Source organism: Phalangium opilio, unplaced genomic scaffold (assembly GCF_054372755.1).
Source record: "Phalangium opilio isolate 3A_F unplaced genomic scaffold, DU_Popi_V2 ptg000046l_1, whole genome shotgun sequence".
NCBI lineage: Eukaryota > Metazoa > Arthropoda > Arachnida > Opiliones > Phalangiidae > Phalangium > Phalangium opilio.
Genome location: NW_028324169.1, coordinates 763,997 through 1,044,913, shown reverse-complemented (window position 1 = coordinate 1,044,913; position 280,917 = coordinate 763,997). Strand labels below are relative to the sequence as shown.

At 42.1% G+C, this 280,917-nt stretch overlaps 3 protein-coding genes and 101 non-coding genes across 104 annotated transcripts; 2 read left to right on the top strand and 102 right to left on the bottom strand.

Moving 5' to 3' along the window:
- Positions 1–25,898: 25,898 nt before the first annotated feature.
- LOC149674290 (uncharacterized protein F54H12.2-like) lies at positions 25,899–27,215 on the bottom strand. The gene has a single exon (XM_089838636.1). The coding sequence runs from the start codon at positions 27,213–27,215 to the stop codon at positions 25,899–25,901; it is 1,317 nt and encodes a 438-aa protein (XP_089694762.1).
- Positions 27,216–47,752: 20,537 nt separating this feature from the next.
- TRNAL-CAA (transfer RNA leucine (anticodon CAA)) lies at positions 47,753–47,874 on the bottom strand. The gene is made up of 2 exons: positions 47,837–47,874; positions 47,753–47,798 (listed from the first exon to the last, which is right to left on the bottom strand). It is a non-coding gene; the product is annotated as a tRNA-Leu (tRNA).
- An 821-nt stretch (positions 47,875–48,695) lies between these two features.
- On the bottom strand, positions 48,696–48,817 carry TRNAL-CAA (transfer RNA leucine (anticodon CAA)). Its single transcript has 2 exons — positions 48,780–48,817; positions 48,696–48,741 (listed from the first exon to the last, which is right to left on the bottom strand). It is a non-coding gene; the product is annotated as a tRNA-Leu (tRNA).
- A 443-nt stretch (positions 48,818–49,260) lies between these two features.
- Positions 49,261–49,382, bottom strand: TRNAL-CAA (transfer RNA leucine (anticodon CAA)). Its single transcript has 2 exons — positions 49,345–49,382; positions 49,261–49,306 (listed from the first exon to the last, which is right to left on the bottom strand). It is a non-coding gene; the product is annotated as a tRNA-Leu (tRNA).
- Positions 49,383–60,760: 11,378 nt separating this feature from the next.
- Positions 60,761–60,882, bottom strand: TRNAL-CAA (transfer RNA leucine (anticodon CAA)). The gene is made up of 2 exons: positions 60,845–60,882; positions 60,761–60,806 (listed from the first exon to the last, which is right to left on the bottom strand). It is a non-coding gene; the product is annotated as a tRNA-Leu (tRNA).
- Positions 60,883–62,080: 1,198 nt separating this feature from the next.
- Positions 62,081–62,202, bottom strand: TRNAL-CAA (transfer RNA leucine (anticodon CAA)). The gene is made up of 2 exons: positions 62,165–62,202; positions 62,081–62,126 (listed from the first exon to the last, which is right to left on the bottom strand). It is a non-coding gene; the product is annotated as a tRNA-Leu (tRNA).
- A 254-nt stretch (positions 62,203–62,456) lies between these two features.
- Positions 62,457–62,578, bottom strand: TRNAL-CAA (transfer RNA leucine (anticodon CAA)). Its single transcript has 2 exons — positions 62,541–62,578; positions 62,457–62,502 (listed from the first exon to the last, which is right to left on the bottom strand). It is a non-coding gene; the product is annotated as a tRNA-Leu (tRNA).
- Positions 62,579–63,964: 1,386 nt separating this feature from the next.
- Positions 63,965–64,086, bottom strand: TRNAL-CAA (transfer RNA leucine (anticodon CAA)). Its single transcript has 2 exons — positions 64,049–64,086; positions 63,965–64,010 (listed from the first exon to the last, which is right to left on the bottom strand). It is a non-coding gene; the product is annotated as a tRNA-Leu (tRNA).
- Positions 64,087–65,284: 1,198 nt separating this feature from the next.
- TRNAL-CAA (transfer RNA leucine (anticodon CAA)) lies at positions 65,285–65,406 on the bottom strand. The gene is made up of 2 exons: positions 65,369–65,406; positions 65,285–65,330 (listed from the first exon to the last, which is right to left on the bottom strand). It is a non-coding gene; the product is annotated as a tRNA-Leu (tRNA).
- A 254-nt stretch (positions 65,407–65,660) lies between these two features.
- Positions 65,661–65,782, bottom strand: TRNAL-CAA (transfer RNA leucine (anticodon CAA)). Its single transcript has 2 exons — positions 65,745–65,782; positions 65,661–65,706 (listed from the first exon to the last, which is right to left on the bottom strand). It is a non-coding gene; the product is annotated as a tRNA-Leu (tRNA).
- A 444-nt stretch (positions 65,783–66,226) lies between these two features.
- On the bottom strand, positions 66,227–66,348 carry TRNAL-CAA (transfer RNA leucine (anticodon CAA)). The gene is made up of 2 exons: positions 66,311–66,348; positions 66,227–66,272 (listed from the first exon to the last, which is right to left on the bottom strand). It is a non-coding gene; the product is annotated as a tRNA-Leu (tRNA).
- Positions 66,349–68,865: 2,517 nt separating this feature from the next.
- TRNAL-CAA (transfer RNA leucine (anticodon CAA)) lies at positions 68,866–68,987 on the bottom strand. Its single transcript has 2 exons — positions 68,950–68,987; positions 68,866–68,911 (listed from the first exon to the last, which is right to left on the bottom strand). It is a non-coding gene; the product is annotated as a tRNA-Leu (tRNA).
- Positions 68,988–69,620: 633 nt separating this feature from the next.
- On the bottom strand, positions 69,621–69,742 carry TRNAL-CAA (transfer RNA leucine (anticodon CAA)). Its single transcript has 2 exons — positions 69,705–69,742; positions 69,621–69,666 (listed from the first exon to the last, which is right to left on the bottom strand). It is a non-coding gene; the product is annotated as a tRNA-Leu (tRNA).
- A 2,141-nt stretch (positions 69,743–71,883) lies between these two features.
- TRNAL-CAA (transfer RNA leucine (anticodon CAA)) lies at positions 71,884–72,005 on the bottom strand. Its single transcript has 2 exons — positions 71,968–72,005; positions 71,884–71,929 (listed from the first exon to the last, which is right to left on the bottom strand). It is a non-coding gene; the product is annotated as a tRNA-Leu (tRNA).
- Positions 72,006–72,449: 444 nt separating this feature from the next.
- On the bottom strand, positions 72,450–72,571 carry TRNAL-CAA (transfer RNA leucine (anticodon CAA)). Its single transcript has 2 exons — positions 72,534–72,571; positions 72,450–72,495 (listed from the first exon to the last, which is right to left on the bottom strand). It is a non-coding gene; the product is annotated as a tRNA-Leu (tRNA).
- A 2,140-nt stretch (positions 72,572–74,711) lies between these two features.
- Positions 74,712–74,833, bottom strand: TRNAL-CAA (transfer RNA leucine (anticodon CAA)). Its single transcript has 2 exons — positions 74,796–74,833; positions 74,712–74,757 (listed from the first exon to the last, which is right to left on the bottom strand). It is a non-coding gene; the product is annotated as a tRNA-Leu (tRNA).
- A 1,385-nt stretch (positions 74,834–76,218) lies between these two features.
- TRNAL-CAA (transfer RNA leucine (anticodon CAA)) lies at positions 76,219–76,340 on the bottom strand. Its single transcript has 2 exons — positions 76,303–76,340; positions 76,219–76,264 (listed from the first exon to the last, which is right to left on the bottom strand). It is a non-coding gene; the product is annotated as a tRNA-Leu (tRNA).
- Positions 76,341–78,670: 2,330 nt separating this feature from the next.
- TRNAL-CAA (transfer RNA leucine (anticodon CAA)) lies at positions 78,671–78,792 on the bottom strand. Its single transcript has 2 exons — positions 78,755–78,792; positions 78,671–78,716 (listed from the first exon to the last, which is right to left on the bottom strand). It is a non-coding gene; the product is annotated as a tRNA-Leu (tRNA).
- Positions 78,793–81,310: 2,518 nt separating this feature from the next.
- TRNAL-CAA (transfer RNA leucine (anticodon CAA)) lies at positions 81,311–81,432 on the bottom strand. Its single transcript has 2 exons — positions 81,395–81,432; positions 81,311–81,356 (listed from the first exon to the last, which is right to left on the bottom strand). It is a non-coding gene; the product is annotated as a tRNA-Leu (tRNA).
- A 1,951-nt stretch (positions 81,433–83,383) lies between these two features.
- Positions 83,384–83,505, bottom strand: TRNAL-CAA (transfer RNA leucine (anticodon CAA)). The gene is made up of 2 exons: positions 83,468–83,505; positions 83,384–83,429 (listed from the first exon to the last, which is right to left on the bottom strand). It is a non-coding gene; the product is annotated as a tRNA-Leu (tRNA).
- A 1,763-nt stretch (positions 83,506–85,268) lies between these two features.
- On the bottom strand, positions 85,269–85,390 carry TRNAL-CAA (transfer RNA leucine (anticodon CAA)). Its single transcript has 2 exons — positions 85,353–85,390; positions 85,269–85,314 (listed from the first exon to the last, which is right to left on the bottom strand). It is a non-coding gene; the product is annotated as a tRNA-Leu (tRNA).
- Positions 85,391–86,023: 633 nt separating this feature from the next.
- On the bottom strand, positions 86,024–86,145 carry TRNAL-CAA (transfer RNA leucine (anticodon CAA)). The gene is made up of 2 exons: positions 86,108–86,145; positions 86,024–86,069 (listed from the first exon to the last, which is right to left on the bottom strand). It is a non-coding gene; the product is annotated as a tRNA-Leu (tRNA).
- A 1,199-nt stretch (positions 86,146–87,344) lies between these two features.
- Positions 87,345–87,466, bottom strand: TRNAL-CAA (transfer RNA leucine (anticodon CAA)). Its single transcript has 2 exons — positions 87,429–87,466; positions 87,345–87,390 (listed from the first exon to the last, which is right to left on the bottom strand). It is a non-coding gene; the product is annotated as a tRNA-Leu (tRNA).
- Positions 87,467–89,608: 2,142 nt separating this feature from the next.
- TRNAL-CAA (transfer RNA leucine (anticodon CAA)) lies at positions 89,609–89,730 on the bottom strand. Its single transcript has 2 exons — positions 89,693–89,730; positions 89,609–89,654 (listed from the first exon to the last, which is right to left on the bottom strand). It is a non-coding gene; the product is annotated as a tRNA-Leu (tRNA).
- A 1,199-nt stretch (positions 89,731–90,929) lies between these two features.
- On the bottom strand, positions 90,930–91,051 carry TRNAL-CAA (transfer RNA leucine (anticodon CAA)). The gene is made up of 2 exons: positions 91,014–91,051; positions 90,930–90,975 (listed from the first exon to the last, which is right to left on the bottom strand). It is a non-coding gene; the product is annotated as a tRNA-Leu (tRNA).
- A 66-nt stretch (positions 91,052–91,117) lies between these two features.
- TRNAL-CAA (transfer RNA leucine (anticodon CAA)) lies at positions 91,118–91,239 on the bottom strand. Its single transcript has 2 exons — positions 91,202–91,239; positions 91,118–91,163 (listed from the first exon to the last, which is right to left on the bottom strand). It is a non-coding gene; the product is annotated as a tRNA-Leu (tRNA).
- Positions 91,240–92,249: 1,010 nt separating this feature from the next.
- TRNAL-CAA (transfer RNA leucine (anticodon CAA)) lies at positions 92,250–92,371 on the bottom strand. The gene is made up of 2 exons: positions 92,334–92,371; positions 92,250–92,295 (listed from the first exon to the last, which is right to left on the bottom strand). It is a non-coding gene; the product is annotated as a tRNA-Leu (tRNA).
- A 1,198-nt stretch (positions 92,372–93,569) lies between these two features.
- Positions 93,570–93,691, bottom strand: TRNAL-CAA (transfer RNA leucine (anticodon CAA)). The gene is made up of 2 exons: positions 93,654–93,691; positions 93,570–93,615 (listed from the first exon to the last, which is right to left on the bottom strand). It is a non-coding gene; the product is annotated as a tRNA-Leu (tRNA).
- A 1,198-nt stretch (positions 93,692–94,889) lies between these two features.
- Positions 94,890–95,011, bottom strand: TRNAL-CAA (transfer RNA leucine (anticodon CAA)). The gene is made up of 2 exons: positions 94,974–95,011; positions 94,890–94,935 (listed from the first exon to the last, which is right to left on the bottom strand). It is a non-coding gene; the product is annotated as a tRNA-Leu (tRNA).
- Positions 95,012–98,474: 3,463 nt separating this feature from the next.
- On the bottom strand, positions 98,475–98,596 carry TRNAL-CAA (transfer RNA leucine (anticodon CAA)). The gene is made up of 2 exons: positions 98,559–98,596; positions 98,475–98,520 (listed from the first exon to the last, which is right to left on the bottom strand). It is a non-coding gene; the product is annotated as a tRNA-Leu (tRNA).
- A 66-nt stretch (positions 98,597–98,662) lies between these two features.
- On the bottom strand, positions 98,663–98,784 carry TRNAL-CAA (transfer RNA leucine (anticodon CAA)). The gene is made up of 2 exons: positions 98,747–98,784; positions 98,663–98,708 (listed from the first exon to the last, which is right to left on the bottom strand). It is a non-coding gene; the product is annotated as a tRNA-Leu (tRNA).
- Positions 98,785–102,997: 4,213 nt separating this feature from the next.
- TRNAM-CAU (transfer RNA methionine (anticodon CAU)) lies at positions 102,998–103,119 on the bottom strand. The gene is made up of 2 exons: positions 103,082–103,119; positions 102,998–103,043 (listed from the first exon to the last, which is right to left on the bottom strand). It is a non-coding gene; the product is annotated as a tRNA-Met (tRNA).
- Positions 103,120–104,882: 1,763 nt separating this feature from the next.
- On the bottom strand, positions 104,883–105,004 carry TRNAM-CAU (transfer RNA methionine (anticodon CAU)). The gene is made up of 2 exons: positions 104,967–105,004; positions 104,883–104,928 (listed from the first exon to the last, which is right to left on the bottom strand). It is a non-coding gene; the product is annotated as a tRNA-Met (tRNA).
- An 822-nt stretch (positions 105,005–105,826) lies between these two features.
- On the bottom strand, positions 105,827–105,948 carry TRNAM-CAU (transfer RNA methionine (anticodon CAU)). The gene is made up of 2 exons: positions 105,911–105,948; positions 105,827–105,872 (listed from the first exon to the last, which is right to left on the bottom strand). It is a non-coding gene; the product is annotated as a tRNA-Met (tRNA).
- Positions 105,949–107,335: 1,387 nt separating this feature from the next.
- On the bottom strand, positions 107,336–107,457 carry TRNAM-CAU (transfer RNA methionine (anticodon CAU)). The gene is made up of 2 exons: positions 107,420–107,457; positions 107,336–107,381 (listed from the first exon to the last, which is right to left on the bottom strand). It is a non-coding gene; the product is annotated as a tRNA-Met (tRNA).
- A 2,331-nt stretch (positions 107,458–109,788) lies between these two features.
- Positions 109,789–109,910, bottom strand: TRNAM-CAU (transfer RNA methionine (anticodon CAU)). Its single transcript has 2 exons — positions 109,873–109,910; positions 109,789–109,834 (listed from the first exon to the last, which is right to left on the bottom strand). It is a non-coding gene; the product is annotated as a tRNA-Met (tRNA).
- Positions 109,911–111,295: 1,385 nt separating this feature from the next.
- On the bottom strand, positions 111,296–111,417 carry TRNAM-CAU (transfer RNA methionine (anticodon CAU)). The gene is made up of 2 exons: positions 111,380–111,417; positions 111,296–111,341 (listed from the first exon to the last, which is right to left on the bottom strand). It is a non-coding gene; the product is annotated as a tRNA-Met (tRNA).
- A 1,387-nt stretch (positions 111,418–112,804) lies between these two features.
- On the bottom strand, positions 112,805–112,926 carry TRNAM-CAU (transfer RNA methionine (anticodon CAU)). Its single transcript has 2 exons — positions 112,889–112,926; positions 112,805–112,850 (listed from the first exon to the last, which is right to left on the bottom strand). It is a non-coding gene; the product is annotated as a tRNA-Met (tRNA).
- Positions 112,927–118,087: 5,161 nt separating this feature from the next.
- TRNAL-CAA (transfer RNA leucine (anticodon CAA)) lies at positions 118,088–118,209 on the bottom strand. Its single transcript has 2 exons — positions 118,172–118,209; positions 118,088–118,133 (listed from the first exon to the last, which is right to left on the bottom strand). It is a non-coding gene; the product is annotated as a tRNA-Leu (tRNA).
- Positions 118,210–119,597: 1,388 nt separating this feature from the next.
- On the bottom strand, positions 119,598–119,711 carry TRNAM-CAU (transfer RNA methionine (anticodon CAU)). Its single transcript has 2 exons — positions 119,674–119,711; positions 119,598–119,643 (listed from the first exon to the last, which is right to left on the bottom strand). It is a non-coding gene; the product is annotated as a tRNA-Met (tRNA).
- Positions 119,712–119,966: 255 nt separating this feature from the next.
- On the bottom strand, positions 119,967–120,088 carry TRNAL-CAA (transfer RNA leucine (anticodon CAA)). Its single transcript has 2 exons — positions 120,051–120,088; positions 119,967–120,012 (listed from the first exon to the last, which is right to left on the bottom strand). It is a non-coding gene; the product is annotated as a tRNA-Leu (tRNA).
- Positions 120,089–120,343: 255 nt separating this feature from the next.
- Positions 120,344–120,465, bottom strand: TRNAL-CAA (transfer RNA leucine (anticodon CAA)). The gene is made up of 2 exons: positions 120,428–120,465; positions 120,344–120,389 (listed from the first exon to the last, which is right to left on the bottom strand). It is a non-coding gene; the product is annotated as a tRNA-Leu (tRNA).
- A 1,009-nt stretch (positions 120,466–121,474) lies between these two features.
- TRNAL-CAA (transfer RNA leucine (anticodon CAA)) lies at positions 121,475–121,596 on the bottom strand. Its single transcript has 2 exons — positions 121,559–121,596; positions 121,475–121,520 (listed from the first exon to the last, which is right to left on the bottom strand). It is a non-coding gene; the product is annotated as a tRNA-Leu (tRNA).
- A 255-nt stretch (positions 121,597–121,851) lies between these two features.
- Positions 121,852–121,973, bottom strand: TRNAL-CAA (transfer RNA leucine (anticodon CAA)). Its single transcript has 2 exons — positions 121,936–121,973; positions 121,852–121,897 (listed from the first exon to the last, which is right to left on the bottom strand). It is a non-coding gene; the product is annotated as a tRNA-Leu (tRNA).
- A 1,380-nt stretch (positions 121,974–123,353) lies between these two features.
- TRNAL-CAA (transfer RNA leucine (anticodon CAA)) lies at positions 123,354–123,475 on the bottom strand. Its single transcript has 2 exons — positions 123,438–123,475; positions 123,354–123,399 (listed from the first exon to the last, which is right to left on the bottom strand). It is a non-coding gene; the product is annotated as a tRNA-Leu (tRNA).
- A 255-nt stretch (positions 123,476–123,730) lies between these two features.
- Positions 123,731–123,852, bottom strand: TRNAL-CAA (transfer RNA leucine (anticodon CAA)). Its single transcript has 2 exons — positions 123,815–123,852; positions 123,731–123,776 (listed from the first exon to the last, which is right to left on the bottom strand). It is a non-coding gene; the product is annotated as a tRNA-Leu (tRNA).
- A 1,749-nt stretch (positions 123,853–125,601) lies between these two features.
- TRNAL-CAA (transfer RNA leucine (anticodon CAA)) lies at positions 125,602–125,723 on the bottom strand. The gene is made up of 2 exons: positions 125,686–125,723; positions 125,602–125,647 (listed from the first exon to the last, which is right to left on the bottom strand). It is a non-coding gene; the product is annotated as a tRNA-Leu (tRNA).
- A 1,182-nt stretch (positions 125,724–126,905) lies between these two features.
- On the bottom strand, positions 126,906–127,027 carry TRNAL-CAA (transfer RNA leucine (anticodon CAA)). Its single transcript has 2 exons — positions 126,990–127,027; positions 126,906–126,951 (listed from the first exon to the last, which is right to left on the bottom strand). It is a non-coding gene; the product is annotated as a tRNA-Leu (tRNA).
- Positions 127,028–127,282: 255 nt separating this feature from the next.
- Positions 127,283–127,404, bottom strand: TRNAL-CAA (transfer RNA leucine (anticodon CAA)). Its single transcript has 2 exons — positions 127,367–127,404; positions 127,283–127,328 (listed from the first exon to the last, which is right to left on the bottom strand). It is a non-coding gene; the product is annotated as a tRNA-Leu (tRNA).
- Positions 127,405–127,659: 255 nt separating this feature from the next.
- On the bottom strand, positions 127,660–127,773 carry TRNAM-CAU (transfer RNA methionine (anticodon CAU)). The gene is made up of 2 exons: positions 127,736–127,773; positions 127,660–127,705 (listed from the first exon to the last, which is right to left on the bottom strand). It is a non-coding gene; the product is annotated as a tRNA-Met (tRNA).
- A 255-nt stretch (positions 127,774–128,028) lies between these two features.
- TRNAL-CAA (transfer RNA leucine (anticodon CAA)) lies at positions 128,029–128,150 on the bottom strand. The gene is made up of 2 exons: positions 128,113–128,150; positions 128,029–128,074 (listed from the first exon to the last, which is right to left on the bottom strand). It is a non-coding gene; the product is annotated as a tRNA-Leu (tRNA).
- A 444-nt stretch (positions 128,151–128,594) lies between these two features.
- On the bottom strand, positions 128,595–128,716 carry TRNAL-CAA (transfer RNA leucine (anticodon CAA)). The gene is made up of 2 exons: positions 128,679–128,716; positions 128,595–128,640 (listed from the first exon to the last, which is right to left on the bottom strand). It is a non-coding gene; the product is annotated as a tRNA-Leu (tRNA).
- A 255-nt stretch (positions 128,717–128,971) lies between these two features.
- Positions 128,972–129,085, bottom strand: TRNAM-CAU (transfer RNA methionine (anticodon CAU)). The gene is made up of 2 exons: positions 129,048–129,085; positions 128,972–129,017 (listed from the first exon to the last, which is right to left on the bottom strand). It is a non-coding gene; the product is annotated as a tRNA-Met (tRNA).
- Positions 129,086–129,717: 632 nt separating this feature from the next.
- TRNAL-CAA (transfer RNA leucine (anticodon CAA)) lies at positions 129,718–129,839 on the bottom strand. Its single transcript has 2 exons — positions 129,802–129,839; positions 129,718–129,763 (listed from the first exon to the last, which is right to left on the bottom strand). It is a non-coding gene; the product is annotated as a tRNA-Leu (tRNA).
- A 632-nt stretch (positions 129,840–130,471) lies between these two features.
- Positions 130,472–130,593, bottom strand: TRNAL-CAA (transfer RNA leucine (anticodon CAA)). The gene is made up of 2 exons: positions 130,556–130,593; positions 130,472–130,517 (listed from the first exon to the last, which is right to left on the bottom strand). It is a non-coding gene; the product is annotated as a tRNA-Leu (tRNA).
- Positions 130,594–131,037: 444 nt separating this feature from the next.
- TRNAL-CAA (transfer RNA leucine (anticodon CAA)) lies at positions 131,038–131,159 on the bottom strand. The gene is made up of 2 exons: positions 131,122–131,159; positions 131,038–131,083 (listed from the first exon to the last, which is right to left on the bottom strand). It is a non-coding gene; the product is annotated as a tRNA-Leu (tRNA).
- Positions 131,160–131,603: 444 nt separating this feature from the next.
- TRNAL-CAA (transfer RNA leucine (anticodon CAA)) lies at positions 131,604–131,725 on the bottom strand. The gene is made up of 2 exons: positions 131,688–131,725; positions 131,604–131,649 (listed from the first exon to the last, which is right to left on the bottom strand). It is a non-coding gene; the product is annotated as a tRNA-Leu (tRNA).
- Positions 131,726–133,488: 1,763 nt separating this feature from the next.
- Positions 133,489–133,610, bottom strand: TRNAL-CAA (transfer RNA leucine (anticodon CAA)). The gene is made up of 2 exons: positions 133,573–133,610; positions 133,489–133,534 (listed from the first exon to the last, which is right to left on the bottom strand). It is a non-coding gene; the product is annotated as a tRNA-Leu (tRNA).
- Positions 133,611–134,054: 444 nt separating this feature from the next.
- TRNAM-CAU (transfer RNA methionine (anticodon CAU)) lies at positions 134,055–134,168 on the bottom strand. The gene is made up of 2 exons: positions 134,131–134,168; positions 134,055–134,100 (listed from the first exon to the last, which is right to left on the bottom strand). It is a non-coding gene; the product is annotated as a tRNA-Met (tRNA).
- Positions 134,169–150,914: 16,746 nt separating this feature from the next.
- On the bottom strand, positions 150,915–151,036 carry TRNAL-CAA (transfer RNA leucine (anticodon CAA)). Its single transcript has 2 exons — positions 150,999–151,036; positions 150,915–150,960 (listed from the first exon to the last, which is right to left on the bottom strand). It is a non-coding gene; the product is annotated as a tRNA-Leu (tRNA).
- A 1,388-nt stretch (positions 151,037–152,424) lies between these two features.
- Positions 152,425–152,546, bottom strand: TRNAL-CAA (transfer RNA leucine (anticodon CAA)). Its single transcript has 2 exons — positions 152,509–152,546; positions 152,425–152,470 (listed from the first exon to the last, which is right to left on the bottom strand). It is a non-coding gene; the product is annotated as a tRNA-Leu (tRNA).
- A 1,388-nt stretch (positions 152,547–153,934) lies between these two features.
- Positions 153,935–154,056, bottom strand: TRNAL-CAA (transfer RNA leucine (anticodon CAA)). The gene is made up of 2 exons: positions 154,019–154,056; positions 153,935–153,980 (listed from the first exon to the last, which is right to left on the bottom strand). It is a non-coding gene; the product is annotated as a tRNA-Leu (tRNA).
- A 5,351-nt stretch (positions 154,057–159,407) lies between these two features.
- On the bottom strand, positions 159,408–159,529 carry TRNAL-CAA (transfer RNA leucine (anticodon CAA)). Its single transcript has 2 exons — positions 159,492–159,529; positions 159,408–159,453 (listed from the first exon to the last, which is right to left on the bottom strand). It is a non-coding gene; the product is annotated as a tRNA-Leu (tRNA).
- A 1,388-nt stretch (positions 159,530–160,917) lies between these two features.
- On the bottom strand, positions 160,918–161,039 carry TRNAL-CAA (transfer RNA leucine (anticodon CAA)). The gene is made up of 2 exons: positions 161,002–161,039; positions 160,918–160,963 (listed from the first exon to the last, which is right to left on the bottom strand). It is a non-coding gene; the product is annotated as a tRNA-Leu (tRNA).
- A 1,388-nt stretch (positions 161,040–162,427) lies between these two features.
- On the bottom strand, positions 162,428–162,549 carry TRNAL-CAA (transfer RNA leucine (anticodon CAA)). The gene is made up of 2 exons: positions 162,512–162,549; positions 162,428–162,473 (listed from the first exon to the last, which is right to left on the bottom strand). It is a non-coding gene; the product is annotated as a tRNA-Leu (tRNA).
- A 1,198-nt stretch (positions 162,550–163,747) lies between these two features.
- Positions 163,748–163,869, bottom strand: TRNAL-CAA (transfer RNA leucine (anticodon CAA)). Its single transcript has 2 exons — positions 163,832–163,869; positions 163,748–163,793 (listed from the first exon to the last, which is right to left on the bottom strand). It is a non-coding gene; the product is annotated as a tRNA-Leu (tRNA).
- Positions 163,870–165,065: 1,196 nt separating this feature from the next.
- On the bottom strand, positions 165,066–165,187 carry TRNAL-CAA (transfer RNA leucine (anticodon CAA)). The gene is made up of 2 exons: positions 165,150–165,187; positions 165,066–165,111 (listed from the first exon to the last, which is right to left on the bottom strand). It is a non-coding gene; the product is annotated as a tRNA-Leu (tRNA).
- A 633-nt stretch (positions 165,188–165,820) lies between these two features.
- On the bottom strand, positions 165,821–165,942 carry TRNAL-CAA (transfer RNA leucine (anticodon CAA)). Its single transcript has 2 exons — positions 165,905–165,942; positions 165,821–165,866 (listed from the first exon to the last, which is right to left on the bottom strand). It is a non-coding gene; the product is annotated as a tRNA-Leu (tRNA).
- A 2,329-nt stretch (positions 165,943–168,271) lies between these two features.
- TRNAL-CAA (transfer RNA leucine (anticodon CAA)) lies at positions 168,272–168,393 on the bottom strand. The gene is made up of 2 exons: positions 168,356–168,393; positions 168,272–168,317 (listed from the first exon to the last, which is right to left on the bottom strand). It is a non-coding gene; the product is annotated as a tRNA-Leu (tRNA).
- A 444-nt stretch (positions 168,394–168,837) lies between these two features.
- TRNAL-CAA (transfer RNA leucine (anticodon CAA)) lies at positions 168,838–168,960 on the bottom strand. Its single transcript has 2 exons — positions 168,923–168,960; positions 168,838–168,883 (listed from the first exon to the last, which is right to left on the bottom strand). It is a non-coding gene; the product is annotated as a tRNA-Leu (tRNA).
- A 66-nt stretch (positions 168,961–169,026) lies between these two features.
- TRNAL-CAA (transfer RNA leucine (anticodon CAA)) lies at positions 169,027–169,149 on the bottom strand. Its single transcript has 2 exons — positions 169,112–169,149; positions 169,027–169,072 (listed from the first exon to the last, which is right to left on the bottom strand). It is a non-coding gene; the product is annotated as a tRNA-Leu (tRNA).
- Positions 169,150–169,780: 631 nt separating this feature from the next.
- TRNAL-CAA (transfer RNA leucine (anticodon CAA)) lies at positions 169,781–169,902 on the bottom strand. The gene is made up of 2 exons: positions 169,865–169,902; positions 169,781–169,826 (listed from the first exon to the last, which is right to left on the bottom strand). It is a non-coding gene; the product is annotated as a tRNA-Leu (tRNA).
- A 1,388-nt stretch (positions 169,903–171,290) lies between these two features.
- On the bottom strand, positions 171,291–171,413 carry TRNAL-CAA (transfer RNA leucine (anticodon CAA)). The gene is made up of 2 exons: positions 171,376–171,413; positions 171,291–171,336 (listed from the first exon to the last, which is right to left on the bottom strand). It is a non-coding gene; the product is annotated as a tRNA-Leu (tRNA).
- A 66-nt stretch (positions 171,414–171,479) lies between these two features.
- TRNAL-CAA (transfer RNA leucine (anticodon CAA)) lies at positions 171,480–171,602 on the bottom strand. The gene is made up of 2 exons: positions 171,565–171,602; positions 171,480–171,525 (listed from the first exon to the last, which is right to left on the bottom strand). It is a non-coding gene; the product is annotated as a tRNA-Leu (tRNA).
- Positions 171,603–172,233: 631 nt separating this feature from the next.
- On the bottom strand, positions 172,234–172,355 carry TRNAL-CAA (transfer RNA leucine (anticodon CAA)). Its single transcript has 2 exons — positions 172,318–172,355; positions 172,234–172,279 (listed from the first exon to the last, which is right to left on the bottom strand). It is a non-coding gene; the product is annotated as a tRNA-Leu (tRNA).
- Positions 172,356–173,365: 1,010 nt separating this feature from the next.
- TRNAL-CAA (transfer RNA leucine (anticodon CAA)) lies at positions 173,366–173,487 on the bottom strand. Its single transcript has 2 exons — positions 173,450–173,487; positions 173,366–173,411 (listed from the first exon to the last, which is right to left on the bottom strand). It is a non-coding gene; the product is annotated as a tRNA-Leu (tRNA).
- Positions 173,488–178,833: 5,346 nt separating this feature from the next.
- On the bottom strand, positions 178,834–178,955 carry TRNAL-CAA (transfer RNA leucine (anticodon CAA)). The gene is made up of 2 exons: positions 178,918–178,955; positions 178,834–178,879 (listed from the first exon to the last, which is right to left on the bottom strand). It is a non-coding gene; the product is annotated as a tRNA-Leu (tRNA).
- A 443-nt stretch (positions 178,956–179,398) lies between these two features.
- Positions 179,399–179,521, bottom strand: TRNAL-CAA (transfer RNA leucine (anticodon CAA)). The gene is made up of 2 exons: positions 179,484–179,521; positions 179,399–179,444 (listed from the first exon to the last, which is right to left on the bottom strand). It is a non-coding gene; the product is annotated as a tRNA-Leu (tRNA).
- Positions 179,522–179,586: 65 nt separating this feature from the next.
- Positions 179,587–179,709, bottom strand: TRNAM-CAU (transfer RNA methionine (anticodon CAU)). The gene is made up of 2 exons: positions 179,672–179,709; positions 179,587–179,632 (listed from the first exon to the last, which is right to left on the bottom strand). It is a non-coding gene; the product is annotated as a tRNA-Met (tRNA).
- Positions 179,710–181,095: 1,386 nt separating this feature from the next.
- TRNAL-CAA (transfer RNA leucine (anticodon CAA)) lies at positions 181,096–181,217 on the bottom strand. The gene is made up of 2 exons: positions 181,180–181,217; positions 181,096–181,141 (listed from the first exon to the last, which is right to left on the bottom strand). It is a non-coding gene; the product is annotated as a tRNA-Leu (tRNA).
- Positions 181,218–181,660: 443 nt separating this feature from the next.
- On the bottom strand, positions 181,661–181,783 carry TRNAL-CAA (transfer RNA leucine (anticodon CAA)). The gene is made up of 2 exons: positions 181,746–181,783; positions 181,661–181,706 (listed from the first exon to the last, which is right to left on the bottom strand). It is a non-coding gene; the product is annotated as a tRNA-Leu (tRNA).
- A 65-nt stretch (positions 181,784–181,848) lies between these two features.
- Positions 181,849–181,971, bottom strand: TRNAM-CAU (transfer RNA methionine (anticodon CAU)). The gene is made up of 2 exons: positions 181,934–181,971; positions 181,849–181,894 (listed from the first exon to the last, which is right to left on the bottom strand). It is a non-coding gene; the product is annotated as a tRNA-Met (tRNA).
- Positions 181,972–182,225: 254 nt separating this feature from the next.
- TRNAL-CAA (transfer RNA leucine (anticodon CAA)) lies at positions 182,226–182,347 on the bottom strand. The gene is made up of 2 exons: positions 182,310–182,347; positions 182,226–182,271 (listed from the first exon to the last, which is right to left on the bottom strand). It is a non-coding gene; the product is annotated as a tRNA-Leu (tRNA).
- Positions 182,348–182,790: 443 nt separating this feature from the next.
- TRNAL-CAA (transfer RNA leucine (anticodon CAA)) lies at positions 182,791–182,913 on the bottom strand. The gene is made up of 2 exons: positions 182,876–182,913; positions 182,791–182,836 (listed from the first exon to the last, which is right to left on the bottom strand). It is a non-coding gene; the product is annotated as a tRNA-Leu (tRNA).
- An 819-nt stretch (positions 182,914–183,732) lies between these two features.
- On the bottom strand, positions 183,733–183,854 carry TRNAL-CAA (transfer RNA leucine (anticodon CAA)). The gene is made up of 2 exons: positions 183,817–183,854; positions 183,733–183,778 (listed from the first exon to the last, which is right to left on the bottom strand). It is a non-coding gene; the product is annotated as a tRNA-Leu (tRNA).
- Positions 183,855–184,109: 255 nt separating this feature from the next.
- TRNAL-AAG (transfer RNA leucine (anticodon AAG)) lies at positions 184,110–184,231 on the bottom strand. Its single transcript has 2 exons — positions 184,194–184,231; positions 184,110–184,145 (listed from the first exon to the last, which is right to left on the bottom strand). It is a non-coding gene; the product is annotated as a tRNA-Leu (tRNA).
- A 66-nt stretch (positions 184,232–184,297) lies between these two features.
- Positions 184,298–184,419, bottom strand: TRNAL-CAA (transfer RNA leucine (anticodon CAA)). Its single transcript has 2 exons — positions 184,382–184,419; positions 184,298–184,343 (listed from the first exon to the last, which is right to left on the bottom strand). It is a non-coding gene; the product is annotated as a tRNA-Leu (tRNA).
- A 26,869-nt stretch (positions 184,420–211,288) lies between these two features.
- Positions 211,289–214,489, top strand: LOC149674203 (uncharacterized). Its single transcript, XM_089838635.1, has one exon. It carries the CDS (start codon positions 211,289–211,291, stop codon positions 214,487–214,489), a length of 3,201 nt encoding a protein of 1,066 aa, XP_089694761.1.
- A 3-nt stretch (positions 214,490–214,492) lies between these two features.
- LOC149674202 (uncharacterized) lies at positions 214,493–216,766 on the top strand. The gene has a single exon (XM_089838634.1). The coding sequence runs from the start codon at positions 214,493–214,495 to the stop codon at positions 216,764–216,766; it is 2,274 nt and encodes a 757-aa protein (XP_089694760.1).
- Positions 216,767–221,805: 5,039 nt separating this feature from the next.
- Positions 221,806–221,928, bottom strand: TRNAL-CAA (transfer RNA leucine (anticodon CAA)). The gene is made up of 2 exons: positions 221,891–221,928; positions 221,806–221,851 (listed from the first exon to the last, which is right to left on the bottom strand). It is a non-coding gene; the product is annotated as a tRNA-Leu (tRNA).
- Positions 221,929–223,314: 1,386 nt separating this feature from the next.
- TRNAM-CAU (transfer RNA methionine (anticodon CAU)) lies at positions 223,315–223,437 on the bottom strand. Its single transcript has 2 exons — positions 223,400–223,437; positions 223,315–223,360 (listed from the first exon to the last, which is right to left on the bottom strand). It is a non-coding gene; the product is annotated as a tRNA-Met (tRNA).
- A 6,286-nt stretch (positions 223,438–229,723) lies between these two features.
- On the bottom strand, positions 229,724–229,846 carry TRNAL-CAA (transfer RNA leucine (anticodon CAA)). Its single transcript has 2 exons — positions 229,809–229,846; positions 229,724–229,770 (listed from the first exon to the last, which is right to left on the bottom strand). It is a non-coding gene; the product is annotated as a tRNA-Leu (tRNA).
- Positions 229,847–230,856: 1,010 nt separating this feature from the next.
- On the bottom strand, positions 230,857–230,979 carry TRNAL-CAA (transfer RNA leucine (anticodon CAA)). Its single transcript has 2 exons — positions 230,942–230,979; positions 230,857–230,902 (listed from the first exon to the last, which is right to left on the bottom strand). It is a non-coding gene; the product is annotated as a tRNA-Leu (tRNA).
- Positions 230,980–231,989: 1,010 nt separating this feature from the next.
- TRNAL-CAA (transfer RNA leucine (anticodon CAA)) lies at positions 231,990–232,112 on the bottom strand. Its single transcript has 2 exons — positions 232,075–232,112; positions 231,990–232,035 (listed from the first exon to the last, which is right to left on the bottom strand). It is a non-coding gene; the product is annotated as a tRNA-Leu (tRNA).
- Positions 232,113–234,065: 1,953 nt separating this feature from the next.
- On the bottom strand, positions 234,066–234,188 carry TRNAL-CAA (transfer RNA leucine (anticodon CAA)). The gene is made up of 2 exons: positions 234,151–234,188; positions 234,066–234,111 (listed from the first exon to the last, which is right to left on the bottom strand). It is a non-coding gene; the product is annotated as a tRNA-Leu (tRNA).
- Positions 234,189–235,010: 822 nt separating this feature from the next.
- Positions 235,011–235,133, bottom strand: TRNAL-CAA (transfer RNA leucine (anticodon CAA)). The gene is made up of 2 exons: positions 235,096–235,133; positions 235,011–235,056 (listed from the first exon to the last, which is right to left on the bottom strand). It is a non-coding gene; the product is annotated as a tRNA-Leu (tRNA).
- A 1,576-nt stretch (positions 235,134–236,709) lies between these two features.
- On the bottom strand, positions 236,710–236,832 carry TRNAL-CAA (transfer RNA leucine (anticodon CAA)). Its single transcript has 2 exons — positions 236,795–236,832; positions 236,710–236,755 (listed from the first exon to the last, which is right to left on the bottom strand). It is a non-coding gene; the product is annotated as a tRNA-Leu (tRNA).
- A 2,143-nt stretch (positions 236,833–238,975) lies between these two features.
- On the bottom strand, positions 238,976–239,097 carry TRNAL-CAA (transfer RNA leucine (anticodon CAA)). The gene is made up of 2 exons: positions 239,060–239,097; positions 238,976–239,021 (listed from the first exon to the last, which is right to left on the bottom strand). It is a non-coding gene; the product is annotated as a tRNA-Leu (tRNA).
- Positions 239,098–240,675: 1,578 nt separating this feature from the next.
- Positions 240,676–240,798, bottom strand: TRNAL-CAA (transfer RNA leucine (anticodon CAA)). Its single transcript has 2 exons — positions 240,761–240,798; positions 240,676–240,721 (listed from the first exon to the last, which is right to left on the bottom strand). It is a non-coding gene; the product is annotated as a tRNA-Leu (tRNA).
- Positions 240,799–241,430: 632 nt separating this feature from the next.
- TRNAL-CAA (transfer RNA leucine (anticodon CAA)) lies at positions 241,431–241,552 on the bottom strand. Its single transcript has 2 exons — positions 241,515–241,552; positions 241,431–241,476 (listed from the first exon to the last, which is right to left on the bottom strand). It is a non-coding gene; the product is annotated as a tRNA-Leu (tRNA).
- Positions 241,553–242,752: 1,200 nt separating this feature from the next.
- On the bottom strand, positions 242,753–242,874 carry TRNAL-CAA (transfer RNA leucine (anticodon CAA)). Its single transcript has 2 exons — positions 242,837–242,874; positions 242,753–242,798 (listed from the first exon to the last, which is right to left on the bottom strand). It is a non-coding gene; the product is annotated as a tRNA-Leu (tRNA).
- A 1,011-nt stretch (positions 242,875–243,885) lies between these two features.
- On the bottom strand, positions 243,886–244,007 carry TRNAL-CAA (transfer RNA leucine (anticodon CAA)). The gene is made up of 2 exons: positions 243,970–244,007; positions 243,886–243,931 (listed from the first exon to the last, which is right to left on the bottom strand). It is a non-coding gene; the product is annotated as a tRNA-Leu (tRNA).
- A 1,956-nt stretch (positions 244,008–245,963) lies between these two features.
- TRNAL-CAA (transfer RNA leucine (anticodon CAA)) lies at positions 245,964–246,085 on the bottom strand. Its single transcript has 2 exons — positions 246,048–246,085; positions 245,964–246,009 (listed from the first exon to the last, which is right to left on the bottom strand). It is a non-coding gene; the product is annotated as a tRNA-Leu (tRNA).
- Positions 246,086–247,474: 1,389 nt separating this feature from the next.
- On the bottom strand, positions 247,475–247,596 carry TRNAL-CAA (transfer RNA leucine (anticodon CAA)). The gene is made up of 2 exons: positions 247,559–247,596; positions 247,475–247,520 (listed from the first exon to the last, which is right to left on the bottom strand). It is a non-coding gene; the product is annotated as a tRNA-Leu (tRNA).
- Positions 247,597–280,917: the final 33,321 nt, after the last annotated feature.

Here is a 280,917-nt window from a genome sequence, read left to right as displayed (position 1 = left end):
TATCCTTGCTAAAATAAACTATTTCTTGCAAATAAAGTCTCAAAGTTTATTCATTTACAAAATAACCAACAAAAGTATATTAAGACTAGTTAATTTTTCAGTCGGTTAATTAGTTCTTTTAGATAATATTAGTTCTCCCAATAACCTAAACACCAACAAGGAGCTATTCGCAACAACTTTACCTGATGAGAGAAAAGCATCTTTGTGTAAAAAACCAAAAATTGTTGGTTAGTTTTTCACATATAATAACTGTACATGTAATACCGTTGGAAGATCGATATAACATGGAACTATATAATAACATGAGGTTTAAACATCGGATTAAAGAAACTGAAAAACTTTTAAAACCAATTTTCGATAGTTTCCTAAATTGCCCGAAATAAAGAAATTTTGATTTCCAATTGGGTCTAAGAATTTAATAATTAAATATTTTTTAGGAAATTTTAGAAAAATTAAGTAATAAGATAATAAGAACCGAAAATGAGAAATTGTACGAAAAACACCCGTCATGGAGAAATTTACAGATAGCGCGGGTCAGACCGATGTTGCGTGAAGGTGTACAGGAGCAACAGGACCCAATTGAGGAAATACCCTTCGTTTTGCGTTTGAACGAGCAACAACGTCAATGGATAAGATCACAACATAGAAGTCAGGGGTTGCCCTTACCACTTGAAGCGGCCTCTACATCCACAACTCCTAACTCTAATAATCATCCTAGTAGCACTTCAAACCTTAACCGTAACCCACCACAATAAAATACACTAAGGTGCAATAAAACATTTATTTTCTGTTTTTCTTTACAATTGAGAAGAGATTGTCATTAAGAATTTGTTTTTCATAGTAGGTGGTGTCAACATCCCACGCAACTTCTTCACGATAATCGCGCGTACAAGCGTATACCGTTGAAAAACCTCCACAAACCAGGTCTTTTGATATATACTCTAAAGACATTCCTAACTGAATGCTCATATGATTAATAACTTCAATCTCGTTGTTAATTGCTTTAAACTTGAAGACTCTATTTTCAATCACTTGGCACAGCTAAATAGTTTGTTCTTTATGTTAAAATCAATTAAAAATAATTTACTTTCTACACCCTGAATATCTAAATAGTGGAATGTGTGCTCTATCCATTTTTAAATAAACAAACTATGAATTCAATTTCAATAGGGAATAACAAAATAGGTTCTAGTACCTTGATTGGAACGTTGGTAATAAATATAAACATACGACAGGAGGAAAATGCCTGAAAAACTAGTTATTTCAAAAGGTATGACAATCTAACAGCTCAAATTAAAGTCGAGTCCTTTCAGATTTCGATGCCGATTTAGCTGGAAAAACAAATCCCTTAAACATTTATATGTTGGGAGAAATTTTGCTACTATTAAACCATTGCAAGTACGACATCTTTACCAAAATAGTCTGGTTTAGTATAGGTAATTGCTTTCAAACCACTACTAACCTATCGGTGATTTATTTTGAATCAGTGATAACTTCGTTATAACTTGGAGGTAGGTTAGGTTTAGACACGTTAGGACGAGTCCTGGCATTTGGTGTTGACCTGTAAACGGGGTAGCCTCGGCCTCCACCTTGGCTTTAGTACCATTCTAACAGAAAATTAGACGTGAATTGCTTTGAATACGCCAGATTTGAAAGGAGAGTATTTACACACGCTTACTTTTCTGTGATTGTATTTTGAAACTAAGTACTGGTATTTGATTCCGTTTGAGCTGTCAAATCTTTGTTCCTTTTGTAAGTATAACTCTACATTCAGAGACTAATTACGCTTTCTACTATTGCGTCTAAGATGAATTTCTTATATATTAATTACGCTTTTACGTGTACCTTTTAATTACCATCCAGCAGAGACCTATCATTAACCCTTGGCAATGTATTAAAGCTATCCATTCTCGTCTCTTATCAATGACGTCACAGCTACAATTGTAGAAGATTTAAGCCTTGGCAATGTACGTTTAAAGTTTTTATCGTCTCTTATCTATGACGTCACAGTTGTAGAAGAGACTGACTTTTAATTACCATTAAAAACAATACCATAATCAAAATAAACTCCTTGAAAAAAGGTTAAAATTTTGAGTCAAACTAAATATTACAATGGATTGCGCAACTTTCAGCCTATCATTAACCCTTGGCCATGTACGTTTAATAAATTCTCGTCTCTTATCAATGACGTCACAAATACAGTTGTAGATTTTCCCGCCAATGACGTCACAGAGACAGTTGTAGACAGGACTGCCAGATTCCCGCGCAATGTTTTCCCGCCAGTGGGGCGCAGCCGCCAGGGGGCGCGCGGGTTTTCCCGCGAGGGGACGCGCCAGGGGGCGCACGCGAGTTTTCCAGGGGGCGCTGTTGGGGGCGTGGCAGAGGGTGACCTTGAAATTCTACACCTACACTCTACACCTACATTCTACACCTACGGAGGTAGGAAGTGTGGCTCTATACTACTCAGGCTTTAGTCATCATATTCAAAATATTATCCCTTTTCACCCAAGTTTTTTCTCCACACGATGTGGCTACGTCGAAAAGCTGATTCAGTCTTGGACGCGCTGACGCGTATCTTTGTTGACAAGTTCTTGATGTGGATTTGAAAGCCATGCTTTGGGTCACTACCATCTCCGTTTCTAGATTCCCAACCCATTTTTCTCTACTTAGTCTTGAAGAAAGCATTTTGATTTCAAAGGGAAATAATTTTAGATGTTTTCGTACTGAAAAGATGTGCAAACAGGGAATTCCTATCATTTTAAATTTAGAACAAGAGCATGTTTTCCCGTCACAGATTGCGTTTGAACTGCTCTTGTACTTCACCAAATAATTCGAACTGTTATCTATTGGTGAGCAACTCGTGTAATTTGACATTCCAATAATCATGTTTTCGACAATTTCTTCAGAAAAATTTGGCACGCAAACGTCCCGAATCACTTCAGCTGCCTCCTGCATGTCAGGATCTTTAAGGATGGGATGGAATTTTTTTTTCATCTTTGCATTAAATTTACTCTGCACTCGAATTAAGTTAATGTAGGAGCAAAGGCTTTTCATTTCTTCATAAAATTGGTCAAGCGAGTTGTTACGTTTTGAAACGGCTGATTTTATTTTTTGGTTCAAAGATTCCAATCTATTGTTGGTTGTGTCTCCCAAATTGAAGTGTTGCCTTCGATAAAACATTACCCATTTCTCCTTAATCACCAACCAATTGTCTTGGAAATATTTTAGAAATTCACGACTCAACTCTTCATCGGACAATAGTGAATCCACATTTCTTTGAAAATCAAGTTCAGTAAAAGAATAGGCCATGTTCTGAACGTACGTTTTAGCCTTCTTCTCGGAAGACTTGCCCATTTTTAGTGAATGGATTTTGGCCTTAATTGCCTTAAGAACATGAAAAAGGCATATTTCAACAGTTACATTTTGGAAAAGTTGTTCAATGACATTGATCTCTGTAAAATCTTTATCAACCATAAAGGTCACAATTTCATCGATGTTGGGATTGTGCTTTATGAACGTAGAGAAAAGTTTCAATATAACTTCTTTGGTTTCCATTTTGACTAGGCTCAAGGCTACTATCTCGCTTAGGTTATTTCCGTCAACCACCATTATTATGTACAAAGGCATACGACAAAAATTCAAACAATACGTAGCGTCACATAAGACATGCTCAGGGTACTTTGCAAAGGATTCCCTCATAACTCCAGTTTGCCAAAAAACAAAAGTTAACTCGAAACTTTTTTCATCATATTCGAACTCGACCACCTAGAATTAATTTAGGACACGCGTTAAAACCATGCGTGTCATCGCAAATAACGTTTCAAAAAGATACTAGATTCAAATAACATTCAAAGGTTAAAGCTCCGCTTATGTGAAAATTTCAATTCCAACACTACATAAGTACACTATATAATTTACTTCTGATCTACATTCGGCAACCAAAACATTTGAAACAAGTACTCTTGATTATATTTGGTTGAAAAAGGGCTTTTAAAATTGAAAATTTGCACGTTCTATAATAGATATTACCGCGAAAATATTCGTACACCGTGAATAAAAGGAGCACATAGTATGCATTGTATATTATTAATTTTAAATACTAGAAATGACTCACTGGGAAGCAAATACTACGCTGCTTATACGGTATCAAATAAATAATAAAGCTTATGAGATCAATCTAGATATAACCACTCTTCGACATTGACCCTCTTTTTTGTAAACAAAATAAAACCATCTGAAGATATTTTGAAAACAATATCAATAAAACAAAAATATTTACCATGTTCGTATCTGCTTCTTTGTCTCTTGCAAGCTTATCCAAAAGCCTTTGAGCAGAGTTTTTTGCGTTATCCTCCTTGCTTTTTGATAATACTTTAGATTTAAAATTGTGTAATGACTTTGGAAAGTCAACTCGTTGTTCTGATGCTATGACTCTGTGTAACAATTTTTTGTTATCCGCTCCGACTTGGACTAGTTCAGCAAAAAAGTCTTTCGATTCTTCATTCATGCGTCGAAAAGCACGGTTTTGAGGATAGTTTGGGTAGAGTGATGGTCCCGTTTCATGATTATGTTTCAAACTTAGTGTTTACGGAATAACTCACAAAAGCTGGGCAGCCGCTCTTGTATGTTGATGATTGGCGTTTTCCCGATGCTTTAGAATCATAAAAACCATAGTTCACGCATGTATATTTCACCTTTGCATACTTGAGCTTCATTGGTAATGGTTTCTTTCGATATGATCTTTGGTTTTCTGATTCAATTGTTGTTGAATGCGGTGCTTTCGATAAGATGGGGGAATTATTAGCGTCACAATAATCACGATGGTTCTTAATGAGGGATTCCCAGTCCTCAAAAAGCATATTCACTTTTAACGTCATTTTAATTTGACAAAAAAGCTCATTCGATTCTCGCTCACTACGTGTTAGGTGGGAAAGCTACACTTTCAATCCGAAACTGAAAGATTCGCGTTGTGAAAAGGAGTCCGGGCTGTAACTGGGAAACCAACTCGAAATTGCGCAGCGGATAAAAACTTTATTGTAGCTGATTCATCTCTATAGAGAGGTTAACTTTACTCGAAATGGCAACTCCGCCTTAATTAGAATATATAAGTCTAAAGTTTTTAGAATGGTTATAACGTTAAATCGTGTTTTATGGATAATTTTAGTTGATCTATGCTTGGAAAACAGTTTGGACCTTCTGGGTTTGATTGCTATTTATGCTTTATTTTGGTAGATGTCGAGGTTTATAAAATCTTGCTCAACCTCTCTACAGCTTTTAAACGGAAAATGTTTCCCACGGTGACTTTTCGAGGTCTAAACCGAGGAGCCAATCACTTCGCGACAGAGTGCTTCATATTTGAAATAACGATAATGTTTTTGTTTTTTTTTTGGCTTTTGACCCTCCCCTCGTTAAAATGTAACAAATATACGCTATTTTTAAGAATTTAGTGGGCGATGGTGGAGCCAATAACAAAATGATGTGTTTTGTAGGAATTAGGTGCGTATTATAATTGCTGAAAACTTCACTATTATTCATGCATTTCTTATGTTTGCACGAACAATCAATTAAATTCAACGAAAGGTACAGTGCAGGCTATTGATGCAATATCGTAACGTGGCCCACGAAAATCTCAAGGCCTGGCTTATGATTATTTTATTACTTTTTCCAAAGTTCAAGTCAACTTGGGGGTGGGGGGACAAACCTCATAAACTTTGAAGAATATTTATTGTTAAATTAAAAATAGATTGATTTTGGAATAAATGGACAATATATTATCGCTATAACAAGGATATCATAATAGCCCCTTCCAAAAAATTTGACTGCCTTGTGCATCTTGTTGTTTAAGTTCTTCGCGCATGCGCACTTGGAGCTAAAAAACGTCATATCTAGGCAGGCTAGGAAATAAGACAGGTTTACAGGTCAAAAACCAGTTTATTAATAGCTTGGACCACTTTTTTTATTCAAAACGTGAGGGTCACTGGTCCCAATGACTAGTTTATTAATTGCTACTTTTTTAAAAATTGATATGGGGACCTCCTTAATTATTTTCATTTTAACATAAATTTCGACTCCAGGAGTCCAGTTGTGTATACAACCCTAAGCCGAGAGATTTTTTAGAGGAGAGAACGACCACAAGTCCTGGGACCAGTAGAAAAATAAATAGGGGAAGGGTCACTGGTCCCGGGACCAGTTTCATATTTAAGACATCAGGGGTCACTGGTCCGGAGGACTAGTTCAGAAATAAACCTTATTTCCAAGCCTGATCTAGGTTGTGAACTAGGCTATGCGGGGAAACTGCTTCCTGTTTGTAGGAAGAACTGAACTGACTCAGACTAAGAACATTTTTTCAAAATTTTTTGGAAGGGTCTATTGCACTAGCAATTATCAAAAGTTATCTATGAACTTTCGGTTCTATTGAAAGTTGATCTCGCTCCCTTCCATTCAAATTTAAATACAAGAGAAAAAATATATAGCTGGCCTATATTATAAAGACTAAAAATTTAAAAAAATAAATGGAGTTTGCTTTATTTTGCTTATAGAAAGGGTTGTTGTCATCGCAAAAAATATGTTAACACATGAGAACCCGGGCAGAAATAGCCATCCATCAATGGGCCACTATTTCTGCCCGGGTTGGAAAGAACACTCGAGCACCCGGGCAGAAATAGCCATCCATAAATGGGCGACTATTTCTGCCCGGGCTGGAAATAACACTTGTTCACCCGGGCAGAAATAGCCATCCATAAATGGGGGACTATTTCTGCCCGGGTTGGAAAGAACACTTGATCACCCGGGCAGAAATAGCCATACATAAATGGGGGACTATTTCTGCCCGGGCAGGAAAGAACACTTGATTACCCGGGCAGAAATAGACGGCCCACTGTGGACCGTCTATTTCTGCCCGGGCTTGAATTAATTTTTGGCTACCCGGGCATAAATAGCCGACTAATGTTTCAGGGCTATTTCTGCCCGGATTTTTACCCGGGCAAAAATAGCCACTCCACTGTGGGCCGTCTATTTCTGCCCGGGTTTCTAAATTTCTGAAACCCGGGCATATATAGCTGTATATAGGTTAATCCTTATTTATGCCCTTGGGCAGAAATAGTGGTCCTTAGTTAAAGTGCTATTTCTGCCCTGAACCCGGGCAGTTTTAGTCTGCTATAAATAGGCGGCTATTTCTGCCCGGGACCCGGGCAGATTTAGTCGACTATAGGCTATTTCTGCCCGGGTCCCGGGCAGAAATAGACACTCCGAATACAAATCCCTGAGAATTCCGAAGTTCAATGTTGAAAGGTTTATTGAAGAGGTTAGGAACAATACAAATCTGTAGGATATTAGAAACAAAGATTGCAAAAGAGAAAGACAATAGATGGGCCGCACTTGGAGCAGTAATCAGTTTATCCGTTAAGCCTTGGTTCCATTATTTGCATGAACTACGCTAGGTGAAAACGCTATAGCGCTGAGCGACAACGTAAAAAACAAATCTGACGTAAAGCTGCAAAGTAGTTTTTTTCGGTCAAGTGAAAACCATGCTTTACCGTCGAATAAGTCGCTACTAAATTTCGGCAACAACGTTTTTGGAATCATTAAAATATTGTAAATTAGAGATAATAACGGTTGTTTTTTATCTATATCCAGATTTTATTTTATACTTGTGTTTTTTATGCATCGCGGTCATTCTTGTAACTTTTTTTATCGCCATGCCTTTAACTATATAACCGGATAACATTCTGATAACGAGAATTTTGTTAATAAAAAGGCATGGCGTTACGCGATTGGTCGGAAGACCTTCTTTAAAATTATACCTTAAAATCTGAACCTAATGATAGCAAGTTCATTGAGTCTGTTGGCACACCTGTGACAGCACAAAGCATGATTGCATGGAAGTGCAATCGTGTTTATATTGAATTCGTAGCATATTCTGCACAATATATCTACGAATTCTTGTTGCAAAGGATGATTTACAGGAGCAATTGGAACGATAGGAACAGGAGCGACCGGAACAGCAACGACAGGAACAGGAAGTGGAGCAACAGGAGCAACCGGAACCAGAGCGGCCGGCGCCGGAGCAGGCGCTACCAGTTGATGTAGTCGGGAGAGAGCTGTGTGTTTAGTAATTGGGAAACATGCATCTTGAGCCTTTCTCAAGGCCTGCAGATCAGTCAATAAATGGGGGGGCAAATGGGTGAGCAATAATCAATTATGGGAAGAGCCAATGAATTGTAGACCGTTTTAATGATAGATACAAAGCTGAAAATTAACTTTACAACGAATTAAGTCGTTTTGGTGATGTTATTGGAATAGGAGTTTTTGACAAGGGGATCAACAAGTATACACTTAAGTCTCTTACATAAATTAAAATGGTATTATCGATAGAATAGTCAAACATGGAATTACGGGGACCTAGATGGATAGTTTTACACTTGGCAATGTTTTATATGCCAAATAAGAACTCAAGTATGTGAACCATGAATATGAGTCTTCAATAAGAGGTCAGACACTCCCTCAAATCTCGTACAGTAGAAGATTTGAAATCTTTAAATCTTTCAAAACTCAAAAAACTTCAATTCCCTGAAAAAAATAGTAGCGTTGGGATACCTTGGTATATATGAAAAGGTTGGAGAAAATTTAGGCTTATTTTTATTATTGGTTTCTGTTGGATCACAAGGAGAAGCGCAATATAGCCTAAAAAATACTACCTTCGACGGCGTTTTTCGTCATTAAATAAAAATTCGGCTGTTTTATACGGCTCTTCGATGAGTCTTTTTTTAGTCCTATCAGAAGTTTTCCAGCTCCACTACATCTGATCCATGATTATGAATTTTCTTCAAAACTAAAACCCCTAGTTCGGCGATTGCTGTCGCACAGCAATGTTGATCCACATTCTCGACCCCACCTGGAACCTCAACTTTTCTCCAACACTTTAAACTTAACTTACCTTTTTCTGGTGAAGATAAACCTCTAATTTTAATGTAGCCAAAGTTTTTAGCCACATACACGTGTGACCCAGCTTTCCTTCCGTCTATAATTTCCATCTAAATGATTTAGATTGTAAATGACACTCTCTGCTCAAGCTACAGTTTCGAAAAGAACGATAAGGTCGAAATGATCTCTTTTCCTCCCTTTACTCCGAATAACGCTAGTAGTCCATGAACCAGGTGCTCAATATCACATTTTCGAGTACCAACTCTAGGGACTTAAAACTAATGTAATTTTCGGAAAGATAGTTGGATAGGGTTTGCAAAACCGTGTGATGAAACTGTCTATCGCCCAGCTATTCAAGATGGCCCCGGTTTCAAGCTGGCGGCTTAAGGAACATTTAAATCGGCTGTATCTGATGAACTACTAATTATATTGCAATGTTTAATATCTCAAATGGAAGAAGTTAAACAGTTCTATAATTTATTTACACTGGTGTTTCATCATAAATTGCGTATTTTTGCAGAAACTTACCAAAAAAGAGATTTTAACCTCCTAAAGATACGATGTTTTGTTTTATTAAAGGAAAACACTACGACCTGGAAACTTTTCAACTTCATATATCATATCTACATTAAATAAGCTGCATTGTAAGCTATTACTTACCTTCCTAAGTTAATTTATGAATAAGTGGAGAAATTATACATACAATCCGCGGTAATATAGTTTTCGTATGATAGTGGTTGTTTAGACCTTTATTAGGATTTTAGTAAATATCATCACAATATCGACCCCAAAAACAACATTCAACTTCTACAACAATATATTTTTATTTTAACTACGGATGGTATATGGTAAATAGAAAATCTTGTTAATTTACATCATTCGTCATCACTGTTACATGAGTCGCTCATATTGTGTTCTCGTTCGATTTCGTCTGCAAGTTTTTCATCTATCATATTTGTGCGGTCTAACAACTTTCAACCGGACGTACATTTGAGGCCATTCATGATGCATGAGCAGACTGTTGGTTTGCGGCTTCGAGAACATTTGCAAACCATTAGGCTTAAAACTATTTCTGGTGCAGGAGCCCCTGCCATCCAAACTATTTCAAGTCCTCCGTCTTTGTCAACTTTCCATTTGTGGTCTGCAGTTTGTTCTGGAATTTGAGGACGTTTTAAAGGCTACGTTTCCAAATACCAGCTTGGCAATTAGTTCGCTTGGTATGCGGTAAGAGAGTATCTGAACAAGGTGGCAACTGACCGGATTCAACATTTCCCTTTTTTGCTAGAAAAATCTGATAACGTAAAGTGTTCACGTCTTTGACCTTCGTATTGTTGGAATAGATTTGGCATGTTAATTCTTGTATTCCTGCTATTGTTTTATTTGTAAGATGCATCCGAGAAAGGAAATGGCACATCTGAGCTTCTTATTCTTTGAAATGATCTTTAGCGCTTTTAGTTTTCCTTGACCAGCCATGAAACCAACGGTATCACAGCCAGTCCACGATTGTAATCCTAATAATAAACTTATTTTCCATGAGCTGAAGCCATTTTACATATGTCAATGATTCTAACTTTGGCCTGAGTTCCTCTACCGACGAAAATATTGCTTTTAATTTCCGTATTAAAAGCCAAGAACAAAATCAGAACGTCTGTATCGTCGGAGAGTCATACTAAGCCTTCGTACTCTTTAGAAGCGTGTTTTGCACGTAAAACTAAGCGAGTATCAGCTTCTTTATGACTAGACTCAAGTTCTCCTATCTCTTCGATGTCTATTTTGGTGAGTTCTATGCATTTCTATAAACAAGTGAAGTACAAAACAACGTCAACTTGTCGATCTCTTCTCTTTTGTTCTTTCCAGCTCTCCGTCAAAAACTGTATAAGGTTGTTTTTGCTTTCAGAACAAGATAAAATGTGCCTCCAATTTTTAATTTTATGGTTTGGCCTAATTTGATTAAAAGAGAGACCTTCAGTACACCTTCTTTTCACTCGTTCTGTTGACTTTATAGACTTAGACTTATAAACGTCAAAAACTACGTCAATTTTTCGACTTCCTATGCCAGCCTTACGAATATGACGAAAAATGTGATCGGAAAGCTCTTCAAAAGTGAGATTTCCTCCGTGCAGCTTCTGAATCAGAGCCATTCCATCGATAAGTGCAGCATTTGGTCTTGGACTATTTTCAGTTGGAGCCACCTTGTTCTCAAGATATTTTCCAAAGGCAGCTTTGTTGGTTTTATTAAGCTGCCATCGGCGTTCGCCAGTGTCCATGGTAAAGGTCCCAAGGGATGGCTGAAAACGTCTTGCATGTCGAGTTTTCGATTTTCCGCAATCAATACCATCTTAGCGAAGAGCCTTTGGTCAGATTTTAGGACGATGTCGTTATTTTTACCTTTCCGAAATGTTTTTTTCATTGAACTGAAAGATTTAATTTTAATCTTCTTAATCGGGTCGTGAAAACCAGTTCCGGTTTCCAAACGAGATTTTGAAAAATTCTGGTAAGCGTGTTCTCCTCTTTGATTAGCCGAAAGAAGGTCATTTGAAACTTCTCTGGACGCTTTTACACCAGTAGAAATGCTTACAATATCGGAGTGAGTATCTCCAAAAGGATTTGTCCAGTTATTTTCCAGAAGATCAACGATTGATGATACGTCAACTTCGTCTCTCTTTATTCGAGTTCTTCCTAAGTCTGGATGACATAGTCCGGGTGACTGAATAGATATTTGTTCTCTTAACTGTCTCAATGCCCCTGCTCTGTGCTCAGCCGTAAAATAAAAACGAGAAACTGTTCCTGGTTTGAGGCTGAAACCTTTGGTACCACCTGTCGTTTGAATGTCTTTATTTACGGTAGTTTGATCAACTGCGATTCTTCCGAACGGGTTATTGTGACGGAATTGAACATAAAATCCGCCATCTACAAAATGTGCGTGCAATTCAGGACAAGTAGTTTTAAGATTGCACATCTGTGCGTAATAGACTGGAAGGTATCGAGAGTAGTTCATGTCCATTGAAAAGCGCAAGGAATTACTTCTCTAATAGCTGATAAGTGTTAATACCAGTCGCTTTCTCTATGGGCACGAAGCAATTTCAACAAGGTACCGACCATATCAACGTACGTCATCCAAAATTTCGACAAATCGCCCGTTTCAAAACGCAAGATATTTAAAAATTCCAGAAATTTGTCCAAAATCGATTTGCACAATTCGTTTTCCAGGATGGTGTCCAATGTTGTTGTGCGAGACGTGTTTGTTTGAAACTCTTCGAATAATTTTGCTGCTTGTGGTAGTTTTATAGAGTCACTGTTGTCTCTAGTTTCAAACCAGACCGTGAAAGATTTTCACGCTATTCTCATCAACGTCAACTTATGGAAGCCTCGGTTGTAGTGTTTGCCTTTCTAATACTTTGTTAATAGAGCCTTCAGCTATAACTCCAAATTCAACAGCTACGTCACGAATGCCCGCATCTGCAAACAATTTTCCAATTACGGACATAAAGAAACAAATTAAGTGAAAGTTTCCCATCAACAGAACTATGTTTCGAAAGAATTCTTCATTCGCCCAAACTTTTTCAGGAGCTTTTGCGTATAACGCTTGATCAAAATCGACAGCAATATTAGGGAGACCCAAAGTATTTTTAATTTGCAAACAACGTCGCAGGATCTCCTGAACAGTAGACATTTCAGTCGCTGGAGCGTTGATTGTAGGCAAATATCCGACATTATCTGCTGAAACCTCTATATCATTTCGAAGCAGGATATTAAAACCTGTCCTTGGACCCTATTCTCTAAAAATCTAAATCATTTGGACTATGATCCAAATCTAAACGTTTGGGTCGGCTCCATTTGGATAGGGCGCTTAAAACCGTATTCTCTAACCCAAATCCAAATCGACACTTTGATCTCCCGCCAAACCTTTATCCAAACCAAATGTACGTCACTTCCTCTTTCATTACTTATATCTTGATTACTTATCTTGATATCTCTTTCAGTAGATAAAAAAAAATGGTATTGGTATTTCAATTAAGCTTTGATATCAACATCGGTTAATTTGTCACTAGACAGTATCTACCTCCAAAATCGAGAGTTAGTAACTTTATAACCATCTACTCATCACAGGCTTTCCGAGGGTCAACTTCTTATATCATTGACATGTGATAATCTGACGAAGGCTCACTATAGCTCAGTCAACTAACTTTTGACAAGGCCTAATACCGTTTTGCTTGACTTGTCGCCGTCAAATTCTTTATTTTCCCCCAACGTCATCTGGAGGTTCATACCCCTTAACCATTTGATTAATACGGGAGAAATTAATGGTTCAAATTTTGATCTAGTTAACATATTTAAATACTGTTTATTTCTTAAATCATAATTCACCCTATCTTCACACTCCAATGTATGTACTTCTACATCCGAGAATCGAACACGCTTCATTCATCTATCAATCAAAAACAGCCCTTACAGGTGCGAAAGCGGGGCGCTTCAATCCAAAAGGATTAACCTCCCACTTACAAAGATTTTTAGTCCTCCATCTTAACCATTTTCTCATCCGCCATCTTCTCTTACCTTCTACTGTGCATCCTCCATCCTCTCCTGCCTTCTACTGTACATCCTCCATTCTACATCCTCCCCTGCCTTCCACCGCGCATCCTCCCATGCTCCCCTGCCTTCCACTGTACATCCTCCATCCATAGATGGTCAGATAGCATTTACCCTAGACATTTGGACATCAACTAACCGCATACCCTTTATGGGTGTTACTGCCCATTGGATTGACAAAACATGGGACGTAAGATCGATTTTGCTAGGCTTTATACACTTTCCTGGAAGACATACGGGTGTAGAAATATGCAATGTTTTCCTAGAGCTTATGAAGGAGCGAAACATTAATCAAGTAAACCAGTTAATTGTTATGTAGCGACTCAAGTTAAAAGAATAAGAACCACTATTTCAGATATTTGCTATTATTATGGATAATGCGTCCAACAATCAAACCATCTCCAAGGAGCTCGCCGAAAGAAGTGCCCTTCTTGAATATCGATTCTCTATGCAATATAGGCTTCGTTGTTTTGCTCATGTGTTAAATGTAGCCGTGAAAGTTATTCTGGACACGTTGAAATCCAACCCGTACATAAATACGTGGACTGACTATCATTTCACAGCTTCTAATTAAGTGTCGATTTCGGTCGGGAATCTCCTTGCTTTTTGTGTCTGATCTATAGTCCAAGCCAGGACGGTAAGTCGTTCACCGCTTGCCTTCATTCTGTTGGAGTAATCGACTCTTATCTACTCGGATTATATTAACTCTGTTACCTAAGAAATACGATGTTAGTTTTTTTTAACCGGTTAATAATATCTTAATACTGTTTTTTAGTAACTGCTATAAATAGCAATGTTATGTTATCATTTAATCAGACTCACTCTCTCACTTGTTTAATAAACAGTTCGTTATTTTATTTGGTCTCTCTCTTCCTTATGGATTATCTCTTTAATATAAGTTAGGTATAAGGCTATGAAAATCTATCAGGTTATGGGCTCAGCCACGTGTAAATACTTATGTTAAGGACAGTCGGGTACCAGTTTGTATAGTAGTATAAGACTTAGTCTTCGGTCAACACGTATACAAGATGGCTTCAAGCGGCTTGAAATCTCTCGTCACGAAGTTGAACAATACTAACTATCAACTATGGAAATTCAAAATGAAGATGGTACTGACCAGAGACAATCTATGGGAAGTCGTCGAGAAAGCGAAACCTACGTCGGAACCTCCTGCTGACTGGGATAAGAGAGACAAGCAAGCCCAAGCTGCTATAGCACTGTCTGTGGAAGACGATCAATTAACTCATATCGTTCACGAGATGACTGCCCATTCCATGTGGGAGACACTCCAGAAGCTACATGAGCAAGCGAACATCACAAGCAAATTATTCCTGCTACGGAAGATGCATCAAATGCGCTTCAAGGACGATGACCAAAGTATGCAAGACCACATAGGGTCCATGTTGGAGATCGTCGAAAAATTACGAGGAATCGGAGAAAAGTTGCATGATACACACGTCGCTGCCATGCTACTCTGCAGTCTACCGGAATCTTACAATGTCTTGGTCACAGCCCTCGAAGTGAGACCGGAAGCAGATCTGACACTAGACTTAGTGAAAGCGAAATTACTGGACGAATTCAATCGACGTCAAGAGACTAGAGCAGCTTCCTCTAGGAATGACACAGCGTTGCACACTTCAAGTCAAATCAAAGGTCGAAGATTCAATAATCAAGGGCGTCGTCCAAGCAGAGGAGTCTGTTATGATTGTAACAAGCAAGGGCACTATATGAAGGACTGCCGAAGCTACAAAGATAAGCTGGATCGAGAACATGCTGCATCCCGAAGTGAGTGAAGTAAAGCAGCGGTAGAAAAGAAAACGAGCGGGGAGTATACAGCCTTCAAGGCTTCGAATGGCTCACAAGCGAACTCATGGTATGTGGATTCAGGGGCCACCAGTCACATGTCCAGCGATCGGAAGAATTTCAAATTCATAACGCCGAAATCGGAGAAGATTCATCTCGCCGACGACTCAATCATAATGGCGGAAGGGATTGGCGATGGAATGATTGACTGCCTCGCTCCAAACGGAGAAGTACATAGTATAGCCGTAAAGAACATCCTTTATGTTCCAAAACTAGGAGGCAGCTTACTTTCTGTACACCGTTTGACACAGACAGGACACTCTGTTATCTTTGAAGGCGACGAATGCAGAATCATGAAAGGTCAAAACGTTGCAGCTTTCGCCAAGATGGATGGATTCCTTTATCGACTTCAAACCAAGCAAATAGCAAAAGTTGCAAGCAACTCGCATACAGCCGATTGCATTCACCTTTGGCATAGACGGCTAGGGCATCGGGATATAGATGCTGTGAAGTCACTTTCATCGAAGAATCTTGCCGATGGTATCAAGCTATCCGAATGTCAGCGGAAGCTTACTTGCGAATGTTGTCTAAAGGGAAAGATGACAGCTAAACCATTCCCAACATCTACATCGAAGACCAAGGAGCCTATGGAACTAATCCATACGGACGTATGCAGGCCAATGCCGACAGTGACACCTGGCGGTAATCGATACATACTAACATTCATCGATGAGTACTCAAGATTTACACAGCTCTATCTGATGAAGACCAAGAACTCCGTTCTAATTGCATTCAAGGATTTCATTGCATCCGTAAGGACCAAATTCGGAAGATACCCGAATGCTCTTCGATCAGACAATGGTGGAGAATATATCAGCCATGAAATTGAAGATTATATCAAGGATCTTGGCATCGAACACCAATTGACCGTACCGTATAATCCACAACAGAATGGAGTTGCGGAACGCAAGAATCGATCTTTGACGGAAATGGCCAAATGCATGCTGTTAGACGCACAACTCGAGAACCGTTACTGGGGTGAAGCAGTCACGACCGCCGCCTATCTTCAAAATCGTCTGCCAACAAGAGCCATTGACGTAACACCTTATGAGCTTTGGAGTGGTTCAAAGCCACGTATTGGACACATCCGTGTATTCGGAAGTAAAGCCTATTCGTACCTTCCCAAGGAGAAACGAGTAGAATTCGGAGACAAAGCTTTTAAAGGAGTCCTGGTCGGATATGGCTTAGCAACGAAAGGCTATCGTATTCTCAATCCTGAGACTGCCAAAGTTCACTTCAGCCGTTCTGTCACTTTCGTCGAAGGAACAAGAGACAACACCTTTGAAGAAGGCATCATATCAGAGCCAGAAGGGGAAAAAGAGACTATTTCAGCTGAATCCTTGATCACGTCACATCCGAAAAAGGAACAATCAGAATCATCATCTGATGGAGAACAAGAATCTGAAGAAATACCATCAGTTCCTATTCTTCCAAGACGATCGGAAAGGGATAATAAGGGCATTCCACCAAAGAGATTGACGTACAAGGCAACGGTTCAATATCCTCGCGAACCAAGCTCATGGGAGGAACTCGCCGACTTAAATCCGAGAGAAAGGAAGAACTGGACAGATGCTGCTAAAGAAGAAATATCATCTTTGCATGAAAAGGGCACCTGGGAGTTAACAGACCTACCACCAAATCGGAAGGCCATTGGTTTGCCGTTGGGTGTTCAAAGCCAAACATGATCAAAATGGCACACTCAGCAAATATAAAGCTTGATTAGTCGCCAAAGGCTATTTTGACGAGACGTTTGCACCTGTCGTGAAGTACGAGACCGTACGACTTCTACTCAGTATCGCCGCAGCCAAGAACTTATTGGTCAAACACTATGACGTCAAAACCGCATTCCTGCATGGAGACATAGTCCAGGACCTGTATATGGAACAGCCTCCGGGTTTCATCCAACCTGGAAATGAAGAGAAGGTCTGCAGACTCAAGCGCAGCCTATACGGATTGAAGCAATCTGCAAGGGCCTGGAACGTCAAAGCCAATCAAATTCTACTTGATGAAGGATTCAATCGTAGCAAAGCCGATCCAGGACTTTACTCGAAATTGGAACAAGACGGTACCTGGACGTATATCCTACTATACGTAGATGATCTGTTGGTGTTGAACGAGAATGAAGCCACCATCAACAATCTGTACGAGAAACTAAATAAGCACTTCGAGCTAAAGGACCTAGGAAACGCCTCGTATTACCTCGGTATCCAGATTGAGCGAGGAATTGACGGAAGTTTTACAATCCATCAAGGAACCAAAATAGCTTTCATGCTCGAAGACTTCGGCATGCAAGATGCGAAGATATCCAAAACTCCTATGGATCCCTCTTATCCAAAATTGTCTGGAGACGAAGATATCCTACCTAACAACAACCGGTATCGAGAAGCAATTGGAATACTTCTACACATCGCTACCGTTTCACGACCAGACATTGCAGTTAGCATCAGCTACATATGCCGACGAGTCTCAAAGCCGAGAGAAAGAGATTGGACGGCCGTCAGACAAGTAATGCGTTATCTCAAGGGAACAAAAGATGCCCGACTTCATTTCCCAGCTTTGAAGGAAACACCAGAACTTGTCGGCTACGTCGATGCAGATTGGGCCGGTGATCATCAAGACCGGAAATCAACGAGCGGATACCTATTCCAATTCGAACAGGGAACGATCAGAAGCCGAATACGTCGCAGCCACTCATGCCGCCCAAGAAGTCATTTGGCTACGACAGCTTCTCGAAGATGTTGGATTCCCGGCTACCACGCCAACCTGCTTATTTGGGGACAATCAAGGATGCATCAAGATGAGTCTTTCCGAACGGATCAGCGCTAGGACGAAACACATTGACGTCCGATATCACTTCCTCAAGGATATGAGAGAAAAACAACATCATCGATATCAACTATTGTCCAACCGAGGAAATGACCGCCGACATGTTAACCAAGCCTTTAACAAAACAAAAACTAAAGCACTTAATGTCCAAAACCGGATTATCCGATAATCGTCGAGAAGGGGTGTTGGAGAAATCGACTCTTATCTACTCGGATTATATTTGGTCTCTCTCTTCCTTATGGATTATCTCTTTAATATAAGTTAGGTATAAGGCTATGAAAATCTATCACATTCAGTATCGGTGCTTGAAGGGCCCTGTTATTTATTATGGTTCGGGGTCAGTAGGCCGTGGACCTTATCATGGTTCGGTGTCACCGTGTCAGTAGGCCTTGGACCTAATCATGGTTTGGTGTCACCGTGTCAGTAGGCCTTGGACCTTATCATGGTTTGGTGTCACCGTGTCAGTAGGCCTTGGACCTTATCATGGTTCGGTGTCGCCGTATCAGCAGGCCTTGGACCTTATCATGGTTCGGTGTCACCGTATCAGTAGGCCTTGGACCTTATCATGGTTTGGTGTCACCGTGAGTAGTTAACCACCTAAAATATGGAGTGGAAATTAGGTCATTTAATTGGGTCGCCAGCCTTCTAACGCGCTAGACTCGCGCGTGTATACTCGCGTGAGTCTAGCGCGGGGGAACACTGGTTTTTTATCCGGGGGGGTTTCTCTGAGTTCGTTTATTTATCGAGAGTGGGGGTCGCCAATTGATTAGGTCTTTGATAATTGGTTAAGGGCGTGAACTTCTTTAGTCGTGACGTAATCGCCAGATAGAGTTTGTCTGATAAGAGAGTACTCTCTTTATCTCGGTTATTCGCCTTTAAGAGAGCAGTGACTTCTAATGGATATCTTCTTACACACTATGCGTTATATAGTGACGTATCAACGATTCAAAGGGCGCGAGGATTTCCAATATATGCACTATGTATACAATATGTTTCGAACACCAAGTATCTGAAAGTGGTAAAATCGCTCGTGTTACTAAGAAATGCACGATATATGAAGATAAACCTCCTGAACATCAAGATATCGAGTACCAGAATCAGGTGGGAATTTTGAAGCGATTAATATTTGATAATAGTGACATTATTTTGGAGGATTTACATGACGGTTTTTTATTTACCCGATTGGGTCACGGTATAAATCAAACAAGAGTTAAAGCCCCGGAAACGGATTCACCGGCGCCATTGTGTTTAGAAGAAAAAGCCGAATTTTACGGAAATGACTTTATAAAATGTTTACGGGAAGAATTGAGGAAATTAGGGACTCTCGATAGTATCTACGAGGAATATTCATCCTTTTTATATCCCGGTAGTCGTTAATGTAATCTTCTCTATAAACGCCAATTGATTAGGGCTTTGTTAATTGTTTAGGGGTTTTTAGGACGTGTCTGTACTTGTCTTTAGTCGTGACGTAATCGCCAGACTTATATAAGAGAGTGTTCGCTTATGTAACGTATGTTAACTTATTATTATCTGTTATCATCTCGAATTTCACTCGAGACAATTTTCTTTACGTCTACATGTTATCCGTCATTGCGCTAGAAAGATATTACTATCAGAAAATTGACGAAACAAGATGTCGCGAATACGTTTAATGGTATTGACAGCGCTGTTTTGAAGAGAATCCCTATTTTTCATATATAAAATAACGTAAATATAGGCCTTTGTCGGCGATAGGACAAGTTAGTTATAAAATTGTCGATAACTAATTTTATCCCTAAGCTTTACAACGAGTTGGATAAAAAATTAAGAGAAACAGATATCAAATAAGGTTTAGAAAATGAAAGATGAAATTCAATATTATTGTATCTATACAGTCTTAATGACGCAAATAAAGGCGTTCATCGGCGATAGGACAAGTTAGTTATAAATTGTCGATAACATAATTTAGCCCTATGGTTATAAATGAACGAGTAACTGGATAAAATAAAGAGATATGGTTGAAGACTTGGAAAAATAAAAGATGAAATTTAATATCACTGTATATGTATAGATATAATGATGAAAAAATAAAGGCGTTCATCGGCGATGGGAAAATTTTATAAATTGTTTATAACTAAGTTTAATCTTGACCCAAGGTTTCACTCGAACTAGTTGGATAAAACAAAAAGAGAAGCAGATATGGTTGAAGGTTTAAAAATAAAAGATATACGAATGAAAATTAATAAATCCATACCACAGTAACGATAATAAGTAATATGACTCCGTTTAAGTGTAACGAGCTATTCACAGCCCTTACATTAAAGAATATATCTCTTTAACTTAAAGCTAGAAAAGACAACACCCATTTAGTATAACAGATCAGACTTAAAGGACGAGATTCATTCGTACCGAAAAAATACTTTACTAACAACTATAGAAGATGCGTTCTAACAGTTAATCACATACAGGCTCCGCTCCAACATGGTGCTATTTAAATATCTTAACAATGGATTCATTTTTACGGTTCGAGCCTCGTAACCAGAAAAGGTTCCATTGAGGAGAAGGAAAAAGCCTGGGTTTTATTATTGGTTAGTAACGCCCACGCTTTCTCTTTCTCCCATACGGTTCTATAATCATCTCTTCGAAAACGGTTTTATCGGGGAAGATATTAATCGTAATAGTGTTCCAAGATCTAAATAGAAGGTGAGTTCTAACGGTTAAAATATATAAAAGCGCGGTATTAACGGATGAAATTCATTCGTGTCGAAATAACGATACTATCAACTAGTTTTTAAGATTGGTGAGTACTAAATATTTATCATTGGATCATTAAATTTCTGGGAAAATTGGTATTCATTTGCTTTCGGAAAGAAATATAGATTTGAAGTTTTTTCCCGCTGAAAATGTCGGACACTTCATCGTCGGACACTTCAGGGTCAGACGATGAGGTTAAACCAGTCGATTTAGCTACTAAATTTCGACCAGAGCTATATTATACGATAGATAAAACATCAAACAGTGTATCTAGGAAGTATAGATGCGTTACAACCGAATATAACGTTAAATTCCGCAACTTAGAAGAACTTAAATTAATAAATATTCACGATCAACTTTCCCAAATTTTGAATTCTCTCATAACTCATGTTACGCGAAATGTTGAAGAATATAGTTTAATAAGATTCGCCCTGAGCTCTGACGCTTTAGAGAACCCTATCAATTTAAGATTCATGGCTATAAATGAATTAACTTCTGATCGGTTACTAGCTAGTATTGAAAAGGTGGCGCAGTCTAAGCGTAATCTTATACTTGAGGGTACCCTAAAAATTGATGTTATTCTTCTAAAATGTAAAGTTCCAATGGCAGGTACCTTCCTTATCTAGTTTTTGCGCTTATCTGTTAAAGATATTTAAGCCATCACGACCCGTCCGCTACCACAAATGAAAAAACGGACCACTAAACATCGGGTCACGTTTTCCCACCTTGTTAAAGTGAGAGTGATACCGTACGAAGATCGAGTCAACTACGAGTTCATAGACGATATTAGAGAACGTTTTAAAAATGGAGAACGGGTTAGATTATCGCCTCCGCTTAGAAACACCGATGACCATTTTACTGGCTGGCCCAAGCAGCTCGGGGAAAACAACGTGGGTAATAAATTTACTCAAATATAAAGACATTATCATGGACAAAACTCCTGATAGAATAGTCTATTGCTATAGTGTTTATCAGGACATTTTTGATGAACTGAAACTCTTTTTACCTATTGAATTCCACGAAGGACTAATTCCTAATGATCCTGATTTTTTTTATAAGAGAATAAATAATCTTTTAATCCTAGACGATCTAGCTAACACCTGTACCAAACAGGAGTTTATAAGTAATCTTTTTTGTGTCGGGAGTCATCATTTATCTTTAAGCATCGTTCTGCTGTCTCAAAATGTTTTTAACCCAGGTAAATATTCTAGAAATATATCATTGAACTGTTCTTATATCGTTATGTTTAAAAATCCTAGGGATAATAACCAGGTTCGCTATTTAAGTCGTCAGCTTTTTCCTACAGACACCAAACGCCTAACAGAAGCGTACGAAGAGTGTACCGAAAAAGCGTATTCTTATATCTTAATAGATCTAAAACAAAGTACCGATAATAGTTTAAGACTTAGGTCCAATATATTCCCTAATGAAGGACCGATGGTAATCTACTTTAGAAAATAATAATCCATAAAATATAAATCTCAATTTATTTAACCTCATTTCGAGACATGCCTTTACCCGTGTCGGTTAGGAATCAATTACCCTTTTTAAATCTCTTGCGTAAAAGCGGTGTGAAACAAAGAAAACTTTTAATATCAAAGTGTGCGCGACCCCAATTGGATTGTATAAGCGGTATTTGTTATAATTTGAAAAACGGCGGTATTCCATTGAATCGTCATAAAAAGAAAAGACTTCAACGTTACAAAAACGTTATAAGGTATTTATCCAAGAGAGGTTTAAGCGACAAAAAGAAGCGACAGGTGTTAATTAAACAGGTAGGAGGATTCTGGCCGGCGTTGCTTTCAATGTTAATACCAACAATAGCTTCGGTCTTTACTAGATAATGAAAAAGTGCGTTTTAGTACCAGCGGCTTTACTGACGGACAATCAAATGGAAGTTAACAGTTTAGACAACGCCATTAAAGAGGTACTGAGAAAACGTGGTTCTGCCGAGGAAAAATTGAAGGAGTACCTTTTAACTCTTCAAAAATATTTATCTTTAAAGAGTTTAGCGGAGCCACTAAGCGTTACTATCTTGCCACCTACAACGAATTCGTCTTTTCCAGCACCCGGAGTGTCAAGCAAAATTCAGCCTCTAAGTCCTTCATCCTCGTCTTGGATTCCTCCATCGTGGCCTACCCCTATCCAGAATATACCTATTAATATCTCTACCCCCTCCCAAAATGTCCCTACTAATATCGCTACCCCTTCCCAAAAGAACCCCTTTTAATATCTCCACGAGTCTGACTACCCCACAGCCTATAATGAGTAGTACAGCAATGGGTCAAACACCGGCGATGTCGTTTACTACGCCAGCGTCTCTCTCTCGAACGACCAGTATGCCAATTTTAACACCCATGGGACCCGTGGTACCGAAACAGTCCGGGACGTCTCAAACGCCTAGTATACCAGTTTTAACACCCATGGTACCGAATCAGCCCGTGGCGTCTCAAATTCAACAGGCCTTATCAACGAAGGGCGCTTCTGGTTCAAAGTTCCGGAAACTTAACCCTAACGATGAGACTTTGCCGAAAAAAAGACTCGCGAAAATTCCATCTACGAAGTCAAAACCGTACCCTACACAAGCCAAAATAAAAAAAGATCGCGAAGCTAGCTTGAAAGAGCTTCAAAAGCCCGAATCTAAGATCGAGTGGGTAACTTATAGAAAGGCAAAAAAATAACCTTAATAATGATTATTACATTTTATATAAAAGCATGTATCTGATTATATAAAATCATGTATCTGATTATATATAAAAGCATAATTATTACAATTTATATAAAAAAGAATATATTCGAACAATAAATATTTTATTCTCGCATTCAATACAAATGTATCTGATTATTAAACATTACAACTTTATTTTATTGATTACATTTTTCATATCTATGTCTTAACAAGTGCAGGCAGATATTCCATAAAGATAAGGCGTCGTTAATTTCCGTTTTATTTTCATACATTTTCAGAACTCTATGGAACGAATTTCCCAGACATCTTTGAATAAGAAAGAATATACAATGAGGTCCGCAACAAAGGGAGAACATATCTTGAATTAATTTATCGTTATAGATCCATCTGGACGCGTATTTGGCCAGGTTAATTTTATACGTATCCGGGCTCTGCCCGTAACTGCAGAAAAAATTACCTTCGCCATTTTCAAGCCCAGGATCCTCGGCTCTCTCCGTGTTCAGAACAAAACCAAATTTCTTCTTTCTAGTTTTACTGGGAAGCATGTCTCTAGGAAAAGTACCTAGATAGTGGGGTTTTGTTCTCTGGTCGCATGATAATATTTGATTTATTTGTAACGTATTCATATCACTTTAGATAGTTCGTATTCGTAAGACGTTCCTTTAATTATTTCGTTATTTTCGTCTTTAACAACGTATACTGGAGGATTACGGTACAAAACCTTATCAATAATAAAGATCTCTTTTGTAAAGTAGCCTTTATATCCCTTTGAAAAGGTTTTTTCAAATTTACTCAACCTAACTATATCACCTTCTTTTAGCTTTGGTTTTGTCCCAGGTTTAATGGTACCGAAAAGACGGTACCACACCTTATGCTCATTTTGTAGGTTAACATTGACTGGCGCGATACCTGTTGAGCGGTGTATCGAGTGATTGTAAGCCTTAACTATTTTTGGTAACGCACCCAGATAGCTAAGAGTATCCGCGCTAGTCATGAATTTGTGTATTTTCTCTTGAACCGTTCTGTTAAATCTCTCGCAGATCACAATTTTTTTATTCCCGTAAGCAACGTAGTGATGAATACCTTTCTCTTTAAAATATTGCTGAACTGGTTTAGCTAAAAATTCAGAGCCAGCGTCCGTATTCGTGGGTACAACATCTTTATGTATTATTTTGAAAGCTCTTATAACTTCCGCGGAAGTCTTGTTTTTAATAGGTATAACGTAGGCGTATTTACTCAAAACATCTATATTACTTAACAAATATTTCATACCCTTGACACTGGATCATTTAGGACATTAGCTTCGGTAGTGGTGGTTCTCTGGCGAATATCTCCTGGTCCCTTGGCACCGTTTATCGAGCAATTTCGATATTAAATTCATTTTGCTCTTCTCCGAGGTAACGCATTCCAACGATTTCAAATCCTCTCGGAATATTTTCAGACGCCTTAGAGTAATCCATGACCCAATACACGCGAGATAAGAGTGATATATATTTTTTCGGTAACATTACCCGTACATTAGTTCAGTTTTTAGACCGACAAAATTTCCAAGAATATCGTTAAATAAAATAGAGACGTCGTCTTCGTAATCTCCGTATTCCTCGACAAAGGATTCTAGAATTCTTTCGTAGTTAAGCAACGGAATAGCTCTAATTAGGTTTTTCTCCACTCTCTCACTCCAATTAGTATCCGTGGGTAAACAAGTGACATCGTGGGCGATTTCGTTATGACAGCTGATATTTTCGCACGAGTCAGTCAAATTAAATAAAATATTGGTTAAACTGTCCAAGATAATTTTCTTCATTATTTCTCTGGCCTCTTCTTTCCGCTTAAACTCGATACCAATAACGTTTTTCAAGTTCTTTAACCTTAACCAACTGTCTTTATTTAATGAAAATCCTTTCGATGTTGAGAATAGAATATTATATCTATTATTCGATCCTCTAATATATTGACGAATGTCAACTATTTTTCCTCTTTGACATACGAAGCATTCCAGTTTAACTCTCTGAGTACCGTCAACTAACCAGGTCAGAAATCGTTCCGTTATTCCGTTAAAGAAAACGTCAATATCCGCTACGAAAGTCCATATACTATTCCAAATACAACTGTCGAAAGACGCTTCGGTTTTAGTATCGAGTCGTTTGACATTGAAGACGGGAAGAATTCCGCTTCCAACGTAAATGTTCTGCTTCTCCGATAGGTAGTGTACTTGATTCATCTCTAACCGGTTATGAGAGAATGCTTCTTAAATCAGAGGTTATATAGAGCCTTTTTACTCGGGATTAAATAACACCGAGCGATCCCTAGTTATCATGATAGAATTTTCAAATTCGGAATAAATTATGCACGTGACATTGTGTGGCAATTTGTCTTTAAATTTCATATTGATACGTAGATTTCCTTGTCGGGGCAAAGAAAGATGACTAGCCCCCGCATTTTCATCCGGGCTTAAATCTAGGCGATACAAAGCGTAACCTTTTTTGGACTCTTCGTACGTGATAAAATTTCCATTGTTTTTTCTGTATGTGTTTAGAGAGGTGAACAACGACATGTACTCTCGAGTGTATAGATTGTTTTCGTAATCAGGCGTAAAGGCTTCCGAAGGATAGGTATCAGTACCGACGTTAACGGATAGGTAATTAAGATCAAAAGTTTCAAAATTAAAGGGGTTTAAAGAATGATTACCATTAAATGCCGAGGTTCGAACTAGGCCCATGATTACTCTTTGAGGTATTTTACCTAAGAAGACGTTTTCTCGATTAACGTCGTTCATTCCAGTTGGAATTGAAAAGGTTTTCACGACTGTTTGATTCAAAGGATAGATGGCGCTGGTTTTCTCTAATACTGTAGCGTGGGCTAACATTATTTCGGGATTTATTTTTAGTCTTTTAACGTATAGTGAGGCATTATCGATAACCACTTTATATTTCTTATCAGCGGCTTCTTTCGATATTACGCAAAACTCTGGTTCGGATCGAATAAGTCTAAATCTAACGTCTACATTATTCAATAGGAAACGATTTAAGCGACAAATATCAACGTGTAACGGGGCGTATAAATGAATCGTACTCGATACCTTGGCTCTCTCGCCTCTTCTTAATATCCCATTGGTAGTTAGATTATTATTGGCTGCCACCCAGGCGTATTCGGGATCGATCGGATTATCCTTATAATATAACCCGAGATTTAGTTGGCTTTCTTTAGCATCTATACCGTAATTTAATAAATTCTCGAGATAAGCCATATAAGGGGCTCCTTGGTTAGGGGACTGAACGCTCGTGTTTCCTAAAAAGACGTCTATTAGGGAAAAGAGAGCGGCGTGTAAAAGATTAACCGGAGCTACTTTTTTTTCAGCCGCTGGTACGGTGGTGCCGTCCGAATGGAGCACCCTGACCTTTAGCCTTAATCTAGTTTTAGAAAGGTCGATATAATGTTCGCTCGTGCCAGGGACAAAAAATTCCAAAGGTCCACTATCCGTTACGGAGCTTAAAGGTTGATAACTTTCGTTGCTACTAGTTATAATGTTAGCGTTCAAAGGGGGTGTCGCGAATAGGTCTAATTCCCCCATCATGCCTTCGAATTGGGCCATCTTGTTTTACGATAAAAAATCGGCCTTTGATCTACTTTTCTTCTTTCGTATCTTCTGACGTTTCCGTCGAATACCAGACCCGTACTGAGAATTAGCCAGACTATCACCCGCTTTATGAATTAAATTTGAGCCCGCTATTTTTAGATTCCTTTTGAACGCTCTCTTGGGTTCTTCTCCAGCGCTCAAATCTTGAATAAACCTTCCACCAAGTCCTAAAGCTTCTTTACCCACGCTCTTAGCTATCGGTTTCGCTAGAGGAGTTAACATTCTCATCAAAGCTCTAAAAATGCCTCCTAAACCAAATCTTTGTTGCACTAATACACCTGGTGGAGATCCAAGGAACTGTTCCTGATAATAGGACACGTACCTATTAGGTCGAGACATGTCGTCTAAAGTGAATTTTGATAATGATGCGATCCGATATAAAGGATATAGGAGCGTCGGCTTCGTCTCTAATATCATTTTTGATAGTTTCAATTTCGTTGGATCTTATAGGATAATAGTCTATAGTATCGTACGTGATAATTTTCTCCGACGTATCGTTTTTAGTGCGAATGACGCGTAGAAGAGGTTTGAAACCAGAGCCAATAAACTGGGGGTATATCAGATCAGTGTAAACGTATAAATATTGACTGACTAAATCCGGTTTGAAGTTGGCATTTGCAGACCCTAATAGACGATTAGTTTGGTCACCGAATCCTAACATAGAACCTAATTTGTTACGAACGCCTCTAAAAAGCACGGTGCATTCCTTATCAGTCATTATTCGAACGGTACCGTTATCGTTTAACGAGAAATTAAACCGAGATTGATGAGCTTCGGGTATCGCTCTATTCATAGCTTCCAATAGGGCGTCGACACTCAAGGGTCCCTCAGGGATCTTTACCGTTACCATACGATTTTGAAGTTTTAAAGTTTTTTTCAATTATATCTCGATATAATTATTGGTGCAGTTTATCGTAATATTTCTAGCTTGTTGAGACAATGGAATGGGGCAAATGTATTCTCCAGTAATGTACTCGTCCGTTTCGAATCCTAAAACCTGAGCCAGAGGGCCAGGAGCTAGCCTGGCCTGGTGACCGGCATCGACTGATAATTTAACTCTCTTGATAGGAGGCCCAGTCGGAACTGACATATCTATAACCTGTATTTTCACGGGAAAATTCTGTTTTTCAAGCTGAACGGTTAAGTCACGCACCAGTTTATTCTGCATTGAAAAAAATACGGCGTTTCCATTTTTATATTTCGAACCTTCGTACTTTTGCGGTATTAACTCTACTCTTCTAACGTCCCAGCCATCATTCGTTAAATATTGTTCAGGTACCTGTATTTCGAAAGAGTTACAGGTATTGTCTATTACGGTTGAAATTTTCGGTGTTAATATTTGCGATAAACCAATTTCCCATTCGTTTGAAAGAATAATTGGTTTACCTAATTTCACCGTGAAAGACGATTGTGAATTATCGGGATATTCATCAGTTTTATCACTTAACAGAGTAACGAAAAAAGAATTGACCGACATAATTGATATTTTATTTAAAAATGAATGAGGATTTACACGTTTTTCAATTTTATTTAGAAATAAAAGGTTGAACTCGAAGTGATGGTTAGAGCGGGGTTCGATCTCGCGACCTATTGATTGGCGAACAAACGCGCTAACCACTACACCGAGAGCAACCTTAAGCGCTTCCTACGTTATAGAGAAGATTACATTAACATATACTTGGAAATAAAACGGGTAGATGTTCATGATAAAAACAATCGGGAGTAACGAATTTACTCATTTGTTCCTGTATGTATTTTATAAAGTCATTTCCGTAAAATTCGGCTTTTTCTTCTAAACACAATGGCGCCGGTGAATCCGTTTCCGGGGCTTTAACTCTTGTTTGATTTATACCGTGACCCAATCGGGTAAATAACAGTCCGTCATCTAATTCCTCCAAAATAATGGTACTCCTAGGTAATATGAATAGTTTCAGTCTGATTTTAGTACTCGATATCTTTTACTTGAGGCTCTCTATCTTTAAACATAGGGCATTTCTTCGTAACACGAGCGATTTTTCCACTTTCAGATACTTGGTGTTCGAAACATATTGTATACATAGCGCATTGATCTAAAAGATACGCGACCATATATTGGAAATCGTCGCGCCCTTTGAATCGTTGATACGTCACTATATAGCGCATTCTGTAAGATTCCCCTCGGAAGTCACTGCTCTCTTCAAGGCGTTCGTCGAATAACCGAGATAAAGAAAGAGAGCACTCTCTTATCAGACAAAACTCTGTCTGGTGATTACGTCACGACTAAAGACAAGTACAGACACGTCCTAAAAAACCCATTAACAATGACCTAACCAATTGGCGACCCCCACTATCGAGCAAAAAACGAATTTAGAGAAACCCACCCCGTACATTAATGACTACCTGGAAATAAAAAGGATAATTGTTCCTCGTAGTTACTATCGAGAACCCCTAATTTCCTCATTTCTTCCCGTAAATATTTTACAAAGTCATTTCCGTAAAATTCGGCTTTTTCTTCTAAACACAATGGCACCGGTGAATCCGTTTCCGGGGCTCTAACTCTTGTTTGATTTATACCGTGACCCAATCGGGTAAATAAAAGTCCGCCATGTAAGTCCTCCAAAATAATGGTACTATTGTCAAATATTATTCGTTTCAAAATTTCTGTCTGATTCTGGTACTTGATACCTTGATGTTCAGGAGGTTTATCTTCATATATCGTGCATTTCTTAGTAACACGAGCGATTTTTTCCACTTTCAGATACTCGGTGTTCGAAACATATTGTATACATAGTGCATTGATCTAAAAGATACGCGACCATATATTGGAAATCCTCGCGCCCTTTGAATCGTTGATACGTCACTATATAACGCATACTGTGTAAGAAGATCTGCATTAGAAGTCACTGCTCTCTTCAAGGCGAATAACCGAGATGAAGAAAGCACTCTTTTATCAGACAAAACTCTGTCTGGCGATTACGTCACGACTAAAGAAGTTCACGCCCTTAACCCTTTAACCAATTAACAAAGACCTAATCAATTGGCGACCCCCACTATCGACCAATAAAAGAAGTCAGAGAAACCCACCCGGATAAAAAACCGGTTTTCCCCCGCGCTAGACTCACGCGTGAATTCTCGCGCGAGCCTAGCGCGCTAGAAGGCTTGCGGCATACTTAAATGACCTTATTAACACTCCATATTTCGGTGGGTTTACTACTCACCAAACAGCGGACTTTGCTCGTGCCCGGCATTTAGTAATGCCCTGATGACCTTCGTGTATCTTCTCGAGAATATCCCTCCGAAGGGCATCCGGTACCAGAATCCTTGGGCCTTTCATGAGTAAGCCCTGTTGAATTGTTATTTCATCGCGGAACGGAAGATATTTTCGAAGAGTTTGGTGAACATCGCTTGGTATAGGCCAACCGACTTGAGTATATTGTTGAAGTTTCTTGCAGGTCTCATCTTCCTGTTGTGCAACCCATATCTCTGACAAGCGGACGTCTGATACTAGTATGCTTGAGATGACTAGTTGCACATGAGCAGTTACTTCGTCTTCAAGCTCAGTGGCTCCTACATCTGGTAACGGGCGTCGAGATAAGGTGTCTGCAATTATTAGCTGTTTTCCGGGAACGTAGCTGACTTCATAAACATATCGCATCAGACGGATTCGAAGGCGTTGCAAACGAGGGGATAAGTCGTCAAGTGGCTTTGTTTGCATAATGGCAACCAAAGGTTTATGATCGGTCTCTATGTCTACTTTTACCCCGACGATGTAGTCCTTGAATCTCTCACATGCCCACACCATGGCTAGCGCTTCCTTCTCAATTTGTGCGTATCTTTGTTCAGCCGGACTTAATGTCTTTGATCCATACGCCACTACCCTGAGAGAGCCGTCGGGCTGCTGTTGACGTAGTACGGCGCCAATGCCGAACGATGATGCATCAGCAGAAAGGATGGATCTGTTCTTAGGATCAAATGGAGACAATACCGGTTTCGACGAGAGGATTCGTTGAAGTTTGGTAAAAGCGTCTTGCTGAACGTCAGACCACAGCCACTGATTTTTGATGCTCAGCAACGCATTTAGCGTTTGCGCAATCTCCGCCATGTGTGGAATAAATTTTCCTAGGTAATTAGCCATCCCAAGAAATCTTCGTAGTTGCGTTGCGTCTTCCGGTGGCTTCATTCGTGTGATGGCTTTTATTTTGTCGTCATCCGGCTTAATTCCCTCTCCATCAATCGTGTGACCCAAAAACTTGACTCTTGTGACAGAAAATTCGCATTTTTCGAGATTGAGTGTCACACCCGCCTTTTCCAAATTACGTAACGTATGTCTCAGGCGAGCGTCGTGGTCATCTTGATCCGTTCCATATACTAGTATGTCATCTTGGAGGTTCACATTTCCAGAAACCCCTTCGAGTGCATGGCTGATTTGACGCTGGAAGTGTTCTGATGCTGAACTAAGGCCAAATGGTAGTCGATTGAAATAAAAACGTCCAAATGGTGTGATAAAAGTTGTAAGTGGTGCTGATTTCTTATCCAATGGGATTTGCCAATACCCACTGTTCGCGTCCAACTTTGAAAAAATCTTGGCTTCCGCCAGCTGCCCCAAGACGTGATCCACTGCTGGCATTTGATAACGTTCCCGACGGATATATTTGTTCAGATGGGTGAAGTCGACGCAGATAAGTAAACTGGGTGTTTTTGCTTCCTCGTGCATAGATGTTTCGTTAGCACTCGTCTCTGCATCTTTACGGAACCCTTTCGGTTGATTCTTCAGTACTATAACCATTGGAGCACACCAATCTGTGGGTTCTTCGATTAATGATATCACGCCACGTGCGACCATTCTGTCTAATTCTGCCTTGGTTTCTGTTAAGAGAGCTAACGGAACTCTTCTTGGAGTGGTCAACGCAAAAGGCTTGGCAATAGGATCAAATCGAATTGTATAGGGAGTTTTCATCTTGCCCAGGCGCCCGAACAGATCTGGAAACTCTTCAAGTGGATTGATTAAGGTGCCCGGTTTAATTTCTTCAATCATTTTTACTAGTGATAAGTCTTCACTGTCGGATAAGCCCAATAACGGTATTTTAAGGTTTTGAATGACATAAAGATAGGAGTTTGTCACGACGTTCTTGTATCGTAGCTTGGCCGTGATTCGCCCCGTAGTGTTTAATCGAATTTTCCCTGGACCATACAATAATTTGTCTGACGTGAGCAATTGGTGGTTCTTCAGCGTAGACTCATACAGTTCCATGGGAATCGCGCTAACCTCAGCACCAGTGTCGACTTTGAATTCAATTAACCTCCCGTTGATTTATACTGGGACCATCCATTTTACCTTCCGTTCGCTTGCCACTGGCATGAGGTAAATTTCTTCCATAGGAATATAATTCCGGAGAGAAGCGTCCTGAACCATCTTCTGGCCCTTGATCCTAGTTGCGTTCATTGCCGTGATGGATCCCACATAGAAAGAATCGGCCTCGACCTCATGGATTTGTGATGGACGACGGCATACCTTGGAATAATGGCCGATATCGTTGCAATTGTACCATTTGGCACCCCTGGCAAGGCATTTGTCTCTTGGATGGTTGTCCTCGTCTCCGCACCGATGGCAACATAATGTGAGGTCGTTTGAAAACCTCCTGTTTGGTTTTCTGGACTGTGAGGTATTCTTGAAACGTGATCGTTGGGTTTGCGGTGTAAATTTTCTACGATCGCGACTTCTCAGTTGGTAAACTTGACTGGTTTCAGTGGCTAACGCACCATTCAACTCCAGCTGCTCTCTTCGTCTGTCTTCTGAGCTTCGAACTCTCTGGATGGCTTGCTCCAGCGATAGATTTTCGTCATCTTGTAACCTCTCTGACAATGCATTGTTAGAAATGCCCACCACAATACGATCACGGATTAATTCATCCTTAAGAGCGCCGTAGTTACAATGTTCTGCCATGGCATATACGGATGTGATGAACTCGTCAGCGGTCTCGCCCTCCTTTTGAAAGCGAGTGTTGAATTTGGCCCTCTCATAAATGGTATTCCGACGAATAATGAAATGACCTTCAAACTTGTTAAGGACCAGTTGAAAGGCGGTCTGAGCCTCGACAGCCAGACTGAAGGAACTGAATATGTCATCTGCTTTATCGCCCATGAGGTAGATGAGTGCGTTGACCTGTTCTTCGTCATCTTTCGCGCTGAGGCCCGACGCTTTCCGAAAGCGCTCAAAGTGCCGTTTCCAGGAAGGCAAATCATTCGGACAAGCAAAAGTTAAATGGCTCCGGAGGAGTAACTTGAAAAGCCACCGTCGAAACGACTGGATACGCTGGTAGAGCCATAAAGGTTTTAATTAACTGGGTTTAACACGACTCGGAATAGAGGACTCGCGACTGTGAGAAACACGTCCACGACGCGGGCAAAACAACACTAAGCCTCGGTCGATCGTAACGCGAAACGCGAACGCAGGGCGCGGGAAAAACGAAACGTATTTATAAACCGGTCGAACAAACTTCTGACACCATGTTGTGTTATCGACTTCTTAATAACACGACTAATTAAAACATAACAATAATTATATCGACTTTATTCAGTGCTCGTCGTATTAACATATTTACAGGTTAAGGAATGACTAACTCTCTTGTTAGTTCGTACTCTTATTATATAGGCCTGCCTGAGGTACATAGTTCAGTTCTATCATATAAATCAGTTCAGTTCAGTTTCTACATTATACAACAATCTCTTCCAGTTATTTTCATAAAATATATCGTGTCAGAAGTAGAATTCGAAACCACTCTCTCAAACGTGGACCAAAATACACAGGTTGACATCGTGAACCAATGAAACTAAGAACCCTTGAGTCTGTCGCCTTAGACCGCTCGGTCATCCTGACGTGGTTTAGTGTAATTTGGACGTTTTAAAATTACATCTCATCCAGTTATTTTCATAAAACATATCGTGTCAGAAGTGGGATTCGAACCCACGCCCTCATACGAGGCCCAGAATACACAGATTGAAATCGTTAACCAATGAAACTAAGAACCCTTGAGTCTGTCGCCTTAGACCGCTCGGTCATCCTGACGTGATTTTGTGTAATTTGGACGTTTTAAAATTACATCTCTTCCAGTTATTTTCATAAAACATATCGTGTCAGAAGTGGGATTCGAACCCACGCCCTCATACGAGGCCCAGAATACACAGATTGACATCGTGAACCAATGAAACTAAGAACCTTTGAATCTGTAGCCATAGACAGCTCGGCAATCCTGACATGGTTTTGTGTAATTTGGACGTTTTAAAATTACATCTCTTCAAGTTATTTTCATAAAACATATCGTGTCAGAAGTGGGATTCGAACCCACGCCCTCATTCGAGGCCCAGAACACACAGATTGACATCGTGAACCAATGAAACTAAGAACCCTTGAGTCTGTCGCCTTAGACCGCTCGGTCATCCTGACGTGGTTTAGTGTAATTTGGACGTTTTAAAATTACATCTCTTCCAGTTATTTTCATAAACCATATCGTGTCAGAAGTGGGATTCGAACCAACGCCCTCATACGAGGACCAGAATTCACAGATTAACATCGTGAACGAAGGAAGCTAAGCCCCTTGAGTCTGGCGCCTTAGACAGCTCGGCCATCCTGACGTAATTTTGTGTAATTTGGACGTTTTAAAATTACATCTCTTCCAGTTATTTTCATAAAACATATCGTGTCAGAAGTGGAATTCGAACCCACGCCCTCATACGAGGACCAGAATTCACAGATTCACATCGTGAACGAAGGAAGCTAAGCCCCTTGAGTCTGTCGCCTTAGACCGCTCGGTCATCCTGACGTGATTTTGTGTAATTTGGACGTTTTAAAATTACATCTCTTCCAGTTATTTTCATAAAACATATCGTGTCAGAAGTGGGATTCGAACCCACGCCCTCATACGAGGCCCAGAATACACAGATTGACATCGTGAACCAATGAAACTAAGAACCCTTGAATCTGTAGCCTTAGACAGCTCGGCAATCCTGACATGGTTTTGTGTAATTTGGACGTTTTAAAATTACATCTCTTCCAGTTATTTTCATAAAACATATCGTGTCAGAAGTGGGATTCGAATCCACGCCCTCATACGAGGCCCAGAATAACACAGATTCACATCGTGAACGAAGGAAGCTAAGCCCCTTGAGCCTGGCGCCTTAGACCGCTCGGCCATCCTCACGTGATTTTGTGTAATTTGGACGTTTCAAAATTACATCTCTTCCAGTTATTTTCATAAAACATATCGTGTCAGAAGTGGGATTCGAACCCACGCCCTCATACGAGGCCCAGAATACACAGATTGACATCGTAAACCAATGAAGCTAAGAACCCTTGAATCTGTAGCCTTAGACCGCTCGGCAATCCTGACATGGTTTTGTGTAATTTGGACGTTTTAAAATTACATCTCTTCAAGTTATTTTCATAAAACATATCGTGTCAGAAGTGGGATTCGAACCCACGCCCTCATTCGAGGCCCAGAACACACAGATTGACATCGTGAACCAATGAAACTAAGAACCCTTGAGTCTGTCGCCTTAGACCGCTCGGTCATCCTGACGTGGTTTAGTGTAATTTGGACGTTTTAAAATTACATCTCTTCCAGTTATTTTCATAAAACATATCGTGTCAGAAGTGGGATTCGAACCAACGCCCTCATACGAGGACCAGAATTCACAGATTAACATCGTGAACGAAGGAAGCTAAGCCCCTTGAGTCTGGCGCCTTAGACAGCTCGGCCATCCTGACGTAATTTTGTGTAATTTGGACGTTTTAAAATTACATCTCTTCCAGTTATTTTCATAAAACATATCGTGTCAGAAGTGGAATTCGAACCCACGCCCTCATACGAGGACCAGAATTCACAGATTCACATCGTGAACGAAGGAAGCTAAGCCCCTTGAGTCTGGCGCCTTAGACAGCTCGGCCATCCTGACGTGATTTTGTGTAATTTGGACGTTTTAAAATTACATCTCTTCCAGTTATTTATAAAAACATATCGTGTCAGAAGTGGGATTCGAACCCACGCCCTCATACGAGGCCCAAAATAACACAGATTCACATCGTGAACGAAGGAAGCTAAGACCCTTGAGCCTGGCGCCTTAGACCGCTCGGCCATCCTGACGTGATTTTGTGTAATTTGGAGTTTTAAAATTACATCTCTTCCAGTTATTTTCATAAAACATATCGTGTCAGAAGTGGAATTCGAACCCACGCCCTCATACGAGGACCAGAATTCACAGATTCACATTGTGAACGAAGGAAGCTAAGCCCCTTGAGTCTGGCGCCTTAGACAGCTCGGCCATCCTGACGTGATTTTGTGTAATTTGGACGTTTTAAAATTACATCTCTTCCAGTTATTTTCATAAAACATATCGTGTCAGAAGTGGGATTCGAACTCACGCCCTCATACGAGGACCAGAATTCACAGATTCACATCGTGAACGAAGGAAGCTAAGCCCCTTGAGTCTGGCGCCTTAGACCGCTCGGTCATCCTGACGTGGTTTAGTGTAATTTGGACGTTTTAAAATTACATCTCTCCCAGTTATTTTTATAAAACATATCGTGTCAGAAGTGGGATTCGAACCCGCGCCCTCATACGCGGACCAGAATACACAGATTGAAATCGTTAACCAATGAAACTAAGAACCCTTGAGTCTGTCGCCTTAGACCGCTCGGTCATCCTGACGTGATTTTGTGTAATTTGGACGTTTTAAAATTACATCTCTTCCAGTTATTTTCATAAAACATATAGTGTCAGAAGTGGGATTCGAACCCGCGCCCTCATACGAGGCCCAGAATACACAGATTGACATCGTGAACCAATGAAACTAAGAACCCTTGAATCTGTAGCCTTAGACAGCTCGGCAATCCTGACATGGTTTTGTGTAATTTGGACGTTTTAAAATTACATCTCTTCCAGTTATTTTCATAAAACATATCGTGTCAGAAGTGGGATTCGAATCCACGCCCTCATACGAGGCCCAGAATAACACAGATTCACATCGTGAACGAAGGAAGCTAAGCCCCTTGAGCCTGGCGCCTTAGACCGCTCGGCCATCCTCACGTGATTTTGTGTAATTTGGACGTTTCAAAATTACATCTCTTCCAGTTATTTTCATAAAACATATCGTGTCAGAAGTGGGATTCGAACCCACGCCCTCATACGAGGCCCAGAATACACAGATTGACATCGTAAACCAATGAAGCTAAGAACCCTTGAATCTGTAGCCTTAGACCGCTCGGCAATCCTGACATGGTTTTGTGTAATTTGGACGTTTTAAAATTACATCTCTTCAAGTTATTTTCATAAAACATATCGTGTCAGAAGTGGGATTCGAACCCACGCCCTCATTCGAGGCCCAGAACACACAGATTGACATCGTGAACCAATGAAACTAAGAACCCTTGAATCTGGCGCCTTAGACCGCTCGGTCATCCTGACGTGGTTTAGTGTAATTTGGACGTTTTAAAATTACATCTCTCCCAGTTATTTTTATAAAACATTTCGTGTCAGAAGTGGGATTCGAACCCGCGCCCTCATACGCGGACCAGAATACACAGATTGAAATCGTTAACCAATGAAACTAAGAACCCTTGAGTCTGTCGCCTTAGACCGCTCGGTCATCCTGACGTGATTTTGTGTAATTTGGACGTTTTAAAATTACATCTCTTCCAGTTATTTTCATAAAACATATAGTGTCAGAAGTGGGATTCGAACCCGCGCCCTCATACGAGGACCAGAATTCACAGATTCACATGGTGAACGAAGGAAGCTAAGCCCTTTGAGTCTGGCGCCTTAGACCGCTCGGCCATCCTGACGTGATGTTGTGTAATTTGGTCGTTTTAAAATTACATCTCTCCCAGTTATTTTCATAAAACATATCGTTTCAGAAGTGGGATTCGAACGCACGCCCTCATACGAGGCCCAGAATACACAGATTGACATCGTGAACCAATGAAACTAAGAACCCTTGAATCTGTAGCCTTAGACCGCTCGGCAATCCTGACATGGTTTTGTGTAATTTGGACGTTTTAAAATTACATCTCTTCCAGTTATTTTCATAAAACATATCGTGTCAGAAGTGGGATTCGAACCCACGCCCTCATTCGAGGCCCAGAACACACAGATTGACATCGTGAACCAATGAAACTAAGAACCCTTGAGTCTGTCGCCTTAGACCGCTCGGTCATCCTGACGTGGTTTAGTGTAATTTGGACGTTTTAAAATTACATCTCTTCCAGTTATTTTCATAAAACATATAGTGTCAGAAGTGGGATTCGAACCCGCGCCCTCATACGAGGACCAGAATTCACAGATTCACATGGTGAACGAAGGAAGCTAAGCCCTTTGAGTCTGGCGCCTTAGACCGCTCGGCCATCCTGACGTGATGTTGTGTAATTTGGTCGTTTTAAAATTACATCTCTCCCAGTTATTTTCATAAAACATATCGTTTTAGAAGTGGGATTCGAACGCACGCCCTCATACGAGGCCCAGAATACACAGATTGACATCGTGAACCAATGAAACTAAGAACCCTTGAATCTGTAGCCTTAGACCGCTCGGCAATCCTGACATGGTTTTGTGTAATTTGGACGTTTTAAAATTACATCTCTTCCAGTTATTTTCATAAAACATATCGTGTCAGAAGTGGGATTCGAACCCACGCCCTCATTCGAGGCCCAGAACACACAGATTGACATCGTGAACCAATGAAACTAAGAACCCTTGAGTCTGTCGCCTTAGACCGCTCGGTCATCCTGACGTGGTTTAGTGTAATTTGGACGTTTTAAAATTACATCTCTTCCAGTTATTTTCATAAAACATATCGTGTCAGAAGTGGGATTCGAGCCAACGCCCTCATACGAGGACCAGAATTCACAGATTAACATCGTGAACGAAGGAAGCTAAGCCCCTTGAGTCTGGCGCCTTAGACAGCTCGGCCATCCTGACGTAATTTTGTGTAATTTGGACGTTTTAAAATTACATCTCTTCCAGTTATTTTCATAAAACATATCGTGTCAGAAGTGGAATTCGAACCCACGCCCTCATACGAGGACCAGAATTCACAGATTGACATCGTGAACGAAGGAAGCTAAGCCCCTTGAGTCTGGCGCCTTAGACAGCTCGGCCATCCTGACGTGATTTTGTGTAATTTGGACGTTTTAAAATTACATCTCTTCCAGTTATTTTCATAAAACATATCGTGTCAGAAGTGGAATTCGAACCCACGCCCTCATACGAGGACCAGAATTCACAGATTCACATTGTGAACGAAGGAAGCTAAGCCCCTTGAGTCTGGCGCCTTAGACAGCTCGGCCATCCTGACGTGATTTTGTGTAATTTGGACGTTTTAAAATTACATCTCTTCCAGTTATTTTCATAAAACATATCGTGTCAGAAGTGGGATTCGAACTCACGCCCTCATACGAGGACCAGAATTCACAGATTCACATCGTGAACGAAGGAAGCTAAGCCCCTTGAGTCTGGCGCCTTAGACCGCTCGGTCATCCTGACGTGGTTTAGTGTAATTTGGACGTTTTAAAATTACATCTCTCCCAGTTATTTTTATAAAACATATCGTGTCAGAAGTGGGATTCGAACCCGCGCCCTCATCCGCGGACCAGAATACACAGATTGAAATCGTTAACCAATGAAACTAAGAACCCTTGAGTCTGTCGCCTTAGACCGCTCGGTCATCCTGACGTGATTTTGTGTAATTTGGACGTTTTAAAATTACATCTTTTCCAGTTATTTTCATAAAACATATAGTGTCAGAAGTGGGATTCGAACCCGCGCCCTCATACGAGGACCAGAATTCACAGATTCACATGGTGAACGAAGGAAGCTAAGCCCTTTGAGTCTGGCGCCTTAGACCGCTCGGCCATCCTGACGTGATGTTGTGTAATTTGGTCGTTTTAAAATTACATCTCTCCCAGTTATTTTCATAAAACATATCGTTTCAGAAGTGGGATTCGAACGCACGCCCTCATACGAGGCCCAGAATACACAGATTGACATCGTGAACCAATGAAACTAAGAACCCTTGAATCTGTAGCCTTAGACCGCTCGGCAATCCTGACATGGTTTTGTGTAATTTGGACGTTTTAAAATTACATCTCTTCCAGTTATTTTCATAAAACATATCGTGTCAGAAGTGGGATTCGAACCCACGCCCTCATTCGAGGCCCAGAACACACAGATTGACATCGTGAACCAATGAAACTAAGAACCCTTGAGTCTGTCGCCTTAGACCGCTCGGTCATCCTGACGTGGTTTAGTGTAATTTGGACGTTTTAAAATTACATCTCTTCCAGTTATTTTCATAAAACATATAGTGTCAGAAGTGGGATTCGAACCCGCGCCCTCATACGAGGACCAGAATTCACAGATTCACATGGTGAACGAAGGAAGCTAAGCCCTTTGAGTCTGGCGCCTTAGACCGCTCGGCCATCCTGACGTGATTTTGTGTAATTTGGACGTTTTAAAATTACATCTCTTCCAGTTATTTTCATAAAACATATCGTGTCAGAAGTGGAATTCGAACCCACGCCCTCATACGAGGACCAGAATTCACAGATTGACATCGTGAACGAAGGAAGCTAAGCCCCTTGAGTCTGGCGCCTTAGACAGCTCGGCCATCCTGACGTGATTTTGTGTAATTTGGACGTTTTAAAATTACATCTCTTCCAGTTATTTTCATAAAACATATCGTGTCAGAAGTGGAATTCGAACCCACGCCCTCATACGAGGACCAGAATTCACAGATTCACATTGTGAACGAAGGAAGCTAAGCCCCTTGAGTCTGGCGCCTTAGACAGCTCGGCCATCCTGACGTGATTTTGTGTAATTTGGACGTTTTAAAATTACATCTCTTCCAGTTATTTTCATAAAACATATCGTGTCAGAAGTGGGATTCGAACTCACGCCCTCATACGAGGACCAGAATTCACAGATTCACATCGTGAACGAAGGAAGCTAAGCCCCTTGAGTCTGGCGCCTTAGACCGCTCGGTCATCCTGACGTGGTTTAGTGTAATTTGGACGTTTTAAAATTACATCTCTCCCAGTTATTTTTATAAAACATATCGTGTCAGAAGTGGGATTCGAACCCGCGCCCTCATCCGCGGACCAGAATACACAGATTGAAATCGTTAACCAATGAAACTAAGAACCCTTGAGTCTGTCGCCTTAGACCGCTCGGTCATCCTGACGTGATTTTGTGTAATTTGGACGTTTTAAAATTACATCTTTTCCAGTTATTTTCATAAAACATATAGTGTCAGAAGTGGGATTCGAACCCGCGCCCTCATACGAGGACCAGAATTCACAGATTCACATGGTGAACGAAGGAAGCTAAGCCCTTTGAGTCTGGCGCCTTAGACCGCTCGGCCATCCTGACGTGATGTTGTGTAATTTGGTCGTTTTAAAATTACATCTCTCCCAGTTATTTTCATAAAACATATCGTTTCAGAAGTGGGATTCGAACGCACGCCCTCATACGAGGCCCAGAATACACAGATTGACATCGTGAACCAATGAAACTAAGAACCCTTGAATATGTAGCCTTAGACCGCTCGGCAATCCTGACATGGTTTTGTGTAATTTGGACGTTTTAAAATTACATCTCTTCCAGTTATTTTCATAAAACATATCGTGTCAGAAGTGGGATTCGAACCCACGCCCTCATTCGAGGCCCAGAACACACAGATTGACATCGTGAACCAATGAAACTAAGAACCCTTGAGTCTGTCGCCTTAGACCGCTCGGTCATCCTGACGTGGTTTAGTGTAATTTGGACGTTTTAAAATTACATCTCTTCCAGTTATTTTCATAAAACATATAGTGTCAGAAGTGGGATTCGAACCCGCGCCCTCATACGAGGACCAGAATTCACAGATTCACATGGTGAACGAAGGAAGCTAAGCCCTTTGAGTCTGGCGCCTTAGACCGCTCGGCCATCCTGACGTGATGTTGTGTAATTTGGTCGTTTTAAAATTACATCTCTCCCAGTTATTTTCATAAAACATATCGTTTTAGAAGTGGGATTCGAACGCACGCCCTCATACGAGGCCCAGAATACACAGATTGACATCGTGAACCAATGAAACTAAGAACCCTTGAATCTGTAGCCTTAGACCGCTCGGCAATCCTGACATGGTTTTGTGTAATTTGGACGTTTTAAAATTACATCTCTTCCAGTTATTTTCATAAAACATATCGTGTCAGAAGTGGGATTCGAACCCACGCCCTCATTCGAGGCCCAGAACACACAGATTGACATCGTGAACCAATGAAACTAAGAACCCTTGAGTCTGTCGCCTTAGACCGCTCGGTCATCCTGACGTGGTTTAGTGTAATTTGGACGTTTTAAAATTACATCTCTTCCAGTTATTTTCATAAAACATATCGTGTCAGAAGTGGGATTCGAGCCAACGCCCTCATACGAGGACCAGAATTCACAGATTAACATCGTGAACGAAGGAAGCTAAGCCCCTTGAGTCTGGCGCCTTAGACAGCTCGGCCATCCTGACGTAATTTTGTGTAATTTGGACGTTTTAAAATTACATCTCTTCCAGTTATTTTCATAAAACATATCGTGTCAGAAGTGGAATTCGAACCCACGCCCTCATACGAGGACCAGAATTCACAGATTGACATCGTGAACGAAGGAAGCTAAGCCCCTTGAGTCTGGCGCCTTAGACAGCTCGGCCATCCTGACGTGATTTTGTGTAATTTGGACGTTTTAAAATTACATCTCTTCCAGTTATTTTCATAAAACATATCGTGTCAGAAGTGGAATTCGAACCCACGCCCTCATACGAGGACCAGAATTCACAGATTCACATTGTGAACGAAGGAAGCTAAGCCCCTTGAGTCTGGCGCCTTAGACAGCTCGGCCATCCTGACGTGATTTTGTGTAATTTGGACGTTTTAAAATTACATCTCTTCCAGTTATTTTCATAAAACATACCGTGTCAGAAGTGGGATTCGAACTCACGCCCTCATACGAGGACCAGAATTCACAGATTCACATCGTGAACGAAGGAAGCTAAGCCCCTTGAGTCTGGCGCCTTAGACCGCTCGGTCATCCTGACGTGGTTTAGTATAATTTGGACGTTTTAAAATTACATCTCTCCCAGTTATTTTTATAAAACATATCGTGTCAGAAGTGGGATTCGAACCCGCGCCCTCATCCGCGGACCAGAATACACAGATTGAAATCGTTAACCAATGAAACTAAGAACCCTTGAGTCTGTCGCCTTAGACCGCTCGGTCATCCTGACGTGATTTTGTGTAATTTGGACGTTTTAAAATTACATCTCTTCCAGTTATTTTCATAAAACATATAGTGTCAGAAGTGGGATTCGAACCCGCGCCCTCATACGAGGACCACAATTCAAATATTCACATCGTGAACGAAGGAAGCTAAGCCCCTTGAGTCTGGCGCCTTAGACCGCTCGGCCATCCTGACGTGATGTTGTGTAATTTGGACGCTTTAAAATTACATCTCTTCCAGTTATTTTCATAAAACATATCGTGTCAGAAGTGGGATTCGAACCCACGCCCTCATTCGAGGGCCAGAATACACAGATTGACATCGTGAACCAATGAAACTAAGAACCCTTGAATCTGTAGCCTTAGACCGCTCGGCAATCCTGACATGGTTTTGTGTAATTTGGACGTTTTAAAATTACATCTCTTCCAGTTATTTTCATATAACATATCGTGTCAGAAGTGGAATTCGAACCCACTCTCTCAAACGAGGACCAGAATACACAGATTCACATCGTGACCCAATGAAACTAAGAACCCTTGAATCTGTAGCTTTAGACAGCTCGGCAATCCTGACATGGTTTTGTGTAATTTGGACGTTTTAAAATTACATCTCTTCCAGTTATTTTCATAAAACATATCGTGTCAGAAGTGGAATTCGAACCCACGCCCTCATACGAGGACCAGAATTCACAGATTCACATTGTGAACGAAGGAAGCTAAGCCCCTTGAGTCTGGCGCCTTAGACAGCTCGGCCATCCTGACGTGATTTTGTGTAATTTGGACGTTTTAAAATTACATCTCTTCCAGTTATTTTCATAAAACATACCGTGTCAGAAGTGGGATTCGAACTCACGCCCTCATACGAGGACCAGAATTCACAGATTCACATCGTGAACGAAGGAAGCTAAGCCCCTTGAGTCTGGCGCCTTAGACCGCTCGGTCATCCTGACGTGGTTTAGTATAATTTGGACGTTTTAAAATTACATCTCTCCCAGTTATTTTTATAAAACATATCGTGTCAGAAGTGGGATTCGAACCCGCGCCCTCATCCGCGGACCAGAATACACAGATTGAAATCGTTAACCAATGAAACTAAGAACCCTTGAGTCTGTCGCCTTAGACCGCTCGGTCATCCTGACGTGATTTTGTGTAATTTGGACGTTTTAAAATTACATCTCTTCCAGTTATTTTCATAAAACATATAGTGTCAGAAGTGGGATTCGAACCCGCGCCCTCATACGAGGACCACAATTCACAGATTCACATGGTGAACGAAGGAAGCTAAGCCCTTTGAGTCTGGCGCCTTAGACCGCTCGGCCATCCTGACGTGATGTTGTGTAATTTGGTCGTTTTAAAATTACATCTCTCCCAGTTATTTTCATAAAACATATCGTTTCAGAAGTGGGATTCGAACGCACGCCCTCATACGAGGCCCAGAATACACAGATTGACATCGTGAACCAATGAAACTAAGAACCCTTGAATCTGTAGCCTTAGACCGCTCGGCAATCCTGACATGGTTTTGTGTAATTTGGACGTTTTAAAATTACATCTCTTCCAGTTATTTTCATAAAACATATCGTGTCAGAAGTGGGATTCGAACCCACGCCCTCATTCGAGGCCCAGAACACACAGATTGACATCGTGAACCAATGAAACTAAGAACCCTTGAGTCTGTCGCCTTAGACCGCTCGGTCATCCTGACGTGGTTTAGTGTAATTTGGACGTTTTAAAATTACATCTCTTCCAGTTATTTTCATAAAACATATAGTGTCAGAAGTGGGATTCGAACCCGCGCCCTCATACGAGGACCAGAATTCACAGATTCACATGGTGAACGAAGGAAGCTAAGCCCTTTGAGTCTGGCGCCTTAGACCGCTCGGCCATCCTGACGTGATGTTGTGTAATTTGGTCGTTTTAAAATTACATCTCTCCCAGTTATTTTCATAAAACATATCGTTTCAGAAGTGGGATTCGAACGCACGCCCTCATACGAGGCCCAGAATACACAGATTGACATCGTGAACCAATGAAACTAAGAACCCTTGAGTCTGTCGCCTTAGACCGCTCGGTCATCCTGACGTGGTTTAGTGTAATTTGGACGTTTTAAAATTACATCTCTTCCAGTTATTTTCATAAAACATATCGTGTCAGAAGTGGGATTCGAACCAACGCCCTCATACGAGGACCAGAATTCACAGATTAACATCGTGAACGAAGGAAGCTAAGCCCCTTGAGTCTGGCGCCTTAGACAGCTCGGCCATCCTGACGTAATTTTGTGTAATTTGGACGTTTTAAAATTACATCTCTTCCAGTTATTTTCATAAAACATATCGTGTCAGAAGTGGAATTCGAACCCACGCCCTCATACGAGGACCAGAATTCACAGATTGACATCGTGAACGAAGGAAGCTAAGCCCCTTGAGTCTGGCGCCTTAGACAGCTCGGCCATCCTGACGTGATTTTGTGTAATTTGGACGTTTTAAAATTACATCTCTTCCAGTTATTTTCATAAAACATATCGTGTCAGAAGTGGAATTCGAACCCACGCCCTCATACGAGGACCAGAATTCACAGATTCACATTGTGAACGAAGGAAGCTAAGCCCCTTGAGTCTGGCGCCTTAGACAGCTCGGCCATCCTGACGTGATTTTGTGTAATTTGGACGTTTTAAAATTACATCTCTTCCAGTTATTTTCATAAAACATATCGTGTCAGAAGTGGGATTCGAACTCACGCCCTCATACGAGGACCAGAAATCACAGATTCACATCGTGAACGAAGGAAGCTAAGCTCCTTGAGTCTGGCGCCTTAGACCGCTCGGTCATCCTGACGTGGTTTAGTGTAATTTGGACGTTTTAAAATTACATCTCTCCCAGTTATTTTTATAAAACATATCGTGTCAGAAGTGGGATTCGAACCCGCGCCCTCATACGCGGACCAGAATACACAGATTGAAATCGTTAACCAATGAAACTAAGAACCCTTGAGTCTGTCGCCTTAGACCGCTCGGTCATCCTGACGTGATTTTGTGTAATTTGGACGTTTTAAAATTACATCTCTTCCAGTTATTTTCATAAAACATATAGTGTCAGAAGTGGGATTCGAACCCGCGCCCTCATACGAGGACCAGAATTCACAGATTCACATGGTGAACGAAGGAAGCTAAGCCCTTTGAGTCTGGCGCCTTAGACCGCTCGGCCATCCTGACGTGATGTTGTGTAATTTGGTCGTTTTAAAATTACATCTCTCCCAGTTATTTTCATAAAACATATCGTTTCAGAAGTGGGATTCGAACGCACGCCCTCATACGAGGCCCAGAATACACAGATTGACATCGTGAACCAATGAAACTAAGAACCCTTGAATCTGTAGCCTTAGACCGCTCGGCAATCCTGACATGGTTTTGTGTAATTTGGACGTTTTAAAATTACATCTCTTCCAGTTATTTTCATAAAACATATAGTGTCAGAAGTAGGATTCGAACCTACGCCCTCATACGAGGCCCAGAACACACAGATTGACATCGTGAACCAATGAAACTAAGAACCCTTGAGTCTGTCGCCTTAGACCGCTCGGCCATCCTGACGCGATTTTGTGTAATTTGGACGTTTTAAATTACATCTCTTCCAGTTATTTTCATAAAACATATCGTGTCAGAAGTGGGATTCGAACCCACGCCCTCATATGAGGCCCAGAATACACAGATTGACATCGTGAACCAATGAAACTAAGAACCCTTGAGTCTGTCGCCTTAGACCGCTCGGTCATCCTGACGTGGTTTAGTGTAATTTGGACGTTTTAAAATTACATCTCTTCCAGTTATTTTCATAAAGCATATCGTGTCAGAAGTGGAATTCGAACCCACGCCCTCATACGAGGACCAGAATTCACAGATTCACATCGTGAACGAAGGAAGCTAAGCCCCTTGAGTCTGGCGCCTTAGACCGCTCGGCCATCCTGACGTGATTTTGTGTAATTTGGACGTTTTAAAATTACATCTCTTCCAGTTATTTTCATAAAACATATCGTGTCAGAAGTGGTATTCGAACCCACGCCCTCATACGAGGACCAGAAATCACAGATTCACATCGTGAACGAAGGAAGCTAAGCCCCTTGAGTCTGGCGCCTTAGACCGCTCGGCCATCCTGACGTGGTTTAGTGTAATTTGGACGTTTTAAAATTACATCTCTTCCAGTTATTTTCATAAAACATATCGTGTCAGAAGTGGGATTCGAACCCACGCCCTCATACGAGGACCAGAATTCACAGATTCACATCGTGAACGAAGGAAGCTAAGCCTCTTGAGTCTGGCGCCTTAGACCGCTCGGCCATCCTGACGTGGTTTAGTGTAATTTGGACGTTTTAAAATTACATCTCTTCCAGTTATTTTCATAAAACATATCGTGTCAGAAGTGGGATTCGAACCCACGCCCTCATACGAGGAACAGAATTCACAGATTCACATCGTGAACGAAGGAAGCTAAGCCCCTTGAGTCTGGCGCCTTAGACCGCTCTGCCATCCTGACGTGATTTTGTGTAATTTGGACGTTTGAAAATTACATCTCTTCCAGTTATTTTCATATAACATATCATGTCAAAAGTGGAATTCGAACCCACGCCCTCATACGAGGCCCAGAATACACAGATTCACATCGTGAACCAATGAAACTAAGAACCCTTGAGTCTGTCGCCTTAGACCGCTCGGTCATCCTGACGTGGTTTAGTGTAATTTGGTCGTTTTAAAATTACATCTCTCCCAGTTATTTTCATAAAACATATCGTTTAAGAAGTGGGATTCGAACGCACGCCCTCATACGAGGCCCAGAATACACAGATTGACATCGTGAACCAATGAAACTAAGAACCCTTGAATCTGTAGCCTTAGACCGCTCGGCAATCCTGACATGGTTTTGTGTGATTTGGACGTTTTAAAATTACATCTCTTCCAGTTATTTTCATAAAACATATAGTGTCAGAAGTGGGATTCGAACCCACGCCCTCATACGAGGCCCAAAACACACAGATTGACAACGTGAACTAATGAAACTAAGAACCCTTGAGTCTGTCGCCTTAGACCGCTCGGCCATCCTGACGTGATGTTGTGTAATTTGGACACTTTAAAATTACATCTCTTCCAGTTATTTTCATAAAACATATCGTGTCAGAAGTGGGATTTGAACCCACGCCCTCATACGAGGACCAGAATTCACAGATTCACATCGTGAACGAACGAAGCTAAGCCCCTTGAGTCTGGCGCCTTAGACCGCTCGGCCATCCTGACGTGGTTTAGTGTAATTTGGACGTTTTAAAATTTTATCTCTCCCAGTTATTTTTATAAAACATATCGTGTCAGAAGCGAGATTCGAACCCGCGCCCTCATACGAGGACCAGAATACACAGATTGAAATCGTTAACCAATGAAACTTAGAACCCTTGAGTCTGTCGCCTTAGACCGCTCGGTCATCCTGACGTGATTTTGTGTAATTTGGACGTTTTAAAATTACATCTCTTCCAGTTATTTTCATAAAACATATAGTGTCAGAAGTGGGATTCGAACCCGCGCCCTCATACGAGGACCAGAATTCACAGATTCACATCGTGAACGAAGGAAGCTAAGCCCCTTGAGTCTGGTGCCTTAAACCGCTCGGCCATCCTGACGTGGTGTAGTGTAATTTGGACGTTTCAAAATTACATCTCTCCCAGTTATTTTTATAAAACATATCGTGTCAGGAGTGGGATTCGAACCCGCGCCCTCATACGAGGACCAGAATTCACAGATTCACATCGTGAACGAAGGAAGCTAAGCCCTTTGAGTCTGGCGCCTTAGACCGCTCGGCCATCCTGACGTGATGTTGTGTAATTTGGACGCTATAAAATTACATCTCTTCCAGTTATTTTCATAAAACATATCGTGTCAGAAGTGGAATTCGAACCCACTCTCTCAAACGAGGACCAGAATACACAGATTCACATCGTGACCCAATGAAACTTAGAACCCTTGAATCTGTAGCCTTAGACAGCTCGGCAATACTGACATGGTTTTGTGTAATTTGGACGTTTCAAAATTACATCTCTTCCAGTTATTTTCATAAAACTTATCGTGTCAGAAGTGGGATTCGAAACCGCGCCCTCATACGAGGCCCAGAATTCACAGATTCACATCGTGAACGAAGGAAGCTAAGCCCCTTGAGTCTGGCGCCCTAGACCGCTCGGCCATCCTGACGTGGTTTAGTGTAATTTGGACGTTTTAAAATTACATCTCTTCCAGTTATTTTCATAAAACATATCGTGTCTGAAGTGGGATTCGAACCCACGCCCTCATACGAGGACCAGAATTCACAGATTCACATCGTGAACGAAGGAAGCTAAGCCCCTTGAGTCTGGCGCCTTAGACCGCTCGGCCTTCCTGACGTGATTTTGTGTAATTTGGACGTTTTAAAATTACATCTCTTCCAGTTATTTTCATAAAACATATCGTGTCTGAAGTGGGATTCGAACCCACGCCCTCATACGAGGACCAGAATACACAGATTGACAACGTGAACCAATGAAACTAAGAACCCTTGAATCTGTAGCCTTAGACCGCTCGGCCATCCTGATGTGGTTTAGTGTAATTTGGACGTTTTAAAATTACATCTCTCCCAGTTATTTTTATAAAACATATCGTGTCAGAAGTGTTATTCGAACCCGCGCCCTCATAAGAGGACCAGAATACACAGATTGAAATCGTTAACCAATGAAACTAAGAACCCTTGAGTCTGCCGCCATAGACCGTTCGGTCATCCTGACGTGATTTTGTGTAATTTGGACGTTTTAAAATTACATCTCTTCCAGTTATTTTCATAAAACATATCGTGTCAGAAGTGGGATTCGAACCCACGCCCTCATACGAGGACCAGAATTCACAGATTCACATCGTGAACGAAGGAAGCTAAGCCCCTTGAGTCTGGCGCCTTAGACCGCTCGGCCATCCTGATGTGGTTTAGTGTAATTTGGACGTTTTAAAATTACATCTCTCCCAGTTATTTTTATAAAACATATCGTGTCAGAAGTGTTATTCGAACCCGCGCCCCCATACGAGGACCAGAATACACAGATTGAAATCGTTAACCAATGAAACTAAGAACCCTTGAGTCTGTCGCCTTAGACAGCTCGGCAATCCTGACATGGTTTTGTGTAATTTGGACGTTTTAAATTACATCTCTTCCAGTTATTTTCATAAAACATATCGTGTCAGAAGTGGGATTCGAAACCGCGCCCTCATACGAGGACCAGAATTCACAGATTCACACCGTGAACGAAGGAAGCTAAGCCCCTTGAGTCTGGCGCCTTAGACCGCTCGGCCATCCTGACGTGATGTTGTGTAACTTGGACGCTTTAAAATTACATCTCTTCCAGTTATTTTCATAAAACATATCGTGTCAGAAGTGGAATTCGAACCCACTCTCTCAAACGAGGACCAGAATACACAGATTGACATCGTGACCCAATGAAACTAAGAACCCTTGAATCTGTAGCCTTAGACAGCTAGGCAATCCTGACATGGTTTTGTGTAATTTGGACGTTTTAAAATTACATCTCTTCCAGTTATTTCATAAAACATATCGTGTCAGAAGTGGGATTCGAACCCACGCCCTCATACGAGGACCAGAATTCACAGATTCACATCGTGAACGAAGGAAGCTAAGCCCCTTGAGTCTGGCGCCCTAGACCGCTCGGCCATCCTGACGTGGTTTAGTGTAATTTGGACGTTTTAAAATTACATCTCTTCCAGTTATTTTCATAAAACATATCGTGTCTGAAGTGGGATTCGAACCCACGCCCTCATACGAGGACCAGAATTCACAGATTCACATCGTGAACGAAGGAAGCTAAGCCCCTTGAGTCTGGCGCCTTAGACCGCTCGGCCTTCCTGACGTGATTTTGTGTAATTTGGACGTTTTAAAATTACATCTCTTCCAGTTATTTTCATAAAACATATCGTGTCTGAAGTGGGATTCGAACCCACGCCCTCATACGAGGACCAGAATACACAGATTGACAACGTGAACCAATGAAACTAAGAACCCTTGAATCTGTAGCCTTAGACCGCTCGGCCATCCTGATGTGGTTTAGTGTAATTTGGACGTTTTAAAATTACATCTCTCCCAGTTATTTTTATAAAACATATCGTGTCAGAAGTGTTATTCGAACCCGCGCCCTCATAAGAGGACCAGAATACACAGATTGAAATCGTTAACCAATGAAACTAAGAACCCTTGAGTCTGTCGCCATAGACCGTTCGGTCATCCTGACGTGATTTTGTGTAATTTGGACGTTTTAAAATTACATCTCTTCCAGTTATTTTCATAAAACATATCGTGTCAGAAGTGGGATTCGAACCCACGCCCTCATACGAGGACCAGAATTCACAGATTCACATCGTGAACGAAGGAAGCTAAGCCCCTTGAGTCTGGCGCCTTAGACCGCTCGGCCATCCTGATGTGGTTTAGTGTAATTTGGACGTTTTAAAATTACATCTCTCCCAGTTATTTTTATAAAACATATCGTGTCAGAAGTGTTATTCGAACCCGCGCCCCCATACGAGGACCAGAATACACAGATTGAAATCGTTAACCAATGAAACTAAGAACCCTTGAGTCTGTCGCCTTAGACAGCTCGGCAATCCTGACATGGTTTTGTGTAATTTGGACGTTTTAAATTACATCTCTTCCAGTTATTTTCATAAAACATATCGTGTCAGAAGTGGGATTCGAAACCGCGCCCTCATACGAGGACCAGAATTCACAGATTCACACCGTGAACGAAGGAAGCTAAGCCCCTTGAGTCTGGCGCCTTAGACCGCTCGGCCATCCTGACGTGATGTTGTGTAACTTGGACGCTTTAAAATTACATCTCTTCCAGTTATTTTCATAAAACATATCGTGTCAGAAGTGGAATTCGAACCCACTCTCTCAAACGAGGACCAGAATACACAGATTCACATCGTGACCCAATGAAACTAAGAACCCTTGAATCTGTAGCCTTAGACAGCTCGGCAATCCTGACATGGTTTTGTGTAATTTGGACGTTTTAAAATTACATCTCTTCCAGTTATTTTCATAAAACATATCGTGTCAGAAGTGGGATTCGAAACCGCGCCCTCATACGAGGACCAGAATTCACAGATTCACACCGTGAACGAAGGAAGCTAAGCCCCTTGAGTCTGGCACCTTAGACCGCTCGGCCATCCTGACGTGATGTTGTGTAATTTGGACGCTTTAAAATTACATCTCTTCCAGTTATTTTCATAAAACATATCGTGTCAGAAGTGGGATTCGAACCCACGCCCTCATTCCAGGACCAGAATACACAGATTGACATCGTGAACCAATGAAACTAAGAACCCTTGAATCTGTAGCCTTAGACCGCTCGGCAATCCTGACATGGTTTTGTGTAATTTGGACGTTTTAAAATTACATCTCTTCCCGTTATTTTCATATAACATATCGTGTCAGAAGTGGAATTCGAACCCACGCCCTCATACGAGGCCCAGAATACACTGATTCACATCGTGAACCAATGAAACTAAGAACATTTGAGTCTGTCGCCTTAGACCGCTCGGTCATCCTGACGTGGTTTAGTGTAATTTGGACGTTTTAAAATTACATCTCTTCCAGTTATTTTCATAAAACATATCGTGTCAGAAGTGGGATTCGAACCCACGCCCTCATACGAGGACCAGAATTCACAGATTCACATCGTGAACGAAGGAAGCTAAGCCCCTTGAGTCTGGCGCCTTAGACCGCTCGGCCATCCTGATGTGGTTTAGTGTAATTTGGACGTTTTAAAATTACATCTCTCCCAGTTATTTTTATAAAACATATCGTGTCAGAAGTGTTATTCGAACCCGCGCCCTCATACGAGGACCAGAATACGCAGATTGAAATCGTTAACCAATGAAACTAAGAACCCTTGAGTCTGTCGCCATAGACCGCTCGATCATCCTGACGTGATTTTGTGTAATTTGGACGTTTTAAAATTACATCTCTTCCAGTTATTTTCATAAAACATATCGTGTCAGAAGTGGGAATCGAACCCACGCCCTCATACGAGGACCAGAATTCACAGATTCACATCGTGAACGAAGGAAGCTAAGCCCCTTGAGTCTGGCGCCTTAGACCGCTCGGCCATCCTGATGTGGTTTAGTGTAATTTGGACGTTTTAAAATTACATCTCTCCCAGTTATTTATATAAAACATATCGTGTCAGAAGTGTTATTCGAACCCGCGCCCTCATACGAGGACCAGAATACACAGATTGAAATCGCTAACCAATGAAACTAAGAACCCTTGAGTCTGTCGCCATAGACCGCTCGGTCATCCTGACGTTATTTTGTGTAATTTGGACGTTTTAAAATTACATCTCTTCCAGTTATTTTCATAAAACATATCGTGTCAGAAGTGGGATTCGAACCCACGCCCTCATACGAGGACCAGAATTCACAGATTCACATCGTGAACGTAGGAAGCTAAGCCCCTTGAGTCTGGCGCCTTAGACCGCTCGGCCTTCCTGACGTGATTTTGTGTAATTTGGACGTTTTAAAATTACATCTCTTCCAGTTATTTTCATAAAACATATCGTGTCAGAAGTGGGATTCGAACCCACGCCCTCATACGAGGACCAGAATACACAGATTGACAACGTGAACCAATGAAAATAAGAACCCTTGAATCTGTAGCCTTAGACCGCTCGGCAATCCTGACATGGTTTTGTGTAATTTGGACGTTTTAAAATTACATCTCTTCCAGTTATTTTCATATAACATATCGTGTCAGGAGTGGAATTCGAACCCACGCCCTCATACGAGGCCCAGAATACACAGATTCACATCGTGAACCAATGAAACTAAGAACCCTTGAGTCTGTCGCCTTAGACCGCTCGGTCATCCTGACGAGGTTAAGTGTAATTTGGACGTTTTAAAATTACATCTCTCCCAGTTATTTTCATAAAACATGTCGTTTAAGAAGTGGGATTCGAACGCACGCCCTCATACGAGGCCCAGAATACACAGATTGGCATCGTGAACCAATGAAACTAAGAACCCTTGAATCTGTAGCCTTAGACCGCTCGGCAATCCTGACATGGTTTTGTGTGATTTGGACGTTTTAAAATTACATCTCTTACAGTTATTTTCATAAAACATATAGTGTCAGAAGTGGGATTCGAACCCACGCCCTCATACGAGGCCCAAAACACACAGATTGACATCGTGAACTAATGAAACTAAGAACCCTTGAGTCTGTCGCCTTAGACCGCTCGGTCATCCTGACGTGGTTTAGTGTAATTTGGACGTTTTAAAATTACATCTCTTCCAGTTATTTTCATAAAACATATCGTGTCAGAAGTGGGATTCGAACCCACGCCCTCATTCGAGGACCAGAATACACAGATTGACATCGTGAACCAATGAAACTAAGAACCCTTGAATCTGTAGCCTTAGACCGCTCGGCAATCCTGACATGGTTTTGTGTAATTTGGACGTTTTAAAATTACATCTCTTCCAGTTATTTTCATATAACATATCGTGTCAGAAGTGGAATTCGAACCCACGCCCTCATACGAGGCCCAGAATGCACTGACTCACATCGTGAACCAATGAAACTAAGAACCCTTGAGTCTGTCGCCTTAGACCGCTCGGTCATCCTGACGTGGTTTAGTGTAATTTGGACGTTTCAAAATTACATCTCTCCCAGTTATTTTTATAAAACATATCGTGTCAGAAGTGGGATTCGAACCCGCGCCCTCATACGAGGACCAGAATTCACAGATTCACATCGTGAACGAAGGAAGCTAAGCCCCTTGAGTCTGGCGCCTTAGACCGCTCGGCCATCCTGACGTGATGTTGTGTAATTTGGACGCTTTAAAATTACATCTCTTCCTGTTATTTTCATAAAACATATCGTGTCAGAAGTGAGATTCGAACCCACGCCCTCATACGAAGACCAGAATTCACAGATTCACATCGTGAACGAAGGAAGCTAAAACCCTTGAGTCTGGCGCCTTAGACAGCTCGGCCATCCTGACGTGATTTTGTGTAATTTGGACGTTTTAAAATTACATCTCTTCCAGTTATTTTCATAAAACATATCGTGTCAGAAGTGGGATTCGAAACCACGCCCTCATACGAGGCCCAGAACACAAAGATTGACATCGTGAACCAATGAAACTAAGAACCCTTGAGTCTGTCGCCTTAGACCGCTCGGTCATCCTGACGTGGTTTAGTGTAATTTGGACGTTTTAAAATTACATCTCTTCCAGTTATTTTCATAAAACATATCGTGTCAGAAGTGGGATTCGAACCCACGCCCTCATTCGAGGACCAGAATACACAGATTGACATCGTGAACCAATGAAACTAAGAACCCTTGAATCTGTAGCCTTAGACCGCTCGGCAATCCTGACATGGTTTTGTGTAATTTGGACGTTTTAAAATTACATCTCTTCCAGTTATTTTCATATAACATATCGTGTCAGAAGTGGAATTCGAACCCACGCCCTCATACGAGGCCCAGAATGCACTGATTCACATCGTGAACCAATGAAACTAAGAACCCTTGAGTCTGTCGCCTTAGACCGCTCGGTCATCCTGACGTGGTTTAGTGTAATTTGGACGTTTCAAAATTACATCTCTCCCAGTTATTTTTATAAAACATATCGTGTCAGAAGTGGGATTCGAACCCGCGCCCTCATACGAGGACCAGAATTCACAGATTCACATCGTGAACGAAGGAAGCTAAGCCCCTTGAGTCTGGCGCCTTAGACCGCTCGGCCATCCTGACGTGATGTTGTGTAATTTGGACGCTTTAAAATTACATCTCTTCCTGTTATTTTCATAAAACATATCGTGTCAGAAGTGAGATTCGAACCCACGCCCTCATACGAAGACCAGAATTCACAGATTCACATCGTGAACGAAGGAAGCTAAAACCCTTGAGTCTGGCGCCTTAGACAGCTCGGCCATCCTGACGTGATTTTGTGTAATTTGGACGTTTTAAAATTACATCTCTTCCAGTTATTTTCATAAAACATATCGTGTCAGAAGTGGGATTCGAAACCACGCCCTCATACGAGGACCATAATTCACAGATTCACATCGTGAACGAAGGAAGCTAAGCCCCTTGAGTCTGGCGCCTTAGACCGCTTGGCCATCCTGACGTGATGTTGCGTAATTTGGACGTTTTAAAATTACATCTCTCCCAGTTATTTTCATAAAACATATCGTTTAAGAAGTGGGATTCGAACGCACGCCCTCATACGAGGCCCAGAATACACAGATTGACATCGTGAACCAATGAAACTAAGAACCCTTGAATCTGTAGCCTTAGACCGCTCGGCAATCCTGACATGGTTTTGTGTAATTTGGACGTTTCAAAATTACATCTCTTCCAGTTATTTTCATAAAACGTATAGTGTCAGAAGTGGGATTCGAACCCACGCCCTCATACGAGGCCCAGAACACACAGATTGACATCGTGAACTAATGAAACTAAGAACCCTTGAGTCTGTCGCCTTAGACCGCTCGGTCATCCTGACGTGGTTTAGTGTAATTTGGACGTTTTAAAATTACATCTCTTCCAGTTATTTTCATAAAACATATCGTGTCAGAAGTGGGATTCTAACCCACGCCCTCATACGAGGACCAGAATTCACAGATTCACATCGTGAACGAAGGAAGCTAAGCCCCTTGAGTCTGGCGCCTTAGACCGCTCGGCCATACTGACGTGGTTTAGTGTAATTTGGACGTTTTAAAATTACATCTCTCCCAGTTATTTTTATAAAACATATCGTGTCAGAAGTGGGATTCGAACCCGCGCCCTCATACGAGGACCAGAATTCACAGATTCACATCGTGAACGAAGGAAGCTAAGCCCCTTGAGTCTGGCGCCTTAGACCGCTCGGCCATCCTGACGTGATGTTGTGTAATTTGGACGCTTTAAAATTACATCTCTTCCAGTTATTTTCATAAAACATATCGTGTCAGAAGTGGAATTCGAACCCACTCTCTCAAACGAGGACCAGAATACACATATTCACATCGTGACCCAATGAAACTAAGAACCCTTGAATCTGTAGCCTTAGACAGCTCGGCAATCCTGACATGGTTTCGTGTAATTTGGACGTTTTAAAATTACATCTCTTCCAGTTATTTTCATAAAATATATCGTAACAGAAGTGGGAATTGAACCCACGCCCTCATACAAGGCCCAGAACACACAGATTGACATCGTGAACCAATGAAACTTAGAACCCTTGAGTCTGTCGCCTTAGACCGCTCGGTCATCCTGACGTGGTTTAGTGTAATTTGAAAGTTTTAAAATTACATCTCCCCCAGTTATTTTTATAAAACATATCGTGTCAGAAGTGGGATTCGAAACCGCGCCCTCATACGAGGCCCAGAATACACAGATTCACATCGTGAACCAATGAAACTAAAAACCTTGAGTCTGTAGCCTTAGACCGCTCGGCAATCCTGACATGGTTTTGTGTAATTTGGACGTTTCAAAATTACATCTCTTCCAGTTATTTTCATAAAACGTATAGTGTCAGAAGTGGGATTCGAACCCACGCCCTCATACGAGGCCCAGAACACACAGATTGACATCGTGAACTAATGAAACTAAGAACCCTTGAGTCTGTCGCCTTAGACCGCTCGGTCATCCTGACGTGGTTTAGTGTAATTTGGACGTTTTAAAATTACATCTCTTCCAGTTATTTTCATAAAACATATCGTGTCAGAAGTGGGATTCTAACCCACGCCCTCATACGAGGACCAGAATTCACAGATTCACATCGTGAACGAAGGAAGCTAAGCCCCTTGAGTCTGGCGCCTTAGACCGCTCGGCCATACTGACGTGGTTTAGTGTAATTTGGACGTTTTAAAATTACATCTCTCCCAGTTATTTTTATAAAACATATCGTGTCAGAAGTGGGATTCGAACCCGCGCCCTCATACGAGGACCAGAATTCACAGATTCACATCGTGAACGAAGGAAGCTAAGCCCCTTGAGTCTGGCGCCTTAGACCGCTCGGCCATCCTGACGTGATGTTGCGTAATTTGGACGTTTTAAAATTACATCTCTTCCAGTTATTTTCATAAAACATATCGTGTCAGAAGTGGGATTCGAACCCACGCCCTCATACGAGGACCAGAATACACAGATTGACAACGTGAACCAATGAAAATAAGAACCCTTGAATCTGTAGCCTTAGACCGCTCGGCAATCCTGACATGGTTTTGTGTAATTTGGACGTTTTAAAATTACATCTCTTCCAGTTATTTTCATATAACATATCGTGTCAGGAGTGGAATTCGAACCCACGCCCTCATACGAGGCCCAGAATACACAGATTCACATCGTGAACCAATGAAACTAAGAACCCTTGAGTCTGTCGCCTTAGACCGCTCGGTCATCCTGACGTGGTTAAGTGTAATTTGGACGTTTTAAAATTACATCTCTCCCAGTTATTTTCATAAAACATATCGTTTAAGAAGTGGGATTCGAACGCACGCCCTCATACGAGGCCCAGAATACACAGATTGACATCGTGAACCAATGAAACTAAGAACCCTTGAATCTGTAGCCTTAGACCGCTCGGCAATCCTGACATGGTTTTGTGTGATTTGGACGTTTTAAAATTACATCTCTTACAGTTATTTTCATAAAACATATAGTGTCAGAAGTGGGATTCGAACCCACGCCCTCATACGAGGCCCAAAACACACAGATTGACATCGTGAACTAATGAAACTAAGAACCCTTGAGTCTGTCGCCTTAGACCGCTCGGTCATCCTGACGTGGTTTAGTGTAATTTGGACGTTTTAAAATTACATCTCTTCCAAATATTTTCATAAAACATATCGTGTCAGAAGTGGGATTCGAACCCACGCCCTCATTCGAGGACCAGAATACACAGATTGACATCGTGAACCAATGAAACTAAGAACCCTTGAATCTGTAACCTTAGACCGCTCGGCAATCCTGACATGGTTTTGTGTAATTTGGACGTTTTAAAATTACATCTCTTCCAGTTATTTTCATATAACATATCGTGTCAGAAGTGGAATTCGAACCCACGCCCTCATACGAGGCCCAGAATGCACTGATTCACATCGTGAACCAATGAAACTAAGAACCCTTGAGTCTGTCGCCTTAGACCGCTCGGTCATCCTGACGTGGTTTAGTGTAATTTGGACGTTTCAAAATTACATCTCTCCCAGTTATTTTTATAAAACATATCGTGTCAGAAGTGGGATTCGAACCCGCGCCCTCATACGAGGATCAGAATTCACAGATTCACATCGTGAACGAAGGAAGCTAAGCCCCTTGAGTCTGGCGCCTTAGACCGCTCGGCCATCCTGACGTGATGTTGTGTAATTTGGACGCTTTAAAATTACATCTCTTCCAGTTATTTTCATAAAACATATCGTGTCAGAAGTGGAATTCGAACCCACTCTCTCAAACGAGGACCAGAATACACAGATTCACATCGTGACCCAATGAAACTAAGAACCCTTGAATCTGTAGCCTTAGACAGCTCGGCAATCCTGACATGGTTTTGTGTAATTTGGACGTTTTAAAATTACATCTCTTCCAGTTATTTTCATAAAACATATCGTGTCAGAAGTGGGATTCGAAACCGCGCCCTCATACGAGGACCAGAATTCACAGATTCACATCGTGAACGATGGAAGGTAAGCCCCTTGAGTCTGGTGCCTTAGACCGCTCGGCCATCCTGACGTGGTTTAGTGTAATTTGGACGTTTCAAAATTACATCTCTCCCAGTTATTTTTATAAAACATATCGTGTCAGAAGTGGGATTCGAACCCGCGCCCTCATACGAGGACCAGAATTCACAGATTCACATCGTGAACGAAGGAAGCTAAGCCCCTTGAGTCTGGCGCCTTAGACCGCTCGGCCATCCTGACGTGATGTTGTGTAATTTGGACGTTTTAAAATTACATCTCTTCCAGTTATTTTCATATAACATATCGTGTCAGAAGTGGAATTCGAACCCACGCCCTCATACGAGGCCCAGAATACACTGATTCACATCGTGAACCAATGAAACTAAGAACCCTTGAGTCTGTCGCCTTAGACCGCTCGGTCATCCTGACGTGGTTTAGTGTAATTTGGACGTTTTAAAATTACATCTCTTCCAGTTATTTTCATAAAACATATCGTGTCAGAAATGGGATTCGAACCCACGCCCTCATACGAGGACCAGAATTCACAGATTCACATCGTGAACGATGGAAGCTAAGCCCCTTGAGTCTGGTGCCTTAGACCGCTCGGCCATCCTGACGTGGTTTAGTGTAATTTGGACGTTTCAAAATTACATCTCTCCCAGTTATTTTTATAAAACATATCGTGTCAGAAGTGGGATTCGAACCCGCGCCCTCATACGAGGACCAGAATTCAAATATTCACATCGTGAACGAAGGAAGCTAAGCCCCTTGAGTCTGGCGCCTTAGACCGCTCGGCCATCCTGACGTGATGTTGTGTAATTTGGACGCTTTAAAATTACATCTCTTCCAGTTATTTTCATAAAACATATCGTGTCAGAAGTGGGATTCGAACCCACGCCCTCATTCGAGGGCCAGAATACACAGATTGACATCGTGAACCAATGAAACTAAGAACCCTTGAATCTGTAGCCTTAGACCGCTCGGCAATCCTGACATGGTTTTGTGTAATTTGGACGTTTTAAAATTACATCTCTTCCAGTTATTTTCATATAACATATCGTGTCAGAAGTGGAATTCGAACCCACTCTCTCAAACGAGGACCAGAATACACAGATTCACATCGTGACCCAATGAAACTAAGAACCCTTGAATCTGTAGCTTTAGACAGCTCGGCAATCCTGACATGGTTTTGTGTAATTTGGACGTTTTAAAATTACATCTCTTCCAGTTATTTTCATAAAACATATCGTGTCAGAAGTGGGATTCGAAACCGCGCCCTCATACGAGGACCAGAATTCACAGATTCACACCGTGAACGAAGGAAGCTAAGCCCCTTGAGTCTGGCGCCTTAGACCGCTCGGCCATCCTGACGTGATGTTGTGTAATTTGGACGCTTTAAAATTACATCTCTTCCAGTTATTTTCATAAAACATATCGTGTCAGAAGTGGGATTCGAACCCACGCCCTCATTCGAGGACCAGAATACACAGATTGACATCGTGAACCAATGAAACTAAGAACCCTTGAATCTGTAGCCTTAGACCGCTCGGCAATCCTGACAAGGTTTTGTGTAATTTGGACGTTTTAAAATTACATCTCTTCCAGTTATTTTCATATAACATATCGTGTCAGAAGTGGAATTCGAACCCACGCCCTCATACGAGGCCCAGAATACACTGATTCACATCGTGAACCAATGAAACTAAGAACCCTTGAGTCTGTCGCCTTAGACCGCTCGGTCATCCTGACGTGGTTTAGTGTAATTTGGACGTTTTAAAATTACATCTCTTCCAGTTATTTTCATAAAACATATCGTGTCAGAAGTGGGATTCGAACCCACGCCCTCATACGAGGACCAGAATTCACAGATTCACATCGTGAACGATGGAAGGTAAGCCCCTTGAGTCTGGTGCCTTAGACCGCTCGGCCATCCTGACGTGGTTTAGTGTAATTTGGACGTTTCAAAATTACATCTCTCCCAGTTATTTTTATAAAACATATCGTGTCAGAAGTGGGATTCGAACCCGCGCCCTCATACGAGGACCAGAATTCACAGATTCACATCGTGAACGAAGGAAGCTAAGCCCCTTGAGTCTGGCGCCTTAGACCGCTCGGCCATCCTGACGTGATGTTGTGTAATTTGGACGCTTTAAAATTACATCTCTTCCAGTTATTTTCATAAAACATATCGTGTCAGAAGTGGGATTCGAACCCACGCCCTCATTCGAGGACCAGAATTCACAGATTCACACCGTGAACGAAGGAAGCTAAGCCCCTTGAGTCTGGCGCCTTAGACCGCTCGGCCATCCTGACGTGATGTTGTGTAATTTGGACGCTTTAAAATTACATCTCTTCCAGTTATTTTCATAAAACATATCGTGTCAGAAGTGGGATTCGAACCCACGCCCTCATTCGAGGACCAGAATACACAGATTGACATCGTGAACCAATGAAACTAAGAACCCTTGAATCTGTAGCCTTAGACCGCTCGGCAATCCTGACAAGGTTTTGTGTAATTTGGACGTTTTAAAATTACATCTCTTCCAGTTATTTTCATAAAACATATCGTGTCAGAAGTGGGATTCGAAACCGCGCCCTCATACGAGGACCAGAATTCACAGATTCACACCGTGAACGAAGGAAGCTAAGCCCCTTGAGTCTGGCGCCTTAGACCGCTCGGCCATCCTGACGTGATGTTGTGTAATTTGGACGCTTTAAAATTACATCTCTTCCAGTTATTTTCATAAAACATATCGTGTCAGAAGTGGGATTCGAACCCACGCCCTCATTCGAGGACCAGAATACACAGATTGACATCGTGAACCAATGAAACTAAGAACCCTTGAATCTGTAGCCTTAGACCGCTCGGCAATCCTGACAAGGTTTTGTGTAATTTGGACGTTTTAAAATTACATCTCTTCCAGTTATTTTCATATAACATATCGTGTCAGAAGTGGAATTCGAACCCACGCCCTCATACGAGGCCCAGAATACACAGATTGACATCGTGACCCAATGAAACTAAGAACCCTTGAATCTGTAGCCTTAGACAGCTCGGCAATCCTGACATGGTTTTGTGTAATTTGGACGTTTTAAAATTACATCTCTTCCAGTTATTTTCATAAAACATATCGTGTCAGAAGTGGGATTCGAAACCGCGCCCTCATACGAGGACCAGAATTCACAGATTCACATCGTGAACGATGGAAGGTAAGCCCCTTGAGTCTGGTGCCTTAGACCGCTCGGCCATCCTGACGTGGTTTAGTGTAATTTGGACGTTTCAAAATTACATCTCTCCCAGTTATTTTTATAAAACATATCGTGTCAGAAGTGGGATTCGAACCCGCGCCCTCATACGAGGACCAGAATTCACAGATTCACATCGTGAACGAAGGAAGCTAAGCCCCTTGAGTCTGGCGCCTTAGACCGCTCGGCCATCCTGACGTGATGTTGTGTAATTTGGACGTTTTAAAATTACATCTCTTCCAGTTATTTTCATATAACATATCGTGTCAGAAGTGGAATTCGAACCCACGCCCTCATACGAGGCCCAGAATACACTGATTCACATCGTGAACCAATGAAACTAAGAACCCTTGAGTCTGTCGCCTTAGACCGCTCGGTCATCCTGACGTGGTTTAGTGTAATTTGGACGTTTTAAAATTACATCTCTTCCAGTTATTTTCATAAAACATATCGTGTCAGAAGTGGGATTCGAACCCACGCCCTCATACGAGGACCAGAATTCACAGATTCACATCGTGAACGATGGAAGCTAAGCCCCTTGAGTCTGGTGCCTTAGACCGCTCGGCCATCCTGACGTGGTTTAGTGTAATTTGGACGTTTCAAAATTACATCTCTCCCAGTTATTTTTATAAAACATATCGTGTCAGAAGTGGGATTCGAACCCGCGCCCTCATACGATGACCAGAATTCAAATATTCACATCGTGAACGAAGGAAGCTAAGCCCCTTGAGTCTGGCGCCTTAGACCGCTCGGTCATCCTGACGTGATGTTGTGTAATTTGGACGCTTTAAAATTACATCTCTTCCAGTTATTTTCATAAAACATATCGTGTCAGAAGTGGGATTCGAACCCACGCCCTCATTCGAGGGCCAGAATACACAGATTGACATCGTGAACCAATGAAACTAAGAACCCTTGAATCTGTAGCCTTAGACCGCTCGGCAATCCTGACATGGTTTTGTGTAATTTGGACGTTTTAAAATTACATCTCTTCCAGTTATTTTCATATAACATATCGTGTCAGAAGTGGAATTCGAACCCACTCTCTCAAACGAGGACCAGAATACACAGATTCACATCGTGACCCAATGAAACTAAGAACCCTTGAATCTGTAGCTTTAGACAGCTCGGCAATCCTGACATGGTTTTGTGTAATTTGGACGTTTTAAAATTACATCTCTTCCAGTTATTTTCATAAAACATATCGTGTCAGAAGTGGGATTCGAAACCGCGCCCTCATACGAGGACCAGAATTCACAGATTCACACCGTGAACGAAGGAAGCTAAGCCCCTTGAGTCTGGCGCCTTAGACCGCTCGGCCATCCTGACGTGATGTTGTGTAATTTGGACGCTTTAAAATTACATCTCTTCCAGTTATTTTCATAAAACATATCGTGTCAGAAGTGGGATTCGAACCCACGCCCTCATTCGAGGACCAGAATACACAGATTGACATCGTGAACCAATGAAACTAAGAACCCTTGAATCTGTAGCCTTAGACCGCTCGGCAATCCTGACAAGGTTTTGTGTAATTTGGACGTTTTAAAATTACATCTCTTCCAGTTATTTTCATATAACATATCGTGTCAGAAGTGGAATTCGAACCCACGCCCTCATACGAGGCCCAGAATACACTGATTCACATCGTGAACCAATGAAACTAAGAACCCTTGAGTCTGTCGCCTTAGACCGCTCGGTCATCCTGACGTGGTTTAGTGTAATTTGGACGTTTTAAAATTACATCTCTTCCAGTTATTTTCATAAAACATATCGTGTCAGAAGTGGGATTCGAACCCACGCCCTCATACGAGGACCAGAATTCACAGATTCACATCGTGAACGATGGAAGGTAAGCCCCTTGAGTCTGGTGCCTTAGACCGCTCGGCCATCCTGACGTGGTTTAGTGTAATTTGGACGTTTCAAAATTACATCTCTCCCAGTTATTTTTATAAAACATATCGTGTCAGAAGTGGGATTCGAACCCGCGCCCTCATACGAGGACCAGAATTCACAGATTCACATCGTGAACGAAGGAAGCTAAGCCCCTTGAGTCTGGCGCCTTAGACCGCTCGGCCATCCTGACGTGATGTTGTGTAATTTGGACGCTTTAAAATTACATCTCTTCCAGTTATTTTCATAAAACATATCGTGTCAGAAGTGGGATTCGAACCCACGCCCTCATTCGAGGACCAGAATTCACAGATTCACACCGTGAACGAAGGAAGCTAAGCCCCTTGAGTCTGGCGCCTTAGACCGCTCGGCCATCCTGACGTGATGTTGTGTAATTTGGACGCTTTAAAATTACATCTCTTCCAGTTATTTTCATAAAACATATCGTGTCAGAAGTGGGATTCGAACCCACGCCCTCATTCGAGGACCAGAATACACAGATTGACATCGTGAACCAATGAAACTAAGAACCCTTGAATCTGTAGCCTTAGACCGCTCGGCAATCCTGACAAGGTTTTGTGTAATTTGGACGTTTTAAAATTACATCTCTTCCAGTTATTTTCATATAACATATCGTGTCAGAAGTGGAATTCGAACCCACGCCCTCATACGAGGCCCAGAATACACTGATTCACATCGTGAACCAATGAAACTAAGAACCCTTGAGTCTGTCGCCTTAGACCGCTCGGTCATCCTGACGTGGTTTAGTGTAATTTGGACGTTTTAAAATTACATCTCTTCCAGTTATTTTCATAAAACATATCGTGTCAGAAGTGGGATTCGAACCCACGCCCTCATACGAGGACCAGAATTCACAGATTCACATCGTGAACGATGGAAGGTAAGCCCCTTGAGTCTGGTGCCTTAGACCGCTCGGCCATCCTGACGTGGTTTAGTGTAATTTGGACGTTTCAAAATTACATCTCTCCCAGTTATTTTTATAAAACATATCGTGTCAGAAGTGGGATTCGAACCCGCGCCCTCATACGAGGACCAGAATTCACAGATTCACATCGTGAACGAAGGAAGCTAAGCCCCTTGAGTCTGGCGCCTTAGACCGCTCGGCCATCCTGACGTGATGTTGTGTAATTTGGACGCTTTAAAATTACATCTCTTCCAGTTATTTTCATAAAACATATCGTGTCAGAAGTGGGATTCGAACCCACGCCCTCATTCGAGGACCAGAATACACAGATTGACATCGTGAACCAATGAATTAAGAACCCTTGAATCTGTAGCCTTAGACCGCTCGGCAATCCTGACATGGTTTTGTGTAATTTGGACGTTTTAAAATTACATCTCTTCCAGTTATTTTCATATAACATATCGTGTCAGAAGTGGAATTCGAACCCACTCTCTCAAACGAGGACCAGAATACACAGATTCACATCGTGACCCAATGAAACTAAGAACCCTTGAATCTGTAGCTTTCGACAGCTCGGCAATCCTGACATGGTTTTGTGTAATTTGGACGTTTTAAAATTACATCTCTTCCAGTTATTTTCATAAAACATATCGTGTCAGAAGTGGGATTCGAAACCGCGCCCTCATACGAGGACCAGAATTCACAGATTCACACCGTGAACGAAGGAAGCTAAGCCCCTTGAGTCTGGCGCCTTAGACCGCTCGGCCATCCTGACGTGATGTTGTGTAATTTGGACGCTTTAAAATTACATCTCTTCCAGTTATTTTCATAAAACATATCGTGTCAGAAGTGGGATTCGAACCCACGCCCTCATTCGAGGACCAGAATACACAGATTGACATCGTGAACCAATGAAACTAAGAACCCTTGAATCTGTAGCCTTAGACCGCTCGGCAATCCTGACATGGTTTTGTGTAATTTGGACGTTTTAAAATTACATCTCTTCCAGTTATTTTCATATAACATATCGTGTCAGAAGTGGAATTCGAACCCACTCTCTCAAACGAGGACCAGAATACACAGATTCACATCGTGACCCAATGAAACTAAGAACCCTTGAATCTGTAGCTTTAGACAGCTCGGCAATCCTGACATGGTTTTGTGTAATTTGGACGTTTTAAAATTACATCTCTTCCAGTTATTTTCATAAAACATATCGTGTCAGAAGTGGGATTCGAAACCGCGCCCTCATACGAGGACCAGAATTCACAGATTCACATCGTGAACGAAGGAAGCTAAGCCCCTTGAGTCTGGCGCCTTAGACCGCTCGGCCATCCTGACGTGATGTTGTGTAATTTGGACGCTTTAAAATTACATCTCTTCCAGTTATTTTCATAAAACATATCGTGTCAGAAGTGGGATTCGAACCCACGCCCTCATTCGAGGACCAGAATACACAGATTGACATCGTGAACCAATGAAACTAAGAACCCTTGAATCTGTAGCCTTAGACCGCTCGGCAATCCTGACATGGTTTTGTGTAATTTGGACGTTTTAAAATTACATCTCTTCCAGTTATTTTCATAAAACATATCGTGTCAGAAGTGGGATTCGAAACCGCGCCCTCATACGAGGACCAGAATTCACAGATTCACATCGTGAACGAAGGAAGCTAAGCCCCTTGAGTCTGGCGCCTTAGACCGCTCGGCCATCCTGATGTGGTTTAGTGTAATTTGGACCTTTTAAAATTACATCTCTCCCAGTTATTTTTATAAAACATATCGTGTCAGAAGTGGGATTCGAACCCACGCCCTCATACGAGGACCAGAATACACAGATTGAAATCGTTAACCAATGAAACTAAGAACCCTTGAGTCTGTCGCCTTAGACCGCTCGGTCATCCTGACGTGGTTTAGTGTAATTTGGACGTTTTAAAATTACATCTCTTCCTGTTATATTCATAAAACATATCGTGTCAGAAGTGGGATTCGAACCCACGCCCTCATACGAGGACCAGAATACACAGATTGAAATCGTTAACCAATGAAACTAAGAACCCTTGAGTCTGTCGCCATAGACCGCTCGGTCATCCTGACGTGATTTTGTGTAATTTGGACGTTTTAAAATTACATCTCTTCCAGTTATTTTTATAAAACATATCTTGTCAGAAGTGTTATTCGAACCCGCGCCCTCATACGAGGACCAGAATTCACAGATTCACATCGTGAACGAAGGAAGCTAAGCCCCTTGAGTCTGGCGCCTTAGACCGCTCGGCCATCCTGATGTGGTTTAGTGTAATTTGGACCTTTTAAAATTACATCTCTCCCAGTTATTTTTATAAAACATATCGTGTCAGAAGTGGGATTCGAACCCACGCCCTCATACGAGGACCAGAATACACAGATTGAAATCGTTAACCAATGAAACTAAGAACCCTTGAGTCTGTCGCCTTAGACCGCTCGGTCATCCTGACGTGGTTTAGTGTAATTTGGACGTTTTAAAATTACATCTCTTCCTGTTATATTCATAAAACACATCGTGTCAGAAGTGGGATTCGAACCCACGCCCTCATACGAGGACCAGAATTCACAGATTCACATCGTGAACGAAGGAAGCTAAGCCCCTTGAGTCTGGCGCCTTAGACCGCTCGGCCATCCTGACGTGATGTTGTGTAATTTGGACGCTTTAAAATTACATCTCTTCCAGTTATTTTCATAAAACATATCGTGTCAGAAGTGGGATTCGAACCCACGCCCTCATTCGAGGACCAGAATACACAGATTGACATCGTGAACCAATGAAACTAAGAACCCTTGAATCTGTAGCCTTAGACCGCTCGGCAATCCTGACATGGTTTTGTGTAATTTGGACGTTTTAAAATTAAATCTCTTCCAGTTATTTTCATATAACATATCGTGTCAGAAGTGGAATTCGAACCCACGCCCTCATACGAGGCCCAGAATACACTGATTCACATCGTGAACCAATGAAACTAAGAAGCCTTGAGTCTGTCGCCTTAGACCGCTCGGTCATCCTGACGTGGTTTAGTGTAATTTGGACGTTTTAAAATTACATCTCTTCCAGTTATTTTCATAAAACATATCGTGTCAGAAGTGGGATTCGAACCCACGCCCTCATTCGAGGACCAGAATACACAGATTGACATCGTGAACCAATGAAACTAAGAACCCTTGAATCTGTAGCCTTAGACCGCTCGGCAATCCTGACATGGTTTTGTGTAATTTGGACGTTTTAAAATTACATCTCTTCCAGTTATTTTCATATAACATATCGTGTCAGAAGTGGGATTCGAACCCACGCCCTCATACGAGGACCAGAATTCACAGATTCACATCGTGAACGAAGGAAGATAAGCCCCTTGAGTCTGGCGCCTTAGACCGCTCGGCCATCCTGACGTGGTTTAGTGTAATTTGGACGTTTTAAAATTACATCTCTCCCAGTTATTTTTATAAAACATATCGTGTCAGAAGTGGGACTCGAACCCGCGCCCTCATACGAGGACCAGAATACACAGATTGAAATCGTTAACCAATGAAACTAAGAACCCTTGAGTCTGTCGCTTTAGACCGCTCGGTCATCCCGACGTTATTTTGTGTAATTTGGACGTTTTAAAATTACATCTCTTCCAGTTATTTTCATAAAACATATAGTGTCAGAAGAGGGATTCGAACCCGCGCCCTCATACGAGGACCAGAATTCACAGATTCACATCGTGAACGAAGGAAGCTAAGCCCCTTGAGTCTGGCGCCTTAGACCGCTCGGCCATCCTGACGTGATGTTGTGTAATTTGGACGCTTTAAAATTACATCTCTTCCAGTTATTTTCATAAAAATATCGTGTCAGAAGTGGGATTCGAACCCACGCCCTCATTCGAGGACCAGAATACACAGATTGACATCGTGAACCAATGAAATTAAGAACCCTTGAATCTGTAGCCTTAGACCGCTCGGCAATCCTGACATGGTTTTGTGTAATTTGGACGTTTTAAAATTACATCTCTTCCAGTTATTTTCATATAACATATCGTGTCAGAAGTGGAATTCGAACCCACTCTCTCAAACGAGGACCAGAATACACAGATTCACATCGTGACCCAATGAAACTAAGAACCCTTGAATCTGTAGCTTTAGACAGCTCGGCAATCCTGACATGGTTTTGTGTAATTTGGACGTTTTAAAATTACATCTCTTCCAGTTATTTTCATAAAACATATCGTGTCAGAAGTGGGATTCGAAACCGCGCCCTCATACGAGGACCAGAATTCACAGATTCACACCGTGAACGAAGGAAGCTAAGCCCCTTGAGTCTGGCGCCTTAGACCGCTCGGCCATCCTGACGTGATGTTGTGTAATTTGGACGCTTTAAAATTACATCTCTTCCAGTTATTTTCATAAAACATATCGTGTCAGAAGTGGGATTCGAACCCACGCCCTCATTCGAGGACAAGAATACACAGATTGACATCGTGAACCAATGAAACTAAGAACCCTTGAATCTGTAGCCTTAGACCGCTCGGCAATCCTGACATGGTTTTGTGTAATTTGGACGTTTTAAAATTACATCTCTTCCAGTTATTTTCATATAACATATCGTGTCAGAAGTGGAATTCGAACCCACTCTCTCAAACGAGGACCAGAATACACAGATTCACATCGTGACCCAATGAAACTAAGAACCCTTGAATCTGTAGCTTTAGACAGCTCGGCAATCCTGACATGGTTTTGTGTAATTTGGACGTTTTAAAATTACATCTCTTCCAGTTATTTTCATAAAACATATCGTGTCAGAAGTGGGATTCGAAACCGCGCCCTCATACGAGGACCAGAATTCACAGATTCACACCGTGAACGAAGGAAGCTAAGCCCCTTGAGTCTGGCGCCTTAGACCGCTCGGCCATCCTGACGTGATGTTGTGTAATTTGGACGCTTTAAAATTACATCTCTTCCAGTTATTTTCATAAAACATATCGTGTCAGAAGTGGGATTCGAACCCACGCCCTCATTCGAGGACCAGAATACACAGATTGACATCGTGAACCAATGAAACTAAGAACCCTTGAATCTGTAGCCTTAGACCGCTCGGCAATCCTGACATGGTTTTGTGTAATTTGGACGTTTTAAAATTACATCTCTTCCAGTTATTTTCATATAACATATCGTGTCAGAAGTGGAATTCGAACCCACGCCCTCATACGAGGCCCAGAATACACTGATTCACATCGTGAACCAATGAAACTAAGAAGCCTTGAGTCTGTCGCCTTAGACCGCTCGGTCATCCTGACGTGGTTTAGTGTAATTTGGACGTTTTAAAATTACATCTCTTCCAGTTATTTTCATAAAACATATCGTGTCAGAAGTGGGATTCGAACCCACGCCCTCATTCGAGGACCAGAATACACAGATTGACATCGTGAACCAATGAAACTAAGAACCCTTGAATCTGTAGCCTTAGACCGCTCGGCAATCCTGACATGGTTTTGTGTAATTTGGACGTTTTAAAATTACATCTCTTCCAGTTATTTTCATATAACATATCGTGTCAGAAGTGGGATTCGAACCCACGCCCTCATACGAGGACCAGAATTCACAGATTCACACCGTGAACGAAGGAAGGTAAGCCCCTTGAGTCTGGCGCCTTAGACCGCTCGGCCATCCTGACGTGATGTTGTGTAATTTGGACGCTTTAAAATTACATCTCTTCCAGTTATTTTCATAAAACATATCGTGTCAGAAGTGGGATTCGAACCCACGCCCTCATTCGAGGACCAGAATACACAGATTGACATCGTGAACCAATGAAACTAAGAACCCTTGAATCTGTAGCCCTAGACCGCTCGGCAATCCTGACATGGTTTTGTGTAATTTAGACGTTTTAAAATTACATCTCTTCCAGTTATTTTCATATAACATATCGTGTCAGAAGTGGAATTCGAACCCACGCCCTCATACGAGGCCTAGAATACACTGATTCACATCGTGAACCAATGAAACTAAGAACCCTTGAGTCTGTCGCCTTAGACCACTCGGTCATCCTGACGTGGTTTAGTGTAATTTGGACGTTTTAAAATTACATCTCTTCCAGTTATATTCATAAAACACATCGTGTCAGAAGTGGGATTCGAACCCACGCCCTCATACGAGGACCAGAATTCACAGATTCACATCGTGAACGAAGGAAGCTAAGCCCCTTGAGTCTGGTGCCTTAGACCACTCGGCCATCCTGACGTGGTTTAGTGTAATTTGGACGTTTCAAAATTACATCTCTCCCAGTTATTTTTATAAAACATATCGTGTCAGAAGTGGGATTCGAACCCGCGCCCTCATACGAGGACCAGAATTCACAGATTCACATCGTGAACGAAGGAAGCTAAGCCCCTTGAGTCTGGCGCCTTAGACCGCTCGGCCATCCTGACGTGATGTTGTGTAATTTGGACGCTTTAAAATTACATCTCTTCCAGTTATTTTCATAAAACATATCGTGTCAGAAGTGGGATTCGAACCCACGCCCTCATTCGAGGACCAGAATACACAGATTGAAATCGTTAACCATTGAAACTAAGAACCCTTGAGTCTGTCGCCATAGACCGCTCGGTCATCCTGACGTGATTTTGTGTAATTTGGACGTTTTAAAATTACATCTCTTCCAGTTATTTTTATAAAACATATCGTGTCAGAAGTGTTATTCGAACCCGCGCCCTCATACGAGGACCAGAATTCACAGACTCACATCGTGAACGAAGGAAGCTAAGCCCCTTGAGTCTGGCGCCTTAGACCGCTCGGCCATCCTGATGTGGTTTAGTGTAATTTGGACCTTTTAAAATTACATCTCTCCCAGTTATTTTTATAAAACATATCGTGTCAGAAGTGTTATTCGAACCCGCGCCCTCATACGAGGACCAGAATAAACAGATTGAAATCGTTAACCAATGAAACTAAGAACCCTTGAGTCTGTCGCCATAGACCGCTCGGTCATCCTGACGTGATTTTGTGTAATTTGGACGTTTTAAAATTACATCTCTTCCAGTTATTTTCATAAAACATATCGTGTCAGAAGTGGGATTCGAACCCACGCCCTCATACGAGGACCAGAATTCACAGATTCACATCGTGAACGAAGGAAGCTAAGCCCCTTGAGTCTGGCGCCTTAGACCGCTCGGCCATCCTGATGTGGTTTAGTGTAATTTGGACGTTTTAAAATTACATCTCTCCCAGTTATTTTTATAAAACATATCGTGTCAGAAGTGTTATTCGAACCCGCGCCCTCATACGAGGACCAGAATACACAGATTGAAATCGTTAACCAATGAAACTAAGAACCCTTGAGTCTGTCGCCATAGACCGCTCGGTCATCCTGACGTGATTTTGTGTAATTTGGACGTTTTAAAATTACATCTCTTCCAGTTATTTTCATAAAACATATAGTGTCAGAAGTGGGATTCGAACCCGCGCCCTCATACGAGGACCAGAATTCACAGATTCACATCGTGAACGAAGGAAGCTAAGCCCCTTGAGTCTGGCGCCTTAGACCGCTCGGCCATCCTGACGTGATGTTGTGTAATTTGGACGCTTTAAAATTACATCTCTTCCAGTTATTTTCATAAAACATATCGTGTCAGAAGTGGAATTCGAACCCAGTCTCTCAATCGAGGACCAGAATACACAGATTCACATCGTGACCCAATGAAACTAAGAACCCTTGAATCTGTAGCCTTAGACAGCTCGGCAATCCTGACATGGTTTTTTGTAATTTGGACGTTTTAAAATTACATCTCTTCCAGTTATTTTCATAAAACATATCGTGTCAGAAGTGGGATTCGAAACCGCGCCCTCATACGAGGACCAGAATTCACAGATTCACACCGTGAACGACGGAAGCTAAGCCCCTTGAGTCTGGCGCCTTAGACCGCTCGGCCATCCTGACGTGATGTTGTGTAATTTGGACGCTTTAAAATTACATCTCTTCCAGTTATTTTCATAAAACATATCGTGTCAGAAGTGGGATTCGAACCCACGCCCTCATTCGAGGACCAGAATACACAGATTGACATCGTGAACCAATGAAACTAAGAACCCTTGAATCTGTAGCCCTAGACCGCTCGGCAATCCTGACATGGTTTTGTGTAATTTGGACGTTTTAAAATTACATCTCTTCCAGTTATTTTCATATAACATATCGTGTCAGAAGTGGAATTCGAACCCACGCCCTCATACGAGGCCCAGAATACACTGATTCACATCGTGAACCAATGAAACTAAGAACCCTTGAGTCTGTCGCCTTAGACCGCTCGGTCATCCTGACGTGGTTTAGTGTAATTTGGACGTTTTAAAATTACATCTCTTCCAGTTATATTCATAAAACACATCGTGTCAGAAGTGGGATTCGAACCCACGCCCTCATACGAGGACCAGAATTCACAGATTCACATCGTGAACGAAGGAAGCTAAGCCCCTTGAGTCTGGTGCCTTAGACCGCTCGGCCATCCTGACGTGGTTTAGTGTAATTTGGACGTTTCAAAATTACATCTCTCCCAGTTATTTTTATAAAACATATCGTGTCAGAAGTGGGATTCGAACTCGCGCCCTCATACGAGGACCAGAATTCACAGATTCACATCGTGAACGAAGGAAGCTAAGCCCCTTGAGTCTGGCGCCTTAGACCGCTCGGCCATCCTGACGTGATGTTGTGTAATTTGGACGCTTTAAAATTACATCTCTTCCAGTTATTTTCATAAAACATATCGTGTCAGAAGTGGGATTCGAACCCACGCCCTCATTCGAGGACCAGAATACACAGATTGAAATCGTTAACCAATGAAACTAAGAACCCTTGAGTCTGTCGCCATAGACCGCTCGGTCATCCTGACGTGATTTTGTGTAATTTGGACGTTTTAAAATTACATCTCTTCCAGTTATTTTTATAAAACATATCGTGTCAGAAGTGTTATTCGAACCCGCGCCCTCATACGAGGACCAGAATTCACAGACTCACATCGTGAACGAAGGAAGCTAAGCCCCTTGAGTCTGGCGCCTTAGACCGCTCGGCCATCCTGATGTGGTTTAGTGTAATTTGGACCTTTTAAAATTACATCTCTCCCAGTTATTTTTATAAAACATATCGTGTCAGAAGTGTTATTCGAACCCGCGCCCTCATACGAGGACCAGAATACACAGATTGAAATCGTTAACCAATGAAACTAAGAACCCTTGAGTCTGTCGCCATAGACCGCTCGGTCATCCTGACGTGATTTTGTGTAATTTGGACGTTTTAAAATTACATCTCTTCCAGTTATTTTCATAAAACATATCGTGTCAGAAGTGGGATTCGAACCCACGCCCTCATACGAGGACCAGAATTCACAGATTCACATCGTGAACGAAGGAAGCTAAGCCCCTTGAGTCTGGCGCCTTAGACCGCTCGGCCATCCTGATGTGGTTTAGTGTAATTTGGACGTTTTAAAATTACATCTCTCCCAGTTATTTTTATAAAACATATCGTGTCAGAAGTGTTATTCGTACCCGCGCCCTCATACGAGGACCAGAATACACAGATTGAAATCGTTAACCAATGAAACTAAGAACCCTTGAGTCTGTCGCCATAGACCGCTCGGTCATCCTGACGTGATTTTGTGTAATTTGGACGTTTTAAAATTACATCTCTTCCAGTTATTTTCATAAAACATATAGTGTCAGAAGTGGGATTCGAACCCGCGCCCTCATACGAGGACCAGAATTCATAGATTCACATCGTGAACGAAGGAAGCTAAGCCCCTTGAGTCTGGCGCCTTAGACCGCTCGGCCATCCTGACGTGATGTTGTGTAATTTGGACGCTTTAAAATTACATCTCTTCCAGTTATTTTCATAAAACATATCGTGTCAGAAGTGGGATTCGAACCCACGCCCTCATACGAGGACCAGAATTCACAGATTCACATCGTGAACGAAGGAAGCTAAGCCCCTTGAGTCTGGTGCCTTAGACCGCTCGGCCATCCTGACGTGGTTTAGTGTAATTTGGACGTTTCAAAATTACATCTCTCCCAGTTATTTTTATAAAACATATCGTGTCAGAAGTGGGATTCGAACCCACGCCCTCATACGAGGCCCAGAATACACTGATTCACATCGTGAACCAATGAAACTAAGAAGCCTTGAGTCTGTCGCCTTAGACCGCTCGGTCATCCTGACGTGGTTTAGTGTAATTTGGACGTTTTAAAATTACATCTCTTCAAGTTATTTTCATAAAACATATCGTGTCAGAAGTGGGATTCGAACCCACACCCTCATTCGAGGACCAGAATACACAGATTGACATCGTGAACCAATGAAACTAAGAACCCTTGAATCTGTAGCCTTAGACCGCTCGGCAATCCTGACATGGTTTCGTGTAATTTGGACGTTTTAAAATTACATCTCTTCCAGTTATTTTCATATAACATATCGTGTCAGAAGTGGAATTCGAACCCACGCCCTCATACGAGGCCCAGAATACACTGATTCACATCGTGAACCAATGAAACTAAGAAGCCTTGAGTCTGTCGCCTTAGACCGCTCGGTCATCCTGACGTGGTTTAGTGTAATTTGGACGTTTTAAAATTACATCTCTTCCAGTTATTTTCATAAAACATATCGTGTCAGAAGTGTTATTCGAACCCGCGCCCTCATACGAGGACCAGAATTCACAGACTCACATCGTGAACGAAGGAAGCTAAGCCCCTTGAGTCTGGCGCCTTAGACCGCTCGGCCATCCTGATGTGGTTTAGTGTAATTTGGACCTTTTAAAATTACATCTCTCCCAGTTATTTTTATAAAACATATCGTGTCAGAAGTGTTATTCGAACCCGCGCCCTCATACGAGGACCAGAATACACAGATTGAAATCGTTAACCAATGAAACTAAGAACCCTTGAGTCTGTCGCCATAGACCGCTCGGTCATCCTGACGTGATTTTGTGTAATTTGGACGTTTTAAAATTACATCTCTTCCAGTTATTTTCATAAAACATATCGTGTCAGAAGTGGGATTCGAACCCACGCCCTCATACGAGGACCAGAATTCACAGATTCACATCGTGAACGAAGGAAGCTAAGCCCCTTGAGTCTGGCGCCTTAGACCGCTCGGCCATCCTGATGTGGTTTAGTGTAATTTGGACGTTTTAAAATTACATCTCTCCCAGTTATTTTTATAAAACATATCGTGTCAGAAGTGTTATTCGAACCCGCGCCCTCATACGAGGACCAGAATACACAGATTGAAATCGTTAACCAATGAAACTAAGAACCCTTGAGTCTGTCGCCATAGACCGCTCGGTCATCCTGACGTGATTTTGTGTAATTTGGACGTTTTAAAATTACATCTCTTCCAGTTATTTTCATAAAACATATAGTGTCAGAAGTGGGATTCGAACCCGCGCCCTCATACGAGGACCAGAATTCACAGATTCACATCGTGAACGAAGGAAGCTAAGCCCCTTGAGTCTGGCGCCTTAGACCGCTCGGCCATCCTGACGCGATGTTGTGTAATTTGGACGCTTTAAAATTACATCTCTTCCAGTTATTTTCATAAAACATATCGTGTCAGAAGTGGAATTCGAACCCAGTCTCTCAATCGAGGACCAGAATACACAGATTCACATCGTGACCCAATGAAACTAAGAACCCTTGAATCTGTAGCCTTAGACAGCTCGGCAATCCTGACATGGTTTTTTGTAATTTGGACGTTTTAAAATTACATCTCTTCCAGTTATTTTCATAAAACATATCGTGTCAGAAGTGGGATTCGAAACCGCGCCCTCATACGAGGACCAGAATTCACAGATTCACACCGTGAACGACGGAAGCTAAGCCCCTTGAGTCTGGCGCCTTAGACCGCTCGGCCATCCTGACGTGATGTTGTGTAATTTGGACGCTTTAAAATTACATCTCTTCCAGTTATTTTCATAAAACATATCGTGTCAGAAGTGGGATTCGAACCCACGCCCTCATTCGAGGACCAGAATACACAGATTGACATCGTGAACCAATGAAACTAAGAACCCTTGAATCTGTAGCCCTAGACCGCTCGGCAATCCTGACATGGTTTTGTGTAATTTGGACGTTTTAAAATTACATCTCTTCCAGTTATTTTCATATAACATATCGTGTCAGAAGTGGAATTCGAACCCACGCCCTCATACGAGGCCCAGAATACACTGATTCACATCGTGAACCAATGAAACTAAGAACCCTTGAGTCTGTCGCCTTAGACCGCTCGGTCATCCTGACGTGGTTTAGTGTAATTTGGACGTTTTAAAATTACATCTCTTCCAGTTATATTCATAAAACACATCGTGTCAGAAGTGGGATTCGAACCCACGCCCTCATACGAGGACCAGAATTCACAGATTCACATCGTGAACGAAGGAAGCTAAGCCCCTTGAGTCTGGTGCCTTAGACCGCTCGGCCATCCTGACGTGGTTTAGTGTAATTTGGACGTTTCAAAATTACATCTCTCCCAGTTATTTTTATAAAACATATCGTGTCAGAAGTGGGATTCGAACCCGCGCCCTCATACGAGGACCAGAATTCACAGATTCACATCGTGAACGAAGGAAGCTAAGCCCCTTGAGTCTGGCGCCTTAGACCGCTCGGCCATCCTGACGTGATGTTGTGTAATTTGGACGCTTTAAAATTACATCTCTTCCAGTTATTTTCATAAAACATATCGTGTCAGAAGTGGGATTCGAACCCACGCCCTCATTCGAGGACCAGAATACACAGATTGAAATCGTTAACCAATGAAACTAAGAACCCTTGAGTCTGTCGCCATAGACCGCTCGGTCATCCTGACGTGATTTTGTGTAATTTGGACGTTTTAAAATTACATCTCTTCCAGTTATTTTTATAAAACATATCGTGTCAGAAGTGTTATTCGAACCCGCGCCCTCATACGAGGACCAGAATTCACAGACTCACATCGTGAACGAAGGAAGCTAAGCCCCTTGAGTCTGGCGCCTTAGACCGCTCGGCCATCCTGATGTGGTTTAGTGTAATTTGGACCTTTTAAAATTACATCTCTCCCAGTTATTTTTATAAAACATATCGTGTCAGAAGTGTTATTCGAACCCGCGCCCTCATACGAGGACCAGAATACACAGATTGAAATCGTTAACCAATGAAACTAAGAACCCTTGAGTCTGTCGCCATAGACCGCTCGGTCATCCTGACGTGATTTTGTGTAATTTGGACGTTTTAAAATTACATCTCTTCCAGTTATTTTCATAAAACATATCGTGTCAGAAGTGGGATTCGAACCCACGCCCTCATACGAGGACCAGAATTCACAGATTCACATCGTGAACGAAGGAAGCTAAGCCCCTTGAGTCTGGCGCCTTAGACCGCTCGGCCATCCTGATGTGGTTTAGTGTAATTTGGACGTTTTAAAATTACATCTCTCCCAGTTATTTTTATAAAACATATCGTGTCAGAAGTGTTATTCGTACCCGCGCCCTCATACGAGGACCAGAATACACAGATTGAAATCGTTAACCAATGAAACTAAGAACCCTTGAGTCTGTCGCCATAGACCGCTCGGTCATCCTGACGTGATTTTGTGTAATTTGGACGTTTTAAAATTACATCTCTTCCAGTTATTTTCATAAAACATATAGTGTCAGAAGTGGGATTCGAACCCGCGCCCTCATACGAGGACCAGAATTCATAGATTCACATCGTGAACGAAGGAAGCTAAGCCCCTTGAGTCTGGCGCCTTAGACCGCTCGGCCATCCTGACGTGATGTTGTGTAATTTGGACGCTTTAAAATTACATCTCTTCCAGTTATTTTCATAAAACATATCGTGTCAGAAGTGGGATTCAAACCCACGCCCTCATACGAGGACCAGAATTCACAGATTCACATCGTGAACGAAGGAAGCTAAGCCCCTTGAGTCTGGTGCCTTAGACCGCTCGGCCATCCTGACGTGGTTTAGTGTAATTTGGACGTTTCAAAATTACATCTCTCCCAGTTATTTTTATAAAACATATCGTGTCAGAAGTGGGATTCGAACCCACGCCCTCATACGAGGCCCAGAATACACTGATTCACATCGTGAACCAATGAAACTAAGAAGCCTTGAGTCTGTCGCCTTAGACCGCTCGGTCATCCTGACGTGGTTTAGTGTAATTTGGACGTTTTAAAATTACATCTCTTCAAGTTATTTTCATAAAACATATCGTGTCAGAAGTGGGATTCGAACCCACACCCTCATTCGAGGACCAGAATACACAGATTGACATCGTGAACCAATGAAACTAAGAACCCTTGAATCTGTAGCCTTAGACCGCTCGGCAATCCTGACATGGTTTCGTGTAATTTGGACGTTTTAAAATTACATCTCTTCCAGTTATTTTCATATAACATATCGTGTCAGAAGTGGAATTCGAACCCACGCCCTCATACGAGGCCCAGAATACACTGATTCACATCGTGAACCAATGAAACTAAGAAGCCTTGAGTCTGTCGCCTTAGACCGCTCGGTCATCCTGACGTGGTTTAGTGTAATTTGGACGTTTTAAAATTACATCTCTTCCAGTTATTTTCATAAAACATATCGTGTCAGAAGTGGGATTCGAACCCACGCCCTCATTCGAGGACCAGAATACACAGATTGACATCGTGAACCAATGAAACTAAGAACCCTTGAATCTGTAGCCTTAGACCGCTCGGCAATCCTGACATGGTTTTGTGTAATTTGGACGTTTTAAAATTACATCTCTTCCAGTTATTTTCATATAACATATCGTGTCAGAAGTGGAATTCGAACCCACGCCCTCATACGAGGCCCAGAATACACTGATTCACATCGTGAACCAATGAAACTAAGAACCCTTGAGTCTGTCGCCTTAGACCGCTCGGTCATCCTGACGTGGTTTAGTGTAATTTGGACGTTTTAAAATTACATCTCTTCCTGTTATATTCATAAAACACATCGTGTCAGAAGTGGGATTCGAACCCACGCCCTCATACGAGGACCAGAATTCACAGATTCACATCGTGAACGAAGGAAGATAAGCCCCTTGAGTCTGGCGCCTTAGACCGCTCGGCCATCCTGACGTGGTTTAGTGTAATTTGGACGTTTTAAAATTACATCTCCCCCAGTTATTTTTATAAAACATATCGTGTCAGAAGTGGAATTCGAACCCGCGCCCTCATACGAGGACCAGAATACACAGATTGAAATCGTTAACCAATGAAACTAAGAACCCTTGAATCTGTAGCCTTAGACCGCTCGGCAATCCTGACATGGTTTTGTGTAATTTGGACGTTTTAAAATTACATCTCTTCCAGTTATTTTCATATAACTTATCGTGTCAGAAGTGGAATTCGAACCCACGCCCTCATACGAGGCCCAGAATACACTGATTCACATCGTGAACCAATGAAACTAAGAACCCTTGAGTCTGTCGCCTTAGACCGCTCGGCAATCCTGACATGGTTTAGTGTAATTTCGACGTTTTAAAATTACATCTCTCCCAGTTATTTTCATAAAACATATCGTGTCAGAAGTGTTATTCGAACCCGCGCCCTCATACGAGGACCAGAATTCACAGACTCACATCGTGAACGAAGGAAGCTAAGCCCCTTGAGTCTGGCGCCTTAGACCGCTCGGCCATCCTGATGTGGTTTAGTGTAATTTGGACCTTTTAAAATTACATCTCTCCCAGTTATTTTTATAAAACATATCGTGTCAGAAGTGTTATTCGAACCCGCGCCCTCATACGAGGACCAGAATTCACAGATTCACATCGTGAACGAAGAAAGCTAAGCCCCTTGAGTCTGGCGCCTTAGACCGCTCGGCCATCCTGACGTGATGTTGTGTAATTTGGACGCTTTAAAATTACATCTCTTCCAGTTATTTTCATAAAACATATCGTGTCAGAAGTGGGATTCGAAACCACGCCCTCATTCGAGGACCAGAATACACAGATTGAAATCGTTAACCAATGAAACTAAGAACCCTTGAGTCTGTCGCCATAGACCGCTCGGTCATCCTGACGTGATTTTGTGTAATTTGGACGTTTTAAAATTACATCTCTTCCAGTTATTTTTATAAAACATATCGTGTCAGAAGTGTTATTCGAACCCGCGCCCTCATACGAGGACCAGAATTCACAGACTCACATCGTGAACGAAGGAAGCTAAGCCCCTTGAGTCTGGCGCCTTAGACCGCTCGGCCATCCTGATGTGGTTTAGTGTAATTTGGACCTTTTAAAATTACATCTCTCCCAGTTATTTTTATAAAACATATCGTGTCAGAAGTGTTATTCGAACCCGCGCCCTCATACGAGGACCAGAATACACAGATTGAAATCGTTAACCAATGAAACTAAGAACCCTTGAGTCTGTCGCCATAGACCGCTCGGTCATCCTGACGTGATTTTGTGTAATTTGGACGTTTTAAAATTACATCTCTTCCAGTTATTTTCATAAAACATATCGTGTCAGAAGTGGGATTCGAACCCACGCCCTCATACGAGGACCAGAATTCACAGATTCACATCGTGAACGAAGGAAGCTAAGCCCCTTGAGTCTGGCGCCTTAGACCGCTCGGCCATCCTGATGTGGTTTAGTGTAATTTGGACGTTTTAAAATTACATCTCTCCCAGTTATTTTTATAAAACATATCGTGTCAGAAGTGTTATTCGTACCCGCGCCCTCATACGAGGACCAGAATACACAGATTGAAATCGTTAACCAATGAAACTAAGAACCCTTGAGTCTGTCGCCATAGACCGCTCGGTCATCCTGACGTGATTTTGTGTAATTTGGACGTTTTAAAATTACATCTCTTCCAGTTATTTTCATAAAACATATAGTGTCAGAAGTGGGATTCGAACCCGCGCACTCATACGAGGACCAGAATTCATAGATTCACATCGTGAACGAAGGAAGCTAAGCCCCTTGAGTCTGGCGCCTTAGACCGCTCGGCCATCCTGACGTGATGTTGTGTAATTTGGACGCTTTAAAATTACATCTCTTCCAGTTATTTTCATAAAACATATCGTGTCAGAAGTGGGATTCGAACCCACGCCCTCATACGAGGACCAGAATTCACAGATTCACATCGTGAACGAAGGAAGCTAAGCCCCTTGAGTCTGGTGCCTTAGACCGCTCGGCCATCCTGACGTGGTTTAGTGTAATTTGGACGTTTCAAAATTACATCTCTCCCAGTTATTTTTATAAAACATATCGTGTCAGAAGTGGGATTCGAACCCACGCCCTCATACGAGGCCCAGAATACACTGATTCACATCGTGAACCAATGAAACTAAGAAGCCTTGAGTCTGTCGCCTTAGACCGCTCGGTCATCCTGACGTGGTTTAGTGTAATTTGGACGTTTTAAAATTACATCTCTTCCAGTTATTTTCATAAAACATATCGTGTCAGAAGTGGGATTCGAACCCACGCCCTCATACGAGGACCAGAATACACAGATTGAAATCGTTAACCAATGAAACTGAGAACCCTTGAGTCTGTCGCCATAGACCGCTCGGTCATCCTGACGTGATTTTGTGTAATTTGGACGTTTTAAAATTACATCTCTTCCAGTTATTTTTATAAAACATATCGTGTCAGAAGTGTTATTCGAACCCGCGCCCTCATACGAGGACCAGAATTCACAGATTCACATCGTGAACGAAGAAAGCTAAGCCCCTTGAGTCTGGCGCCTTAGACCGCTCGGCCATCCTGACGTGATGTTGTGTAATTTGGACGCTTTAAAATTACATCTCTTCCAGTTATTTTCATAAAACATATCGTGTCAGAAGTGGGATTCGAACCCACGCCCTCATTCGAGGACCAGAATACACAGATTGAAATCGTTAACCAATGAAACTAAGAACCCTTGAGTCTGTCGCCATAGACCGCTCGGTCATCCTGACGTGATTTTGTGTAATTTGGACGTTTTAAAATTACATCTCTTCCAGTTATTTTTATAAAACATATCGTGTCAGAAGTGTTATTCGAACCCGCGCCCTCATACGAGGACCAGAATTCACAGACTCACATCGTGAACGAAGGAAGCTAAGCCCCTTGAGTCTGGCGCCTTAGACCGCTCGGCCATCCTGATGTGGTTTAGTGTAATTTGGACCTTTTAAAATTACATCTCTCCCAGTTATTTTTATAAAACATATCGTGTCAGAAGTGTTATTCGAACCCGCGCCCTCATACGAGGACCAGAATACACAGATTGAAATCGTTAACCAATGAAACTAAGAACCCTTGAGTCTGTCGCCATAGACCGCTCGGTCATCCTGACGTGATTTTGTGTAATTTGGACGTTTTAAAATTACATCTCTTCCAGTTATTTTCATAAAACATATCGTGTCAGAAGTGGGATTCGAACCCACGCCCTCATACGAGGACCAGAATTCACAGATTCACATCGTGAACGAAGGAAGCTAAGCCCCTTGAGTCTGGCGCCTTAGACCGCTCGGCCATCCTGATGTGGTTTAGTGTAATTTGGACGTTTTAAAATTACATCTCTCCCAGTTATTTTTATAAAACATATCGTGTCAGAAGTGTTATTCGTACCCGCGCCCTCATACGAGGACCAGAATACACAGATTGAAATCGTTAACCAATGAAACTAAGAACCCTTGAGTCTGTCGCCATAGACCGCTCGGTCATCCTGACGTGATTTTGTGTAATTTGGACGTTTTAAAATTACATCTCTTCCAGTTATTTTCATAAAACATATAGTGTCAGAAGTGGGATTCGAACCCGCGCCCTCATACGAGGACCAGAATTCATAGATTCACATCGTGAACGAAGGAAGCTAAGCCCCTTGAGTCTGGCGCCTTAGACCGCTCGGCCATCCTGACGTGATGTTGTGTAATTTGGACGCTTTAAAATTACATCTCTTCCAGTTATTTTCATAAAACATATCGTGTCAGAAGTGGGATTCGAACCCACGCCCTCATACGAGGACCAGAATTCACAGATTCACATCGTGAACGAAGGAAGCTAAGCCCCTTGAGTCTGGTGCCTTAGACCGCTCGGCCATCCTGACGTGGTTTAGTGTAATTTGGACGTTTCAAAATTACATCTCTCCCAGTTATTTTTATAAAACATATCGTGTCAGAAGTGGGATTCGAACCCACGCCCTCATACGAGGCCCAGAATACACTGATTCACATCGTGAACCAATGAAACTAAGAAGCCTTGAGTCTGTCGCCTTAGACCGCTCGGTCATCCTGACGTGGTTTAGTGTAATTTGGACGTTTTAAAATTACATCTCTTCCAGTTATTTTCATAAAACATATCGTGTCAGAAGTGGGATTCGAACCCACGCCCTCATTCGAGGACCAGAATACACAGATTGACATCGTGAACCAATGAAACTAAGAACCCTTGAATCTGTAGCCTTAGACCGCTCGGCAATCCTGACATGGTTTTGTGTAATTTGGACGTTTTAAAATTACATCTCTTCCAGTTATTTTCATATAACATATCGTGTCAGAAGTGGAATTCGAACCCACGCCCTCATACGAGGCCCAGAATACACTGATTCACATCGTGAACCAATGAAACTAAGAACCCTTGAGTCTGTCGCCTTAGACCGCTCGGTCATCCTGACGTGGTTTAGTGTAATTTGGACGTTTTAAAATTACATCTCTTCCTGTTATATTCATAAAACACATCGTGTCAGAAGTGGGATTCGAACCCACGCCCTCATACGAGGACCAGAATTCACAGATTCACATCGTGAACGAAGGAAGATAAGCCCCTTGAGTCTGGCGCCTTAGACCGCTCGGCCATCCTGACGTGGTTTAGTGTAATTTGGACGTTTTAAAATTACATCTCCCCCAGTTATTTTTATAAAACATATCGTGTCAGAAGTGGAATTCGAACCCGCGCCCTCATACGAGGACCAGAATACACAGATTGAAATCGTTAACCAATGAAACTAAGAACCCTTGAATCTGTAGCCTTAGACCGCTCGGCAATCCTGACATGGTTTTGTGTAATTTGGACGTTTTAAAATTACATCTCTTCCAGTTATTTTCATATAACTTATCGTGTCAGAAGTGGAATTCGAACCCACGCCCTCATACGAGGCCCAGAATACACTGATTCACATCGTGAACCAATGAAACTAAGAACCCTTGAGTCTGTCGCCTTAGACCGCTCGGCAATCCTGACATGGTTTAGTGTAATTTCGACGTTTTAAAATTACATCTCTCCCAGTTATTTTCATAAAACATATCGTGTCAGAAGTGTTATTCGAACCCGCGCCCTCACACGAGGACCAGAATTCACAGACTCACATCGTGAACGAAGGAAGCTAAGCCCCTTGAGTCTGGCGCCTTAGACCGCTCGGCCATCCTGATGTGGTTTAGTGTAATTTGGACCTTTTAAAATTACATCTTTCCCAGTTATTTTTATAAAACATATCGTGTCAGAAGTGTTATTCGAACCCGCGCCCTCATACGAGGACCAGAATACACAGATTGAAATCGTTAACCAATGAAACTAAGAACCCTTGAGTCTGTCGCCATAGACCGCTCGGTCATCCTGACGTGATTTTGTGTAATTTGGACGTTTTAAAATTACATCTCTTCAAGTTATTTTCATAAAACATATCGTGTCAGAAGTGGGATTCGAACCCACGCCCTCATTCGAGGACCAGAATACACAGATTGACATCGTGAACCAATGAAACTAAGAACCCTTGAATCTGTAGCCTTAGACCGCTCGGCAATCCTGACATGGTTTTGTGTAATTTGGACGTTTTAAAATTACATCTCTTCCAGTTATTTTCATATAACATATCGTGTCAGAAGTGGAATTCGAACCCACGCCCTCATACGAGGCCCAGAATACACTGATTCACATCGTGAACCAATGAAACTAAGAACCCTTGAGTCCGTCGCCTTAGACCGCTCGGTCATCCTGACGTGGTTTAGTGTAATTTGGACGTTTTAAAATTACATCTCTTCCTGTTATATTCATAAAACACATCGTGTCAGAAGTGGGATTCGAACCCACGCCCTCATACGAGGACCAGAATTCACAGATTCACATCGTGAACGAAGGAAGATAAGCCCCTTGAGTCTGGCGCCTTAGACCGCTCGGCCATCCTGACGTGGTTTAGTGTAATTTGGACGTTTTAAAATTACATCTCTCCCAGTTATTTTTATAAAACATATCGTGTCAGAAGTGGGATTCGAACCCGCGCCCTCATACGAGGACCAGAATACACAGATTGAAATCGTTAACCAATGAAACTAAGAACCCTTGAGTCTGTCGCTTTAGACCGCTCGGTCATCCTGACGTGATTTTGTGTAATTTGGACGTTTTAAAATTACATCTCTTCCAGTTATTTTCATAAAACATATAGTGTCAGAAGTGGGATTCGAACCCGCGCCCTCATACGAGGACCAGAATTCACAGATTCACATCGTGAACGAAGGAAGCTAAGCCCCTTGAGTCTGGCGCCTTAGACCGCTCGGCCATCCTGACGTGATGTTGTGTAATTTGGACGCTTTAAAATTACATCTCTTCCAGTTATTTTCATAAAACATATCGTGTCAGAAGTGGAATTCGAACCCACTCTCTCAAACGAGGACCAGAATACACAGATTCACATCGTGACCCAATGAAACTAAGAACCCTTGAATCTGTAGCCTTAGACCGCTCGGCAATCCTGACATGGTTTTGTGTAATTTGGACGTTTTAAAATTACATCTCTTCCAGTTATTTTCATATAACTTATCGTGTCAGAAGTGGAATTCGAACCCACGCCCTCATACGAGGCCCAGAATACACTGATTCACATCGTGAACCAATGAAACTAAGAACCCTTGAGTCTGTCGCCTTAGACCGCTCGGTCATCCTGACGTGGTTTAGTGTAATTTGGACGTTTTAAAATTACATCTCTTCCAGTTATTTTCATAAAACATATCGTGTCAGAAGTGGTATTCGAACCCACGTCCTCATACGAGGACCAGAATACACAGATTGAAATCGTTAACCAATGAAACTAAGAACCCTTGAGTCTGTCGCCATAGACCGCTCGGTCATCCTGACGTGATTTTGTGTAATTTGGACGTTTTAAAATTACATCTCTTCCAGTTATTTTTATAAAACATATCGTGTCAGAAGTGTTATTCGAACCCGCGCCCTCATACGAGGACCAGAATTCACAGACTCACATCGTGAACGAAGGAAGCTAAGCCCCTTGAGTCTGGCGCCTTAGACCGCTCGGCCATCCTGATGTGGTTTAGTGTAATTTGGACGTTTTAAAATTACATCTCTCCCAGTTATTTTTATAAAACATATCGTGTCAGAAGTGTTATTCGAACCCGCGCCCTCATACGAGGACCAGAATACACAGATTGAAATCGTTAACCAATGAAACTAAGAACCCTTGAGTCTGTCGCCATAGACCGCTCGGTCATCCTGACGTGATTTTGTGTAATTTGGACGTTTTAAAATTACATCTCTTCCAGTTATTTTCATAAAACATATAGTGTCAGAAGTGGGATTCGAACCCGCGCCCTCATACGAGGACCAGAATTCACAGATTCACATCGTGAACGAAGGAAGCTAAGCCCCTTGAGTCTGGCGCCTTAGACCGCTCGGCCATCCTGACGTGATGTTGTGTAATTTGGACGCTTTAAAATTACATCTCTTCCAGTTATTTTCATAAAACATATCGTGTCAGAAGTGGAATTCGAACCCAGTCTCTCAATCGAGGACCAGAATACACAGATTCACATCGTGACCCAATGAAACTAAGAACCCTTGAATCTGTAGCCTTAGACAGCTCGGCAATCCTGACATGGTTTTGTGTAATTTGGACGTTTTAAAATTACATCTCTTCCAGTTATTTTCATAAAACATATCGTGTTAGAAGTGGGATTCGAACCCACGCCCTCATTCGAGGACCAGAATACACAGATTGACATCGTGAACCAATGAAACTACGAACCCTTGAATCTGTAGCCTTAGACCGCTCGGCAATCCTGACATGGTTTTGTGTAATTTGGACGTTTTAAAATTACATCTCTTCCAGTTATTTTCATATAACATATCGTGTCAGAAGTGGAATTCGAACCCACGCCCTCATACGAGGCCCAGAATACACTGATTCACATCGTGAACCAATGAAACTAAGAACCCTTGAGTCTGTCGCCTTCGACCGCTCGGTCATCCTGACGTGGTTTAGTGTAATTTGGACGTTTTAAAATTACATCTCTTCCAGTTATATTCATAAAACACATCGTGTCAGAAGTGGGATTCGAACCCACGCCCTCATACGAGGACCAGAATTCACAGATTCACATCGTGAACGAAGGAAGATAAGCCCCTTGAGTCTGGCGCCTTAGACCGCTCGGCCATCCTGACGTGGTTTAGTGTAATTTGGACGTTTTAAAATTACATCTCTCCCAGTTATTTTTATAAAACATATCGTGTCAGAAGTGGGATTCGAACCCGCGCCCTCATACGAGGACCAGAATACACAGATTGAAATCGTTAACCAATGAAACTAAGAACCCTTGAGTCTGTCGCTTTAGACCGCTCGGTCATCCTGACGTGATTTTGTGTAATTTGGACGTTTTAAAATTACATCTCTTCCAGTTATTTTCATAAAACATATCGTGTCAGAAGTTGGATTCGAACCCACGCCCTCATACGAGGCCCAGAATAACACAGATTCACATCGTGAACGAAGGAAGCTAAGCCCCTTGAGTCTGGCGCCTTAGACCGCTCGGCCATCCTGACGTGATGTTGTGTAATTTGGACGCTTTAAAATTACATCTCTTCCAGTTATTTTCATAAAACATATCGTGTCAGAAGTGGAATTCGAACCCATTCTCTCAAACGAGGACCAGAATACACAGATTCACATCGTGACCCAATGAAACTAAGAACCCTTGAATCTGTAGCCTTAGACCGCTCGGCAATCCTGACATGGTTTTGTGTAATTTGGACGTTTTAAAATTACATCTCTTCCAGTTATTTTCATATAACTTATCGTGTCAGAAGTGGAATTCGAACCCACGCCCTCATACGAGGCCCAGAATACACTGATTCACATCGTGAACCAATGAAACTAAGAACCCTTGAGTCTGTCGCCTTAGACCGCTCGGTCATCCTGAGGTGGTTTAGTGTAATTTGGACGTTTTAAAATTACATCTCTCCCAGTTATTTTCATAAAACATATCGTTTAAGAAGTGGGATTCGAACGCACGCCCTCATACGAGGCCCAGAATACTTAGATTGACATCGTGAACCAATGAAACTAAGAACCCTTGAATCTGTAGCCTTAGACCGCTCGGCAATCCTGACATGGTTTTGTGTAATTTGGACGTTTTAAAATTACATCTCTTCCAGTTATTTTCATAAAACATATCGTGTCAGAAGTGGGATTCGAACCCACGCCCTCATACGAGGACCATAATTCACAGATTCACATCGTGAACGAAGGAAGCTAAGCCCCTTGAGTCTGGCGCCTTAGACCGCTCGGCCATCCTGACGTGATTTTGTGAAATTTGGACGTTTTAAAATTACATCTTTTCCAGTTATTTTCATAAAACATATCGTGTCAGAAGTGGGATTCGAACCCACGCCCTCATACGAGGACCAGAATTCACAGATTCACATCGTGAAAGAAGGAAGCTAAGCCCCTTGAGTCTGACGCCTTAGACCGCTCGGCCATCCTGACGTGATTTTGTGTAATTTGGACGTTTTAAAATTACATCTCTTCCAGTTATTTTCATGAAACACATCGTGTCAGAAGTGGGATTCGAACCCACGCCCTCATACGAGGACCAGAATTCACAGATTCACATCGTGAACGAAGGAAGCTAAGCCCCTTGAGTCTGGTGCCTTAGACCGCTCGGCCATCCTGACGTGGTTTAGTGTAATTTGGACGTTTCAAAATTACATCTCTCCCAGTTATTTTTATAAAACATATCGTGTCAGAAGTGGGATTCGAACCCGCGCCCTCATACGAGGACCAGAATTCACAGATTCACATCGTGAACGAAGGAAGCTAAGCCCCTTGAGTCTGGCGCCTTAGACCGCTCGGCCATCCTGACGTGATGTTGTGTAATTTGGACGCTTTAAAATTACATCTCTTCCAGTTATTTTCATAAAACATATCGTGTCAGAAGTGGGATTCGAACCCACGCCCTCATTCGAGGACCAGAATACACAGATTGACATCGTGAACCAATGAAACTAAGAACCCTTGAATCTGTAGCCTTAGACCGCTCGGCAATCCTGACATGGTTTTGTGTAATTTGGACGTTTTAAAATTACATCTCTTCCAGTTATTTTCATATAACATATCGTGTCAGAAGTGGAATTCGAACCCACGCCCTCATACGAGGCCCAGAATACACTGATTCACATCGTGAACCAATGAAACTAAGAAGCCTTGAGTCTGTCGCCTTAGACCGCTCGGTCATCCTGACGTGGTTTAGTGTAATTTGGACGTTTTAAAATTACATCTCTTCAAGTTATTTTCATAAAACATATCGTGTCAGAAGTGGGATTCGAACCCACGCCCTCATTCGAGGACCAGAATACACAGATTGACATCGTGAACCAATGAAACTAAGAACCCTTGAATCTGTAGCCTTAGACCGCTCGGCAATCCTGACATGGTTTTGTGTAATTTGGACGTTTTAAAATTACATCTCTTCCAGTTATTTTCATATAACATATCGTGTCAGAAGTGGAATTCGAACCCACGCCCTCATACGAGGCCCAGAATACACTGATTCACATCGTGAACCAAAGAAACTAAGAACCCTTGAGTCTGTCGCCTTAGACCGCTCGGTCATCCTGACGTGGTTTAGTGTAATTTGGACGTTTTAAAATTACATCTCTTCCAGTTATATTCATAAAACACATCGTGTCAGAAGTGGGATTCGAACCCACGCCCTCATACGAGGACCAGAATTCACAGATTCACATCGTGAACGAAGGAAGATAAGCCCCTTGAGTCTGGCGCCTTAGACCGCTCGGCCATCCTGACGTGGTTTAGTGTAATTTGGACGTTTTAAAATTACATCTCTCCCAGTTATTTTTATAAAACATATCGTGTCAGAAGTGGGATTCGAACCCGCGCCCTCATACGAGGACCAGAATACACAGATTGAAATCGTTAACCAATGAAACTAAGAACCCTTGAGTCTGTCGCTTTAGACCGCTCGGTCATCCTGACGTGATTTTGTGTAATTTGGACGTTTTAAAATTACATCTCTTCCAGTTATTTTCATAAAACATATAGTGTCAGAAGTGGGATTCGAACCCGCGCCCTCATACGAGGACCAGAATTCACAGATTCACATCGTGAACGAAGGAAGCTAAGCCCCTTGAGTCTGGCGCCTTAGACCGCTCGGCCATCCTGACGTGATGTTGTGTAATTTGGACGCTTTAAAATTACATCTCTTCCAGTTATTTTCATAAAACATATCGTGTCAGAAGTGGAATTCGAACCCACTCTCTCAAACGAGGACCAGAATACACAGATTCACATCGTGACCCAATGAAACTAAGAACCCTTGAATCTGTAGCCTTAGACCGCTCGGCAATCCTGACATGGTTTTGTGTAATTTGGACGTTTTAAAATTACATCTCTTCCAGTTATTTTCATATAACTTATCGTGTCAGAAGTGGAATTCGAACCCACGCCCTCATACGAGGCCCAGAATACACTGATTCACATCGTGAACCAATGAAACTAAGAACCCTTGAGTCTGTCGCCTTAGACCGCTCGGTCATCCTGAGGTGGTTTAGTGTAATTTGGACGTTTTAAAATTACATCTCTCCCAGTTATTTTCATAAAACATATCGTTTAAGAAGTGGGATTCGAACGCACGCCCTCATACGAGGCCCAGAATACTTAGATTGACATCGTGAACCAATGAAACTAAGAACCCTTGAATCTGTAGCCTTAGACCGCTCGGCAATCCTGACATGGTTTTGTGTAATTTGGACGTTTTAAAATTACATCTCTTCCAGTTATTTTCATAAAACATATCGTGTCAGAAGTGGGATTCGAACCCACGCCCTCATACGAGGACCATAATTCACAGATTCACATCGTGAACGAAGGAAGCTAAGCCCCTTGAGTCTGGCGCCTTAGACCGCTCGGCCATCCTGACGTGATTTTGTGAAATTTGGACGTTTTAAAATTACATCTTTTCCAGTTATTTTCATAAAACATATCGTGTCAGAAGTGGGATTCGAACCCACGCCCTCATACGAGGACCAGAATTCACAGATTCACATCGTGAAAGAAGGAAGCTAAGCCCCTTGAGTCTGACGCCTTAGACCACTCGGCCATCCTGACATGATTTTGTGTAATTTGGACGTTTTAAAATTACATCTCTTCCAGTTATTTTCATGAAACACATCGTGTCAGAAGTGGGATTCGAACCCACGCCCTCATACGAGGACCAGAATTCACAGATTCACATCGTGAACGAAGGAAGCTAAGCCCCTTGAGTCTGGTGCCTTAGACCGCTCGACCATCCTGACGTGGTTTAGTGTAATTTGGACGTTTCAAAATTACATCTCTCCCAGTTATTTTTATAAAACATATCGTGTCAGAAGTGGGATTCGAACCCGCGCCCTCATACGAGGACCAGAATTCACAGATTCACATCGTGAACGAAGGAAGCTAAGCCCCTTGAGTCTGGCGCCTTAGACCGCTCGGCCATCCTGACGTGATGTTGTGTAATTTGGACGCTTTAAAATTACATCTCTTCCAGTTATTTTCATAAAACATATCGTGTCAGAAGTGGGATTCGAACCCACGCCCTCATTCGAGGACCAGAATACACAGATTGACATCGTGAACCAATGAAACTAAGAACCCTTGAATCTGTAGCCTTAGACCGCTCGGCAATCCTGACATGGTTTTGTGTAATTTGGACGTTTTAAAATTACATCTCTTCCAGTTATTTTCATATAACATATCGTGTCAGAAGTGGAATTCGAACCCACGCCCTCATACGAGGCCCAGAATACACTGATTCACATCGTGAACCAATGAAACTAAGAAGCCTTGAGTCTGTCGCCTTAGACCGCTCGGTCATCCTGACGTGGTTTAGTGTAATTTGGACGTTTTAAAATTACATCTCTTCAAGTTATTTTCATAAAACGTATCGTGTCAGAAGTGGGATTCGAACCCACGCCCTCATTCGAGGACCAGAATACACAGATTGACATCGTGAACCAATGAAACTAAGAACCCTTGAATCTGTAGCCTTAGACCGCTCGGATATCCTGACATGGTTTTGTGTAATTTGGACGTTTTAAAATTACATCTCTTCCAGTTATTTTCATATAACATATCGTGTCAGAAGTGGAATTCGAACCCACGCCCTCATACGAGGCCCAGAATACACTGATTCACATCGTGAACCAATGAAACTAAGAACCCTTGAGACTGTCGCCTTAGACCGCTCGGTCATCCTGACGTGGTTTAGTGTAATTTGGACGTTTTAAAATTACATCTCTTCCTGTTATATTCATAAAACACATCGTGTCAGAAGTGGGATTCGAACCCACGCCCTCATACGAGGACCAGAATTCACAGATTCACATCGTGAACGAAGGAAGATAAGCCCCTTGAGTCTGGCGCCTTAGACCGCTCGGCCATCCTGACGTGGTTTAGTGTAATTTGGACGTTTTAAAATTACATCTCTCCCAGTTATTTTTATAAAACATATCGTGTCAGAAGTGGGATTCGAACCCGCGCCCTCATACGAGGACCAGAATACACAGATTGAAATCGTTAACCAATGAAACTAAGAACCCTTGAGTCTGTCGCTTTAGACCGCTCGGTCATCCTGACGTGATTTTGTGTAATTTGGACGTTTTAAAATTACATCTCTTCCAGTTATTTTCATAAAACATATAGTGTCAGAAGTGGGATTCGAACCCGCGCCCTCATACGAGGACCAGAATTCACAGATTCACATCGTGAACGAAGGAAGCTAAGCCCCTTGAGTCTGGCGCCTTAGACCGCTCGGCCATCCTGACGTGATGTTGTGTAATTTGGACGCTTTAAAATTACATCTCTTCCAGTTATTTTCATAAAACATATCGTGTCAGAAGTGGAATTCGAACCCACTCTCTCAAACGAGGACCAGAATACACAGATTCACATCGTGACCCAATGAAACTAAGAACCCTTGAATCTGTAGCCTTAGACCGCTCGGCAATCCTGACATGGTTTTGTGTAATTTGGACGTTTTAAAATTACATCTCTTCCAGTTATTTTCATATAACTTATCGTGTCAGAAGTGGAATTCGAACCCACGCCCTCATACGAGGCCCAGAATACACTGATTCACATCGTGAACCAATGAAACTAAGAACCCTTGAGTCTGTCGCCTTAGACCGCTCGGTCATCCTGACGTGGTTTAGTGTAATTTGGACGTTTTAAAATTACATCTCTTCCAGTTATTTTCATAAAACATATCGTGTCAGAAGTGGGATTCGAACCCACGCCCTCATACGAGGACCAGAATACACAGATTGAAATCGTTAACCAATGAAACTGAGAACCCTTGAGTCTGTCGCCATAGACCGCTCGGTCATCCTGACGTGATTTTGTGTAATTTGGACGTTTTAAAATTACATCTCTTCCAGTTATTTTTATAAAACATATCGTGTCAGAAGTGTTATTCGAACCCGCGCCCTCATACGAGGACCAGAATTCACAGACTCACATCGTGAACGAAGGAAGCTAAGCCCCTTGAGTCTGGCGCCTTAGACCGCTCGGCCATCCTGATGTGGTTTAGTGTAATTTGGACGTTTTAAAATTACATCTCTCCCAGTTATTTTTATAAAACATATCGTGTCAGAAGTGTTATTCGAACCCGCGCCCTCATACGAGGACCAGAATACACAGATTGAAATCGTTAACCAATGAAACTAAGAACCCTTGAATCTGTAGCCTTAGACAGCTCGGCAATCCTGACATGGTTTTGTGTAATTTGGACGTTTTAAAATTACATCTCTTCCAGTTATTTTCATAAAACATATCGTGTCAGAAGTGGGATTCGAACCCACGCCCTCATTCGAGGACCAGAATACACAGATAGACATCGTGAACCAATGAAACTAAGAACCCTTGAATCTGTAGCCTTAGACCGCTCGGCAATCCTGACATGGTTTTGTGTAATTTGGACGTTTTAAAATTACATCTCTTCCAGTTTTTTTCATATAACATATCGTGTCAGAAGTGGAATTCGAACCCACGCCCTCATACGAGGCCCAGAATACACTGATTCACATCGTGAACCAATGAAACTAAGAACCCTTGAGTCTGTCGCCTTAGACCGCTCGGTCATCCTGACGTGGTTTAGTGTAATTTGGACGTTTTAAAATTACATCTCTTCCAGTTATATTCATAAAACACATCGTGTCAGAAGTGGGATTCGAATCCACGCCCTCATACGAGGACCAGAATTCACAGATTCACATCGTGAACGAAGGAAGATAAGCCCCTTGAGTCTGGCGCCTTAGACCGCTCGGCCATCCTGACGTGGTTTAGTGTAATTTGGACGTTTTAAAATTACATCTCTCCCAGTTATTTTTATAAAGCATATCGTGTCAGAAGTGGGATTCGAACCCGCGCCCTCATACGAGGACCAGAATACACAGATTGAAATCGTTAACCAATGAAACTAAGAACCCTTGAGTCTGTCGCTTTAGACCGCTCGGTCATCCTGACGTGATTTTGTGTAATTTGGACGTTTTAAAATTACATCTCTTCCAGTTATTTTCATAAAACATATAGTGTCAGAAGTGGGATTCGAACCCGCGCCCTCATACGATGACCAGAATTCACAGATTCACATCGTGAACCAATGAAACTAAGAACCCTTGAATCTGTAGCCTTAGACCGCTCGGCAATCCTGACATGGTTTTGTGTAATTTGGACGTTTTAAAATTACATCTCTTCCAGTTATTTTCATATAACTTATCGTGTCAGAAGTGGAATTCGAACCCACGCCCTCATACGAGGCCCAGAATACACTGATTCACATCGTGAACCAATGAAACTAAGAACCCTTGAGTCTGTCGCCTTAGACCGCTCGGTCATCCTGACATGGTTTTGTGTAATTTGGACGTTTTAAAATTACATCTCTTCCAGTTATTTTCATAAAACATATAGTGTCAGAAGTTGGATTCGAACCCGCGCCCTCATACGAGGACCAGAATTCACAGATTCACATCGTGAACGAAGGAAGCTAAGCCCCTTGAGTCTGGCGCCTTAGACCGCTCGGCCATCCTGACGTGATGTTGTGTAATTTGGACGTTTTAAAATTACATCTCTTCCAGTTATTTTCATAAAACATATAGTGTCAGAAGTGGGATTCGAACCCGCGCCCTCATACGAGGACCAGAATTCACAGATTCACATCGTGAACCAATGAAACTAAGAACCCTTGAATCTGTAGCCTTAGACCGCTCGGCAATCCTGACATGGTTTTGTGTAATTTGGACGTTTTAAAATTACATCTCTTCCAGTTATTTTCATATAACTTATCGTGTCAGAAGTGGAATTCGAACCCACGCCCTCATACGAGGCCCAGAATACACTGATTCACATCGTGAACCAATGAAACTAAGAACCCTTGAGTCTGTCGCCTTAGACCGCTCGGTCATCCTGAGGTGGTTTAGTGTAATTTGGACGTTTTAAAATTACATCTCTCCCAGTTATTTTCATAAAACATATCGTTTAAGAAGTGGGATTCGAACGCACGCCCTCATACGAGGCCCAGAATACTTAGATTGACATCGTGAACCAATGAAACTAAGAACCCTTGAATCTGTAGCCTTAGACCGCTCGGCAATCCTGACATGGTTTTGTGTAATTTGGACGTTTTAAAATTACATCTCTTCCAGTTATTTTCATAAAACATATCGTGTCAGAAGTGGGATTCGAACCCACGCCCTCATACGAGGACCATAATTCACAGATTCACATCGTGAACGAAGGAAGCGAAGCCCCTTGAGTCTGGCGCCTTAGACCGCTCGGCCATCCTGACGTGATTTTGTGAAATTTGGACGTTTTAAAATTACATCTTTTCCAGTTATTTTCATAAAACATATCGTGTCAGAAGTGGGATTCGAACCCACGCCCTCATACGAGGACCAGAATTCACAGATTCACATCGTGAAAGAAGGAAGCTAAGCCCCTTGAGTCTGACGCCTTAGACCGCTCGGCCATCCTGACGTGATTTTGTGTAATTTGGACGTTTTAAAATTACATCTCTTCCAGTTATTTTCATACAACATATCGTGTCAGAAGTGGGATTCGAACCCACGCCCTCATACGAGGACCAGAATTCACAGATTCACATCGTGAACGAAGGAAGCTAAGCCCCTTGAGTCTGGCGCCTTAGACCGCTCGGCCATCCTGACGTGATTTTGTGTAATTTGGACGTTTTAAAATTACATCTCTCCCAGTTATTTTTATAAAACAAATCGTGTCAGAAGTGGGATTCGAACCCGCGCCCTCATACGAGGACCAGAATTCACAGATTCACATCGTGAACGAAGGAAGCTAAGCCCCTTGAGTCTGGCGCCTTAGACCGCTCGGCCATCCTGATGTGGTTTAGTGTAATTTGGACGTTTTAAAATTACATCTCTCCCAGTTATTTTTATAAAACATATCGTGTCAGAAGTGTTATTCGAACCCGCGCCCTCATACGAGGACCAGAATACACAGATTGAAATCGTTAACCAATGAAACTAAGAACCCTTGAGTCTGTCGCCATAGACCGCTCGGTCATCCTGACGAGATTTTGTGTAATTTGGACGTTTTAAAATTACATCTCTTCCAGTTATTTTCATAAAACATATAGTGTCAGAAGTGGGATTCGAACCCGCGCCCTCATACGAGGACCAGAATTCACAGATTCACATCGTGAACGAAGGAAGCTAAGCCCCTTGAGTCTGGCGCCTTAGACCGCTCGGCCATCCTGACGTGATGTTGTGTAATTTGGACGCTTTAAAATTACATCTCTTCCAGTTATTTTCATAAAACATATCGTGTCAGAAGTGGAATTCGAACCCAGTCTCTCAATCGAGGACCAGAATACACAGATTCACATCGTGACCCAATGAAACTAAGAACCCTTGAATCTGTAGCCTTAGACAGCTCGGCAATCCTGACATGGTTTTGTGTAATTTGGACGTTTTAAAATTACATCTCTTCCAGTTATTTTCATAAAACATATCGTGTCAGAAGTGGGATTCGAACCCACGCCCTCATTCGAGGACCAGAATACACAGATTGACATCGTGAACCAATGAAACTAAGAACCCTTGAGTCTGTCGCCTTAGACCGCTCGGTCATCCTGACGTGGTTTTGTGTAATTTGGACGTTTTAAAATTACATATCTTCCAGTTATTTTCATAAAACATATCGTGTCAGAAGTGGGATTCGAACCCGCGCCCTCATACGAGGACCAGAATTCACAGATTCACATCGTGAACGAAGGAAGCTAAGCCCCATGAGTCTGGCGCCTTAGACCGCTCGGCGATCCTGACGTGATGTTGTGTAATCTGGACGTTTTAAAATTACATCTCTTCCAGTTATTTTCATAAAACATATCGTGTCAGAAGTGGAATTCGAACCCACTCTCTCAAACGAGAACCAGAATACACATATTCACATCGTGACCCAATGAAACTAAGAACCCTTGAATCTGTAGCCTTAGACAGCTCGGCAATCCTGACATGGTTTTGTGTAATTTGGACGTTTTAAAATTACATCTCTCCCAGTTATTTTCATAAAACATATCGTGTCAGAAGTGGGATTCGAACCCACGCCCTCATACGAGGACCAGAATTCACAGATTCACATCGTGAACGAAGGAAGCTAAGCCCCTTGAGTCTTTCGCCTTAGACCGCTCGGCCATCTTGACGTGATGTTGTGTAATTAGGACGTTTTAAAATTACATCTCTTCAAGTTATTTTCATATAACATATCGTGTCAGAAGTGGAATTCGAACCCACTCTCTCAAACGAGGACCAGAATACACAGATTCACATCGTGAACCAATGAAACTAAGAACACTTGAGTCTGTCGCCTTAGACCGCTCGGTCATCCTGACGTGGTTTAGTGTAATTTGGACGTTTTAAAATTACATCTCTTCCAGTTATTTTCATAAAACATATCGTGTCAGAAGTGGAATTCGAACCCACTCTCTCAAACGAGGATCAGAATACACAGATTCACATCGTGAACAAAGGAAGCTAAGCCCCTTGAGTCTGGCGCCTTAGACCGCTCGGTCATCCTGACGTGGTTTAGTGTAATTTGGACGTTTTAAAATTACATCTCATCCAGTTATTTTCATAAAACATATCGTGTCAGAAGTGGGATTCGAACCCACGCCCTCATACGAGGCCCAGAATACACAGATTGAAATCGTGAACCAATGAAACTAAGAACCCTTGAGTCTGTCGCCTTAGACCGCTCGGTCATCCTGACGTGGTTTTGTGTAATTTGGACGTTTTAAAATTACATCTCTTCCAGTTATTTTCATAAAACATATCGTGTCAGAAGTGGAATTCGAACCCACTCTCTCAAACGAGAACCAGAATACACATATTCACATCGTGACCCAATGAAACTAAGAACCCTTGAATCTGTAGCCTTAGACAGCTCGGCAATCCTGACATGGTTTTGTGTAATTTGGACGTTTTAAAATTACATCTCTCCCAGTTATTTTCATAAAACATATCGTGTCAGAAGTGGGATTCGAACCCACGCCCTCATACGAGGACCAGAATTCACAGATTCACATCGTGAACGAAGGAAGCTAAGCCCCTTGAGTCTTTCGCCTTAGACCGCTCGGCCATCTTGACGTGATGTTGTGTAATTAGGACGTTTTAAAATTACATCTCTTCAAGTTATTTTCATATAACATATCGTGTCAGAAGTGGAATTCGAACCCACTCTCTCAAACGAGGACCAGAATACACAGATTCACATCGTGAACAAAGGAAGCTAAGCCCCTTGAGTCTGGCGCCTTAGACCGCTCGGTCATCCTGACGTGGTTTAGTGTAATTTGGACGTTTTAAAATTACATCTCATCCAGTTATTTTCATAAAACATATCGTGTCAGAAGTGGGATTCGAACCCACGCCCTCATACGAGGCCCAGAATACACAGATTGAAATCGTGAACCAATGAAACTATGAACCCTTGAGTCTGTCGCCTTAGACCGCTCGGTCATCCTGACGTGGTTTTGTGTAATTTGGACGTTTTAAAATTACATCTCTTCCAGTTATTTTCATAAAACATATCGTGTCAGAAGTGGGATTCGAACCCACGCCCTCATACGAGGCCCAGAATAACACAGATTCACATCGTGAACGAAGGAAGCTAAGCCCCTTGAGCCTGGCGCCTTAGACCGCTCGGCCATCCTGACGTGGTTTAGTGTAATTTGGACGTTTTAAAATTACATCTCTTCCAGTTATTTTCATAAAACATATCGTGTCAGAAGTGGGATTCGAACCCACTCTCTCATACGAGGACCAGAATTCACAGATTCACATCGTGAACGAAGGAAGCTAAGCCCCTTGAGTCTGGCGCCTTAGACAGCTCGGCCATCCTGACGTGATTTTGTGTAATTTGGACGTTTTAAAATTACATCTCTTCCAGTTATTTCCATAAAACATATCGTGTCAGAAGTGGGATTCGAACCCACGCCCTCATACGAGGCCCAGAACACACAGATTGACATCGTGAACCAATGAAACTAAGAACCCTTGAGTCTGTCGCCTTAGACCGCTCGGTCATCCTGACGTGGTTTAGTGTAATTTGGACGTTTTAAAATTACATATCTTCCAGTTATTTTCATAAAACATATCGTGTCAGAAGTGGGATTTGAACCCGCGCCCTCATACGAGGACCAGAATTCACAGATTCACATCGTGAACGAAGGAAGCTAAGCCCCATGAGTCTGGCGCCTTAGACCGCTCGGCGATCCTGACGTGATGTTGTGTAATTTGGACGCTTCAAAATTACATCTCTTCCAGTTATTTTCATATAACATTTCGTGTCAGAAGTGGAATTCGAACCCACTCTCTCAAACGAGGACCAGAATACACAGATTCACATCGTGACCCAATGAAACTAAGAACCCTTGAATCTGTAGCCTTAGACAGCTCGGCAATCCTGACATGGTTTTGTGTAATTTGGACGTTTTAAAATTACATCTCTCCCAGTTATTTTCATAAAACATATCGTGTCAGAAGTGGGATTCGAACCCACGCCCTCATACGAGGACCAGAATTCACAGATTCACATCGTGAACGAAGGAAGCTAAGCCCCTTGAGTCTGGCGCCTTAGACAGCTCGGCCATCCTGACGTGATTTTGTGTAATTTGGACGTTTTAAAATTACATCTCTTCCAGTTATTTTCATAAAACATATCGTGTCAGAAGTGGGATTCGAACCCACTCTCTCATACGAGGCCCAGAATTCACAGATTCACATCGTGAACGAAGGAAGCTAAGCCCCTTCAGTCTGGCGCCTTAGACCGCTCGGTCATCCTGACGTGGTTTAGTGTAATTTGGACGTTTTAAAATTACATATCTTCCAGTTATTTTCATAAAACATATCGTGTCAGAAGTGGGATTCGAACCCGCGCCCTCATACGAGGACCAGAATTCACAGATTCACATCGTGAACGAAGGTAGCTAAGCCCCATGAGTCTGGCGCCTTAGACCGCTCGGCCATCCTGACGTGATGTTGTGTAATTTGCACGCTTTAAAATTACATCTCTTCCAGTTATTTTCATAAAACATATCGTGTCAGAAGTGGAATTCAAACCCACTCTCTCAAACGAGGACCAGAATACACAGATTCACATCGTGACCCAATGAAACTAAGAACCCTTGAATCTGTAGCCTTAGACAGCTCGGCAATCCTGACATGGTTTTGTGTAATTTGGACGTTTTAAAATTACATCTCTTCCAGTTATTTTCATAAAACATATCGTGTCAGAAGTGGAATTCGAACCCACTCTCTCAAACGAGGACCAGAATACACAGATTCACATCGTGAACAAAGGAAGCTAAGCCCCTTGAGTCTGGCGCCTTAGACCGCTCGGTCATCCTGACGTGGTTTAGTGTAATTTGGACGTTTTAAAATTACATCTCATCCAGTTATTTTCATAAAACATATCGTGTCAGAAGTGGGATTCGAACCCACGCCCTCATACGAGGCCCAGAATACACAGATTGAAATCGTGAACCAATGAAACTATGAACCCTTGAGTCTGTCGCCTTAGACCGCTCGGTCATCCTGACGTGGTTTTGTGTAATTTGGACGTTTTAAAATTACATCTCTTCCAGTTATTTTCATAAAACATATCGTGTCAGAAGTGGGATTCGAACCCACGCCCTCATACGAGGCCCAGAATAACACAGATTCACATCGTGAACGAAGGAAGCTAAGCCCCTTGAGCCTGGCGCCTTAGACCGCTCGGCCATCCTGACGTGGTTTAGTGTAATTTGGACGTTTTAAAATTACATCTCTTCCAGTTATTTTCATAAAACATATCGTGTCAGAAGTGGGATTCGAACCCACTCTCTCATACGAGGACCAGAATTCACAGATTCACATCGTGAACGAAGGAAGCTAAGCCCCTTGAGTCTGGCGCCTTAGACAGCTCGGCCATCCTGACGTGATTTTGTGTAATTTGGACGTTTTAAAATTACATCTCTTCCAGTTATTTCCATAAAACATATCGTGTCAGAAGTGGGATTCGAACCCACGCCCTCATACGAGGCCCAGAACACACAGATTGACATCGTGAACCAATGAAACTAAGAACCCTTGAGTCTGTCGCCTTAGACCGCTCGGTCATCCTGACGTGGTTTAGTGTAATTTGGACGTTTTAAAATTACATATCTTCCAGTTATTTTCATAAAACATATCGTGTCAGAAGTGGGATTTGAACCCGCGCCCTCATACGAGGACCAGAATTCACAGATTCACATCGTGAACGAAGGAAGCTAAGCCCCATGAGTCTGGCGCCTTAGACCGCTCGGCGATCCTGACGTGATGTTGTGTAATTTGGACGCTTCAAAATTACATCTCTTCCAGTTATTTTCATATAACATTTCGTGTCAGAAGTGGAATTCGAACACACTCTCTCAAACGAGGACCAGAATACACAGATTCACATCGTGACCCAATGAAACTAAGAACCCTTGAATCTGTAGCCTTAGACAGCTCGGCAATCCTGACATGGTTTTGTGTAATTTGGACGTTTTAAAATTACATCTCTCCCAGTTATTTTCATAAAACATATCGTGTCAGAAGTGGGATTCGAACCCACGCCCTCATACGAGGACCAGAATTCACAGATTCACATCGTGAACGAAGGAAGCTAAGCCCCTTGAGTCTGGCGCCTTAGACCGCTCGGTCATCCTGACGTGGTTTAGTGTAATTTGGACGTTTTAAAATTACATATCTTCCAGTTATTTTCATAAAACATATCGTGTCAGAAGTGGGATTCGAACCCGCGCCCTCATACGAGGACCAGAATTCACAGATTCACATCGTGAACGAAGGTAGCTAAGCCCCATGAGTCTGGCGCCTTAGACCGCTCGGCCATCCTGACGTGATGTTGTGTAATTTGCACGCTTTAAAATTACATCTCTTCCAGTTATTTTCATAAAACATATCGTGTCAGAAGTGGAATTCAAACCCACTCTCTCAAACGAGGACCAGAATACACAGATTCACATCGTGACCCAATGAAACTAAGAACCCTTGAATCTGTAGCCTTAGACAGCTCGGCAATCCTGACATGGTTTTGTGTAATTTGGACGTTTTAAAATTACATCTCTTCCAGTTATTTTCATAAAACATATCGTGTCAGAAGTGGGATTCGAACCCACGCCCTCATACGAGGACCAGAACACACAGATTGACATCGTGAACCAATGAAACTAAGAACCCTTGAGTCTGTCGCCTTAGACCGCTCGGTCATCTTGACGTGGTTTTGTGTAATTTGGACGTTTTAAAATTACATCTCTTCCAGTTATTTTCATAAAACATATCGTGTCAGAAGTGGGATTCGAACCCACGCCCTCATACGAGGCCCAGAACACACAGATTGACATCGTGAACCAATGAAACTAAGAACCCTTGAGTCTGTCGCCTTAGACCGCTCGGTCATCCTGACGTGGTTTTGTGTAATTTGGACGTTTTAAAATTACATCTCTTCCAGTTATTTTCATATAACATTTCGTGTCAGAAGTGGAATTCGAACCCACGCCCTCATACGAGGCCCAGAACACACAGATTGACATCGTGAACCAATGAAACTAAGAACCCATGAGTCTGGCGCCTTAGACCGCTCGGCGATCCTGACGTGATGTTGTGTAATTTGGACGCTTCAAAATTACATCTCTTCCAGTTATTTTCATAAAACATATCGTGTCAGAAGTGGGATTCGAACCCGCGCCCTCATACGAGGACCAGAATTCACAGATTCACATCGTGAACGAAGGTAGCTAAGCCCCATGAGTCTGGCGCCTTAGACCGCTCGGCCATCCTGACGTGATGTTGTGTAATTTGCACGCTTTAAAATTACATCTCTTCCAGTTATTTTCATAAAACATATCGTGTCAGAAGTGGAATTCAAACCCACTCTCTCAAACGAGGACCAGAATACACAGATTCACATCGTGACCCAATGAAACTAAGAACCCTTGAATCTGTAGCCTTAGACAGCTCGGCAATCCTGACATGGTTTTGTGTAATTTGGACGTTTTAAAATTACATCTCTTCCAGTTATTTTCATAAAACATATCGTGTCAGAAGTGGGATTCGAACCCACGCCCTCATACGAGGACCAGAACACACAGATTGACATCGTGAACCAATGAAACTAAGAACCCTTGAGTCTGTCGCCTTAGACCGCTCGGTCATCTTGACGTGGTTTTGTGTAATTTGGACGTTTTAAAATTACATCTCTTCCAGTTATTTTCATAAAACATATCGTGTCAGAAGTGGGATTCGAACCCACGCCCTCATACGAGGCCCAGAACACACAGATTGACATCGTGAACCAATGAAACTAAGAACCCTTGAGTCTGTCGCCTTAGACCGCTCGGTCATCCTGACGTGGTTTTGTGTAATTTGGACGTTTTAAAATTACATCTCTTCCAGTTATTTTCATATAACATTTCGTGTCAGAAGTGGAATTCGAACCCACGCCCTCATACGAGGCCCAGAACACACAGATTGACATCGTGAACCAATGAAACTAAGAACCCATGAGTCTGGCGCCTTAGACCGCTCGGCGATCCTGACGTGATGTTGTGTAATTTGGACGCTTCAAAATTACATCTCTTCCAGATATTTTCATATAACATTTCGTGTCAGAAGTGGAATTCGAACCCACTCTCTCAAACGAGGACCAGAATACACAGATTCACATCGTGACCCAATGAAACTAAGAACCCTTGAATCTGTAGCCTTAGACAGCTCGGCAATCCTGACATGGTTTTGTGTAATTTGGACGTTTTAAAATTACATCTCTCCCAGTTATTTTCATAAAACATATCGTGACAGAAGTGGGATTCGAACCCACGCCCTCATACGAGGACCAGAATTCACAGATTCACATCGTGAACGAAGGAAGCTAAGCCCCTTGAGTCTGGCGCCTTAGACAGCTCGGCCATCCTGACGTGATTTTGTGTAATTTGGACGTTTTAAAATTACATCTCTTCCAGTTATTTTCATAAAACATATCGTGTCAGAAGTGGGATTCGAACCCACTCTCTCATACGAGGCCCAGAATTCACAGATTCACATCGTGAACGAAGGAAGCTAAGCCCCTTGAGTCTGGCGCCTTAGACCGCTCGGTCATCCTGACGTGGTTTAGTGTAGTTTGGACGTTTTAAAATTACATATCTTCCAGTTATTTTCATAAAACATATCGTGTCAGAAGTGGGATTCGAACCCGCGCCCTCATACGAGGACCAGAATTCACAGATTCACATCGTGAACGAAGGTAGCTAAGCCCCATGAGTCTGGCGCCTTAGACCGCTCGGCCATCCTGACGTGATGTTGTGTAATTTGGACGCTTTAAAATTACATCTCTTCCAGTTATTTTCATAAAACATATCGTGTCAGAAGTGGAATTCAAACCCACTCTCTCAAACGAGGACCAGAATACACAGATTCACATCGTGACCCAATGAAACTAAGAACCCTTGAATCTGTAGCCTTAGACAGCTCGGCAATCCTGACATGGTTTTGTGTAATTTGGACGTTTTAAAATTACATCTCTTCCAGTTATTTTCATAAAACATATCGTGTCAGAAGTGGGATTCGAACCCACGCCCTCATACGAGGACCAGAACACACAGATTGACATCGTGAACCAATGAAACTAAGAACCCTTGAGTCTGTCGCCTTAGACCGCTCGGTCATCTTGACGTGGTTTTGTGTAATTTGGACGTTTTAAAATTACATCTCTTCCAGTTATTTTCATAAAACATATCGTGTCAGAAGTGGGATTCGAACCCACGCCCTCATACGAGGCCCAGAACACACAGATTGACATCGTGAACCAATGAAACTAAGAACCCTTGAGTCTGTCGCCTTTGACCGCTCGGTCATCCTGACGTGGTTTTGTGTAATTTGGACGTTTTAAAATTACATCTCTTCCAGTTATTTTCATAAAACATATCGTGTCAGAAGTGGGATTCGAACCCACTCTCTCAAACGAGGACCAGAATACACAGATTCACATCGTGAACGAAGTAAGCTAAGCCCCTTGTGTCTGGCGCCTTAGACCGCTCGGCCATCCTGACGTGGTTTAGTGTAATTTGGACGTTTTAAAATTACATCTCTTCCAGTTATTTTCATAAAACATATCGTGTCAGAAGTGGGATTCGAACCCACTCTCTCATACGAGGACCAGAATTCACAGATTCACATCGTGAACGAAGGAAGCTAAGCCCCTTGAGTCTGGCGCCTTAGACAGCTCGGCCATCCTGACGTGATTTTGTGTAATTTGGACGTTTTAAAATTACATCTCTTCCAGTTATTTTCATAAAACATATCGTGTCAGAAGTGGGATTCGAACCCACGCCCTCATACGAGGCCCAGAACACACAGATTGACATCGTGAACCAATGAAACTAAGAACCCTTGAGTCTGTCGCCTTAGACCGCTCGGTCATCCTGACGTGGTTTAGTTTAATTTGGACGTTTTAAAATTACATATCTTCCAGTTATTTTCATAAAACATATCGTGTCAGAAGTGGGATTCGAACCCGCGCCCTCATACGAGGACCAGAATTCACAGATTCACATCGTGAACGAAGGAAGCTAAGCCCCATGAGTCTGGCGCCTTAGACCGCTCGGCGATCCTGACGTGATGTTGTGTAATTTGGACGCTTCAAAATTACATCTCTTCCAGTTATTATTTTCATATAACATTTCGTGTCAGAAGTGGAATTCGAACCCACTCTCTCAAACGAGGACCAGAATACACAGATTCACATCGTGACCCAATGAAACTAAGAACCCTTGAATCTGTAGCCTTAGACAGCTCGGCAATCCTGACATGGTTTTGTGTAATTTGGACGCTTTAAAATTACATCTCTTCCAGTTATTTTCATAAAACATATCGTGTCAGAAGTGGGATTCGAACCCACGCCCTCATACGAGGACCAGAATTCACACATTCACATCGTGAACGAAGGAAGCTAAGCCCCTTGAGTCCTGCGCCTTAGACCGCTCGGCCATCCTGACGTGATGTTGTGTAATCTGGACGTTTTAAAATTACATCTCTTCCAGTTATTTTCATAAAACATATCGTGTCAGAAGTGGAATTCGAACCCACTCTCTCAAACGAGAACCAGAATACACATATTCACATCGTGACCCAATGAAACTAAGAACCCTTGAATCTGTAGCCTTAGACAGCTCGGCAATCCTGACATGGTTTTGTGTAATTTGGACGTTTTAAAATTACATCTCTCCCAGTTATTTTCATAAAACATATCGTGTCAGAAGTGGGATTCGAACCCACGCCCTCATACGAGGACCAGAATTCACAGATTCACATCGTGAACGAAGGAAGCTAAGCCCCTTGAGTCTGGCGCCTTAGACAGCTCGGCCATCCTGACGTGATTTTGTGTAATTTGGACGTTTTAAAATTACATCTCTTCCAGTTATTTTCATAAAACATATCGTGTCAGAAGTGGGATTCGAACCCACTCTCTCATACGAGGCCCAGAATTCACAGATTGACATCGTGAACGAAGGAAGCTAAGCCCCTTGAGTCTGGCGCCTTAGACCGCTCGGTCATCCTGACGTGGTTTAGTGTAATTTGGACGTTTTAAAATTACATATCTTCCAGTTATTTTCATAAAACATATCGTGTCAGAAGTGGGATTCGAACCCGCGCCCTCATACGAGGACCAGAATTCACAGATTCACATCGTGAACGAAGGTAGCTAAGCCCCATGAGTCTGGCGCCTTAGACCGCTCGGCCATCCTGACGTGATGTTGTGTAATTTGGACGCTTTAAAATTACATCTCTTCCAGTTATTTTCATAAAACATATCGTGTCAGAAGTGGAATTCAAACCCACTCTCTCAAACGAGGACCAGAATACACAGATTCACATCGTGACCCAATGAAACTAAGAACCCTTGAATCTGTAGCCTTAGACAGCTCGGCAATCCTGACATGGTTTTGTGTAATTTGGACGTTTTAAAATTACATCTCTTCCAGTTATTTTCATAAAACATATCGTGTCAGAAGTGGGATTCGAACCCACGCCCTCATACGAGGACCAGAACACACAGATTGACATCGTGAACCAATGAAACTAAGAACCCTTGAGTCTGTCGCCTTAGACCGCTCGCATCTTGACGTGGTTTTGTGTAATTTGGACGTTTTAAAATTACATCTCTTCCAGTTATTTTCATAAAACATATCGTGTCAGAAGTGGGATTCGAACCCACGCCCTCATACGAGGCCCAGAACACACAGATTGACATCGTGAACCAATGAAACTAAGAACCCTTGAGTCTGTCGCCTTAGACCGCTCGGTCATCCTGACGTGGTTTTGTGTAATTTGGACGTTTTAAAATTACATCTCTTCCAGTTATTTTCATATAACATTTCGTGTCAGAAGTGGAATTCGAACCCACGCCCTCATACGAGGCCCAGAACACACAGATTGACATCGTGAACCAATGAAACTAAGAACCCATGAGTCTGGCGCCTTAGACCGCTCGGCGATCCTGACGTGATGTTGTGTAATTTGGACGCTTCAAAATTACATCTCTTCCAGTTATTTTCATATAACATTTCGTGTCAGAAGTGGAATTCGAACCCACTCTCTCAAACGAGGACCAGAATACACAGATTCACATCGTGACCCAATGAAACTAAGAACCCTTGAATCTGTAGCCTTAGACAGCTCGGCAATCCTGACATGGTTTTGTGTAATTTGGACGTTTTAAAATTACATCTCTCCCAGTTATTTTCATAAAACATATCGTGTCAGAAGTGGGATTCGAACCCACGCCCTCATACGAGGACCAGAATTCACAGATTCACATCGTGAACGAAGGAAGCTAAGCCCCTTGAGTCTGGCGCCTTAGACAGCTCGGCCATCCTGACGTGATTTTGTGTAATTTGGACGTTTTAAAATTACATCTCTTCCAGTTATTTTCATAAAACATATCGTGTCAGAAGTGGGATTCGAACCCACTCTCTCATACGAGGCCCAGAATTCACAGATTCACATCGTGAACGAAGGAAGCTAAGCCCCTTGAGTCTGGCGCCTTAGACCGCTCGGTCATCCTGACGTGGTTTAGTGTAATTTGGACGTTTTAAAATTACATATCTTCCAGTTATTTTCATAAAACATATCGTGTCAGAAGTGGGATTCGAACCCGCGCCCTCATACGAGGACCAGAATTCACAGATTCACATCGTGAACGAAGGTAGCTAAGCCCCATGAGTCTGGCGCCTTAGACCGCTCGGCCATCCTGACGTGATGTTGTGTAATTTGGACGCTTTAAAATTACATCTCTTCCAGTTATTTTCATAAAACATATCGTGTCAGAAGTGGAATTCAAACCCACTCTCTCAAACGAGGACCAGAATACACAGATTCACATCGTGACCCAATGAAACTAAGAACCCTTGAATCTGTAGCCTTAGACAGCTCGGCAATCCTGACATGGTTTTGTGTAATTTGGACGTTTTAAAATTACATCTCTTCCAGTTATTTTCATAAAACATATCGTGTCAGAAGTGGGATTCGAACCCACGCCCTCATACGAGGACCAGAACACACAGATTGACATCGTGAACCAATGAAACTAAGAACCCTTGAGTCTGTCGCCTTAGACCGCTCGGTCATCTTGACGTGGTTTTGTGTAATTTGGACGTTTTAAAATTACATCTCTTCCAGTTATTTTCATAAAACATATCGTGTCAGAAGTGGGATTCGAACCCACGCCCTCATACGAGGCCCAGAACACACAGATTGACATCGTGAACCAATGAAACTAAGAACCCTTGAGTCTGTCGCCTTAGACCGCTCGGTCATCCTGACGTGGTTTTGTGTAATTTGGACGTTTTAAAATTACATCTCTTCCAGTTATTTTCATATAACATTTCGTGTCAGAAGTGGAATTCGAACCCACGCCCTCATACGAGGCCCAGAACACACAGATTGACATCGTGAACCAATGAAACTAAGAACCCATGAGTCTGGCGCCTTAGACCGCTCGGCGATCCTGACGTGATGTTGTGTAATTTGGACGCTTCAAAATTACATCTCTTCCAGTTATTTTCATATAACATTTCGTGTCAGAAGTGGAATTCGAACCCACTCTCTCAAACGAGGACCAGAATACACAGATTCACATCGTGACCCAATGAAACTAAGAACCCTTGAATCTGTAGCCTTAGACAGCTCGGCAATCCTGACATGGTTTTGTGTAATTTGGACGTTTTAAAATTACATCTCTCCCAGTTATTTTCATAAAACATATCGTGTCAGAAGTGGGATTCGAACCCACGCCCTCATACGAGGACCAGAATTCACAGATTCACATCGTGAACGAAGGAAGCTAAGCCCCTTGAGTCTGGCGCCTTAGACAGCTCGGCCATCCTGACGTGATTTTGTGTAATTTGGACGTTTTAAAATTACATCTCTTCCAGTTATTTTCATAAAACATATCGTGTCAGAAGTGGGATTCGAACCCACTCTCTCATACGACGCCCAGAATTCACAGATTCACATCGTGAACGAAGGAAGCTAAGCCCCTTGAGTCTGGCGCCTTAGACCGCTCGGTCATCCTGACGTGGTTTAGTGTAATTTGGACGTTTTAAAATTACATATCTTCCAGTTATTTTCATAAAACATATCGTGTCAGAAGTGGGATTCGAACCCGCGCCCTCATACGAGGACCAGAATTCACAGATTCACATCGTGAACGAAGGTAGCTAAGCCCCATGAGTCTGGCGCCTTAGACCGCTCGGCCATCCTGACGTGATGTTGTGTAATTTGGACGCTTTAAAATTACATCTCTTCCAGTTATTTTCATAAAACATATCGTGTCAGAAGTGGAATTCAAACCCACTCTCTCAAACGAGGACCAGAATACACAGATTCACATCGTGACCCAATGAAACTAAGAACCCTTGAATCTGTAGCCTTAGACAGCTCGGCAATCCTGACATGGTTTTGTGTAATTTGGACGTTTTAAAATTACATCTCTTCCAGTTATTTTCATAAAACATATCGTGTCAGAAGTGGGATTCGAACCCACGCCCTCATACGAGGACCAGAACACACAGATTGACATCGTGAACCAATGAAACTAAGAACCCTTGAGTCTGTCGCCTTAGACCGCTCGGTCATCTTGACGTGGTTTTGTGTAATTTGGACGTTTTAAAATTACATCTCTTCCAGTTATTTTCATAAAACATATCGTGTCAGAAGTGGGATTCGAACCCACGCCCTCATACGAGGCCCAGAACACACAGATTGACATCGTGAACCAATGAAACTAAGAACCCTTGAGTCTGTCGCCTTAGACCGCTCGGTCATCCTGACGTGGTTTTGTGTAATTTGGACGTTTTAAAATTACATCTATTCCAGTTATTTTCATAAAACATATCGTGTCAGAAGTGGGATTCGAACCCACTCTCTCAAACGAGGACCAGAATACACAGATTCACATCGTGAACGAAGTAAGCTAAGCCCCTTGTGTCTGGCGCCTTAGACCGCTCGGCCATCCTGACGTGGTTTAGTGTAATTTGGACGTTTTAAAATTACATCTCTTCCAGTTATTTTCATAAAACATATCGTGTCAGAAGTGGGATTCGAACCCACTCTCTCATACGAGGACCAGAATTCACAGATTCACATCGTGAACGAAGGAAGCTAAGCCCCTTGAGTCTGGCGCCTTAGACAGCTCGGCCATCCTGACGTGATTTTGTGTAATTTGGACGTTTTAAAATTACATCTCTTCCAGTTATTTTCATAAAACATATCGTGTCAGAAGTGGGATTCGAACCCACGCCCTCATACGAGGCCCAGAACACACAGATTGACATCGTGAACCAATGAAACTAAGAACCCTTGAGTCTGTCGCCTTAGACCGCTCGGTCATCCTGACGTGGTTTAGTTTAATTTGGACGTTTTAAAATTACATATCTTTCAGTTATTTTCATAAAACATATCGTGTCAGAAGTAGGATTCGAACCCGCGCCCTCATACGAGGACCAGAATTCACAGATTCACATCGTGAACGAAGGAAGCTAAGCCCCATGAGTCTGGCGCCTTAGACCGCTCGGCGATCCTGACGTGATGTTGTGTAATTTGGACGCTTCAAAATTACATCTCTTCCAGTTATTATTTTCATATAACATTTCGTGTCAGAAGTGGAATTCGAACCCACTCTCTCAAACGAGGACCAGAATACACAGATTCACATCGTGACCCAATGAAACTAAGAACCCTTGAATCTGTAGCCTTAGACAGCTCGGCAATCCTGACATGGTTTTGTGTAATTTGGACGCTTTAAAATTACATCTCTTCCAGTTATTTTCATAAAACATATCGTGTCAGAAGTGGGATTCGAACCCACGCCCTCATACGAGGACCAGAATTCACACATTCACATCGTGAACGAAGGAAGCTAAGCCCCTTGAGTCCTGCGCCTTAGACCGCTCGGCCATCCTGACGTGATGTTGTGTAATCTGGACGTTTTAAAATTACATCTCTTCCAGTTATTTTCATAAAACATATCGTGTCAGAAGTGGAATTCGAACCCACTCTCTCAAACGAGAACCAGAATACACATATTCACATCGTGACCCAATGAAACTAAGAACCCTTGAATCTGTAGCCTTAGACAGCTCGGCAATCCTGACATGGTTTTGTGTAATTTGGACGTTTTAAAATTACATCTCTCCCAGTTATTTTCATAAAACATATCGTGTCAGAAGTGGGATTCGAACCCACGCCCTCATACGAGGACCAGAATTCACAGATTCACATCGTGAACGAAGGAAGCTAAGCCCCTTGAGTCTTTCGCCTTAGACCGCTCGGCCATCTTGACGTGATGTTGTGTAATTAGGACGTTTTAAAATTACATCTCTTCAAGTTATTTTCATATAACATATCGTGTCAGAAGTGGAATTCGAACCCACTCTCTCAAACGAGGACCAGAATACACAGATTCACATCGTGAACCAATGAAACTAAGAACACTTGAGTCTGTCGCCTTAGACCGCTCGGTCATCCTGACGTGGTTTAGTGTAATTTGGACGTTTTAAAATTACATCTCTTCCAGTTATTTTCATAAAACATATCGTGTCAGAAGTGGAATTCGAACCCACTCTCTCAAACGAGGACCAGAATACACAGATTCACATCGTGAACAAAGGAAGCTAAGCCCCTTGAGTCTGGCGCCTTAGACCGCTCGTTCATCCTGACGTGGTTTAGTGTAATTTGGACGTTTTAAAATTACATCTCATCCAGTTATTTTCATAAAACATATCGTGTCAGAAGTGGGATTCGAACCCACGCCCTCATACGAGGCCCAGAATACACAGATTGAAATCGTGAACCAATGAAACTAAGAACCCTTGAGTCTGTCGCCTTAGACCGCTCGGTCATCCTGACGTGGTTTTGTGTAATTTGGACGTTTTAAAATTACATCTCTTCCAGTTATTTTCATAAAACATATCGTGTCAGAAGTGGGGTTCGAACCCACGCCCTCATACGAGGCCCAGAATAACACAGATTCACATCGTGAACGAAGGAAGCTAAGCCCCTTGAGCCTGGCGCCTTAGACCGCTCGGTCATCCTGACGTGGTTTTGTGTAATTTGGACGTTTTAAAATTACATCTCTTCCAGTTATTTTCATAACACATATCGTGTCAGAAGTGGGATTCGAACCCACGCCCTCATACGAGGCCCAGAACACACAGATTGACATCGTGAACCAATGAAACTAAGAACCCTTGAGTCTGTCGCCTTAGACCGCTCGGTCATCCTGACGTGGTTTAGTGTAATTTGGACGTTTTAAAATTACATATCTTCCAGTTATTTTCATAAAACATATCGTGTCAGAAGTGGGATTCGAACCCGCGCCCTCATACGAGGACCAGAATACACAGATTGAAATCGTGAACCAATGAAACTAAGAACCCTTGAGTCTGTCGCCTTAGACCGCTCGGTCATCCTGACGTAGTTTTGTGTAATTTGGACGTTTTAAAATTACATCTCTTCCAGTTATTTTCATAAAACATATCGTGTCAGAAGTGGGATTCGAACCAACGCCCTCATACGAGGCCCAGAATAACACAGTTTCACATCGTGAACGAAGGAAGCCAAGCCCCTTGAGTCTGGCGCCTTACACCGCTCGGCCATCCTGACACGGTTTTAAGTCATTTAGACGTTTAAAATTACATATCTTCCAGTTATTTTCATAAAACATATCGTTTCAGAAGTGGAATTCGAACCCACGCCCTCAAACGAGGACCGGAATACACAGATTCACATCGTGTTCCAATGAAACTAAGAACCCTTGAATCTGTAGCCTTAGACAGCTCGGCAATCCTGACATGGTTTTGTGTAATTTGGACTTTTTAAAATTACATCCCTTCCAGTTATTTTCATAAAACATATCGTGTCAGAAGTGGGATTCGAACCCACGCCCTCATACGAGGCCCAGAATTTACAGATTGACATCGTGAACCAATGAAACTAAGAACCCTTGAATCTTTAGCCTTAGACCGCTCGGCAATCCTGACATGGTTTTGTGTAATTTGGACGCTCTAAAATTACATCTCTTCCAGTTATTTTCATAAAACATATCGTTGCAGAAATGGGATTCGAACCCACGCCCTCATACGAGGACCAGAATTCACAGATTCACATCGTGAACGAAGGAAGCTAAGCCCCTTGAGTCTGGCGCCTTAGACCGCTCGGCCATCCTGACGTGATGTTGTGTAATCTGGACGTTTTAAAATTACATCTCTTCCAGTTATTTTCATAAAACATATCGTGTCAGAAGTGGAATTCGAACCCACTCTCTCAAACGAGGACCAGAATACACAGATTCACATCGTGAGCCAATGAAACTAAGAACCCTTGAATCTGTAGCCTTAGACAGCTCGGCAATCCTGACATGGTTTTGTGTAATTTGGACGCTTTAAAATTACATCTCTTCCAGTTATTTTCATAAAACATATCGTGTCAGAAGTGGGATTCGAACCCACGCCCTCATACGAGGACCAGAATTCACAGATTCACATCGTGAACGAAGGAAGCTAAGCCCCTTGTGTCTGGCGCCTTACACCGCTCGGCCATCCTGACGTGGTTTAGTGTAATTTGGACGTTTTAAAATTACATCTCTTCCAGTTATTTTCATAAAACATATCGTGTCAGAAGTGGGATTCGAACCCACTCTCTCATACGAGGACCAGAATTCACAGATTGACATCGTGAACGAAGGAAGCTAAGCCCCTTGAGTCTGGCGCCTTAGACAGCTCGGCCATCCTGACGTGATTTTGTGTAATTTGGACGTTTTAAAATTACATCTCTTCCAGTTATTTTCATAAAACATATCGTGTCAGAAGTGGGATTCGAACCCACGCCCTCATACGAGGCCCAGAACACACAGATTGACATCGTGAACCAATGAAACTAAGAACCCTTGTGTCTGTCGCCTTAGACCGCTCGGTCATCCTGACGTGGTTTAGTGTAATTTGGACGTTTTAAAATTACATATCTTCCAGTTATTTTCATAAAACATATCGTGTCAGAAGTGGGATTCGAACCCGCGCCCTCATACGAGGACCAGAATTCACAGATTCACATCGTGAACGAAGGAAGCTAAGCCCCATGAGTCTGGCGCCTTAGACCGCTCGGCGATCCTGACGTGATGTTGTGTAATTTGGACGCTTCAAAATTACATCTCTTCCAGTTATTTTCATATAACATTTCGTGTCAGAAGTGGAATTCGAACCCACTCTCTCAAACGAGGACCAGAATACACAGATTCACATCGTGACCCAATGAAACTAAGAACCCTTGAATCTGTAGCCTTAGACTGCTCGGCAATCCTGACATGGTTTTGTGCAAATTGGACGCTTTAAAATTACATCTCTTCCAGTTATTTTCATAAAACATATCGTGTCAGAAGTGGGATTCGAACCCACGCCCTCATACGAGGACCAGAATTCACAGATTCACATCGTGAACGAAGGAAGCTAAGCCCCTTGAGTCTGGCGCCTTAGACCGCTCGGCCATCTTGACGTGATGTTGTGTAATTAGGACGTTTTAAAATTACATCTCTTCAAGTTATTTTCATATAACATATCGTGTCAGAAGTGGAATTCGAACCCACTCTCTCAAACGAGGACCAGAATACACAGATTCACATCGTGAACCAATGAAACTAAGAACACTTGAGTCTGTCGCCTTAGACCGCTCGGTCATCCTGACGTGGTTTAGTGTAATTTGGACGTTTTAAAATTACATCTCTTCCAGTTATTTTCATAAAACATATCGTGTCAGAAGTGGAATTCGAACCCACTCTCTCAAACGAGGACCAGAATACACAGATTCACATCGTGAACAAAGGAAGCTAAGCCCCTTGAGTCTGGCGCCTTAGACCGCTCGGTCATCCTGACGTGGTTTAGTGTAATTTGGACGTTTTAAAATTACATCTCATCCAGTTATTTTCATAAAACATATCGTGTCAGAAGTGGGATTCGAACCCACGCCCTCATACGAGGCCCAGAATACACAGATTGAAATCGTGAACCAATGAAACTAAGAACCCTTGAGTCTGTCGCCTTAGACCGCTCGGTCATCCTGACGTGGTTTAGTGTAATTTGGACGTTTTAAAATTACATCTCATCCAGTTATTTTCATAAAACATATCGTGTCAGAAGTGGGATTCGAACCCACGCCCTCATACGAGGCCCAGAATACACAGATTGAAATCGTGGACCAATGAACCTAAGAACCCTTGAGTCTGTCGCCTTAGACCGCTCGGTCATCCTGACGTGGTTTTGTGTAATTTGGACGTTTTAAAATTACATCTCTTCCAGTTATTTTCATAAAACATATCGTGTCAGAAGTGGGATTCGAACCCACGCCCTCATACGAGGCTCAGAATAACACAGATTCACATCGTGAACGAAGGAAGCTAAGACCCTTGAGCCTGGCGCCTTAGACCGCTCGGTCATCCTGACGTGGTTTTGTGTAATTTGGACGTTTTAAAATTACATTTCTTCCAGTTATTTTCATAAAACATATCGTGTCAGAAGTGGGATTCGAACCCACGCCCTCATACGAGGCCCAGAACACACAGATTGACATCGTGAACCAATGAAACTAAGAACCCTTGAGTCTGTCGCCTTAGACCGCTCGGTCATCCTGACGTGGTTTAGTGTAATTTGGACGTTTTAAAATTACATATCTTCCAGTTATTTTCATAAAACATATCGTGTCAGAAGTGGGATTCGAACCCACGCCCTCATACGAGGCCCAGAACACACAGATTGACATCGTGAACCAATGAAACTAAGAACCCTTGAGTCTGTCGCCTTAGACCGCTCGGTCATCCTGACGTGGTTTAGTGTAATTTGGACGTTTTAAAATTACATATCTTCCAGTTATTTTCATAAAACATATCGTGTCAGAAGTGGGATTCGAACCCGCGCCCTCATACGAGGACCAGAATTCACATCGTGAACGAAGGAAGCTAAGCCCCATGAGTCTGGCGCCTTAGACCGCTCGGCCATCCTGACGTGATGTTGTGTAATCTGGACGTTTTAAAATTACATCTCTTCCAGTTATTTTCATAAAACATATCGTGTCAGAAGTGGGATTCGAACCCACGCCCTCATACGAGGCCCAGAATATACAGATTGACATCGTGAACCAATGAAACTAAGAACCCATGAATCTGTAGCCTTAGACCGCTCGGCAATCCTGACATGGTTTTGTGTAATTTGGACGTTTTAAAATTACATCTCTTCCAGTTATTTTCATAAAACATATCGTGTCAGAAGTGGGATTCGAACCCACGCCCTCATACGAAGACCAGAATTCACACATTCACATCGTGAACGAAGGAAGCTAAGCCCCTTGAGTCTGGCGCCTTAGACCGCTCGGCCATCCTGACGTGATGTTGTGTAATCTGGACGTTTTAAAATTACATCTCTTCCAGTTATTTTCATAAAACATATCGTGTCAGAAGTGGAATTCGAACCCACTCTCTCAAACGAGGACCAGAATACACAGATTCACATCGTGACCCAATGAAACTAAGAACCCTTGAATCTGTAGCCTTAGACAGCTCGGCAATCCTGACATGGTTTTGTGTAATTTGGACGTTTTAAAATTACATCTCTCCCAGTTATTTTCATAAAACATATCGTGTCAGAAGTGGGATTCGAACCCACGCCCTCATACGAGGACCAGAATTCACAGATTCACATCGTGAACGAAGGAAGCTAAGCCCCTTGAGTCTGGCGCCTTAGACCGCTCGGCCATCTTGACGTGATGTTGTGCAATTAGGACGTTTTAAAATTACATCTCTTCAAGTTATTTTCATATAACATATCGTGTCAGAAGTGGAATTCGAACCCACTCTCTCAAACGAGGACCAGAATACACAGATTCACATCGTGAACCAATGAAACTAAGAACACTTGAGTCTGTCGCCTTAGACCGCTCGGTCATCCTGACGTGGTTTAGTGTAATTTGGACGTTTTAAAATTACATCTCTTCCAGTTATTTTCATAAAACATATCGTGTCAGAAGTGAAATTCGAACCCACTCTCTCAAACGAGGACCAGAATACACAGATTCACATCGTGAACAAAGGAAGCTAAGCCCCTTGAGTCTGGCGCCTTAGACCGCTCGGTCATCCTGACGTGGTTTAGTGTAATTTGGACGTTTTAAAATTACATCTCATCCAGTTATTTTCATAAAACATATCGTGTCAGAAGTGGGATTCGAACCCACGCCCTCATACGAGGCCCAGAATACACAGATTGAAATCGTGAACCAATGAAACTAAGAACCCTTGAGTCTGTCGCCTTAGACCGCTCGGTCATCCTGACGTGGTTTAGTGTAATTTGGACGTTTTAAAATTACATCTCTTCCAGTTATTTTCATATAACATATCGTGTCAGAAGTGAAATTCGAACCCACTCTCTCAAACGAGGACCAGAATACACAGATTCACATCGTGAACAAAGGAAGCTAAGCCCCTTGAGTCTGGCGCCTTAGACCGCTCGGTCATCCTGACGTGGTTTAGTGTAATTTGGACGTTTTAAAATTACATCTCATCCAGTTATTTTCATAAAACATATCGTGTCAGAAGTGGGATTCGAACCCACGCCCTCATACGAGGCCCAGAATACACAGATTGAAATCGTGAACCAATGAAACTAAGAACCCTTGAGTCTGTCGCCTTAGACTTCTCGGCAATCCTGACATGGTTTTGTGTAATTTGGACGTTTTAAAATTACATCTCATCCAGTTATTTTCATAAAACATATCGTGTCAGAAGTGGGATTCGAACCCACGCCCTCATACGAGGACCAGAATTCACACATTCACATCGTGAACGAAGGAAGCTAAGCCCCTTGAGTCTGGCGCCTTAGACCGCTCGGCCATCCTGACGTGATGTTGAGTAATCTGGACGTTTTAAAATTACATCTCTTCCAGTTATTTTCATAAAACATATCGTGTCAGAAGTGGAATTCGAACCCACTCTCTCAAACGAGGACCAGAATACACAGATTCACATCGTGACCCAATGAAACTAAGAACCCTTGAATCTGTAGCCTTAGACAGCTCGGCAATTCTGACATGGTTTTGTGTAATTTGGACGTTTTAAAATTACATCTCTCCCAGTTATTTTCATAAAACATATCGTGTCAGAAGTGGGATTCGAACCCACGCCCTCATACGAGGACCAGAATTCACAGATTCACATCGTGAACGAAGGAAGCTAAGCCCCTTGAGTCTGGCGCCTTAGACCGCTCGGCCATCTTGACGTGATGTTGTGCAATTAGGACGTTTTAAAATTACATCTCTTCAAGTTATTTTCATATAACATATCGTGTCAGAAGTGGAATTCGAACCCACTCTCTCAAACGAGGACCAGAATACACAGATTGACATCGTGAACCAATGAAACTAAGAACACTTGAGTCTGTCGCCTTAGACCGCTCGGTCATCCTGACGTGGTTTAGTGTAATTTGGACGTTATAAAATTACATCTCATCCAGTTATTTTCATAAAACATATCGTGTCAGAAGTGGGATTCGAACCCACGCCCTCATACGAGGCCCAGAATACACAGATTGAAATCGTGAACCAATGAAACTAAGAACCCTTGAGTCTGTCGCCTTAGACCGCTCGGTCATCCTGACGTGGTTTTGTGTAATTTCGACGTTTTAAAATTACATCTCTTCCAGTTATTTTCATAAAACATATCGTGTCAGAAGTGGGATTCGAACTCAAGCCCTCATACGAGGCCCAGAATAACACAGATTCACATCGTGAACGAAGGAAGCTAAGCCCCTTGAGCCTGGCGCCTTGGACCGCTCGGTCATCCTGACGTGGTTTTGTGTAATTTGGACGTTTTAAAATTACATCTCTTCCAGTTATTTTCATAAAACATATCGTGTCAGAAGTGGGATTCGAACCCACGCCCTCATAAGAGGCCCAGAACACACAGGTTGACATCGTGAACCAATGAAACTAAGAACCCTTGAGTCTGTCGCCTTAGACCGCTCGGTCATCCTGACGTGGTTTAGTGTAATTTGGACGTTTTAAAATTACATATCTTCCAGTTATTTTCATAAAGCATATCGTGTCAGAAGTGGGATTCGAACCCGCGCCCTCATACGAGGATCAGAATTCACATCGTGAACGAAGGAAGCTAAGCCCCATGAGTCTGGCGCCTTAGACCGCTCGGCCATCCTGACGTGATGTTGTGTAATTTGGACGTTTTAAAATTACATCTCATCCAGTTATTTTCATAAAACATATCGTGTCAGAAGTGGGATTCGAACCCACGCCCTCATACGAGGCCCAGAACACACAGATTGACATCGTGAACCAATGAAACTAAGAACCCTTGAGTCTGTCGCCTTAGACCGCTCGGTCATCCTGACGTGGTTTAGTGTAATTTGGACGTTTTAAAATTACATATCTTCCAGTTATTTTCATAAAACATATCGTGTCAGAAGTGGGATTCGAACTCAAGCCCTCATACGAGGCCCAGAATAACACAGATTCACATCGTGAACGAAGGAAGCTAAGCCCCTTGAGCCTGGCGCCTTAGACCGCTCGGTCATCCTGACGTGGTTTTGTGTAATTTGGACGTTTTAAAATTACATCTCATCCAGTTATTTTCATAAAACATATCGTGTCAGAAGTGGGATTCGAACCCACGCCCTCATACGAGGACCAGAATTCACACATTCACATCGTGAACGAAGGAAGCTAAGCCCCTTGAGTCTGGCGCCTTAGACCGCTCGGCCATCCTGACGTGATGTTGAGTAATCTGGACGTTTTAAAATTACATCTCTTCCAGTTATTTTCATAAAACATATCGTGTCAGAAGTGGAATTCGAACCCACTCTCTCAAACGAGGACCAGAATACACAGATTCACATCGTGACCCAATGAAACTAAGAACCCTTGAATCTGTAGCCTTAGACAGCTCGGAAATTCTGACATGGTTTTGTGTAATTTGGACGTTTTAAAATTACATCTCTCCCAGTTAATTTCATAAAACATATCGTGTCAGAAGTGGGATTCGAACCCACGCCCTCATACGAGGACCAGAATTCACAGATTCACATCGTGAACGAAGGAAGCTAAGCCCCTTGAGTCTGGCGCCTTAGACCGCTCGGCCATCTTGACGTGATGTTGTGTAATTAGGACGTTTTAAAATTACATCTCTTCAAGTTATTTTCATATAACATATCGTGTCAGAAGTGGAATTCGAACCCACTCTCTCAAACGAGGACCAGAATACACAGATTGACATCGTGAACCAATGAAACTAAGAACACTTGAGTCTGTCGCCTTAGACCGCTCGGTCATCCTGACGTGGTTTAGTGTAATTTGGACGTTATAAAATTACATCTCATCCAGTTATTTTCATAAAACATATCGTGTCAGAAGTGGGATTCGAACCCACGCCCTCATACGAGGCCCAGAATACACAGATTGAAATCGTGAACCAATGAAACTAAGAACCCTTGAGTCTGTCGCCTTAGACCGCTCGGTCATCCTGACGTGGTTTTGTGTAATTTCGACGTTTTAAAATTACATCTCTTCCAGTTATTTTCATAAAACATATCGTGTCAGAAGTGGGATTCGAACCCACTCTCTCAAACGAGGACCAGAATACACAGATTGACATCGTGAACCAATGAAACTAAGAACACTTGAGTCTGTCGCCTTAGACCGCTCGGTCATCCTGACGTGGTTTTGTGTAATTTGGACGTTTTAAAATTACATCTCTTCCAGTTATTTTCATAAAACATATCGTGTCAGAAGTGGGATTCGAACCCACGCCCTCATAAGAGGCCCAGAACACACAGGTTGACATCGTGAACCAATGAAACTAAGAACCCTTGAGTCTGTCGCCTTAGACCGCTCGGTCATCCTGACGTGGTTTTGTGTAATTTCGACGTTTTAAAATTACATATCTTCCAGTTATTTTCATAAAACATATCGTGTCAGAAGTGGGATTCGAACCCGCGCCCTCATACGAGGATCAGAATTCACATCGTGAACGAAGGAAGCTAAGCCCCTTGAGCCTGGCGCCTTAGACCGCTCGGTCATCCTGACGTGGTTTTGTGTAATTTGGACGTTTTAAAATTACATCTCTTCCAGTTATTTTCATAAAACATATCGTGTCAGAAGTGGGATTCGAACCCACGCCCTCATAAGAGGCCCAGAACACACAGGTTGACATCGTGAACCAATGAAACTAAGAACCCTTGAGTCTGTCGCCTTAGACCGCTCGGTCATCCTGACGTGGTTTAGTGTAATTTGGACGTTTTAAAATTACATATCTTCCAGTTATTTTCATAAAGCATATCGTGTCAGAAGTGGGATTCGAACCCGCGCCCTCATACGAGGATCAGAATTCACATCGTGAACGAAGGAAGCTAAGCCCCATGAGTCTGGCGCCTTAGACCGCTCGGCCATCCTGACGTGATGTTGTGTAATTTGGACGTTTTAAAATTACATCTCATCCAGTTATTTTCATAAAACATATCGTGTCAGAAGTGGGATTCGAACCCACGCCCTCATACGAGGCCCAGAACACACAGATTGACATCGTGAACCAATGAAACTAAGAACCCTTGAGTCTGTCGCCTTAGACCGCTCGGTCATCCTGACGTGGTTTAGTGTAATTTGGACGTTTTAAAATTACATATCTTCCAGTTATTTTCATAAAACATATCGTGTCAGAAGTGGGATTCGAACTCAAGCCCTCATACGAGGCCCAGAATAACACAGATTCACATCGTGAACGAAGGAAGCTAAGCCCCTTGAGCCTGGCGCCTTAGACCGCTCGGTCATCCTGACGTGGTTTTGTGTAATTTGGACGTTTTAAAATTACATCTCATCCAGTTATTTTCATAAAACATATCGTGTCAGAAGTGGGATTCGAACCCACGCCCTCATACGAGGACCAGAATTCACACATTCACATCGTGAACGAAGGAAGCTAAGCCCCTTGAGTCTGGCGCCTTAGACCGCTCGGCCATCCTGACGTGATGTTGAGTAATCTGGACGTTTTAAAATTACATCTCTTCCAGTTATTTTCATAAAACATATCGTGTCAGAAGTGGAATTCGAACCCACTCTCTCAAACGAGGACCAGAATACACAGATTGACATCGTGAACCAATGAAACTAAGAACCCTTGAGTCTGTCGCCTTAGACCGCTCGGTCATCCTGACGTGGTTTTGTGTAATTTCGACGTTTTAAAATTACATATCTTCCAGTTATTTTCATAAAACATATCGTGTCAGAAGTGGGATTCGAACCCGCGCCCTCATACGAGGATCAGAATTCACATCGTGAACGAAGGAAGCTAAGCCCCTTGAGCCTGGCGCCTTAGACCGCTCGGTCATCCTGACGTGGTTTTGTGTAATTTGGACGTTTTAAAATTACATCTCTTCCAGTTATTTTCATAAAACATATCGTGTCAGAAGTGGGATTCGAACCCACGCCCTCATAAGAGGCCCAGAACACACAGGTTGACATCGTGAACCAATGAAACTAAGAACCCTTGAGTCTGTCGCCTTAGACCGCTCGGTCATCCTGACGTGGTTTAGTGTAATTTGGACGTTTTAAAATTACATATCTTCCAGTTATTTTCATAAAGCATATCGTGTCAGAAGTGGGATTCGAACCCGCGCCCTCATACGAGGATCAGAATTCACATCGTGAACGAAGGAAGCTAAGCCCCATGAGTCTGGCGCCTTAGACCGCTCGGCCATCCTGACGTGATGTTGTGTAATTTGGACGTTTTAAAATTACATCTCATCCAGTTATTTTCATAAAACATATCGTGTCAGAAGTGGGATTCGAACCCACGCCCTCATACGAGGCCCAGAACACACAGATTGACATCGTGAACCAATGAAACTAAGAACCCTTGAGTCTGTCGCCTTAGACCGCTCGGTCATCCTGACGTGGTTTAGTGTAATTTGGACGTTTTAAAATTACATATCTTCCAGTTATTTTCATAAAACATATCGTGTCAGAAGTGGGATTCGAACTCAAGCCCTCATACGAGGCCCAGAATAACACAGATTCACATCGTGAACGAAGGAAGCTAAGCCCCTTGAGCCTGGCGCCTTAGACCGCTCGGTCATCCTGACGTGGTTTTGTGTAATTTGGACGTTTTAAAATTACATCTCATCCAGTTATTTTCATAAAACATATCGTGTCAGAAGTGGGATTCGAACCCACGCCCTCATACGAGGACCAGAATTCACACATTCACATCGTGAACGAAGGAAGCTAAGCCCCTTGAGTCTGGCGCCTTAGACCGCTCGGCCATCCTGACGTGATATTGAGTAATCTGGACGTTTTAAAATTACATCTCTTCCAGTTATTTTCATAAAACATATCGTGTCAGAAGTGGAATTCGAACCCACTCTCTCAAACGAGGACCAGAATACACAGATTCACATCGTGACCCAATGAAACTAAGAACCCTTGAATCTGTAGCCTTAGACAGCTCGGCAATTCTGACATGGTTTTGTGTAATTTGGACGTTTTAAAATTACATCTCTCCCAGTTAATTTCATAAAACATATCGTGTCAGAAGTGGGATTCGAACCCACGCCCTCATACGAGGACCAGAATTCACAGATTCACATCGTGAACGAAGGAAGCTAAGCCCCTTGAGTCTGGCGCCTTAGACCGCTCGGCCATCTTGACGTGATGTTGTGTAATTAGGAAGTTTTAAAATTACATCTCTTCAAGTTATTTTCATATAACATATCGTGTCAGAAGTGGAATTCGAACCCACTCTCTCAAACGAGGACCAGAATACACAGATTGACATCGTGAACCAATGAAACTAAGAACACTTGAGTCTGTCGCCTTAGACCGCTCGGTCATCCTGACGTGGTTTAGTGTAATTTGGACGTTATAAAATTACATCTCATCCAGTTATTTTCATAAAACATATCGTGTCAGAAGTGGGATTCGAACCCGCGCCCTCATACGAGGACCAGAATTCACATCGTGAACGAAGGAAGCTAAGCCCCATGAGTCTGGCGCCTTAGACCGCTCGGCCATCCTGACGTGATGTTGTGTAATCTGGACGTTTTAAAATTACATCTCTTCCAGTTATTTTCATAAAACATATCGTGTCAGAAGTGGAATTCGAACCCACTCTCTCAAACGAGGACCAGAATACACAGATTCACATCGTGACCCAATGAAACTAAGAACCCTTGAATCTGTAGCCTTAGACAGCTCGGCAATGCTGACATGGTTTTGTGTAATTTGGACGTTTTAAAATTACATCTCTCCCAGTTATTTTCATAAAACATATCGTGTCAGAAGTGGGATTCGAACCCACGCCCTCATACGAGGACCAGAATTCACAGATTCACATCGTGAACGAAAGAAGCTAAGCCCCTTGAGTCTGGCGCCTTAGACCGCTCGGCCATCTTGACGTGATGTTGTGTAATTAGGACGTTTTAAAATTACATCTCTTCAAGTTATTTTAATATAACATATCGTGTCAGAAGTGGAATTCGAACCCACTCTCTCAAACGAGGACCAGAATACACAGATTCACATCGTGAACCAATGAAACTAAGAACACTTGAGTCTGTCGCCTTAGACCGCTCGGTCGTCCTGACGTGGTTTAGTGTAATTTGGACGTTTTAAAATTACATCTCATCCAGTTATTTTCATAAAACATATCGTGTCAGAAGTGGGATTCGAACCCACGCCCTCATACGAGGCCCAGAATACACAGATTGACATCGTGAACCAATGAAACTAAGAACCCATGAATCTGTAGCCTTAGACCGCTCGGCAATCCTGACATGGTTTTGTGTAATTTGGACGTTTTAAAATTACATCTCTTCCAGTTATTTTCATAAAACATATAGTGTCAGAAGTGGGATTCGAACCCACGCCCTCATACGAGGACCAGAATTCACACATTCACATCGTGAACGAAGGAAGCTAAGCCCCTTGAGTCTGGCGCCTTAGACCGCTCGGCCATCCTGACGTGATGTTGTGTAATCTGGACGTTTTAAAATTACATCTCTTCCAGTTATTTTCATAAAACATATCGTGTCAGAAGTGGAATTCGAACCCACTCTCTCAAACGAGGACCAGAATACACAGATTCACATCGTGACCCAATGAAACTAAGAACCCTTGAATCTGTAGCCTTAGACAGCTCGGCAATCCTGACATGGTTTTGTGTAATTTGGACGTTTTAAAATTACATCTCTCCCAGTTATTTTCATAAAACATATCGTGTCAGAAGTGGGATTCGAACCCGCGCCCTCATACGAGGACCAGAATTCACATCGTGAACGAAGGAAGCTAAGCCCCATGAGTCTGGCGCCTTAGACCGCTCGGCCATCCTGACGTGATGTTGTGTAATCTGGACGTTTTAAAATTACATCTCTTCCAGTTATTTTCATAAAACATATCGTGTCAGAAGTGGGATTCGAACCCACGCCCTCATACGAGGCCCAGAATACACAGATTGACATCGTGAACCAATGAAACTAAGAACCCATGAATCTGTAGCCTTAGACCGCTCGGCAATCCTGACATGGTTTTGTGTAATTTGGACGTTTTAAAATTACATCTCTTCCAGTTATTTTCATAAAACATATCGTGATCGAAGTGGGATTCGAACCCACGCCCTCATACGAGGACCAGAATTCACACATTCACATCGTGAACGAAGGAAGCTAAGCCCCTTGAGTCTGGCGCCTTAGACCGCTCGGCCATCCTGACGTGATGTTGTGTAATCTGGACGTTTTAAAATTACATCTCTTCCAGTTATTTTCATAAAACATATCGTGTCAGAAGTGGAATTCGAACCCACTCTCTCAAACGAGGACCAGAATACACAGATTCACATCGTGACCCAATGAAACTAAGAACCCTTGAATCTGTAGCCTTAGACAGCTCGGCAATCCTGACATGGTTTTGTGTAATTTGGACGTTTTAAAATTACATCTCTCCCAGTTATTTTCATAAAACATATCGTGTCAGAAGTGGGATTCGAACCCACGCCCTCATACGAGGACCAGAATTCACAGATTCACATCGTGAACGAAAGAAGCTAAGCCCCTTGAGTCTGGCGCCTTAGACCGCTCGGCCATCTTGACGTGATGTTGTGTAATTAGGACGTTTTAAAATTACATCTCTTCAAGTTATTTTAATATAACATATCGTGTCAGAAGTGGAATTCGAACCCACTCTCTCAAACGAGGACCAGAATACACAGATTCACATCGTGAACCAATGAAACTAAGAACACTTGAGTCTGTCGCCTTAGACCGCTCGGTCATCCTGACGTGGTTTAGTGTAATTTGGACGTTTTAAAATTACATCTCTTCCAGTTATTTTCATAAAACATATCGTGTCAGAAGTGGAATTCGAACCCACTCTCTCAAACGAGGACCAGAATACACAGATTCACATCGTGAACAAAGGAAGCTAAGCCCCTTGAGTCTGGTGCCTTAGACCGCTCGGTCGTCCTGACGTGGTTTAGTGTAATTTGGACGTTTTAAAATTACATCTCATCCAGTTATTTTCATAAAACATATCGTGTCAGAAGTGGGATTCGAACCCACGCCCTCATACGAGGCCCAGAATACACAGATTGACATCGTGAACCAATGAAACTAAGAACCCATGAATCTGTAGCCTTAGACCGCTCGGCAATCCTGACATGGTTTTGTGTAATTTGGACGTTTTAAAATTACATCTCTTCCAGTTATTTTCATAAAACATATCGTGTCAGAAGTGGGATTCGAACCCACGCCCTCATACGAGGACCAGAATTCACACATTCACATCGTGAACGAAGGAAGCTAAGCCCCTTGAGTCTGGCGCCTTAGACCGCTCGGCCATCTTGACGTGATGTTGTGTAATTAGGACGTTTTAAAATTACATCTCTTCAAGTTATTTTCATATAACATATCGTGTCAGAAGTGGAATTCGAACCCACTCTCTCAAACGAGGACCAGAATACACAGATTCACATCGTGAACCAATGAAACTAAGAACACTTGAGTCTGTCGCCTTAGACCGCTCGGTCATCCTGACGTGGTTTAGTGTAATTTGGACGTTTTAAAATTACATCTCTTCCAGTTATTTTCATAAAACATATCGTGTCAGAAGTGGAATTCGAACCCACTCTCTCAAACGAGGACCAGAATACACAGATTCACATCGTGACCCAATGAAACTAAGAACCCTTGAATCTGTAGCCTTAGACAGCTCGGCAATCCTGACATGGTTTTGTGTAATTTGGACGTTTTAAAATTACATCTCTCCCAGTTATTTTCATAAAACATATCGTGTCAGAAGTGGGATTCGAACCCACGCCCTCATACGAGGACCAGAATTCACAGATTCACATCGTGAACGAAGGAAGCTAAGCCCCTTGAGTCTGGCGCCTTAGACCGCTCGGCCATCTTGACGTGATGTTGTGTAATTAGGACGTTTTAAAATTACATCTCTTCAAGTTATTTTCATATAACATATCGTGTCAGAAGTGGAATTCGAACCCACTCTCTCAAACGAGGACCAGAATACACAGATTCACATCGTGAACCAATGAAACTAAGAACACTTGAGTCTGTCGCCTTAGACCGCTCGGTCATCCTGACGTGGTTTAGTGTAATTTGGACGTTTTAAAATTACATCTCTTCCAGTTATTTTCATAAAACATATCGTGTCAGAAGTGGAATTCGAACCCACTCTCTCAAACGAGGACCAGAATACACAGATTCACATCGTGACCCAATGAAACTGAGAACCCTTGAATCTGTAGCCTTAGACAGCTCGGCAATCCTGACATGGTTTTGTGTAATTTGGACGTTTTAAAATTACATCTCTCCCAGTTATTTTCATAAAACATATCGTGTCAGAAGTGGGATTCGAACCCACGCCCTCATACGAGGACCAGAATTCACAGATTCACATCGTGAACGAAGGAAGCTAAGCCCCTTGAGTCTGGCGCCTTAGACCGCTCGGCCATCTTGACGTGATGTTGTGTAATTAGGACGTTTTAAAATTACATCTCTTCAAGTTATTTTCATACAACATATCGTGTCAGAAGTGGAATTCGAACCCACTCTCTCAAACGAGGACCAGAATACACAGATTCACATCGTGAACCAATGAAACTAAGAACACTTGAGTCTGTCGCCTTAGACCGCTCGGTCATCCTGACGTGGTTTAGTGTAATTTGGACGTTTTAAAATTACATCTCTTCCAGTTATTTTCATAAAACATATCGTGTCAGAAGTGGAATTCGAACCCACTCTCTCAAACGAGGACCAGAATACACAGATTCACATCGTGAACAAAGGAAGCTAAGCCCCTTGAGTCTGGCGCCTTAGACCGCTCGGTCATCCTGACGTGGTTTAGTGTAATTTGGACGTTTTAAAATTACATCTCATCCAGTTATTTTCATAAAACATATCGTGTCAGAAGTGGGATTCGAACCCACGCCATCATACGAGGCCCAGAATACACAGATTGAAATCGTGAACCAATGAAACTAAGAACCCTTGAGTCTGTCGCCTTAGACTTCTCGGCAATCCTGACATGGTTTTGTGTAATTTGGACGTTTTAAAATTACATCTCATCCAGTTATTTTCATAAAACATATCGTCTCAGAAGTGGGATTCGAACCCACGCCCTCATACGAGGACCAGAATTCACACATTCACATCGTGAACGAAGGAAGCTAAGCCCCTTGAGCCTGGCGCCTTAGACCGCTCGGTCATCCTGACGTGGTTTAGTGTAATTTGGACGTTTTAAAATTACATCTCATCCAGTTATTTTCATAAAACATATCGTGTCAGAAGTGGGATTCGAACCCACGCCATCATACGAGGCCCAGAATACACAGATTGAAATCGTGAACCAATGAAACTAAGAACCCTTGAGTCTGTCGCCTTAGACTTCTCGGCAATCCTGACATGGTTTTGTGTAATTTGGACGTTTTAAAATTACATCTCATCCAGTTATTTTCATAAAACATATCGTCTCAGAAGTGGGATTCGAACCCACGCCCTCATACGAGGACCAGAATTCACACATTCACATCGTGAACGAAGGAAGCTAAGCCCCTTGAGCCTGGCGCCTTAGACCGCTCGGTCATCCTGACGTGGTTTAGTGTAATTTGGACGTTTTAAAATTACATCTCATCCAGTTATTTTCATAAAACATATCGTGTCAGAAGTGGGATTCGAACCCACGCCATCATACGAGGCCCAGAACACACAGATTGAAATCGTGAACCAATGAAACTAAGAACCCTTGAGTCTGTCGCCTTAGACTTCTCGGCAATCCTGACATGGTTTTGTGTAATTTGGACGTTTTAAAATTACATCTCATCCAGTTATTTTCATAAAACATATCGTCTCAGAAGTGGGATTCGAACCCACGCCCTCATACGAGGACCAGAATTCACACATTCACATCGTGAACGAAGGAAGCTAAGCCCCTTGAGTCTGGCGCCTTAGACCGCTCGGCCAACCTGACGTGATGTTGTGTAATCTGGACGTTTTAAAATTACATCTCTTCCAGTTATTTTCATACAACATATCGTGTCAGAAGTGGAATTCGAACCCACTCTCTCAAACGAGGACCAGAATACACAGATTCACATCGTGACCCAATGAAACTAAGAACCCTTGAATCTGTAGCCTTAGACAGCTCGGCAATCCTGACATGGTTTTGTGTAATTTGGACGTTTTAAAATTACATCTCTCCCAGTTATTTTCATAAAACATATCGTGTCAGAAGTGGGATTCGAACCCACGCCCTCATACGAGGACCAGAATTCACAGATTCACATCGTGAACGAAGGAAGCTAAGCCCCTTGAGTCTGGCGCCTTAGACCGCTCGGCCATCTTGACGTGATGTTGTGTAATTAGGACGTTTTAAAATTACATCTCTTCAAGTTATTTTCATATAACATATCGTGTCAGAAGTGGGATTCGAACTCAAGCCCTCATACGAGGCCCAGAATAACACAGATTCACATCGTGAACGAAGGAAGCTAAGCCCCTTGAGCCTGGCGCCTTAGACCGCTCGGTCATCCTGACGTGGTTTTGTGTAATTTGGACATTTTAAAATTACATCTCATCCAGTTATTTTCATAAAACATATCGTGTCAGAAGTGGGATTCGAACCCACGCCCTCATACGAGGCCCAGAACACACAGATTGACATCGTGAACCAATGAAACTAAGAACCCTTGAGTCTGTCGCCTTAGACCGCTCGGTCATCCTGACGTGGTTTAGTGTAATTTGGACGTTTTAAAATTACATATCTTCCAGTTATTTTCATAAAACATATCGTGTCAGAAGTGGGATTCGAACCCGCGCCCTCATACGAGGACCAGAATTCATATCGTGAACGAAGGAAGCTAAGCCCCATGAGTCTGGCGCCTTAGACCGCTCGGCCATCCTGACGTGATGTTGTGTAATTTGGACGTTTTAAAATTACATCTCATCCAGTTATTTTCATAAAACATATCGTGTCAGAAGTGGGATTCAAACCCACGCCCTCATACGAGGCCCAGAATACACAGATAGAAATCGTGAACCAATGAAACTAAGAACCCTTGAGTCTGTCGCCTTAGACCGCTCGGTCATCCTGACGTGGTTTTGTGTAATTTGGACGTTTTAAAATTACATCTCTTCCAGTTATTTTCATAAAACATATCGTGTCAGAAGTGGGATTCGAACCAACGCCCTCATACGAGGCCCAGAATAACACAGTTTCACATCGTGAACGAAGGAAGCCAAGCCCCTTGAGTCTGGCGCCTTACACCGCTCGGCCATCCTGACGTGGTTTTAAGTCATTTAGACGTTTAAAATTACATCTCTTCCAGTTATTTTCATAAAACATATCGTTTCAGAAGTGGAATTCGAACCCACGCCCTCAAACGAGGACCGGAATACACAGATTCACATCGTGTTCCAATGAAACTAAGAACCCTTGAATCTGTAGCCTTAGACAGCTCGGCAATCCTGACATGGTTTTGTGTAATTTGGACGCTCTAAAATTACATCTCTTCCAGTTATTTTCATAAAACATATCGTGTCAGAAGTGGGATTCGAACCCAGGCCCTCATACGAGGACCAGAATTCACAGATTCACATCGTGAACGAAGGAAGCTAAGCCCCTTGAGTCTGGCGCCTTAGACCGCTCGGCCATCCTGACGTGATGTTGTGTAATCTGGACGTTTTAAAATTACATCTTTTCCAGTTATTTTCATAAAACATATCTTGTCAGAAGTGGAATTCGAACCCACTCTCTCAAACGAGGACCAGAATACACAGATTCACATCGTGACCCAATGAAACTAAGAACCCTTGAATCTGTAGCCTTAGACAGCTCGGCAATCCTGACATGGTTTTGTGTAATTTGGACCTTTTAAAATTACATCTCTCCCAGTTATTTTCATAAAACATATCGTGTCAGAAGTGGGATTCTAACCCACGCCCTCATACGATGACCAGAATTCACAGATTCACATCGTGAACGAAGGAAGCTAAGCCCCTTGAGTCTGGCGCCTTAGACCGCTCGGCCATCTTGACGTGATGTTGTGTAATTAGGACGTTTTAAAATTACATCTCTTCAAGTTATTTTCATATAACATATCGTGTCAGAAGTGGAATTCGAACCCACTCTCTCAAACGAGGACCCGAATACACAGATTCACATCGTGAACCAATGAAACTAAGAACACTTGAGTCTGTCGCCTTAGACCGCTCGGTCATCCTGACGTGGTTTAGTGTAATTTGGACGTTTTAAAATTACATCTCTTCCAGTTATTTTCATAAAACATATCGTGTCAGAAGTGGAATTCGAACCCACTCTCTCAAACGAGGACCAGAATACACAGATTCACATCGTGAACAAAGGAAGCTAAGCCCCTTGAGTCTGGCGCCTTAGACCGCTCGGTCATCCTGACGTGGTTTAGTGTAATTTGGACGTTTTAAAATTACATCTCATCCAGTTATTTTCATAAAACATATCGTGTCAGAAGTGGGATTCGAACCCACGCCCTCATACGAGGCCCAGAATACACAGTTTGAAATCGTGAACCAATGAAACTAAGAACCCTTGAGTCTGTCGCCTTAGACTTCTCGGTCATCCTGACGTGGTTTAGTGTAATTTGGACGTTTTAAAATTACATCTCATCCAGTTATTTTCATAAAACATATCGTGTCAGAAGTGGGATTCGAACCCACGCCCTCATACGAGGCCCAGAATACACAGATTGCAATCGTGAACCAATGAGACTAAGAACCCTTGAGTCTGTCGCCTTAGACCGCTCGGTCATCCAGACGTGGTTTTGAGAGAGTAAGGACGGCCTTATAAACCCAAAAATTTTACCCCCCCTTCCTTCCCCCCTTTCAGGGGGGGGGTAAAATGTTTTGGGTTTATAAAGCCATCCCTTGGGTGGGGAGGGGGGGGATTGATGACGTCACGTGACGGTGTTGGGGGGGGGGGGAATGGGGGGGTTGAATTGATGTTGTTGGCGGGAAATTTGAATTGTTGAGCCACCTGGTGGTGGTTTTCTTGATGACGTCGCGTCTAATTTTTGATGACGTCACGTGGCTGGTACCTGTAGGGATAGGCTTATGCTAGGCTTATGCTTATGCTATTGTAGTTCCTGAAAAGGATAGGCTTATGGTAGGTTATTCTTGGTAAATGCTGAAAAGGATAGGCTTATGGTAGGTTATTCTTGGTAAATGCTGAAAAATATAGTCTTATGGTAGGTTATTCTAGGCTTATTATTATTAAGAATCGAATTTTAGTCAAAAACTTTTAATGAACACAATCAATTCCAATTAATTCGCGAATGTACGCGTCGTTATTTAAGCAAATGTAGAATAAATTATATAATTGTAGTTTACGCGTCAAGTTTTTGTCACTAACCAAGTTACAAAAATCTTCGAAAATGCTCGAAGGAACTATACACGCTGCTAGGAAATTTTTAACACGGTCGTAATCATTGTGAGACATAGTACCGCGACTTACATAATATTTTTGATATATATCATTCATGCGTTTTACAATAGCTTCGTACATGCATTTAATAACTTCGGCTTGATCATTTAAAAGCTTGAAGTGAAATCTCATAAAACTAAATTTCTCGTTCAGTTTCCCTGCTTCGGCCTTTGTTAGAGTGAATACGCTACCATCGTCGAATACTATACTCCCCTCCATAACGGTTATTTTTATTTTCAAGTTCAAGTAACGATAATTACCCAGGTCGCCAGTTTCCAAAGCTGAATAGATCTCCGTCCACTCCTCCATAAATTCCTTCAAAACGTCTTCCGATATTATAACAATAGCCCCGTCCTTTTTTGTGAAAAGTAAGCTTGGCTCGAATCCATTTACACCGAAAACGGCATAGCATTCATTACTTAGTCTAACACGGGCGTTCACGCGGTAATCTATGATCTTGGCGGGCATCCTTACGGCAGGTCTTTACGGTTTAAAAGCTGACGACTGAATGATTTTTATTGCGTGATTTTCTTGAGTGCGTACTTGATAATTAGCCTGAGGGTATATTGACTGGTGCTTTTCTTTTTTTTATTGTCCTTTATGGGCTACATACCACCCCCTAAAGTCGCGATGGTTTAGTACCTTAAAGGGGGGCGAGGGTAAACCTTTTGTATATCAATGGAATCTGAGTGATTTATGACTCACACAAACGTGTTAAGACATTCCATCGGCTTTTTATTTATACGTAATATTTATACGTAACATCGTTCAGACTGGTCTATGGCCATAAGAAGGGACAGAACTTGAACAAAAGAATTTATCCCCATCCGTTTTTATTTTTACTATAAAGACGTGTTTTAATGGGTTTAGGGGTATGGTCGAATCAGTTGTATTGTTATGAATTGAATCTATTTTCGGATTTATTGCTTTGTTAGTCGGTGACTCTTCCCACCACGAAACATTTAATTGTTTCCAGGTGTTTGCCCGTAAGGCATTATCTTGACAAGTCTCAACATGTTATGTCTTTGTCGCGTTACCCGAAATTAAAGTAATATTTTTAAAATACCAAAATGCAAATTCAACTAGGAATACAGTTACGAGGATGAAAGTAACGGCCACTATTTTCCCTGGCTTTGAAAGAGCTTCGCGAATTAACGTCTGCTTAGTAACAGCATCCATTACAATCTAACCTTTCATCCCCTTATTTGGGATATAAATAGCGTCTGATTTGGTCCAGACCTCATTTGATTGTTAGACACCGCCAGGATAAGATGAATCGTGAAATTACCCGTCTAGAAACGTTTGGCGCATTTGCGAGTACGTTTGTAAAACCGTCAGAACTAGCCCGTCATGGGTTTTACTATTTAAGTTCGGGGACGGACGCTGTTAAATGCCATTTTTGTGACTTAACGCTACGAGGATGGGAACCTAACGACAATGTTTTCGAAGAGCATCAGAAATTCAAGGCAGACTGTCCACTACTTCAAGGATTACCAACAAATAACATGCCTATATTCATCCAAAACCCATTGACTAAAGACATGCCACCAAACAGAAAGTACAGAGATGTCCCTCAAGAAGAGTGGGAGAAAGAAAAAGTCATTCCGCCAACCCAACCCATACCAACAACACTTACTCCGAATGACGATATTGTACTAAGAATTAAACGCGTTAATCTCGAGAAAGCTATAATTGAAATGTTTATTCAAGAACTTTTGCGACATGAAAGTTAGATCCAATTGTTGTAATATATTCCATACCTTATTACGTTTTATAAATTATAAAAGAACCAATCAAAAAACTTGAAATGTAACTCGAAATAAATATAATTTTTTCCTTAATTTGTTCTTTGTATTGCTATTATACCTACTACAGTCTTGATAAAACCTCGTTGAAATATATTCTAACTAAATTTATTCAAATCATTCCTATTTTCAATTTGGTTCCTCAAAATTATTTATGGCTTTTAGGGATGGTGGGGAATGACCTCGGGTCCCTGAGATGCGTGGGAATTTATTTTTCTTTGATTGGGCCACCCCACAGGTTGGTTTATGACCTTGAAAAGGGGGGCTGAACAAAAGCATCTATTCCCTTTGTCTTTCTGGGTCATTTCAAGACTTCTATGGCCATAAAAGAGGGCTGAACTTGAACAAAAGAATTTATTTTGTCAATTCTTTAATTGGACCCCACACCAGGTGCTTTAGTACCTTAAAAGGGGGCGTGGTCGAAACAGTTGTATTGTTATCAATGGAATTTATATTTAGAGTGTTTTATGACTAGCCCAAACGTGTTAAGACATGTTTATGACATTGAGGGGGATCTGTTTTTTTTTTCTAATTGTATCACGAAAGTATAAAAGGGCGGATCACTCTAGGCTACTTATCAGTTTACTTCTGACCGCTATTGATGCAAGCCAAGAAATCTTCTGCTCCCAAACAAAACTTGTGAGTTTTTCCGTGCCCATATCTTAGTGCTTTAGTATTTTTTAACTTAGTTTTTATACGTGTTTTCATTTTAACTTAGTTTTTTACAAGTGTTTTAGTATTTAACTCTAGTATTTTAACTTAGTTTTTACAAGTGTTTTAGTATTTAACTCTAGTATTTTAACTTAGTTTTTACAAGTGTTTTCAATTTAACTTAGATTTTTTTACAAGTATTTTAACTTAGTTTTTTACAAGTGTTTTAGTATTTAACTCGTAGTATTACAAGTGTTTTCAATTTGACTTAGTTTTTTTTATAAGAACTTTCAATTTTTATAAGTACTTTATTGTTCTAGTATTTTCATTTTAAAAATTTTTTTATAAGTACTTTAAATTTTTTTATAAGTACATTACTGTTTTATTGTTTTAGCATTAGTGTTTTAGTATATTTTTGTGTTTTAGTATTATTATTTAGGCCTATTCAGTTTTATTATTAGTATTTTGTGGTATTTGTATTTTTAAATTATCGCAATGGCCAACTCTAATGTAGAAATTGAACTCCCTATTGAAGTTGATAGTTTTTTAGTCGACTTTCCAGACTCGTTAGAAATAGCCTTTTTAAATGCCGATGACACGTTTATGGCAAACTATTCTACACCCCCGTCGAATAATAGATCTCCGTCTCCCACCCTGTCTATGGCAAACCATAGCCCTTCTCCTCCTCCTTTATCGCCTCTTGAAGAGGCGTTTCAAAACGACGACGTTTCTTTCTTAGATGGTTATACTACCCCTCCTATAGCTCCATCTCAGAACGAGTCAATGGATGAAGGGGAAGGACAGGTAGGTGGTGGGTCTCTTACTCCTCCACCTCCACCCCCATCTCCGCTTGTTGCACCACCAGGTGTAAACGTGATTTCTAGCGGGGTAGTGTCCTTCCCCAATTTTAATCTTGATGGATGGGAAATGGAGGTACAATTCAACAATAACATCGTTGAATCTGTAAGCGACTTCCTAGAGTACGTTTTGGACGATTGTTTACCCGATGACATGATTGCAATTTCGATGACAAGCATTAATAATCCAGGCATTCAAACCGCAGACTTTAGTTTTAGAAGAAGGGATCAAATAGATATTGGATTCATACTAGAAGTAGTGGCTGATAAAGCCTATAATTCTGAAGGGGGTTCAAAGTTTTTTCTCGGTCCTATAGGAATAAACATACAGCGCGTGAGGTTGCCCCAAGGCGCTCGCCGAGGAAAGGCTATTGGTATCTGTAGCTTCGAGACTTTTGCCAGGGAGAAGAAATGCATTATACAAATTAAAAATAACGATCAGCTATGCCTCCCACGTGCTCTAATTTTAGCTAAAATACACAGGGGGCATACAATGCATCCCCTTGACAAAAGCCTCGAGGCGGATTTCAAAGCACTATGTCGTTCCGATATTAGGAAAAAGGCAGGGGAGAGGCTTAGGAAGATGGCGGAGGAATTAGCCGTGGCGGCGGAAATACCATTGGACGAATGCGCGGGGGCGGGTGCTCTACCTAGATTTCAATCGTACTTGGCTGATTACCAGGTCATAGTATTTACAGTTAGAGCAAACGTTCCCCACCGTATTTTCGGGGAAGCAGATTTCATTGTCGGTGCCGATGGTAATCCAAAGCCACGGCTGTACCTTTTTAACTATCAAAACCATTTTGACGTTATAACCAAACCTAAACCTCTCTTCCATTTTGATTTTTTCTGCGAGAGGTGCCTTGTGGGGTACAACAACTTAGATTTTAACCACGCTTGCAACAAGTATTGTTATTCCTGCCAAAGGGCCGAGGAATGTGAGGGGGGAGAAATTAGATGCGGGACCTGTCATCTCGACTTTAGGGGGCAAGAATGCTTTGACGCCCATAAGGCTAGTGGAAGCAAAACCCTATCAGTCTGCCAAAGGGTTTTTAAATGCCCCCGTTGCGCAAAAACAATAGATATGGGGAAACGCAAGTCACTTCACAACTGCGGGGAAGTCTATTGCGTCATCTGCAATAAATTCAATCCACACCCCCACTATTGTTTCATGCAGGTTACCGACTCTAAAGCCCACCCTGCGGCTAAAAAAGCTAAGACCCATCCTTCGGTTACTATCTTTTATGATCTCGAATGTGTTCAAAATACCCCAGACCCTTCAAACCCTAATGCTTTCCTACACACTCCTATCTTATGTATTTCTCAAAAAATCTGTGATCAATGCATTCTCGAGAAATCTGATCAATTTACTTGCGCCACCTGTGGCCCTCGAGAACGGGTGTTTCTCGGGAATGATCCTGTTCTGGATTTTTTAAATTATCTTCAAGAATTCCACAATTCTCCCAAAATAACGGTTATAGCTCATAATGCGAAGGGCTACGATTTACAATTTCTGTACAAAGCCATGTTAGCCATCAAAGCATGGCGCCCTCAAGTGATAATGACGGGAACGAAGATTATGCAAATTCGATATGAGAATTTGACATTTATAGATAGTTTAAATTTCATCCCATCCCCCTTATCTAGCTTTGTATCCACTTTTGGCTTAAACCCTAATTTAAATAAGGGATATTTCCCGCACTTTCTCTTCAACTTTGTTCCTGACCACGTGTTTGATCCAAAAGATCCTACGCGTACCAATTATGTCTTGAGGGAAAGCATGCCTCTTTTAGAATCTTACGCGCCAGACAGGCTAACCGAAAAACAACGTTCGGTTTTAATTACATGGTACAACGAGCAAGTTGAAGCCAAAAAAGGTTTCAACTATGTTGAAGAGTTGATACATTATTGCCGTTTGGACGTTAGGATTTTAAGAGAGGGGTGCTTAAAGTACAGGGAGATTTTTGAGAAGATTGCGGACGTTAACCCTTTTAACACTGCCGTGACAATTGCCGGGCTTTGCAACGCCGTATTCAGGAAGGACCACCTAGCGCCAAATTCAATTGGAATTGTACCACCTCACGGCTATAGAATGAAAGACCCTCAATCTAAAGTAGCCATCGAGTGGCTGAGGTGGGAGGCCCATAAGCGCGGGGTCATAATTAAGTCGGCTTTTAACGGTTCCGAACCTAAAATTTTGAACATTAAAGTCGACGGGCTTCTAGTAGACGATCTTGGCGCAGATCAAAAGGTCGTCTACCAATTTCAAGGTTGTTTTTGGCACGGGTGTAGAACCTGTTTCCCGGTAAACAGAGACCTGGTTTTGCACGGTGACGTCACCCAAACTTTACACTCCCGCTATACTGATACTTTGAACTGTAATAAGAGGCTTAGGGAGCTGGGGTATAAGGTAATCGAAATGTGGGAATGCGAATTCCACAAATTGAGGGAGCAAAAGCCCGAAATTAACACCTTTCTATCTTCCATCCATGTCCAAATCGATGCGTGGGAACCACTTAATCCCCGTAACGCATTTTTCGGGGGACGTACTTCCGCTCTTTGTCTTCATCACAAGGTTAAGCCGGGAGAGGAGATTCGATATGTCGACGTCACTAGTCTATATCCATGGTGTAACAAATACGGTAAACTACCTTACGGCCACCCTACGATCTTGACAGACAACTTCCCACCCATTAACGAGATTGAAGGTTTTATTAAACTGGATATCCTGCCCCCTCGTAACCTCTTCCACCCAGTTTTGCCCCAAAAGATAGGGGGGGAAATTGTGCTTTGCCCTGTGTCAGCTGTGCGCTGAAAACAAATATCAAGGGGACTGCACACATTCCGACGAGGAAAGAGTTATTAGGGGGACGTTTGTGGCGGACGAAGTCCATTTAGCGGTTAGAAAGGGTTACGTGGTTGTTAAAATCCACGAAGCCTGGTCGTACAAAATATCTCAGTACGACCCCTTAACTAAATCAGGCGGGCTTTTTAACAATTACGTCAACTGCTTTCTGAAGCTAAAACAGGAAAGTAGCGGCTGGCCTTCTGACGTAGTAACCCAAGCGCAGAAAGATCAATACGTAGCCGAGTACTACGAAAAGGAAGGGGTAAAACTTGATCCTAGCTGTATCGAGAAGAACGCTGGCAAGCGTACCATCGCCAAACTGTGTTTGAATTCGTTTTGGGGCAAATTTGGTGAGAGGACTCGGCTTGACAAGGTTGAAGTCTTTGATGATCCACAGAAGTTCTTTAACTTGTTCTATGACCCAGCAATTGAGGTCAAGACGTTGATACCAGTTAGCGACGACATTTGCGTTGCTAAGTGGTGTTATATCAACGAGATTGACCCAATTAATAAAAATGTCAGTGTTCCGATCGCGGCGTACACCACGGCCATAGCTCGGATTAAGCTTTATTCCTACTTAGAGTGCTTGGGTGAGTCTGTTTTATATACAGACACTGATTCGATACTGTACGTTTACACACCAGGGGGCGTAGAAATCGAAACTGGGAATTTCCTCGGTGAAATGACCAATGAGCTTGAAAAGTACGGACCCCAGGCCTACATCGAAGAATATGCGAGTGGTGGATGTAAGAACTACGCATACCGAGTTGTGAACCCTGATACCGGATCGACAGCCGTCGAGATGAAGGTTAAGGGGTTCCGACTTAACCATACCACCAAAGATTTGGTTAACATGGATAGGTTAATGGGGCTTATAGGCATTTACGAACCGCCGGCGGAACCAATCCAAGTACCAATCCCCAAGCAAATACGCCGAAAGGCTGATCACACTGTTATAAGTGTCGACCAGTCCAAGGTTTACAGAACTGTGGTGGATAAGGTCAGATTGATTGAAGATTTCCGCACGCTACCTTACGGTTATCGAGTTTGAGCACATTCGACAGTATCTGTTTCTGTGAGGGGTCTCTTCTTTTTTATTTATTTATTTATTTATTTATTTATTTATTTATTTATTTATTTATTTATCTATTCGGCATGTATATAAAGTCTAGCCATATTGTTTTTTGATCAATATTATCAATTAGTCATTTTCGTCTCGGTGAAATGTCCTGTGATTAACTAATTTTTTCGTCAATGCTTCCTTAAATATCCCATGTATTTTCGAAATTGCAATTGTTCATTTTCGTGTCGATCTCTTCTATATATATATATATATATATACAAACACTTTACAATCTTTATCTCATTAGTTCGTTGAAAGTCAAAGTGTAAGGTCATGTATCCTTTCTACCATCCTTTTAACATGGTGATAGCAGGCCCGTCTCAAAGCGGGAAAACTCAATTAGTTTTAAAAATATTAGAGAACAGGGAAGCCATGTTTGCCCCTAATATAAGCGAAATACATTGGTTCTACGGTGAATGGCAACCTTTTTTCGAAAGTTTGAGAAAATTTGTGGTTTTCAAACAAGGTATGCCAGATTTATCAGAATATACCGGCGGTAAGCCTTGCCTTTTAATCATCGTTGACTTGATGACCGAGAACAAAGGAGAAGTTGGTTCTCTTTTTACCAAGGGAACGCATCATCGCAACTTGAGCGTGATTTATATCGTCCAAAACGTATTCCATCGATCCAAAGACTCTAGAGATGTTTCTTTGAACGCTCATTATCTTATACTTATGAAATCTCCTAGAGACAAATTGCAAAGTTCAATAATAGCTAGACAAATGTTTGCCGATAAATGGCGTTTCGCTGTCGACGCCTACCGTGACGCTACTAGTTTACCTTTCGGATATTTATTATTCGATCTACACCAAAGATGCCCCGAGAATCATAGACTTAGGACAGGAATATTTCCCGACAACCCTTGCGAAGTTTACATCCCCAAATAATTATAATAGTAGATGGTTGTTTAGCCATCTCTTCATTTAGTCACTATGCCTTATGCCGTTCGGTCACAAAGAAATTTGCTCTCCGTTATTGCCAAATCCCCTCGAAAACAACGTAGAATCATTTTACGTAACGCCAAGAAACCCTTAATTGACGCAATCGCCGAGTGTGTTGAAAATACTTTACACGGTAACGTTAAATTAAATAAAAGTCAAAAAGCTAGATTAGCTAGGCATTCCGCAAAACTTAGAAAAATTGCTAATAAGAGAATATCTTGGAAAACAAAACGTGATATATTAGTTCAGGAAGGTGGTAGTTTCTTTTCTTTCCTTTTCCCTCTAGTTTCCTCTATTATCGGCGCTATAACAGGAGGTAGTCAGTAAAAATGCAGTACGCTCAGAAAATGGTCCTTGTCCCTAGCTCTACCTTTAAAAGCGACCCCTTTCCCCACCCCCAACAACAAGTAGTTTCGGAATTGGACAATGAAATGAATGTTATTTTAGCTCGTAAAGATTTAGACGAAGCTTCAAAATGGCGCTTATACGAACAGACTGTACAGAGATATAATAATTTACATAATATCGCTAGGCAACCTATACCCACGGCCCCCCAACCAACATCCAACTATTTTAACTTGGCTTGGTTAGACGATATCCCCCTTAAATATATAGGGCATGTACATAGTATCGTTGATCAGATTTCAACTAACCCTGAAAAGCTTAGGTGGACAGATAGTGGGGAAGTTATAGTTAATGATTCATTAATACCCGGCTCGAATATTAGAGATATAGCTTTAGAATTTGTCAAGCCTTCCTCTAACAAAGACCCAAAACCTAGAGGTTTTTACGCATTTACAAACCTACTTTCTAGTTTTTCCCCTCTAACTTCGTATACAATACCCCAACAAATTAAAATCAAAAGAACTAGAGCTCCTAAAGTTAGTGTCAAGGTAGCAGCTAAAAAACTTAAATCTGAGAATAGTCTTGAGGCATCAGCTAAAAAACTTAAATCTGAGAAAAGTCTTAAGACAGCAGCTAAAAAACTTAAAACCGAGTCTCCGAAATGGGTAGCGTACGTAAAATCTCCAAAATTTTAGAAGGTATCTACTTTAACCCTTCCCACCCTGCCAGTTTCGGGGGTGCTGAAAAATTATATTTAGCAGTGAAATTAAAGGGTATTAGTAAGAAACAGGTACTAGATTGGTTAAAGGGAAAAGACGCGTACACTCTACATAAGAGAGTTTTTAGAAAGTTTAAAAGAAACAAGGTGGTTGTAACTAACATAGGAGATCAATATCAGGCGGATTTGAACGATATGCGTTCTTTGAGTCAGTACAACGACGGGTACAAATACATATTAACCGTAATAGATTGCTTTAGCAGAAGAGCTTGGGCCGTACCTTTAAAATCCAAAAGCGGTGTTGAAACGGTTGAGGCTTTTAAGTCTGTCTTTAGAGAGAGGGTTCCTAGGAAATTACAAACGGATAAGGGTACCGAATTTAGAAATTCCCAATTACAAGGATACTTGAAGGAGAAAGGGGTTATATTTTTTACAACTGAGAATGACGATATAAAAGCGTGTATGGTAGAAAGATTAAATCAAACTTTAAAGTCACGCATGTACAGGTATTTTACAGAAAAGAATACCAATAGATATATAGATGTTTTAGATGACCTGGTAAATGCTTACAATAACTCGGTGCATTCCGCGATAAAAATGACTCCTTTGGAAGTTACTGGCACCAATGTCCTTCAGGTTTTTAAAAATGTATACGGAAAGTACTTTAGCGAAAGGAAAGTTTACGGGAAAAAATTAAAGGTGGGCGAATACGTCCGAGTAAGTAGGAATAAGATGATTTTTGAAAAAGGGTACGAGCGAACTTACACAATAGAGATTTTTAAAATAGTGGGAAAAATTGACAGACGCCCTCCTGTATTCAAACTAGAAGATTTAAACGGGGAACCAATAAAGGGGGTGTTTTACGGGATGGAACTTCAGTCGGTAGTTAGACCCAAGACGTACAAGATCGAGAAAGTAATTCGCAAGCGCACTAGTAGAGGACAAAAGGAGCTCTTTGTAAAGTGGCTAGGCTATCCCCCTTCTATGAATTCTTGGATTCCGGCTAAAGATGCAGTCTCCCTTTTACCTAACGCTCCCCAGCAACGCTAGCATGAAAATTTATGACAACAACAAGACGTCTTCGTACACTACCAAGTTGCCCCAGGCTATAGAGCTGATCGGGGATGACTGGGAGGTTGCTCTTGTAGAAGTTTTGTACCCAATGTCCTTTTTTAACATACCCAATGAGGAAGGTCACGTGCAGGTGGTCTCGCATGAAAATAAAAAAGGTCGGGACGGAAAATCACAGCCTATTGTTAAAGCCGAGGCCTTTATAGTTCCCGGGGGTTATTACAAATCATTAGAAGCCCTACTTAAACAAATAGCTTCAGGGTTAAACGGCTTTCAATACGGTTCAAAGTTTAAATTTGATTCGGATCCCCTCTCTGATTACATTTCTTTAACTATTCAACCTAACGGTATCTTGGCTCTTTCTCCCACTTTGAAAAGGATATTAGGATATAAAACCCCAAAAGGCCAAAGTACGTCTTTCTCTTGCCCTTCAGATAAAACCAGCCAATCGTATAGAAGCTCTGTTCCCGCTAATTTAAATTATTATATTCCCGACCAATTGTTTATTTATTCCGATATAGTAGCTAATGAATTTATAGGCGATACGGTAGCCCCTCTACTTCGTATAGTAGGCGTAGACAGCGAAAAACCTCACGGTTCGACTATAACTAAATCATTTAACTCTCCCCATTACGTTAAAGTTGCTAAACGTTACTTTGATACTATAGACATTGATATAAGGAATAGTTTAGGCCAAGCCGCGTCATTCGAGTTTGGAACGTCGACCTGTAAACTACACTTTAGACCATGCCAAAACCCCAAACATTAGAGTCTCGTTGCGAGTATAGGAGGTATTATTTAGATCAGGTAGGGGGTGGAGGGGTGTCAAAAGTATTTGTCGGGACACCACACCAAAAAGGACACGGAATAGGAAGCGCCCTGAAAGGGTTATTTAGATGGGCACGCCCCTTATTAATTAGAGGTGCAAAGTATCTGGCACCTAGAGCCATTAGTACGGGACAAAAGATTCTTGGTGACGTAATGCAAGGTCAGAATGTGAAAAGTGCAGCGAAAAAGAGATTGCAGGAAACTTATGAGAACATGACTGCTGCTCAGCAAGGTTCAGGATTAAAGATAAAGAGACGCAAAGTTAAACGCCTGTCAGTTTATCACCGTCATTCAAAGCAGACGCCACGCGATATATTTAGCTCCTGAAAAAATCATGTTTTCTCTCCAAGCTCTTAAGAGTGAATTGGACATTTTTGCCCCTGTGCCGATTCAAACTAGTGTCGAACATGCTCAAGGTGTATGGGCCAAACCCTTGGCGGCGATTGGTGATAGCTCTACCCTCGAATACCTCATCTCGGGCAATGGAGATAACTACATCGATGTAGCCCACACCATGCATTACAACAAAGTCAAAATCACCAACGAAGATGGAAGTGATCTTCCTGATGCCGCCGTGGTAGCTTTCGTGAACAATGCTGGCCACGCATTGTGGAGAACTTGCGATGTTTTCTTGAACAATACCCGAGTTTCTTCAGCCGCTCAAAACTACGCCTTCACTTCTTTTATCGAAACTGTCTCAAATTACGGACCCGCGGCTAAAAAATCTCACCTCATGATGGCCGGATGGGAAAAGGACGAAGCCGGAAAGTTCGACGACTTTTCAAATAAAGGTTTCGTCGCCCGAATGGCTAAAACTGCTAAATCGGCCGTGATTGAATTTTTTACACCAGTGTTTAGTGACGTGTTTAATATTCCCGAATATCTCTTAAACGGTGTGGACCTTAAAGTCGTGTTTACTCGCAACAAGGACGAGTTTGCCTTAATGTGCCAAGAAACAGCCACTCTCAAAAACTGTAAAGTCAAGATACTAGACGCAGCACTAGCGGTACGTAAAGTTAAGCTCAGTCCTAAAATATTGTTAGCGCATGAAGCCGCGCTTAATAACGGTACTGCCAAATATAATTTTACGCGCACCGAACTTAAAACTAAAACTATCTCTACCGGAAGTAGCACCGAGAGTTTTAACAATATATATCTAGGCCCTCAGCCTAATCGCGTCATTATTGGAATAGTTTCCAACGCGGCGTTCAAGGGCAGTTACGCTCTGAATCCCTTTAACTTTAAAACTTGGGATTTAAATTTTTTGTCTCTGTACCTCGATAACGAACAAATACCCTCGAAACCGTTGACTCCTGATTTCGGTAAAAACTTGTATATACAAGCTTATCAAACATTGTTCGCGGGCACGGGTATTCATTATAAAGACGACGGTAACGATATTACTCCCGACGAGTTTGCCAACGGGTTAACCCTCTACGCTTTTGATCTGACACCTGACCTATCTGCTAGCGAAACAAACCACTGGAACCCCGTTAAGCAAGGACAATTAAGATTGGACATGGGATTCGCTAAACCTTTGTCGGAAGCCGCAGTCTGCATTGTATACGCCGAATTTCAAAGCATGATTCAAATCGATAAAAATAGAAACGTAATTGTAGATTATTAAAATGTCAGCAACTACCACCGTAGACTTGATTCTCGCTTTATCAGATACGCCCAACTTTTTGGGTGTTTTCGCGTCAAATAGGTTACCTAAGGTTACCAAATATCCCGCATCGTTAATTATAAATTTAGATCAGCACTATGAAAAGGGGTCTCACTGGGTATCGGTCTTTATAGACGGAGCTCGTGTAGGGTATTATTTCGATAGCTACGGTTTGCCACCATTTCTGCCTAGTATAAGAAGATTTTTATCTTTAAACTGCAACTAATTTATTATTAATTTAACTTAATTATGTATGTTATTATCACGCTAATTAAATGTTTTTGATTTAAAATCCGATTGTTTTACAACTAGCATAAGCCTAGAATAACCTAGCATAAGCATATCTTTCAGAATCTACCATAACATAAGCCTACCAGGATCTACCATGGCATAAGCCTACAATAGCATAAGCCTATCCCTACAGGTATCAGCCACGTGACGTCATCAAAAATTAGCCGTGACGTCATCAAGAAAACCACCACCAGGTGGCTCAAAATTCAAATTTCCCGCCAGCACCATCACGTGACGTCATCAATTTCCCTCCCCCATCTTCCCCCCCCCTCCAACACCGTCACGTGACGTCATGAATCCCCCCCCCTCCCCACCCAAGGGATGGCTTTATAAACCCAAAACATTTTACCCCCCCCCTGAAAGGGGGGGGGAAGGAAGGGGGGTAAAATTTTTGGGTTTATAAGGCCGTCCTTACTCTCTGTTTTGTGTAATTAGGACGTTTTAAAATTACATCTCTTCCAGTTATTTTCATAAAACATATCGTGTCAGAAGTGGGATTCGAACCCACGCCCTCATACGAGGCCCAGAATAACACAGATTCACATCGTGAACGAAGGAAGCTAAGCCCCTTGAGCCTGGCGCCTTAGACCGCTCGGTCATCCTGACGTGGTTTTGTGTAATTTGGACGTTTTAAAATTACATCTCTTCCAGTTATTTTCATAAAACATATCGTGTCAGAAGTGGGATTCGAACCCACGCCCTCAAACGAGGACCGGAATACACAGATTCACATCGTGTTCCAATGAAACTAAGAACCCTTGAATCTGTAGCCTTAGACAGCTCGGCAATCCTGACATGGTTTTGTGAAATTTGGACGTTTTAAAATTACATCCCTTCCAGTTATTTTCATAAAACATATCGTGTCAGAAGTGGGATTCGAACCCACGCCCTCATACGAGGCCCAGAATTTACAGATTGACATCGTGAACCAATGAAACTAAGAACCCTTGAATCTTTAGCCTTAGACCGCTCGGCAATCCTGACATGGTTTTGTGTAATTTGGACGCTCTAAAATTACATGTCTTCCAGTTATTTTCATAAAACATATCGTGTCAGAAGTGGGATTCGAACCCACGCCCTCATACGAGGACCAGAATTCACAGATTCACATCGTGAACGAAGGAAGCTAAGCACCTTGAGTCTGGCGCCTTAGACCGCTCGGCCATCCTGACGTGATGTTGTGTAATCTGGACGTTTTAAAATTACATCTCTTCCAGTTATTTTCATAAAACATATCGTGTCAGAAGTGGAATTCGAACCCACTCTCTCAAACGAGGACCAGAATACACAGATTCACATCGTGACCCAATGAAACTAAGAACCCTTGAATCTGTAGCCTTAGACAGCTCGGCAATCCTGACATGGTTTTGTGTAATTTGGACGTTTTAAAATTACATCTCTCCCAGTTATTTTCATAAAACATATCGTGTCAGAAGTGGGACTCGAACCCACGCCCTCATACGATGACCAGAATTCACAGATTCACATCGTGAACGAAGGAAGCTAAGCCCCTTGAGTCTGGCGCCTTAGACCGCTCGGCCATCTTGACGTGATGTTGTGTAATTAGGACGTTTTAAAATTACATCTCTTCAAGTTATTTTCATATAACATATCGTGTCAGAAGTGGAATTCGAACCCACTCTCTCAAACGAGGACCAGAATACACAGATTCACATCGTGAACCAATGAAACTAAGAACACTTGAATCTGTAGCCTTAGACAGCTCGGCAATCCTGACATGGTTTTGTGTAATTTGGACGTTTTAAAATTACATCTCTCCCAGTTATTTTCATAAAACATATCGTGTCAGAAGTGGGATTCGAACCCACGCCCTCATACGATGACCAGAATTCACAGATTGCAATCGTGAACCAATGAGACTAAGAACCCTTGAGTCTGTCGCCTTAGACCGCTCGGTCATCCAGACGTGGTTTTGTGTAATTTGGACGTTTTAAAATTACATCTCTTCCAGTTATTTTCATAAAACATATCGTGTCAGAAGTGGGATTCGAACCCACGCCCTCATACGAGGCCCAGAATAACACAGATTCACATCGTGAACGAAGGAAGCTAAGCCCCTTGAGCCTGGCGCCTTAGACCGCTCGGTCATCCTGACGTGGTTTTGTGTAATTTGGACGTTTTAAAATTACATCTCTTCCAGTTATTTTCATAAAACATATCGTGTCAGAAGTGGGATTCGAACCCACGCCCTCAAACGAGGACCGGAATACACAGATTCACATCGTGTTCCAATGAAACTAAGAACCCTTGAATCTGTAGCCTTAGACAGCTCGGCAATCCTGACATGGTTTTGTGAAATTTGGACGTTTTAAAATTACATCCCTTCCAGTTATTTTCATAAAACATATCGTGTCAGAAGTGGGATTCGAACCCACGCCCTCATACGAGGCCCAGAATTTACAGATTGACATCGTGAACCAATGAAACTAAGAACCCTTGAATCTTTAGCCTTAGACCGCTCGGCAATCCTGACATGGTTTTGTGTAATTTGGACGCTCTAAAATTACATGTCTTCCAGTTATTTTCATAAAACATATCGTGTCAAAAGTGGGATTCGAACCCACGCCCTCATACGAGGACCAGAATTCACAGATTCACATCGTGAACGAAGGAAGCTAAGCACCTTGAGTCTGGCGCCTTAGACCGCTCGGCCATCCTGACGTGATGTTGTGTAATCTGGACGTTTTAAAATTACATCTCTTCCAGTTATTTTCATAAAACATATCGTGTCAGAAGTGGAATTCGAACCCACTCTCTCAAACGAGGACCAGAATACACAGATTCACATCGTGACCCAATGAAACTAAGAACCCTTGAATCTGTAGCCTTAGACAGCTCGGCAATCCTGACATGGTTTTGTGTAATTTGGACGTTTTAAAATTACATCTCTCCCAGTTATTTTCATAAAACATATCGTGTCAGAAGTGGGACTCGAACCCACGCCCTCATACGATGACCAGAATTCACAGATTCACATCGTGAACGAAGGAAGCTAAGCCCCTTGAGTCTGGCGCCTTAGACCGCTCGGCCATCTTGACGTGATGTTGTGTAATTAGGACGTTTTAAAATTACATCTCTTCAAGTTATTTTCATATAACATATCGTGTCAGAAGTGGAATTCGAACCCACTCTCTCAAACGAGGACCAGAATACACAGATTCACATCGTGAACCAATGAAACTAAGAACACTTGAATCTGTAGCCTTAGACAGCTCGGCAATCCTGACATGGTTTTGTGTAATTTGGACGTTTTAAAATTACATCTCTCCCAGTTATTTTCATAAAACATATCGTGTCAGAAGTGGGATTCGAACCCACGCCCTCATACGATGACCAGAATTCACAGATTGCAATCGTGAACCAATGAGACTAAGAACCCTTTAGTCTGTCGCCTTAGACCGCTCGGTCATCCAGACGTGGTTTTGTGTAATTTGGACGTTTTAAAATTACATCTCTTCCAGTTATTTTCATAAAACATATCGTGTCAGAAGTGGGATTCGAACCCACGCCCTCATACGAGGCCCAGAATAACACAGATTCACATCGTGAACGAAGGAAGCTAAGCCCCTTGAGCCTGGCGCCTTAGACCGCTCGGTCATCCTGACGTGGTTTTGTGTAATTTGGACGTTTTAAAATTACATCTCTTCCAGTTATTTTCATAAAACATATCGTGTCAGAAGTGGGATTCGAACCCACGCCCTCAAACGAGGACCGGAATACACAGATTCACATCGTGTTCCAATGAAACTAAGAACCCTTGAATCTGTAGCCTTAGACAGCTCGGCAATCCTGACATGGTTTTGTGAAATTTGGACGTTTTAAAATTACATCCCTTCCAGTTATTTTCATAAAACATATCGTGTCAGAAGTGGGATTCGAACCCACGCCCTCATACGAGGCCCAGAATTTACAGATTGACATCGTGAACCAATGAAACTAAGAACCCTTGAATCTTTAGCCTTAGACCGCTCGGCAATCCTGACATGGTTTTGTGTAATTTGGACGCTCTAAAATTACATGTCTTCCAGTTATTTTCATAAAACATATCGTGTCAGAAGTGGGATTCGAACCCACGCCCTCATACGAGGACCAGAATTCACAGATTCACATCGTGAACGAAGGAAGCTAAGCCCCTTGAGTCTGGCGCCTTAGACCGCTCGGCCATCTTGACGTGATGTTGTGTAATTAGGACGTTTTAAAATTACATCCCTTCAAGTTATTTTCATATAACATATCGTGTCAGAAGTGGAATTCGAACCCACTCTCTCAAACGAGGACCAGAATACACAGATTCACATCGTGAACCAATGAAACTAAGAACACTTGAATCTGTAGCCTTAGACAGCTCGGCAATCCTGACATGGTTTTGTGTAATTTGGACGTTTTAAAATTACATCTCTTCCAGTTATTTTCATAAAACATATCGTGTCAGAAGTGGAATTCGAACCCACTCTCTCAAACGAGGACCAGAATACACAGATTCACATCGTGAACCAATGAAACTAAGAACACTTGAGTCTGTCGCCTTAGACCGCTCGGTCATCCTGACTTGCTTTAGTGTAATTTGGACGTTTTAAAATTACATCTCTTCCAGTTATTTTCATAAAACATATCGTGTCAGAAGTGGAATTCGAACCCACTCTCTCAAACGAGGACCAGAATACACAGATTCACATCGTGAACAAAGGAAGCTAAGCCCCTTGAGTCTGTCGCCTTAGACTTCTCGGTCATCCTGACGTGGTTTAGTGTAATTTGGACGTTTTAAAATTACATCTCATCCAGTTATTTTCATAAAACATATCGTGTCAGAAGTGGGATTCGAACCCACGCCCTCATACGAGGCCCAGAATAACACAGATTCACATCGTGAACGAAGGAAGCTAAGCCCCTTGAGCCTGGCGCCTTAGACCGCTCGGTCATCCTGACGTGGTTTTGTGTAATTTGGACGTTTTAAAATAACATCTCTTCCAGTTATTTTCATAAAACATATCGTGTCAGAAGTGGGATTCGAACCAACGCCCTCATACGAGGCCCAGAATAACACAGTTTCACATCGTGAACGAAGGAAGCCAAGCCCCTTAAGTCTGGCGCCTTACACCGCTCGGCCATCCTGACGTGGTTTTAAGTCATTTAGACGTTTAAAATTACATCTCTTCCAGTTATTTTCATAAAACATATCGTTTCAGAAGTGGAATTCGAACCCACGCCCTCAAACGAGGACCGGAATACACAGATTCACATCGTGTTCCAATGAAACTAAGAACCCTTGAATCTGTAGCCTTAGACAGCTCGGCAATCCTGACATGGTTTTGTGTAATTTGGACGTTTTAAAATTACATCCCTTCCAGTTATTTTCATAAAACATATCGTGTCAGAAGTGGGATTTGAACCCACGCCCTCATACGAGGCCCAGAATTTACAGATTGACATCGTGAACCAATGAAACTAAGAACCCTTGAATCTTTAGCCTTAGACCGCTCGGCAATCCTGACATGGTTTTGTGTAATTTGGACGCTCTAAAATTACATCTCTTCCAGTTATTTTCATAAAACATATCGTGTCAGAAGTGGGATTCGAACCCACGCCCTCATACGATGACCAGAATTCACAGATTCACATCGTGAACGAAGGAAGCTAAGCCCCTTGAGTCTGGCGCCTTAGACCGCTCGGCCATCTTGACGTGATGTTGTGTAATTAGGACGTTTTAAAATTACATCTCTTCAAGTTATTTTCATATAACATATCGTGTCAGAAGTGGAATTCGAACCCACTCTCTCAAACGAGGACCAGAATACACAGATTCACATCGTGAACCAATGAAACTAAGAACACTTGAGTCTGTCGCCTTAGACCGCTCGGTCATCCTGACTTGGTTTAGTGTAATTTGGACGTTTTAAAATTACATCTCATCCAGTTATTTTCATAAAACATATCGTGTCAGAAGTGGGATTCGAACCCACGCCCTCATACGAGGCCCAGAATACACAGATTGAAATCGTGAACCAATGAAACTAAGAACCCTTCAGTCTGTCGCCTTAGACTTCTCGGTCATCCTGACGTGGTTTAGTGTAATTTGGACGTTTTAAAATTACATCTCATCCAGTTATTTTCATAAAACATATCGTGTCAGAAGTGGGATTCGAACCCACGCCCTCATACGAGGCCCAGAATACACAGATTGAAATCGTGAACCAATGAAACTAAGAACCCTTGAGTCTGTCGCCTTAGACCGCTCGGTCATCCAGACGTGGTTTTGTGTAATTTGGACGTTTTAAAATTACATCTCTTCCAGTTATTTTCATAAAACATATCGTGTCAGAAGTGGGATTCGAACCCACGCCCTCATACGAGGCCCAGAATAACACAGATTCACATCGTGAACGAAGGAAGCTAAGCCCCTTGAGCCTGGCGCCTTAGACCGCTCGGTCATCCTGACGTGGTTTTGTGTAATTTGGACGTTTTAAAATTACATCTCTTCCAGTTATTTTCATAAAACATATCGTGTCAGAAGTGGGATTCGAACCAACGCCCTCATACGAGGCCCAGAATAACACAGTTTCACATCGTGAACGAAGGAAGCCAAGCCCCTTAAGTCTGGCGCCTTACACCGCTCGGCCATCCTGACGTGGTTTTAAGTCATTTAGACGTTTAAAATTACATCTCTTCCAGTTATTTTCATAAAACATATCGTTTCAGAAGTGGAATTCGAACCCACGCCCTCAAACGAGGACCGGAATACACAGATTCACATCGTGTTCCAATGAAACTAAGAACCCTTGAGTCTGTCGCCTTAGACCGCTCGGTCATCCAGACGTGGTTTTGTGTAATTTGGACGTTTTAAAATTACATCTCTTCCAGTTATTTTCATAAAACATATCGTGTCAGAAGTGGGATTCGAACCCACGCCCTCATACGAGGCCCAGAATAACACAGATTCACATCGTGAACGAAGGAAGCTAAGCCCCTTGAGCCTGGCGCCTTAGACCGCTCGGCCATCCTGACGTGATGTTGTGTAATCTGGACGTTTTAAAATTACATCTCTTCCAGTTATTTTCATAAAACATATCGTGTCAGAAGTGGGATTCGAACCCACGCCCTCATACGATGACCAGAATACACAGATTCACATCGTGAACGAAGGAAGCTAAGCCCCTTGAGTCTGGCGCCTTAGACCGCTCGGCCATCTTGACGTGATGTTGTGTAATTAGGACGTTTTAAAATTACATCTCTTCAAGTTATTTTCATATAACATATCGTGTCAGAAGTGGAATTCGAACCCACTCTCTCAAACGAGGACCAGAATACACAGATTCACATCGTGAACCAATGAAACTAAGAACACTTGAGTCTGTCGCCTTAGACCGCTCGGTCATCCTGACGTGGTTTAGTGTAATTTGAACGTTTTAAAATTACATCTCTTCCAGTTATTTTCATAAAACATATCGTGTCAGAAGTGGAATTCGAACCCACTCTCTCAAACGAGGACCAGAATACACAGATTCACATCGTGAACAAAGGAAGCTAAGCCCCTTGAGTCTGGCGCCTTAGACCGCTCGGTCATCCTGACGTGGTTTAGTGTAATTTGGACGTTTTAAAATTACATCTCATCCAGTTATTTTCATAAAACATATCGTGTCAGAAGTAGGATTCGAACCCACGCCCTCATACGAGGCCCAGAATACACAGATTGAAATCGTGAACCAATGAAACTAAGAACCCTTGAGTCTGTCGCCTTAGACTTCTCGGTCATCCTGACGTGGTTTAGTGTAATTTGGACGTTTTAAAATTACATCTCATCCAGTTATTTTCATAAAACATATCGTGTCAGAAGTGGGATTCGAACCCACGCCCTCATACGAGGCCCAGAATACACAGATTGAAATCGTGAACCAATGAAACTAAGAACCCTTGAGTCTGTCGCCTTAGACCGCTCGGTCATCCTGACGTGGTTTTGTGTAATTTGGACGTTTTAAAATTACATCTCTTCCAGTTATTTTCATAAAACATATCGTGTCAGAAGTGGGATTCGAGCCCACGCCCTCATACGAGGCCCAGAATAACACAGATTCACATCGTGAACGAAGGAAGCTAAGCCCCTTGAGCCTGGCGCCTTAGACCGCTCGGTCATCCTGACGTGGTTTTGTGTAATTTGGACGTTTTAAAATTACATCTCTTCCAGTTATTTTCATAAAACATATCGTGTCAGAAGTGGGATTCGAACCCACGCCCTCATAAGAGGCCCAGAACACACAGATTGACATCGTGAACCAATGAAACTAAGAACCCTTGAGTCTGTCGCCTTAGACCGCTCGGTCATCCGGACGTGGTTTAGTGTAATTTGGACGTTTTAAAATTACATCTCATCCAGTTATTTTCATAAAACATATCGTGTCAGAAGTGGGATTCGAACCCACGCCCTCATACGAGGCCCAGAATACACAGATTGAAATCGTGAACCAATGAAACTAAGAACCCTTGAGTCTGTCGCCTTAGACTTCTCGGTCATCCTGACGTGGTTTAGTGTAATTTGGACGTTTTAAAATTACATCTCATCCAGTTATTTTCATAAAACATATCGTGTCAGAAGTGGGATTCGAACCCACGCCCTCATACGAGGCCCAGAATACACAGATTGAAATCGTGAACCAATGAAACTAAGAACCCTTGAGTCTGTCGCCTTAGACCGCTCGGTCATCCTGACGTGGTTTTGTGTAATTTGGACGTTTTAAAATTACATCTCTTCCAGTTCTTTTCATAAAACATATCGTGTCAGAAGTGGGATTCGAGCCCACGCCCTCATACGAGGCCCAGAATAACACAGATTCACATCGTAAACGAAGGAAGCTAAGCCCCTTGAGTCTGGCGCCTTAGACCGCTCGGCCATCCTGACGTGATGTTGTGTAATCTGGACGTTTTAAAATTACATCTCTTCCAGTTATTTTCATAAAACATATCGTGTCAGAAGTGGAATTCGAACCCACTCTCTCAAACGAGGACCAGAATACACAGATTCACATCGTGACCCAATGAAACTAAGAACCCTTGAATCTGTAGCCTTAGACAGCTCGGCAATCCTGACATGGTTTTGTGTAATTTGGACGTTTTAAAATTATATCTCTCCCAGTTATTTTCATAAAACATATCGTGTCACAAGTGGGATTCGAACCCACGCCCTCATACGAGGACCAGAATTCACAGATTCACATCGTGAACGAAGGAAGCTAAGCCCCTTGAGTCTGGCGCCTTAGACCGCTCGGCCATCTTGACGTGAAGTTGTGTAATTAGGACGTTTTAAAATTACATCTCTTCAAGTTATTTTCATATAACATATCGTGTCAGAAGTGGAATTCGAACCCACTCTCTCAAACGAGGACCAGAATACACAGATTCACATCGTGAACCAATGAAACTAAGAACCCTTGAATCTTTAGCCTTAGACCGCTCGGCAATCCTGACATGGTTTTGTGTAATTTGGACGTTTTAAAATTATATCTCTTCCAGTTATTTTCATAAAACATATCGTGTCAGAAGTGGGATTCGAACCCACGCCCTCATACGAGGACCAGAATTCACAGATTCACATCGTAAACGAAGGAAGCTAAGCCCCTTGAGTCTGGCGCCTTAGACCGCTCGGCCATCCTGACGTGATTTTGTGTAATTTGGACGTTTTAAAATTACATCTCTTCCAGTTATTTTCATAAAACATATCGTGTCAGAAGTGGGATTCGAACCCACGCCCTCATACGAGGACCAGAATTGACAGATTCACATCGTGACCCAATGAAACTAAGAACCCTTAAATCTGTAGCCTTAGACAGCTCGGTCATCCTGACGTGGTTTAGTGTAATTTCGACGTTTTAAAATTACATCTCTCCCAGTTATTTTCATAAAACATATCGTGTCAGAAGTGGGATTCGAACCCACGCCCTCATACGAGGCCCAGAACACACAGATTGACATCGTGAACCAATGAAACTAAGAACCCTTGAGTCTGTCGCCTTAGACCGCTCGGTCATCCTGACGTGGTTTTGTGTAATTTGGACGTTTTAAAATTACATCTCTTCCAGTTATTTTCATAAAACATATCGTGTCAAAAGTGGGATTCGAACCCACGCCCTCATACTAGGCCCAGAATAACACAGATTCACATCGTGAACGAAGGAAGCTAAGCCCCTTGAGCCAGGCGCCTTAGACCGCTCGGCCATCCTGACGTGATTTTGTGTAATTTGGACGTTTTAAAATTACATCTCTTCCAGTTATTTTCATAAAACATATCGTGTCAGAAGTTGGATTCGAACCCACGCCCTCATACGAGGCCCAGAATAACACAGATTCACATCGTGAACGAAGGAAGCTAAGCCCCTTGAGTCTGGCGCCTTAGACCGCTCGGCCATCCTGACGTGATGTTGTGTAATCTGGACGTTTTAAAATTACATCTCTTCCAGTTATTTTCATAAAACATATCGTGTCAGAAGTGGAATTCGAACCCACTCTCTCAAACGAGGACCAGAATACACAGATTCACATCGTGACCCAATGAAACTAAGAACCCTTGAATCTGTAGCCTTAGACAGCTCGGCAATCCTGACATGGTTTTGTGTAATTTGGACGTTTTAAAATTATATCTCTCCCAGTTATTTTCATAAAACATATCGTGTCACAAGTGGGATTCGAACCCACGCCCTCATACGAGGACCAGAATTCACAGATTCACATCGTGAACGAAGGAAGCTAAGCCCCTTGAGTCTGGCGCCTTAGACCGCTCGGCCATCTTGACGTGATGTTGTGTAATTAGGACGTTTTAAAATTACATCTCTTCAAGTTATTTTCATATAACATATCGTGTCAGAAGTGGAATTCGAACCCACTCTCTCAAACGAGGACCAGAATACACAGATTCACATCGTGAACCAATGAAACTAAGAACCCTTGAATCTTTAGCCTTAGACCGCTCGGCAATCCTGACATGGTTTTGTGTAATTTGGACGTTTTAAAATTATATCTCTTCCAGTTATTTTCATAAAACATATCGTGTCAGAAGTGGGATTCGAACCCACGCCCTCATACGAGGACCAGAATTCACAGATTCACATCGTAAACGAAGGAAGCTAAGCCCCTTGAGTCTGGCGCCTTAGACCGCTCGGCCATCCTGACGTGATTTTGTGTAATTTGGACGTTTTAAAATTACATCTCTTCCAGTTATTTTCATAAAACATATCGTGTCAGAAGTGGGATTCGAACCCACGCCCTCATACGAGGACCAGAATTGACAGATTCACATCGTGACCCAATGAAACTAAGAACCCTTAAATCTGTAGCCTTAGACAGCTCGGTCATCCTGACGTGGTTTAGTGTAATTTCGACGTTTTAAAATTACATCTCTCCCAGTTATTTTCATAAAACATATCGTGTCAGAAGTGGGATTCGAACCCACGCCCTCATACGAGGCCCAGAACACACAGATTGACATCGTGAACCAATGAAACTAAGAACCCTTGAGTCTGTCGCCTTAGACCGCTCGGTCATCCTGACGTGGTTTTGTGTAATTTGGACGTTTTAAAATTACATCTCTTCCAGTTATTTTCATAAAACATATCGTGTCAAAAGTGGGATTCGAACCCACGCCCTCATACTAGGCCCAGAATAACACAGATTCACATCGTGAACGAAGGAAGCTAAGCCCCTTGAGCCAGGCGCCTTAGACCGCTCGGCCATCCTGACGTGATTTTGTGTAATTTGGACGTTTTAAAATTACATCTCTTCCAGTTATTTTCATAAAACATATCGTGTCAGAAGTTGGATTCGAACCCACGCCCTCATACGAGGCCCAGAATAACACAGATTCACATCGTGAACGAAGGAAGCTAAGCCCCTTGAGTCTGGCGCCTTAGACCGCTCGGCCATCCTGACGTGATGTTGTGTAATCTGGACGTTTTAAAATTACATCTCTTCCAGTTATTTTCATAAAACATATCGTGTCAGAAGTGGAATTCGAACCCACTCTCTCAAACGAGGACCAGAATACACAGATTCACATCGTGACCCAATGAAACTAAGAACCCTTGAATCTGTAGCCTTAGACAGCTCGGCAATCCTGACATGGTTTTGTGTAATTTGGACGTTTTAAAATTATATCTCTCCCAGTTATTTTCATAAAACATATCGTGTCACAAGTGGGATTCGAACCCACGCCCTCATACGAGGACCAGAATTCACAGATTCACATCGTGAACGAAGGAAGCTAAGCCCCTTGAGTCTGGCGCCTTAGACCGCTCGGCCATCTTGACGTGATGTTGTGTAATTAGGACGTTTTAAAATTACATCTCTTCAAGTTATTTTCATATAACATATCGTGTCAGAAGTGGAATTCGAACCCACTCTCTCAAACGAGGACCAGAATACACAGATTCACATCGTGAACCAATGAAACTAAGAACCCTTGAATCTTTAGCCTTAGACCGCTCGGCAATCCTGACATGGTTTTGTGTAATTTGGACGTTTTAAAATTATATCTCTTCCAGTTATTTTCATAAAACATATCGTGTCAGAAGTGGGATTCGAACCCACGCCCTCATACGAGGACCAGAATTCACAGATTCACATCGTAAACGAAGGAAGCTAAGCCCCTTGAGTCTGGCGCCTTAGACCGCTCGGCCATCCTGACGTGATTTTGTGTAATTTCGACGTTTTAAAATTACATCTCTTCCAGTTATTTTCATAAAACATATCGTGTCAAAAGTGGGATTCGAACCCACGCCCTCATACTAGACCCAGAATAACACAGATTCACATCGTGAACGAAGGAAGCTAAGCCCCTTGAGCCAGGCGCCTTAGACCGCTCGGCCATCCTGACGTGATTTTGTGTAATTTGGACGTTTTAAAATTACATCTCTTCCAGTTATTTTCATAAAACATATCGTGTCAGAAGTTGGATTCGAACCCACGCCCTCATACGAGGCCCAGAATAACACAGATTCACATCGTGAACGAAGGAAGCTAAGCCCCTTGAGCCTGGCGCCTTAGACCGCTCGGCCATCCTGACGTGTTTTTGTGTAATTTGGAGTTTTAAAATTACATCTCTTCCAGTTATTTTCATAAAACATATCGTGTCACAAGTGGGATTCGAACCCACGCCCTCATACGAGGCCCAGAATAACACAGTTTCACATCGTGAACGAAGGACGCTAAGCCCCTTGAGTCTGGCGCCTTACACCGCTCAGCCATCCTGACGTGGTTTTAAGTCATTTAGACGTTTAAAATTACATCTCTTCCAGTTATTTTCATAAAAGATATCGTTTCAGAAGTGGAATTCGAACCCACGCCCTCAAACGAGGACCGGAATACACAGTTTCACATCGTGATCCAATGAAACTAAGAACCCTTGAATCTGTAGCCTTAGACCGCTCGGCAATCCTGACATGGTTTTGTGTAATTTGGACGTTTTAAAATTACATCCCTTCCAGTTATTTTCATAAAACATATCGTGTCAGAAGTGGGATTCGAACCCACGCCCTCATACGAGGCCCAGAATACACAGATTGACATCGTGAACCAATGAAACTAAGAACCTATGAATCTGTAGCCTTAGACCGCTCGACAATCCTGACATGGTTTTGTGTAATTTGGACGTTTTAAAATTACATCTCTTCCAGTTATTTTCATAAAACATATCGTGTCAGAAGTGGGATTCGAACCCGTGCCCTCATACGAGGCCCAGAACATACAGATTGACATCGTTAACCAATGAAACTAAGAACCCTTGAGTCTGTCGCCTTAGACCGCTCGGTCATCCTGACGTGGTTTAGTGTAATTTGGACGTTTTAAAATTACATCTCTTCCAGTTATTTTCATAAAACATATCGTGTCAGAAGTGGGATTCGAACCCACGCCCTCATACGAGGACCAGAATTCACAGATTCACATCGTGAACGAAGGAAGCTAAGCGCCTTGAGTCTGGCGCCTTAGACCGCTCGGCCATCCTGACGTGATTTTGTGTAATTTATACGTTTTAAAATTACATCTCTTCCAGTTATTTTCATAAAACATATCGTGTCAGAAGTGGGATTCGAACCCACGCCCTCATACGAGGCCCAGAATAACACAGATTCACATCGTGAACGAAGGAAGCTAAGCCCCTTGAGCCTGGCGCCTTAGACCGCTCGGCCATCCTGACGTGATTTTGTGTAATTTGGAGTTTTAAAATTACATCTCTTCCAGTTATTTTCATAAAACATATCGTGTCAGAAGTGGAATTCGAACCCACGCCCTCAAACGAGGACCCGAATACACAGATTCACATCGTGTTCCAATGAAACTAAGAACCCTTGAATCTGTAGCCTTAGACAGCTCGGCAATCCTGACATGGTTTTGTGTAATTTGGACGTTTTAAAATTACATCTCTTCCAGTTATTTTCATAAAACATATCGTGTCAGAAGTGGGATTCGAACCCACGCCCTCATACGAGGCCCAGAATAACACAGATTCACATCGTGAACGAAGAAAGCTAAGCCCCTTGAGCCTGGCGCCTTAGACCGCTCGGCCATCCTGACGTGATTTTGTGTAATTTGGAGTTATAAATTACATCTCTTCCAGTTATTTTCATAAAACATATCGTGTCAGAAGTGAGATTCGAACCCACGCCCTCATACGAGGCCCAGAATAACACAGTTTCACATCGTGAACGAAGGAAGCTAAGCCCCTTGAGTCTGGCGCCTTACACCGCTCGGCCATCCTGACAAGGTTTTAAGTCATTTAGACGTTTAAAATTACATCTCTTCCAGTTATTTTCATAAAACATATCGTTTCAGAAGTGGAATTCGAACCCACGCCCTCAAACGAGGACCGGAATACACAGATTCACATCGTGATCCAATGAAACTAAGAACCCTTGAATCTATAGCCTTAGACAGCTCGGCAATCCTGACACGGTTTTGTGTAATTTGGACGTTTTAAAATTACATCTCTTCCAGTTATTTTCATAAAACATATCGCGTCAGAAGTGGGATTCGAACCCACGCCCTCATACGAGGCCCAGAATACACAGATTGACATCGTGAACCAATGAAACTAAGAACCCATGAATCTGTAGCCTTAGACCGCTCGGCAATCCTGACATGATTTTGTGTAATTTGGACGTTTTAAAATTACATCTCTTCCAGTTATTTTCAAAAAACATATCGTGTCAGAAGTGGGATTCGAACCCACGCCCTCATACGAGGACCAGAATTCACAGATTCACATCGTAAACGAAGGAAACCAAGCCCCTTGAGTCTGGCGCCTTAGACCGCTCGGCCATCCTGACGTGATTTAGTGTAATTTGGACGTTTTAAAATTACATCTCTTCCAGTTATTTTCATAAAACATATCGTGTCAGAAGTGGGATTCGAACCCACGCCCTCATACGAGGACCAGAATTCACAGATTCACCTCGTGACCCAATGAAACTAAGAACCCTTAAATCTGTAGCCTTAGACAGCTCGGTCATCCTGACGTGGTTTAGTGTAATTTCGACGTTTTAAAATTACATCTCTCCCAGTTATTTTCATAAAACATATCGTGTCAGAAGTGGGATTCGAACCCACGCCCTCATACGAGGCCCAGAACACACAGATTGACATCGTGAACCAATGAAACTAAGAACCCTTGAGTCTGTCGCCTTAGACCGCTCGGTCATCCTGACGTGGTTTTGAGTAATTTGGACGTTTTAAAATTACATCTCTTCCAGTTATTTTCATAAAACATATCGTGTCAAAAGTGGGATTCGAACCCACGCCCTCATACTAGGCCCAGAATAACACAGATTCACATCGTGAACGAAGGAAGCTAAGCCCCTTGAGCCTGGCGCCTTAGACCGCTCGGCCATCCTGACGTGTTGTTGTGTAATTTGGACGTTTTAAAATTACATCTCTTCCAGTTATTTTCATAAAACATATCGTGTCAGAAGTGGGATTCGAACCCACGCCCTCATACGAGGACCAGAATTCACAGATTCACATCGTGAACGAAGGAAGCTAAGCCCCTTGAGTCTGGCGCCTTACACCGCTCGGCCATCCTGACGTGATTTTGTGTAATTTGGACGTTTTAAAATTACATCTCTTCCAGTTATTTTCATAAAACATATCGTGTCAGAAGTGGGATTCGAACCCACGCCCTCATACGAGGCCCAGAATAACACAGATTCACATCGTGAACGAAGGAAGCTAAGCCCCTTGAGCCTGGCGCCTTAGACCGCTCGGCCATCCTGACGTGTTTTTGTGTAATTTGGAGTTTTAAAATTACATCTCTTCCAGTTATTTTCATAAAACATATCGTGTCACAAGTGGGATTCGAACCCACGCCCTCATACGAGGCCCAGAATAACACAGTTTCACATCGTGAACGAAGGAAGCTAAGCCCCTTGAGTCTGGCGCCTTACACCGCTCGGCCATCCTGACGTGCTTTTAAGTCATTTAGACGTTTAAAATTACATCTCTTCCAGTTATTTTCATAAAAGATATCGTTTCAGAAGTGGAATTCGAACCCACGCCCTCAAACGAGGACCGGAATACACAGTTTCACATCGTGATCCAATGAAACTAAGAACCCTTGAATCTGTAGCCTTAGACCGCTCGGCAATCCTGACATGGTTTTGTGTAATTTGGACGTTTTAAAATTACATCCCTTCCAGTTATTTTCATAAAACATATCGTGTCAGAAGTGGGATTCGAACCCACGCCCTCATACGAGGCCCAGAATACACAGATTGACATAGTGAACCAATGAAACTAAGAACCTATGAATCTGTAGCCTTAGACCGCTCGACAATCCTGACATGGTTTTGTGTAATTTGGACGTTTTAAAATTACATCTCTTCCAGTTATTTTCATAAAACATATCGTGTCAGAAGTGGAATTCGAACCCACTCTGTCAAACGAGGACCAGAATACACAGATTCACATCGTGAACCAATGAAACTAAGAACCCTTGAGTCGTTCGCCTTAGACCGCTCGGTCATCCTGACGTGGTTTAGTGTAATTTGCACGTTTTAAAATTACATCTCTTCCAGTTATTTTCATAAAACATATCGTGTCAGAAGTGGGATTCAAACCCACGCCCTCAAACGAGGACCCGAATACACAGATTCACATCGTGTTCCAATGAAACTAAGAACCCTTGAATCTGTAGCCTTAGACAGCTCGGCAATCCTGACATGGTTTTGTGTAATTTGGACGTTTTAAAATTACATCTCTTCCAGTTATTTTCATAAAACATATCGTGTCAGAAGTGGGATTCGAACCCACGCCCTCATACGAGGCCCAGAATAACACAGATTCACATCGTGAACGAAGGAAGCTAAGCCCCTTGAACCTGGCGCCTTAGACCGCTCGGCCATCCTGACGTGATTTTGTGTAATTTGGAGTTTTAAAATTACATCTCTTCCAGTTATTTTCATAAAACATATCGTGTCAGAAGTGGGATTCGAACCCACGCCCTCAAACGAGGACCCGAATACACAGATTCACATCGTGTTCCAATGAAACTAAGAACCCTTGAACCTGTAGCCTTAGACAGCTCGGCAATCCTGACATGGTTTTGTGTAATTTGGACGTTTTAAAATTACATCTCTTCCAGTTATTTTCATAAAACATATCGTGTCAGAAGTGGGATTCGAACCCACGCCCTCATACGAGGCCCAGAATAACACAGATTCACATCGTGAACGAAGGAAGCTAAGCCCCTTGAGCCTGGCGCCTTAGACCGCTCGGCCATCCTGACGTGATTTTGTGTAATTTGGAGTTTTAAAATTACATCTCTTCCAGTTATTTTCATAAAACATATCGTGTCAGAAGTGAGATTCGAACCCATGCCCTCATACGAGGCCCAGAATAACAAAGTTTCACATCGTGAACGAAGGAAGCTAAGCCCCTTGAGTCTGGCGCCTTACACCGCTCGGCCATCCTGACAAGGTTTTAAGTCATTTAGACGTTTAAAATTACATCTCTTCCAGTTATTTTCATAAAACATATCGTTTCAGAAGTGGAATTCGAACCCACGCCCTCAAACGAGGACCGGAATACACAGATTCACATCGTGATCCAATGAAACTAAGAACCCTTGAATCTGTAGCCTTAGACAGCTCGGCAATCCTGACACGGTTTTGTGTAATTTGGACGTTTTAAAATTACATCTCTTCCAGTTATTTTCATAAAACATATCGTGTCAGAAGTGGGATTCGAACCCACGCCCTCATACGAGGCCCAGAATACACAGATTGACATCGTGAACCAATGAAACTAAGAACCCATGAATCTGTAGCCTTAGACCGCTCGGCAATCCTGACATGGTTTTGTGTAATTTGGACGTTTTAAAATTACATCTCTTTCAGTTATTTTCATAAAACATATCGTGTCAGAAGTGGGATTCGAACCCACGCCCTCATACGAGGACCAGAATTCACAGATTCACATCGTAAACGAAGGAAGCTAAGCCCCTTGAGTCTGGCGCCTTAGACCGCTCGGCCATCCTGACGTGATTTTGTGTAATTTGGACGTTTTAAAATTACATCTCTTCCAGTTATTTTCATAAAACATATCGTGTCAGAAGTGGAATTCGAACCCACTCTGTCAAACGAGGACCAGAATACACAGATTCACATCGTGAACCAATGAAACTAAGAACCCTTGAGTCTGTCGCCTTAGACCGCTCGGTCATCCTGACGTGGTTTAGTGTAATTTGCACGTTTTAAAATTACATCTCTTCCAGTTATTTTCATAAAACATATCGTGTCAGAAGTGGGATTCAAACCCACGCCCTCATACGACGACCAGAATTCACAGATTCACATCGTGTTCCAATGAAACTAAGAACCCTTGAATCTGTAGCCTTAGACAGCTCGGCAATCCTGACATGGTTTTGTGTAATTTGGACGTTTTAAAATTACATCTCTTCCAGTTATTTTCATAAAACATATCGTGTCAGAAGTGGGATTCGAACCCACGCCCTCATACGAGGCCCAGAATAACACAGATTCACATCGTGAGCGAAGGAAGCTAAGCCCCTTGAGTCTGGCGCCTTAGACCGCTCGGCCATCCTGACGTGATTTTGTGTAATTTGGACGTTTTAAAATTACATCTCTTCCAGTTATTTTCATAAAACATATCGTGTCAGAAGTGGGATTCGAACCCACGCCCTCATACGAGGCCCAGAATAACACAGATTCACATCGTGAACGAAGGAAGCTAAGCCCCTTGAGTCTGGCGCCTTAGACCGCTCGGCCATCCTGACGTGATTTTGAGTAATTTGGAGTTTTAAAATTACATCTCTTCCAGTTATTTTCATAAAACATATCGTGTCAGAAGTGAGATTCGAACCCATGCCCTCATACGAGGCCCAGAATAACACAGTTTCACATCGTGAACGAAGGAAGCTAAGCCCCTTGAGTCTGGCGCCTTACACCGCTCGGCCATCCTGACAAGGTTTTAAGACATTTAGACGTTTAAAATTACATCTCTTCCAGTTATTTTCATAAAACATATCGTTTCAGAAGTGGAATTCGAACCCACGCCCTCAAACGAGGACCGGAATACACAGATTCACATCGTGATTCAATGAAACTAAGAACCCTTGAATCTGTAGCCTTAGACAGCTCGGCAATCCTGACACGGTTTTGTGTAATTTGGACGTTTTAAAATTACATCTCTTCCAGTTATTTTCATAAAACATATCGTGTCAGAAGTGGGATTCGAACCCACGCCCTCATACGAGGCCCAGAATACACAGATTGACATCGTGAACCAATGAAACTAAGAACCCATGAATCTGTAGCCTTAGATTGCTCGGCAATCCTGACATGGTTTTGTGTAATTTGGACGTTTTAAAATTACATCTCTTCCAGTTATTTTCATAAAACATATCGTGTCAGAAATGGGATTCGAACCCACGCCCTCATACGAGGACCAGAATTCACAGATTCACATCGTAAACGAAGGAAGCTAAGCCCCTTGAGTCTGGCGCCTTAGACCGCTCGGCCATCCTGACGTGATTTTGTGTAATTTGGACGTTTTAAAATTACATCTCTTCCAGTTATTTTCATAAAACATATCGTGTCAGAAGTGGGATTCGAACCCACGCCCTCATACGAGGACCAGAGTTCACAGATTCACATCGTGACCCAATGAAACTAAGAACCCTTAAATCTGTAGCCTTAGACAGCTCGGTCATCCTGACGTGGTTTAGTGTAATTTCGACGTTTTAAAATTACATCTCTCCCAGTTATTTTCATAAAACATATCGTGTCAGAAGTGGGATTCGAACCCACGCCCTCATACGAGGCCCAGAACACACAGATTAACATCGTGAACCAATGAAACTAAGAACCCTTGAGTCTGTCGCCTTAGACCGCTCGGTCATCCTGACGTGGTTTTGTGTAATTTGGACGTTTTAAAATTACATCTCTTCCAGTTATTTTCATAAAACATATCGTGTCAAAAGTGGGATTCGAACCCACGCCCTCATACTAGGCCCAGAATAACACAGATTCACATCGTGAACGAAGGAAGCTAAGCCCCTTGAGCCTGGCGCCTTAGACCGCTCGGCCATCCTGACGTGGTTTTAAGTCAATTAGACGTTTAAAATTACATCTCTTCCAGTTATTTTCATAAAAGATATCGTTTCAGAAGTGGAATTCGAACCCACGCCCTCAAACGAGGACCGGAATACACAGTTTCACATCGTGATCCAATGAAACTAAGAACCCTTGAATCTGTAGCCTTAGACCGCTCGGCAATCCTGACATGGTTTTGTGTAATTTGGACGTTTTAAAATTACATCCCTTCCAGTTATTTTCATAAAACATATCGTGTCAGAAGTGGGATTCGAACCCGTGCCCTCATACGAGGCCCAGAACATACAGATTGACATCGTTAACCAATGAAACTAAGAACCCTTGAGTCTGGCGCCTTAGACCGCTCGGCCATCCTGACGTGATTTTGTGTAATTTGGACGTTTTAAAATTACATCTCTTCCAGTTATTTTCATAAAACATATCGTGTCAGAAGTGGAATTCGAACCCACTCTGTCAAACGAGGACCAGAATACACAGATTCACATCGTGAACCAATGAAACTAAGAACCCTTGAGTCTGTCGCCTTAGACCGCTCGGTCATCCTGACGTGGTTTAGTGTAATTTGCACGTTTTAAAATTACATCTCTTCCAGTTATTTTCATAAAACATATCGTGTCAGAAGTGGGATTCAAACCCACGCCCTCATACGACGACCAGAATTCACAGATTCACATCGTGTTCCAATGAAACTAAGAACCCTTGAATCTGTAGCCTTAGACAGCTCGGCAATCCTGACATGGTTTTGTGTAATTTGGACGTTTTAAAATTACATCTCTTCCAGTTATTTTCATAAAACATATCGTGTCAGAAGTGGGATTCGAACCCACGCCCTCATACGAGGCCCAGAATAACACAGATTCACATCGTGAGCGAAGGAAGCTAAGCCCCTTGAGTCTGGCGCCTTAGACCGCTCGGCCATCCTGACGTGATTTTGTGTAATTTGGACGTTTTAAAATTACATCTCTTCCAGTTATTTTCATAAAACATATCGTGTCAGAAGTGGGATTCGAACCCACGCCCTCATACGAGGCCCAGAATAACACAGATTCACATCGTGAACGAAGGAAGCTAAGCCCCTTGAGTCTGGCGCCTTAGACCGCTCGGCCATCCTGACGTGATTTTGAGTAATTTGGAGTTTTAAAATTACATCTCTTCCAGTTATTTTCATAAAACATATCGTGTCAGAAGTGAGATTCGAACCCATGCCCTCATACGAGGCCCAGAATAACACAGTTTCACATCGTGAACGAAGGAAGCTAAGCCCCTTGAGTCTGGCGCCTTACACCGCTCGGCCATCCTGACAAGGTTTTAAGACATTTAGACGTTTAAAATTACATCTCTTCCAGTTATTTTCATAAAACATATCGTTTCAGAAGTGGAATTCGAACCCACGCCCTCAAACGAGGACCGGAATACACAGATTCACATCGTGATTCAATGAAACTAAGAACCCTTGAATCTGTAGCCTTAGACAGCTCGGCAATCCTGACACGGTTTTGTGTAATTTGGACGTTTTAAAATTACATCTCTTCCAGTTATTTTCATAAAACATATCGTGTCAGAAGTGGGATTCGAACCCACGCCCTCATACGAGGCCCAGAATACACAGATTGACATCGTGAACCAATGAAACTAAGAACCCATGAATCTGTAGCCTTAGATTGCTCGGCAATCCTGACATGGTTTTGTGTAATTTGGACGTTTTAAAATTACATCTCTTCCAGTTATTTTCATAAAACATATCGTGTCAGAAATGGGATTCGAACCCACGCCCTCATACGAGGACCAGAATTCACAGATTCACATCGTAAACGAAGGAAGCTAAGCCCCTTGAGTCTGGCGCCTTAGACCGCTCGGCCATCCTGACGTGATTTTGTGTAATTTGGACGTTTTAAAATTACATCTCTTCCAGTTATTTTCATAAAACATATCGTGTCAGAAGTGGGATTCGAACCCACGCCCTCATACGAGGACCAGAGTTCACAGATTCACATCGTGACCCAATGAAACTAAGAACCCTTAAATCTGTAGCCTTAGACAGCTCGGTCATCCTGACGTGGTTTAGTGTAATTTCGACGTTTTAAAATTACATCTCTCCCAGTTATTTTCATAAAACATATCGTGTCAGAAGTGGGATTCGAACCCACGCCCTCATACGAGGCCCAGAACACACAGATTAACATCGTGAACCAATGAAACTAAGAACCCTTGAGTCTGTCGCCTTAGACCGCTCGGTCATCCTGACGTGGTTTTGTGTAATTTGGACGTTTTAAAATTACATCTCTTCCAGTTATTTTCATAAAACATATCGTGTCAAAAGTGGGATTCGAACCCACGCCCTCATACTAGGCCCAGAATAACACAGATTCACATCGTGAACGAAGGAAGCTAAGCCCCTTGAGCCTGGCGCCTTAGACCGCTCGGCCATCCTGACGTGGTTTTAAGTCAATTAGACGTTTAAAATTACATCTCTTCCAGTTATTTTCATAAAAGATATCGTTTCAGAAGTGGAATTCGAACCCACGCCCTCAAACGAGGACCGGAATACACAGTTTCACATCGTGATCCAATGAAACTAAGAACCCTTGAATCTGTAGCCTTAGACCGCTCGGCAATCCTGACATGGTTTTGTGTAATTTGGACGTTTTAAAATTACATCCCTTCCAGTTATTTTCATAAAACATATCGTGTCAGAAGTGGGATTCGAACCCGTGCCCTCATACGAGGCCCAGAACATACAGATTGACATCGTTAACCAATGAAACTAAGAACCCTTGAGTCTGTCGCCTTAGACCGCTCGGTCATCCTGACGTGGTTTAGTGTAATTTGGACGTTTTAAAATTACATCTCTTCCAGTTATTTTCATAAAACATATCGTGTCAGAAGTGGGATTCGAACCCACGCCCTCATACGAGGACCAGAATTCACAGATTCACATCGTGAGCGAAGGAAGCTAAGCCCCTTGAGTCTGGCGCCTTAGACCGCTCGGCCATCCTGACGTGATTTTGTGTAATTTGGACGTTTTAAAATTACATCTCTTCCAGTTATTTTCATAAAACATATCGTGTCAGAAGTGGAATTCGAACCCACTCTCTCAAACGAGGACCAGAATACACAGATTCACATCGTGAACCAATGAAACTAAGAACCCTTGAGTCTGTCGCCTTAGACCGCTCGGTCATCCTGACGTGGTTTAGTGTAATTAGCACGTTTTAAAATTACATCTCTTCCAGTTATTTTCATAAAACATATCGTGTCAGAAGTGGGATTCAAACCCACGCCCTCAAACGAGGACCCGAATACACAGATTCACATCGTGTTCCAATGAAACTAAGAACCCTTGAATCTGTAGCCTTAGACAGCTCGGCAATCCTGACATGGTTTTGTGTAATTTGGACGTTTTAAAATTACATCTCTTCCAGTTATTTTCATAAAACATATCGTGTCAGAAGTGGGATTCGAACCCACGCCCTCATACGAGGCCCAGAATAACACAGATTCACATCGTGAACGAAGGAAGCTAAGCCCCTTGAGCCTGGCGCCTTAGACCGCTCGGCCATCCTGACGTGATTTTGTGTAATTTGGAGTTTTAAAATTACATCTCTTCCAGTTATTTTCATAAAACATATCGTTTCAGAAGTGGAATTCGAACCCACGCCCTCAAACGAGGACCGGAATACACAGATTCACATCGTGATCCAATGAAACTAAGAACCCTTGAATCTGTAGCCTTAGACAGCTCGGCAATCCTGACATGGTTTTGTGTAATTTGGACGTTTTAAAATTACATCCCTTCCAGTTATTTTCATAAAACATATCGTTTCAGTAGTGGGATTCGAACCCACGCCTTCATACGAGGCCCAGAATACACAGATTGACATCGTGAACCAATGAAACTAAGAACCCATGAATCTGTAGCCTTAGACCGCTCGGCAATCCTGACATGGTTTTGTGTAATTTGGACGTTTTAAAATTACATCTCTTCCAGTTATTTTCATAAAACATATCGTGTCAGAAGTGGAATTCGAACCCACGCCCTCAAACGAGGACCCGAATACACAGATGCACATCGTGTTCCAATGAAACTAAGAACCCTTGAATCTGTAGCCTTAGACAGCTCGGCAATCCTGACATGGTTTTGTGTAATTTGGACGTTTTAAAATTACATCTCTTCCAGTTATTTTCATAAAACATATCGTGTCAGAAGTGGGATTCGAACCCACGCCCTCATACGAGGCCCAGAATAACACAGATTCACATCGTGAACGAAGGAAGCTAAGCCCCTTGAGCCTGGCGCCTTAGACCGCTCGGCCATCCTGACGTGATTTTGTGTAATTTGGAGTTTTAAAATTACATCTCTTCCAGTTATTTTCATAAAACATCGTTTCAGAAGTGGAATTCGAACCCACGCCCTCAAACGAGGACCGGAATACACAGATTCACATCGTGATCCAATGAAACTAAGAACCCTTGAATCTGTAGCCTTAGACAGCTCGGCAATCCTGACATGGTTTTGTGTAATTTGGACGTTTTAAAATTACATCCCTTCCAGTTATTTTCATAAAACATATCGTTTCAGTAGTGGGATTCGAACCCACGCCTTCATACGAGGCCCAGAATACACAGATTGACATCGTGAACCAATGAAACTAAGAACCCATGAATCTGTAGCCTTAGACCGCTCGGCAATCCTGACATGGTTTTGTGTAATTTGGACGTTTTAAAATTACATCTCTTCCAGTTATTTTCATAAAACATATCGTGTCAGAAGTGGGATTCGAACCCACGCCCTCAAACGAGGAACCGAATACACAGATGCACATCGTGTTCCAATGAAAGTAAGAACCCTTGAATCTGTAGCCTTAGACAGCTCGGCAATCCTGACATGCTTTTGTGTAATTTGGACGTTTTAAAATTACATCTCTTCCAGTTATTTTCATAAAACATATCGTGTCAGAAGTGGGATTCGAACCCACGCCCTCATACGAGGCCCAGAATAACACAGTTTCACATCGTGAACGAAGGAAGCTAAGCCCCTTGAGCCTGGCGCCTTAGACCGCTCGGCCATCCTGACGTGATTTTGTGTAATTTGGAGTTTTAAAATTACATCTCTTCCAGTTATTTTCATAAAACATATCGTGTCAGAAGTGAGATTCGAACCCACGCCCTCATACGAGGCCCAGAATAACACAGTTTCACATCGTGAACGAAGGAAGCTAAGCCCCATGAGTCTGGCGCCTTAGACCGCTCGGCAATCCTGACATGGTTTTGTGTAATTTGGACGTTTTAAAATTACATCTCTTCCAGTTATTTTCATAAAACATATCGTGTCAGAAGTGGGATTCGAACCCACGCCCTCATACGACGACCAGAATTCACAGATTCACATCGTAAACGAAGGAAGCTAAGCCCCTTGAGTCTGGCGCCTTAGACCGCTCGGCCATCCTGACGTGATTTTGTGTAATTAGCACGTTTTAAAATTACATCTCTTCCAGTTATTTTCATAAAACATATCGTGTCAGAAGTGGGATTCAAACCCACGCCCTCAAACGAGGACCCGAATACACAGATTCACATCGTGTTCCAATGAAACTAAGAACCCTTGAATCTGTAGCCTTAGACAGCTCGGCAATCCTGACATGGTTTTGTGTAATTTGGACGTTTTAAAATTACATCTCTTCCAGTTATTTTCATAAAACATATCGTGTCAGAAGTGGGATTCGAACCCACGCCCTCATACGAGGCCCAGAATAACACAGATTCACATCGTGAACGAAGGAAGCTAAGCCCCTTGAGCCTGGCGCCTTAGACCGCTCGGCCATCCTGACGTGATTTTGTGTAATTTGGAGTTTTAAAATTACATCTCTTCCAGTTATTTTCATAAAACATATCGTTTCAGAAGTGGAATTCGAACCCACGCCCTCAAACGAGGACCGGAATACACAGATTCACATCGTGATCCAATGAAACTAAGAACCCTTGAATCTGTAGCCTTAGACAGCTCGGCAATCCTGACATGGTTTTGTGTAATTTGGACGTTTTAAAATTACATCCCTTCCAGTTATTTTCATAAAACATATCGTTTCAGTAGTGGGATTCGAACCCACGCCTTCATACGAGGCCCAGAATACACAGATTGACATCGTGAACCAATGAAACTAAGAACCCATGAATCTGTAGCCTTAGACCGCTCGGCAATCCTGACATGGTTTTGTGTAATTTGGACGTTTTAAAATTACATCTCTTCCAGTTATTTTCATAAAACATATCGTGTCAGAAGTGGAATTCGAACCCACGCCCTCAAACGAGGACCCGAATACACAGATGCACATCGTGTTCCAATGAAACTAAGAACCCTTGAATCTGTAGCCTTAGACAGCTCGGCAATCCTGACATGGTTTTGTGTAATTTGGACGTTTTAAAATTACATCTCTTCCAGTTATTTTCATAAAACATATCGTGTCAGAAGTGGGATTCGAACCCACGCCCTCATACGAGGCCCAGAATAACACAGATTCACATCGTGAACGAAGGAAGCTAAGCCCCTTGAGCCTGGCGCCTTAGACCGCTCGGCCATCCTGACGTGATTTTGTGTAATTTGGAGTTTTAAAATTACATCTCTTCCAGTTATTTTCATAAAACATCGTTTCAGAAGTGGAATTCGAACCCACGCCCTCAAACGAGGACCGGAATACACAGATTCACATCGTGATCCAATGAAACTAAGAACCCTTGAATCTGTAGCCTTAGACAGCTCGGCAATCCTGACATGGTTTTGTGTAATTTGGACGTTTTAAAATTACATCCCTTCCAGTTATTTTCATAAAACATATCGTTTCAGTAGTGGGATTCGAACCCACGCCTTCATACGAGGCCCAGAATACACAGATTGACATCGTGAACCAATGAAACTAAGAACCCATGAATCTGTAGCCTTAGACCGCTCGGCAATCCTGACATGGTTTTGTGTAATTTGGACGTTTTAAAATTACATCTCTTCCAGTTATTTTCATAAAACATATCGTGTCAGAAGTGGGATTCGAACCCACGCCCTCAAACGAGGAACCGAATACACAGATGCACATCGTGTTCCAATGAAAGTAAGAACCCTTGAATCTGTAGCCTTAGACAGCTCGGCAATCCTGACATGCTTTTGTGTAATTTGGACGTTTTAAAATTACATCTCTTCCAGTTATTTTCATAAAACATATCGTGTCAGAAGTGGGATTCGAACCCACGCCCTCATACGAGGCCCAGAATAACACAGTTTCACATCGTGAACGAAGGAAGCTAAGCCCCTTGAGCCTGGCGCCTTAGACCGCTCGGCCATCCTGACGTGATTTTGTGTAATTTGGAGTTTTAAAATTACATCTCTTCCAGTTATTTTCATAAAACATATCGTGTCAGAAGTGAGATTCGAACCCACGCCCTCATACGAGGCCCAGAATAACACAGTTTCACATCGTGAACGAAGGAAGCTAAGCCCCATGAGTCTGGCGCCTTAGACCGCTCGGCAATCCTGACATGGTTTTGTGTAATTTGGACGTTTTAAAATTACATCTCTTCCAGTTATTTTCATAAAACATATCGTGTCAGAAGTGGGATTCGAACCCACGCCCTCATACGACGACCAGAATTCACAGATTCACATCGTAAACGAAGGAAGCTAAGCCCCTTGAGTCTGGCGCCTTAGACCGCTCGGCCATCCTGACGTGATTTTGTGTAATTTGGACGTTTTAAAATTACATCTCTTCCAGTTATTTTCATAAAACATATCGTGTCAGAAGTGGGATTCGAACCCACGCCCTCATACGACGACCAGAATTCACAGATTCACATCGTGACCCAATGAAACTAAGAACCCTTAAATCTGTAGCCTTAGACAGCTCGGTCATCCTGACGTGGTTTAGTGTAATTTCGACGTTTTAAAATTACATCTCTCCCAGTTATTTTCATAACACATATCGTGTCAGAAGTGGGATTCGAACCCACGCCCTCATACGAGGCCCAGAACACACAGATTGACATCGTGAACCAATGAAACTAAGAACCCTTGAGTCTGTCGCCTTAGACCGCTCGGTCATCCTGACGTGGTTTTGTGTAATTTGGACGTTTTAAAATTACATCTCTTCCAGTTATTTTCATAAAACATATCGTGTCAAAAGTGGGATTCGAACCCACGCCCTCATACTAGGCCCAGAATAACACAGATTCACATCGTGAACGAAGGAAGCTAAGCCCCTTGAGCCTGGCGCCTTAGACCGCTCGGCCATCCTGACGTGATTTTGTGTAATTTGGACGTTTTAAAATTACATCTCTTCCAGTTATTTTCATAAAAAATATCGTGTCAGAAGTGGGATTCGAACCCACGCCCTCATACGAGGACCAGAATTCACAGATTCACATCGTGAACGAAGGAAGCTAAGCCCCTTGAGTCTGGCGCCTTACACCGCTCGGCCATCCTGACGTGATTTTGTGTAATTTGGACGTTTTAAAATTACATCTCTTCTAGTTATTTTCATAAAACATATCGTGTCAGAAGTGGGATTCGAACCCACGCCCTCATACGAGGCCCAGAATAACACAGATTCACATCGTGAACGAAGGAAGCTAAGCCCCTTGAGCCTGGCGCTTTACACCGCTCGGCCATCCTGACGTGGTTTTAAGTCATTTAGACGTTTAAAATTATATCTCTTCCAGTTATTTTCATAAAAGATATCGTTTCAGAAGTGGAATTCGAACCCACGCCCTCAAACGAGGACCGGAATACACAGATTCACATCGTGATCCAATGAAACTAAGAACCCATGAATCTGTAGCCTTAGACCGCTCGGCAATCCTGACATGGTTTTGTGTAATTTGGACGTTTTAAAATTACATCTCTTCCAGTTATTTTCATAAAACATATCGTGTCAGAAGTGGGATTCGAACCCACGCCCTCATACGAGGCCCAGAATAACACAGTTTCACATCGTGAACGAAGGAAGCTAAGCCCCTTGAGTCTGGTGCCTTACACCGCTCGGCCATCCTGACAAGGTTTTAAGTCATTTAGACGTTTAAAATTACATCTCTTCCAGTTATTTTCATAAAACATATCGTGTCAGAAGTGAGATTCGAACCCACGCCCTCATACGAGGCCCAGAATAACACAGTTTCACATCGTGAACGAAGGAAGCTAAGCCCCATGAGTCTGGCGCCTTACACCGCTCGGCCATCCTGACAAGGTTTTAAGTCATTTAGACGTTTAAAATTACATCTCTTCCAGTTATTTTCATAAAACATATCGTGTCAGAAGTGGGATTCGAACCCACGCCCTCAAACGAGGAACCGAATACACAGATGCACATCGTGTTCCAATGAAAGTAAGAACCCTTGAATCTGTAGCCTTAGACAGCTCGGCAATCCTGACATGCTTTTGTGTAATTTGGACGTTTTAAAATTACATCTCTTCCAGTTATTTTCATAAAACATATCGTGTCAGAAGTGGGATTCGAACCCACGCCCTCATACGAGGCCCAGAATAACACAGTTTCACATCGTGAACGAAGGAAGCTAAGCCCCTTGAGCCTGGCGCCTTAGACCGCTCGGCCATCCTGACGTGATTTTGTGTAATTTGGAGTTTTAAAATTACATCTCTTCCAGTTATTTTCATAAAACATATCGTGTCAGAAGTGAGATTCGAACCCACGCCCTCATACGAGGCCCAGAATAACACAGTTTCACATCGTGAACGAAGGAAGCTAAGCCCCATGAGTCTGGCGCCTTAGACCGCTCGGCAATCCTGACATGGTTTTGTGTAATTTGGACGTTTTAAAATTACATCTCTTCCAGTTATTTTCATAAAACATATCGTGTCAGAAGTGGGATTCGAACCCACGCCCTCATACGACGACCAGAATTCACAGATTCACATCGTAAACGAAGGAAGCTAAGCCCCTTGAGTCTGGCGCCTTAGACCGCTCGGCCATCCTGACGTGATTTTGTGTAATTTGGACGTTTTAAAATTACATCTCTTCCAGTTATTTTCATAAAACATATCGTGTCAGAAGTGGGATTCGAACCCACGCCCTCATACGACGACCAGAATTCACAGATTCACATCGTGACCCAATGAAACTAAGAACCCTTAAATCTGTAGCCTTAGACAGCTCGGTCATCCTGACGTGGTTTAGTGTAATTTCGACGTTTTAAAATTACATCTCTCCCAGTTATTTTCATAACACATATCGTGTCAGAAGTGGGATTCGAACCCACGCCCTCATACGAGGCCCAGAACACACAGATTGACATCGTGAACCAATGAAACTAAGAACCCTTGAGTCTGTCGCCTTAGACCGCTCGGTCATCCTGACGTGGTTTTGTGTAATTTGGACGTTTTAAAATTACATCTCTTCCAGTTATTTTCATAAAACATATCGTGTCAAAAGTGGGATTCGAACCCACGCCCTCATACTAGGCCCAGAATAACACAGATTCACATCGTGAACGAAGGAAGCTAAGCCCCTTGAGCCTGGCGCCTTAGACCGCTCGGCCATCCTGACGTGATTTTGTGTAATTTGGACGTTTTAAAATTACATCTCTTCCAGTTATTTTCATAAAAAATATCGTGTCAGAAGTGGGATTCGAACCCACGCCCTCATACGAGGACCAGAATTCACAGATTCACATCGTGAACGAAGGAAGCTAAGCCCCTTGAGTCTGGCGCCTTACACCGCTCGGCCATCCTGACGTGATTTTGTGTAATTTGGACGTTTTAAAATTACATCTCTTCTAGTTATTTTCATAAAACATATCGTGTCAGAAGTGGGATTCGAACCCACGCCCTCATACGAGGCCCAGAATAACACAGATTCACATCGTGAACGAAGGAAGCTAAGCCCCTTGAGCCTGGCGCTTTACACCGCTCGGCCATCCTGACGTGGTTTTAAGTCATTTAGACGTTTAAAATTATATCTCTTCCAGTTATTTTCATAAAAGATATCGTTTCAGAAGTGGAATTCGAACCCACGCCCTCAAACGAGGACCGGAATACACAGATTCACATCGTGATCCAATGAAACTAAGAACCCATGAATCTGTAGCCTTAGACCGCTCGGCAATCCTGACATGGTTTTGTGTAATTTGGACGTTTTAAAATTACATCTCTTCCAGTTATTTTCATAAAACATATCGTGTCAGAAGTGGGATTCGAACCCACGCCCTCATACGAGGCCCAGAATAACACAGTTTCACATCGTGAACGAAGGAAGCTAAGCCCCTTGAGTCTGGTGCCTTACACCGCTCGGCCATCCTGACAAGGTTTTAAGTCATTTAGACGTTTAAAATTACATCTCTTCCAGTTATTTTCATAAAACATATCGTGTCAGAAGTGAGATTCGAACCCACGCCCTCATACGAGGCCCAGAATAACACAGTTTCACATCGTGAACGAAGGAAGCTAAGCCCCATGAGTCTGGCGCCTTACACCGCTCGGCCATCCTGACAAGGTTTTAAGTCATTTAGACGTTTAAAATTACATCTCTTCCAGTTATTTTCATAAAACATATCGTGTCAAAAGTGGGATTCGAACCCACGCCCTCATACTAGGCCCAGAATAACACAGATTCACATCGTGAACGAAGGAAGCTAAGCCCCTTGAGCCTGGCGCCTTAGACCGCTCGGCCATCCTGACGTGATTTTGTGTAATTTGGACGTTTTAAAATTACATCTCTTCCAGTTATTTTCATAAAAAATATCGTGTCAGAAGTGGGATTCGAACCCACGCCCTCATACGAGGACCAGAATTCACAGATTCACATCGTGAACGAAGGAAGCTAAGCCCCTTGAGTCTGGCGCCTTACACCGCTCGGCCATCCTGACGTGATTTTGTGTAATTTGGACGTTTTAAAATTACATCTCTTCTAGTTATTTTCATAAAACATATCGTGTCAGAAGTGGGATTCGAACCCACGCCCTCATACGAGGCCCAGAATAACACAGATTCACATCGTGAACGAAGGAAGCTAAGCCCCTTGAGCCTGGCGCTTTACACCGCTCGGCCATCCTGACGTGGTTTTAAGTCATTTAGACGTTTAAAATTATATCTCTTCCAGTTATTTTCATAAAAGATATCGTTTCAGAAGTGGAATTCGAACCCACGCCCTCAAACGAGGACCGGAATACACAGATTCACATCGTGATCCAATGAAACTAAGAACCCATGAATCTGTAGCCTTAGACCGCTCGGCAATCCTGACATGGTTTTGTGTAATTTGGACGTTTTAAAATTACATCTCTTCCAGTTATTTTCATAAAACATATCGTGTCAGAAGTGGGATTCGAACCCACGCCCTCATACGAGGCCCAGAATAACACAGTTTCACATCGTGAACGAAGGAAGCTAAGCCCCTTGAGTCTGGCGCCTTACACCGCTCGGCCATCCTGACAAGGTTTTAAGTCATTTAGACGTTTAAAATTACATCTCTTCCAGTTATTTTCATAAAACATATCGTGTCAGAAGTGAGATTCGAACCCATGCCCTCATACGAGGCCCAGAATAACACAGTTTCACATCGTGAACGAAGGAAGCTAAGCCCCTTGAGTCTGGCGCCTTACACCGCTCGGCCATCCTGACAAGGTTTTAAGTCATTTAGACGTTTAAAATTACATCTCTTCCAGTTATTTTCATAAAACATATCGTGTCAGAAGTGAGATTCGAACCCATGCCCTCATACGAGGCCCAGAATAACACAGTTTCACATCGTGAACGAAGGAAGCTAAGCCCCTTGAGTCTGGCGCCTTACACCGCTCGGCCATCCTGACAAGGTTTTAAGTCATTTAGACGTTTAAAATTACATCTCTTCCAGTTATTTTCATAAAACATATCGTTTCAGAAGTGGAATTCGAACCCACGCCCTCAAACGAGGACCGGAATACACAGATTCACATCGTGATCCAATGAAACTAAGAACCCTTGAATCTGTAGCCTTAGACAGCTCGGCAATCCTGACACGGTTTTGTGTAATTTGGACGTTTTAAAATTACATCTCTTCCAGTTATTTTCATAAAACATATCGTGTCAGAAGTGGGATTCGAACCCACGCCCTCATACGAGGCCCAGAATACACAGATTGACATCGTGAACCAATGAAACTAAGAACCCATGAATCTGTAGCCTTAGACCGCTCGGCAATCCTGACATGGTTTTGTGTAATTTGGACGTTTTAAAATTACATCTCTTCCAGTTATTTTCATAAAACATATCGTGTCAGAAGTGGGATTCGAACCCACGCCCTCTTACGAGGACCAGAATTCACAGATTCACATCGTAAACGAAGGAAGCTAAGCCCCTTGAGTCTGGCGCCTTAGACCGCTCGGCCATCCTGACGTGATTTTGTGTAATTTGGACGTTTTAAAATTACATCTCTTCCAGTTATTTTCATAAAACATATCTTGTCAGAAGTGGAATTCGAACCCACTCTGTCAAACGAGGACCAGAATACACAGATTCACATCGTGAACCAATGAAACTAAGAACCCTTGAGTCTGTCGCCTTAGACCGCTCGGTCATCCTGACGTGGTTTAGTGTAATTTGCACGTTTTAAAATTACATCTCTTCCAGTTATTTTCATAAAACATATCGTGTCAAAAGTGGGATTCGAACCCACGCCCTCATACTAGGCCCAGAATAACACAGATTCACATCGTGAACGAAGGAAGCTAAGCCCCTTGAGCCTGCGCCTTAGACCGCTCGGCCATCCTGACGTGATGTTTTGTAATTTGGACGTTTTAAAATTACATCTCTTCCAGTTATTTTCATAAAACATATCGTGTCAGAAGTGGGATTCGAACCCACGCCCTCATACGAGTACCAGAATTCACAGATTCACATCGTGAACGAAGGAAGCTAAGCCCCTTGAGTCTGGCGCCTTACACCGCTCGGCCATCCTGACGTGATTTTGTGTAATTTGGACGTTTTAAAATTACATCTCTTCCAGTTATTTTCATAAAACATATCGTGTCAGAAGTGGGATTCGAACCCACGCCCTCATACGAGGCCCAGAATACACAGATTGACATAGTGAACCAATGAAACTAAGAACCTATGAATCTGTAGCCTTAGACCGCTCGACAATCCTGACATGGTTTTGTGTAATTTGGACGTTTTAAAATTACATCTCTTCCAGTTATTTTCATAAAACATATCGTGTCAGAAGTGAGATTCGAACCCACGCCCTCATACGAGGCCCAGAATAACACAGTTTCACATCGTGAACGAAGGAAGCTAAGCCCCATGAGTCTGGCGTATTACACCGCTCGGCCATCCTGACAAGGTTTTAAGTCATTTAGACGTTTAAAATTACATCTCTTCCAGTTATTTTCATAAAACATATCGTTTCAGAAGTGGAATTCGAACCCACGCCCTCAAACGAGGACCGGAATACACAGATTCACATCGTGATCCAATGAAACTAAGAACCCTTGAATCTGTAGCCTTAGACAGCTCGGCAATCCTGACATGGTTTTGTGTAATTTGGACGTTTTAAAATTACATCTCTTCCAGTTATTTTCATAAAACATATCGTGTCAGAAGTGGGATTCGAACCCACGCCCTCATACGAGGCCCAGAATACACAGATTGACATCGTGAACCAATGAAACTAAGAACCCATGAATCTGTAGCCTTAGACCGCTCGGCAATCCTGACATGGTTTTGTGTAATTTGGACGTTTTAAAATTACATCTCTTCCAGTTATTTTCATAAAACATATCGTGTCAGAAGTGGGATTCGAACCCACGCCCTCATACGACGACCAGAATTCACAGATTCACATCGTAAACGAAGGAAGCTAAGCCCCTTGAGTCTGGCGCCTTAGACCGCTCGGCCATCCTGAGGTGATTTTGTGTAATTTGGACGTTTTAAAATTACATCTCTTCCAGTTATTTTCATAAAACATATCGTGTCAGAAGTGGGATTCGAACCCACGCCCTCATACGACGACCAGAATTCACAGATTCACATCGTGACCCAATGAAACTAAGAACCCTTAAATCTGTAGCCTTAGACAGCTCGGTCATCCTGACGTGGTTTAGTGTAATTTCGACGTTTTAAAATTACATCTCTCCCAGTTTTTTTCATAACACATATCGTGTCAGAAGTGGGATTCGAACCCACGCCCTCATACGAGGCCCAGAACACACAGATTGACATCGTGAACCAATGAAACTAAGAACCCTTGAGTCTGTCGCCTTAGACCGCTCGGTCATCCTGACGTGGTTTTGTGTAATTTGGACGTTTTAAAATTACATCTCTTCCAGTTATTTTCATAAAACATATCGTGTCAAAAGTGGGATTCGAACCCACGCCCTCATACTAGGCCCAGAATAACACAGATTCACATCGTGAACGAAGGAAGCTAAGCCCCTTGAGCCTGGCGCCTTAGACCGCTCGGCCATCCTGACGTGATTTTGTGTAATTTGGACGTTTTAAAATTACATCTCTTCCAGTTATTTTCATAAAAAATATCGTGTCAGAAGTGGGATTCGAACCCACGCCCTCATACGAGGCCCAGAATAACACAGATTCACATCGTGAACGAAGGAAGCTAAGCCCCTTGAGCCTGGCGCTTTACACCGCTCGGCCATCCTAACGTGGTTTTAAGTCATTTAGACGTTTAAAATTATATCTCTTCCAGTTATTTTCATAAAAGATATCGTTTCAGAAGTGGAATTCGAACCCACGCCCTCAAACGAGGACCGGAATACACAGTTTCACATCGTGATCCAATGAAACTAAGAACCCTTGAATCTGTAGCCTTAGACCGCTCGGCAATCCTAACATGGTTTTGTGTAATTTGGACGTTTTAAAATTACATCTCTTCCAGTTATTTTCATAAAACATATCGTGTCAGAAGTGGGATTCGAACCCACGCCCTCATACGAGGCCCAGAATACACAGATTGACATAGTGAACCAATGAAACTAAGAACCTATGAATCTGTAGCCTTAGACCGCTCGACAATCCTGACATGGTTTTGTGTAATTTGGACGTTTTAAAATTACATCTCTTCCAGTTATTTTCATAAAACATATCGTGTCAGAAGTGAGATTCGAACCCACGCCCTCATACGAGGCCCAGAATAACACAGTTTCACATCGTGAACGAAGGAAGCTAAGCCCCATGAGTCTGGCGTATTACACCGCTCGGCCATCCTGACAAGGTTTTAAGTCATTTAGACGTTTAAAATTACATCTCTTCCAGTTATTTTCATAAAACATATCGTTTCAGAAGTGGAATTCGAACCCACGCCCTCAAACGAGGACCGGAATACACAGATTCACATCGTGATCCAATGAAACTAAGAACCCTTGAATCTGTAGCCTTAGACAGCTCGGCAATCCTGACATGGTTTTGTGTAATTTGGACGTTTTAAAATTACATCTCTTCCAGTTATTTTCATAAAACATATCGTGTCAGAAGTGGGATTCGAACCCACGCCCTCATACGAGGCCCAGAATTCACAGATTCACATCGTGACCCAATGAAACTAAGAACCCTTAAATCTGTAGCCTTAGACAGCTCGGTCATCCTGACGTGGTTTAGTGTAATTTCGACGTTTTAAAATTACATCTCTCCCAGTTTTTTTCATAACACATATCGTGTCAGAAGTGGGATTCGAACCCACGCCCTCATACGAGGCCCAGAACACACAGATTGACATCGTGAACCAATGAAACTAAGAACCCTTGAGTCTGTCGCCTTAGACCGCTCGGTCATCCTGACGTGGTTTTGTGTAATTTGGACGTTTTAAAATTACATCTCTTCCAGTTATTTTCATAAAACATATCGTGTCAAAAGTGGGATTCGAACCCACGCCCTCATACTAGGCCCAGAATAACACAGATTCACATCGTGAACGAAGGAAGCTAAGCCCCTTGAGCCTGGCGCCTTAGACCGCTCGGCCATCCTGACGTGATTTTGTGTAATTTGGACGTTTTAAAATTACATCTCTTCCAGTTATTTTCATAAAAAATATCGTGTCAGAAGTGGGATTCGAACCCACGCCCTCATACGAGGCCCAGAATAACACAGATTCACATCGTGAACGAAGGAAGCTAAGCCCCTTGAGCCTGGCGCTTTACACCGCTCGGCCATCCTGACGTGGTTTTAAGTCATTTAGACGTTTAAAATTATATCTCTTCCAGTTATTTTCATAAAAGATATCGTTTCAGAAGTGGAATTCGAACCCACGCCCTCAAACGAGGACCGGAATACACAGTTTCACATCGTGATCCAATGAAACTAAGAACCCTTGAATCTGTAGCCTTAGACCGCTCGGCAATCCTAACATGGTTTTGTGTAATTTGGACGTTTTAAAATTACATCCCTTCCAGTTATTTTCATAAAACATATCGTGTCAGAAGTGGGATTCGAACCCACGCCCTCATACGAGGCCCAGAATACACAGATTGACATCGTGAACCAATGAAACTAAGAACCTATGAATCTGTAGCCTTAGACCGCTCGACAATCCAGACATGGTTTTGTGTAATTTGGACGTTTTAAAATTACATCTCTTCCAGTTATTTTCATAAAACATATCGTGTCAGAAGTGGGATTCGAACCCGTGCCCTCATACGAGGCCCAGAACATACAGATTGACATCGTTAACCAATGAAACTAAGAACCCTTGAGTCTGTCGCCTTAGACCGCTCGGTCACCCTTCGTGGTTTAGTGTAATTTGGACGTTTTAAAATTACATCTCTTCCAGTTATTTTCATAAAACATATCGTGCCAGAAGTGGGATTCGAACCCACGCCCTCATACGAGGCCCAATATAACACAGATTCCCATCGTGAACGAAGGAAGCTAAGACCCTTGAGCCTGGCGCCTTAGACCGCCCGGCCATCCTGACGTGATTTTGTGTAATTTGGACGTTTTAAAATTACATCCCTTCCAGTTATTTTCATAAAACATATCGTGTCTGAAGTGAGATTCGAACCCACGCCCTCATACGAGGCCCAGAATACAAAGATTGACATCGTGAACCAATGAAACTAAGAACCCTTGATTCTGTAGCCTTAGACCGCTCGGCAATCCTGACATGGTTTTGTGTAATTTGGACGTTTTAAAATTACATCTCTTCCAGTTATTTTCATAAAACATATCGTGTCAGAAGTGGGATTCGAACCCACGCCCTCATACGAGGCCCAGAACACACAGATTGACATCGTGAACCAATGAAACTAAGAACCCTTGAGTCTGTCGCCTTAGACCGCTCGGTCATCCTGACGTGGTTTTGTGTAATTTGGACGTTTTAAAATTACATCTCTTCCAGTTATTTTCATAAAACATATCGTGTCAGAAGTGGGATTCGAACCCACGCCCTCATACGAGGCCCAGAATAACATAGATTCACATCGTGAACGAAGGAAGCTAAGCCCCTTGAGTCTGGCGCCGTAGACCGCTCGGCCATCCTGTCGTGATGTTTTGTAATTTGGACGTTTTAAAATTATATCTCTCCCAGTTATTTTCATAAAACATATTGTTTCAGAAGTGGGATTCGAACGCACGCCCTCATACGAGGCCCAGAATACACAGATTGACATCGTGAACCAATGAAACTAAGAACCCTTGAATCTGTAGCCTTAGACCGCTCGGCCATCCTGACGTGGTTTTGTGTAATTTGGACGTTTTAAAATTACATCTCTTCCAGTTATTTTCATAAAACATATCGTGTCAGAAGTGGGATTCGAACCCACGCCCTCATACGAGGACCAAAATTCAGAGATTCACATCGTGAACGAAGGAAGCTAAGCCCCTTGAGTCTGGCGCCTTAGACCGCTCGGCAATCCTGACGTGACTTTGTGTAATTTGGACGTTTTAAAATTACATCTCTTCCAGTTATTTTCATAAAACATATCGTGTCAGAAGTGGGATTCGAACCCGCGCCCTCATACGAGGACCAGAATTCACAGATTCACATCTTGAACGAAGGAAGCTAAGCCCCTTGAGTCTGGCGCCGTAGACCGCTCGGCCATGCTGTCGTGATGTTGTGTAATTTGGACGTTTTAAAATTACATCTCTTCCAGTTATTTTCATAAAACATATCGTGTCAGAAGAGGGATTCGAACCCACGCCCTCATACGAGGCCCAGAATAACACAGATTCACATCGTGAACGAAGGAAGCTAAGCCCCATGAGCCTGGCGCCTTAGACCGCTCGGCCATCCTGACATGGTTTTGTGTAATTTGGACGTTTTAAAATTACATCTCTTCCAGTTATTTTCATAAAACATATCGTGTCAGAAGTGGGATTCGAACCCACGCCCTCATACGAGGCCCAGAACACACAGATTGACATCGTGAACCAATGAAACTAAGAACCCTTGAGTCTGTCGCCTTAGACCGCTCGGTCATCCTAACGTGGTTTTGTGTAATTTGGACGTTTTAAAATTACATCTCTTCCAGTTATTTTCATAAAACATATCGTGTCAGAAGTGGGATTCGAACCCACGCCCTCATACGAGGCCCAGAATAACATAGATTCACATCGTGAACGAAGGAAGCTAAGCCCCTTGAGCCTGGCGCCTTAGACCGCTCGGCCATCCTGACGTTATTTTGTGTAATTTGGACGTTTTAAAATTACATCTCTTCCAGTTATTTTCATAAATCATATCTCGTCAGAAGTGGGATTCGAACCCACGCCCTCATACGAGGCCCAGAACACACAGATTGACATCCTGAACCAATGAAACTAAGAACACTTGAGTCTGTCGCCTTAGACCGCTCGGTCATCCTGACGTGGTTTAGTGTAATTTGGACGTTTTAAAATTACATCTCTTCCAGTTATTTATAAAAACATATCGTGTCAGAAGTGGGATTCGAACCCACGCCCTCATACGAGGCCCAAAATAACACAGATTCACATCGTGAACGAAGGAAGCTTAGACCCTTGAGCCTGGCGCCTTAGACCGCTCGGCCATCCTGACGTGATTTTGTGTAATTTGGAGTTTTAAAATTACATCTCTTCCAGTTTTTTCATAAAACATATCGTGTCAGAAGTGGGATTCGAACCCACGCCCTCATACGAGGCCCAAAATAACACAGATTCACATCGTGAACGAAGGAAGCTTAGACCCTTGAGCCTGGCGCCTTAGACCGCTCGGCCATCCTGTCGTGATGTTGTGTAATTTGGACGTTTTAAAATTACATCTCTTCCAGTTATTTTCATAAAACATATCGTGTCAGAAGAGGGATTCGAACCCACGCCCTCATACGAGGCCCAAAATAACACAGATTCACATCGTGAACGAAGGAAGCTAAGCCCCATGAGCCTGGCGCCTTAGACCGCTCGGCCATCCTGACGTGATTTTGTGTAATTTGGACGTTTTAAAATTACATCTCTTCCAGTTATTTTCATAAAACATATCGTGTCAGAAGTGGGATTCGAACCCACGCCCTCATACGAGGCCCAGAATACACAGATTGACATCGTGAACCAATGAAACTAAGAACCCTTTTATCTATAGCCTTAGACCGCTCGGCAATCCTGACATGGTTTTGTGTAATTTGGACGTTTTAAAATTACATCTCTTCCAGTTATTTTCATAAAACATATCGTGTCAGAAGTGGGATTCGAACCCACGCCCTCATACGAGGCCCAGAACACACAGATTGACATCGTGAACCAATGAAACTAAGAACCCTTGAGTCTGTCGCCTTAGACCGCTCGGTCATCCTAACGTGGTTTTGTGTAATTTGGACGTTTTAAAATTACATCTCTTCCAGTTATTTTCATAAAACATATCGTGTCAGAAGTGGGATTCGAACCCACGCCCTCATACGAGGCCCAGAATAACATAGATTCACAGCGTGAACGAAGGAAGCTAAGCCCCTTGAGCCTGGCGCCTTAGACCGCTCGGCCATCCTGACGTTATTTTGTGTAATTTGGACGTTTTAAAATTACATCTCTTCCAGTTATTTTCATAAATCATATCTCGTCAGAAGTGGGATTCGAACCCACGCCCTCATACGAGGCCCAGAACACACAGATTGACATCCTGAACCAATGAAACTAAGAACACTTGAGTCTGTCGCCTTAGACCGCTCGGTCATCCTGACGTGGTTTAGTGTAATTTGGACGTTTTAAAATTACATCTCTTCCAGTTATTTATAAAAACATATCGTGTCAGAAGTGGGATTCGAACCCACGCCCTCATACGAGGCCCAGAACACACAGATTGACATCGTGAACCAATGAAACTAAGAACCCTTGAGTCTGTCGCCTTAGACCGCTCGGTCATCCTAACGTGGTTTTGTGTAATTTGGACGTTTTAAAATTACATCTCTTCCAGTTATTTTCATAAAACATATCGTGTCAGAAGTGGGATTCGAACCCACGCCCTCATACGAGGCCCAGAATAACATAGATTCACATCGTGAACGAAGGAAGCTAAGCCCCTTGAGCCTGGCGCCTTAGACCGCTCGGCCATCCTGACGTTATTTTGTGTAATTTGGACGTTTTAAAATTACATCTCTTCCAGTTATTTTCATAAATCATATCTCGTCAGAAGTGGGATTCGAACCCACGCCCTCATACGAGGCCCAGAACACACAGATTGACATCCTGAACCAATGAAACTAAGAACACTTGAGTCTGTCGCCTTAGACCGCTCGGTCATCCTGACGTGGTTTAGTGTAATTTGGACGTTTTAAAATTACATCTCTTCCAGTTATTTATAAAAACATATCGTGTCAGAAGTGGGATTCGAACCCACGCCCTCATACGAGGCCCAGAACACACAGATTGACATCGTGAACCAATGAAACTAAGAACCCTTGAGTCTGTCGCCTTAGACCGCTCGGTCATCCTAACGTGGTTTTGTGTAATTTGGACGTTTTAAAATTACATCTCTTCCAGTTATTTTCATAAAACATATCGTGTCAGAAGTGGGATTCGAACCCACGCCCTCATACGAGGCCCAGAATAACATAGATTCACATCGTGAACGAAGGAAGCTAAGCCCCTTGAGCCTGGCGCCTTAGACCGCTCGGCCATCCTGACGTTATTTTGTGTAATTTGGACGTTTTAAAATTACATCTCTTCCAGTTATTTTCATAAATCATATCTCGTCAGAAGTGGGATTCGAACCCACGCCCTCATACGAGGCCCAGAACACACAGATTGACATCCTGAACCAATGAAACTAAGAACACTTGAGTCTGTCGCCTTAGACCGCTCGGTCATCCTGACGTGGTTTAGTGTAATTTGGACGTTTTAAAATTACATCTCTTCCAGTTATTTATAAAAACATATCGTGTCAGAAGTGGGATTCGAACCCACGCCCTCATACGAGGCCCAGAACACACAGATTGACATCGTGAACCAATGAAACTAAGAACCCTTGAGTCTGTCGCCTTAGACCGCTCGGTCATCCTAACGTGGTTTTGTGTAATTTGGACGTTTTAAAATTACATCTCTTCCAGTTATTTTCATAAAACATATCGTGTCAGAAGTGGGATTCGAACCCACGCCCTCATACGAGGCCCAGAATAACATAGATTCACATCGTGAACGAAGGAAGCTAAGCCCCTTGAGCCTGGCGCCTTAGACCGCTCGGCCATCCTGACGTTATTTTGTGTAATTTGGACGTTTTAAAATTACATCTCTTCCAGTTATTTTCATAAATCATATCTCGTCAGAAGTGGGATTCGAACCCACGCCCTCATACGAGGCCCAGAACACACAGATTGACATCCTGAACCAATGAAACTAAGAACACTTGAGTCTGTCGCCTTAGACCGCTCGGTCATCCTGACGTGGTTTAGTGTAATTTGGACGTTTTAAAATTACATCTCTTCCAGTTATTTATAAAAACATATCGTGTCAGAAGTGGGATTCGAACCCACGCCCTCATACGAGGCCCAAAATAACACAGATTCACATCGTGAACGAAGGAAGCTTAGACCCTTGAGCCTGGCGCCTTAGACCGCTCGGCCATCCTGACGTGATTTTGTGTAATTTGGAGTTTTAAAATTACATCTCTTCCAGTTTTTTCATAAAACATATCGTGTCAGAAGTGGGATTCGAACCCACGCCCTCATACGAGGCCCAAAATAACACAGATTCACATCGTGAACGAAGGAAGCTTAGACCCTTGAGCCTGGCGCCTTAGACCGCTCGGCCATCCTGTCGTGATGTTGTGTAATTTGGACGTTTTAAAATTACATCTCTTCCAGTTATTTTCATAAAACATATCGTGTCAGAAGAGGGATTCGAACCCACGCCCTCATACGAGGCCCAAAATAACACAGATTCACATCGTGAACGAAGGAAGCTAAGCCCCATGAGCCTGGCGCCTTAGACCGCTCGGCCATCCTGACGTGATTTTGTGTAATTTGGACGTTTTAAAATTACATCTCTTCCAGTTATTTTCATAAAACATATCGTGTCAGAAGTGGGATTCGAACCCACGCCCTCATACGAGGCCCAGAATACACAGATTGACATCGTGAACCAATGAAACTAAGAACCCTTGAATCTATAGCCTTAGACCGCTCGGCAATCCTGACATGGTTTTGTGTAATTTGGACGTTTTAAAATTACATCTCTTCCAGTTATTTTCATAAAACATATCGTGTCAGAAGTGGGATTCGAACCCACGCCCTCATACGAGGCCCAGAACACACAGATTGACATCGTGAACCAATGAAACTAAGAACCCTTGAGTCTGTCGCCTTAGACCGCTCGGTCATCCTAACGTGGTTTTGTGTAATTTGGACGTTTTAAAATTACATCTCTTCCAGTTATTTTCATAAAACATATCGTGTCAGAAGTGGGATTCGAACCCACGCCCTCATACGAGGCCCAGAATAACATAGATTCACAGCGTGAACGAAGGAAGCTAAGCCCCTTGAGCCTGGCGCCTTAGACCGCTCGGCCATCCTGACGTTATTTTGTGTAATTTGGACGTTTTAAAATTACATCTCTTCCAGTTATTTTCATAAATCATATCTCGTCAGAAGTGGGATTCGAATCCACGCCCTCATACGAGGCCCAGAACACACAGATTGACATCCTGAACCAATGAAACTAAGAACACTTGAGTCTGTCGCCTTAGACCGCTCGGTCATCCTGACGTGGTTTAGTGTAATTTGGACGTTTTAAAATTACATCTCTTCCAGTTATTTATAAAAACATATCGTGTCAGAAGTGGGATTCGAACCCACGCCCTCATACGAGGCCCAGAACACACAGATTGACATCGTGAACCAATGAAACTAAGAACCCTTGAGTCTGTCGCCTTAGACCGCTCGGTCATCCTAACGTGGTTTTGTGTAATTTGGACGTTTTAAAATTACATCTCTTCCAGTTATTTTCATAAAACATATCGTGTCAGAAGTGGGATTCGAACCCACGCCCTCATACGAGGCCCAGAATAACATAGATTCACATCGTGAACGAAGGAAGCTAAGCCCCTTGAGCCTGGCGCCTTAGACCGCTCGGCCATCCTGACGTTATTTTGTGTAATTTGGACGTTTTAAAATTACATCTCTTCCAGTTATTTTCATAAATCATATCTCGTCAGAAGTGGGATTCGAACCCACGCCCTCATACGAGGCCCAGAACACACAGATTGACATCCTGAACCAATGAAACTAAGAACACTTGAGTCTGTCGCCTTAGACCGCTCGGTCATCCTGACGTGGTTTAGTGTAATTTGGACGTTTTAAAATTACATCTCTTCCAGTTATTTATAAAAACATATCGTGTCAGAAGTGGGATTCGAACCCACGCCCTCATACGAGGCCCAGAACACACAGATTGACATCGTGAACCAATGAAACTAAGAACCCTTGAGTCTGTCGCCTTAGACCGCTCGGTCATCCTAACGTGGTTTTGTGTAATTTGGACGTTTTAAAATTACATCTCTTCCAGTTATTTTCATAAAACATATCGTGTCAGAAGTGGGATTCGAACCCACGCCCTCATACGAGGCCCAGAATAACATAGATTCACATCGTGAACGAAGGAAGCTAAGCCCCTTGAGCCTGGCGCCTTAGACCGCTCGGCCATCCTGACGTTATTTTGTGTAATTTGGACGTTTTAAAATTACATCTCTTCCAGTTATTTTCATAAATCATATCTCGTCAGAAGTGGGATTCGAACCCACGCCCTCATACGAGGCCCAGAACACACAGATTGACATCCTGAACCAATGAAACTAAGAACACTTGAGTCTGTCGCCTTAGACCGCTCGGTCATCCTGACGTGGTTTAGTGTAATTTGGACGTTTTAAAATTACATCTCTTCCAGTTATTTATAAAAACATATCGTGTCAGAAGTGGGATTCGAACCCACGCCCTCATACGAGGCCCAAAATAACACAGATTCACATCGTGAACGAAGGAAGCTTAGACCCTTGAGCCTGGCGCCTTAGACCGCTCGGCCATCCTGACGTGATTTTGTGTAATTTGGAGTTTTAAAATTACATCTCTTCCAGTTTTTTCATAAAACATATCGTGTCAGAAGTGGGATTCGAACCCACGCCCTCATACGAGGCCCAAAATAACACAGATTCACATCGTGAACGAAGGAAGCTTAGACCCTTGAGCCTGGCGCCTTAGACCGCTCGGCCATCCTGTCGTGATGTTGTGTAATTTGGACGTTTTAAAATTACATCTCTTCCAGTTATTTTCATAAAACATATCGTGTCAGAAGAGGGATTCGAACCCACGCCCTCATACGAGGCCCAAAATAACACAGATTCACATCGTGAACGAAGGAAGCTAAGCCCCATGAGCCTGGCGCCTTAGACCGCTCGGCCATCCTGACGTGATTTTGTGTAATTTGGACGTTTTAAAATTACATCTCTTCCAGTTATTTTCATAAAACATATCGTGTCAGAAGTGGGATTCGAACCCACGCCCTCATACGAGGCCCAGAATACACAGATTGACATCGTGAACCAATGAAACTAAGAACCCTTGAATCTATAGCCTTAGACCGCTCGGCAATCCTGACATGGTTTTGTGTAATTTGGACGTTTTAAAATTACATCTCTTCCAGTTATTTTCATAAAACATATCGTGTCAGAAGTGGGATTCGAACCCACGCCCTCATACGAGGCCCAGAACACACAGATTGACATCGTGAACCAATGAAACTAAGAACCCTTGAGTCTGTCGCCTTAGACCGCTCGGTCATCCTAACGTGGTTTTGTGTAATTTGGACGTTTTAAAATTACATCTCTTCCAGTTATTTTCATAAAACATATCGTGTCAGAAGTGGGATTCGAACCCACGCCCTCATACGAGGCCCAGAATAACATAGATTCACAGCGTGAACGAAGGAAGCTAAGCCCCTTGAGCCTGGCGCCTTAGACCGCTCGGCCATCCTGACGTTATTTTGTGTAATTTGGACGTTTTAAAATTACATCTCTTCCAGTTATTTTCATAAATCATATCTCGTCAGAAGTGGGATTCGAACCCACGCCCTCATACGAGGCCCAGAACACACAGATTGACATCCTGAACCAATGAAACTAAGAACACTTGAGTCTGTCGCCTTAGACCGCTCGGTCATCCTGACGTGGTTTAGTGTAATTTGGACGTTTTAAAATTACATCTCTTCCAGTTATTTATAAAAACATATCGTGTCAGAAGTGGGATTCGAACCCACGCCCTCATACGAGGCCCAAAATAACACAGATTCACATCGTGAACGAAGGAAGCTTAGACCCTTGAGCCTGGCGCCTTAGACCGCTCGGCCATCCTGACGTGTTTTTGTGTAATTTGGAGTTTTAAAATTACATCTCTTCCAGTTATTTTCATAAAACATATCGTGTCACAAGTGGGATTCGAACCCACGCCCTCATACGAGGCCCAGAATAACACAGTTTCACATCGTGAACGAAGGAAGCTAAGCCCCTTGAGTTTGGCGCCTTACACCGCTCGGCCATCCTGACGTGGTTTTAAGTCATTTAGACGTTTAAAATTACATCTCTTCCAGTTATTTTCATAAAACATATCGTTTCAGAAGTGGAATTCGAACCCACGCCCTCAAACGAGGACCGGAATACACAGTTTCACATCGTGATCCAATGAAACTAAGAACCCTTGAATCTGTAGCCTTAGACCGCTCGGCAATCCTGACATGGTTTTGTGTAATTTGGACGTTTTAAAATTACATCCCTTCCAGTTATTTTCATAAAACATATCGTGTCAGAAGTGGGATTCGAACCCGCGCCCTCATACGAGGACCAGAATTCACAGAATCACATCGTGAACGAAGGAAGCTAAGCCCCTTGAGTCTGGCGCCTTAGACCGCTCGGTCATCCTGACGTGGTTTTGTGTAATTTGGACGTTTTAAAATTACATCTCTTCCAGTTATTTTCATAAAACATATCGTGTCAGAAGTGGGATTCGAACCCACGCCCTCATACGAGGACCAAAATTCAGAGATTCACATCGTGAACGAAGGAAGCTAAGCCCCTTGAGTCTCGCGCCTTAGAACGCTCGGCAATCCTGACGTGACTTTGTGTAATTTGGACGTTTTAAAATTACATCTCTTCCAGTTATTTTCATAAAACATATCGTGTCAGAAGTGGGATTCGAACCCGCGCCCTCATACGAGGACCAGAATTCACAGATTCACATCGTGAACGAAGGAAGCTAAGCCCCTTGAGTCTGGCGCCGTAGACCGCTCGGCCATCCTGTCGTGATGTTGTGTAATTTGGACGTTTTAAAATTACATCCCTTCCAGTTATTTTCATAAAACATATCGTGTCAGAAGAGGGATTCGAACCCACGCCCTCATACGAGGCCCAGAATAACACAGATTCACATCGTGAACGAAGGAAACTAAGCCCCTTGAGCCTGGCGCCTTAGACCGCTCGGCCATCCTGACGTGATTTTGTGTAATTTGGACGTTTTAAAATTACATCTCTTCCAGTTATTTTCATAAAACATATCGTGTCAGAAGTGTGATTCGAACCCACGCCCTCATACGAGGCCCAGAATAACATAGATTCACATCGTGAACGAAGGAAGCTAAGCCCCTTGAGCCTGGCGCCTTAGACCGCTCGGCCATCCTGACGTTATTTTGTGTAATTTGGACGTTTTAAAATTACATCTCTTCCAGTTATTTTCATAAATCATATCTCGTCAGAAGTGGGATTCGAACCTACGCCCTCATACGAGGCCCAGAACACACAGATTGACATCCTGAACCAATGAAACTAAGAACACTTGAGTCTGTCGCCTTAGACCGCTCGGTCATCCTGACGTGGTTTAGTGTAATTTGGACGTTTTAAAATTACATCTCTTCCAGTTATTTATAAAAACATATCGTGTCAGAAGTGGGATTCGAACCCACGCCCTCATACGAGGCCCAAAATAACACAGATTCACATCGTGAACGAAGGAAGCTTAGACCCTTGAGCCTGGCGCCTTAGACCGCTCGGCCATCCTGACGTGATTTTGTGTAATTTGGAGTTTTAAAATTACATCTCTTCCAGTTTTTTCATAAAACATATCGTGTCAGAAGTGGGATTCGAACCCACGCGCTCATACGAGGCCCAGAATAACACAGTTTCACATCGTGAACGAATTAAGCTAAGCCCCTTGAGTCTGGCGCCTTACACCGCTCGGCCATCCTGACGTGGTTTTAAGTCATTTAGACGTTTAAAATTACATCTCTTCCAGTTATTTTCATAAAACATATCGTTTCAGAAGTGGAATTCGAACCCACGCCCTCAAACCAGGACCGGAATACACAGATTCACATCGTGATCCAATGAAACTAAGAACCCTTGAATCTGTAGCCTTAGACAGCTCGGCAATCCTGACATGGTTTTGTGTAATTTGGACGTTTTAAAATTACATCCCTTCCAGTTATTTTCATAAAACATATCGTAACAGAAGTGGGATTCGAACCCGCGCCCTCATACGAGGACCAGAATTCACAGAATCACATCGTGAACGAAGGAAGCTAAGCCCCTTGAGTCTGGCGCCTTAGACCGCTCGGCCATCCTGACGTGGTTTTGTGTAATTTGGACGTTTTAAAATTACATCTCTTCCAGTTATTTTCATAAAACATATCGTGTCAGAAGTGGGATTCGAACCCACGCCCTCATACGAGGCCCAGAATAACATAGATTCACATCGTGAACGAAGGAAGCTAAGCCCCTTGAGCCTGGCGCCTTAGACCGCTCGGCCATCCTGACGTTATTTTGTGTAATTTGGACGTTTTAAAATTACATCTCTTCCAGTTATTTTCATAAATCATATCTCGTCAGAAGTGGGATTCGAACCTACGCCCTCATACGAGGCCCAGAACACACAGATTGACATCCTGAACCAATGAAACTAAGAACACTTGAGTCTGTCGCCTTAGACCGCTCGGTCATCCTGACGTGGTTTAGTGTAATTTGGACGTTTTAAAATTACATCTCTTCCAGTTATTTATAAAAACATATCGTGTCAGAAGTGGGATTCGAACCCACGCCCTCATACGAGGCCCAAAATAACACAGATTCACATCGTGAACGAAGGAAGCTTAGACCCTTGAGCCTGGCGCCTTAGACCGCTCGGCCATCCTGACGTGATTTTGTGTAATTTGGAGTTTTAAAATTACATCTCTTCCAGTTTTTTCATAAAACATATCGTGTCAGAAGTGGGATTCGAACCCACGCGCTCATACGAGGCCCAGAATAACACAGTTTCACATCGTGAACGAATTAAGCTAAGCCCCTTGAGTCTGGCGCCTTACACCGCTCGGCCATCCTGACGTGGTTTTAAGTCATTTAGACGTTTAAAATTACATCTCTTCCAGTTATTTTCATAAAACATATCGTTTCAGAAGTGGAATTCGAACCCACGCCCTCAAACCAGGACCGGAATACACAGATTCACATCGTGATCCAATGAAACTAAGAACCCTTGAATCTGTAGCCTTAGACAGCTCGGCAATCCTGACATGGTTTTGTGTAATTTGGACGTTTTAAAATTACATCCCTTCCAGTTATTTTCATAAAACATATCGTAACAGAAGTGGGATTCGAACCCGCGCCCTCATACGAGGACCAGAATTCACAGAATCACATCGTGAACGAAGGAAGCTAAGCCCCTTGAGTCTGGCGCCTTAGACCGCTCGGCCATCCTGACGTGGTTTTGTGTAATTTGGACGTTTTAAAATTACATCTCTTCCAGTTATTTTCATAAAACATATCGTGTCAGAAGTGGGATTCGAACCCACGCCCTCGTACGAGGACCAAAATTCAGAGATTCACATCGTGAACGAAGGAAGCTAAGCCCCTTGAGTCTGTCGCCTTAGACCGCTCGGTCATCCTGACGTGGTTTAGTGTAATTTGGACGTTTTAAAATTACATCTCTTCCAGTTATTTATAAAAACATATCGTGTCAGAAGTGGGATTCGAACCCACGCCCTCATACGAGGCCCAAAATAACACAGATTCACATCGTGAACGAAGGAAGCTTAGACCCTTGAGCCTGGCGCCTTAGACCGCTCGGCCATCCTGACGTGATTTTGTGTAATTTGGAGTTTTAAAATTACATCTCTTCCAGTTTTTTCATAAAACATATCGTGTCAGAAGTGGGATTCGAACCCACGCGCTCATACGAGGCCCAGAATAACACAGTTTCACATCGTGAACGAATTAAGCTAAGCCCCTTGAGTCTGGCGCCTTACACCGCTCGGCCATCCTGACGTGGTTTTAAGTCATTTAGACGTTTAAAATTACATCTCTTCCAGTTATTTTCATAAAACATATCGTTTCAGAAGTGGAATTCGAACCCACGCCCTCAAACCAGGACCGGAATACACAGATTCACATCGTGATCCAATGAAACTAAGAACCCTTGAATCTGTAGCCTTAGACAGCTCGGCAATCCTGACATGGTTTTGTGTAATTTGGACGTTTTAAAATTACATCCCTTCCAGTTATTTTCATAAAACATATCGTAACAGAAGTGGGATTCGAACCCGCGCCCTCATACGAGGACCAGAATTCACAGAATCACATCGTGAACGAAGGAAGCTAAGCCCCTTGAGTCTGGCGCCTTAGACCGCTCGGCCATCCTGACGTGGTTTTGTGTAATTTGGACGTTTTAAAATTACATCTCTTCCAGTTATTTTCATAAAACATATCGTGTCAGAAGTGGGATTCGAACCCACGCCCTCATACGAGGCCCAGAATAACATAGATTCACATCGTGAACGAAGGAAGCTAAGCCCCTTGAGCCTGGCGCCTTAGACCGCTCGGCCATCCTGACGTTATTTTGTGTAATTTGGACGTTTTAAAATTACATCTCTTCCAGTTATTTTCATAAATCATATCTCGTCAGAAGTGGGATTCGAACCTACGCCCTCATACGAGGCCCAGAACACACAGATTGACATCCTGAACCAATGAAACTAAGAACACTTGAGTCTGTCGCCTTAGACCGCTCGGTCATCCTGACGTGGTTTAGTGTAATTTGGACGTTTTAAAATTACATCTCTTCCAGTTATTTATAAAAACATATCGTGTCAGAAGTGGGATTCGAACCCACGCCCTCATACGAGGCCCAAAATAACACAGATTCACATCGTGAACGAAGGAAGCTTAGACCCTTGAGCCTGGCGCCTTAGACCGCTCGGCCATCCTGACGTGATTTTGTGTAATTTGGAGTTTTAAAATTACATCTCTTCCAGTTTTTTCATAAAACATATCGTGTCAGAAGTGGGATTCGAACCCACGCGCTCATACGAGGCCCAGAATAACACAGTTTCACATCGTGAACGAATTAAGCTAAGCCCCTTGAGTCTGGCGCCTTACACCGCTCGGCCATCCTGACGTGGTTTTAAGTCATTTAGACGTTTAAAATTACATCTCTTCCAGTTATTTTCATAAAACATATCGTTTCAGAAGTGGAATTCGAACCCACGCCCTCAAACCAGGACCGGAATACACAGATTCACATCGTGATCCAATGAAACTAAGAACCCTTGAATCTGTAGCCTTAGACAGCTCGGCAATCCTGACATGGTTTTGTGTAATTTGGACGTTTTAAAATTACATCCCTTCCAGTTATTTTCATAAAACATATCGTAACAGAAGTGGGATTCGAACCCGCGCCCTCATACGAGGACCAGAATTCACAGAATCACATCGTGAACGAAGGAAGCTAAGCCCCTTGAGTCTGGCGCCTTAGACCGCTCGGCCATCCTGACGTGGTTTTGTGTAATTTGGACGTTTTAAAATTACATCTCTTCCAGTTATTTTCATAAAACATATCGTGTCAGAAGTGGGATTCGAACCCACGCCCTCGTACGAGGACCAAAATTCAGAGATTCACATCGTGAACGAAGGAAGCTAAGCCCCTTGAGTCTGTCGCCTTAGACCGCTCGGTCATCCTGACGTGGTTTAGTGTAATTTGGACGTTTTAAAATTACATCTCTTCCAGTTATTTATAAAAACATATCGTGTCAGAAGTGGGATTCGAACCCACGCCCTCATACGAGGCCCAAAATAACACAGATTCACATCGTGAACGAAGGAAGCTTAGACCCTTGAGCCTGGCGCCTTAGACCGCTCGGCCATCCTGACGTGATTTTGTGTAATTTGGAGTTTTAAAATTACATCTCTTCCAGTTTTTTCATAAAACATATCGTGTCAGAAGTGGGATTCGAACCCACGCGCTCATACGAGGCCCAGAATAACACAGTTTCACATCGTGAACGAATTAAGCTAAGCCCCTTGAGTCTGGCGCCTTACACCGCTCGGCCATCCTGACGTGGTTTTAAGTCATTTAGACGTTTAAAATTACATCTCTTCCAGTTATTTTCATAAAACATATCGTTTCAGAAGTGGAATTCGAACCCACGCCCTCAAACCAGGACCGGAATACACAGATTCACATCGTGATCCAATGAAACTAAGAACCCTTGAATCTGTAGCCTTAGACAGCTCGGCAATCCTGACATGGTTTTGTGTAATTTGGACGTTTTAAAATTACATCCCTTCCAGTTATTTTCATAAAACATATCGTAACAGAAGTGGGATTCGAACCCGCGCCCTCATACGAGGACCAGAATTCACAGAATCACATCGTGAACGAAGGAAGCTAAGCCCCTTGAGTCTGGCGCCTTAGACCGCTCGGCCATCCTGACGTGGTTTTGTGTAATTTGGACGTTTTAAAATTACATCTCTTCCAGTTATTTTCATAAAACATATCGTGTCAGAAGTGGGATTCGAACCCACGCCCTCATACGAGGCCCAGAATAACATAGATTCACATCGTGAACGAAGGAAGCTAAGCCCCTTGAGCCTGGCGCCTTAGACCGCTCGGCCATCCTGACGTTATTTTGTGTAATTTGGACGTTTTAAAATTACATCTCTTCCAGTTATTTTCATAAATCATATCTCGTCAGAAGTGGGATTCGAACCTACGCCCTCATACGAGGCCCAGAACACACAGATTGACATCCTGAACCAATGAAACTAAGAACACTTGAGTCTGTCGCCTTAGACCGCTCGGTCATCCTGACGTGGTTTAGTGTAATTTGGACGTTTTAAAATTACATCTCTTCCAGTTATTTATAAAAACATATCGTGTCAGAAGTGGGATTCGAACCCACGCCCTCATACGAGGCCCAAAATAACACAGATTCACATCGTGAACGAAGGAAGCTTAGACCCTTGAGCCTGGCGCCTTAGACCGCTCGGCCATCCTGACGTGATTTTGTGTAATTTGGAGTTTTAAAATTACATCTCTTCCAGTTTTTTCATAAAACATATCGTGTCAGAAGTGGGATTCGAACCCACGCGCTCATACGAGGCCCAGAATAACACAGTTTCACATCGTGAACGAATTAAGCTAAGCCCCTTGAGTCTGGCGCCTTACACCGCTCGGCCATCCTGACGTGGTTTTAAGTCATTTAGACGTTTAAAATTACATCTCTTCCAGTTATTTTCATAAAACATATCGTTTCAGAAGTGGAATTCGAACCCACGCCCTCAAACCAGGACCGGAATACACAGATTCACATCGTGATCCAATGAAACTAAGAACCCTTGAATCTGTAGCCTTAGACAGCTCGGCAATCCTGACATGGTTTTGTGTAATTTGGACGTTTTAAAATTACATCCCTTCCAGTTATTTTCATAAAACATATCGTAACAGAAGTGGGATTCGAACCCGCGCCCTCATACGAGGACCAGAATTCACAGAATCACATCGTGAACGAAGGAAGCTAAGCCCCTTGAGTCTGGCGCCTTAGACCGCTCGGCCATCCTGACGTGGTTTTGTGTAATTTGGACGTTTTAAAATTACATCTCTTCCAGTTATTTTCATAAAACATATCGTGTCAGAAGTGGGATTCGAACCCACGCCCTCGTACGAGGACCAAAATTCAGAGATTCACATCGTGAACGAAGGAAGCTAAGCCCCTTGAGTCTGGCGCCTTAGAACGCTCGGCAATCCTGACGTGACTTTGTGTAATTTGGACGTTTTAAAATTACATCTCTTCCAGTTATTTTCATAAAACATATCGTGTCAGAAGTGGGATTCGAACCCGCGCCCTCATACGAGGACCAGAATTCACAGATTCACATCGTGAACGAAGGAAGCTAAGCCCCTTGAGTCTGGCGCCGTAGACCGCTCGGCCATCCTGTCGTGATGTTGTGTAATTTGGACGTTTTAAAATTACATCTCTTCCAGTTATTTTCATAAAACATATCGTGTCAGAAGAGGGATTCGAACCCACGCCCTCATACGAGGCCTAGAATAACACAGATTCACATCGTGAACGAAGGAAGCTAAGCCCCTTGAGCCTGGCGCCTTAGACCGCTCGGCCATCCTGACGTGATTTTGTGTAATTTGGACGTTTTAAAATTACATCTCTTCCAGTTATTTTCATAAAACATATCGTGTCAGAAGTGGGATTCGAACCCACGCCCTCATACGAGGCCCAGAATACACAGATTGACATCGTGAACCAATGAAACTAAGAACCCTTGAATCTATAGCCTTAGACCGCTCGGCAATCCTGACATGGTTTTGTGTAATTTGGACGTTTTAAAATTACATCTCTTCCAGTTATTTTCATAAAACATATCGTGTCAGAAGTGGGATTCGAACCCACGCCCTCATGCGAGGCCCAGAACACACAGATTGACATCGTGAACCAATGACACTAAGAACCCTTGAGTCTGTCGCCTTAGACCGCTCGGTCATCCTGACGTGGTTTTGTGTAATTTGGACGTTTTAAAATTACATCTCTTCCAGTTATTTTCATAAAACATATCGTGTCAGAAGTGGGATTCGAACCCACGCCCTCATACGAGGCCCAGAATAACATAGATTCACATCGTGAACGAAGGAAGCTAAGCCCCTTGAGCCTGGCGCCTTAGACCGCTCGGCCATCCTGACGTGATTTTGTGTAATTTGGACGTTTTAAAATTACATCTCTTCCAGTTATTTTCATAAATCATATCTCGTCAGAAGTGGGATTCGAACCCACGCCCTCATACGAGGCCCAGAACACACAGATTGACATCCTGAACCAATGAAACTAAGAACACTTGAGTCTGTCGCCTTAGACCGCTCGGTCATCCTGACGTGGTTTAGTGTAATTTGGACGTTTTAAAATTACATCTATTCCAGTTATTTATAAAAACATATCGTGTCAGAAGTGGGATTCGAACCCACGCCCTCATACGAGGCCCAAAATAACACAGATTCACATCGTGAACGAAGGAAGCTAAGACCCTTGAGCCTGGCGCCTTAGACCGCTCGGCCATCCTGACGTGATTTTGTGTAATTTGGAGTTTTAAAATTACATCTCTTCCAGTTTTTTCATAAAACATATCGTGTCAGAAGTGGGATTCGAACCCACGCGCTCATACGAGGCCCAGAATAACACAGTTTCACATCGTGAACGAATTAAGCTAAGCCCCTTGAGTCTAGCGCCTTACACCGCTCGGCCATCCTGACGTGGTTTTAAGTCATTTAGACGTTTAAAATTACATCTCTTCCAGTTATTTTCATAAAACATATCGTTTCAGAAGTGGAATTCGAACCCACGCCCTCAAACGAGGACCGGAATACACAGATTCACATCGTGATCCAATGAAACTAAGAACCCTTGAATCTGTAGCCTTAGACCGCTCGGCAATCCTGACATGGTTTTGTGTAATTTGGACGTTTTAAAATTACATCCCTTCCAGTTATTTTCATAAAACATATCGTAACAGAAGTGGGATTCGAACCCGCGCCCTCATACGAGGACCAGAATTCACAGAATCACATCGTGAACGAAGGAAGCTAAGCCCCTTGAGTCTGGCGCCTTAGACCGCTCGGCCATCCTGACGTGGTTTTGTGTAATTTGGACGTTTTAAAATTACATCTCTTCCAGTTATTTTCATAAAACATATCGTGTCAGAAGTGGGATTCGAACCCACGCCCTCATACGAGGACCAAAATTCAGAGATTCACATCGTGAACGAAGGAAGCTAAGCCCCTTGAGTCTGGCGCCTTAGAACGCTCGGCAATCCTGACGTGACTTTGTGTAATTTGGACGTTTTAAAATTACATCTCTTCCAGTTATTTTCATAAAACATATCGTGTCAGAAGTGGGATTCGAACCCGCGCCCTCATACGAGGACCAGAATTCACAGATTCACATCGTGAACGAAGGAAGCTAAGCCCCTTGAGTCTGGCGCCGTAGACCGCTCGGCCATCCTGTCGTGATGTTGTGTAATTTGGACGTTTTAAAATTACATCTCTTCCAGTTATTTATAAAAACATATCGTGTCAGAAGTGGGATTCGAACCCACGCCCTCATACGAGGCCCAAAATAACACAGATTCACATCGTGAACGAAGGAAGCTAAGACCCTTGAGCCTGGCGCCTTAGACCGCTCGGCCATCCTGACGTGATTTTGTGTAATTTGGAGTTTTAAAATTACATCTCTTCCAGTTTTTTCATAAAACATATCGTGTCAGAAGTGGGATTCGAACCCACGCGCTCATACGAGGCCCAGAATAACACAGTTTCACATCGTGAACGAATTAAGCTAAGCCCCTTGAGTCTAGCGCCTTACACCGCTCGGCCATCCTGACGTGGTTTTAAGTCATTTAGACGTTTAAAATTACATCTCTTCCAGTTATTTTCATAAAACATATCGTTTCAGAAGTGGAATTCGAACCCACGCCCTCAAACGAGGACCGGAATACACAGATTCACATCGTGATCCAATGAAACTAAGAACCCTTGAATCTGTAGCCTTAGACCGCTCGGCAATCCTGACATGGTTTTGTGTAATTTGGACGTTTTAAAATTACATCCCTTCCAGTTATTTTCATAAAACATATCGTAACAGAAGTGGGATTCGAACCCGCGCCCTCATACGAGGACCAGAATTCACAGAATCACATCGTGAACGAAGGAAGCTAAGCCCCTTGAGTCTGGCGCCTTAGACCGCTCGGCCATCCTGACGTGGTTTTGTGTAATTTGGACGTTTTAAAATTACATCTCTTCCAGTTATTTTCATAAAACATATCGTGTCAGAAGTGGGATTCGAACCCACGCCCTCATACGAGGACCAAAATTCAGAGATTCACATCGTGAACGAAGGAAGCTAAGCCCCTTGAGTCTGGCGCCTTAGAACGCTCGGCAATCCTGACGTGACTTTGTGTAATTTGGACGTTTTAAAATTACATCTCTTCCAGTTATTTTCATAAAACATATCGTGTCAGAAGTGGGATTCGAACCCGCGCCCTCATACGAGGACCAGAATTCACAGATTCACATCGTGAACGAAGGAAGCTAAGCCCCTTGAGTCTGGCGCCGTAGACCGCTCGGCCATCCTGTCGTGATGTTGTGTAATTTGGACGTTTTAAAATTACATCTCTTCCAGTTATTTATAAAAACATATCGTGTCAGAAGTGGGATTCGAACCCACGCCCTCATACGAGGCCCAAAATAACACAGATTCACATCGTGAACGAAGGAAGCTTAGACCCTTGAGCCTGGCGCCTTAGACCGCTCGGCCATCCTGACGTGATTTTGTGTAATTTGGAGTTTTAAAATTACATCTCTTCCAGTTTTTTCATAAAACATATCGTGTCAGAAGTGGGATTCGAACCCACGCGCTCATACGAGGCCCAGAATAACACAGTTTCACATCGTGAACGAATTAAGCTAAGCCCCTTGAGTCTGGCGCCTTACACCGCTCGGCCATCCTGACGTGGTTTTAAGTCATTTAGACGTTTAAAATTACATCTCTTCCAGTTATTTTCATAAAACATATCGTTTCAGAAGTGGAATTCGAACCCACGCCCTCAAACCAGGACCGGAATACACAGATTCACATCGTGATCCAATGAAACTAAGAACCCTTGAATCTGTAGCCTTAGACAGCTCGGCAATCCTGACATGGTTTTGTGTAATTTGGACGTTTTAAAATTACATCCCTTCCAGTTATTTTCATAAAACATATCGTAACAGAAGTGGGATTCGAACCCGCGCCCTCATACGAGGACCAGAATTCACAGAATCACATCGTGAACGAAGGAAGCTAAGCCCCTTGAGTCTGGCGCCTTAGACCGCTCGGCCATCCTGACGTGGTTTTGTGTAATTTGGACGTTTTAAAATTACATCTCTTCCAGTTATTTTCATAAAACATATCGTGTCAGAAGTGGGATTCGAACCCACGCCCTCGTACGAGGACCAAAATTCAGAGATTCACATCGTGAACGAAGGAAGCTAAGCCCCTTGAGTCTGGCGCCTTAGAACGCTCGGCAATCCTGACGTGACTTTGTGTAATTTGGACGTTTTAAAATTACATCTCTTCCAGTTATTTTCATAAAACATATCGTGTCAGAAGTGGGATTCGAACCCGCGCCCTCATACGAGGACCAGAATTCACAGATTCACATCGTGAACGAAGGAAGCTAAGCCCCTTGAGTCTGGCGCCGTAGACCGCTCGGCCATCCTGTCGTGATGTTGTGTAATTTGGACGTTTTAAAATTACATCTCTTCCAGTTATTTTCATAAAACATATCGTGTCAGAAGAGGGATTCGAACCCACGCCCTCATACGAGGCCCAGAATAACACAGATTCACATCGTGAACGAAGGAAGCTAAGCCCCTTGAGCCTGGCGCCTTAGACCGCTCGGCCATCCTGACGTGATTTTGTGTAATTTGGACGTTTTAAAATTACATCTCTTCCAGTTATTTTCATAAAACATATCGTGTCAGAAGTGGGATTCGAACCCACGCCCTCATACGAGGCCCAGAATACACAGATTGACATCGTGAACCAATGAAACTAAGAACCCTTGAATCTATAGCCTTAGACCGCTCAGCAATCCTGACATGGTTTTGTGTAATTTGGACGTTTTAAAATTACATCTCTTCCAGTTATTTTCATAAAACATATCGTGTCAGAAGTGGGATTCGAACCCACGCCCTCATGCGAGGCCCAGAACACACAGATTGACATCGTGAACCAATGAAACTAAGAACCCTTGAGTCTGTCGCCTTAGACCGCTCGGTCATCCTGACGTGGTTTTGTGTAATTTGGACGTTTTAAAATTACATCTCTTCCAGTTATTTTCATAAAACATATCGTGTCAGAAGTGGGATTCGAACCCACGCCCTCATACGAGGCCCAGAATAACATAGATTCACATCGTGAACGAAGGAAGCTAAGCCCCTTGAGCCTGGCGCCTTAGACAGCTCGGCAATCCTGACATGGTTTTGTGTAATTTGGACGTTTTAAAATTACATCCCTTCCAGTCATTTTCATAAAACATATCGTAACAGAAGTGGGATTCGAACCCGCGCCCTCATACGAGGACCAGAATTCACAGAATCACATCGTGTGTAGAAACTTTGTCAAATTTACATTATAAATTAGTATAATTTTTTCTTGTATTACTTATTCATTGCTTAATTAAATTTAAAATAAAAATAAAATCTCTAAAATTTAAAACTTAACCTAAAAAAAAAAAAGGAATAAATATCTTAAAAACGAAATGTTCAAAACAGGTTATAAAAAAAAAGCTGACTAAAATAGACATTGTAAAAAAAAAAAGAAAAAAGCAAATAAACGCCTTGTAAAAGAGAGAAGCTCTATGGGTGGAGAAAAACCGCGTAAAAAGCCTACGTTAATCCCTTAGTAGCGAACGTTTACCCCTATCTCGCTTCTCTCTTCGGAAAATAACCAACTCTTTTAAAATGTAAAGCTAAGCCGTAGGGAAAGAAACTGACCACGTCACGGGGTTTTCCTACGGGGCCCCAAGTTCAAAAATTTGTAACCTCTTTCATCTAATAAAAACCAGATTCTCTCCTGCCCTCCAAGAGGAAGGGTCTCACAAAAAAAAGTCTTAAAAAATAAATAAAAATATTAACAAATAAAACAAAGAAATTCATTCCACAGGATTTTTCAGTCGGTCTTGTGGTAACGATAAATTAAAATTAGCTCTCCCAGAGTTTAAATTAAAAATATATATAAAAAAAAGGCAAGGTTTCGAACCCAACCAAAACCAAAAAGAAGGGTTTATTCATGGTGCGAGAAACCCGGGATACTACTAACGAACGGGCTTCTAATGAACTTGTGAGAACAATATCATCTCGTGAAATCATCTCGTGAAAGAACAATACGGTGAATTATATCATCCCGTATAAATCGAATAAAGTGTGCGCGACAAAAAGTATCCTCGCGAAAAATACGATGAAAAATATCATCTCGTAGAATTAAAAAGAACTAAAAGAAATACGTAAGTGGAAATTTAAATAAAAATAATTAAAATGTCGGACACCGGAAGTAAAGATGCCGAAGAAATGGCCAAAATAGACTCCGAAATAAAGAAAATTAACGCGTTACGAAGTACGGTACGCGCAAATACAACGGTAGCTATAAACGCCTTAAAAAATTTAATTAATGATAACCCAATTAACGCGGATGATATCGAAGATCAAATGTCCATTTTGGACTTAAAAACGGAAAGTTTAAACGCGTTAAATAAAAAAATGGACGAACTAATTGATCCGGATAGATACGACCTAAAGAAAGAAAGCGATAAGGTAGAAGAATACCGCACAAATGTGCAACTAATCCGGACTCAAGTTAAAAGAAAGCTCAGAAAAGCGGGAATCACAATGGAAAATCTCGAACCCGCAACATCATCGGCCAGCTCAACGGTGTCGACTCAAGAACTCGCCGCGAGCCTTCTTCAACAAGCGAACAACGAAGCGAGACTTCCGCCGCTCGTCATCACCAAATACTCCGGAGAAGTAACCGAATGGATTGGATTCTGGAGCCAATATTCTACGACAGTGGACAGCAAAACTTCTATTTCCAAGGTACAGAAATTCGCCTATTTAAAATCTTATTTAACTGGAGACGCCTTAAGCGTCATGAAAGGACTGAGCCCGTCGGATGAAAATTATGACGAGGTTATAGACTTATTAACTAATAGATTTGGTAGAAAAGACATGGTATCACACGCGCATATGCAAGAATTGTTAACTTTAGAACCTGTAACAAATTCGGGGGATTTGGCCGCTCTGAGAAAATTTTACGACGCGTGTGAAATAAATATTAGAAGTTTGAGGTCGATAGGATTAGATACAATGGATAATGGTGCATTCCTATGCCCAAAATTAATAGCGTGTTTGCCTAAAGATGTAAGATTAGAGTATACAAAAGCTAGAGGTACGTCCGCTGAATGGGACTTACACGGGTTTATTGACTTCTTGCGAAAGGAAGTAGAAAGTCGAGAAACGTGCGAACGGTTAGGAGAAATGCGCCGATTTAAAAAAGATTTTGGTCAAAAGAGTGGCTTCATTTCGCAAGAAAATCATCGATTTAAACCACCGCCAGGTTTCGCAAATAATAGAAGATTTGAAAACAAAAATGAATTTAGAAACTCGTCCGCGGCCGTTTTAAATACTACCGTAAGGGCCCCTGGGAGAAGAGCGGGGGGAAGAAATGTGTTTTGTATTTTTTGCAAATCGGACACTCATCCCACGAGTAATTGCAAAAATTTCACGCTCTCTGAAAAGAAACGAATGATTGAAGAAGATAATCGCTGCTCTATATGTACAAGATTTGGTCATGAAACTAATGACTGTACTTCTTACTATAATTCATGCAAAATATGCAAGGGCAAACATAACGCGGCTATATGTGAGAAAAATGAAGTCAATAAAAAACAGGTTCAACCTAATGAAAATAGGCCAAATCGGGAAACAATAGAAGTCGCGACGAATTCGGTAACCTGTGGAAACGGACAAATGGTCCTACTCCAAACAGCTGAAGCTATCGCTAAGAATCCAGATTCTGAAAGCGGAACCATCGCGCGTTGTCTTCTGGATCAAGGAAGCCAGGCTAGCTTTGTTACGGAAGACATCTCCAGAAAATTAAAACTGCCCATAGTAGGAGAAAGAAAAATAGAAATAAAAAACTTCGGAAATGAAGAACCCGCCACAGTAGTAAGAAAACTAGTTAAACTCACGCTCGAAAACGCGTACCAAAGAAGCGAAAGGGTCGAAATTCTAGCCCTGGAGGTTCCCTATATTTGTGAAGCTGTAGAAACCGCCAGGTGCGAAGATATCAAAGAAAAGATGCGGTCAAAACAACTCCAATTAGCCGATCAGTCAGAATTTAAAACACCGTCCAATTCTACAATCGGAATCTTGATCGGTGGGGACACCTACTGGGAGTTTGTTAGTGGACAAATAGAAAGATTCTCCAGGTCCCTAGTGGCCGTCGAAACCACCTTTGGATGGGCCATCGGTGGTCCAGCAAAAATAGGTAGCGTAGCCGTCGGATGCTACGCCGTTAGAGTAATGAAAGTGACCGTCACAGAAAAAGAAATTATGAAACAAATGGAAAAGTTTTGGTCATTGGAAGCCATGGGAATTCAAGAAAGTCAGGAAAAAGAAACGAGCGAAACAGAAGTTATGGAGAACTTCAAAAAAGAAATAAAAAAAGAAGATGGGCGTTACTACGTCAAATTTCCATGGAGCACCAGTAAAAAGAATTTGCCAGACAATGAAGAAGTGGCTAGAAAAAGAATGGAGACGCAAGTCCGAAGGTTTAACAAAGATCCAGCTTTCTACGAGCCTTACAAAAAAGTAATAGAAGACCAATTGTGCAACGGAATCGTAGAAGTAGTAGAGAATCCCGAAATAAAACCCGATGGAACTTACTACCTTCCTCAACAAGGAGTTATTAGACCAGAGAGCTTAACAACTAAGTTCAGAGTGGTTAACGATGGGTCATCACATGCCAAGGGAGCCCCATCTTTAAATGATTGCATGTCATGTGGTCCTAATCTAAATCCGGACCTGTTAATCCTCATTCTCAAATTTAGAAGACATTTGGTGGCCATAACCGCAGACATAGAAAAGGCCTTTCTTCAGGTGGGATTGGCTGAAGATGAGCGCGATTCAGTACGGTTCTTTTGGGTGAAAGAAGAAGACGGAAAAATAAACGAAAAGGAATTTCAAGTCATGAGGATGACACGGGTACCGTTCGGGATAACGGCCAGTCCTTATCTGCTAGCCGCAACAATAAAAACACACGTTCAAGGCTACGTACAAAAATATCCAGAAACTTGCGAGGTGCTGGACCAAGAGCTCTACGTGGATGATCTCACCACCGGGAAAGACAATATAAAAGAGGCTTTCCAGTTGACAGTCGAAGCGTCAGAAATCCTAAAAGAAGCTTCAATGACTCTAAGAAAATGGAACTCAAATAGCGCGGAATTAAGAAAAATATTTCATGAAGAAACAAACAACCCCAACTCAACTTTGAAATTCGAAGGACCCTTGGAAGCCAAAGAACAAAAAATATTGGGCTTGACTTGGGAGCCCGAAGCCGACGTTTTGTCAGTCGACTTGAAGAACCTGTTAAATACCGTTCAAACCAATAAAAACAGTAAAAGATTTGTTTTGAGCGTTGTTGCTCAAATGTTTGATCCTGTAGGGATTATCTCGCCATAAACCATGCGAGCCAAATTTGTATTTCAAGAGCTATGGAAAAGAAAACTCGATTGGGACTCTCCCCTACCGGAAGATTTGAGCAAAGAATTTCAAAATTGGCTGGAAGACATGAAAGATCTTGAAAAATTTAAGTTACCCCGATGTTATTATTCGGATCCTAAAGAAGATATAATAGAGAAAGAACTACACTGCTTCACGGACGCGAGCAAAAAAGCCTACGCCGCGGTAATTTTCATGCGTTACGTCAACAAGAAAAAAGAAATCAAGGTGTCATTCGTAGCTTCAAAAACAAGAGTCGCCCCATTGGGCAAAACTACCGTTCCATCTACTAAAGAGCTGACCATCCCAAGATTAGAACTGATGGGCTGCCTTCTAGGAGCTAGATTAATCAACAACGTGAAGCAAATATTCAAAGAAAATATTAAAATAAACATGTGGACAGATTCCACGATTGCCAGAGATTGGATTAAAGGTCAAGCGAAACTTTGGAAACCCTTCATTCAAAACCGCATCAACGAAATTCAAAGTTTGATAGAACCAAAAAGCTGGTCGCATTGTCCAGGAAAGGAGAACCCAGCTGACCTCCCAACAAGAGGGGCAACGCCCCAAGAAATGATAGAAAACTCTCTTTGGTTTCACGGACCCCCGTGGTTAGGAGAAGAAAAATCTCAATGGCCAACAGAACAAGAACCCGAGTTTGATTACAAACAAGTTGAAGAGGAAAAAAGGAAAGTCGTTCTAGCCGTAAAGATTGAAGAAAAGGTTGGACTCCAGCACGTGGTCGATCTGACAAGATACAGCGACATAAACAAAACTCTTAGGATTATCGCTTATCTATACAGAATAGCCAAAATGGCAAGAAAAGAAAAAGCCGAAACGGGTGAAATTAGCACCGAAGAAATTAACCACGCTGAAAATATGCTAATTAGGGATATCCAAAAGGAAGATTATGGAAAAGAAATTAAAGCTTTAAAAGAAAACAAGGACTTCCCTAAGGATTCGACCATTCTGACTCTAAAACCAAAACTTAACGAAGAGGGTCTTTTATGCGTCGGAGGCAGACTCGACGACTCAGAATTCTCTTACGCAATCAAACACCCCATAATCTTAAATAAAACTCAGCAAGTTGCCCAGCTTATAATGAAAAGATGCCACGAGGCAGTACTGCATTCTGGAATACAGGCAACCGTTACAGAGGCCAGAGAAAGATTTTGGATTATCGCCGGAAGGCAACTTGCTAGGAACGTCGTGAGGCATTGTTATAAATGTCGAAGATACGCTGCAAAACCAAGCCAAGCACCCATGGGAACTTTACCCAAAGAAAGAATTACGCAATCAGAGCCATTTGCAGTGGTCGGACTGGATTTCGCCGGCCCTCTAACGGTAAAAATGGGCAAAAACATAGAAAAAGCGTACATTTGTTTATACACCTGCGCCACCACTCGTGCCATACACCTCGAGTTGGTTCCCTCATTATCAACTTATGAGTTTCTCATGTCACTTAGAAGAATCATTGCAAGGAGAGGCATACCGTCTATAATCTATTCAGACAACGCCCAAACGTTCAAACGAGCAAAATTGGATTTAGATTTACTCTGGAAAAACATAGACAATGACCAAAGCAAGCAATTCTTTACCAAGCATAGAATTCAATGGAAATCTATAGTAGAAAAGGCCCCTTGGATAGGTGGATTTTACGAGAGACTGGTTAAAAGCGTCAAACTCATTCTAAAGAAAGTTCTCGGGAAAGCTGCCCTATCTTATCAAGAGCTTACAACGGTCCTCCTCGAAACCGAGGCCGTAATTAATTCAAGACCGCTAACTTACGTGTTCAATACCGTGAACGAACCAGAGCCATTGTGTCCCGCTCAATTCCTTACTGGAAAAAGATTAACCGCTTTGCCACATCAAAAACTAAACACCAATGAAATTCCAAAATCACAAGAGGAATTTACTAAACGGCTACAATATAGAAATTCGCTTATGGACAAGCTATGGAAAAGGTGGAGGCAAGAATACGTGCTAGAATTAAGGACAGCGCATCACATTAATCTAGCCAAAAATAAAATAAAAGACAAAGTTAAGATTGGTGATGTCATGCTGGTCCATGAAGAGAAAATTCCAAAGCACATGTGGAAGTTAGGTGTAGTTTCAGAGGTTAAAGTAGGTCGGGATGGAGAAATTAGATCGTGTTCTATAAAAATGGGAAATCAAAATGTTATCAGACGGCCAATCCAGCTTCTATATCCATTAGAAATTAACCAATTTTCTGATTAAAAATAAATTTACTTAACGCAACCCCCCCCCCCCTCAAAATAAAAGTTTCCTTGTAGTGGTAATATTAAATATTACCCGGGGGAGTGTAGAAACTTTGTCAAATTTACATTATAAATTAGTATAATTTTTTCTTGTATTACTTATTCATTGCTTAATTAAATTTAAAATAAAAATAAAATTTCTAAAATTTAAAACTTAACCTAAAAAAAAAAAAAGGAATAAATATCTTAAAAACGAAATGTTCAAAACAGGTTATAAAAAAAAAGCTGACTAAAATAGACATTGTAAAAAAAAAAAGAAAAAAGCAAATAAACGCCTTGTAAAAGAGAGAAGCTCTATGGGTGGAGAAAAACCGCGTAAAAAGCCTACGTTAATCCCTTAGTAGCGAACGTTTACCCCTATCTCGCTTCTCTCTTCGGAAAATAACCAACTCTTTTAAAATGTAAAGCTAAGCCGTAGGGAAAGAAACTGACCACGTCACGGGGTTTTCCTACGGGGCCCCAAGTTCAAAAATTTGTAACCTCTTTCATCTAATAAAAACCAGATTCTCTCCTGCCCTCCAAGAGGAAGGGTCTCACAAAAAAAAGTCTTAAAAAATAAATAAAAATATTAACAAATAAAACAAAGAAATTCATTCCACAGGATTTTTCAGTCGGTCTTGTGGTAACGATAAATTAAAATTAGCTCTCCCAGAGTTTAAATTAAAAATATATATAAAAAAAGGCAAGGTTTCGAACCCAACCAAAACCAAAAAGAAGGGTTTATTCATCGTGAACGAAGGAAGCTAAGCCCCTTGAGTCTGGCGCCTTAGACCGCTCGGCCATCCTGACGTGGTTTTGTGTAATTTGAACGTTTTAAAATTACATCTCTTCCAGTTATTTTCATAAAACATATCGTGTCAGAAGTGGGATTCGAACCCACGCCCTCATACGAGGCCCAAAATAACACAGATTCACATCGTGAACGAAGGAAGCTAAGACCCTTGAGCCTGGCGCCTTAGACCGCTCGGCCATCCTGACGTGATTTTGTGTAATTTGGAGTTTTAAAATTACATCTCTTCCAGTTTTTTCATAAAACATATTGTGTCAGAAGTGGGATTCGAACCCACGCGCTCATACGAGGCCCAGAATAACACAGTTTCACATCGTGAACGAATTAAGCTAAGCCCCTTGAGTCTAGCGCCTTACACCGCTCGGCCATCCTGACGTGGTTTTAAGTCATTTAGACGTTTAAAATTACATCTCTTCCAGTTATTTTCATAAAACATATCGTTTCAGAAGTGGAATTCGAACCCACGCCCTCAAACGAGGAACGGAATACACAGATTCACATCGTGATCCAATGAAACTAAGAACCCTTGAATCTGTAGCCTTAGACAGCTCGGCAATCCTGACATGGTTTTGTGTAATTTGGACGTTTTAAAATTACATCCCTTCCAGTTATTTTCATAAAACATATCGTAACAGAAGTGGGATTCGAACCCGCGCCCTCATACGAGGACCAGAATTCACAGAATCACATCGTGAACGAAGGAAGCTAAGCCCCTTGAGTCTGGCGCCTTAGACCGCTCGGCCATCCTGACGTGGTTTTGTGTAATTTGGACGTTTTAAAATTACATCTCTTCCAGTTATTTTCATAAAACATATCGTGTCAGAAGTGGGATTCGAACCCACGCCCTCATACGAGGACCAAAATTCAGAGATTCACATCGTTAACGAAGGAAGCTAAGCCCCTTGAGTCTGGCGCCTTAGACCGCTCGGCAATCCTGACGTGACTTTGTGTAATTTGGAAGTTTTAAAATTACATCTCTTCCAGTTATTTTCATAAAACATATCGTGTCAGAAGTGGGATTCGAACCCGCGCCCTCATACGAGGACCAGAATTCACAGATTCACATCGTGAACGAAGGAAGCTAAGCCCCTTGAGTCTGGCGCCTTAGAACGCTCGGCAATCCTGACGTGACTTTGTGTAATTTGGACGTTTTAAAATTACATCTCTTCCAGTTATTTTCATAAAACATATCGTGTCAGAAGTGGGATTCGAACCCGCGCCCTCATACGAGGACCAGAATTCACAGATTCACATCGTGAACGAAGGAAGCTAAGCCCCTTGAGTCTGGCGCCGTAGACCGCTCGGCCATCCTGTCGTGATGTTGTGTAATTTGGACGTTTTAAAATTACATCTCTTCCAGTTATTTTCATAAAACATATCGTGTCAGAAGAGGGATTCGAACCCACGCCCTCATACGAGGCCCAGAATAACACAGATTCACATCGTGAACGAAGGAAGCTAAGCCCCTTGAGCCTGGCGCCTTAGACCGCTCGGCCATCCTGACGTGATTTTGTGTAATTTGGACGTTTTAAAATTACATCTCTTCCAGTTATTTTCATAAAACATATCGTGTCAGAAGTGGGATTCGAACCCACGCCCTCATACGAGGCCCAGAATACACAGATTGACATCGTGAACCAATGAAACTAAGAACCCTTGAATCCATAGCCTTAGACCGCTCGGCAATCCTGACATGGTTTTGTGTAATTTGGACGTTTTAAAATTACATCTCTTCCAGTTATTTTCATAAAACATATCGTGTCAGAAGTGGGATTCGAACCCACGCCCTCATGCGAGGCCCAGAACACACAGATTGACATCGTGAACCAATGAAACTAAGAACCCTTGAGTCTGTCGCCTTAGACCGCTCGGTCATCCTGACGTGGTTTTGTGTAATTTGGACGTTTTAAAATTACATCTCTTCCAGTTATTTTCATAAAACATATCGTGTCAGAAGTGGGATTCGAACCCACGCCCTCATACGAGGCCCAGAATAACGTAGACTCACATCGTGAACGAAGGAAGCTAAGCCCCTTGAGCCTGGCGCCTTAGACCGCTCGGCCATCCTGACGTGATTTTGTGTAATTTGGACGTTTTAAAATTACATCTCTTCCAGTTATTTTCATAAATCATATCTCGTCAGAAGTGGGATTCGAACCCACGCCCTCATACGAGGCCCAGAACACACAGATTGACATCCTGAACCAATGAAACTAAGAACACTTGAGTCTGTCGCCTTAGACCGCTCGGTCATCCTGACGTGGTTTAGTGTAATTTGGACGTTTTAAAATTACATCTCTTCCAGTTATTTATAAAAACATATCGTGTCAGAAGTGGGATTCGAACCCACGCCCTCATACGAGGCCCAAAATAACACAGATTCACATCGTGAACGAAGGAAGCTAAGACCCTTGAGCCTGGCGCCTTAGACCGCTCGGCCATCCTGACGTGATTTTGTGTAATTTGGAGTTTTAAAATTACATCTCTTCCAGTTTTTTCATAAAACATATCGTGTCAGAAGTGGGATTCGAACCCACGCGCTCATACGAGGCCCAGAATAACACAGTTTCACATCGTGAACGAATTAAGCTAAGCCCCTTGAGTCTAGCGCCTTACACCGCTCGGCCATCCTGACGTGGTTTTAAGTCATTTAGACGTTTAAAATTACATCTCTTCCAGTTATTTTCATAAAACATATCGTTTCAGAAGTGGAATTCGAACCCACGCCCTCAAACGAGGACCGGAATACACAGATTCACATCGTGATCCAATGAAACTAAGAACCCTTGAATCTGTAGCCTTAGACAGCTCGGCAATCCTGACATGGTTTTGTGTAATTTGGACGTTTTAAAATTACATCCCTTCCAGTCATTTTCATAAAACATATCGTAACAGAAGTGGGATTCGAACCCGCGCCCTCATACGAGGACCAGAATTCACAGAATCACATCGTGAACGAAGGAAGCTAAGCCCCTTGAGTCTGGCGCCTTAGACCGCTCGGCCATCCTGACGTGGTTTTGTGTAATTTGAACGTTTTAAAATTACATCTCTTCCAGTTATTTTCATAAAACATATCGTGTCAGAAGTGGGATTCGAACCCACGCCCTCATACGAGGACCAAAATTCAGAGATTCACATCGTGAACGAAGGAAGCTAAGCCCCTTGAGTCTGGCGCCTTAGACCGCTCGGCAATCCTGACGTGACTTTGTGTAATTTGGACGTTTTAAAATTACATCTCTTCCAGTTTTTTCATAAAACATATCGTGTCAGAAGTGGGATTCGAACCCACGCGCTCATACGAGGCCCAGAATAACACAGTTTCACATCGTGAACGAATTAAGCTAAGCCCCTTGAGTCTAGCGCCTTACACCGCTCGGCCATCCTGACGTGGTTTTAAGTCATTTAGACGTTTAAAATTACATCTCTTCCAGTTATTTTCATAAAACATATCGTTTCAGAAGTGGAATTCGAACCCACGCCCTCAAACGAGGACCAGAATACACAGATTCACATCGTGATCCAATGAAACTAAGAACCCTTGAATCTGTAGCCTTAGATAGCTCGGCAATCCTGACATGGTTTTGTGTAATTTGGACGTTTTAAAATTACATCCCTTCCAGTTATTTTCATAAAACATATCGTGTCAGAAGTGGGATTCGAACCCACGCCCTCATACGAGGCCCAGAATTTACAGATTGACATCGTGAACCAATGAAACTAAGAACCCTTGAATCTTTAGCCTTAGACCGCTCGGCAATCCTGACATGGTTTTGTGTAATTTGGACGCTTTAAAATTACATCTCTTCCTGTTATTTTCATAAAACATATCGTGTCAGAAGTGGGATTCGAACCCACGCCCTCATACGAGGCCCAAAATAACACAGATTCACATCGTGAACGAACGAAGCTAAGCCCCTTGAGCCGGGCGCCTTAGACCGCTCGGCCATCCTGACGTGATTTTGTGTAATTTGGAGTTTTAAAATTACATCTCTTCCAGTTATTTTCATAAAACATATCGTGTCAGAAGTGGGATTCGAACCCACGCCCTCATACGAGGCCCAGAATAACACAGTTTCTCATCGTGAACCAATGAAACTAAGAACCCATGAATCTGTAGCCTTAGACCGCTCGGCAATCCTGACATGGTTTTGTGTAATTTGGACGTTTTAAAATTACATCTCTTCCAGTTATTTTCATAAAACATATCGTGTCAGAAGTGGGATTCGAACCCACGCCCTCATACGAGGCCCAGAATAACACAGATTCACATCGTGAACGAAGGAAGCTAAGCCCCTTGAGTCTGGCGCCTTACACCGCTCGGCCATCCTGACGTGGTTTTAAGTCATTTAGACGTTTAAAATAACATCTCTTCCAGTTATTATCATAAAAAATATCGTTTCAGAAGTGGAATTCGAACCCACGCCCTCAAACGAGGACCGGAATACACAGATTCACATCGTGATCCAATGAAACTACGAACCCTTGAATCTGTAGCCTTAGACCGCTCGGCAATCCTGACATGGTTTTGTGTAATTTGGACGTTTTAAAATTACATCTCTTCCAGTTATTTTCATAAAACATATCGTGTCAGAAGTGGGATTCGAACCCACGCCCTCAAACGAGGACCCGAATACACAGATGCACATCGTGTTCCAATGAAACTAAGAACCCTTGAATCTGTAGCCTTAGACAGCTCGGCAATCCTGACATGGTTTTGTGTAATTTGGACGTTTTAAAATTACATCTCTTCCAGTTATTTTCATAAAACATATCGTGTCAGAAGTGGGATTCGAACCCACGCCCTCATACGAGGCCCAGAATAAAACAGATTCACATCGTGAACGAAGGAAGCTAAGCCCCTTGAGCCTGGCGCCTTAGACCGCTCGGCCATCCTGACGTGATTTTGTGTAATTTGGAGTTTTAAAATTACATCTCTTCCAGTTATTTTCATAAAACATATCGTTTCAGAAGTGGAATTCGAACCCACGCCCTCAAACGAGGACCGGAATACACAGATTCACATCGTGATCCAATGAAACTAAGAACCCTTGAATCTGTAGCCTTAGACAGCTCGGCAATCCTGACATGGTTTTGTGTAATTTGGACGTTTTAAAATTACATCCCTTCCAGTTATTTTCATAAAACATATCGTTTCAGTAGTGGGATTCGAACCCACGCCTTCATACGAGGCCCAGAATATACAGATTGACATCGTGAACCAATGAAACTAAGAACCCATGAATCTGTAGCCTTAGACCGCTCGGCAATCCTGACATGGTTTTGTGTAATTTGGACGTTTTAAAATTACATCTCTTCCAGTTATTTTCATAAAACATATCGTGTCAGAAGTGGGATTCGAACCCACGCCCTCAAACGAGCAACCGAATACACAGATGCACATCGTGTTCCAATGAAACTAAGAACCCTTGAATCTGTAGCCTTAGACAGCTCGGCAATCCTGACATGCTTTTGTGTAATTTGGACGTTTTAAAATTACATCTCTTCCAGTTATTTTCATAAAACATATCGTGTCAGAAGTGGGATTCGAACCCACGCCCTCATACGAGGCCCAGAATAACACAGTTTCACATCGTGAACGAAGGAAGCTAAGTCCCTTGAGCCTGGCGCCTTAGACCGCTCGGCCATCCTGACGTGATTTTGTGTAATTTGGAGTTTTAAAATTACATCTCTTCCAGTTATTTTCATAAAACATATCGTGTCAGAAGTGAGATTCGAACCCACGCCCTCATACGAGGCCCAGAATAACACAGTTTCACATCGTGAACGAAGGAAGCTAAGCCCCATGAGTCTGGCGCCTTACACCGCTCGGCCATCCTGACAAGGTTTTAAGTCATTTAGACGTTTAAAATTACATCTCTTCCAGTTATTTTCATAAAACATATCGTTTCAGAAGTGGAATTCGAACCCACGCCCTCAAACGAGGACCGGAATACACAGATTCACATCGTGATCCAATGAAACTAAGAACCCTTGAATCTGTAGCCTTAGACAGCTCGGCAATCCTGACATGGTTTTGTGTAATTTGGACGTTTTAAAATTACATCTCTTCCAGTTATTTTCATAAAACATATCGTGTCAGAAGTGGGATTCGAACCCACGCCCTCATACGTGGCCCAGAATACACAGATTGACATCGTGAACCAATGAAACTAAGAACCCATGAATCTGTAGCCTTAGACCGCTCGGCAATCCTGACATGGTTTTGTGTAATTTGGACGTTTTAAAATTACATCTCTTCCAGTTATTTTCATAAAACATATCGTGTCAGAAGTGGGATTCGAACCCACGCCCTCATACGAGGACCAAAATTCAGAGATTCACATCGTGAACGAAGGAAGCTAAGCCCCTTGAGTCTGGCGCCTTAGACCGCTCGGCAATCCTGACGTGACTTTGTGTAATTTGGTCGTTTTAAAATTACATCTCTTCCAGTTATTTTCATAAAACATATCGTGTCAGAAGTGGGATTCGAACCCGCGCCCTCATACGAGGACCAGAATTCACAGATTCACATCGTGAACGAAGGAAGCTAAGCCCCTTGAGTCTGGCGCCGTAGACCGCTCGGCCATCCTGTCGTGATGTTGTGTAATTTGGACGTTTTAAAATTACATCTCTTCCAGTTATTTTCATAAAACATATCGTGTCAGAAGAGGGATTCGAACCCACGCCCTCATACGAGGCCCAGAATAACACAGATTCACATCGTGAACGAAGGAAGCTAAGCCCCTTGAGCCTGGCGCCTTAGACCGCTCGGCCATCCTGACGTGATTTTGTGTAATTTGGACGTTTTAAAATTACATCTCTTCCAGTTATTTTCATAAAACATATCGTGTCAGAAGTGGGATTCGAACCCACGCCCTCATACGAGGCCCAGAATACACAGATTGACATCGTGAACCAATGAAACTAAGAACCCTTGAATCTATAGCCTTAGACCGCTCGGCAATCCTGACATGGTTTTGTGTAATTTGGACGTTTTAAAATTACATCTCTTCCAGTTATTTTCATAAAACATATCGTGTCAGAAGTGGGATTCGAACCCACGCCCTCATACGAGGCCCAGAACACACAGATTGACATCGTGAACCAATGAAACTAAGAACCCTTGAGTCTGTCGCCTTAGACCGCTCGGTCATCCTGACGTGGTTTTGTGTAATTTGGACGTTTTAAAATTACATCTCTTCCAGTTATTTTCATAAAACATATCGTGTCAGAAGTGGGATTCGAACCCACGCCCTCATACGAGGCCCAGAATAACATAGATTCACATCGTGAACGAAGGAAGCTAAGCCCCTTGAGCCTGGCGCCTTAGACCGCTCGGCCATCCTGACGTGATTTTGCGTAATTTGGAGTTTTAAAATTACATCTCTTCCAGTTTTTTCATAAAACATATCGTGTCAGAAGTGGGATTCGAACCCACGCCCTCATACGAGGCCCAGAATAACATAGATTCACATCGTGAACGAAGGAAGCTAAGCCCCTTGAGCCTGGCGCCTTAGACCGCTCGGCCATCCTGACGTGATTTTGTGTAATTTGGACGTTTTAAAATTACATCTCTTCCAGTTATTTTCATAAATCATATCTCGTCAGAAGTGGGATTCGAACCCACGCCCTCATACGAGGCCCAGAACACACAGATTGACATCCTGAACCAATGAAACTAAGAACACTTGAGTCTGTCGCCTTAGACCGCTCGGTCATCCTGACGTGGTTTAGTGTAATTTGGACGTTTTAAAATTACATCTCTTCCAGTTATTTATAAAAACATATCGTGTCAGAAGTGGGATTCGAACCCACGCCCTCATACGAGGCCCAAAATAACACAGATTCACATCGTGAACGAAGGAAGCTAAGACCCTTGAGCCTGGCGCCTTAGACCGCTCGGCCATCCTGACGTGATTTTGTGTAATTTGGAGTTTTAAAATTACATCTCTTCCAGTTTTTTCATAAAACATATCGTGTCAGAAGTGGGATTCGAACCCACGCGCTCATACGAGGCCCAGAATAACACAGTTTCACATCGTGAACGAATTAAGCTAAGCCCCTTGAGTCTGGCGCCTTACACCGCTCGGCCATCCTGACGTGGTTTTAAGTCATTTAGACGTTTAAAATTACATCTCTTCCAGTTATTTTCATAAAACATATCGTTTCAGAAGTGGAATTCGAACCCACGCCCTCAAACGAGGACCGGAATACACAGATTCACATCGTGATCCAATGAAACTAAGAACCCTTGAATCTGTAGCCTTAGACAGCTCGGCAATCCTGATATGGTTTTGTGTAATTTGGACGTTTTAAAATTACATCCCTTCCAGTTATTTTCATAAAACATATCGTGTCAGAAGTGGGATTCGAACCCACGCCCTCATACGAGGCCCAGAATTTACAGATTGACATCGTGAACCAATGAAACTAAGAACCCTTGAATCTTTAGCCTTAGACCGCTCGGCAATCCTGACATGGTTTTGTGTAATTTGGACGTTTTAAAATTACATCTCTTCCAGTTATTTTCATAAAACATATCGTGTCAGAAGTGGGATTCGAACCCACGCCCTCATACGAGGCCCAGAATACACAGATTGACATCGTGAACCAATGAAACTAAGAACCCATGAATCTGTAGCCTTAGGCCGCTCGGCAATCCTGACATGGTTTTGTGTAATTTGGACGTTTTAAAATTACATCTCTTCCAGTTATTTTCATAAAACATATCGTGTCAGAAGAGGGATTCGAACCCACGCCCTCATACGAGGCCCAGAATAACACAGATTCACATCGTGAACGAAGGAAGCTAAGCCCCTTGAGCCTGGCGCCTTAGACCGCTCGGCCATCCTGACGTGATTTTGTGTAATTTGGACGTTTTAAAATTACATCTCTTCCAGTTATTTTCATAAAACATATCGTGTCAGAAGTGGGATTCGAACCCACGCCCTCATACGAGGCCCAGAATACACAGATTGACATCGTGAACCAATGAAACTAAGAACCCTTGAATCTATAGCCTTAGACCGCTCGGCAATCCTGACATGGTTTTGTGTAATTTGGACGTTTTAAAATTACATCTCTTCCAGTTATTTTCATAAAACATATCGTGTCAGAAGTGGGATTCGAACCCACGCCCTCATACGAGGCCCAGAACACACAGATTGACATCGTGAACCAATGAAACTAAGAACCCTTGAGTCTGTCGCCTTAGACCGCTCGGTCATCCTGACGTGGTTTTGTGTAATTTGGACGTTTTAAAATTACATCTCTTCCAGTTATTTTCATAAAACATATCGTGTCAGAAGTGGGATTCGAACCCACGCCCTCATACGAGGCCCAGAATAACATAGATTCACATCGTGAACGAAGGAAGCTAAGCCCCTTGAGCCTGGCGCCTTAGACCGCTCGGCCATCCTGACGTGATTTTGCGTAATTTGGAGTTTTAAAATTACATCTCTTCCAGTTTTTTCATAAAACATATCGTGTCAGAAGTGGGATTCGAACCCACGCCCTCATACGAGGCCCAGAATAACATAGATTCACATCGTGAACGAAGGAAGCTAAGCCCCTTGAGCCTGGCGCCTTAGACCGCTCGGCCATCCTGACGTGATTTTGTGTAATTTGGACGTTTTAAAATTACATCTCTTCCAGTTATTTTCATAAATCATATCTCGTCAGAAGTGGGATTCGAACCCACGCCCTCATACGAGGCCCAGAACACACAGATTGACATCCTGAACCAATGAAACTAAGAACACTTGAGTCTGTCGCCTTAGACCGCTCGGTCATCCTGACGTGGTTTAGTGTAATTTGGACGTTTTAAAATTACATCTCTTCCAGTTATTTATAAAAACATATCGTGTCAGAAGTGGGATTCGAACCCACGCCCTCATACGAGGCCCAAAATAACACAGATTCACATCGTGAACGAAGGAAGCTAAGACCCTTGAGCCTGGCGCCTTAGACCGCTCGGCCATCCTGACGTGATTTTGTGTAATTTGGAGTTTTAAAATTACATCTCTTCCAGTTTTTTCATAAAACATATCGTGTCAGAAGTGGGATTCGAACCCACGCGCTCATACGAGGCCCAGAATAACACAGTTTCACATCGTGAACGAATTAAGCTAAGCCCCTTGAGTCTGGCGCCTTACACCGCTCGGCCATCCTGACGTGGTTTTAAGTCATTTAGACGTTTAAAATTACATCTCTTCCAGTTATTTTCATAAAACATATCGTTTCAGAAGTGGAATTCGAACCCACGCCCTCAAACGAGGACCGGAATACACAGATTCACATCGTGATCCAATGAAACTAAGAACCCTTGAATCTGTAGCCTTAGACAGCTCGGCAATCCTGATATGGTTTTGTGTAATTTGGACGTTTTAAAATTACATCCCTTCCAGTTATTTTCATAAAACATATCGTGTCAGAAGTGGGATTCGAACCCACGCCCTCATACGAGGCCCAGAATACACAGATTGACATCGTGAACCAATGAAACTAAGAACCCATGAATCTGTAGCCTTAGGCCGCTCGGCAATCCTGACATGGTTTTGTGTAATTTGGACGTTTTAAAATTACATCTCTTCCAGTTATTTTCATAAAACATATCGTGTCAGAAGTGGGATTCGAACCCACGCCCTCATACGACGACCAGAATTCACAGATTCACATCGTAAACGAAGGAAGCTAAGCCCCTTGAGCTTGGAGCCTTAGACCGCTCGGCCATCCTGACGTGATTTTGTGTAATTTGGACGTTTCAAAATTACATCTCTTCCAGTTATTTTCATAAAACATATCGTGTCAGAAGTGGGATTCGAACCCACGCCCTCATACGAGGCCCAGAATACACAGATTCACATCGTGGACCAATGAAACTAAGAACCCTTGAGTCTGTCGCCTTAGACCGCTCGGTCATCCTGACGTGGTTTAGTGTAATTTGGACGTTTTAAAATTACATCTCTTCCAGTTATTTTCATAAAACATATCGTGTCAGAAGTGGGATTCGAACCCACGCCCTCATACGAGGCCCAGAATAACACAGTTTCTCATCGTGAACCAATGAAACTAAGAACCCATGAATCTGTAGCCTTAGACCGCTCGGCAATCCTGACATGGTTTTGTGTAATTTGGACGTTTTAAAATTACATCTCTTCCAGTTATTTTCATAAAACATATCGTGTCAGAAGTGGGATTCGAACCCACGCCCTCATACGAGGACCAAAATTCAGAGATTCACATCGTGAACGAAGGAAGCTAAGCCCCTTGAGTCTGGCGCCTTAGACCGCTCGGCAATCCTGACGTGACTTTGTGTAATTTGGTCGTTTTAAAATTACATCTCTTCCAGTTATTTTCATAAAACATATCGTGTCAGAAGTGGGATTCGAACCCACGCCCTCATACGAGGCCCAGAATACACAGATTGACATCGTGAACCAATGAAACTAAGAACCCTTGAATCTATAGCCTTAGACCGCTCGGCAATCCTGACATGGTTTTGTGTAATTTGGACGTTTTAAAATTACATCTCTTCCAGTTATTTTCATAAAACATATCGTGTCAGAAGTGGGATTTGAACCCACGCCCTCATACGAGGCCCAGAACACACAGATTGACATCGTGAACCAATGAAACTAAGAACCCTTGAGTCTGTCGCCTTAGACCGCTCGGTCATCCTGACGTGGTTTTGTGTAATTTGGACGTTTTAAAATTACATCTCTTCCAGTTATTTTCATAAAACATATCGTGTCAGAAGTGGGATTCGAACCCACGCCCTCATACGAGGCCCAGAATAACATAGATTCACATCGTGAACGAAGGAAGCTAAGCCCCTTGAGCCTGGCGCCTTAGACCGCTCGGCCATCCTGACGTGATTTTGTGTAATTTGGACGTTTTAAAATTACATCTCTTCCAGTTATTTTCATAAATCATATCTCGTCAGAAGTGGGATTCGAACCCACGCCCTCATACGAGGCCCAGAACACACAGATTGACATCCTGAACCAATGAAACTAAGAACACTTGAGTCTGTCGCCTTAGACCGCTCGGTCATCCTGACGTGGTTTAGTGTAATTTGGACGTTTTAAAATTACATCTCTTCCAGTTATTTATAAAAACATATCGTGTCAGAAGTGGGATTCGAACCCACGCCCTCATACGAGGCCCAAAATAACACAGATTCACATCGTGAACGAAGGAAGCTAAGCCCCTTGAGTCTGGCGCCTTACACCGCTCGGCCATCCTGACGTGGTTTTAAGTCATTTAGACGTTTAAAATAACATCTCTTCCAGTTATTATCATAAAAAATATCGTTTCAGAAGTGGAATTCGAACCCACGCCCTCAAACGAGGACCGGAATACACAGATTCACATCGTGATCCAATGAAACTACGAACCCTTGAATCTGTAGCCTTAGACCGCTCGGCAATCCTGACATGGTTTTGTGTAATTTGGACGTTTTAAAATTACATCTCTTCCAGTTATTTTCATAAAACATATCGTGTCAGAAGTGGGATTCAAACCCACGCCCTCATACGAGGCCCAAAATAACACAGGTTCGCATCGTGAACGAAGGAAGCTAAGCCCCTTGAGCTTGGAGCCTTAGACCGCTCGGCCATCCTGACGTGATTTTGTGTAATTTGGACGTTTCAAAATTACATCTCTTCCAGTTATTTTCATAAAACATATCGTGTCAGAAGTGGGATTCGAACCCACGCCCTCATACGAGGCCCAGAATACACAGATTCACATCGTGGACCAATGAAACTAAGAACCCTTGAGTCTGTCGCCTTAGACCGCTCGGTCATCCTGACGTGGTTTAGTGTAATTTGGACGTTTTAAAATTACATCTCTTCCAGTTATTTTCATAAAACATATCGTGTCAGAAGTGGGATTCGAACCCACGCCCTCATACGAGGACCAGAACACACAGATTGACATCGTGAACCAATGAAACTAAGAACCCTTGAGTCTGTCGCCTTAGACCGCTCGATCATCCTGACGTGATTTTGTGTAATTTGGAGTTTTAAAATTACATCTCTTCCAGTTATTTTCATAAAACATATCGTGTCAGAAGTGGGATTCGAACCCACGCCCTCATACGAGGCCCAGAATAACACAGTTTCTCATCGTGAACCAATGAAACTAAGAACCCATGAATCTGTAGCCTTAGACCGCTCGGCAATCCTGACATGGTTTTGTGTAATTTGGACGTTTTAAAATTACATCTCTTCCAGTTATTTTCATAAAACATATCGTGTCAGAAGTGGGATTCGAACCCACGCCCTCATACGAGGCCCAGAATAACACAGATTCACATCGTGAACGAAGGAAGCTAAGCCCCTTGAGTCTGGCGCCTTACACCGCTCGGCCATCCTGACGTGGTTTTAAGTCATTTAGACGTTTAAAATAACATCTCTTCCAGTTATTATCATAAAAAATATCGTTTCAGAAGTGGAATTCGAACCCACGCCCTCAAACGAGGACCGGAATACACAGATTCACATCGTGATCCAATGAAACTACGAACCCTTGAATCTGTAGCCTTAGACCGCTCGGCAATCCTGACATGGTTTTGTGTAATTTGGACGTTTTAAAATTACATCTCTTCCAGTTATTTTCATAAAACATATCGTGTCAGAAGTGGGATTCAAACCCACGCCCTCATACGAGGCCCAAAATAACACAGGTTCGCATCGTGAACGAAGGAAGCTAAGCCCCTTGAGCTTGGAGCCTTAGACCGCTCGGCCATCCTGACGTGATTTTGTGTAATTTGGACGTTTCAAAATTACATCTCTTCCAGTTATTTTCATAAAACATATCGTGTCAGAAGTGGGATTCGAACCCACGCCCTCATACGAGGCCCAGAATACACAGATTCACATCGTGGACCAATGAAACTAAGAACCCTTGAGTCTGTCGCCTTAGACCGCTCGGTCATCCTGACGTGGTTTAGTGTAATTTGGACGTTTTAAAATTACATCTCTTCCAGTTATTTTCATAAAACATATCGTGTCAGAAGTGGGATTCGAACCCACGCCCTCATACGAGGACCAGAACACACAGATTGACATCGTGAACCAATGAAACTAAGAACCCTTGAGTCTGTCGCCTTAGACCGCTCGATCATCCTGACGTGATTTTGTGTAATTTGGACTTTTAAAATTACATCTCTTCCAGTTATTTTCATAAAACATATCGTGTCAGAAGTGGGATTCGAACCCACGCCCTCATACGAGGCCCAGAATAACACAGTTTCTCATCGTGAACCAATGAAACTAAGAACCCATGAATCTGTAGCCTTAGACCGCTCGGCAATCCTGACATGGTTTTGTGTAATTTGGACGTTTTAAAATTACATCTCTTCCAGTTATTTTCATAAAACATATCGTGTCAGAAGTGGGATTCGAACCCACGCCCTCATACGAGGCCCAGAATAACACAGATTCACATCGTGAACGAAGGAAGCTAAGCCCCTTGAGTCTGGCGCCTTACACCGCTCGGCCATCCTGACGTGGTTTTAAGTCATTTAGACGTTTAAAATAACATCTCTTCCAGTTATTATCATAAAAAATATCGTTTCAGAAGTGGAATTCGAACCCACGCCCTCAAACGAGGACCGGAATACACAGATTCACATCGTGATCCAATGAAACTACGAACCCTTGAATCTGTAGCCTTAGACCGCTCGGCAATCCTGACATGGTTTTGTGTAATTTGGACGTTTTAAAATTACATCTCTTCCAGTTATTTTCATAAAACATATCGTGTCAGAAGTGGGATTCAAACCCACGCCCTCATACGAGGCCCAAAATAACACAGGTTCGCATCGTGAACGAAGGAAGCTAAGCCCCTTGAGCTTGGAGCCTTAGACCGCTCGGCCATCCTGACGTGATTTTGTGTAATTTGGACGTTTCAAAATTACATCTCTTCCAGTTATTTTCATAAAACATATCGTGTCAGAAGTGGGATTCGAACCCACGCCCTCATACGAGGCCCAGAATACACAGATTCACATCGTGGACCAATGAAACTAAGAACCCTTGAGTCTGTCGCCTTAGACCGCTCGGTCATCCTGACGTGGTTTAGTGTAATTTGGACGTTTTAAAATTACATCTCTTCCAGTTATTTTCATAAAACATATCGTGTCAGAAGTGGGATTCGAACCCGCGCCCTCATACGAGGACCAGAATTCACAGATTCACATCGTGAACGAAGGAAGCTAAGCCCCTTGAGTCTGGCGCCGTAGACCGCTCGGCCATCCTGTCGTGATGTTGTGTAATTTGGACGTTTTAAAATTACATCTCTTCCAGTTATTTTCATAAAACATATCGTGTCAGAAGTGGGATTCGAACCCACGCCCTCATACGAGGCCCAGAATACACAGATTGACATCGTGAACCAATGAAACTAAGAACCCTTGAATCTATAGCCTTAGACCGCTCGGCAATCCTGACATGGTTTTGTGTAATTTGGACGTTTTAAAATTACATCTCTTCCAGTTATTTTCATAAAACATATCGTGTCAGAAGTGGGATTCGAACCCACGCCCTCATACGAGGCCCAGAACACACAGATTGACATCGTGAACCAATGAAACTAAGAACCCTTGAGTCTGTCGCCTTAGACCGCTCGGTCATCCTGACGTGGTTTTGTGTAATTTGGACGTTTTAAAATTACATCTCTTCCAGTTATTTTCATAAAACATATCGTGTCAGAAGTGGGATTCGAACCCACGCCCTCATACGAGGCCCAGAATAACATAGATTCACATCGTGAACGAAGGAAGCTAAGCCCCTTGAGCCTGGCGCCTTAGACCGCTCGGCCATCCTGACGTGATTTTGTGTAATTTGGACGTTTTAAAATTACATCTCTTCCAGTTATTTTCATAAATCATATCTCGTCAGAAGTGGGATTCGAACCCACGCCCTCATACGAGGCCCAGAACACACAGATTGACATCCTGAACCAATGAAATTAAGAACACTTGAGTCTGTCGCCTTAGACCGCTCGGTCATCCTGACGTGGTTTAGTGTAATTTGGACGTTTTAAAATTACATCTCTTCCAGTTATTTATAAAAACATATCGTGTCAGAAGTGGGATTCGAACCCACGCCCTCATACGAGGCCCAAAATAACACAGATTCACATCGTGAACGAAGGAAGCTAAGACCCTTGAGCCTGGCGCCTTAGACCGCTCGGCCATCCTGACGTGATTTTGTGTAATTTGGAGTTTTAAAATTACATCTCTTCCAGTTATTTTCATAAAACATATCGTGTCAGAAGTGGGATTCGAACCCACGCCCTCATACGAGGCCCAGAATAACACAGTTTCTCATCGTGAACCAATGAAACTAAGAACCCATGAATCTGTAGCCTTAGACCGCTCGGCAATCCTGACATGGTTTTGTGTAATTTGGACGTTTTAAAATTACATCTCTTCCAGTTATTTTCATAAAACATATCGTGTCAGAAGTGGGATTCGAACCCACGCCCTCATACGAGGCCCAGAATAACACAGATTCACATCGTGAACGAAGGAAGCTAAGCCCCTTGAGTCTGGCGCCTTACACCGCTCGGCCATCCTGACGTGGTTTTAAGTCATTTAGACGTTTAAAATAACATCTCTTCCAGTTATTATCATAAAAAATATCGTTTCAGAAGTGGAATTCGAACCCACGCCCTCAAACGAGGACCGGAATACACAGATTCACATCGTGATCCAATGAAACTACGAACCCTTGAATCTGTAGCCTTAGACCGCTCGGCAATCCTGACATGGTTTTGTGTAATTTGGACGTTTTAAAATTACATCTCTTCCAGTTATTTTCATAAAACATATCATGTCAGAAGTGGGATTCAAACCCACGCCCTCATACGAGGCCCAAAATAACACAGGTTCGCATCGTGAACGAAGGAAGCTAAGCCCCTTGAGCTTGGAGCCTTAGACCGCTCGGCCATCCTGACGTGATTTTGTGTAATTTGGACGTTTCAAAATTACATCTCTTCCAGTTATTTTCATAAAACATATCGTGTCAGAAGTGGGATTCGAACCCACGCCCTCATACGAGGCCCAGAATACACAGATTCACATCGTAGACCAATGAAACTAAGAACCCTTGAGTCTGTCGCCTTAGACCGCTCGGTCATCCTGACGTGGTTTAGTGTAATTTGGACGTTTTAAAATTACATCTCTTCCAGTTATTTTCATAAAACATATCGTGTCAGAAGTGGGATTCGAACCCACGCCCTCATACGAGGCCCAGAATAACACAGTTTCTCATCGTGAACCAATGAAACTAAGAACCCATGAATCTGTAGCCTTAGACCGCTCGGCAATCCTGACATGGTTTTGTGTAATTTGGACGTTTTAAAATTACATCTCTTCCAGTTATTTTCATAAAACATATCGTGTCAGAAGTGGGATTCGAACCCACGCCCTCATACGAGGCCCAGAATAACACAGATTCACATCGTGAACGAAGGAAGCTAAGCCCCTTGAGTCTGGCGCCTTACACCGCTCGGCCATCCTGACGTGGTTTTAAGTCATTTAGACGTTTAAAATAACATCTCTTCCAGTTATTATCATAAAAAATATCGTTTCAGAAGTAGAATTCGAACCCACGCCCTCAAACGAGGACCGGAATACACAGATTCACATCGTGATCCAATGAAACTACGAACCCTTGAATCTGTAGCCTTAGACCGCTCGGCAATCCGGACATGGTTTTGTGTAATTTGGACGTTTTAAAATTACATCTCTTCCAGTTATTTTCATAAAACATATCGTGTCAGAAGTGGGATTCAAACCCACGCCCTCATACGAGGCCCAAAATAACACAGGTTCGCATCGTGAACGAAGGAAGCTAAGCCCCTTGAGCTTGGAGCCTTAGACCGCTCGGCCATCCTGACGTGATTTTGTGTAATTTGGACGTTTCAAAATTACATCTCTTCCAGTTATTTTCATAAAACATATCGTGTCAGAAGTGGGATTCGAACCCACGCCCTCATACGAGGCCCAGAATACACAGATTCACATCGTGGACCAATGAAACTAAGAACCCTTGAGTCTGTCGCCTTAGACCGCTCGGTCATCCTGACGTGGTTTAGTGTAATTTGGACGTTTTAAAATTACATCTCTTCCAGTTATTTTCATAAAACATATCGTGTCAGAAGTGGGATTCGAACCCACGCCCTCATACGAGGACCAGAACACACAGATTGACATCGTGAACCAATGAAACTAAGAACCCTTGAGTCTGTCGCCTTAGACCGCTCGATCATCCTGACGTGATTTTGTGTAATTTGGAGTTTTAAAATTACATCTCTTCCAGTTATTTTCATAAAACATATCGTGTCAGAAGTGGGATTCGAACCCACGCCCTCATACGAGGCCCAGAATAACACAGTTTCTCATCGTGAACCAATGAAACTAAGAACCCATGAATCTGTAGCCTTAGACCGCTCGGCAATCCTGACATGGTTTTGTGTAATTTGGACGTTTTAAAATTACATCTCTTCCAGTTATTTTCATAAAACATATCGTGTCAGAAGTGGGATTCGACCCCACGCCCTCATACGAGGCCCAGAATAACACAGATTCACATCGTGAACGAAGGAAGCTAAGCCCCTTGAGTCTGGCGCCTTACACCGCTCGGCCATCCTGACGTGGTTTTAAGTCATTTAGACGTTTAAAATAACATCTCTTCCAGTTATTATCATAAAAAATATCGTTTCAGAAGTGGAATTCGAACCCACGCCCTCAAACGAGGACCGGAATACACAGATTCACATCGTGATCCAATGAAACTACGAACCCTTGAATCTGTAGCCTTAGACCGCTCGGCAATCCTGACATGGTTTTGTGTAATTTGGACGTTTTAAAATTACATCTCTTCCAGTTATTTTCATAAAACATATCGTGTCAGAAGTGGGATTCAAACCCACGCCCTCATACGAGGCCCAAAATAACACAGGTTCGCATCGTGAACGAAGGAAGCTAAGCCCCTTGAGCTTGGAGCCTTAGACCGCTCGGCCATCCTGACGTGATTTTGTGTAATTTGGACGTTTCAAAATTACATCTCTTCCAGTTATTTTCATAAAACATATCGTGTCAGAAGTGGGATTCGAACCCACGCCCTCATACGAGGCCCAGAATAACACAGATTCACATCGTGAACGAAGGAAGCTAAGCCCCTTGAGTCTGGCGCCTTACACCGCTCGGCCATCCTGACGTGGTTTTAAGTCATTTAGACGTTTAAAATAACATCTCTTCCAGTTATTATCATAAAAAATATCGTTTCAGAAGTAGAATTCGAACCCACGCCCTCAAACGAGGACCGGAATACACAGATTCACATCGTGATCCAATGAAACTACGAACCCTTGAATCTGTAGCCTTAGACCGCTCGGCAATCCTGACATGGTTTTGTGTAATTTGGACGTTTTAAAATTACATCTCTTCCAGTTATTTTCATAAAACATATCGTGTCAGAAGTGGGATTCAAACCCACGCCCTCATACGAGGCCCAAAATAACACAGGTTCGCATCGTGAACGAAGGAAGCTAAGCCCCTTGAGCTTGGAGCCTTAGACCGCTCGGCCATCCTGACGTGATTTTGTGTAATTTGGACGTTTCAAAATTACATCTCTTCCAGTTATTTTCATAAAACATATCGTGTCAGAAGTGGGATTCGAACCCACGCCCTCATACGAGGCCCAGAATACACAGATTCACATCGTGGACCAATGAAACTAAGAACCCTTGAGTCTGTCGCCTTAGACCGCTCGGTCATCCTGACGTGGTTTAGTGTAATTTGGACGTTTTAAAATTACATCTCTTCCAGTTATTTTCATAAAACATATCGTGTCAGAAGTGGGATTCGAACCCACGCCCTCATACGAGGACCAGAACACACAGATTGACATCGTGAACCAATGAAACTAAGAACCCTTGAGTCTGTCGCCTTAGACCGCTCGATCATCCTGACGTGATTTTGTGTAATTTGGAGTTTTAAAATTACATCTCTTCCAGTTATTTTCATAAAACATATCGTGTCAGAAGTGGGATTCGAACCCACGCCCTCATACGAGGCCCAGAATAACACAGTTTCTCATCGTGAACCAATGAAACTAAGAACCCATGAATCTGTAGCCTTAGACCGCTCGGCAATCCTGACATGGTTTTGTGTAATTTGGACGTTTTAAAATTACATCTCTTCCAGTTATTTTCATAAAACATATCGTGTCAGAAGTGGGATTCGACCCCACGCCCTCATACGAGGCCCAGAATAACACAGATTCACATCGTGAACGAAGGAAGCTAAGCCCCTTGAGTCTGGCGCCTTACACCGCTCGGCCATCCTGACGTGGTTTTAAGTCATTTAGACGTTTAAAATAACATCTCTTCCAGTTATTATCATAAAAAATATCGTTTCAGAAGTGGAATTCGAACCCACGCCCTCAAACGAGGACCGGAATACACAGATTCACATCGTGATCCAATGAAACTACGAACCCTTGAATCTGTAGCCTTAGACCGCTCGGCAATCCTGACATGGTTTTGTGTAATTTGGACGTTTTAAAATTACATCTCTTCCAGTTATTTTCATAAAACATATCGTGTCAGAAGTGGGATTCAAACCCACGCCCTCATACGAGGCCCAAAATAACACAGGTTCGCATCGTGAACGAAGGAAGCTAAGCCCCTTGAGCTTGGAGCCTTAGACCGCTCGGCCATCCTGACGTGATTTTGTGTAATTTGGACGTTTCAAAATTACATCTCTTCCAGTTATTTTCATAAAACATATCGTGTCAGAAGTGGGATTCGAACCCACGCCCTCATACGAGGCCCAGAATTCACAGATTCACATCGTGGACCAATGAAACTAAGAACCCTTGAGTCTGTCGCCTTAGACCGCTCGGTCATCCTGACGTGGTTTAGTGTAATTTGGACGTTTTAAAATTACATCTCTTCCAGTTATTTTCATAAAACATATCGTGTCAGAAGTGGGATTCGAACCCACGCCCTCATACGAGGACCAGAACACACAGATTGACATCGTGAACCAATGAAACTAAGAACCCTTGAGTCTGTCGCCTTAGACCGCTCGATCATCCTGACGTGGTTTAGTGTAATTTGGACGTTTTAAAATTACATCTCTTCCAGTTTTTTCATAAAACATATCGTGTCAGAAGTGGGATTCGAACCCACGCCCTCATACGAGGCCCAGAATAACACAGTTTCACATCGTGGACCAATGAAACTAAGAACCCTTGAGTCTGTCGCCTTAGACCGCTCGGTCATCCTGACGTGGTTTAGTGTAATTTGGACGTTTTAAAATTACATCTCTTCCAGTTATTTTCATAAAACATATCGTGTCAGAAGTGGGATTCGAACCCACGCCTTCATACGAGGACCAGAATTCACAGATTCACATCGTGAACGAAGGAAGCTAAGCCCCTTGAGTCTGGCGCCTTAGACCGCTCGGCCATCCTGACGTGATTTTGAGTAATTTGGACGTTTTAAAATTACATCTCTTCCAGTTATTTTCATAAAACATATCGTGTCAGAAGTGGGATTCGAACCCACGCCCTCATACGAGGACCAGAACACACAGATTGACATCGTGAACCAATGAAACTAAGAACCCTTGAGTCTGTCGCCTTAGACCGCTCGATCATCCTGACGTGGTTTAGTGTAATTTGGACGTTTTAAAATTACATCTCTTCCAGTTATTTTCATAAAACATATCGTGTCAGAAGTGGGATTCGAACCCACGCCCTCATACGAGGCCCAGAATAACACAGTTTCTCATCGTGAACCAATGAAACTAAGAACCCATGAATCTGTAGCCTTAGACCGCTCGGCAATCCTGACATGGTTTTGTGTAATTTGGACGTTTTAAAATTACATCTCTTCCAGTTATTTTCATAAAACATATCGTGTCAGAAGTGGGATTCGACCCCACGCCCTCATACGAGGCCCAGAATAACACAGATTCACATCGTGAACGAAGGAAGCTAAGCCCCTTGAGTCTGGCGCCTTACACCGCTCGGCCATCCTGACGTGGTTTTAAGTCATTTAGACGTTTAAAATAACATCTCTTCCAGTTATTATCATAAAAAATATCGTTTCAGAAGTGGAATTCGAACCCACGCCCTCAAACGAGGACCGGAATACACAGATTCACATCGTGATCCAATGAAACTACGAACCCTTGAATCTGTAGCCTTAGACCGCTCGGCAATCCTGACATGGTTTTGTGTAATTTGGACGTTTTAAAATTACATCTCTTCCAGTTATTTTCATAAAACATATCGTGTCAGAAGTGGGATTCAAACCCACGCCCTCATACGAGGCCCAAAATAACACAGGTTCGCATCGTGAACGAAGGAAGCTAAGCCCCTTGAGCTTGGAGCCTTAGACCGCTCGGCCATCCTGACGTGATTTTGTGTAATTTGGACGTTTCAAAATTACATCTCTTCCAGTTATTTTCATAAAACATATCGTGTCAGAAGTGGGATTCGAACCCACGCCCTCATACGAGGCCCAGAATTCACAGATTCACATCGTGGACCAATGAAACTAAGAACCCTTGAGTCTGTCGCCTTAGACCGCTCGGTCATCCTGACGTGGTTTAGTGTAATTTGGACGTTTTAAAATTACATCTCTTCCAGTTATTTTCATAAAACATATCGTGTCAGAAGTGGGATTCGAACCCACGCCCTCATACGAGGACCAGAACACACAGATTGACATCGTGAACCAATGAAACTAAGAACCCTTGAGTCTGTCGCCTTAGACCGCTCGATCATCCTGACGTGGTTTAGTGTAATTTGGACGTTTTAAAATTACATCTCTTCCAGTTTTTTCATAAAACATATCGTGTCAGAAGTGGGATTCGAACCCACGCCCTCATACGAGGCCCAGAATAACACAGTTTCTCATCGTGAACCAATGAAACTAAGAACCCATGAATCTGTAGCCTTAGACCGCTCGGCAATCCTGACATGGTTTTGTGTAATTTGGACGTTTTAAAATTACATCTCTTCCAGTTATTTTCATAAAACATATCGTGTCAGAAGTGGGATTCGAACCCACGCCCTCATACGAGGCCCAGAATAACACAGATTCACATCGTGAACGAAGGAAGCTAAGCCCCTTGAGTCTGGCGCCTTACACCGCTCGGCCATCCTGACGTGGTTCTAAGTCATTTAGACGTTTAAAATAACATCTCTTCCAGTTATTATCATAAAAAATATCGTTTCAGAAGTGGAATTCGAACCCACGCCCTCAAACGAGGACCGGAATACACAGATTCACATCGTGATCCAATGAAACTACGAACCCTTGAATCTGTAGCCTTAGACCGCTCGGCAATCCTGACATGGTTTTGTGTAATTTGGACGTTTTAAAATTACATCTTTTCCAGTTATTTTCATAAAACATATCGTGTCAGAAGTGGGATTCAAACCCACGCCCTCATACGAGGCCCAAAATAACACAGGTTCGCATCGTGAACGAAGGAAGCTAAGCCCCTTGAGCTTGGCGCCTTAGACCGCTCGGCATTCCTGACGTGATTTTGTGTAATATGGACGTTTCAAAATTACATCTCTTCCAGTTATTTTCATAAAACATATCGTGTCAGAAGTGGGATTCGAACCCACGCCCTCATACGAGGCCCAGAATACACAGATTCACATCGTGGACCAATGAAACTAAGAACCCTTGAGTCTGTCGCCTTATACCGCTCGGTCATCCTGACGTGGTTTAGTGTAATTTGGACGTTTTAAAATTACATCTCTTCCAGTTATTTTCATAAAACATATCGTGTCAGAAGTGGGATTCGAACCCACGCCTTCATACGAGGACCAGAATTCACAGATTCACATCGTGAACGAAGGAAGCTAAGCCCCTTGAGTCTGGCGCCTTAGACCGCTCGGCCATCCTGACGTGATTTTGAGTAATTTGGACGTTTTAAAATTACATCTCTTCCAGTTATTTTCATAAAACATATCGTGTCAGAAGTGGGATTCGAACCCACGCCCTCATACGAGGACCAGAACACACAGATTGACATCGTGAACCAATGAAACTAAGAACCCTTGAGTCTGTCGCCTTAGACCGCTCGATCATCCTGACGTGGTTTAGTGTAATTTGGACGTTTTAAAATTACATCTCTTCCAGTTATTTTCATAAAACAAATCGTGTCAGAAGTGGGATTCGAACCCACGCCCTCATACGAGGCCCAGAATAACACAGTTTCTCATCGTGAACCAATGAAACTAAGAACCCATGAATCTGTAGCCTTAGACCGCTCGGCAATCCTGACATGGTTTTGTGTAATTTGGACGTTTTAAAATTACATCTCTTCCAGTTATTTTCATAAAACATATCGTGTCAGAAGTGGGATTCGAACCCACGCCCTCAAACGAGGCCCAGAATAAACAGATTGACATCGTGAACCAATGAAACTAAGAACCCTTGAGTCTGTCGCCTTAGACCGCTCGGTCATCCTGACGTGGTTTAGTGTAATTTGGACGTTTTAAAATTACATCTCTTCCAGTTATATTCATAAAACATATCGTGTCAGAAGTGGGATTCGAACCCACGCCCTCATACGAGGCCCAAAATAACACAGAATCACATCGTGAACGAAGGAAGCTAAGACCCTTGAGCCTGGCGCCTTAGACCGCTCGGCCATCCTGACGTGATTTTGTGTAATTTGGAGTTTTAAAATTACATCTCTTCCAGTTATTTTCATAAAACATATCGTGTCACAAGTGTAATTCGAACCCACGCCCTCAAACGAGGACCGGAATACACAGATTCACATCGTGATCCAATGAAACTAAGAACCCTTGAATCTGTAGCCTTAGACCGCTCGGCAATCCTGACATGGTTTTGTGTAATTTGGACGTTTTAAAATTACATCTCTTCCAGTTATTTTCATAAAACATATCGTGTCAGAAGTGGGATTCGAACCCACGCCCTCATACGAGGCCCAGAATACACAGATTCACATCGTGGACCAATGAAACTAAGAACCCTTGAGTCTGTCGCCTTAGACCGCTCGGTCATCCTGACGTGGTTTAGTGTAATTTGGACGTTTTAATATTACATCTCTTCCAGTTATTTTCATAAAACATATCGTGTCAGAAGTGGGATTCGAACCCACGCCTTCATACGAGGACCAGAATTCACAGATTCACATCGTGAACGAAGGAAGCTAAGCCCCTTGAGTCTGGCGCCTTAGACCGCTCGGCCATCCTGACGTGATTTTGAGTAATTTGGACGTTTTAAAATTACATCTCTTCCAGTTATTTTCATAAAACATATCGTGTCAGAAGTGGGATTCGAACCCACGCCCTCATACGAGGACCAGAACACACAGATTGACATCGTGAACCAATGAAACTAAGAACCCTTGAGTCTGTCGCCTTAGACCGCTCGATCATCCTGACGTGGTTTAGTGTAATTTGGACGTTTTAAAATTACATCTCTTCCAGTTATTTTCATAAAACATATCGTGTCAGAAGTGGGATTCGAACCCACGCCCTCATACGAGGCCCAGAATAACACAGTTTCTCATCGTGAACCAATGAAACTAAGAACCCATGAATCTGTAGCCTTAGACCGCTCGGCAATCCTGACATGGTTTTGTGTAATTTGGACGTTTTAAAATTACATCTCTTCCAGTTATTTTCATAAAACATATCGTGTCAGAAGTGGGATTCGAACCCACGCCCTCATACGAGGCCCAAAATAACACAGATTCACATCGTGAACGAAGGAAGCTAAGACCCTTGAGCCTGGCGCCTTAGACCGCTCGGCCATCCTGACGTGATTTTGTGTAATTTGGAGTTTTAAAATTACATCTCTTCCAGTTATTTTCATAAAACATATCGTGTCACAAGTGGAATTCGAACCCACGCCCTCAAACGAGGACCGGAATACACAGATTCACATCGTGATCCAATGAAACTAAGAACCCTTGAATCTGTATCCTTAGACCGCTCGGCAATCCTGACATGGTTTTGTGTAATTTGGACGTTTTAAAATTACATCTCTTCCAGTTATTTTCATAAAACATATCGTGTCAGAAGTGGGATTCGAACCCACGCCCTCATACGAGGCCCAGAATACACAGATTCACATCGTGGACCAATGAAACTAAGAACCCTTGAGTCTGTCGCCTTAGACCGCTCGGTCATCCTGACGTGGTTTAGTGTAATTTGGACGTTTTAAAATTACATCTCTTCCAGTTATTTTCATAAAACATATCGTGTCAGAAGTGGGATTCGAACCCACGCCTTCATACGAGGACCAGAATTCACAGATTCACATCGTGAACGAAGGAAGCTAAGCCCCTTGAGTCTGGCGCCTTAGACCGCTCGGCCATCCTGACGTGATTTTGAGTAATTTGGACGTTTTAAAATTACATCTCTTCCAGTTATTTTCATAAAACATATCGTGTCAGAAGTGGGATTCGAACCCACGCCCTCATACGAGGACCAGAACACACAGATTGACATCGTGAACCAATGAAACTAAGAACCCTTGAGTCTGTCGCCTTAGACCGCTCGATCATCCTGACGTGGTTTAGTGTAATTTGGACGTTTTAAAATTACATCTCTTCCAGTTATTTTCATAAAACATATCGTGTCAGAAGTGGGATTCGAACCCACGCCCTCATACGAGGCCCAGAATAACACAGTTTCTCATCGTGAACCAATGAAACTAAGAACCCATGAATCTGTAGCCTTAGACCGCTCGGCAATCCTGACATGGTTTTGTGTAATTTGGACGTTTTAAAATTACATCTCTTCCAGTTATTTTCATAAAACATATCGTGTCAGAAGTGGGATTCGAACCCACGCCCTCAAACGAGGCCCAGAATACACAGATTGACATCGTGAACCAATGAAACTAAGAACCCTTGAGTCTGTCGCCTTAGACCGCTCGGTCATCCTGACGTGGTTTAGTGTAATTTGGACGTTTTAAAATTACATCTCTTCCAGTTATATTCATAAAACATATCGTGTCAGAAGTGGGATTCGAACCCACGCCCTCATACGAGGCCCAAAATAACACAGATTCACATCGTGAACGAAGGAAGCTAAGACCCTTGAGCCTGGCGCCTTAGACCGCTCGGCCATCCTGACGTGATTTTGTGTAATTTGGAGTTTTAAAATTACATCTCTTCCAGTTATTTTCATAAAACATATCGTGTCACAAGTGGAATTCGAACCCACGCCCTCAAACGAGGACCGGAATACACATATTCACATCGTGATCCAATGAAACTAAGAACCCTTGAATCTGTAGCCTTAGACCGCTCGGCAATCCTGACATGGTTTTGTGTAATTTGGACGTTTTAAAATTACATCTCTTCCAGTTATTTTCATAAAACATATCGTGTCAGAAGTGGGATTCGAACCCACGCCCTCATACGAGGACCAGAACACACAGATTGACATCGTGAACCAATGAAACTAAGAACCCTTGAGTCTGTCGCCTTAGACCGCTCGATCATCCTGACGTGGTTTAGTGTAATTTGGACGTTTTAAAATTACATCTCTTCCAGTTATTTTCATAAAACATATCGTGTCAGAAGTGGGATTCGAACCCACGCCCTCATACGAGGCCCAGAATAACACAGTTTCTCATCGTGAACCAATGAAACTAAGAACCCATGAATCTGTAGCCTTAGACCGCTCGGCAATCCTGACATGGTTTTGTGTAATTTGGACGTTTTAAAATTACATCTCTTCCAGTTATTTTCATAAAACATATCGTGTCAGAAGTGGGATTCGAACCCACGCCCTCATACGAGGCCCAAAATAACACAGATTCACATCGTGAACGAAGGAAGCTAAGACCCTTGAGCCTGGCGCCTTAGACCGCTCGGCCATCCTGACGTGATTTTGTGTAATTTGGAGTTTTAAAATTACATCTCTTCCAGTTATTTTCATAAAACATATCGTGTCACAAGTGGAATTCGAACCCACGCCCTCAAACGAGGACCGGAATACACAGATTCACATCGTGATCCAATGAAACTAAGAACCCTTGAATCTGTAGCCTTAGACCGCTCGGCAATCCTGACATGGTTTTGTGTAATTTGGACGTTTTAAAATTACATCTCTTCCAGTTATTTTCATAAAACATATCGTGTCAGAAGTGGGATTCGAACCCACGCCCTCATACGAGGCCCAGAATACACAGATTCACATCGTGGACCAATGAAACTAAGAACCCTTGAGTCTGTCGCCTTAGACCGCTCGGTCATCCTGACGTGGTTTAGTGTAATTTGGACGTTTTAAAATTACATCTCTTCCAGTTATTTTCATAAAACATATCGTGTCAGAAGTGGGATTCGAACCCACGCCTTCATACGAGGACCAGAATTCACAGATTCACATCGTGAACGAAGGAAGCTAAGCCCCTTGAGTCTGGCGCCTTAGACCGCTCGGCCATCCTGACGTGATTTTGAGTAATTTGGACGTTTTAAAATTACATCTCTTCCAGTTATTTTCATAAAACATATCGTGTCAGAAGTGGGATTCGAACCCACGCCCTCATACGAGGACCAGAACACACAGATTGACATCGTGAACCAATGAAACTAAGAACCCTTGAGTCTGTCGCCTTAGACCGCTCGATCATCCTGACGTGGTTTAGTGTAATTTGGACGTTTTAAAATTACATCTCTTCCAGTTATTTTCATAAAACATATCGTGTCAGAAGTGGGATTCGAACCCACGCCCTCATACGAGGCCCAGAATAACACAGTTTCTCATCGTGAACCAATGAAACTAAGAACCCATGAATCTGTAGCCTTAGACCGCTCGGCAATCCTGACATGGTTTTGTGTAATTTGGACGTTTTAAAATTACATCTCTTCCAGTTATTTTCATAAAACATATCGTGTCAGAAGTGGGATTCGAACCCACGCCCTCAAACGAGGCCCAGAATACACAGATTGACATCGTGAACCAATGAAACTAAGAACCCTTGAGTCTGTCGCCTTAGACCGCTCGGTCATCCTGACGTGGTTTAGTGTAATTTGGACGTTTTAAAATTACATCTCTTCCAGTTATATTCATAAAACATATCGTGTCAGAAGTGGGATTCGAACCCACGCCCTCATACGAGGCCCAAAATAACACAGATTCACATCGTGAACGAAGGAAGCTAAGACCCTTGAGCCTGGCGCCTTAGACCGCTCGGCCATCCTGACGTGATTTTGTGTAATTTGGAGTTTTAAAATTACATCTCTTCCAGTTATTTTCATAAAACATATCGTGTCACAAGTGGAATTCGAACCCACGCCCTCAAACGAGGACCGGAATACACATATTCACATCGTGATCCAATGAAACTAAGAACCCTTGAATCTGTAGCCTTAGACCGCTCGGCAATCCTGACATGGTTTTGTGTAATTTGGACGTTTTAAAATTACATCTCTTCCAGTTATTTTCATAAAACATATCGTGTCAGAAGTGGGATTCAAACCCACGCCCTCATACGAGGCCCAAAATAACACAGGTTCGCATCGTGAACGAAGGAAGCAAAGCCCCTTGAGCTTGGCGCCTTAGACCGCTCGGCCATCCTGACGTGATTTTGTGTAATTTGGACGTTTCAAAATTACATCTCTTCCAGTTATTTTCATAAAACATATCGTGTCAGAAGTGGGATTCGAACCCACGCCCTCATACGAGGCCCAGAATACACAGATTCACATCGTGGACCAATGAAACTAAGAACCCTTGAGTCTGTCGCCTTAGACCGCTCGGTCATCCTGACGTGGTTTAGTGTAATTTGGACGTTTTAAAATTACATCTCTTCCAGTTATTTTCATAAAACATATCGTGTCAGAAGTGGGATTCGAACCCACGCCTTCATACGAGGACCAGAATTCACAGATTCACATCGTGAACGAAGGAAGCTAAGCCCCTTGAGTCTGGCGCCTTAGACCGCTCGGCCATCCTGACGTGATTTTGAGTAATTTGGACGTTTTAAAATTACATCTCTTCCAGTTATTTTCATAAAACATATCGTGTCAGAAGTGGGATTCGAACCCACGCCCTCATACGAGGCCCAGAACACACAGATTGACATCGTGAACCAATGAAACTAAGAACCCTTGAGTCTGTCGCCTTAGACCGCTCGATCATCCTGACGTGGTTTAGTGTAATTTGGACGTTTTAAAATTACATCTCTTCCAGTTATTTTCATAAAACATATCGTGTCAGAAGTGGGATTCGAACCCACGCCCTCATACGAGGCCCAGAACACACAGATTGACATCGTGAACCAATGAAACTAAGAACCCTTGAGTCTGTCGCCTTAGACCGCTCGATTATCCTGACGTGGTTTAGTGTAATTTGGACGTTTTAAAATTACATCTCTTCCAGTTATTTTCATAAAACATATGGTGTCAGAAATGGGTTTCGAACCCACGCAATCATACGAGGACCAGAATTCACAGATTCACATCGTGAACGAAGGAAGCTAAGCCCCTTGAGTCTGGCGCCTTAGACCGCTCGGCCATCCTGACGTGATTTTGTGTAATTTAGACGTTTTTAAATTACATCTCTTCCAGTTATTTTCATTAAACATCGTGTCAGAAATGGAATTCGAACGCACTCTCTCAAACGAGGACCAGAATACACAGAATCACATCTTGATCCAATGAAACTAAGAACCCTTGAATCTGTAGCCTTAGACCGCTCGGCAATCCTGAAATGGTTTTGTGTAATTTGGACGTTTTAAAATTATATCTCTTCCAGTTATTTTCATAAAACATATCGTGTCAGAAGTGGGATTCGAACCCACGCCCTCATACGAGGCCCAGAATACACAGATTGACATCGTGAACCAATGAAACTAAGAACCCTTGAGTCTGTCACCTTGGACCGCTCGGCCATCCTGACGTGGTTTTAAGTCATTTAGACGTTTAAAATTACATCTCTTCCAGTTATTTTCATAAAACATATCGTGTTCGAAGTGAAATTCGAACCCACGCCCTCAAACGAGGACCAGAATACACAGATTCACATCTTGAACGAAGGAAGCTAAGCCCCTTGAGTCTGGCGCCTTAGACTTCTCGGCCATCCTGACGTGATTTTGTGTAATTTGGACGTTTTAAAATTACATCTCTTCCAGTTATTTTCATAAAACATATCGTGTCAGAAGTGGAATTCGAACCCCTTTATTCTCTGGGGCAGAAAGTGATCTATATTAAGAATGATTGATTGGAGAATCCCGTCTTTTCCGCGTAATTATCTTGCTTAAACCAACTAACAAAAAAAGGGGGCTATTGAGTCAATAAGGCGATTACTATGATAGTGGCTATTGTTGAGAACGCGTTCAATTTGAATAGTTCTTTGCGTCATAGTTAAGTTTGGTTCAGATCTATAAATTTCAATTAATCAACATTTGAAGTTCTAAATTAAAACGGATTTATCCACTGGCGACGCCATGGGGTAAGCTGACCAGGTTAAACCAAAGAAGTGATATCTAGTTTATTAGGGAGACGGTATAAATTAGCCATATTTCCAGCTTTATCTCCAGTCCAAACGTAGGTTCGGAGTTAAGCCTCTAAATTACAACCAGCATCTCATCGGTTCTAGAAAACTCACGTCAGCGCGAGGCGAAAATTACGTATTTTCCCACTGAGGTGAGGCAAAATAGCCCGGCCTCCTTTTACGTCCCCCCTTGTATTTTGGAAAGTGGGACTGGGCATCTTAGACCTTCTCCCTAGTAAACTAGATATCCCTTCTTGGTTATACATAGTTTTCAGACAAGGAGGATTTATAGCATTTACCATGCTACTTGAAGTACACAAAATGCAGACTACTTTGTCTACAAGGAGATTGGCCTCCTTGTGAAAATGATATGACACTGTTTTCAGTTTATTAATAAAATTTAATGGGTCATCCTGAGAGGGCTCATAAAATATTCTACCAAAATGTATAGGCATTAGGTTCATTAACGACATTCCCTCTGGGCTAAGTCTCCCCTTTCAATTTTCGTGGTTCTATAGGACAATGAAGCTGCGCTTTCCTAATTTTATGGAAATTGGATCCTTTTATCTATTAGATAAGTAATTCACCCTACATAAACAAGAACATAATTTTAGATAGGTTTAAAGATCATCAATGAGATCCTAAAAGAGAACGCCATTCAGACCATAATATATCAAACACTTTCGCACGTGAGCGATACACGACGGTAAGATTAATATTAAAAATCACGTGCTACCGCTTTTGAAATCCGAGCGTAATGATTTATACTTCCAAAGTAAATTCAACTAGTATGTCAGTTAAACTGTGTAAGTTCTTTAACGAATTTTCACAAAAAACAAACTCTAGTTACATTATTTTACCGTATTTAAGAAAAGCTGCAGGCAGTGTGCTAGACACTACAGCATTACGTTTCTCTTTATAAATGGAGAAACAGCCATTTCAACGCATCTGCGTCCTAATTGGAGAGAGCAGGCTTTTCTGCAGAGATGAATCAACTTACCCCATAATACGAACGAAGCACGGACATACCCTTTCCTTCTTATTACCAGTACCAGTAATATTGTTATACGTGCGTATAGGGTATTGGCAACGCTAGTTTGGGTTTACGTTGGTCAATAATGGAATGAAGGTGAACTAAAGCGTACGAGTTCCCATAACTATAATATTGAAGAATATTGTTTACTTCAACAATTCTTACCTTGTAGTTAAGTTGGTTAAACACAGCAAGCTGTGTTCATATACGAAATACGCTACTTGAATTTTAATTAAATTTGACAGCGGTTTGAATTAATAGAATCAGGGATAGATTTAATTTTAGAACTAGGAATGGAGAACAGAATAATCAAAAGTCAAAGTCCAGTACCCCCTTCCATTGTACGTGGGGGGGTATGAAAGAAGAGGCGGGTCATAGCGACAGAGGTAAAAAGGAATTACGTATTTTTCACTGTCCCTATCAGCAACGTCATCATAACGTAGTTTAAGTGAGCCAATAAGATAACTTAAACTTTTCGTATACGTGTTGGAGAGAGGGGCTCTATACTGGGCTATGAGTCGGACTGAAGTAAATACTAACCGTTCTCCATTCCTACTTCTAAAATTAAATTTATCCCTGATAGAATTTAACAATGAATTTTGCACGTTTTCCAAAGCTTTAAATTTTGAGTGTTTACATTTGCCAAGTGTACCGTTTAATATTCGTAATTTAAATGTCTCGTACACTTTGATTTAGAATTAATTGAATTATAAAATAGAATTATAACTTTTCAAATATTTAAAGAAGTTCTTAATTGAAAAACAATAAAAGAGCTTCCAATTAGGTTATTAAAACAAGTTTAATGAAGAGATAACACACGGTGATTAAAATAAGAATTACTTAATTAAAATCCAACTAACAGTAATTTCGTGTTACTTTAATTTTAATAAAGTAATTCTCACTTCAATCGCAGTGTGAAATATCTTAATTAAAATATTTTTAATTATCTACTCTGCATGGCTAATGAAAAGTTGATTATTAGGTTCCTTCAATCAAGAGTTTAGTGAAATGACTTATTTCGGAAAAACAGTGTTTCTATAGCTTCAAATTGGAAATTAATAAACAATTTTGAAATTAACTCCAAAACATTAAAATTTTAGCGCGTGTCGTGAAATATAAAATTTTAATGCGACTAGACTAAACATTAAAATTCTTTTCAAATCAATAATTGAAAAGCATATAGTATAGTAAAATCCTTCGAGGATTATTCAAGACGCGGGAGAAAATAAATGTTTTAGAGATCTTAAAGTCGCCCTCAAAATTCCCTTCCAAGCTAAGTATCATTTAAATTGGATCCTATTGGATGCAAACCCGACCTTCTCCTTTCTATACTACGCATACCCTTAAGGATAAATTAAAGGGCTCCTTTCAAATTACACGGTAGGAAGATCTGCAGGATGATAAAGGGTTCAAAAGGAAGAGAAGAGAGAGAAAAAAAAAATCTATTAGGATCGACCTATTGTTCCCCGTTTTCTTTGGTAGCTCATAGCATTTACTAACAAAAGTAAAGTCAATAGAAGTTATCAAAACTTGAGAGACGAAGCGAAGCGAAATAAAAAGAGAATAGCAAGTTTCAAAATGAAAATTGAAGACGGTCTTAAAGGAAGGGTGGAATTTATGACCTACTATCAGCAAAGTCACCCGGTGTTGCCTTAAAGCCCATTGGGACATTTTAATTACTTTCCTAGCCTCTTGGTGGCAAATTAAACACCAAAAGCCATAGGATATAGGGAATCTGTGTACTAAATATTAGTGAAATTGGTTGAAACGCGCAGAGGTTTTTGGCATAAAGAACGCTTTTTTTTACATTTTTGGATGCCATTTTTTAAGATGGAGGCGGATTTGAAAACACTTTCTCAGTGAAGATAGCTAACCTCCATCGATTGGTCTGCTGCAGAGGTGCAACTTCTAACATGTGGATGAAATCCGATTATACTTCCTGGATTTTTCACTATTCATATATAGGTTTTATAAATAGTAAAATAATCGATAAAAAATTTTACTTTTCACTCTTCGTTAAGGGGGGGGGTTTCTAATGCTCTTTATTCATTCGCGTAAATGCAACAGAGTTGAAGACATAAGCGTGTTTTCGCCGTTATTCGAATAACTCCATGTGTTCTACTCCTATGAAGTGGACTAAGCACAGTTAGGAACGTAGTCCTTCAATCCTAAAGATGGTTTTCACAACTTTTAAGTCAATCTACTTCTGAAAGTGAAAGTACCCTAAACTGGGAGTGATTAATCCCATCTAAATAAAACACAGTTGGCCCCAGTCTTCGGCCGTCGCTCTGCGAAGACTATGATGAAAAATAATAGGTTCCCGTTTTGGAAAATGTGCTCAAGACAGTTTCTTTCGCTGGATAATAGATGGCGTAATATGTCAGCGAGTGGAAAGGAAGGGGTCAGAGTGATTCACCCCCATTCTCATTCCCTCCCTCCCCCTAAATGTTCTCGTTGGAAGGATACAGTGACCAACGTCGGCCAAGTTATCCATTACCTCGTTTAAAACCATGTCCGTCTTTTTTTTCTTTAGTTTTTTACCCAATTATTTCTCTTTTCCGACGTATGTTCCTATATTTCATTGTGATCAATATTGTTTTCGACTGAGTGTTTTAGGCGTTTAACTGGGAGTAAATCAAGAGAAGTACAATGCTAAGTGATTCAACTGATCTTCAGTTTTTCAAAAACGCGAATAAAAATTATTGGAAGGAAGGTAAATATATTTTTAGGCAAGCAACAGCGCCACCATTGACACAAATGAGAACTAGTGGAGTTAGCTGAAGGGGGAAGAAAGTGGGTGGTACTATAAGTATATGACACTTCCTATACTTCGTAATGCTAGAGACTTACAGTTCGAGCTAGTTCGATAACGACAAGCGACGACTACACTCGGTTAATTTTGCAGTCCATGTTCCTATTTAGTCTGTACTAAGCCTTTGCCAGCGCCTCACCAGACGTTACGAGAATCTATGACCAACTTCAATCACTTCATGACAAGCTCTCAGGAACCAGTGACAAACTTATGGAACATATCTTGTGAACTAATGATGGTACCGAATAAAAGGAACCATGAATGCTTGAAATAAGTTGAGTAAACTGGCTTTAGAATGATAAAATAGGTGAAAAACACAGTTGCCGACATTACGCCTAAAAGAAAGCGAGTGAATTGGACCATTTTTAATGAGTCATTCCTTAACATTCGCGCAGATTACACAGTAATTACTGTCGAACGACGTTGATTCTCCTTTGGCTACGGATGTTCAGGCACTCTAAGAGGCTTAATACAATATCGAGATGAACAGGAAACCAACGCGCCTGCTTCTCGAACAAGGCCTCGATGTTAAGGCTTAATATACCAGGAACTTGTCCATTCGGCGAATGTTAAAACCGCCTAAAAGACGCGTCACCATTTCCTAGTTAATTACAATAAACATGACATCATTACATATTTTAACGGCGTCTAATAATACATAGAATGCGTCAGGCCTCGTCTTGAAAACGCGGGCGTATACCGCTTCATTTGAAAGTATATATCGAGAGAGAAAATCCCTGAGATAATAATAAGTGATTAAAACCTAAATTATACTGGGTAGTGTAGCACGAATACAAACAGCCCAAAGGGTTAATTTCCACCATATTAAAATTAATTTATTCAATTCTACCATGAGTATGAAATTCGAACTAAAAAAAATTACACAATATAAGGGTTATAAGGTATGAATAAGGTTAAAAAATTAAGAGAATCCTTTAACCGAATAACCGTATTGTGGGAAACGAAAACTATGCAATTTATTTTGAACTAATTTGTTCAATATTCATACAAGAAATGAATAAGTTCACGAAATTATTTCGTATGAAACCTGAAAGCCTATCAATTATTAATTATTGACATCGAACGAAATCTAATCTATGAGACCAAAATTCAATTATAAAAGAAAGGATAATAATCATAAATAATAGGATACTTGAATTGGAAAATCAACATTAAAATACTTCAAAAACCACAAAAAAATATTTCAAAAACCACAAAAAAAATATTTCATTCAAATTTATAGTTAACTATCATGATACTTATGGCCCTGGGTCATATTCTTCGATATTTAAAGCGTTCATAGCGCCGCCAGATGTCACTATGGCCGTAACGCAAGCTTTGGCGGGGTATTTCAAAAGCGTAATTAATGGGTAGGCCTAATTATAAATGTGGGAGGATCTTCTATCATATCACTTGACGTTGCGAACTGAATAAATCACCCGACCCGTCCTTGCACATCTCTAAGTTTCTATTTCACAGATAGATAGTGGAAAGGGGAGATAAAATTGCCTGTGTCATCTAGATAATTTGCCGGTAAGATGAATAGAGATGTAAAAACACCACAAATTCTAACCGACGTCAGATGAGAACTGGAACGCAACGTCTTAATTGGTCGACCTACGTCAAGGGCCCAATGACATCTGTTCACTTTATTAAAAAAGGAAGAGAACATGATACGTAACCCCATTGTCCTAGTAGGATGTCTTAAAATATCGTGTAAGCTGTATTTAACATTCGACATATTCTCGTTCTACCAAAATAGAACTGTTAAGGCCTGTTCAGACGAGAGAGCAGACGGCTTAAAACGAGTCGCTTATATATGGACTTTTGAATACTAAAATAGCCGAATCCAAAATTACAAACACCGCCAAGAATCCTAAAACTTTTCATAAATCGTCTGCTAAAGCGTAGCTCACTCGATTACGCGTCAGTAAGGCATGATCGAGTGGGCTATATCTAGAGAAAAGGCTCTAACGAGGCGGTGCCATCTCGACACTGTCCGACGAAACTGAAAATTTCGAACTTAAGCCGCGAATCTTTCACGTAGTTGTTGAAACGTGTGAACCGTCTAATTAAGCGAGGAAAGCGACTTCACCGACATGAATGTATGATTTTCATGAAGTCTGAACGGGCCTTAATAGGCAAGGTTAACATACTAAAACCTACATTCAGTTCAACGAGATTAAATGATGCATAGTTCCTTTATTGGTTCTTGATATTTTGTAGCTGTAATTTAAAGCAGTTCTGCACTCATCTTAAGTGATTGTTGACAGATGTTTCCTCTCAAGCTTCAAGTTGTACCGTACGATAAAAAACAACAACTTGGAACCCATTTTGGTGTCGAATGTTACGCAGTAAAATTAACCCCTTCTGTTTCGTAATTCCGCGAAACTAGGCTTAAAACCCAACGCGCCTTCCTTAAGGCTTCAGAAATCCTCACAAGACGCAAAGTCAACAGAAACTAAATAGAATATTGGAAAGATGGAGTGATGAAGGTGGAAGACAGGCAACGTCAGCTCCATCTGTCCGCCTTGTTGAGACTAGGCAAATTATGAACCCCAAATTACCGGAAGATGTATATAGGACTAAAGACCTACCGGCTGAATTTAATATTTATCCCACAAGGCACGGAACGCACCCACCATTCATTCATTCATTCCACCCATTTCCTCCCTATTCTCCTTTAGTCCATTCAATTGAAACCAAGAGCCATCTCAGTTTTCCCCTTTCACAAGAGTTTCAACATAAAAAACTATACACTGATTCAAGGCTGGTAGTAACGTGAACCTACTTTAAGTCGAAAAGGCCTAAACCTCACACACAGAATAGACGACACCTTTCTCTAATTTCCACGGTCGGAAAACGAGGACTAAGCTTGCAAAAGACAAATTATCTCGTTTAATTTAATTAGGAGACGTCAAATGGTAAAACGGATTTTAAACAGGAATTTACTTCATTCTTTCAATATTGTTCAACTGTAAGTAGCATATCAAACATTAAGTAACCAACGCTTACTCTCATTGTCCTAATAGTTCATTATTTCTAAGGTTCGAAAAAAACTCAAGGTTTTATTTGAAAAAAGCCCAGTTAGGCTAATTGTAGTAATTGCCATTCAAAGGTCACTGATTAATTAAAAAAATCTTAAAATGTTTGATAAAATCAGGGATAGATTTAATTTTAGAACTAGGAATGGAGAATGGTTAATATTTACTTCAGTCCGACTCATAGCCCAGTATAGAGCGGTGCCCCTCCCTCCAACACGTAATGAAAATTGTAATTATCTTATTGGCTCACTTAAACTACTACGTTTTGATGACTTTGCTGACGGGGACGGAGAAAAATACGTAATTCCTTTCTACCTCTGTCGCTATGACCCGCCTCTTCTTTCATACCCCTCCGTCCCGTGGAAGGCAGTCTGGGATTTTGACGCGCGCCCACATTACTCTGTTCTCCATTCCTACTTCTAAAATTAAATCTATCCCTGATTAAATATAACTTTCTTTAAAAACAAATTATTTCATCATTTAAATTCATCAAAATTCACTTCACTCATTTGCTTAAAATACGTATTCATTAGGATAATACATACTACGCTTTCATTTAAATATTCTAGGCTTAGTAGACTACATTCATGGTGTTAGGATTTAAATCACAGGATTTTGCGAAGCGCCTCGCATTACGTATTCATCCACAGGGAATTGTGGGGTAGAGTAACTTCCTTACGAAATGTTTGGACAAGCGGCTTTTACGAAAATTGAAATGAATGTCTTAAAAGTCTAATGTTGCGCCTTACATATTAAAATATTGAGGATTTGGAAAGGGCTTAAGTTGAAATGAGTAAATGACTACCTGATGACGTTTGACCCGCGACAGCTTGTGAAGGGGCGGTATTAAGAAACATAGAAATACACGCAACATATTTCGCTAAATTCTAGACATTTCAGCAAAATGTATTAAAGCAGGTTTTCCCGAAGGGTTGAGCTTTATAATTGTGTAAATTATTAAATTCAATTTGGAAGGGTTTCAGTAATGTTACAAGGTTTCAGCTTTCAATAAAATAAGTGTACTAGACAAGATAGAGACTTCATATGTTCAAATTAAATCAAATAACTTTGTGTGTAGTATCAAGTAGACAAGAACCCATATAGGACTTGAGAACGTAACATATTTTTAACTTGGAATAAATGTTGGTTTTATTACTATAATAAAGAATTAACCAACTATAATTGGGTTACAGCTACACCTATAGAAATAAGGGTGACCTACTTGTATAAATCAGAGATTAATTAATCACGATGGATAATTAAAAGAGCTTATTTTAATTAAGAATATCTGGGCTCAAGATAGACTTAATTAGGAATAACCCCTATAGTGATTGAGTAACAAGAAATATTTCGTCACTAATAACTTTTGCAATTGTTAAAAGCGTAGTTTTTCCAGCAGCATTTCGCAATGTTAAAGATAGAGGTGTATCAGTATATAATATCAGAAGGGAATAATTTCAGAAGGGGATAATAGAATAAGGATGACACTCTGCATCCTCTTAATACTTTAGTTATGTTAAATGATTCCTCCAGGCTCACCCTTTTTGTTCGCTCTTCTGCTCAACAAACTTCAGATGGGCATCGCACCGTGGGGTCAATTTTATAACTGTTTGGTTAACAATCAACCCAAAAAACTCGTCTTGACGTGGAACAAAAATCCACAAGCACGCCTTGGCAAACAGTTAAGCGCTAACAGAGTAATGATGAGGGAACTATTTATCGCGTATGCGATTCGGTTTAGTAGTAACCTTGCTCCACATATTCTGATGTAGGGAAGAATCATGTTACAACTATCCCGCTTTGTGGTACACTTCTCTCGAAGAGAAATATTATATACTTTTGATATTGTTTAGTTTACAGTAAACAAATCATTCTTCAAGAACGACTGCCGACTACAGGAGGGTATCAATTCCCGAAATAATGATTCATAGCAACTGCTCTTGGTTACATAAAGTTTTTCACAGTTTCTACTTATTCCTAAAATGTCGACGCTTATTTTGCCAATTTATTTATTTATTTCTTTATTTTGATAAATTGAGATTACCCAAAAATATTGTGTTTATCGTTTCGAAATCCCAAGTATATATACTTTACATAATAAATGCCACAAATACAGAACTTAAGTGGTACGCGTGCAATTTGAAATAAAAAGAAATTTCTCTAGTAAGGGCTAATTTTATGTATGGTTTTGACATGTTGTGTTGCAACTTGCAAGTACCATTAAACTTGTTGATTCCCGAAGTTATCGACTGGGGAAACGGAAAAATCCGATTAGAGGACGCTAACGTCATGCATGCTTGGCGACAGATACACTCCTATATCGTTGTGTCTTTGCTTTTTGAATAAAAAAAAACTTGGTTTACACCATAATGGTGTCAAAGTATGGAATAAGACACTTGGCATTGGTAGTCCAACAAATCTTTCTCTCAAACGTCAAATTTTATTTATATTCAAACTAATTAAGTGTAAAGTTAGTTAAATGCCAAAATGGGAATTGCCTTTTTTAAAACCACTAAACTACACTTTGTCCAACGAAAGCCCCATTTTCAAATACAGGTTTGTTCCTAGATTTTTAATGAAACTTTGAATTCATTATGGTTGGTTTAAAAGATATAAAGAATCGGAATTAAGTTAAAATCATATTTCCGACCTCCAATCTTTAAACGTGGTAATTTAGCCAGTGCATTACATTAATATAATTTATGGAAAACATTGAATCGCTATTGATATCTAATATTAGCTAATTAATTCTTATGCTATGTCATTCTATTAATATTAATATTAAAGCTATAATTATTGTTGTTATTTCGTTAAAGAATTACAGGCGAAAGTGCAATGACTATTTTAGTGGATGATGTGAGTATTACGTCACAAAACGTTACAGTGAGCTAGAGTTCCTCTCCTTTCCCAATGACTGGCAATGAGATTAAGGTTAGCTAATTAAGTAGAAATCAAAGTTCTTAGTAAATATATTCCGTTAAATTCAGCAACGACATTAATTCAAAAATGTATATAGTTTGAAGGGTTATTCTCACGTCAATTTTTGGCAAATTAATCTTCCCGTTTGAAAGTTGATTATTTTATGTATTTAGATGGTTATTCCTAAAGATGTTTTAACCTTAAAATAATAGTTCAAAAACTGCGATTAGCTCGCACTAGGTTCTACCATATTTGAATTTCTCATTATAACTTTATCAGCTTAATCAATGCAAAAATAATTCTAATTTCAGTTTTTCGCTATGCCTCGACGAAGCATCAAACAAAAGGCCGATTTAGAAATGCAATTTATAAAAAGTCTCTTCAAAAGTAGGTAAGTAAACTTACTTTAACAGCAACAATTAAAAAAGAAATTAAATTAGATCATATCGAGGGGCTAATCACTCCGAAAGCAACTTCAAATGTCTTAACGAGCAATTTCCTTTTTTGTTTAAATCAAAAGACTGTTTTTATGGGAATGAATGCCGAAAGTTTTCAGGTAAGCTTTAAGGTATGTCCGCACTAGGCGTAAATTTTCGCTCGCCACGCTACGTACGCTACGCTTGCCACGCACGCCGAGAAAAACCACTGTCCGCACTTGGCAAATTTTCGCGCCAACCGCGCTGGGCGAAGGAGGCGTAGAGAGAAAAATGTTCGCCAAGTTGAACTTTTTACGTCGGTCTCGCCGGCGTTGGTGGCGTACATCCAATTAGCGAGCGTCTCTAGCTCACGTGCGAATGTTGTCTGCCTTCTATATTAAAATGGCACCTGTTTGAAGCAAAGTAGAACGATTAGCTCACGCAGTTAACTAAATAGTTTCACTACTTTTAATTCAGAAACGAAAACAAAACGTAAATAAACGAAGAATACGGATTAGAGAAGTTTTTAAGGATAGGGAAATAGATGGCGATTTTAAAAACAATACAAGGATTATCTCTTTGTGGAATACTGTCGATATACACCAACCCAATTTGACTATTTGTCATTAATATCGAGAGTAATTAAGGACATGGCCATATTTAAGTCACTCACGACGATAGACTATTCAAATAAACACCGTATATATTTTTTCAAGCAGACGACATTCGCACGTAAGCCAGAAACGCTCGCTGATTGGATGTACGCCACCAACGCCGGCGAGACCGACGTAAAAAGTTCAACTTGGCGAACATTTTTTCTCTCTACGCCTACTTCGCCCAGCGCAGTTGGCGCGAAAATTTGCCAAGTGCGGACAGTGGTTTTTCTCGGCGTGCGTGGCGAGCGTAGCGTACGCCTAGTGCGGACATACCTTTATTGTTTTGTATACGCGTACTTAAAGAATACCGAGGAATATTTTTAATTTTAGACCCTTCGTTACGCTCAAAAACTGAGTGGTCGATACCATTTGGTGATGGCACCCTTTTTCTCAACACATTCGTGAATAATTCGAACATTTCAGCTACAGGTTTATGCAGATTTACAGAATCATTTATCATGTCTAGACCAAAACAAATTTTGACAAAGTCATTTATATTTTTAAATATTGATTCGATGGTTAGTATGTCAATTCCGACACTTTGTTTTTAGGGTACTTCTCAGTGTTAAAGCGCATATTTCATTGTACTGATCTAAACTAAAAAATTAAATATTTTAACTTTTCAGACAATAATTTGCCTTCTTTCAATCATCGCTATGATTTCTGTTCTATTAAGATTAAGTAAAATAAGTTCTGGACAAAACACTCTGCCCGGTGTCAGTCGACGAGAAACGGGCGTTTATAAGTATTTTCAAACCCTGTTTGACGTCGCATTCATAATTTTATTAGAACGTAATAAGGTTATTCAAAAACTAAACCATAACTAGAATGATTTCAATAAACATAATCCCTTCTAGCTTATCCAGTCATCACTATAATTTTATCCGAGAGATTATTGTTGATATCATGGTTAATTGGAATGACGTTTTTCCTCGTCCAGATGGGATGTCATTTGAAATCAGAGTTTTGCGAAACGAATTACATTTATCTGGACACCATCGACGACCTTATTCATCATAACGTCAGTCCCGATTTCGAACGCTATGAAGATTTGCGTCAATACTTGATGAAAAGAGCACCGGACGTAAGTGAACAGCCAATCGAATCTTTGGTTTTGTACGGTCCGATATGCGGTTAAATTAAATGCAATACATGGTTTTAGGGCGAGGAGGATTCATACCATTTACACAAGGAGACCAGACTGCTTGGAGGACAAAAGTGCAAACTATTTCGTCCGTTAAGTAGTCTGGTCTCCTTGTGTAAATGGTATTTATCATCCTAGCCTGAAAACTATGCATTAAAGGGTTAGCTAAAATGCAATTTTCAGAACTTAATAATTAGTGGGTTACCTTTTGGTCTAAACTAAAATTACCTTGACCATGTAACCACATTAATTGACTTGAAATTATACCGTCTTAGCTTATAAGAAAAATGTCGAATGTTATTTAAAGTTTAAATTAAATATCACGTGATTACGACATTGACCAGTGATCTTTATCATTTTCATTTATTTAACATCAGAGAATATTAAGCCTCGATACCCGCGGGCAGCGCAGGGGGGGATGAATTTTTTTTCCCCCATCCTCGATACCCGCGCAGGGTGGGTCAAATTTTTTTGGCCCCCCGGTACTTTTTGCCCCCTTCAATTCCGCCCCGGAGGGGGTGGTACTTTTTGTTCCCCCTCACTGACTTTCACCGTCTCTTTATTTCGCTGACTTTCACCATCTCTTTATTTCGCCGTCTCTTTACCTCCGCTCCATTCCCGTCTCTCTCTTTACCCCAGCTCCTTTCCCGCCACTGTATTTTTTTTTACGCCGCCCCCTCTCTCTCTCTCACTTTCTCTTTCGCCCCGAGCTCCATACCGGCGAAAGCGCTGTCAATGCGGGGGATCTTTTACCATCTCTCTCTCTCTAGCGCGCAATCTGGTCTCTCCCGCGTATTACTGAATTCCTCCTCTCTAGCTAGGTTCCCGTGTACGAGCCTGCGCGCGATCTCTCGCCTTTGGTCAACTCCGTATAGTTTAATTCCTCATGTTTTAAACGTTCCCTCTCTAGTAAACTAAATCTCTCTCTCTCTAGTAAATCTCTCCCGAATTTTTACTTTTGCGCTATGTATGTTATCAAGCAAGAAACATTGAATATTTTTTAACAAGGTTTATTTATATATTTACACAAAGTATTTTTTCAAGTAAAGTATTAATATTACGGATACGCTCGTTAAAATGCAATTTATCGATATAATAATAGTTCAAACGATCCTCGTAAGGTATTTTATATATTACGATTAAAGGGCAAAAAGTAACTTTTTTTTTCACCATTGTAAGAGTCTTTTAGCTTCGTCTTTTCTTGATATGGAAGATATATTCCTCGTTTTCCGAAGTAACGTATGATTCGATAGGCACATTGAGTGTTTGTTGCCCGAGAATGAACGGACAGTCGGGGTACAATTGTCTATGTTTATCGCGTACCGATTCCGGGGTTGCCCATACATGAAGAGTACCGTGGCAAAAGAAACATCTGAAGGTATGGTCCGTCTGGACTAGCGTTTTTTGCCCGAAAATGAACGGACAGTCGGGGTACAATTGTCTATGTTTATCGTGTACCGATTCCGAGGTTGTCCATACTTGAAGAGTACCGTGGCAAAAGAAACATCTGTAGGTATCTCTACGGTCTAAATAAAACCCGTCTCGCGCTAGTTCGGCGGTATCAACGTAAAGCGACGTCCACGATTGGAAAGTTTTTAAACGGGCTTTTTCCGAATTCATGTCCTATTTAGCATATCGCGGTTCTTGGGGTCGCTGAAAATTTCTTTGACGTAGGTATCCAAAATGGCCTTTTGAATGACAGACTTTGGAATGCGAAACTCCATATAATCAGAGCGGGCGGTGGGTGGAACGTCGTGACCCTTGTCGTCTTCGATCGGTACGTTGTTTGTTGGAAGTCCGCGGATGAAGGGACAACTAGGAAAATGCCGTTTGTGCTCTTCGTGCACCGAATCTCGAGGTTTCCAACTGTTTAATATACCGTGACAAAAATAACACTCTACGGTATCGGTACCATACGTATATAAATAAAAAAATCCGTCTCTAGCTAAATCTCTGGGATTTGTATACGGGGCTTCCCAACGAGAGAAACTTTCACGTCTTTTCGCCTCGACGTTCATACTGGGTTATGAAGCCCAACGGCCTTTCCCGTTTGCTTATATAAAAGCATATACACCCCCTAGTGGCTAAAATAATTCATGTCCAGACCTGTTCACCCACTCCTTCCTTCCCCCACAGCAAAAACTAAACTTTAACTAGAACCCAACCTATAACCGGAACTCCATAAAAACTAAACTCTAACAAGACCTAGGGCCCCTCGACAAAACGAAACAAAAGAGGCCCCCGTAAAAATAATCCGTGTCTAGACTTGCATCCTATAACTAAAGCGTGTCAGGGTTACATCATCTCGGTTTTATTAGAAATGAGGCCCACTCCTTCCTTCCCCCACAGCAAAAACTAAACTTTAACTAGAACCCAACCTATAACCGGAACTCCATAAAAACTAAACTTTAACTAGAACCCAACCTATAACCGGAACTCCATGAAAACTAAACTCTAACAAGACCTAGGGCCCCTCGACAAAACGAAACAAAAGAGGCCCCCGTAAAAATAATCCGTGTCTAGACTTGCATACTATAACTAAAGCGTGTCAAGGTTACATCATATCGGTTTTATTAGAAATGAGGCCCACTCCTTCCTTCCCCCACAGCAAAAACTAAACTTTAACTAGAACCCAACCTATAACCGGAACTCCATAAAAACTAAACTCTAACAAGACCTAGGGCCCCTCGACAAAACGAAACAAAAGAGGCCCCTGTAAAAATAATCCGTGTCTAGACTTGCATACTATAACTAAAGCGTGTCAAGGTTACATCATCTCGGTTTTATTAGAAATGAGGCCCAATCAATCCTTAACAACAAACCCCGAATAACGGGTCCTTGCAATACGTGTTTAGACACGTTCGCTCTCCTAGCTAGAAAAAATAGGCCCTGTTTAAAACTGTAATATGTGTATGTTGAAAAAATAAAATCATTTTTAGGGGAAAAAGACATTTATTTATTTTTTACATATAAAATTCGTTAAGTGTATCAAGATTGCACGAAATATTAATTTCGGCTTTGTTAGAATATGCCCATAAGGCGTAAATTAAAGCCTTGTCAAAGGCGCAGGCCGTTCGGTGCTCACCGACTGGATGTGGGTACAAGCAACGTACGGGGAGAGAAGAAATGTCCGCGGTGGTGGCTTTCGGGCACTTGAAATCGTTTAGATCGTGCACCGTTCTGTTAAGGCGGTCCGATAGAAAGGCGACTTTGGAATCGCCCTTGGAGAAGATCAAATCGACCCCCTGAAGAGCAGCGGCGAGGCATTCGTCGATTTTGCTGTAAGAGGTTAGGCCAGCAGTCCAGTCCAGTTGGTGTAGATTACGCGAGACCCATTGGTTCTGGCGTTGTTTTGAAATCGCCACGTGAGATTTATTGTAGGGTGGCGCGAATGTCCAGGAAACGGTTGAAGGCTTTGCCTCGATGGTCGTTATGGCCAGTTCTTTAACGATGAGGTCTGTAGTGCCGTCACTACGAGTGCACCCGTTCAGGTATTCTAACTCAATAACGGCGGACTTCATAATAATAACTAGCGGCGAGTCTATGTATGACCGTGTAAAACCGAACAGAGGTTGAATATGAAACCTCAAACGACCGTTGGGCTTCTCTTATAGAGGCTGGAAACGATGAGGCCCGGACGTGGACTAATACCGAGTCGGGATTGGATACGAGAATTCCGAGGGGGGCGTGGTTCTCTTATAGAGGTTGGATATGATGACGTCATTCATCCACGGGTCCCTTTTAAATTTCTTGAAAAACAGGTTTGTGCTTCTTCTCCTCGTTCTGTGCATAATGTATACAACGCAGTATATACCGCAAGCGGAACTGGTGGGGGGCTGCAAAGCCCTCCTATTATAGTTTATTTTCGTAGAATTTTCTCTCATAAATGTTTTAATATCTTCTGTCAAGGGACCCAGCCCCAGGGAATCAAAATAATAACATTGTTTATTCCCATCGATATAGAGACAAATCCAATGACTTCCGTTTCCTTTGTGATTATCTAGATTTATAACAATGGAAGCCGGATATCGAAGGATATATTTGGGTAGAATATCACGCGGGTATACGCCCATGAATCCTCGGGTGTATCTCAAAACCCTTCTTATGGTTGAAGCGTTCATGGCGAATCTACAACGACTGTTCTATTATGATCTATGTGCATTAAACTTTGAAACTCTGAATAAACGATCAAGCTCAGCGTTTCGGGAACCGGTTCTTCGAACCCGAGTTCAAGTCGTAATTGTCCCTGTCGTATAGGGTTGTAATGATTTATATCTGACGCGGTACCATCTTGAGTCAAATCAAAACAGTAAAGCGTATAGCCTTTGGGATACTCCTTCATAGATATTTCGTTACCATCGTCTTTGTAATGAGTACCAGATCCGGTAAACAGAGAATAATATGATCTAGCGTAAAGACCTTTTTTGAAATTTGGTCGCAAAGGCTTAGCTAGTACTTGTTCCGAACCGATAATCGGATTAATATAATTCACGTTAAAGTTTTGGAAGTCAAAAGGGTTCCAACTCAATTTGCCGTTATACGAGTTATGAGTTACTAAACCCGCTGTTAATCTGTTTGGTAAAACCCCTAAATATACGTTATCTATAGTAGTTTTTTGAATATTTGCCGAAATGGTAAAAACTTTCACTTCTGTCCTAGTGAATGGATATTTAGCCGTGGCTTTAGTCCAAGCCGATTCTAAAGCCAGCATTACTCGAGGGGCTACTCTCACTTTACGAATATATAAACCTACTTCGAGTATTTCGTGCTTGTACCATATGCCGCCCGGGGGAGGAGCTCCGAGCAAAACAAAACCTGGTTTATTTCGGGTCATCCTGACTCTAAGACTGACGCCATTGGGTATGAATTTTGAAACGTTAAACATATCAGCGTGTAAGGCCCCGTACATTTCAATCTCTTTCGATCCCTTTGCTAACTCTTTTCTAACAAGATGTCCCTGGTTTTCAGTTGCAGAAGCCATTTTCCCAGCCGTGTCTTTATGCCATAAAGAAGAAGTTAAATGAGATTTTTTAGCGTCTCCTCCATAGTTTAGCAATGTTTCTAGGTAGGCCTTGAAGGCGTAGTTTCCGGTTGAAGATGAAATAGCTGTATCATTGGCGGTCACTTCTACCGTATCCCAGAGCGAGTGTAAAAAATTGTTGATGGGTCCTACGTTATCTGTATCATCGATATCTGTACCGTCCGTATGTACTATTTTAGCTCGAACATAAAGCATAGTTAGAGAGGCGTCAATATATTCTTCGCCATTTCCGGGAACGTAAAATTCAATCTGAGAGTCTCCATCCAAAACCGAAATAGGTCGATAGCAAACATACTTGGTCGATTCTACCGATGTTTGAATCGGGACAGATTCGAAAAAATCCAGCTCAGATTTTGTCGCTTGAAACATTTTTAGGAGAATATATCGTGTCGTCTTGACCTGTAGGGTATACGACGGCGAACTGGCTTTATTTTCCTGGTAGCCGCTCGTTTTATACCTTTTTTACTTTGAGCCCGTTTTCGTTTCAAGGGTTTTTTACGTCTGCGACGTTTCCCCCCTGCCCCATGTTGTGTTCTAATATCATCTAAAGTTTCCGTTACTCTTTTCTTAGCAGCCTCTTTAATATCCTTGCCCGATACTACGTCACTGAAAATTTTGGTCCCTGTACTAACAGCTTTTCTGCCGAGAAATTTGGCACCGCTTGTAAGCAAAGGCCTAACAAACTTTACCAAACCTGAAAAAAAGGATCCGAACCCCCCGTGACCTTTCAAATTAGGGTTATTTCCAATATAATACCCTCCGGCCCCCGCTTGATTATTGTAATATCGCTTGTAGCAACATTCTCGCCTTTCTAAGACGTCGGGCTTAGGCATCGCAAGTGTAGTTTAACCGTTAAGCTCCCGTATTCAAATGGCGCCGGTTCCCCTAAACTATTCCTTATATTAACTTCGATGATATCAAAGTAATTTTTACCAACGGGTACGTAATGAGGATTGGTAAAGGTTTGAAATATTTGAGACCCGTAAGGTTTCTTGGCGTCGACCGAAACGATCCGTAGTAAAGGAACCGAGTGGTCGCCTACAATCTGATCGCTAGCGATATTTAAATAGATGAATAACTGGTCCGGAACGTGGTAATTCAAATTAGAGGGCCTTTGGCTACGACCTATACATTCGCTAGCTTCATCGTATCCAAGAATTTCGGCAACGGCTTTTTCGAATTTTAAATAAGGTTTCAATAATTTTTCAGATTGGTTTATAGTAATGTGCCCGGTTACGTTATCGTAAATCAACCGCAATGTTGGGCCATTTTTGTCGAACGAATTATTTATGACGTTTATTAAATGTTCGATAGACTTGTAAAACCCCGGGGGAACGTCGGGCATAACTAGGGTCTCCCTCCTAGCGTCTTTACTTTTTTTCTCTCTTTTCTTTCCTTCGACTACATCCCCAACTGTATATTTGCTCCCGTATCTGGAAACGTTATGAAAACTAACATCACGTTCTTCCTTAGGCCTTGGCACGTTGTAAAAAGTAGACGTATACATTATATCTACTAGAGCCACTTCCCATTTTCCATTTAAATGAATAGGATTAGGCAATTTGGTACAGTAATGCGCCCTGGTATTATCGGGAAATAACGAGCCGTTGACGTTACTTGGTAGGGTTAGGTAAAACGATTGATTCGACATCTTCTCCACGAACCCAAGAGGTTTGGGTTTTCGGGTAACCTTCCCAAGATACTAATAACTCCAATTTACCACGCCTTTTTCGCCGCTTTATTATTTTTTCAATGTTGAACCGTTGGGGTTTAACCGTTTTCTGAACCTCTTCGCGATAGAACACGCCACTTATAGGGTTTCCTTCCAGATCCTTTAACTTGTAAATCACTGGATCACGGGCAGTTCCGATAAAATCAACTTGGAAAACTTCGGTGGAGTAATTGGCTTCGTAACCCTTTTCAAAAACCATTTTTACTTTGCTAACCCTGACGTAATCACCCACTTTTATTCGGGGGGGAGGGCGTTTTTTCTGTCCTTTGCTTTCAGTCCCGTAAATATTTCTATACACTTCTAATATATTGGTTGGCTTAACGTTATTTGGTGTCATCTTAATAGTACTATGCCAAGCGCCGTTATACGCCGTCACTATATCTCGCAGGTGGTCGATATACCTTCTAGTATGGAGATGGGTAAACAGTTTAAACATACGAGACTTTAGCGTTCTATTCACTCTTTCTACAATGGGGGCGTGGTGGACGTCATTCTCGGTTGTAAAGAATTTAACCCCCTTTTCTTTGAGAAATTTTCTGACCGAGGAATTCAAAAATTCCTTCCCTTTATCCGTTTCTATTCTAATCGGTATTTGATCTTTGAATATAAGAGCTAAGGCTCTAACAACTTCTTTTCCCGTCTTACGTAGTAAAGGCACGACCCATAGTTTTCTACTAAAACAATCTATACACGTCAATAGAAACGTGTAGTTATCATTATCTTTGGCCAAGGATCGCATGTCAACCAAGTCTATTTGGTACAAATCACCGATATTGTGAACTATAATTTGGCGCCTCTTAAACTTTTTACGAGCCGTTTTATGCAAAGTATACGGGGTGGAACTTTCCAAAAACGAAATTACTTCCGCTTTCGATATACCATCATCTTTAACAGCTCGATGTAAAGCGTCTATTCCTGAAAACGATGCGGGGTTAGAAGGATCATAGTATATGGCTTTTAATTTTTCTGTGTTGTCGGGTTGAAGCTCAGCCATTTTGGTATTATAGAAGAAGATTTCCTTTTCGTAACGTATCGTGGCCCGCTTGAATTTTCTTTACCGTAATTTCTTAGCCTCCGCTTTAACGGAGTTCTTTTTGGCGGGGAAGTGAAATGAAGGAGAGGAGGAGGGGGAAGGATGGGGACTGGTTCGGGAGAGACGGTGGCTTTTGGTCCTTCAATTTCTTTTACAATGTTATGAAAATCGCTCCAGCCCTCGGGTATTTCTTTAAGGGGGGAAATGTAATGGTATACTAACTGCGCTATATCAGAATTTTTGATCTCTCGTCCGTTTACAAAAACTCTTCCTTCTTTCGACCACCTTAAGGTTTCGCCAAGCGATTGCAACTGAGTAAAAACCTTCTTTGCTCTCCCCTTATATTTAAGGGGGAACATGTCAATCCATTTTTCGGTAGGATCCGGCACGATTTCTCGAGAAACGTTATTGTACCTTTGGACTAGCTGTTGGTACATAATCCATTTGGAGCGATCGTCTAACGAATTGTTGTTTAAAACCGTTTGCATCTCCCTATTCAATTCTTGCATAACATCTGTCTTTAGAGTATCAACGGGTTGAATATCGGGTTGAGACGGTATTTTCCGTTCATTCAAGGGTACCAACGTCATTTTATGGTACATTACGAACTAAAGGCTCCGATAACCGATGAAAGAAGGGGTACGAGCAAAGAAAAAAGACCTTCGCCTTTTTGGTTCGATAAAATAGCCCTTTTCTTTTTCCAAGCTATTCTTTTACTAGCTATTTTACGCAGATTATACTTATACCTGTATAGCCTACTTCTTTGGGCCAAATTCAATTTCACGTTTCCGTGTAGCGTATTTAAAACTAATTCTGATATAGCGTCTATTAAACCTTTATCCGCGGATCTTATAAAAGCGTGTCTAGGTCCTTTTTTAAGTTTACTCAAGAGTGCGAGAACGTCTCGCTGTGATGTAATCGCTCGGCGTTTCATAATTCAAATGAATGCTCTTGTATGATACGTGTCTTATTTATCTCTTTTTGGGCACGTACACTACCATTGTCTCATCGGGAAATATTTTTGTTCTAACCCTATAATCTTCGGGACAGTTTTGTTTAAAGTCCAGTAGCAAATACGAATGAGGTTGTTCTGTAGCGTCCAAGTAACTTTCCATTAAAAATTTCGGGTTACGCGGGTACATTTGTCTAGCTAGATAATTTATTTGTAATTTATCTCTAACCTGCTTGAACAGTATCAAATAATTTGTGTTTAAACTGATGTCCCTAGCGTCGCTGGATTTATGATAAAGATTTTGAGTTAAATATAACACGCTTAAATTACGATGATGACTAAACTTGGTAAAAATTGAACCGATCAAACCTGATTTGTTCTGATCCATTAAATCGTCTATTACTAGAAGACAATTTCGAGAGCCGTCGTACTCGTTCATATCCGGCAAACCTTCCTTAAAGACAACCAAACCTTTCAACCTGTCGTAAAATGGTTGATATTCTGAATAATAGAAAATAATTTCAACGATATTGGGTTCAAACATTTCCCGATGATTTTTAATGATTCTTTCGCAAAGAAACGTCTTTCCAGCCCCACTCGGTCCATTTACCGTTATGGTACACGGATGATAAAAAGGAATCATTGTTCTCCGAGTTCTCGAGCTTAAATAAATTAAACATTAAGTAGTCTAGCGTTAATATAGGGGGTTCGCGCGCATCTTCTTCTCGCGGGAAATAACGCGTCGTGCGGGAAAACGCGCCGTGCATCGCGGGAAAGAACGCGCCGCGTATAAACGCGTATGACAGGAAAGCAAAAAAAGAACAAAATCAGTTTAAAATTTTTTTATTATTTTAAAAACTTATAAATATACAATATACACTTTTAAATAAATAAATAAATTAGTCAATAAATTAGTTTTAAATAAATAAATTAGTTTTAAATCAATAAATTTGTTTTAAATTAGTCAATTAATAAATTAGGCAATTTGTAAATAAACTTTTAAATTAGTCAATAAATTAGGCAATAAACTTTTAAATTAGTCAATAAATTAGGCAATTTGTAAATAAACTTTTAAATTAGTCAATAAATTAGGCAATTTGTAAATAAACTTTTAAATTAGTCAATAAATTAGTCAATAAATTAGTCAATAAACTTTTAAATTGGTAAATAAATAAATAAATTAGTTTTAAATTAGTCAATAAATTAAGTTGGACGTTGGTAACCATAGGGGACTGTTTTAAAATTGTCTAGTATGCGGATTTTATCGACCGTGGCTCTATAAACTTTGTGGGTATCTATAGAGACAAGCGTGTGATTGGGAAGCCTAGTAATATGTCTCGGAATTGGAACAGTTATGGGTAAAAGGGGTTTATCTAAATCGACGCCTAGTAGTCCTTTTAAAGTTTCGTGATTGACTAGTTTCTCGTTAGAGACATTAAGACGAAACCCTTTGACTTTGGTTGTATTGAACCTTTTGCCAGAGTCGGGATCTGTTACCCAATAACTGTAGTTTTTGCATCCGCCACTGACAAAGGTATCAATGTAGGCGTTTTTACCATAACCTTCCAATTCGTTGGTCATTTCACCCAGAAAGTTACCAGTTTCTATTAGCGGTATTCCCAGGGGGGACATGTACACAAGAGAATCTGTATCGTAATAATAGCATTTATCCCCAACCATTTCCAGATATTCTAATAAACAAAGTCTCGCCATAGCCGTTGTATAGCAAGCTATGGAGACGTTGGTATGCTTCAAAACAACGTCGGCCTCAGTCGTAGGAACCCATTTGACTAGCAACGTTTCTTGATTGATTGTTAAAACGCTTTTTACTTCAACATCCGGGTTACTTAAGAGTTCGTAAAGTCTACGGGGTTCTTTGATAATTTCCGTTTTGGTTGGTTTGACTCTTTCCCCGAATTTACCCCAAAGACTATTCAGGGCAAGTTTTGCTACGCTACGCAACCCTTCGTTTCTTTTAATCTTGGCTGGGTTTAAAAGTACGCCCTCTCTAATTTTAAAATTTTTAATATAATTGTCACGTTCCTCGGGGGTAACGCAATCGGATGGGTACCCACTAGCCGTCTGCTTATGAAGAAGGAACGAATCAACGTATTTTTGAAACAAGCCGACCTCGCCAGTTTCGGGGTTATATTGTCTCACCTTGTATTTCCAGGCCTCTATCTTTTTTAAGATAACATAACCCCGATTTACAGCGGCACGAAGTTCGTCAATCACCCAAGTGCCGACTAGTTTTCGCTCTTCGTCGGAATGGCGGCAGTCTCCTTGGAAACGTTTCAAGGCGCACTCCCGGCAAAGAGTGAACACTAATTTATTGTTTAACCTTGTAGGCAAAACAGGGTGAAAGAGGCTAATCGGTGGGAGAACTTCGCATTTCAGAAATCCATCGAATGTGAAAATGTCGGGAATATTATCCAGTAAAATTTCTGGGTGCCCGACTGGCAGCTTCTTTCTCTTGTTGACGAAAGGATAGAGACTAGTTACGTCAACGTAATGCATTTTTTCGCTGCCGGATACTTTATGGTATAGTTTAAGTACCGATGTTCTTCCACCAAAAAAGGCATCGCGAGGATTTAAAGGCTCGCGGACTTTATCTTTAATGTTTTCTGCCTCCAGAAAAACACCGATAGCCGGATTATCGGTTTTATCTTTAGCCCAATCACATTCCCACTTCGTTATTACTTTAAAGCCAGCTTTCTCGATTCGTTCCTTCTTTTTTAAAGTTCTGACGTACAAGGTGTTCAAGGTTTGACCCGGATCACCTTGTAAAGATTGGTTGCGGTTGACTTTGTAGCATTTGGGGCAACCATGGAAATAACACCCGTTAAACTCTAGAACATCTTTTTCATACAAGCCGTCCACTTTCATTTTCAAAACTTTGGCTTCAACGCCATTAAACGCAGACTGTACATTTACGCCGTTTTCGTGAGCATACCAGGATAACCATTCTATAGCCACTAGTGACTGATTATCAGTCATCCTATAGAGGTTATGCGGAATAATGCCTATAGAATCTTTATCCATAAAGTGCCTCCTGTATACCCAGCTACACAAACCGGCTATAGTACACGCGACCTGGAAAGGCTCCACCTGGGCAATATCCAAGAAAATTTTTCTAAAAGCTAGACAACCTAACTTTAATATCACAACATCCTTGACGCAATAAAACTTTAATTCCTCCAGAAAATTAAAGCCTTTTTTCTCCTCAATTTGCTTATCGTACCACGCCATAAACTCTTTGAGATTTTTGGAGGTTAAATTTTCCGACCCGTAAGCCTCGGGTGGTGGCATTTGGTCTTCTAAGACATAATTTGTTGCTAATTGATTATTAAGATCGAAGACGTGATCCTTCACAACGTTAAATAAAAAATGAGGGAAATAACCCTTTGTAGCGTCTTGTAACCCGAAAGTGTCGGCGAATTTAGAGAGTGGTACGGAGATAAAATTGAAAGAGTCAAGGAAATTTAAATTAAAGACAGTTAAATTTATAATTTTAGTGCCGTTAATTATACAGTTAGGTTTAAATTCTTCGCCTAGAGCCATAATCTCTCGTAATAGAAACTGATTATCGTAGCCGCTAGCATTATGGGCCAATAGAATCACCTTCTTGACAGAGGCTAATGTTCTTAGAAAAGCTAAAAAATTTGACACCGGCTTTGCCCCTTCAAAAACTCTCTGTCTTGGTCCGAGTGGCCCACATCGCGCAGACGAAAGCTGCCTCTGGCACGTCAATACAACTTTCGCAGACCATCTCTGACACGCAGAGAATGGCCTGGTGGACTAACGCCCCTTTTTTTTCCTCGGATTCTAATATCTGAATCGCTTCAAAGTCATAGAAAATGTAAAGCATATCAGGGGCAACTTTCTGTCTCTTAGCTTGGCGAACTTTAGGAGGTTCTTCTTTAATTACCTGAACGTAACAATAGTGCGGACTGGGCGTGTATCTACTGCAGATAGAACAATAAATTTCACCGCACGTATGGAGTTGATTTTTACGCTTAAATAAATTTATTTGCGTGAAACATTGTTTGCAATGAAATAGTTGCGCGCAGATACTCTTCCCGTCTACACCATCTTGTTTATGATAATTAAAGCATTCATCTCCTTTGAAAACCTTGAGACATTTATCACACGCTCGGTCAGCACCCGTACAAGTTTGATCTCGTAAGCCATTGTAACAATAAAGATTGCAACTATGATCTCTCTTGTTTCTAAATCCTACCAGACAATTTTCACAGTAATGGTCCATCCCGAATAAAGGTCTTAAGGACGTGACGACGTTGTAATGCCTGTTTTGATTAATTAATATCAAACGAGGTCTATTGTCGTCAATGTTGATTTCCCCCAAAATCAGCTCGGGCAAATTATTTTTAAAAATATATATTAATATACTATATTGCGCTAATTCGGCTTTAAATTTTTGTATAGATTCTACTTTGCCGCAGTCTTTTGAATTAACTTTTGCTTTATGGCAAAGCTCTATAGCGGCATCTCGTTGAGAAGCCGTATCGCCTCGATCCGCTCGCGTGTACGAAATCGATTTAAATTTGTTTTTAAGCGCGATATTAGTCGGATTTCTCTTATGTTCCGAATGCGCAATTGCCACGGAAAGCGCGCGTGGCAAACACAGATTATCATTGTTCACTATCCTGATAATTCCTCGGGAGTCGCGAGAAAAGATATCAAAGGACCGCACTCCTTTGGGAGCAGCTCGGCCAAAACCTTCAACCGGGATTCTCACCACGTGAAATTTTAAGACGATGGGTCCCAAAAAGAATCTTTCAAACTCATCGTCGTATAAAACTGACTCTATCTCATCTAAAACAGATTTAGAGTCCAATTGATCGGCTCTACGAAACGAGAGTGATATCTTGCCCCGGTTTGGCAAGCTTAAACTCTCGGCCGTTATCTGTATCATATCAGATGGGGCTAGCCTATTAAGAACGGCCTGGACAATATTGGCTAAGCCCTCAACCAAATTATTAGTTATTCTTACAGTGATTTCGAGACCAGTTAGGTTAAATCTAGGGTACATTTGTACCCTTTGACCCGTAATTTCACAGTGGGGTAGAGAATCTATTGGAGTCATAACTGCTTCCCTCGCCCCGCCACCTGATTGGTCAGGGAAATTACTAAGACCCGAAAAATCTATAGAGGCGAAATCGTTTTGAGAGGAGAAACCCAGCTCGGGATTAGCGTTTAAAAAGTCGGCAACTAGACGGTCATTCTGTGAAGATTCAAATTCCCGCACTAGTGAATCTTCAAAATTGAAAAAGTCTGAAACTATACGATCATTTCTGGAAGATTCAAAATCCCGAACAAGCGAATCTTCAAAATTGTTTAAAGCCTTAATCATACTTTCATCATGCCCGTCAATGAGTAGATTTTCAGCCCGTATATCGTCTATATCGCGTTGGCCTATTTCAAATGCCCTTTGTTCGAAACGAGCCATATATAGCTCACTACACGCTAAAGGCAAATTATTGTAGAATGTTTCCAACTCTTTAATGTCGCGGCATTGTTCAGGCTCGCGCGGTACGCTTAACATATATTTAAATATGTCGGTAAATGTTTCGAGAATAGCGTATCCTCTATTAGATAAAAAGGCCGGTAAAATTTCCCCGACTGCAGCTAGGTTAAGTTTAGCTGGGTTAAGTTTGAGGAATGCACATAAATTAAAGAAAAAAGCGTAAATCTTCTTAAGGGGCCATGGTCGTAAGACAGCCAGCTCCTCGACCTCGAATAAAATAGATTCTTGGTCCATCTTGACGCGTTTTTATAGTAAAAAAAACTTACGTTAAATGCTGTCCCCGTGAAAAAGAAAAAAGAAAAAAAATACGTTACCTTTCAAATCGTAGAAGAGACGCGTCCGGGCAAGCTTTCTAAAACCTTATCTTAAAAGCGAGACTAGTAATAAATGCTTTCCGTCTTGACTTTATAACTCTGAAGTAGAGAATGAGTTTTGCATGCTCGACATATTGTCTTATATAGGCCTTAGCCCTCTCTTTACCCTCCCCCCATGCTGTACGTAACGGAAAGAAAAAGTTCCGGCGAGAACGTAAGGTTTTAGATACACTCCCCGCCCTCCCTCCGATAGAGGCCATACTCTAAGTAGAACAAAAAAACTCATCTTCGCCCGTCTTTGCCCAGACACGTTGAAAGAGGCCCGATTTTACTCAAACTGGAACCAAACTATAACAAACCACCCATACCCATTCCACCCCCACCCCAAAAACTAAACTTTAACTGGAACTAAACTAGACCCAGCCCCCCACCCATCTCACCCATCACACCAAAAACTAAACTCCTCTTCGTCCGTCTTTGCCCAGGCACGTTCACCTTCTACTGAAAGAGGCCAGATTTTAACTGGAACTAACCACCCCCTCCCCCTCCTTAAAGAATGAAGGCTTGTAAACCAAGGGTAGAAATTCACTTTGAGCTAGACCTTCGAGTGAGAAAGTCGCTTAAAATGTAAGTTAAATTTACGTAACAGTTTTTGGGCGTTCGTTTGGTAATAACACCGGATGCTTTCTTTAGATAAGAATGGAAGTTGATAATTTTCGTAAACGGAAACTCCCATCGAAACCTCGTAAAATCAACTCGAGATTTCATTTAGGACAAGTATTTCTATCTTTCGGATTCACGCCTGATCTCAATATAGAGATTAGAATATGCATGAAAGAACCAGATTTTTCTACGTTTCGTTTTGATGTGGACACTTGGCAAGCTTTTGCATCCAAAATTGGTCCGCTTAGCGGTTGGACTAGCTGCGAAGAGCACACGTCATACGACGCTATTTTAGCCGATACTCCAGTATCTTCGACGTCCGCTCACGCCACCTTCAACAGTCTAAAGCTGGAAACCAATATCACGGGCGGAAAGACTCATGAATTCACGTTGAACGCCTCAGAAGCTAGCGAGTTAAATCGTCTAATGCCTTATATCAATGACCACATGAAAAAACTGGTTGCGAATGAACAGTTTTATTTATTGCTATGCGATTTGATTTGCACTGAGCTTATTACCATATATAAAATACTAGAAATAGATTATGGAGAGTTCTTTTCTTTTGACGAAATCGAAGATCATATTAATTTTGACCGTGTTTTATCATATTTTAGCTTGTACGTTTCGCCGTATAAAATATTAATGGATTTCGAAGGTAGACTAAAGGAACGCGCAATAAGTTTTGATTTTCAATCGTATAATATATTCAATATATTATTGTCTCAAACTTCTTATTTAAAGAAGCGTTTAAATGTCGTTAGTCTTTTTGGCCTGGTGTAAATTTTTAATGAAATAAATATTTTTAAAACGTAATTTTTGTCCTTTTATCAGGATATTTGATTATAACGGTATACGCTAAACCAGAGGCCTATTTTTTTCTAGCCAAGAGAGAGAGAGAGAGGTAAGTCTAGGCACGATGTAGGTTGGGAAAAGGTCAGTTTCGTGTGACCTTAACTGTAATATGATGGACAATAAAATCATTTTTAGTTAAAAGCGAAGAGGCCTATTTTTTTCTAGCAAAGAGAGCGAACGTGTTTGAATACGTTTTGCAAGGATCCGTTAGTTGGGGATTGTTGTTAAGGAACAGAGACGATTGGGCCCCATTTCTAATTAAACCGAAATGATGTAACCTTGGCACACTTAAAGCATTTTAGTTATAGTTACCATATGACCTCTTTCATGGTATTGTTGAATAGACATTCGAGTCTAGACACGATGTAGATTAGGGAAAACATCCTAGGCCAGTTTCGTGCGAAACTTAACGGTAATATGTTGAACAATAAATTCATTTTTTAATTTAAAGCGTAGAGGTCCATTTTTTTCTAGCAAGGGGCGCCAAGTCTGGGCACGTTTATTTTTGTAGGTTGGGATAAATTTAACTGTGATATATGCTGAACAATAAAATCATTTTTTAGTTAAGAACCATAGAGGCCTAATTTTTCTAGCAAGTCTAGACATGATTATATAAAAACTTTACATCCTGGGTGAGCTCTATTACGTGTAATCTTAGGTTTTGTATATTGTTAAGGACATAATAATCTAGAGGGTCCGTGATTTAGCGTCATTACAACCCGGATTCTCTATACTATAAATATGAAAATTTACCCAATACAAAAATCACTCTCAACCTAAACACTGACGAATAACTTTAAACCTGACGATACCAAACTTTCGACATGTGAGTATAATGTTTTTTCTCCTGAAATCATAGACTAAGTTTTTTTGGCTTTTAGGGTACCCAATCCAATACTTCCTGGTGATGAGGTGTTCGACTTTCTCAATCCGCCCTCACCAGTTGAACCTCTAGAAGAAGAACCATTTCCCTTAGCGGAACTAGAGGATGGGGAAGAGGGGGAGGATGGGGAAGCCCTTCCTGAGGAGGATGATGAAGTTGTAGCCTCTTTGGATTGTAATATCCAGCGGTAAACATTCCATGTTTTCTCCTATTTTTAGTAGCTATATTTCTCCCGTAAAATTTGAGCAGGATCTTAGCCCAGATCCACTCTTCAACCGCTGAAGATACTACGACCACCGACGAAGAGATTAGGGTTGAAACTAATTATGTTAACGAGGCCCTAGGTCAGGCACTGCTGGAGTTTATGGTATTCCCAGTAGAACCTATTGGAGAGGAACAGCCCTTAAACATAGCAAATTGTTATTCTGGCTCGTAAGTTATTTAGTTTTTCATTTTTAAGACCATCTCTAATATCTTTTTTCTTTACAGTCTCAATACGGCCATCGTGAAATTTTTTAAAAGGAGAGCCAGGATATACAGAGAGGCCGAAGGGTCGGATGATGGCGCTGGCGTGATTGATGAAACGTCCATTAGGATGGCAATCATGCTCGACATACCGAGAATGAAACTGTTCCTCGACAAAGTCGCCTACGGGGTACTGGCCCAACAGATGGTAGACCTAGGGCTTTTCCGTTAACCTACATATCCGCGCCTCGGAGGGCTATTAAATTTCCCGCCCCTAGCCCCCAAAGGTAAGAAACAGTTTTTGTATATTGTAGGGGGGGGGTAAAGAGAGTCTAGGTTTAAACGGTTCCCTCTCTATACTATAAATACGGAAAGTTTCCCAATACTAAAATCATTCTCTATTTAGCTTCGGACAGAACATCATCCACCATTATCATGTGAGCATACTGTTTTTTTCTGAAATCACGGAGAGACTAACTTTTGAACTTAATAGGGCGTACAGTCACATCGACGATGTACTTCTATATTCGGACAACGGCGACCCGAGGCAACGGTTTCACGAACGACATCTGGTTGAGAATCAGCCGCCCCCGCCTCCTCAATCACCACCGCCTCCTCAACCCCCACCGCCACCTCAACCCCAGGAAAACCCGCCGAGAGTAAATGAGCACCCGCCAAATGATTGCAGTCTCTTCAGGTAAGGTCTCTATATTTTTTAAAAACTTTAATGTCTATATTCACCCTAAACGTTTTTATAGGATCCTTGCTGATGCCCATAGGACTTTAGTGAGGATTCGCGCGGAGAATCTCAATCATGGCTTTGATCTCCGCGAGGAAGATGTCGTCTTCCGGGAATTGAGTTCTCGGCTCATGCCATTCGTTGAAATCACACCCGTTCCCGGAAACGAAATGCCGGTTTACGTTAACACATCTCGCTCGTGCTCGTAAGTTAATTAGCATTAGTATTTTAAAGACGGATCCCTAATATCTTTTCTTTCTATTTTTAGTCTCATTATCGTTATCACAGAGTATTTCCAATACAGACGGGTAAATGACCACGAGAGAGCCCTAGACCGGCAGAGGCAAAGACGCTTTTTTAGAGCTGTAGTAGATGATGTGCATTTACAGACCGGCCTTTGATATTTGTAAATATATATTAATACTTTACTTGAAAAAATACCTTGTGTAAATATATAAATAAAAACATGGTAAAATTATTCAATGCTTCTTGCTTGATACATACAAAGAGTAACGCAATATAGCCCCGCTTTAAAAAAAACGAGAGAGAGATTTACTAGAGATCGAAACCCCCTGTACATGTATCAGAGGGAGAGATTTACTAGAGAGAGGGAAAGTACATTTCAGTACGGAGTTGACCAAAGGCGAGAGATCGCGCGCAGGCTCGTACACGGGAACCTAGCTAGAGAGGAGGAATTCAGTAATACGCGGGAGAGACCAGATTGCGCGCTAGAGAGAGAGAGATGGTAAAAGATCCCCCGCATTGACAGCGCTTTCGCCGGTATGGAGCTCGGGGCGAAAGAGAAAGTGAGAGAGAGAGAGGGGGCGGCGTAAAAAAAAATACAGTGGCGGGAAAGGAGCTGGGGTAAAGAGAGAGACGGGAATGGAGCGGAGGTAAAGAGACGATGAAATAAAGAGATGGTGAAAGTCAGCGAAATAAAGAGACGGTGAAAGTCAGTGAGGGGGAACAAAAAGTACCACCCCCTCCGGGGGCGGAATTGAAGGGGGGCAAAAAGTACCGGGGGGCCAAAAAAATTTGACCCACCCTGCGCGGGTATCGAGGATGGGGGAAAAAATTCATCCCCCCTGCGCTGCCCGCGGGTATCGAGGCTTACTATTCTCTAACATCCTTGGTCCATCTGATGCAGAATGAAAAGGGAAGAAAAGTATTGAATTGGTTGGACGATGGTACTGGACGCTGGAGGATGACAGAGCACTTTTGGGGTGTATTAGGCAAAATATTTCTATATAATTTATGGAAAAGACCGGTACAAAATTCAATCATAGCAAATGGGAAGAGATTTTATTTGACTTTAGCCCACAATGACCTTTACCGCAAAGTGAACGTAAATATTACGGACATTACGTTTCACTCGTCGAAAATACGGTCCGAGTATTGGTTTTACGGCATACCCAAATCTATCGCTAAAGAGGACAAGATTTTCAGCGAATACATCACATTGGCGTAAGCTTTATCGATAACAACAAGCATAACAGGAAATCATAGTTCAACACTTTACACATTTAGATGTCTCATCTT

What these genes read in the sequence shown, in the direction of transcription:
- LOC149674290 (XM_089838636.1), bottom strand. Translation starts at nt 27,215, where the DNA reads ATGGCCCAATTCGAAGGCATGATGGGGGAATTAGACCTATTCGCGACA.
- LOC149674203 (XM_089838635.1), top strand. Translation starts at nt 211,289, where the DNA reads ATGTCGGACACCGGAAGTAAAGATGCCGAAGAAATGGCCAAAATAGAC.
- LOC149674202 (XM_089838634.1), top strand. Translation starts at nt 214,493, where the DNA reads ATGCGAGCCAAATTTGTATTTCAAGAGCTATGGAAAAGAAAACTCGAT.